Source organism: Oxyura jamaicensis, chromosome 1, assembly GCF_011077185.1.
Source record: "Oxyura jamaicensis isolate SHBP4307 breed ruddy duck chromosome 1, BPBGC_Ojam_1.0, whole genome shotgun sequence".
Classification (NCBI taxonomy): domain Eukaryota; kingdom Metazoa; phylum Chordata; class Aves; order Anseriformes; family Anatidae; genus Oxyura; species Oxyura jamaicensis.
Window position 1 is genome coordinate 123,496,608 of NC_048893.1, and position 266,517 is coordinate 123,763,124.

At 40.4% G+C, this 266,517-nt stretch overlaps 3 protein-coding genes and 1 long non-coding RNA gene across 12 annotated transcripts in view; 3 read left to right on the forward strand and 1 right to left on the reverse strand.

The window, feature by feature from the left end:
- The window catches only part of BCLAF3 (BCLAF1 and THRAP3 family member 3), a 29,871-nt gene extending 22,184 nt beyond the window's left edge, over window positions 1-7,687 (forward strand). The window contains exons 10-12 of the mRNA XM_035321027.1: window positions 862-957; window positions 5,171-5,326; window positions 6,796-7,687. Of these exons, the coding sequence (XP_035176918.1) occupies window positions 862-957; window positions 5,171-5,326; window positions 6,796-6,825 (282 nt within the window). The 3' untranslated portion in view covers window positions 6,826-7,687. The remainder of the gene's footprint in view (window positions 1-861; window positions 958-5,170; window positions 5,327-6,795) is intronic.
- Window positions 7,688-14,763: 7,076 nt separating this feature from the next.
- Window positions 14,764-237,740, forward strand: SH3KBP1 (SH3 domain containing kinase binding protein 1). 8 transcript variants are annotated; one of them, XM_035321238.1, is made up of 20 exons: window positions 14,828-14,843; window positions 15,186-15,286; window positions 41,665-41,822; window positions 95,085-95,208; window positions 129,769-129,875; window positions 138,954-139,077; window positions 144,349-144,423; window positions 155,241-155,437; window positions 178,487-178,562; window positions 185,829-185,923; window positions 203,879-203,980; window positions 206,509-206,560; window positions 210,209-210,289; window positions 213,032-213,194; window positions 217,730-217,815; window positions 228,316-228,425; window positions 229,485-229,610; window positions 232,838-233,109; window positions 234,884-234,947; window positions 236,680-237,740. In XM_035321238.1, exons 2-20 carry the CDS (start codon window positions 15,283-15,285, stop codon window positions 236,719-236,721), a joined length of 2,058 nt encoding a protein of 685 aa, XP_035177129.1. In that variant the 5' UTR covers window positions 14,828-14,843; window positions 15,186-15,282; the 3' UTR covers window positions 236,722-237,740. The 8 variants fall into 8 exon arrangements, 7 of the variants coding, with proteins under 7 accessions (XP_035177046.1, XP_035177299.1, XP_035177193.1 ...); XR_004749331.1 differs by having other exon boundaries at window positions 14,764-15,286; window positions 232,838-233,113; XM_035321155.1 differs by having other exon boundaries at window positions 14,765-15,286.
- A 14,369-nt stretch (window positions 237,741-252,109) lies between these two features.
- Window positions 252,110-266,517, forward strand: part of MAP3K15 (mitogen-activated protein kinase kinase kinase 15) — an 87,912-nt gene continuing 73,504 nt past the window's right edge. For both annotated transcript variants that reach the window (XM_035321758.1, XM_035321840.1), the window contains exon 1: window positions 252,110-252,573. In XM_035321758.1, the coding sequence (XP_035177649.1) occupies window positions 252,231-252,573 (343 nt within the window). In that variant the 5' untranslated portion in view covers window positions 252,110-252,230. The remainder of the gene's footprint in view (window positions 252,574-266,517) is intronic.
- Window positions 258,083-258,925, reverse strand: LOC118164565. Its single transcript, XR_004749557.1, has 3 exons — window positions 258,885-258,925; window positions 258,807-258,809; window positions 258,083-258,763 (listed from the first exon to the last, which is right to left on the reverse strand). It is a non-coding gene; the product is annotated as an uncharacterized LOC118164565 (long non-coding RNA).

A 266,517-nucleotide genomic window follows, 5' to 3' on the forward strand; every position in this document is an offset into this window, starting at 1 on the left:
TAGTACTTGTTGGTATGTAATGCTAGTGTAAACACTTATAATTGTATACCATGGTCGGAGAAAGTCATATCTTAGCTGTATGGATCTTCTCAAGGTAGCTGTTGTGGGAAAAGTTGGAAAAGGGCCAAAATACGCAGGTAGAACAGAGCAATGGCTGGGTGGAGTGCTCTGTTTTATGCAACTGTGGCTGTTTGACTTGCAGCAGGTCAGTGTGTTGACACAATTTCAATATCCCTTGTCTGCTCCACTTGTTTTTGAAAACAGGTATGTTTCTGTGGCAGGCAAGTGTTTTCCAAAACGCTATTCTATAATGCAAAGTTAAAAGTAGGATCTTCTCTGGACCGAAGTAATGAAGTAATGTGGTACACATTTGTTGTCTGGTTGCTCTGGTGGTGTGTGTAGTAGTGTTGCATGTGTCTGCTGTAAAACACACTAACCAATGATGACCATACGCTACCCGAGGATGTTCAGAGTACTAATCTTGTTCTTATTCCTGACTCAAGGGATGAGTGCTATTCCACTACACTTGCTGCATGCAAATTGAGGCATCTGTTCTGGGGGGAGAGGGGTGCAGAGCCTTAATTGAAGAGATCTGAGCAGGTAATGACCTAAGAGGATGATATTCCAACATGATGGTTTGTATCATCTTTGGTTTCCATGGGCTCTGCCGTTGCTTCAGCCATCCTGGACTCCAGGCCATTTTCTCCTATTCTGGTGCCTTCAAACAGTGTAATTGTGTCAAACACCGTAAGATTGAAAATATTGCAATGCGTTAGTGTAACTTGGAAACTTGTGTTGCTTTTGACGGTTTTCCTTCATAACTTAACGTTAAGCTAATAACTTTATCTGTTTTCCTACTAGAATTCCTACTATTCTTCAAAAACAAGTGATACTTTCCCTCATAGACGCATTAGAGGACACCTTGAAAATACAGGACCCATCAGAAGACACTTTAAGGTACAGATCAGCTTTTATCAGATGCATTTGTTAAATAAAATTGAGATTTTGATCTTGTTGAGTTCAGTAAAGAGACAGATTTGAAAGTATTAAATGACATGGAAATAGTGGCATCATTTCCTAAGTGTTTCCATTGAAGTAATTTTGGAGGTAAGAAGGTCAGCAGAGCTGAGTTGTCCAGGGTTGTATCCATACAGTTGAAAGAAATCAGTTAACTCCAAAGTCGAGAATGGGAAGTGCAGAAAGTGAACAATGACTAGAAATATCTGTTCAAAACCAAGCTGAGCACCTTTCTTTCCTTCTCCAAATATGTATGGGAGCCTGAACCATTTCCTGAAATCAGGATATTCTGAAAGCAGTACAGTTCATGTAATAATACTATTATTTGCTTTTTCATATCGGGATTTCTGGGGAACTAATGTCTTGTGTAAACCCAGCATATTGCTATCTATTCATTTTGGGGAAAAAAAAAAGTAAAACTTTATTTTCAGGGTCTCAAGATGATAAAGGGGTGAGCAGGTGTATTACTTCCTGTGATAATGCAGTTTCTTTCTAAAACTTTCTAAAACCTTTTAATTGTAAAATGTATCATGGGATCAGAAAACAAACACTCTTCTCTTGCTGATAGTGGCATGCAATGCATGGGTTGAATTAGATGTATTTGTCAGAAAAACACAACTTATACGCACTTTCTACTTTACATGTACCCCTACTAATTATTTAACAGGAGTAAAATAACAAACAGACTAGGTAGTGATCTTATTTTGTAGACAGGGGAATTGAAATAAGGCTTTGGGTAAGTTGGGTAGGTGGTGTTTTGGATAAAACTTTGAAGGGTGAGGAGGTTCTTCCCTCTCCCATCCCTCAGACTACACATAAGCAAATTGTTATGAAAAAGTTTTTGGGGCTCTCCTGTTTAGGTATGCTTTGCCAGTCAGTCTGCCAGATAGCTAAGCTAACAGTATCAAAAAGGGCTAACTCTATTCTGGTAGTGTTGGGGGATGGAACTTTTCCAATCTGGAGTTAATAAGCTTAAAATGTCAGCCTGACATATCTCTATTTCAACATGTAAGGACGTCGCAGTCTCTTAATTGATATCCCCTCTGTATTGTCGGTTTGTAGAGGACGGATGGATCATTAGACTGGCTGCTGTATCATTATATCAACTACCTCCATTGCCTCATAATATAAAGAAAACAAAAGGCTGCCTTCATTTATTTCAGCCAAGAATTCTGCTGGAGATGATGCAGACATGAAAGTGCCTGCTTAAGCTGTCGTTGCCTGTGTATATGAAACCTGAATGTCGCTGTATCCAGTGATCTATCCCACGGTGTTTTAAACTTGTGGGGAAAACAGCATTTTCAATGGTATTGCGGTTTCCATATGTGTACATTACCTTTGTCACTGCCATGGAAACAGCACTGCTGATTTGACGTTAGTTTCATCAAGTTCTCACACGGAGTTTCCTCCTGCATAACGTAAAGGGTTTTCCCCTCCCATACTGTTGCTAAAACCTGCCTGAGGAAGGCGATTTGATTCCTCTATACTCAAGAGCATTCCACTGATTATTAAAAACAAATAAATACGCTTCTTCTGGATACATAAAACAGAGGAGTTCTAGCTGAATAAGCAAAAACGGGTTTATTTCGATTATTTTTTCAAGACCATATGTTTTTCAAAAGTTTAACGTAGTACAAAAATATTTTTAGCAGTTTCATAAAAGATCTGGACAAATCTTGTAAAACTTAAAAGTCTTTTTTGTAGTAACACTTTGAAATGACTCACTAAGCCACATTTAAGTGGTATGTGCGTGGTTATCTTTTTGAACTAAACTTAGTTCTGTTTTACATGGTTCGGTGTGTTAATGGCTGCGGGGACAGTGAGCATGTGGTACCATGTAGCTGCTTGCTCACTCTCCTCTCGCTTCCATCTCCAACAGGACCAGGGAAGAAAATAGAGAGAGCAAAAGCAAGAAAACTCATGGGATGAGATGAGGAGAGTTAAGGAAAGAAGATGAATAAAGAAATGATGCAAAGACAGTTGCTCACCACTTCCCACAAACTAACTGCTCAGCCAGTGCCCAAGCAAGAGCTCCCTCCCCGCAGTTTTTATTGCTGAGCATGGCGATGTATGGCATGGCATATCCCTTCGGTCAGCTTGGGTCAGCTGTGTAAGCTGTGTCCCCTCCTAGCTTCTTGCCCACCCGTGGCTGACTTGCTGGGGGCAGGGAGGGCAAATTGAGGGGACAAAGAGCCTTGATGCTGTGCGGGTACCATAGCCCGCACAGTACCATAGTGGTGTCAGTGCTGTTGTAGTCACAAATCCAAAATACAGCACCGTGTAGACTGCTACGAAAAAAACTGGCTCCGTCCCAGCGGTATGTTGGTATATGTTTGCTCTTACAGAGCTGGAAACCACTGGTTCTTAGGCACTGTGATTAGTGTTATTTGTAAAATAGTCTTAATGTGAAAGTAGATGTTACTCTAGCATATTTTTAGACTCTAAGTGAACTGTTTTCTCACACACCTTAGACTACCTCATATTCCTCTGACCTGCGTACGACTGCCGTACCTACATCCCAAATGTATGATCTGTTAGCTTCCTCTACAGCTGATTCTGCTGTGTTAATAATACCTCTACCTTTATTTCTCTCCTCCCTGCTTATGTAGATACTTGAGTTGAAACTTAAGTGTGTGTATAATCTCACTTTCAGTATCTTGTACATTCTCTCCCTTTCCTATTTGGTCTGCTCCTTTGCTTGTTGCTGCACAAATGCAGTGACAGACCACTAAGGCCTCCTTTCTAGCCACCTACGTCAGAGCAGAGAACCACAGCAGTTGTGGGAGAAACGAGAACTTCTAATGTTAACTGTGTTCAGTGGCTTAAAATAGCATTAAAATTGCCCTTCAGCTTTCCCTATGGTAGGCTTAATATCTGCTTAAGGAATTTACTTGCACCTACTTGTGTTGTGCTGAGACTCAGATACCTCTTCAGCAAAGGAGTTAGTTAGCATTTCATGGCCTTTTGCAAGTATGTCCTCTGCCCACAAGTGCTCTTAAGAGTAACCCTGGGGAACTGATGGGGACAGCTTCTCAGTTAGCTCCTACGTAGTAGGTGTGTGAAATGATTTTTGAAAGAACAGGAACTGCGCGTAAAGGAAGCTCTGTTCTGTACAGTCCCTTCTTAGCTGTTCATCTTCCACACAGTGGAAAACAGTGGAAAAACTGGTACTGAACTTACCACAACCTCAGAGCGTATATATATTTTTTGTTGTTGTTGAAGTGATCCTTACTCTGTCAGAAGGACTCAGATTTTACCAGAGTAATTACGTCCTGCTCAAAAAGGGCTCTTTTATTCTCTCCTGTAGGTCAAAGCTGTTTGTAAAACATGACAAGTATTCTATATGGCCAGAATGGTTCCTCTTTTCTGTATCTAAAAGACCATTGTTCCTTTGTCTTTCTTTTTTTTATATATTTCAAGGATGAGTGTATATGGGAAAGTTTTCTGTCACTACTACATTTGAAAACTTAACTGTGTTACTGGAAAACTAAGTGAAATTATGATGAACAGGGGTTTTCTTGTGCTAAATATTTTTACAGCTTGTTTTGTTGGAGGTCTGAGTGCCTAAGGATAGAAATACTTATAACTTCTCCTGTCAGTGTTGGCCTTACCATATTGTTCTTTCTGTGTATGTGCAATGCCACTCACCTGTAAGCTTTTTGTTACCTCTGGTCTTCATTCCTGTTCGCATGCCAGGTTGTATGGTATTTCAGTCTGGAAGTGATAACAGCATAGAGTAATTTATGTTCAGACCATAAGATAGCGTAGAAGTGTATGAAAAATAGCCACACTGACTTCTGTTTAGCATAACTGGTTTTGGATCAACATGTTTGCCTGCTGCAGTCTAACATCAGTGAATTTAGTAGCAAGCGATGTTAGTAAATGTATTGTACAATGTTTTAACACTTCTCACTTCTCAATGAGGAAGATAGTTTCAGATGTTTAAAACAGTAAATACAACGTGGCAGTTCTGTGATCCACATAGTAGCTAGTAATCTGAAGAACAGCCAATTGAAAATAGAGGCTCAGCACTTGCAAATGCGGATTCTTGTTCAGAACTGTAGGCTTTATTACATGTGTATATAACTGTAAATATGAACTATTGAGTTTTGGTGCCCTCATTTTGTGCATTTTTTTCTCCTTACCCTTACAGAGCAATTTTGCAGATGGTCGTTTGCAATCCCATTATAAATCAGGCTTAGTACAGAAGGGTTTATATATTCAAGCGAAGTACCAGCGGTTACGTTCTGTTGGTGTAAGGGGGTTTACCACTAATAAATTCAGAGATGGATTTTTGAGGAAAGAAAAGGTGAGTTGGCTTAATTTATTTTTCACTAAGTCCTTTTATAAAATGTGAATATTCAAATGATCTGCTCCAGTTTTTAAATCCCCATGGAATAACTTGGAGGGGATTTCTTGGAATGTTGGTTCTTTGCACTTTCACAGGCAAACTTGATTCTGCACTTACTTTCCTCATGATTATGCCATAGGAACTTGCTGAAATTTGTTTTGGATAGTTGCAAATCAGAGGTGGGCTCTGAGATTCTGTAGTTACTTCTGTTCTAGTATTTTCTCCTTGATATGTTATTGATAAGAGAAAGTGGCCCTCTGTGTAAAAAATGTTACATCCTCTCAGGCTACAGTTTTAAATTAACTTGAAGGATATTAATACACTTTTTGATTAAGTCTGTATTTCATCTCTTTTTATGTTGGCCTTAAGAGTTCATCATGTGCTTTGAATTACACACTTGGAGTACTGTTCTGAATAAAGCATCCTGCAGTACATGGTGTCTGTAAAATGGTTTAAGCTCAAGCTGAAGCAATTAGGCACATCTGTCCTACACCTCCTGGTTTGTGGTGTGTATGGGATGGTGATAGTGTTAAGGTGCAGAAGAACTTTTGAACAGTATAAAGTGTTCCAGCTTGTGGGAGGACAAGCAGTTGATCAGTTCTAATAAAGGGTTTATTTAAAGTATGATCAAAGTTGTATGGGATTTCTCAGACATCAGAGAATTGGATTAGATGACCTACACAGCCCCCTACCTGTTAAACAGGTTGCTTCTTGCTAAAGTATACAGGTGAATTGCTTTTAAATATGCATGGACTCCAAGAAGCTTGACCTCTGAAAGGTCAACAGAATTGGAATTAGTGGAAAATAGATAAAGTTATTTTTTCCAAAAATAACAAACCAGTAAAATGGGCATCAAGTGCCATAATTTAATTCTGTTGTAGTGAGCTTTTCCCCCATTAATTTCCAATGCTGTTCCTTAATTGGATATTAAGGTTCTTGTCTGGAACTTATTAAAACAATCTTAACAAAATCTGGCTCCTGGAGATTATGATTTGTATTAGAGAAGCATAATAAGATCTGAATATTGATTTTTGACCAATGAAGAAGTTGAGTATTGTTGAGTCGAGGTAAAATCTTGAAGAATACGGACAACCATTATCTTAATAACATACTGATTGCTGGTTAGGTTAACTCTTTAAAAAACCACCATTCCTTAGATTCTAGCATTTCCCTTATTTTGTGTAGCATAATAACTACACCTGTCCTTAAGATTTGTTAAACTGGTCAGAACATCTTCATGGTTTACTTAACCATTCTGAAATAATTATGTATGCATCCTTTGCGGTCTTTACAGTTTTGCTGTTCCAATCCATAGCTGAAAGAATTTGTTACATACAATAATACAGCACTTGCAGGAAGGTTGGGAGCTTGCTTTTTTTTCCATTGTTACTACTTGATGGTAATGATTGTTTTATTTTTCTCTGTAGGGAAATTTAAATATTGGGACAGAAACCTGAACTGAGCTCTGATCCTGAAGTTGAAACATGTAACACAGCAAAGGGAACACCTGTTCGTTTTTTGCAACTTTGTCAAGACCTAAAATAGGATAAAGGAACTAACCCTGTAACTTTCTTGATTAAAAATATCTTTATTTTTCAGTAGTGGAATGCTGCGGAACTTTTTTTACAGTTTTAATAATTGCTTTTAAATTACAGTATTTGAATGAAACATTGTAATATGTACCTTTAGTTCCTTTTGCATACCGGTCTCAAGTAAAGAAGTCATTGAAGGGAGTCCTTATTTATTGAATACCTTTTCTTCTAAGCATGATGTTACAGATGGAAATTGAGTTGTTATATCCAGACGTTTATATGTTGGAAGCTTATTGCTTATGTAATAAAAGAAAAAGGAGGAAAAAAAGTGCCTGAATTGTTTGGTAATAGCACATTAGCTCAGGTTTTTCCAAGTAATGACCTTTTAGGTTGTGCAATAGATCTTACACCTCTGTTCAGTCATTTCCCTAAAACAGTATTTCGTATTACTTCATTTTAATTTAATAATATTCTTGGGTTTCTGATGTGTGTATGTACACTTGTAAATTGTTAGGATGTTGAGACAGTTTTCAGTATTTGATTAAAATGAATGAACAGGCAGGTATGTAATGTACTGTAGCAGTAGCTTATAACTGCACTGAAAGCATGCTTGGGTTTGTTAGAGGATTAGTTGGTCTGTATTCAGAGTTATTCTGTCTCATTATATTTTTCTTTGTGTGACATTCTTAAGCAAGCCACATGTTCTCTAATTTTTTTTTTTGTCATAAATGATTTGGTGGTTTCCTGGATTCTGAAATTGGGGCCTGAAGTGTTTAGTTGCAACAAGGAAAAAAAGGCAAAAAATGTAAGTTTTTATAAGCATGTATTCTAACAAAGCTGTTTGTAATTGAAACTGCTTTAAATGCAGATAGTTTGTAACTTTGTTCAAAATCCCAGTAATACTCTGGGTCACCATACTTCAGAGAGGAACATATTGTTAGGCTGTATGCAGAACTCAAATAGCTCGACATGTTTTTATAAGCAGCTATAAACAATATTGTGATTATTTCCTGTTTATAGCTTTTGCCTTAATATATAGTGTATATTAGGGTTTTGTCTGTGTATTACAGATTTAAGACTTCTTATTCCAGGTAAATTAAAGATGCATAACAAGTAGTTTTCAAATGAAATGTTCTTATTTGTTTTAAGAAACATTTTTTTCATAATTTCTAACAGTGTTAGCCGTAGAGAATGCAGGCTAATCTCTGTTGTGGGTAACCGATCAGAACTCTAGTAGTGGGTAGAGGTAAGTGCAGAGATAAGGAAACTTGGTTTTGGTGGAAAGTCAGAATGTGATTTGTTTTTTTGCATGCTTTTGTCATGGCTTTCTTTTCTTCCAAAATACCATCAGTAGAGAGGCTGTCTATTGGAACTGTAAGTATGGCTCAGAACAGCTAAAATAGTGTCACTTAATCTTCAATTCATGGGGTGTACTGCTTAGTGTTCATGGGAAATAAGTAGGCAGGAAGTGTGCCAGATTCATTGATTTTTATGGTGATTCAACAATAACACCAGATGGCTTAAGTTTCTAAAACCCAAGTTTTCAACTGAAGCAATTACTGAATGATTCAACTAGTTTTTCAGTAACTTTTTCCCACACATACACAAAATGGGAAGCTAAAGGAAGGAGATTCCCTGGTCAAATGCAGCTAACGTTCTGCAGTTAAGAAGTGATGCTGGTGGTGATGGATCTGGCAAAATTTCTCTGTGTAGATTTACTGGGAGGTGGAAATAAGGAATTGAAACAACAGATTGAGTCAACATAAAGTGAACGTGGAGTAGCCATGGTTAAGCAATTGGCTGTCAGAGGAGCATTGCGTGTGCCCCTGCAGGTTGGGGCAGGTTCTTCCTAAAGCCGACAGGCTCTATTACATTGCTCCTGAATGTGCTAAAGCATTGTGAAACACAGGTGAAACCATACATGATACAGGACAAACTACGGATTGTCTCACTCAACAGGATATTACTGTTTTTGTAAGCTTCCTGCAGTGTTCTTATTAAAGCCTGGAAGAAAACTCACTGTTGAGGAATTGGGAAAAGATACGTGAAGTAACTTCTGACATGTCAGTTTGGCTAACATGGCGTGGAAGTAACTGAAGTAGTTGCACTTCAGCCAATTAATGCTGCTCTTTCATTTTTATCTTTTCTTGAAAGCAGCTTTAAAAATGTGAATGGCTCCTGATTTTGTGTGCAATTAGCTTTACTACAGTTTTATTAGCTTAACAGTTTAGCTTAATTATTATTTCTGTAAATGTGAGCAACGTATTACAAACATGGTATTTTGGGCAAATTTACTGACACCCTCTCCTTCCTCAGCCCATTGTTGGTCCCAGGATGAATGCCATATAATGAAATGTAGTCCCCGTTGCAGTTGCTTTAGCTTTTTTCTGAGGAGATTCCATCTGCTCCAATCACATTCTTTACTGATAACATTGCTTTACTAATTCAGTATTTTGTTGTGACAAAACTTCCTATTTTACATAGAATTAATTTTCTGTATGAAATTTGTGATTGAGTTCTGCTGTAGAGGCAGCCAAACTATCTAGTCTATCTAGTGTGTGACTTACTCTGCTTTGTATCTTTAATTGCAGACTTAGGTCTGTATACTCATACACAAATTAGCCCATTTATTTTTTCAGCACAGGGAAGTTCTAAGAATATTTTAAAGATATAGAGTGAGAATAATATATTGAATTTGATTGATTTGATTTTTTTTGATGAATTTGATTGATTGGCTTGTGAAGGCTCGATGAGAAAACTAGTGTTAAGCAGAAGAAAGGTCAGTTTACTTGAATAACTTTGTGCCTTTCTATATTGTGACCGCATAGTAGAAAACGCCCTCTGTACAAAGAGATAATATTCTAATTGTTGCATTGTTTCTAATGGGAGCATGGACTTGAGTACAGTTGTTTAATATAACTGCGTACTTTAAGTATGTGGGTAATCCTCAGCTCCAAAGGAAAACAGTGTTCCTTGTATTAGTAAAGCCTGTCACTGCATTTGCATTGGAAGGGCAAGTTCAGAATGTGATTATCTAAGAGCTAGTTAGCTTTTCTGTTTATACTTCCATAAATGTGAATTGCCTTTCTGTTATTCAACTTGAAATGACTGCTAAATGCTTGTTGTTCATATGTGAACAACGCAGTTGTTCATATATGAAACTTTTATTGCTATCCAAAATGCCATCGTTTAATAGAGTCTTCCTTAAGTGTCTGAAGTAATAAGTTGTGATCTTAGCACTTACATTGCTGATCAATTTAATCTCTCCATTGATTAATTGATTGGGTTAGAATCCCCATTTTATGATTCTAAGCTTTTAACGTAATGATCAAGTTCACAGAGTTAACAGAATTTTGGGGCTAGTAAGAAGCAACATGTTTGCAAGGTATATACAAGTCTGCCTTAACTCTAATAGTAACTTAAATGTTTCAAGTCACCTTACCTGATGAATTTAGATGGTCTTGAGACTTCAGCATGACTATCTCCACTCAGGTAACTAATAGCAGGGAGTGGGAGTAAATCCAGCTGATAGCCAGTTGTGTGACTATCTGAACCTGCTGCCTTCTCTCCCACGGCCTCGGTATGAAATACTGAATTTTCTTTGTATGAACTTGCTTCAGAAAACAAAACAAGATTACACTTCTGGGCATTACAAAAGGCTGGGTTTTCAAAAGTGCTTTTTGTGCTTTAGAAAGTCATTTTTCTGTCATGTCTTAGAAATTGATAGAATTGCTTGGAGAAGATGATTAAAGATTACAGTAGAGATTAAGCTACAGAGACTTGATTTTTCAGTAGTCACTTCAGAAGACTAAACAGAGGGAGATTGTCAACTTCCTTGCTCTCTGAAGAAATCTCTTCCCGTACACTGTAGAAACATGCCTCTTGCCTTTCTTTAAGCATCTGAACAGCCATCTGCAAAGTTCACTACAGGAGAGCTCTTTGAAAGAAGGACTTCAGGCTTGCATCCTAACGAATCTGCCAGAACTGGATGTTTCTGCACATATCTGGCCCTTGACAGACTTCTTTCCCCTGCTGCAGGATTTGAAGATCGGAGGCTCTCCCTACAAAGGGGAAATACAATAAAAAGCCATTTCGAGATCTTTGAAAGCCTACTTGTAACGCTTGGCTCCCTTGACATCAAGGACAGCAGCGAACACTTAGATGTGTTCTGTTTTAAGCTTGGTGAGCATACATTTTCAGTGTTAAGGTTTGAGAAAACCATTGTCATGACATCTGCCCCTTCCTTTCCCCCTTCCTTGCCCCGGTAGTTTTTGTTGGTGGAGGGTTTTTTGAGTAGGCATTTAGATGTGGTTTAATAGTTTTATGCTGCCTACCACTTTAACGTGGTTTTCTTCTGTTCACTGCTCTGAATTTTGTCTGAATATCACGTTGTCTTTTTAATATTGCATTTTCTGTAAATAATGCAGTAGATGGCTTTTATTTTGTGACTGGCTCCTCTTATGTCTTGTTGAAGGAAGAGACAGGGTGGAAACAGTTGTTTTTAGTACACTCTTCATGGAATAAAAAAAGTCTCATTGTTTTGTTTTAAGAATAGCAGGACTGTTTTTTTAACAATTGAATGAGGATGTGAGCTAATGTCCATTTCTAAGAAATATATTAATATTCACCTTATTTATTCTGTAGTTTCTCCTTCCACAAGGATCCTCTGAGTGTATGTGCACATGTATGTACGTACGCATACACACAACGTGATTAGAAACCTTTAATGTAATTATTTCTAAATGTGGATGAAAAGTAACACTTTTAAACTACTGAAGATGGAGTTAAATGCAAAAGCATTTTAAATCTGTAGTCTCTGGAGTCCACAATGGTGCTTTTGACAATGTTATGCCATACCTAAAAGTTTCATGTTAATAAGTACATATTAAGATGTAGGTATGTTTATATGTATGTTTAACATAGTTTCTATAAAATCATTGTAAATTTTGTTTCTACAGACAATAAATGTTGTAACAAGATTTTTACTTATAAATACATTCAGTGATTTGATTCAGTAGTTGTTTAGTACCTGGCATCATTTTCAGAGTGCTTTACTTGATGTGTGTAGCTGTTGGAAGGTTACTTATATCACTTGCTTCTGTACTTCATCTGTGCTTCTTGAGTTTGAAGCTTTGATCCACTTTCTACGTATACCTTTTTGACTAAAAGAAGCTCCCTATCTGCAGTCATAAAACATGAATCTCCCTTTGGGACTACCACAAAAATACATGATATTGAAGGAAGGGGGGGAAAAAAAAAGCTCTGAAAGCAGTTATATCCATCTCTTTCTCCATGGCACTCAAAACCCTTAGCACCTCTGTCAAAGTTTGATTCTTGTCCAGTAAAGGAGCAGTATGGGTGAAAGCACACACATGCCTGGCTAACTTTACCAGATTTTGCATTTAATAAACCGGTGCTCATTTTCCTGTAATACATAAATATCATGGGTACAAGGTAAGAATAAACATGTTGTCTTTTAATGCTAGGATTCGCTAACAAAGAGAAGCAGGAATGAGGTTTTATTAAGGAAATATTAACTCCTCCCCCCATTGTTCACATAAACTTGTCATAATCCAAATACTATTAGCCTTCGCTATATGTAAGTCACTTCCTTTAATAACGCCTAATCCTACTATCCTTGACAAAAGGAAAAATCCCAGCAAAGCAAAAATCCCGATAATTAGGGGATGTAATAGTGATGCTTCTCAACTATTAGACTCTAGTCTTCAAAAGCGCACGTGCCTGATCATGACCTGTAAAGCATGTCAGTTTAGGTAGTTATTTTAAAAGTGATATTGATGAAAATTTGCAACTTCCATCTTCTCTAAGCAGCTCCTTAACCACTCCTTTTCTAAATGTCTCTGTCTCTGCAGCATATTCACTCAGCTTTCTTCTCCCACAAAGATAAGGTACTGAAAATCATCTCCGATGTTACTTTGATGTCCCAAGTGAGGGGTGCCCATTATTGGTGCAGGCTTTATAGGAACACAAGATCCTATAGAAATTCTCTGGCTTGGGAACAATGAGAAGTTGTCTTGAAGGTACTACGATTTTTTTTTTGAAGGTACTACGATTATTTTTCCTCTAGTTTCCAGGACAGGACTTCACTGTGTTACAGAGTTACTTGGTGGAAAAGCCAACAACTTCCCATACGTTGATTTTTTTTTTTTTTATATAAAAAAAAATTTAGTGTTGCTTCCTCAAAGCTGAGTTGAATGTGGGAGTCTGATTGCAAAATTGGCTTTCTTCCATGCATTGTAACATGTAGTTGGAAAACTCACTACTTTGTGTAACTCCTTATCGCTTCTACTACTAGCCCTGAAAAGTTCTAGAAATTGAGCTATTGCGATGCACCAAGTTTTTCATTTGCAACGTTTAATCCACCTTAAGCAACGTTTAATCCACCTTAAACTACACAGCTGGAGCCTTGGAAAGCCCAACTCCCAATAAAATGGGCATGCTAACAATAGTTCTATCTTATTTCCTCTCAAAGCTGGACACGTCGATTCTATACAGTTTGACGTGTTACGTGGGTCTGAGAGACCTGAGCACCACGTGGCAAAACAGCTGAAATCATCAGGTAAAAGCTGCTGCTTTTTCTGTTGTTGGCTTTGCAGAATTAAAGCTGTAACACTTACAGATAATTAAGTTTACAGGCCCTTCTGCAACGAGCTCTGGATAACGGAAACCAGCATTGTTTTATTCAGGTGTGTGGGAGAGAATGTGGGCTTCCTGGCAGCATGTGGCTGGCTAAAAGATGCTGTCTGTGTGTATGGAGATAAAATATTTTTTCTATTCCCTCCAAGTTTTTGGGGCTTGCAAGTCAGTGTCCTAGTGTTCCTGAAACCCGTACTGAGTTGGTTTGTTGCTCACTTTTCCGTGGAAGTCCGAACTGGAGGCTGTCTAAACCTGTATCAAACCTCTATTCCATTGTATTCCTTTTCATAGCTGAACTTGCCTTTTTTTGTTGGTGTTTTTCTCTAAAGTTTTTAAATTGAGTATACTTCATCGAGGCTTTATGGTATCACAATAACTAGATTTTTGTAAAGGATAAGAATGGAAGCCAAGCTGCTGGAGCATATGAATCAGTTCCGATGTCCCATCTTGCTACAGCAGATGAAACAGTAAGTTAAAATGCAGTTTTCCTAGCTGTGGGGGAAAAAAAAAATAAATAAAAAAAATTATCAATCACGAAGAAATCTGTAAATATTTAAGGTTCTTATCAGTGAAACTCGGTTATTTTTTTTTCCTCCCAAACAGTTCTCCATTACCATAGTTCAAAAAACGTGGATGCCCATGCCCAAGGAGTCCCTGACTTCTTCTCCCTTGGGCCTTTCTCAGCCCCAAAAGCCTTCTCTCCAGCCGCGCTCCCTGGGGTGGGGCAGGGGAAGGCGCTTACCTTCCCGACGCCCTTCTCTCCGTACCCCCATCACCTGCCTGGGCTTGGTACAGCTCCCTTGGCTTAACCTTTCGCTACTACTGAACGCGGGGAGCTGTCACCTGCGCCTTGCAGCACTTCAGCCTTTGCCCTGCTCCCGCCGCCTCTCGCGTTCCCCCCGCGGCTCCTGCAAAGCCCCGGCAGCCGCTCCGGGGCGAGCACAGCCCCGAGAAGCAGCCGCTCTTTATCTGTTTATCTTCCTCCCTCCCTTCCTTCCTTCCTCCCCGGCCCCCAGCCCGCCCAGGGGCCCTCCACGGCTGTGAGGGGCACCTGTGGCGGCGGGGAGCGGCCTGCAGCAGCGGGGCTGCCCGGGGACCCTTCCCTTCCCTCCCTTCTCCGCCCTGCCCTGCCCTGCCCCGCCGGGCCCGGCCCCGCGGCCTGCCCCGTCCCTCCCTCGCTCCCTCCCGGCGGCTCTGGCGCAGTCTCGCGACACTTCCCGCAGCGCCCAGCCGAGCTGTGCCGAGCCGAGCCGCTCCGGTAGCGGCAGCAGCGGCAGCACCGCCACCGGCGGCAGCGGGCAGAGCCCCCCCCGTGCGAGCCGCCCACCCCCGCGGCTCCCCGGCAGGCGCCCGGGCTCGGCCGCGCTCTGTCCCCGCCTCGCTCCGCCCGGCAGCGGGGAGCCCAGGTGGCTGACGGCTGAGCCCCTTCCCTCGCCTGGTTTTATTTTTTCTTTTATATATATATATATTTTATTTAAAAAATTTTTTTAGCCTCCTCTCCCTCCCCGCGAACACGCATGCCGAGGGCGGCGGGACGCGACACGCAGCCCGGCTGCGGCGGGCGCTGAGCTGCGGGCGGAGGGAGCGGCGGGCGAGCAGGGAGGGGGCCGCGCTGTCAGCAGCAGCAGCACCGCCGCCACCAGCACCGCCAGCAGCAGCCGCCTCTTCCCCCTTCCGCCGCCCCAAACTTTCGGCCTGCCTCCGGCGCTGCCCGGCTCCACATCAATGGGTGAGTCTGGGCCGGGGGCAGGAGCCGGCGGGGTGAGGCTGCCCCCGGCCGCCTCGTGGCTCCGAACTTCTCCCCCCCTCCCCCGGCTCGCTGCTCGCGTGTGGCAGCCGCGGGGCTCGGGGGGCTGGGACCGCGACCTGTGCGAGCCGGGCCGGGCTGCCCCGGTGCTGCCGGCGGGGAGCGTCGTTGGGGCCGTTGAGGGGTCGGTTGTGGGGCCGTTAGGGCCGTTGTGGGGTCGGCGGTTGGGCGGGGGGCGGTGGGTCGCGGCAGGCGCTGCCCGTGAGGTGGCTCCCGCGGGCTGCGTGAGGCGGCTCCGCCCGGGGCGGGCAGCGGCCGCTACCTGGGCGGCGAGGGAGGGAGAGGAGGCAGCGGGGGGGCCGGGCCCGAAGGGGCCGCGTCGTGCCCGGCTGAGGAGCCGGGGTGAGGCGAAGTGGCGGTGCCAGGCGCGGGCTGGCACCCCCGGGCCGGTGCAGCCTGAGGGCAGCGTCGCTGAAGGGGCTGGATATAACGCGTTGTGTGGGCAGACATCTTACGGCGTGTTACCTGCTGTCACGCCGGGAGGAGAGGGGGGAAATTATTCCTCTCTTTGTTCCTGGGGAGGTCAGCCCGACAGGTGCCCCCCCCCCCCCAGCGATGCGTAGCTGTCGCACCTGCACGCCGCAAGACGAAGTGCTGCCTTTTTGCCATTGACTTCCACCGGGTGCTCGGGTCCAGGCTGAAAGGCGTCCAGGCATACACAAATCGCTCAGCTCCATCCATCCGAGCCACCTCCGAGGCTGCCACGTTTAATCGGGTGCACGTAGAAGGCTCTGTTAGGCTTGGAGCGCTTGCGAGGTAACGCTGCTCCGAGCTCTGACAGGGCTTGAGACACAGCGAGGTGGCTGGTTGGAGCTGAGGGATGGAGCGAAATCTCTCGTCAGTATAGCGTGCCACAGGCAGTCAAGTTTTGCCATATCGTTTTCGTTTTCCTGCCCTCTCAGGGCATGCTTTTTGGTTCTTAACTTCGTATTGTGACGCAAGAAGACTCTTCAGATCCGTAGTGCAAATATTACCTTTTTTTTTTTAATCTTTGTGGTGTGCAAGATCAGGGAAAGCGATAAAGTAGCAGCGTAGTAACTTGCTTTGCTAGAGCCCTTGAAAGCTTTTTGAACGCTCCAACTTGGCAGTGCAGGCCGTCTTTTTTTCTTTATTCCTCTCTTCCTCTCGCCCCCACAGACAGGCCACGATCGTACACATCTGGCTTCTTTAACGCTCATTTTGATAATGACTTTCCCAACTCAGTGTAATTCAGCCAGACCTCTCCTCACAAAAATAGAGGGGAGAGAAGGTAGGCTTGCATTGTTCGTATTGGCAGAGTGTGATTCTCGTAGCTTAAAAAACGAATGGAAAAATTGCATCAGGAAGTGAAGATCTGAGCAGTATGAAAGTGAAGGCTTTCTAGGAGCTACCAAATGAAAGCAGAGTTTTATTTGAACATTTTTAGCATTGTTTGCATTTTTCAAAGATACTTAGATGCAGAAAAGAATAGGTGAATTCTTTATACGTACGACACTATTGAGATTCCCTAATCTTTTGTTTTTGAGCTACTTGCATGCCTCACATTTAAATCATTTATATTTTCTGTATGGCACTGCATGTAGCTGATATTCTAAGCCTGTGTATGTGTATAGATGTGTGTATTACACATGTGCATATTAGAGTTCAGTGTGTGGCCCCAAGCTTTTTTGCAGCTCGTACCCCAAGCCTTAGAAGAAATATAGATTTATTGATGTTTCTTGAGCTCTTTAATGACATTATAGTTGGAATATCTTAATGTAATTCAATTCCCATTTGGAATGGGCTTGTCAGCAGAGCTGAGTGAATTAATGGAGGTAGTTCCTGAAACTTAAAAGAGTGTCAAGACAAAGATGTTAAAAGTAATTGTGGATACGGTGAAGCATGCTCAGTCCCCTTCCTTAAATATCTGAGAATTGAAGAGGTGGTGTGGATGTGCTTGTGAGGTTTTTGTTTGTTTGTTTATAAGAATTACATGTGGTTAGGAAACTCCTCAGTCCCATTTGCAAGAGCTTTGTATGCTCGTGTATCAGACTGCCCTCCTGAAGCTGGAGATCCAAAGAACAAAGTAAGAGCAAGGTATAGTAGCTACACAGGGAAAAAAGGGTTTGGAGCATCCTACTTATTAAATTTAGAAAACGTAAGGGTACAATATGATTGCAGAAAGCAGCGTTCAGCTGGCGACCTCCCCAAGCAGCTGATGTGCAGCTCCTTGTGTCAGTCGAGACACACCTTCCAGCCTCTGCAGTAAACGAAGATCCTTTTTTCTGCTACGCTGTCTTTGCTCATTTTTGAGCCAGCTTTGTGCATTCAGTGGGCTGGGGGTCCTGTGCAATGATACAGCCGTGGGGCTAAGCTGAAGTCTTCATCACAGTGCTTGTGCAAATACCAGTTTACAGATCACTTCCGTCATCAAACTTCTGAAGGATTCGCTTTGTAGCTTTTGTGATTATTTTTTTTGTTAGCATTGCTTCTTTTAATATTTTTCAAGGTATTTTTAAAGCTTTTCCACCGGGAGGGGGGGAAGCGAGGATAGGTTGCTTTTGTTTATGTGGAGTCACCATGGTTAGAGGTTTAGATCCAGTCTTGCGCCCTTTGAACCAGTTACGTTACTAATACTGGCAGACGACTCTTGTGCGTGGGAATGACGTAGTGGTTGAGAAAGATGCTTTGCTGTGAAATACCACAGCTAGTCTGTACACAGCGAAGGAATGTTACACCAAGAAGTAATAGGAAAAAATGGATCTGTGTGAGAGCCTGACTAATCTGTACTAGTCACAACACCTGTTCTAGTTGTAATCTCTTCCTAACTCTGTTTTTCTCCTGTCCAAATTCTCCTCTATCCCCTGCCCTCAAGCTCTGCCCTGCTTCCCTCATAACCCGCTACCATGGTGTGTCTTTCCCCTCTGCTTCTTTCCACATTGCAGACAGCCCACTTCCTCTTTCTCCCTCTCCTACCAAAGCATCAATAGAGGGAGCACTCTGAGCACATTTCCTGTGTGGGGGGCCACGCTGACCTCCAGCAAGCAAGAGCTGCTCTTGAAATAAAACTTGTTCCTGGCCCTGTGGTGCATCCTGGAGAAAGCTCGCTGCAGGGGGGAGCATGGGGAGTTCAGCTGGTAAGCTCCAACAACTCCACTGTCCTGGGTAAAAAGAAGCGTTTTTGAGGCTTGAGCTCAGCAGAATTTGTGTTAGTGGCACGCGGAAGGTGGTAGGTGTGTCTGTGGTTCTTCACTGCTCCTCGGCAAGTTTTCAGCTTCCTCTTCAAGACGTTGGAGCTTTTGGAGCCTTTCAGCGAAATGGCTACAAGACATTTCTAACTGGGAGTGGCACGTGTCATTCAGTAACGTCATCCTTCAGAACAATCGAACAATTTCAGCTGAACAAGGAAAAATCATATGGAAGATGATTAGCATGAGTTTTTTCACTTTGAGACTTATTAATGAGGTTGTAAGCAGCTCTTAAAAGGCTTTCTATGGGAAATGTTGTATGAAAACCTTACTCAACCTGTAGAAAGTCTTTATTCTCCTCCTCATATGGGATGTCACTCATTTTAATTCTTTTTTTTTGGTGGTGGTAGGTTCCTTTCTGATGGTGCTGTTGCCTTGGAGCTTCTCAAAATTGGATTTTCAGTTGTTTGGTAACAACGTTTATACAGCCTGTGAATGTCTTCGGGGTCAGAGTTCAAGTGGGGTTTTCATGATCTGATAAAATATTTTTAGTAACCTACATGAAATTTTCTACAAAAATCGCTGGCATAAAGCTTTTTTTTCACCCTGGAAATCAAGAGACTATGGCTTTTAAGTCATAAAAGCTTATCGGGACTGCCTTCTGAATGGATCGAGATAGGGGTGTGAAATCAAGGAATATAAAATCCATATACATATATGTGTATGTAGAAGATTATGGAAATAATTTCTGATTTTACAGTCTTTTATGTATGCTGGCATCGCTTCTGCATGCCCTTTTCAAGGAGCTCACCTTTTTGCAGAGTTTCCATCATAGTTATTCATATTCAGTGTTGCTTTTAGATGAGAAAGAGCGAAAAAGAGGAGCGTACTTCAGATATTTCCCGTTTCTTAAAAGAGCAGAATTCTTCTTCCTCTTGTTGTTAATGAAAGATGCCTAAGTAGAGAATTATGGCAAAGCTATTAGAAAACTCATGTTTTTCTGCCCAGGTATAAGGAAATGTATGCTAAAATTAGCACACTTTCTTGATAAGCAGACTTATTTTGATATTAATGCTGAGTGCATGCATGTTTCTGTTTAAATGGGATACAATACATCCAATTTCATGTTATTCAGACTTCTTCTTTTGTAATTGCTACTCGCTGGATGTTATAGGCGTTTTTTTTTGAGAATGCTGCTGGCTGGTAATCACTCTACCAGCAGCGTATCAGAATTCATATAGCAGATCAGCACTGACCTTGCGGATAATGCGTTGACTCCTTCCCCACTTGAAGGGAAGGGATGCGTGCGCTGGGAGGAGAGAGAGGAGGGTCTGGGGATGTGAAAGGAGCAGCTGAAATTCCAGGTCTGAAATGTGAGAGGTCACCCAAGTGCTGAAAGCAGGTTAGCCCTGATGGGATCAAGGGAGGGCAAACAGCTGCAGAGATGGTGTCTGTTTTGCCTCTGACACCGCTGTTACAGAGCAAACTCTTCAGAAATTATGGTGGGTTTTTGTATGGTTCTTACCTTTTTTTCTTTAATTATTAAAATCACAGCGTACAAAATCCTGGACTAAAGAGCGGATGTTTTCCCTGGATGCAAAAGCAGGAGGTAGCTGTAGGGCATATCTACATTCTGCACGCTGAGGAATGATGAAAGAATATATTAGGGGGAGGGGAGTGAGAGAGGAGGTGAGTATCAAGATTCACTAATTCAGCTAATATAGAAGTAATTGCTGACACTCTGCTTCATGTAGAGAGGAAACACGACAAAAGCTCTAAGTCTCTACGTGTGAGAGAATATTCTGTACTGCAGTTCAGCAGCCATGGATTGTATCAGCAAATGGAGTTGGCTTTTCCCCCTTTTTTATTACTGCTAAGTGAGAAGCATCAGTGGAAACCAAATCTGGAGAGTGCAATGGTAATGCCTACTTAAAAGCTCCACAGCAAGATGACTGTTGTGATGTCTCAGCTGTGCTTTGTTCCTAACTTTGCCTTAGAGAAAGGAGTGTCCTGCATGGTGAGGGGTGGAGGGGGAAAGGGTGGCTTTGTTCTCACTCTTGGAGCAGTTTGTGTTCCAGTGTGGGTGCCACTGAGAATCTGTGCTTTTGTTTTGGGATGAAGACTGGTCTAGAGTTGTGGGTCAGAAATCATGTCTGTGCTGAAACAATGCTCTCTAGCTTCCAGGATAATGCGATATACAAAGCTGAGCAGTTATACACGGAAAATATCCCTAGCCTCTAATTAATCTACAGTGGCAGCGTAAAGAGGTGCATTTTGAGCTCTGTCATTGAGTTTCATTAAAAGTATTGCAGAGAAGGAAAAAGTTTCAGTCTGTCTTTATTTCTTCCTTGCTCTTTCATCCTGTGCAGCTTAATCGCTCCTGATGATTGAAACTAGCTCACACCAGAACCAGCGTAAGTCTGTTCATTTATGAGGAGACCAAAGGCAGCACCGGTGTGCAGCTGCCCTGGGGACCAACGCTTTTTCAGAAATGCCCATAGAGACTGGTTGCATGTGTTACAAGTCAAGGCACAACTTGATCTGCCAATATTTAATTGGCTTTCAGTGGTCACCCCACTCTTCTCTAAAAATTGTTTGGTGTCCCTTAAGAAATTTCTAATAAGTGAATTTGTGACCTGCCTTTTTAAAAACCAGGAAAATAAAAATCCCTACAACACAGTGTGTCCTCTTCTCACAGCTTCCAGGAAATTCCTTGTTAATTTACAGAGCAACACGTTGGTGCTTGGTATTGATAATGAGATCTCAAACCAAACACGTACAGAAATAATATCAGGGTGTCCTGCTGGTTTGGTTTGGTTTGGTTTTGTGGGAAGGAGGTCTTGGGGGGCAGCACAACTGCTGGGGCTTTTCTGTGCTGTGTCAATGTACCAGTATCAGCCTGACTCTCTGTCTTTGTAGCTCTGCCTTTCCACATAGTTACATTTATAAAAGCAGTAGTTAATGGGAGCAGAAGTATTAGAATATTACCACTTGCGTACAGAACTTTGCATTTTGGAGCCAAATGTGAAACCATTCATTGAAAGCCCTCATCTTGGGTTTAAATCAAATATGTCATCTATCTGTGGTTGCTGATTCATCCTCACCGCTGGAAAGAAACATTTTTTAATCCTCTGCTATCTTGGCAGGAGATTTTTTTTTTTCTGTGATGGGCTTCTGCAGCACTGCAAATTTGCCGTCCTTGTGACAGATATAAAACTGACTAGCAGTGAAACAGCTTAATTTTTCAGTGTTTTTCTCATTACTGCTGCTCTTTCTGTGAGGTCTCCTGGAGCTGCTAATGCTCATCTGTCTGCTTCCCAGTGTACAAGGACACACCAGCAATAACGAAGTGCACTCAGAAAAATATGCCTTTAGTTTGGGATTTCATCATGAAAAGACTTTTAAAAAAAACTTTCTGGTATCATTGTTTCCAAATGTAAGGATTGCTGACTTGTTTCAGAAGAGTGGTGATGCTGATTTATATGCAAGGATTTGAAGGTTTTATGGGTGATTGATGACCTGGATGCTTTTCTTTTTCATCAGTTATTTCTTGTGAACGTGTGCTGATTATCATCAACGGTTTTATGGAGAAATATCCCATCAGGACCTTTCACTCTAGGCAAGACCGTGTTAGTTTCCTACTAATCTGGACGCTCTGTTCCAGCTAGATGGCAGAACCAGAGCTTGGCGAGTGGAAATGGCCAACTTCCCTGCTTAGATAGCAGATTAAAACAAATGACCCCCCTCCAAAACAAAACAGGAGCCCTGAGATGCTACCTGCCACAACAAAACAAACAGCAAAACAAAAACCCAAACCCCACAAAACCAAAGAAGAACCTAGCTTTGCTCCCATTAGCATTTAAATGACTGGGCAAAGGGAGGGGAAGGATAAACGCGTACAGAAAGTGATGCCCTCTAGTCAAAGCTAGGCTTGGGAAGCCTCGCCGTGAGTGCGTGATAAAACAGTTTGTGGCAACAGATCTTTCTGACCACCTGGGAGTGAGCACCAGTACTCCATGCAGGAAATGGTCCTACTAACTGGGGAAAAAATCACGCCAGTTTTCCCATCTGAAGTGCAAAGGCTGCCTGCTAGCAAGAAACGTGTGCAACTTCACTGCTGGTATAATGGTGTTTTAAATTCCGCTTCCAGAAGAGTACAGAGGATCACAGCTTAAGTTGTCTGTACGTTTGTGAGCACTCCTGACATTAAAAATGTATATCTTTTTATTTATAGGCTGGAACACACTGTATTTTTTCCCCAAGAAAACAAAGCTGCCAACATTTGTTGAGAGCACCGAGTTGGCAGCTTACAAACTTTGCTTCTTTCCACTTGTATTTTTGGATTGCTTCTGGGAAAGAAACGGTTAATCAGTATGTAACCTTGAAATCTGCAGTTGGTTCAGGCTTCACTCAATTCAATTTCAATGTCAAAATACTTCACCGGCTCTGACTAGTAGAGTCCAATGGCTTTGATATTTCTGTGCCTTTGCTGTGGTTTTACTTAATGAAATAGGTAACCCATAACTTTGATCATGTTTTCAGATTCTAAGTGATTTGCTGTCCCGAGTCGATCAATGAATTAGTTCAGCTGGTTTCACAGCTAGTTGCTGTGGTCTTAATGCTGGAACCGTGCTCTTTGTCATTACTTTTATTGATAACTGGAATAACAGGTAATTTTTCAAGTGACACCGAACTCAAACTTTCAGTGGACTTGGTTGGACATTAACTGCTTAGCTTACACATCTTACCAGCTCCTCAGCAGCTTTCTTGTTTGTGCACCCGTCGGGGAGTCTTGCTGGTTGCACTGAGCAGTGCTTTCTGTACAGAACCGCTCCGACTTCGTAGGGGCAGCATGTATTTAATAGAGGCACTTTGGGGTAAAGTTCACCCAGTTTGGTTAGCTGCTATTTTACTAATGGGAGGTCTTAATGCAGCAGGAAAAAAGTACTTTCTGTGCCTGCTTCCGTGCTTGACTTGGTGCTGCTGAAAGATTGAACTTGATCCTTGTGTGACAGAGAAAAAGAAGTACTGTTGAAGAGGGGGCTAATTTGGAGAAGTAAGATCAGCTCTTCCAGATGCAAGAAACAACCTTCAGACTAGGCAGGACTCTTACTGCTACTGTTGCTGTCTTCACCTGTTACATTTTTTTCTAATATTCATCTGCTTGAACAGCTGCTGTTCATGGCCACTCTGGCAAATGGTCTCTTGTAAAATGGGAAATCTCTGTTTTCTTTGAAACTTTATTAACTCCCTTGTAACTGCTGATCATTACATTCCTCAAATCTTCCTTTATCTACCTGCACTTAAAACCAGCTGAATTACTTCTGTCACTTTTACTCTAACCACCGGGGTCAACTCGAATGCTCTTTCCTTTTGTCACTCCCGCAGCATTTCGGAACTGCTTGCTTTGATTTACATTAAGCATGCTGCTTATTTAGAAGACTCCAATTTTTGTGTGTGAAGCACCTATAAATTAGCTTTTGATTAGCTGACACCTCAATTGACTGTAGTTCATGGCAGATTAAGATAAATGGTTAACAAAGATGCCATCTAGTTCATGATGAACTACCACCTGCCAATTCAAAGCTGTCTGCACTGATTTTGGCATTGTGAGAGAGATTTTAATGCCTGTTCCTCTGCAATGTAATTGAGTTTTCTGCATAAGAAACTTCCTCCCGTGAGTTTGTGGCTCCCTCACCTCATTCTGTCAGAAAGCAGTTTCTCCTCTTCCTGTCACTTCCAGAAGTGCATTTATGCTCCTTTGTAAATTTTTAATATATATTTTTAATAAATCCACTTCCCTGTTCCCAACCTATTTCTCAGGAAAGATGCTCTTCATCCATTATTTTATTTCTTTCCAGGTATCTGATGCTCCCTCATCTTTTCATACAGTCTTCCTTCAAATTCATCTGTTCTTTCATCTGCCTTTCAAGTGCACTACTTCCCTTTTTCAGAAACTTTCCTAAATAGCTTCATAGTCCTAAAACTCCCCATATTAAGAAGCAAAGATCCTACAGAACTTTGATGACGATCAGTTGTGGAATGCAGGTAATTGTGGGTGTTCCTGTACTAATTTTATTTCAGAATTAGGAAGACAAGCAACCTTCAGCTGATGTCCTGTGAATACCGTATCGGGAAGGAGAGGGACTGGCTATGTGTTAGAGACCGTTGCTGTAGTCTGCTGAGTTTCTTCAGAGTCAGAAATGGTCCCCTGGAAGCTAAACACCAATTCCTGTTGCACACCGTGTTTGCCAGCCACCTTTTTGATACTGTCTGATGCAGAGGGATTAAGTAAACTGATGAAAGAGTTTGTGGTGTGTGGAGAAGAACATGTCATAGAAATCGGCGAAGGCAAGTGCTGAAGTTCTGATGCCTCTGAATTTGAAGAACTTAAAAGCAGGATGTTGCTATTTTAAATAGAATTTCAGTTCCTGTCTGTTTGAGTCTGGCAGTGTCTTGCTCAAACACCAAAAGCAAGGAGTTGAAGTCAGTGCAGGATTACTGGGCAAAGAGATGTGAAATGCAAGAAGTGCCCTTTGCTGCTTTAGATCCTCTGAAGTGTAGCATTGGTTTTAGTGTCCAGTTTCCTTAGCTCCAAGAGCTTGGGTCATTACAAACCAGGGAAGGTCACCAGCGATTTCTCAAATGGGAAGAACTCAGGAACCTTTTTCATGGGTGAGGGAGAAGTAGACTTTTCTGCTAGCCTTAAAAGAAGTGGTTAAGGTAGATAATACTCAGTGTCAGTGCTATCTCTGTCTGCTCAAGTTCTCTTGGCGGCACAGCTGTAAGCTGCCTGCTGCCTCCTGGGTGCTGCAGAAAGATTTGGTGCCAGCGTTCAAAGAGGTTTTACTCGTCTTGAGTAGACCTCTTATTGTAGCTTCCTTGACAGCGTGCTTTGTTTTATTCCAGACAGTGCCAGTGCTGGTAACTGGTGGCGGATGGGAGGAGGAGGTTGTCAGCAGAACAGTTGCTTGTCAAACAATAGGTTTGTTGCCTCTGTTTATGTTTACTCCGGTTCCATAGAGCTCCGTCCTGCGGCTTTCTCCGCTTTGTCCCTGCGTCCTGGACACGGCGATAGGCTCCTCTGCCTAAATGCTGGCTATTGTCTGTGCTTTCAGCCCATACTCTGCTCTGCTGAGCGTTCTTGTTCAACCAGCACACTGTGGCTTAAATTCCCTGTAGGAGCAATGCTGTCGTCAGGTCACAAGCTGTTTGTGCTTGCGATGAAAGTCGATGACAAGCTTTCAGATGTACTTGTTTGGCTTGCATCAATTTTTGCTTTCAGGATTGTTTTTCTAAGGAGAAGCTCTATGTAATATGTGCTCCTTGGGGATTTATGCTAGTCATAAGCTTGTCTTTCTTCACAATACTTATCAAGCTCAAGGAGATCTCTTAGAATTAATAGTGAATGTTTCTCCAGGTGAAGGAGACTTCTTGAGTTCTTTAACCTGCTTTTATAAGAGACCTGGGGACCTGTCTTTTACATGAAGCATAAGGTCTGCTTTCTGGAAGAATTTGCCTTGTTCAAAGTTCAGAGATTTTTCTCTATAAGAAAACTAATTTTTAATGGAAGTGCTTACTCACTCAGGCACAATTGATGCATGGGATTTTGAAAAGCTCCACTGAAGCAAAACAGAGGAGTTAATGGCTGTGATGTGGGAACATTTTAATTCAGGAGAGAAGAAAAAATAAGTTAGTTTGTGAATTACACTTACTGTGACATTCAGCAGAAATTACCTGTAGGTACTGATTTGAGCTGAGAAAACAGAGGCATTAAAGGTACCATCTAAAACTTACTTCTTCAGATTTGCATCCTGAATTCTAAAATTGAAATTGGAAAGCACAGAGTCAACACCTGTTATCTGATATGATAGGTTTATTTGCCCAAGAATCATCTGAAACTTGTGAATCCTTATATGCAATGCATTCTGCTTCTAAAACAGCATTGCTTTATTCTCAGTACTTCTGCTCTTGCTGGAGTTTGAAGGATAATAAAATAATTTGATGTAAAAAGACAAGTGGATAAGGGTTACAAACAGCAGCCTTCATTATTAATCAAGAAAAGGTATCATACTGATGTGTGGTGAAGACGCTGTTTTAATAAAATCACAGAATGTCTTGGGGTTGGAAGGGACCTTAAAGACCATCCAGTTACAATTGTCCTGCCCTGGACAGGGACACCTCCCACTAGACTGGGTTGTCCAAAGCCCCATCCAGCCTGGCCTTGAACGTTTCCAGGGATGGGCCATCCACAGCTTCTCTGGGCAGCCTGTGCCTCACCACCCTTACAGTAAAGAATTTCTTCTGAATATCTAATCTAAACTTACCCTTTCTTAGTTTAAAACCATTCCCCCTTGTCCTTTCGTTATCTGCATGAGCAAAAAGTTGTACTCCGTCTTTTTATAAGCCCACTTTAAATATTGAAAAGCTGCAGTGAGGTCTCCGTTGAGGCTTCCTTCTCTTCTTCAGGCTGAACATCCCCAGCTCTCTCAGCCCTTCTTCATAGGAGAGGTGCTCCAGCCCTCTGATCAACTTCATGGCCCTACTCTGGACCTGCTCTAACAGCCCCACATCCATTTTCTGCTGGGGGCCCCAGACTTTGATGCAGGACTCCAGGTGGGGTCCCATAAGGGCAGAGCAGAAGGACATGGTCACCTCCCTCAGCCTGCTGGTCACTCCTCTGTTGATGCAGCCCAGAAAGCCAACTGCATCCTGTGCTGCAAGTGCTCACTGCTGCCTCATGCACACTTATTGTCCACCAGCACCCCCAAGTCCTTCTCTGCAGGGCTGCTCTCACTGAGTTCTTCCCCCAGTCTGTCCTCATGTCTGGGATTGCCCCAACCCAGGTGCAGCCCCTTGCACTTGGCCTTGTTGAACCTCATTAGGCTCACATGGGCCCACATCTCCAGCCTGTCCAGGTCCCTTTGGATGGCATCCCTTCCTTCTGGTGTATCAGCTGCTCCACTCAGCTTGGGGCCATCTGCAAACTTGCTGAGGGTGCCCTCAATCCCATCATCTGTGCCATTGATGAAGATATTGAAAAGCACCAATCCCAAGACAAACCGCTGAGGGACACCACTCATCACTGGCCTCTACCTGAGCCGTTGACCACCGCTGTCTGGGTACAGCCATCAAGCCAGTTCCTTATCCACTGGATTGTCCACCGATCAAATCCATCTCTCTCCAATTTGGAGACCAGAATGTCATGTGGGACCATGTCAAAGGCCTTGCAGAAGTCCAAGTAGATGTCCAAGTAGAAGTCCAAGTCACTCCATCACAGAAGGCCACCAGATTGGTCAGACATGATTTGCCCTCGGTGAAGCCCTGCTGGCTGTCTCAGATCACCTTCATGTGCCTTGAGATTGCTTCCAGGAGGATCTGTCCCATGATCTTCCCAGACACAGAGGTGAGGCTCACAGGTCTGTAGTTCTTCAGGTCTTCCTTTCTATCCTTTTTAAGAATGTGAGTGACGTTTCCCTTTTTCCAGTCACCAGGGACTTCACCTGACTGCCAGGACTTTTCAAATATGATGGAGAGAGGCTTGACACCTACATCGGCCAGTTCCCTCAGGACCCTGGGATGCATAGCATTGGGCCCCATGGACTTGTCCCTGTTCAGTTTCATCAGGTGGTCTTGAACCTGCTCCTTGCTTGCAGTGGGAGGGACTTTGCTGCCCCAGCCCTCATGTAGAGGTGCAGGGAAACAAGATACATGGGCAGCCTGACTGGCAGGGAGGACTGAGACAAAGAAGTTTTTGAGTACCTCAGCTTTCTCCATGTCTGTTGTTATCAGTTTTCCTTCTCATTTTTTGGAGGGGAAACACTTTAACTGGCCTTTCTTGTCTGGCCAATGTACATGTAGAATCCCTTCTTGTTATTTTTTGCATTCCTTGCCAAGCTCAACTCTATTTGTGCCTTGGCTCTCCTGATCCCATCCCTGCACGTCCAGACAGCTACGATGCCTTTCATTGTCAATCAGGTAAGTAAGTGTACTGGGTCTGGCTGGGATGTTAACTGTCCCTGCAGCAGCCCACACAGTGCCATGGTCTGCACTTGGAGCTAGAACAGCACTGGTATCACACCGGTGTTGTGTCTGCTGCTGAGCAGTGCTGGCACAGCATCAGGACTCTCTCTGACCTTCCTAGGGGGTGGGCAAAAAGTGAGAAAGAAACATCACCAGGGCAGCTGACCTAACCCAGCCAAAGGGATATTCCATACCATGTGGTGTCACACTCAGCAATAAAAGGTGGAAAAAGGAAGAAGAGGGGAGGGGTGGGCTCTTTGTGCAAAAATGTCTGTCCTCCTCCCGAACACCAGCTACGTGCGTTGAGGCCCTGCATCAAGGACGTGGTCAAGCATCGCTCATTTGTGGGAAGTAGAGAGTAATTTCTTTCCTCTGCACTTCCACATAGCCTTTACTTGTTTTGTTTTGTTATTCCCTTTCCCCCTCCCTCTTCCCCTTTCCCTTTTTCCCTTTAGTTGAATTGTTTAATTAATAATATTTCCTTAATAATATATATATATATATAATATATATATATATTCTCTTTAATTAAATAATCCTTATCTCAACCCGTGAGTTGTTCTTTCCTTTCCTTCTTCCCCTCCTCATCTGAGGAGGGGGAGTGAGAGAGCGGTTGTGGTGTTCAGCTGCCTAGCACGGTAAAACCACCACAGTGAGCAAGTTAGGTGTTTTGTTTGTTTGATTATTTTTTTAGCACCTTAGATTTTTTGGTCCGCTGTTTCAGTATAATATAAAGGTTAGTGGGGATGGTTTAGTACTAGTATGTAAATCTTGTATTGGACCATAGTGGTGAGATGCAAATCACTTGTGGTCTGAGCTCATGTACTTACAGCTATGAGCCCCAGCACACACACACATATCTTTTATAGCTCTTGTAATATCTGACAATCTTGTATATGGAAGGACTATAGTAAGTGTCCTTTCATATGGCTTATAAATTATGAAACTGTTGAGGAGTTACATACACGGCCTGACCTTTCTCTGAATGCTAAGTTCTGTAGATTGAAGTATTTGGATTTACGTAAAAGAGGGTTAAAAGGAGAAAAGCTTACGTTTATTTCTCTTCTACATCAAATCCAGGTCCTCAGTGTTGTACAGTACATCTCTTTGTGACAGTTTATGTGTCAGTTTAAACATGTCACTGGTCTGTAATCTTAGTATTTTACAGGTCTAATCACAAGAGCTGCTGCTGGGATAAATATTCTGCATCTGCTGCCTTAAAAATAGTAGAATTCCATGAAACTGAGGGAGAACAACATACCTTTGAAAATATTTTGAGACAGTGTGTACAGCTGGCATTACATAGTGAAGGCTGTAACACGGTCCAAGGATTTGGGTTGTATCAAACTGTTGCTGCAAGCAATCTCTTCCTGCAGAAATTTTCACCTCCAACAGCAGAAATACCACAACAGGATGTATTTGTGCACCACTTTACACACCGGTCACTTAATCTAAACCCAACTTTATCACTACTTCAGGCAAACGTGGATAAGATGCAGAGGACTGCATCATATTCTTCCCATCCTCCTCCTGTGCAAAAAGCTTGCTGCTGTTGGCAGAGATGGGTAACAACAGTAACAGTTTAGGCTTCTATAGTGAAATACTCCAAGCTCATCTGAGATCATATTCATGATTACACATGTGCTTGTAGTCTGGTTTTAATGAGACTGGGTGAATATTGCTGTCCTAGAAGTTCTGAAATTTTGACAATTGAAATTTATGCAGTACACAATATGAAGACTGAACAAATTGTTGACCACAACCTCTTCTCATGTTACTGAGAGTTAGATGATGCTACATCAAATGACTGAAAAGGTATTTTTTCCCTGGCTTTCCAGTAAGTTTTTGTAATTTGACCTTCCACCTCAGTGCTTATCCACCAGCATTTACACACATCTAGGCAACTATGGGCCCAGAATCACCTGACAGTTATACTGGACTAGTATTTCTGCGTAATCTTAAACAGCAGATGTTTTAATGTCATCAACTTTTCTATCCTACTTATGTTGGCACATTCATTCAGTAGCAATTGTCATGAATGGTAATTTTATATATAGTTCTAGCTATACTTATGTAAGTGGAGTAGTCTATCCTCTTTTTGTTCTGAAGAAGTAAATAATGTCTTTCCTAGTTTCTCAATGATCTGAGAAATGTGATTTAGACACCATGAGTAGCATCGCTCACAAGTTTTTATTCATATGTATAATTTCAATCAAATGGGACTTATTTGTCTCTGTTTGCATGGCTTAACTCACGATTCTCCTCTCATCTCCTATTGATCCCAACAAGGGGTGTAAACTGTTGCAGACTTTGAATTATTTTTATTGATATTGGAGGAGCCGGGAACTCATGTTAAGATGATGATGTTAAATGTTTCCCTCTGAATCTAATCAGTCTTCATTTCTTCTGGATGGCTCGTTGTATTCATTAGTATCTGAGGTGAAAAAACAAGTTAGAACAAGTGAACTGACTCTCAACAAAGCTTTACCTCTAAGAAAAACCATTTACTTCAGTTACACAATCTTGTTGACAATGTGAATCAAAAGTAAGCTTGCGTGTGGATGCTGTATGTATACTGGGAGCACCTGCTGCATCTGAGAAGTACTCTGGTAGAACCGGTGAGGTAAAGGTAAAGTTAACCTCATTCAATGGCAACAGTTGGATGCTAGGAGTTTGTTGTCCAAGGCAGAAGGACCTCTTTGCTTTGTAGGACAGGATACGTTAATTTGTGCAGTATGGGTGCTTCCCAGACTGCCAGCCACATGAATGTCAGCAATGATCCATGCAATCTGTCTAAAAAGGGTTAAGGAGTCTTGGCCCCATTAATCTAACACATATTGGTAGATCTGCTGTGGAAGATAAAGAAACCTTTGGAAATGCAGGTGTGAGAGCTGCCGCTTAGAACAACTGCATTGATCGTTTCTTTCCTTGCTTACACCTTACTTGTTGTAGCTCTGATGGTCAGATGTGGTTTGACATGTTTTCCTTCATAGATACGAGTGTGACAGTAATAAGTTCAGTGAGATGCAATTATTGTGGTAGGCCTAGATAAGAAAAGCTGAATAAATCCACACCATTTATGACCTGTCTGAAATTGTTTACCAAAGAATTACGATGAGATTCATGCTTAATGTGAAAACTCCCCACATATATAGAGAAATACCAACACACTGACTTATTGTTGTTCTGTATTTACCTAACTAAACGCGAGACTTTTGTGATGAATTATGGTCATACCAAATGCCTTAACACCACAATATAAGGTATTTCCTGCCCTGCTGAGTACATTCCTTTAGAATAACTTGGCATTTTTTTTTTTGTAAAGCCTGGAACCTAGCATATGAATCCCTCTTTGAAAACAGAGAGCCAGCTCTGCTCTTTTCCTGGAGGATAGCTAGGGCTGTGTGTATGTTGGAGAGGCTTCAGCTCTGCTGCCGCCCAGAGAAGAGTCACACTAGGACAGTCCGAACCACGAGTGCACACACTATCCTCCAAGCAAGATTTGGCTGGGGTTTGCTTTTGCCTTACACCAGCTCTCCATGTAAGGCAGAGGGGGTTTCGGTGCCATGGGGTTGCCAGCGGGCGGCTCTCTGCAGCCCTCTCCCAGTGTCCTGCATGCAGGTGGCTCTTGGGAGTGTTGCTGTGCACCCAGCCATGCGAACTGCACAGCTTGTCTTCCCTCAGATGCTTCCCTTCTGTCCTTGCTGCTTCATGGCTGGCTGCAACATTGGTACTGCCAAAATGCCCGTGCAGACTTGGCAAGGGGTGTTTGTGGCCTGGAGGAGGGATGGAGCCTGGCAGGACAGGTATCTACAGGTGGCTGAGCTGAGCACCAGCAGCATTAGCCTGCTGTAGGGAGCAAGGATAGCTTGCTGAGGCTGCTTTCGACTGGAAGCCAGTTATTTCCCCGTCCTGCAAGCTAGTGAAAAGTGCCACTGATGCCTGTAGCGTAGAAAGATCCATGTGCAGTGTGACTGAGGTGGCTCCCTTCTGTGATTGCTCTGCTCTTTGTGGCTGAGTGATTCAGAGAAGATACCATTCTAGGACTATGACCTTTAGCTTCCCCCCATTGTTCTCAAAGGGTAGATATGAAAATATAATGTAAACTGAAAGCTGTGCCTTAGCAGAGGAGTTACTGTTTATCAAATAACATGGTTTTAGCCTCTTGAAGATGCAATAGTGCAGGTTTTCCTTCTAATCTTGTTTTTTCCTCCCCCTCAAGCTTTTTTTTTGTTTGTTTCCATGAAGTTGAGCCCTCACAAATAGTTTCAGCATAGATTATTATTGCTGTTGCAAAAGGAAAAAAAAATGGTCAAAATTTGGAATTCATTTTTCAATAAAATTATGGTTCTTCAGTGGTTGCTTGACATTAAACACATACAAAGTTTTTAATCGTTTTCTGACATAAATGTGCTACAAAACTTAAGAGCCTAAGCTTAAGCTTCTTAAAAATCCCAGTTGCCATCTACATTTAGACTGTAAAGTTAATGGTATATTATTACTATTCAGAGTTTGTAAATGGGAATAGGTGTTTCCATCCTGGTAGAGTGATGCCTCAGAGGGGCTGTTCAGTGGCTCCTTCATCCAGAATTACAGCATGTTTGAGCCTTTACAAACGAGAGATTATTTTGTTCTGCGGTAGGAGAGCCCCATGCAAACTCTGCTTCCATCCCAGATGTTAACAAACATTTAGCAATAATCATCCTCGTCACAGAGAAGTTTGAGCGTGGTGCCTGCAGCAGCTGTGATGGTTTCACATAGGAAGGACTTTAGGAGCCCAAGATGGGCATTCAGTGGTTATGCCAGCACACTCCCATTTAATCAGTGCTGTGCCCTCTGTAATAAATCCTGCCAGGCCTGTACATAAATCTATCCTCCTCCTCCTCCCTTAGGCACATTTGTACCATAGCATCCTGCATTTGATTGTCCTGCCAACTGCTCAATGTTCCTGGAGTCCAGAAAACAACGGCTTTATAGGTCGCATTTGGTCTTCAGGCCATCTGGCTCTCCAGGCGTGGGTTAGGAGAACAACACTACTGAGTGTAATGTACTTTTATTCTTTTTTCCCCATGTGAGTTCTAGATGTAAATTGTACTTTGTCATTTGGTCTAATAAAAGGCACTGACTTTTCCCCTACTACTGGCTCCTAATATCTTACTAGAGTTGTGTTGCCACATGTTCTATAGCAGACTCTTTTTAAAAGTAAGCCTGTAAGCAGTAAAAGCATAATATTTTCACCAGCTCATAGTGAGGTTTATCAAACAGAACAGCACATTTGAAGTAAGACCTTGTCTAGCAAGTTTTGAGGCAGATGGAATCTGGTGGCCAGATTGTTAATGGGTTATAAAATGTATTTATAATGAAAATGTTGATAAACTATTATTTGCTACCAAACGAATCTTTGGAACTGTTTTATAAGAGAAATGGCATGTAACGGAAAGCAACCTGTTCAAACTTCACAATTAATAGTTTTTGGTAGCTGGTTGATAGTAGGTGGTAGGGAACTCGAAGCCTTCTGTAGTCACTGAGACCTTCCTGTAGAGGCTTCTGCGTAGGGTGGCATAAGAGTGAGATTGTGGCGTGATGCCTGCTCCTGTCTTTGTTACTTCTGAACAGTTACGTTTACGCAAAAGAGGAAAGCTCTGCTGCACTGTCTTCTGAGGAAACGGGCCTTGAATGTTAATTTAAAACTTTAGTGTAGAATGCTTGAAGGTAGTTTGTCTACTTTCAGTTCTGGTTTTTTTTGGGGGTAAGCCGGTGCAACATGTGTGCTTATCATTCACTTGAAGATGAGTGACTAACAAATGGAAAAACGTGTAGAGTAGGGGAGCTCTTAACCCTTTAACTGCTGTGCCTAGCTGCGTACACTAGGTTTAAGGTTGGCAACTGTGTGTGAAACCATGCTGCTGCAGAAGGTGATTGCCATATGGATGCTGTTACTCGGGTGGAATAGTGCCAAAGACATTAATAACATTTCCATTGTGCCTACACACTTCAGATGTCACCAGAAGCTGGTTTAATAATGTCGGTTTTGTAGCACGGTAGCAAATCTCTGTTTCTTTTCTTGATTTATTTCTTGCTTGGAAAGACACTGTACAGTAATTGAAAGTAGCATAAACTCAGACATCCCTCTCTTCAAATTTTGGTGATATTACTTAAAAAATGCTTATTCTGACTAGGTCAGTTTTGAGAGATTACATTTTCCTTGTCATTTAAAATGTGGCAAGGAAACAAGCCAAGTAAAACTTTTGTCTGTATCAACAAAATCAACAAATCTTTTATTTTAAGCCCAAACCACTAAGCATTAAATTAAATACATACATACATACATATTTGTCCCTGACATTGCAGTAATGAGTTGATCTCTGCAAGTCTCCAGCAGAGCTGATAATAACTAGTTTTGATTCCATTCCATGATTTTTTCCATTCCAATCAGGATCGATGGTAATATAATGTTAGGAAATAGCTGATTGTGTAGGCATAGGAATGAACATTTATTCCCTTTTTGGATCAAAATAACTTATAGCTTTTGATATTAGATTTCATATTTGGATTTGGTGAATGGATCCTAAACTGAAAAATGTCTTTTTACAACAGAAAGGGGTCTTATAGCTGGAGTTTGCAAGCTGGGACAGGTTGGACTTTGAGGCATAATGGGGCATGATATGTTCACGAAAAATAAACCAAAAAGAGAAGCTGGATCTCTCTGCCCCATTTTTCTTTTTCTTTTTTTTTTTTTTTTTTTTTTTTTTAATTCTGCTTTTGGCTTAAAAGGGATTGGTTTTGGCTGTTAATGTAACAAGCTGTTTACCTTGGCAGAGCTGGGCCTAAGACCAGCCTTTGTTGGTTCACAAATAAAATTAGTTTGAGCTCTCTGTCCACCGAGTCTTTGCCTCATAAATCATCGTGCAAAACGGGACGCTTTGTTAGTCCAGTTCCCGAGGAGCAACCTAGCGCAGCACTTCGGGAATGAGGTGTGATGTACTTGCAGATGTGTAGCAAACGCAGATCAGCTTTTCTCTTAGCATGCCTGGATCAGCATTGCCTCCAGTATCAATCCAGCTTCTACAAAAACAAAGTTTCACCTCAAAAGAAACAAAAAACATTAAATTTGACTGGCAGAATGAATTTTTCAAAAACACAGTTGGAGAAGCTGGCATGAAACATGCTTTAGAAAATGAGTTTGATTTAAAAACTGCAACTTTATGGACCTATAAATTATGAAGCACTTTAAGGCTGTTATATGCTCTGCAAGCTTCAGCAGTGTGATAAATGAGAACTTTGAGTGATCTCCTGAGTACTTTCCCATCAGTTTGTCACAATCTGCACGTTTGTTAGGTGTGCTCTTCTTATCTTTCCAAACTATGCTCTTATGCTCTTGGTTTCCTTCATAGAGTCTATAAACATCATCATTGTGTGGTCCATTTTGGTGACTCGTGTCTCTGTCAGCTTACACACACACTTGCGTTACAGTAATCAAATCCTCTGAGAGGAGACAGCTTTTAAAAATATTTATATAGATTTCTTAAGTGGAAAAACTCATAGACATATAGGAGCCTGCATCGTAAAGGGTGGTTTTTTTTGTTTGTTTGTTTAATTAAACTTCCAGTAAAACAAAAGTGGCTGAACAGCTGTCTGTATATGAATTAGTGCAAGGCAGGCAAGAAGATAACTCCAGTGCTTCCAGCCTACCCAAACAGCAGGAGGGTCAAGTCAAGAGCCCTGCTCTACTTTTTGTTCTCTTTTCAATAAGGGAGAGAACATAATTCATAAGAAAATGAAACTGTCAAGAACTGCATTAGTTTTACAGTCTTTAGGGAAAACTGCAAGGACAGTAACAGGCACAGGTACTGGAAATCTTTTATGGCATGGGCCTTAGAGACTGGGAGAGTTGCTGGTCTTCCTTCGGTATGGCTTGTTGCAGCCCAAATGCTGAGAAGTGTTTGAAGAATCGGTGGCTAGAGCGAGGACAGTCCTTACTTCTTTCCTGCCTTCCTGTTACAGCTCTCTAACCACCCCTTGGTTGCGTAAGGAGAACTCTGAGCAAAACAGTTTGTAACTGCATCCACAGCAAAATGGGCAGAAGATTTAAAAGCTTCTGCAGCAGGGGAGAGAAATGACTTGTCACATGCAAAAAGTAGTGTGTAAGCTTGTGAGTCCTGAGAGCAAGTGCATCCTAGTAGACTTCTTTAAAGTAAAGAATATGTGGCCTGTCATTGACACAGTCTTGTCTGGGCTTGACCAATTGGAAATATCATGATAAATAGTCTGAATTTTGCCTTTTTTGAGCCTGAGTTCCGTTATGTTTTGTGGAGATACAAGTTTTCATTGATGGGAGACTTAAAGTATCATGTGTAGCTTAGTGCTGCTGCCTGAACCTAGTAGTCTGTAAAGGGCTGTTGTGTGGGCCAACAGCCAACTGAGTCAACTTTACTGAGCACTCTGGGGTAAAGTATGCATTTGTGGATAATATAGATGCTATTTTTAGTGTTTTTTTTTTTTTTTTTTTTTTTTTTTTCACAGTATGTTCCCTTGGTTTTTCATATTTTCTCTAACTTAACTGGTTGGTTCGAGTTCAACAGATTCTCTGCCTGTTGGGGTGGGAAGCAGAGACTCCCAAGAAGCAAGTCTGGAAAGTTATAACTTCTTACACCAGGAGTAGGACTACTGCTCTACCTCAAGGTTTGCAATTAGAGAATAGGTTCAGTGTCCTTTTAGCAGATGAGGGACTGGGTGCTCAGTCCAGTGAAGCACCTAACCTGGCTAGGCCTGAGCCACCAGGAGAAAGCTGCAAGTGATAACTGTAGGGAGATTCCCTACTGTGGGAGTGGAGGCTTCCATCTGCTGACCTGACCTGTCATCCATGGAGGTTTGCTGCTTGCCAGTGGCTTGGGTCCAGAATGCTGTGGAAAGACTGCCAAGGCTTGTCTGGCCTTCAAGCTACTACACTCTGCTGCTCTTCCACATAGACTCCAGTGGAAGTCTGACTGGCTATCATACTGCCGGTCATGATCTGGAGTGTTGGTTGTATCTACGTTGCTCTGGCTGATGGTGAAGAGCATGGGTGCCTGGGTGGTTTTGTCCTAGATCCTGTTGGTGAGGGGGAAGGGTGTGAGGAGGAGTGGATGGATCCTGCAGGTAACAATTGGTTGTGTAGTTGGGGTCAGCAACAGTTTTGGTTTTATGACCATGGGACCTTATTTGAGGATTGAGGGTAGCTTGTCATAGATGGGATCCACCGCCATCACATTGAGGGATAACTCACAACTGGAGTGCTGCAATGTATGGATACAGGTTCTTTGGGAAGGGCAAGCTTGGGAGGTGGGGAAGGAGTGTTGCCCTTTATGCAACAGAGCAGCTGAGATGCATGGAGATCTACTGTGAGACGGATGATGGACTGCGAGCTTGTTGGTTAGGGTTAGAGGACAGACCAACGTGAGTGATGTTGTCGTGGGTGTCTGTACAGACCACCTGACCACAAAGGAGTAGTAGGTGAGACCTTCTTCAGGCACCTGGAAGAAGCCTCATGTTAGCAGGCCCTGCCCCTCATGGGGGGTTTCAACCATGCTGGTATCTATTGGAGGGACAGAGTAGTTTGCTTATGCCCTGGGCATGAGCAATGCAAATTTCTGGAGTGTGTTGATGACATCTGGACAAAAGTGATCAGGGAACTGACCTGGACTTGGAGAGAGAAGACTTTGGCCTGTTTGGGGATCTGCTTGGAAGAACCCTATTGGAGACAGTTGTGGAGAGAAGAGGGGTCCAGGAGCGCTAGTTGATTTTCAAAGGTCACCTCCCTTAAGCTTGTTAGTGCTCCATCTTGATGAGCAGGAAGACAAGCAAAAGTATGAGGATGCCACAGTGCATGAACAAGTTGCTCTTGTCAAAAATGAAGCATGCACAGGAAGTTTCCAAGAGATGTAAGTAAGGTGAAGTGACCTGGGAGAAAGGTGGAGATGCTAAATGTGCAGAGATGGGGTTAGTAAAGACAAAGCCCACATGAGGTTGAATCTGGTGAGGGATGTGATGGACAAGACAGGCTTCTATAGGTACATAAGCAACACGAGGAAGACTAAGAAAAGTGTGGGCCTGCTGAGTGGGAGTGAGGGCTTTGTCACAGAGTTCTGGTTTTGTCACAGTTACTTAATGCTTTATTCATTTAAATCTGTAATAGCAATACTGGCCTTCAGCAATTCCAGGCTCCTGAAACCAGTGGGAAAATCCAGTTTTCAGCAGGGGAGAATTGGGTCGTGATTAGCAGCATGAGGTCCAGCTGAAGGCTGGTCCCTGGCAGTGGTGGTTACTGGTGCCAGTACTGATCACCATCTCACTAATGACCTGGGTGGTAGGACAGAGTGCTCTCAGCAAGTCTGCAGGTGATACAAGCCTGGGAGGAGTGTTTGACAGACAGCTGGCTGTGCTGCCTTTCAGAGAGCCCTCAGCAGGCTGGGCAAAAGGTCTGAGGGGATCCTCCTGAGCAAAGGGCAATGTGAAGTCCCACACCTAAGAGAAATATCCCCATGCAGCCGGGGCTGCCTGGCCAGAAAGTATCCTTGAATAGGATGTGGTGGGCACCAAGGAGAACCCAAATCAGCAACGTGTCCTTGTGGCAAAGAAGGCTGAGAGCTTCCTGAGCTGCACTAGGCAGAGCGTTGCCAGTAGGTGACCCAACTCCAGTACTTCTTTCTGGTGAGAAAACCTGGTGTGCTATGTCTGGTTCTGGGTTCTCCCATATGACAGAGATATGGACATCCTGAAGTGAGTCTAGCAGGGGGCCATGAAGATGAGTGAGGGAGTGGAGTGTCTGGCATAGGAGGGTCTGAGGGAGATGGGACTGTTAAGCCTAGAGAGGAGAAAGCTGAGGGAGATCTTCTGAATGTGTCCGAATACCTGGTGTGGTGGAGTGAAGAAGAGGAGCCCAACTCCTCTTACTGGTACACAGTGAAAGGATGAGAGGTAACGGGCATAAACTGAAATACAGCAACATCCATTTAACCATACAAAAACATTTTTTTAACTTTAAGGGTGATCGAACACTTCAATATCCATTCTTGGAATTACTCAGAACCTGACTACTGCACGAGGCCCTGAGCAATCTGTGCTCTAGTTGTCTCTGCTTTGAGTAAGGAGATTTGAGCTAGATGATCTACAGAGGTGCCTTCCAACCTCAATCTGAGTGCTTTGCACTATCAAGGCATTGTACTCTGCCTGTATTCTGGTAATAAATGGAGTAGCACCAGGAGCTGCTCTGGGACCAGCTCTGTTTAATACCTTTATCAGTGACCAGAGAAGGCAGTAGAGTGTACTCTCCACAAGACTGCAGGTGATACCAAATTGGTCCAACAGTTGGTGCACAAAATAGTGGAGGGATCTAAGGCTTAAGAAACTCCAATTGTATAGCCTGAAGAAGAGTTAGGAGGTCCTAATAACAACCTTACAACGCCTTCAAGGAGGTTATTAAGGAGATGGAGCCAGGACCTTTGCAGCCGTGCATGGCGGGTGGGCTTGTGTCTTTGGAGATTTTCAGGATCTGTGTGGACAAATTCCTGGGCAGTCAGGTCTGGCCTCAGAGTTAGCACTGCTTTGAACAAGAAGTTGAACTAGAGACCCTCAGAGGCACCTCCCAGCCTGATTTTCTTAAGTTTCAGTGGTAAATTTTTCAAGCTCTATTTGCATGTCATCTTGTATTGTGCCACTCTTTCTCTCTTGCTGTTCATTGTGTAGTTAGCAGACCTTTTGTGAACATCACAAGATGTTTGTCTGTGGTTTTAGTATGTTTCTGGGCTTCATAGAAGAAGCAATAGGTAAATCTCATCAGCTGTAGCCTCGTGTCTGGGGTGTAGCTGCAAGTCAGAACACTCTTTTAGCTATGACTTGCAGGCTCTGGGGGAGGAAGGAAGATGTTCAGCATTGTCTGTGTGACATTCTGGGGGTGGAAAGGACTAACTCTGCCTTCTTGTCAGCTTAATTCAATGTAGTCCTTGGGGCTTCTGTTATTTAGGCAGAACCTTTTTACTGTCTGTGGTGTAATAGTTAGCTTTGCTTTGTGAGCTGCATTGCCTCTTTGATGGCCAGGTCTTGCAGAGTTTGCACAGCACAGTCATTCATGTAGAAAGCAGATGCACATTGCTCTCATTTTTCTGTTTCAATGGTTGGAGTGTAAAATGTTTGGTGGAACATCCTGGCACATGGTTTTCCACTGAAGAAAACAGGAGGAAGGCATTACAAATATGGTTATCCTTGACCTCACTAGTCAGGCTCTTCCTACTAGATATTTGATGAACCATTAAATGTAACCATTGCTACCATATTTGAATACTCCTGGCTTGTTGTTTTTGTTTCTTCAAAGGATTTTTTCTGTCTTTATGATTTCCCTAATTTTCTACAATGACTCTGCAGTATGTAATGTGTTGTGTGTATGGTTTCAAGGCTCCTTCGAGGCAAAGGCAAGGACACACCATGTAATGGTAGCGAGCTTGCAACACACCTCTCTTTATTAGCAAACACTCAGAGCAGCGGGAGTATTTCATCTTCACATCCTCTAATGCATAATCACAAGTGAAAGTAGATTTTTATCCTATTGGTGAAACCCTGTGAGAGCATGTTCATGCAGTACAGCTTTGTATTTCTGTATAAATAACAGTGAAACTCAGGAAAAAAAATCTTGATAAATGTTCTTCAGGTTAATAGTGACGTATCTAGCAAAGTAGGTGCAGTGGCTTGGAATGCTTGTGGAATCTATTCAGAAGGAAAACGTTTTAGAAGTCCCACGAACAAAGGCTAAAACGGTTTCCGAGAAATAAAAATAAACTTGGTAATGCTGCTAGAGCAGATACTGCTGAAGCTGCACAAATTGATTTCTTTTAAACAGTAAAGAAAAAGATGCCTGGCACTTGTGTCCTTTGCTGTGATGGGCATTCCTGTGCTTTCTTTTTTTGGCCTCCCCACGTAGCAGTTATCCACAAAAATATTAGTGCTACGTATTGCCTATTTGATGTGCTCTCTTGCTTAAAGTAGATGTGTTATTTACATTGAGAATCTGTACTTGGATTTGTTTTCTTATTCCTTTCAAAGGCTTGGAAACTTAAATGTACAGTCAGTAATCATGCAATATGTGTGTTTCTCTTTTAGTGGAGGCGATCGTGGAATTTGACTACAAAGCTCAACATGATGATGAGCTGACGATCACTGTAGGTGACATAATCACCAATATCAAGAAGGATGATGGAGGCTGGTGGGAAGGACAGCTCAAAGGCAGAAGAGGTTTGTTCCCTGACAACTTTGTAAGAGTGAGTACAAAGTGGAACTGTTCTCGTGTTGTGTGTATATGTTTTGTGTACTATGCTGTTCAGACTAACTATTGGACTTTATATCATAACACTTCTTAAATCCCAAACCATATTGTATTGCAACACAATGTTCGATTGAGGCTGTGTTAGAAAGAAAAGATGGATTTCTTGTAAAGACAGCATAGTATCGATATCCTGAAAATAAAAGTAGCTACCCCTGCATGTGTGCACTGTTCAGTGGTTATTTTTGGCTGTGTCGTCTGGGAGCAAAGTGATTGTTCTAGAACAACCCACATATCAAAAAGAGTAGAACAGTTAGTCTAAGTCTACAGTCTCTTCCGTGGAATTTGCAATATTTTCTCTTTATAGCTGTTGCTGCTTCTTCTCTAGAGTGCTTTCTTAGGTTTTATAGAAGCTTTATGTGAATAATTATTCATGGCTAAACTAGTTGGGAATAATTAAAGTGGATTTTTTTCTAAATGATTGCCTAAAAAAATTAAAAAATATATAATTACTTTGTATTTCATGTAATGTGCCAAATAACTTGCAATAATACTGATTTTAGAAAAGCCATTCAAAGTTTTAGAAAAAATAATATTTTACTGGGCATCTCTGTGTGTTTGTGTATGTCTGCACATATGAGACTACCTATTAGCTCACAGGAGACTAGCTGTTAGTATCTCTGGGCCTCCTTGATCTTTCATTGCAGACCTAGGCTGTTAGTTTCTGCAGACCTCTATAAACTTAGCTCTCCAGGTACAGAGCAGAGAGGAAGAACTGCAGTGAACTACATAAATGGGTTTTATGTTAATCTGTTACTGTAGTTTCAGAGGATCTTTGGGCCTTTCCCCTTTCCAAGGGTATAAATATCATTTTTCTTCTTTTGTGTGAGCCTATTGTGTGTTTATACACATACACGTAATGAAGTTATTTAATTTTTCTTCAGCAACATTCCCTACATCAAGGTACTTTGTGGAGGCGTATTGTTGGAAAACTTGTAGACCCTGTAGCAGGGAAGTATGAGAGTTGCAACGGGGACAAATATTCTCATCCTAACCCCTGTTCTTGTCCTGCCAAGAATAAGGAATTGCTCTGTTTGTCAGCCAGCAATGAAAATGAGGAAGTCAGAGGCTCACAGAGATGAAAGGGAATGGAAGGGCAAAATAGATACTCCAGTTCTTGCTAATCTCTGAAAATTCACACTTTGGGACTCGCTGTATATTGATATTTTTCTGCTTGAACTTTGGTAGACTGTGAAGTTCTCTGGGATAAAACCAAGTTTTCTCCTGGCTGATACTTGAAATTTGCTGCTGATTTTAGGAGACATTGGATGTAGTGTCCTAAGTAAATGTGACCTAAGAATTTCTGTTACGAAAATATCATACTCTGCGTATGACAGTTTGCAAGTTCTCTGCCTTAATACCTAATTTTTAAGACCAGTTCTTTCCAAAATTACTTCAAGCTGTGGTGTCCCGTCAAATGATTAAAAAAATAAATTGATTTTTCTCAGTAGGAAATTCTAAAGCAACAATAAATGTCTTGTGTTCTGTGTTCACATGCAATATCACTATTTGTTTTCCCAAAGCTTTTTTTTTTTCTTAAATTAGCATCTACGTCTCTTTTCCAAGGAACTAAAAACCACGTTAAATTCTTCCTCATTCTGAGATCTTGCTTGAACGCAAAGTCAAATATATTTTTTGTAGTTGATCATTCCCTCTCTAAATTAGGGAACGTGCAGTAGAAGATACAGACTTCCTAAAAGCGTAGTTAGTTTATGACTATCTTGAGTGAAAAACTTAATTGTTCTTCAGTTTTTCTCATGGAAATATCCTTATTATGTGGGGAACTATATTTAACCATAACTGCACTCCCATTAGAAAGTTTGTTGAGTGTAATCATTCCTTTCGTTAAGATTGTGAGTAATTGCAAACTTTCTCTTTTGGTTATGAACACTTTTAACGTGTGCCTGCAGAGATGGGCTCCCCAGCAGTCAGTTCATGCCCCATTGCAGGGAACCTAGCTGTTCTGTTGGGTAAGGAGGGTAACAGAGAGGCGGACAGAAAGGGACACCACAGATGAGTGGCGGAGTTGAATGCAACTACAGCAACTCCAAATTCCCGTTGCTTATCAGAATTGCTTGTAAGAGTAGTTACTTGAGAAAGTTATTTAGAGGTAAATATCACTACGGAAATTCTTGAGGTACTTTGCGTTCTTCTTTCAAGTGGAGGGAGTAATTTCTTAGGTAATACAGCTTTTCCTTCCTGTGATTTGATTTTTGTTTTAGAATAAATTCATTGTGACATTCCACAGAAACTGTTGAGTTTTACAAAAATTGAATGTTTGGGCTGGATTGAAACCACCAAGTTAAGATAGTCAAGAGGCCCGAGTGGTCCTGGTTAGCATGTGTTCTTTGATTCAGGCAGTGCAGTTTGGAAGAAAAGATGTACAAATCAGAAATGACGTTAAAATAAATTACCATGAACTGTTATTTAAGAAAATTAAAAACTATTTTTCAAGTGCTACACAACAAGGTGGAAAAGACTTTTGGTGATGCCTGTAGCAAAAATGGTTTTAAATTCCACAGGAAAAAATGTGAATTAGGAGACCATTGAAGAGGAGATATCTAAAGACAGATGTGAGAAAGAGGAAAAGGGGAGGTAGCAATGATGTGTATGCAGTACATATGCAGTAATTTTTCTCAGGGGACTTTCGCTGTGAAGTTCTGTCAGAGGTACTTCCTGTTCTTGAATCTGCAAAACAACTGCTCTGAATTTTAAATATTTTTATACACACGCACACTCACACATCTACAGATTTATACTCTTCCTATGCTCTGCAAATCAATATGCAAGGTGTAACAGAAAAGGTATTTGGGATTTCTTTTATCTTTCAGTTTTCTCTGCCGATTAGTCTGCAGCTATAGTCAGCCAGAAGATTTTGTGGGAGAAGTTTGTATAAATATGAGAAAATTCTTTGTCTTTAAGATTGAATTTACCACTGTCAGCCTTTGTAGATACCTGTTTTTGTTAGAGATACTGATGCTGAATTTTATCATAAGAAGTGTACGAAATGTGTATCTGGTCATCATCTTTTTCTGTTTTCGTTCCATTTTTGAGTAGAGAAATATAAGTATGAATGAGTGGAGAGTTCTGTACTGGTGCCGGTTACCTGCTTTACTTTTTAGTTACACAGTTGAAGAGGAGGAGGAAGCAGGTGTGATTGTAGTGTTTTGTTTATATGGTGTTAAGTTAGCTTTCTGTATCTTTCTAGCTTAAAAACTTCAAGATGAAACCCAAAATCTATACTTCTATAACAAGAAAATTAAGTAGATATGAATTATGTTTATTAGATCATTTTTTTTTCTTGTATTTCTTCAAGAAATGCCATTAGGAGACAGAAGGAAGTCTGCTGTTGTCGTTGGTTTTCCTGGTCTTGTTTTAACAAATTCCGTGTGTAAGCTTGCACTGCAGTGTAAAACTGTGTTTGTAAGTACAACAGCAGCTGAGACAGATTTTGCTGATAGCGGCAGATGAAAATGTAGAAAGCAGGAAGCTGTGGTGCAGAGCCATCCTTGCCTGTTTTAATTTACAAAGCCAATTGTGTCGGATTAGATAGTGTTACAATGGTAGACTGAGCAGCTGCATATGACGACCTTCAATCTTGCCTGTACTCCAGGGGACTTGCAAATATTGCTGGCACAATTGGGGCAGTGGTGAAATTTGTTTTCAAATTAGCAAGAAGTGTAGTTGTTATTTTTGAAATTGCAGTGCCTAGTTGGTTTTTTAGAATCAGTGTACTGTACTGTTTGGGCAGGGGCTTTATGCAACTCCGCGGCTGCTCCAGGTCAGAACAGCAACCTGGCTTTGTTGGTTATACAAGCACAATATCATTAGTGAAAATCAGCTGTAGAATGTCAGGGATGTTGTTCGTGCTGAATCATAGATACACAGTGGAGATCCTTATCTGTTGGTTGTTAGTAATTTAATTTTCTTCTCTTCATCTTTTGTTTTTCTTTTTTTTTTCTTTTAACCTTTACAACCAGCCAGAGGTTCCAGGGGATCATGAGTGAAGCACAGGGGGATTCCTTGCAGAAACCCCCCTTTTAGTTTACCTCCTCTGCCTCCATGCATCCCATTTGTGGAGAAGGTACTGCCAATCCCTATTAGGGCTTTCCTAAAACCTTTCTAAGAGCTTCCTTAAGACTTGTCCTGCATGCATGCAGGAGCCCGCACATCTGTAGTTTGTCTCTGGCTGCTGCTTGGTGCCCATTGGGTCAGAGAACCATCCTGTTCTCACTGTTCTTTCCTCCTGCTTTGCCACTGCACTCTCTGGTACAGCTGTTCATGCCTTTCCTCCGGGGCTTGTACATTCTTATCATCTTCACTGCCCTCCTGAGTACTTTGAATGCTATCAATTAAGTAACGTCTTGCTCAGCTTTGCCGAAGTAGCTGCTCCTGAAAGTTGTGGCAGCTGCTGAGGCATTGCAATTATATGCAGACCAGGGAAGACACTGTTATTTCTGTCAGTACCTGAAAAGATACTTGCTTTATGGACCAGTGAATTCCTACAGGTGTTTGTTTTGTTTGTTTTTCTGTTTTTGTTTATATACTTGGCAGGAATTGGCAATTCAGTTACTGGGGTGTGGGGTTTTGTTTTTTGAAATCTTACCTAGAACACTGTCTAAGTATTTGTCCTTAGGAAACATTTCAGATTGTGTTGTCCCAGCTGTTCTGCTCTCTTGCGAGTGAGAGCCAGGAGTCCTAGCTTCTTATTTCAAATTCTGGTTATGACCATTAAACCATTGAGACCATTGTTATCCTCATGGTGAAATACAAGAGAACAGAACTGGTGAAAGAAACTTTCCGATAGGCTCCATCATGTGAAAACGTTGTACCTTTGAGCCTTTGTTTCTGTCAACAGCAATGACGATGTTGTGGAGAGAAGCATAGCATCACGGATGCGTTATTTATTATTGCTGCTGTTACTAATTTTGCAGTGGTGAAAGCAAAACTATTAAAATGAAATCTTTCTCCCTCTTGCAGCCTCCCCCTTACCCCCACGCCTTGAAAGACACAGATCCACCAAGGTGGTCTTGTACCAAGGTGAAACAGTTGAGGACTGACTTGGCAGCACTCAGTTCTTCAAAGGGAATTCAATAGCAGCGAAAATGCCTCTGGGCCATGCTAGGTGCTGAGGGCATGATACAAATAACGCCACACCTCAACCTGTTCGTCTGGCTTCAGAGGAGCTGGGGATGCTCCCAGTGAGGCAGCTGCCCTAGGTGCTTGTTCTGGACGTGATGTGAGGCTCCCTGGTAGCCACAGAGGCTCTTTCCCATTCCCCGTCGCAGGGAACCGGTGCTACTCCCAGCTGGGTGGGAAGGCAGCCGTGCTAATTGCAGAGCTTTTTTACAGTCAGCAGCAGAATGGGTGCCGTATGTTTCTCGTGGGCACAGGTGTGGTGTTGGCTGCCCCATGGTGATCAGTTGGTTGGATGTGCTTTGATGCCAGGCTTTGAGGCGAGGAGAAATAGGAGGGGGAACAGAGAGGAAGGTAGGGTCGCTGTTTGAGGCTGTCAGCAGTTGCAGGCTTTGCGGGAAGCAGCTTGAAGATTTTATGAACTATGCAAAAGGAAGAGCACATTAAATGTGTGCAGCAGTCATGCAGTGGACACATGGTAACGTGAAGTTTCAGTGCTAATGCCTTTACTTGCTTTTAGTGACCAGTACATTATTTTGCAGTAAGTTATTAGCAAAAATTGACCCCCTGTAAAGGCAATGGTTTAATTTTATTGAATATTGATAGGACTGGTGAAAAATTAAGAATTTGAAAACAAAATGTATTGCTTTTCATTCTTTTCAGCAGCATTTCTTTAGTCTGTGTTGTAATTGCTGATGTTTAAAAAAATATAAAAAGAAATAGCCTTATTTAAATACACATCGTAGTGATTCAATGGTAGGATAATTCAGTGTAGGTAGTATAAATTGATAGATTAAGGAAACTCAATTATTCCCTGGTTTTGCTCAGGTTTGTGTTTTGTATCCTTAAGAAAACCTCCATAGAGTATTTCTGTTTAAAATGCTATTGCTTAAATTGTAATAATAAAAAACATTATTTCATACTAAAAAGGAAACTAAACACTTCTTTTTTTTCCCCTTGTTCCCCTTCCTGCTGCTCCAAGCCATGAGCAGGAGGAGAACCTAAATCAGAGCTTGAAACAAGGACAAAACCCTGCTTTTTCGTAGAGACATAGAGAATTGGCAGGATTACAGTGTTGATGGCAACTAGTCCTAAAAGGTTGGGAGGCAAAGACGAGCTGTCCTGACCTTCCGCTTTCTCTTCAAGCCAGCGTTGTTTTTCTGGCAACTTCCCAAGCTCCAGGTGTTTTTATTTTCTCTGTAGCATGTTTACGTGTGGGTGGATATGTTAGTAATCTATATATTTTGGGCTGATTCATTTTTACATTTGTTTTGGCAATTGTTCTTGCTGATAGAACAGGCTGTTAAAAGAAACTCTTTGTAGGTAAAACCGGTGGAGATGCTTAGCAGTATTTGCATACAAGTGTCATTAGACATCCTTCCACAGCTTTGGACTTACAGAGAGTACATCTGTCTCTCTGATTTTTCCCAACAGGACCAAAGAACTCTGTTAGAGTTCTCCAAGTAAGAGAAAACACAACCTCCTAGAACCTGAATTGAAGTTCAGTCCCACTGCTGTTTGAAGCTAGCATGAGAATACTTGCTGATAAATCACATTTTCTTGCAATTTAAATACATAGCCCTGAGATGGATTAACTCAACTTCAGGAAACATTATCTGATTTTGACGTTTTTAATGTTTGTTTGCATAAGAGCATAAGAGAAACAATATTCTGGATGCCTATGGTGTGACTGCAGCATCTTCTAATCTTAATTAGGAGGAGCTGTGCATGCATTGAAGCTCACTCTGACAAATGTTCCACTTACTCCATCAGAACTATGCCAGCCTGCATCCTGACTGCACCTACCAATTGTCTTTCATTTTGTATTACTTAAACATTAATTAATATTCACAGCAAGAATGAAGATGAGAGCAAGAGGGACGTGTAGGAAAAATAAAGTTATTTAGGATTGTAAAACTAACTGCTTTTGTAAGGATTTGGTGATACTGTTTGCTTCTGAACGTGCCTGTTCTGATCAAGAACTGTAATATCTGAACAATAAGTATGTGTAATTGGAGGGAGGATTTTTTAATGGTGTTACTGGTGCTGTTTTTTAAATTATTTTAATTATATATACAGAAGTGCTGGACCTTCCTAGCATCTTTAGGAAGGCAGCTGGGAAGCTGGTGCTGGAGACCAGGTCCTTAAAGGGTCCCCCATCTCCTGCCATCATGCAGTTATTTAATCTTTACTAGAATTTCACTGGTACTAGTACTGAAATTATTATGCGAGAGAGTATATTAGAGCTGTTTAGGTTTATGGTCAGCAAAGCTTGTTCTCTTCAGAGCTGGAAAATGTGAGTATCTTTATCTTCATTTTTTTTGGCTCTGTTACAGCTGTATGAAATGTATTATTGTTTTATATATAGACAGTGTAGTCATTCAGTTACCCTTGGAAAAGACAAAGGTGCAAGTAAACTACCATCATGTAACACGATGAGTTATTTACTTTGGCTTCAGACTGCCTGTTCAGTGATGGATACTTAATGTCTGAAAGGTGGGGAGGGAAGGAAGGGAGGGAAACAAGTGGAGCATACATTTTTAAACATGCATACCTTGCACTGAGGGAGAAGGAACAAGGCAAGGCTGCCATTTTTACAGAAGATGGTAATGATGTATGCCTTTGTTGTTTGTTGTTGGTGGTGGTGGTGGTGTTTGTTGTGTTGGTGGTATTTGTTTGTTTTGCATGAGAATATTCAGAGACATAAATGCATCACAAGTCATTCAAGACTGTGCAAGTATCAAGTAGTATGCATGTGCTGCTTAAAAGAACTGTGATTTCTCTGTTGCTTGCTGCACTAGGACCCACTGCACCCTTTGAAAGATGAACTCAGTACTCCAGTTCTTCAAGACAGCTTGCATTTTCCTGTCCAGAGGCTATAGGCAATTATTATCAAAAACCCTGAATAGAAACACCCTGCCAGCAGAAAACTTCTCCAGAACAGAGACGTCTTTGATCATAATGATTCCTTATAGTTACAGGTTATTGCCATTATTTTGGCTGGTCCATTTGGGACCTGTGTTCATCAGCTTTTTGGCTGATAGAAGGTTGTTGTTGTTGTTGTTTTGGAAACTTGCCCTGAGCTTCTTTACCGTGCTGGCTCCAGGACCCTGCCAGCATGCGAGCAGGCTGCCATTTTCCCTCATGTTTCTCACATGGCCATGGCACTTCAGAGACAGTGCCACCACCTGCTGCCAAGTCACTGGCCCACTTGAATGCCTAATATCTATGTTGAGTTAGATAAAGATAGTATGCAACTCTTAGTCTCTTCTTTATCCCTCTTTTATGTCCTATGTCTCAATTTTATGCTACTATTAAGCACAAAGACAAAATTTAACCTATTCCTTATCTAAAAGTCCTTCTAAAAAGAGCTGAGTTATTTGCTTTCCTGAGTTGCATTAAAGAAATATAGATGAAAAATCATTATCACACAGAACCTCCATGTTAACTATCTTGAATTAAATAAATCCAAAACCCATCAAAAAACTACATATACATCTCAATGAAGCTTTCAACAATTTTTTTAGTGCTTCACTTTGGTTTTAGAGAGGTTTACTTCTTTAGCTGAAAATTTTCTGTGCAGTTAGTTTCATGGAAAAAAGTACTGACAAGTGTAACCACCTGAAATGTACTGTTGCACGCATACAAAAGGGCATGGGCTTTGTTGTTCTCTATTGCCACGCTACTTCATGTTGTGACCTTGGGTTGATTCTTGCTGCTCTGTGGTGCACTTTTATATATTTGCCTTTCTTTGATTCTGTGCAACCTGCACTTTCAAACTGAAAGCGACTGAAAGCCTATGGTCGTGGATGTGTGTTGATCAGTTCTCATGAACAGATGGTCACAAATAATGACGATAAGTCAAAAACAAAAACTGGTTTGCTGCTGACATTTTCCGAATGTATAAAATAATTCAAGTCCTGGAAAGAGCATAGATTTATGTTAGCCTGCTGTGAGGCATCACCTGAATTTTTCCCTGAAGAAAGACTGTACTTTGAGACCTCCTGAACTGAACGACTAAGGGCAGATCCTTTAAAAGCTATTGTACCGAAACAACTTCCTATACCAGTAGTTTGCTGAATTTAATGGAATGGCTAGGAGGATACAACTGCTCATGCGCACCAGTTCTTACAGGACTGAGCATTGCATTTCATAGTCCTTAAATGCTCTGCTGTTGTGTGTAGAAAACTTCCCAGTTTCTGTACTGTCAGGCCATAGGTTTTTAGTGGGTCACTTGAACTTCCACAGCCTTTCAAACAGTGTGATAATTTATAGTGTCTAGGTGTCCTGCCCAACCAATGTCAGAGGAGAATTTTGAGTAAGGGAGGGGAATGTCTCATGAAACCATTGAACGTAACCCTTCTCAAAATGTTTTCAGCAATACATGTGTGTGCCTATAGTAGACATACACAGTGTATGTATGCTTGTGGTATGCAGAAACAGCTGATGTAAAACTAAAATGTGCAAGTTAAGGTACTGAAATGATTTTTTAACAGGGTTTTGTTTTACAAACCTAAAGAAAGGAAACATTCTCTGATTTCCTTCATTAATTCAACCTTTTTTTCCTCCACTGAACAGTTGAATAATGTTGATCTTTTATATCAGAAACGAAGCTTTTACAGGGAAGTAGATTGTATGTTGGTGGCCCACCTGAACCTTGGGGACAGTTGCAGTGACACCCTATAATATTGATCCCAGTTTCTTTCTGCTGGGATTTTTATGTTTGCATTGTTTCATTAGTGAGCATTCAGATATTTATAAAAGCATAATTTTTTGTTTAGTCTCTTTAAATTGAGTGTACTCTACCCCCCTTTAGTTTCTAACAGTTTGCATGTTTCCATTAGATGCTACCCTTCTCTTCCCACTCCCCCACACAGCAGCTTCTGTGTAGGTTTTATTTGCTCATGAAACTGAGCATCCAAGTTATAGGGTTGAAGAACTCTTTCAGAGCTTCCTTACTCATGCCTTGAGTTGCTTGTAATATGTTGGTAACGTGCTTCTTCGGTTTCCATACCACTGCTGTCAAATTGCAGCTCTGTGATGCTGAGCACTGTAAAGAATGAGAGAAAATATTTATTATAGCTTTGTAAGAGAGTGGTTTTTTTTATTTAAAGACTGGTTATCTCAGTGAAGGATTTCTAGGTCATGCCTTTGAGCTTGTCTTTACTAAAATGAGCTGCTCAGCTACCACCAAAAAATGTATGTGGAGACACAGACGGGGAGATGGGATTTGAGTTTTAACAGCTATCACCTTCAGCTTTTACTAATGAATGCTAACAAATGTATTTGTTTCCTAGTGATGTTTTCAGACATTCGTAAAGTGAAAACAAGATTTTCAGGGAGAGGCTAAATTACTATCTCCTACTAGATGGTGTTGCTGGCAGAATTGACGAGGTTCTCAGGCTCCCTATCCCTTCATCAGATTTGGCAAAGCAGCAAAATTAAAGATAAATACTGTTACAAGCAATTATTTTTAGTTAAGGCTAATTAATATTAGCTGGCTAGACTGCTTGAGAGAAGAGGGAAGTTCACATCACTGGAGCATGATACGTATTAGCAGGAGGAGATCTGAACCTGAAACAGCATTATCACTGCTGTGCTGCCATTAGACTGATATCATCGTGTTACTGAACTTCACTTCAAAGTGGTAAGCTTTGTGTCCCTGATACTCCCAGGGAAATGCTTATAAATATGTCTTGTAAAAGGCAGCGCAAACGATGATTTTCTGAAAATGAAGAGTGATTCATGACAAGTGCTTTTTGAGGTGTGCAGAAATACACCAGCATAATAGTAATTGTCCAGTAAAGACAGGCAAACAGACTTGATTGTCGTGATGTTATCAGTGGCTGCGTACAATATTTCTTCTTCTGCACTGCCTGTGTGCGCCTTTCGTGAGAACATGAGTGGTGTAAACACTGTCTGCTGCAAAAATACATGGCAGAAGAAAACACAAAAGCATTCTTTGTGAATGTTATGGATGAGGAGATGCATTTGCAATAGATTCTTGTGTCTCATTTGGTCTGCCTATACTATTGTTTTCTCATGGTAATAAGTCTTACTAAAATGTATTGCTGGGGTGCTGCTGCTCTGAAGCAGCTTTGCTTCACTGTCATTTAGTAAAGCCACGTACAGCAAGCAAACAGGCCATACCAGTAAAAGCTCAATCAGTTAAACCAGTTCAGCTAGGTTAATTATGTCAGTGGTAGGGGCTTCTGCAGCTTCAGTTACAAACCATGTGTGCCAGTCTCCCAGAGCCAGCAATGCTGGCGGAAGTCTGAAAGCAGGTACAGTTATAGGAAATCCCCCGTTGTTGTTTGTTTCTAACGTATATGGCTTGTTTGTGCAATACGGTGTCTTCTTTCCTTCCTTTCCCCTTTTGAATCTTCTTTTCCTTCTCTCCAAGGAATTTACAGCCGTATCTCTTAGCTAGCTATAGGTGGGCTTGGATGTAGGCGTTAGCCACCCACCTCCTTACCTGGTATATTTTCTGGTCTCTTGGAAGACCGCAGAGAAGCTTAAGGTTTGAATTTTGTGAATGGGGAGAAAACAGAATAGTTGGTATCCAGATTTTATTTTCAAGTGAAAAGACTAGAAGTACTCTGATAATGGCAGGTGTGTAAGATAGTAGGCCAGTATCTTTCAGCATCTATTTAACATCCAGTTAACTGTTGCTTTGTTATAAAGCACTAGCATAAACTTTCCTTTTGTATTCAACTGTTCACAGATGAGACAACTGGAAAGCAGTGATTGAACGGTTTCTTAGGGTTTTTGAGTGACAGGAATACCTACAGTATATCTGAAAAAGCTTCTTGAAAATTAACCCGTAGTAAGCTAGCTCCACTGTACAGACCATTACAGGAAATGTAGCTAGGGCACCCAACGACATTGCTTGAAATGTTAATGAAGCATTTCCGTGCACTGCAGAACTGTAGCAATGCTAGCACAAAACTGAAATTGTGTTCAGTGGTGTGTTGCTGTGCAGCTCCGCTCTGCTGTGTGTATTGATGTGCAGAGACAAAAGCTGTGCAGCTTGTATTGCGTTAGGTTGATCTCATGTGAGGTGGGAAGGATGAAGGTGTGACTAAGCAAAGCTGAAGCAGCACAGATCATATCAGGAAAGAAACAGAGTAAATAGAAGAAGACATAGTACAAATTTGGCACAGAACAGACTGTGTATATTCAGGTATCTCTGCCAACATTGGGAAAAAACAGTGGTCCAATATTGGCTGAATAAATGGTGGATTATATCGGAGTCTTCTTCAAATCCTGACTGAATCATTGGAGAATCTGGGGAACACCAGCCTCAAGAGTGACCTCCTGGAAGCCATTTCCAAACATACAAAGAAGATGAAGGCAATTGTCATCTTGTAGTTATGAAGTGGAAGTCATGTCTGATAACCTGGATACCTTGTACGATGGGCTCACTGAGTTGGTGGGGGGGCAGATAGAAGTGGACATTGTTTATGTTGGCTTTAGCGAGGTGTTTGCCTGTCTCGTATTGTGTTCATTGACAAACTGATGAAATGCTGACTATGTAAATGGTCAGTGAAGTGGATTAAAAACTGTCTCAACCTGGGGGTTCAAAGGGCTGTGGTCAGCAGCACGAGGTCCAGCTGAAGGCTGGTCCCTTGCAGTGGTGGTTACTGGTGCCAGTACTGATCACCATCTCACTAATGACCTGGGTGATAGAACAGAGTGCTCTCAGCAAGTCTGCAGGTGATACAAGCCTGGGAGGAGTGTTTGACAGACAGCTGGCTGTGCTGCCTTTCAGAGAGCCCTCAGCAGGCTGGGCAAAAGGTCTGAGGGGATCCTCCTGAGCAAAGGGCAACTCTGAGTCCCACACCTGAGAGAAATATCCCCATGGACCAGTATGGGCTGGGGCTGTCTGGCCAGAAGGCAGCCTTGGTGAGTAGGACGTGGTGGGCACCAAGGATAAGGCAATTCGGCAATGTGTCCTTGTGGCAAAGAAGGCTGAGAGCTTCCTGAGCTGCACCAGGCAGAGCGTTGCCAGCAGGATGAGGGAGGTGTCCCTTCTTTGGTACTTCTTTCTGGTAAGAAAAGCTAGCGTTTTGTGTCTGGTTCTGGGTTCTCCCATACAAAGGAGACATGGACATCCTGGAGCAGAGTGCCATGAAGATGAGTGAGGGGCTGAAGTGTCTGGCATAGGAGAGTCTGAGGGAGATGGGACTTTTTAGCCTGGAGAGGAGGAGAAGGCTGAGGGAGATCTTCTGAATGTGTCCGAATACCTGGTGTGGTGGAGTGAAGAAGAAGAGCCCAACTCCTCTTAGTGGTACACAGTGAAAGGTTGAGAGGCAACGGGCATAAACTGAAATACAGCAACATCCATTTAAATGTAAAAAAGATGTTTTCATGTGAAGCTGATCAAACACTGTAGCAGGTGGCAGGGAGACATTTAGGAGCCTCCTTGCTTGGAGATGATTAAAAGCCAACCAGACGGAGCCGTGAGCATCCTGCTGTAATTGACCAAGCTCCGAACCCAGAAGGTTGGACTAGATCATCTCCAGAGGTTTTCTCCTGCCTCAACCATTCTGTGAATCTGCAAAAAGAGTTCTATCACAGTAGTTTGGCTCTGTAGAGATAATTTAAGTATGGAGTAGTAGACAGAGTGCTAGCTGAAGTGTGGAGGATAAGACTCTGGGCCCACCTAGAGTCTGTATCTTGTGAACAAGGGATGCCTTTTCTGTATATTCAAGTGAAGTGCTGGTTTTAGTTTCCACTTCTAATTATAACTACATATTTTTTTTTCTTTCAATGAGCAGCATTTTTCACACTCCAATTAAAAATATGATGCCTTTCCCACTGCTTACACACACATGCACTTATGCCAAGAATAAAGAAGGAAGGTTTAGCAACATTATGAAATTGTGATTCTAGAAGCATATGAATAGGCTGAACGGACTCCAATGTCTTTCGTTGCTTTTTCTTTTATTATTATTACTTTTTCATCTTCGCTTTCTGGGGACTATGCTTTTGTGCATATCCCTTGCTCTCTGTCCTTCTTTCTTCCCATATGCTACAACCTTTGAAGTGACCTTTAACTGTGAAAATGTGGCATGTTAACTTATTGCAAGTCAAAAGCAACACATTGTGAAAGCAGGCAGCTACACAGAGAGGAGTTATCTGCATTGTATGAAAGACAGCAAGATGAGTTCTTGAATATGAAGCCTGGTCTGATGTAAGAGAGTCAACAGAGGAGAGTGCTTGGAAGGACCTGCTGGAAAAGCTTGTATACAGTAATGTATATGTATCAGACCATTAATCAACTATGAGAGAAGTGCTATTCTAAGTAGCTTCAAATTGCTCACAAGAAAAAAATGGTCTGCTAAACATGTTTCTGTGTTTGTATGTATGTGTAGGTATTGAATTACTTATCTTACTTTCTTGCTTTCTCATTCATGAGTTTGGAAAACATCTCTTTGATCATAGTTCCATTCCTTTTAATCTTGCAGGCGCCATATCATAAATTTATCAAGCTTCATATTTAAAATAGTCATTTTGCTGTTGCTGTGCCCAGCAAATGCTGCTTGAGAATTTCTTTGATCTGTTGGTTAGAAATATTCCTTTATACTTTAGCCTAAATTTATTATTGACCGCTTATTATCTCTTGCTCTGTGCAAGTGCTCTCCTTGGAGTTAGGATGTCTTTTCTTTCTTTCCCATTGGTGTTTCATCAGTCCTGTTTGTTCTTAAACAGCCATTTAAGATACTCTCTTTGCCTGAGATACTGGTGTAAGGTAGGCTCTCATTCTCTTGAGAGTACTGGCACCACTTCTCTGCATTTTCTTCACAGCATGTGTTCATATGCTGGGCAGACATGGCATGGTAAAGAACGATATACAGTATTCCAGGTTAAGCCTTGCTGTTGTATTTTTTGTATGTTGAGTTTGACTCATCTGGTATCCAACTAAGCATTTCCTCTTATTTTCTGTAACCTTTAATTCAATTTATGGTCAAGTATTTATAAAATGCACTCAAAATTATATGAGAAGCAAAACCTGCAAGTTGTTTTGAAACACAGACAGAAATTTTTAATAGCTTTTTCTCCTAACTATTGTGAACGGATATAATGTTCTCTGAAACTTGTCCCATTATAATATTAATTTCTAAAGCTTTACATTCATGATTACTTTGGAAATGTCCATGCCATCAAGATTGCTTGTCTCATTAGCTACTATATGTATATTTTGTTCTTCTCTCCAGCGTTGCTTTTTACTGGCACTGTGTGCATGTTTGTGGACTGGATCTGTTAGCCAGTGAACCATCTGCATGCTGTATGGTAAGCGGGATGCAAGCTGGAATGAGTTTTCTTGAAGGAATTGTACATGGAAGTAAGCACTAGGTGTTTCATTTACCTGAAATAGCCTCCATTTCGCGGTTCCTGCAGAGCCATCTTTTCTGTACAAACCTCTTTCTTTTTCTGCTAATTATAACCTTTTCTTATGAGTCCCTTCATTTCTGCAGTCAGAGAATTTCCCAACTGTAACAAGAAGAAAGAAGGATTTAATAATTTAGAGGAACATGATTGAGTGAAAGGGGAAAGAAGAATGATAGTGGAAGACAAAAATTGCAATGTCTATGGGGCTTCATGTGCTTTTGTGGCATGATTAGAATAATTTGGCTGCCAAATGAATCACACTCCTCTTTTTGTCATTCATGGAGAGCTCTGCTAAGATAAAAATCTCTGTATGAAGAAGATCTTTTCAGATTGGAACATCTGAGCAGCCTGTTCTGTCTTGAAGTAATGTTTATTTTCAGCAGCCACATTCTGAATATGTTTTACCAGTGTGAGGGAAGCATAGAAAACAAAAAAATCTTGCAGTAGAATTTTGTCCCTGAGGATGCCTGGCAGAGGCATGGCCAAGACTGACTCTGATCTAGGTTACACTTGGAAATGGAGTATTTGCCTCTCCAATTTGTAAACATAGGACAAACTTTCAAGAAACTGGTATTAGACTGTTGTTAGACTTAAGTCAGGGTAGAGGAATAGTGAAATAATGGCAGTACTGTCCAGAAAAAAAATACTTTAATGACTACAACGTGCTTGCTGTTCTGAAGAGTCAAAACTGATGACCACTGTTAAAATAGGAAGAAAGAAAAAAAAAAATAAAGGGATAGAAAAGAACAGCATACAGTGTGACTGTTTCTGTTGAATTACTAACAAAGGCTGAATTTGAGAAGAGTGTTTGAAAGAGATTGGGGAGCGAAGACATGGATTAGGGTTAAAAGACTCAGATAGGGCATCACAGCCCAAGGTAATAAGATGAAAAATGTTAGTGACGTTAAAAACAACAACAACAACAAAACAGCACCAGACCAAACAAATGAACAAACAAATAAAAGACAAACAGCAAGATAAAAGTAGACTGGAGGAAGTGTAGAGTAATGTTCAAACCTGCTATGCTCTTTTTTTTTTTTTCCTATGTTGTTTTTTTTTTTCTTGCATCTTCTTCCTCAAATTATGACCCCTTTTTAATAAGCATGTCCTCGTGGCTTTCTCAGCAGATCATAAACATTGTCTGTAAGCCGTCTCTACTCCAGATATTTCACCAAGGGTTAGTAGGAAGGCAGAATGGCAAGGTGAGAGAGAGTTCGGGGGTGAAGAAGCAAGGAAGTTAAGAACTGGAGCACTGAGGTTAAGCAGAAGGGCTCTGAGAGGATCCTGTGTCTGTACAGAGAATACCAACATTTGACACAAGCAGTGGAGAGATCTTGAATTAAAAAATTGTATTCTGTGACAGCGTCTACTGGCAAAGAAAGACAGATGTGTTTGTAAGGTTTTTCTTGTAGCCTTTTAAAATGTGCCATGGTGGCTTGATACTGATTTCCCCTAGTTAGCCTCCTCTAAAGCTGCAGTTGACGGCCTAATCAAAATCAGTTTGTCTGACTTCGTTTCTCAGATTGGCTTTCAGGGTTTCACTTGACAATACTCCAACTTCTCACAGCAGTTAATTTCTATAGCAGTGTTTTATGGAATCTTTTATTATTAGTGTTTTGTAGCATTAGCTTCATGGCCTTGATCCAAAGCTCATGTAGTCGATTGAATGGCTCCCTTTGGGTTGCACTGCGTATTGCCATTAATAAGATGTATTTTATTCAAGTTATGCTTCTGTTTTTGAAATTTTACTGTATAGGTCTGTTCATGTGTGTCTTTTATCCATCTCCAGGCCATACTCTGAAATTTTGCTGTTTAATACCTACCATAGTAGTTTCAGCATTTAACCCGTCTGTCATGCTGTTTGGTTACGCTCAGTGTAGAAGATGCTAAATACAGTTTCATGTTCTGCAGTGCAACACTACCAGTGCAGATGGCAAACAGCAGCTTCATTCTTTATGAACAATGTTTGCAAAAATTCAAGCATGATCTAAACAAGGAGAAATAAAACCTCTATTTGTCTTTTTTTTTTTTTTTTTTTTTGAGAATAGCATGCCAAAAGCAAACCCAATTAAAGACAATATGTTTCTGATTGGAGTTTCAGGTTTGTTTGTTTTGTTTTGTTTTGTTTTAAACATGAAAGATTCAAATAACTTGTTTGTGTGAAAATTGTGAATATTGTGTCCCTAAAATGAGCACATAAGTAGTGTGATCAGAGGACCTACCCTATTAGCTTTGTGAAGTTTGTGGGTGAGCTAGAGCTCTTTTGGTAAACAATAGTTTGCTACTTACTGTAGAAATTAATTTGTCCTTTGAAGTGGAGTTGCAACAATTAGGATGGTCAGCAGCTAGGAAAAGACTGTTTTAAAATTCTAAAGCAATTGAAGAAAAAAAAAGGTATTGTCATCATTCTACTGTTTTCTTCTTAACCTTGTAACAAGAAGTATTGAAGGAAATCTGATGGCCTTTTTTTTTTTTTTTAGAAGATGCTGACAAAAGCAACAAGGGTAAGGTAAAGGCTGCAGCATTTTATTGCAGAAGCTGTTTGTACATGAGTTTTATAGGAATTCTGCTGAATGGAAGAGCTTACTGTCACCATAGTTTACTGTCACAAATTACCTAACCCAGAGGACTTCTACAGCTCAAAGAATGCAACATAGTGCAATAAAAGCTGGCAAATCTTGAGGTAATAAAGATTCATTACATGGGTGATGATGATCATCTTGGACGAGTGTCTCATTTTCTGTAGGAAAGCTTAGAAAATATCTTCTGTCAAGAGCAAAGTTTTTTTTTTTTTTTTTTTTTTTTTTGTACTTCTTCATTTTTCATAAGGAAAAAAGGAGCTTCAGCCTACTCAGATGGGATGACCAGCAGAGTCACAAAGGTGTGTAATTTTAATATGTTTGTTCAAAGATGGTAGCCCGTCATCTCAAATACATTTGCTCCACAGTGTGTTTCTACTTTAAAAGATCTTTAGTTAAGTAATCAATTTTATTTTATTTCATTTTTAATAGGAAAGAGTTCACAAAGAAAATGATCTGCTTGCTTTTTTAAAACAGAGTAAAAGTGGAATAGATGAATTGACATCACCAAAGCCTAAGGCACAAATTAAATTAGTTAGCTGTAGTGAAAGCCTTGGTAGTATTATGCAGTACCTACCTCAGGAAATATTTGTCTCAGTGGATTTATAATGTTTTATGCATCATGAATTTATCTTACCAATGTTAAAGAAATGAGAGGAAGTGTTAGGGGAACTTTTTTCATTAATTCCTAAAATGATGATAAAATTTTTAAACTTGTAATTGTGGCTTATCATCTCTGTAGTCTTTACTTTTTGCACTTTTTAGAAAGGGCTTTTGAATCTTTGCAGAGACATTTGGGATTCATTACATCTGTTAAGATCGTTTTCAGATACCAGAGTAGTTGTTGGTATTCATAGAAAAGATCTGTGTACATGTACATAGTATGGGTACAGAGCTTAAATATTGTTTGTTTGTTACTTTTAACAATGAACCTGAGTTTTTCACTTCTGAAAAACATTAGCTTTTATGAAATTTGTCTCCACTGCAGAATGGCAGCAGTTACCCTGTCATTAACTTGCACTTGCTGATTCTGAATGTCTTTCAGTCTTCTGAGGATGACTGGGAATTTGCTCCAAAAGCAGGTGTAGTGACCTCAACCACAGAAGAGTCCTGAGCACCTGGTAGGTGCAGGCTGTAGTGAGTCTGTCCAGCTGTCTGGGAACTTGTCTGAGACCTTCACAGGGCTCCTTCTTGCACAGAGTTGCAGGTCACACCTGCATCCTAAGGAAAATAACTACGAGTTGGGTTGGCGTAAAGGATACTTCTTAATGAGGACTAGGAATCAGAGAAACTCAGAGAAGCCTGTGGATCTCATTGCACTAGTTAGAAGACGTCAACCAAGTAGAGTATTTTCTCTCTTTTGATTTGGTAGAATGAGGAAAAAAATGCAAATAGTATTGTGGATATTATTTTTTCCTTGTTTTTAAACTCTTGAAAGCTGTGAAGAAAAGATCTTGAAATACATAGTTTTGGAAGCCTTATGCTACTTGAGTGGTTTGCAAGTTTGCCCTTGACTAGTAGTTTAAGAAATGCCTTGAACCCTGGAAGCCACCTGTTGCCTCTTTCTTTTTTTGAAGGAGGGTTGTCCAAAAGAAGTGGCAAATGTCTGCATGTCCTCTGCTACCCTTAAATCTACATTTAAAAGAATGTGCCAGAGAATATGACAAAATCTAAGCATAAGGTATGTTATTAACTATATTTACATAGATATAACCATTTCAGGATCTTGAACACCTCAAATGATTTTGTCACAATCTTTTCCCCCAGTCTGGCTGCTTTAATCTGCGATCAAGGAGCTCAAACAGTTGTTTGTTTCTCTGCCACTCTTTTTTGGACTCCTGAGTAGCAGCTGAAAAGTTGTCTGTTTCTTGTTTTTAAAATGACTGTTCTCTTGCTCATGTTCAAGCTGAAGCTGATCTTTAGAGATCTGGGAAGAGGCACAGATGAGTCATTCTTCTCTCTCTTTCTCTCTCTCTGCAGTGCTGCATAAAGTTACTTGGGGCTGATAGCTGAGCTCCTGAGACTAACAGGGAGCAATGGGAGGCAGCTGGAGAGGCTGTATTTCAGAACTGATGGGAGTAATTGTGTTTATCGTCAATAAACATGATTTAGGAAAAAATGTATTTTTAATATATTTCATGTTAATAACATGTTTTTAGTATGCTGAGAGGCTAGGAAGTAACTGTTGGAGTTTAGGGCTTGAGGAAGATAGGATCTCTCTTTGGCCTATGAAATCATTAGTGAAGCATATTCGACCCTGGAAAACTATTTCATACGATGGCTGCAATCCTGATGCTTTGGGTAGGAGCAAGCCTGTATTTCATGAAGCTTCGCAAATGTACATGATTACACCACTGTATGAATGGCTGATTGTTTTTAAAATAATTGTCAACAGCCTTGTGACCTCATCCTTTGGTGTGAAAGAAGCAAACGTTTTTTTTATTCAGCGTTTTTCTCCAAATGAAGATCAAACATCAAAAACATTTCAGTTTAGAGGTGAATAAAGATATGCTAAAGGTTCAGGCAAATGAAGAACACATGGAAGATAAAAGTAGAAATAAACTTGGTCTGGCCTGTTGGGTGGCTGTGAATGCCAATTCTGTCTAATGGCTGCTGTGATGGATGCAAGGGAGAAGAGGAAGGAGAAAAGTAATCTGTAGAAGTCTCAAGAAATCCTCAAAGACTTTGACACCTATAACTATTGTTTAGCCATATTTGTGACAGCTGGTCTGTGTTACAATTTACTGTCAGAAATGCCTTTGCATGTTTTTATTACTTCACATACTAAGAGTAAGCATAACGATTTAAGCTGTATAAGCATCTTCATAAAGTGGTCACATGGGCTATCTATGATTGGTATGAATGACTCTGCTTGGCTAGCCTCTTATAACCCCTGTAATTTGCAACTAATGAATGCAGTTCCTGCAAGAGGAAGGTATATTCTCCCTTGTATGTAGGGAAATCATACACATTTTAGATTTGTAGGACAGGGATCTATGTTATGGGCTGACTGGAGGGTCTGAGTCTGAAGTGTTCAGCATACAGTCCAAGGTAGGCTTGTGATCAGACTTGAGTAAAATTGGTGGTGTGTGTTCAGTGAGATAGGAAGGAGAGCATAAACATGGATTTGTAGGTGAACCTGTGTAAGATTTTGGCTGACTTAATAAAGAACTGGAAGTTAAGGCTAGTGAATGTATTTGTTTATGCAAGCCTGCTTTCCATTAAGCTGTGCCTAAAGTGGTTTAGCATGTTTTGTGCACCTTCTGTAATGGTAGGCCTTAGTAAATCCGGAATCGTGTTGGGTGACCCGTGATGTAGACACAGTGAAAGCAGCCATGCTCTGTCAAGGCTCATGTTGCGTCTCCAAGACGGGGTGCCTGTACAAAAAAAAAAAAAAAAATAAGTCTTTTTGCTTTCTTTTCTTCCTAATGAACTTCTGAGGTTTTAGTTCCCTCCTTCCTGGAAGGAAAACCTTCCAGGAAGTTCTGACAGCGGGTCTGGGTATTGTCACAAGAAATCCTTCTGTGACACTAGTGTTTAGGTGGGCCCTGCATGCCTTGGCCCTGTCAGCCTTTGCACTGCACTGCCACTTGGCAGCAGTAGCCGTGCTGCCATTGTGGCGATGGACAGACAGGAGGGGTGCCCAAAGCGCTTATCCCTGGTGGCCTCACTTGGAGCTGTACCCCAGGCCTGGGGGCTTCTGGGGCCTACTTCAGGGTGGCCATCGTGGGGCGGTGGTGAGCAGTGACGGCTGCCTGTACTTGACCTTTCAGCGTGCTACTTTTGGATATGTCAGTTTCTAAAGCTTCCTCCAAAAGTTTGTAGAAACTCCCTGAGAGCGTTATCACTGCACTCACAACCCATGAGAGTTGCTTGTCTTTGCTTCTTCCTCTTCTCACTTCCTCCTCCTCTCTTTCTGCTTAAGAGAAACCGCTCCGTTGGGCAACTGTGTGCAACCCACTCGGAGTGGTTACCTGCGGTGAGCTTGTGCTCGGTGCGGGCTGCCTACCAGAGGTAAACGCAGAGCAGCTGGAAACAAACCCGTTGCGACAACACGAGAGCACGGCCCTGTATTTAGCACAGAAGAAATGGAACATTTGAATGCTACTTTGTCTTGTATCAAGTATCCAGGCAAAGACACAACACCTTATTTCCCATAGTAATGCTATATATACACATATATATTTTTTAACAAGTAATTTACCCACTTGATATGCGTTCACTTTTTCCTTAAAAAGCACTGCAGCAGTTAAGAGGGAATGGTGATGCAGACAGGGATAAATCTACAATCAGATTTGGAGCATTCAGCACGTTGTCTTTTAAACTGAACCATGTTTTTAGAAAAGTGTGAATGCTTATTATTTCAGCTGAGAAGTGCTGATTCAACTGAAAAAAGAAAAAAAAGGGGGGCACAGGGGAGTTGGGGAAAAAAAGCCAACAACCCAGCCACTGAGGATGGGTTTAGTCAGCCAATTACTTTAGTGTAGGAATGTTTTACAGAAAGTGAGGAAGGAGAGACAGATAGTAGATGCCAACACACTCCTGTTGGGCTATAGGATCATGTGCTACATTTTAAAGGGTTTTATCTCATTTGGAATGTACATAGGGCTCAATTTACATAATCTGTTCACTATTCTTATACAGTCACATACACTGTTATTACAGAGTTCACCTGGCTTCAGTGTGCTCATGAAATAAGTGGAAGCATCACAGTCATGGTGGATGTCTTCTGGGTGCACTTCACCTTGTGTATTCTTCTACCCTCAGCCTTTGTGGAAGAAATATATTGGAAGGGCTTCTATGTCAGTTAATTTTAACATTAACCTATGACTAAGATGCTTAGGTTCAGAGTAGGCTTTGTCAGCGTGTCTGTAGAAAAAAAAGAACAGCACGAAGTTCTTTGCAGACGAAAGAACTGGTTAGGATGGTGTGTGTTTTCAAAATTATCTTTGCAGGAGTAAGAAAGAAATTACCAGGTATAAACAAAACCAGATCTGGGTGTGATCAGAGCCGAAGTCCTTCATCTGGGGGCTGTTGTGCATCTGTAAACAATCTGGCTTTAACTTCAAATATTTTTTCTTTAAGACATAAATAGCAATAAAATATTATTGGAGCCAGGGAGTCAAGAATCATGGCAAAAAGGTGATAGGTATGTGAGCATGCTGGAGTCCGCCTGTGTTGGAAGATGGATTAGCTGGAGTTTTCACTCCTGTTTAAATATTTATTAGTAGTTTTTGAAAATAATTATGCAAACTAAAAGTATTCATTGTGATACTATGCACAAAATGACTTACGTACTTAATAGTGGAGTGGCTTCATGCCTTTTTTTTCACCAGAAATGAGACCAGTAACTACTGAATGCAATCAACCAACTGTTTTGGGTAGGTTCTCTGTTGTGGAGACCTGTGTGCCTTTTCCTCCTAGCAAGCAAATGCTGAATTACTTGTGGTTAATTTCTAAATTATTTTGCATAAGAGAGACGTCTGTTTGTTTTGGAACTACACTGGTGAAATAAAAATGAAGTGTTTTCAGTTGTGGTATATTATGCCAGCTTTTCTCTTGAATAGAAAAATTAACCAATTTTAAGTACTGCATTCTGTAGTTTTAAGGTACGTCTTCTGTCTAGAGTAAAATTTTGTCTCCACTCAAAAGATCACAGTAGTTCTTACTGACTTCAGTGGAAATAAGACTTCACTCTTGAAAATGAGTAGATCTTCTCTAAATGTGAGTAGGATGATGATTGAGCAGCAGTTAAAAACAGAATAGAACTTCTTTACAGAGTAGATAATGTACATGCGTGTTATTTTTGACTTACGATGGATCCCAGAATAAATCCAGAACTCTTGTTATTTCAGTTTATAGGTCTTTCGGTAAAGTGTATTTTTGTATTACAAGAATCATTCAGTTAATGCAGCTTTCCTTAGACTGCAGAGCTGTTGTACACAGAGCTGTCAGAAGAGCAGTATAAATGTTTCCAAGTCAGAGCGCAGTGCTTAAGAAAAAGGACAAAGATCACCAAAACACTGTCTTAGTGTGCCTGTTAGTATAGCATGGTTTGTTGGTTCCCTGCCTTTGGTTGTAGCTGTTGGATATGAAGAGGCGAAAAGCAAAGCTGGCAGAGAGAAGAACCACATGTGGCTTTTGTCTGGATTATGTTCCTGGCTCCCTATTATCAGGAATGAGAAATGATGGCAGAGGGCCCCCAGGTTAGGGTTCCTGTGGCTATTCCACACACACCTGAGAGTTTGTCTCATCAGCTCAGCAAGTCCTTTAAAAGATCTGGAGATTTTTTTTTTTGTGTGTGTGTGTGTTTTTGTTTTGTTCTTAAGGGATGTTGGCTAGTTAGCTTGGTAGGGCTTTGGATATTTTTGTGCATTCAGAAAAAAGTTCTCATTGCTTCTTTTTAGATATTATTTAAAATACTCCTGACGTGATTAAAAAAATAAAAAATAAACATCTTGCACTCCTGTTTAGCCTCAAATTACTCCTGGCAAATCTTGGCTTGTTTTGTCTCATTATTTATTTTTCTGATTAAATAGTCCATTCCGTTCCTGTTATTTTACCATTCCTTCCCCCCGGTGTATTTATAGAGACCAATCATATATATTTTCAACCTAGCAATCAGGCCAAGTTCTTTTGATTTCTTCTTTCAAATGTCCTTTCCTTTCAACTGATCCTCCTTCTAGTCTTTTGTTTTACCTCCAGTAGTGTGATCGGTCCTTCCTTTACAACAGAACTGTATGCAGTACTACAGGAAAAGTCAGCTTACCCATGACCTAGTATTTCCTTAGTCTTTAATTACATGGCAACAGTGGCTATTTCCACAAGGTTCCTGCCTTACTCCGGGCTTTTTTTTTTCCTCCTTTTTTTTTTTTTTCCCTTTCTAATTCAGACTCCTTATCTTGTCTCAGTTCCTTTCCATCCCTTCCTACTAGCTCTATTCTCCAGGTAACCTTCAGCACATTTCTGATGTTCTCTTCCTTGCCAGGTATGACTGCCTGTTCCCCATTCCTCACTCTCATTTTGAGGGCTTTGTAAGCTCTTCGTCATTTTCAGCCTCCTCCTCTTTTCCCCAGGCTCTGTGTTTCCTCCCGCTCTTCCCCTTCTTGCATCCCAGTCATCATCCTGAATTCGCTCTTCTTCACCCTCTGCTCTGCCCCTAGTTTCCTTTCCTTCCTCAACAAGGTTGTCAAACAAATCCTTATTTCAATACATGTGCTTTTCCTCCCTCAGTATTTTTGTTTCTCCATAGTCATCTGTAATGTTTTCCTCCTGCTGCAGTGCTGGCACTGCAAGGATGAGGCTTAGTCTTGGTGCAAGTTTCTGTGCTGAGCTTCAACCTCGCATGGTGGAACAGAGAGCTGTTGTGAAAGGGAAACTCTGCCCTCATTCTTGCAGCCTTGCTGTAAGTGCACTCGAATATCCCAGTGTGTGCAACATGGTTTGATTTAGGGTTGGTTGGAGGCGCCAACTTGCTCAACCTGTAGAAGATTTTCGAAAACCTGTAGATTTTAGAAAACCTGAAACCTGTAGAGATTTTAGCAGTTATTCTTAAATCTGCCAGTTGTGAGCATTTTTCTTTTCAAGTGATTATTTTTTTTTAAACTATATTGGTCAGATTTTTATCTCAATACCAAAAAGCATGTTCCTTGTGTAAGTATTACCTATGGGAATAGTTAAAGGCTTGTCATATTAAAACACGCCTTTAAGTGTGTGAACCTTTTCAAGGGTTCGGGATTTTAAGGTAGTTAAAACTACTTTGTCTTGAGCATGTTTTCTAGAAATAGATTCTTATTAGACATAAAAAAAAAGAACATTTTTCTCTTTTTAAATCTCAGACATTTTGTTATGTAGAGTTTTCTATAACTTTTTCAAGTTAATAACTGTAGGAAATAATGTGCAGTGTTGGAGGGTACTGCTCAGACCCTGTGCAGTTTGTACAAGAATAAGTTACATTATCAAAGGAGCAAAAGCATTTCATTTTTGTTGCTGAACTTGTCTTTTGCTTAAAAACAAAGCTTTAGATAAATAAGAACCAAAGAAAATAAGTATTTGTACAAAATAAATGTTTCCCTCTTTTTAATTCTGGCAAGCTTTAGGAAAACATGAAATGTTCACTGCTACATCAGCCAAATTACTTAGCTTTGTTTTAATTCACAATGCATAAAATGAAATACATGCTGTTGACTGCTGTGAATTAAGTAAAATTTTATCGCTGAAAAAATACTATACTACTCATCCCTGTTCTGGGTGTTTTCCCCAGTTTTGATAGCATCATATGTGTGGCAAACTGGTAGTTCTTGAATACTAGGGGTCCACCTTGAAATGCAGATGATTTTAGTACTGGATTACATTTTTTTTTTTTTTTTTTCTGGAAGGAAAAAGAATTATGAAACAGGAAAATGTATTTCCTTATATGCCAAAAAAAAATGTCAAGGTAAGAAATGGCACTGCAGCAGTTAAGAGGTAATGGTGATATGGACAGGGATAAATCTACAGTTAGCTATAGTACTGACTGAAATAGCAAGCATCTCCTCACTGCAAGGCGCACACAATGCTGAGCCACCCCTACAAAATTTGTACCGTGCTCCCGAGCCCACTGAATAGATTTAGAAGCACATAGCTATTATGACGGTAGTGATTGCGTTACAACGCTCCTGCTTCAGTGTACTCCTCAGCGCAAGCAGTTTAAAGATATTACAAACAGCAGAAGTGGTGAAAGGTGAAACTAGGATCATTTATGTGCTTCGGAAATTCTCTTGTATGATGAAGCCAGACCTTTTTAATTGCATATAAGTAAACGTGTTAGTGTTAAAGGTAAACAGGAAAAAAGAGTAAACATACTAAAGACTAAATTCTTCTTTTCACTTGTGGGAAGCATTCTGAATCCTTTTTTTGTGTGTCTCATGAGCATAGGGATTCACCTACTTGTGATTTGGGCATCAGAAGGAGTGATGGAGCTATGCAAAGGGGACTCGGGGATCACTCGATTCTTTATGAAGTGCCTACCCCTTGGGAAAATGAAGGCATTTTCATTTCTGCTTTTCTTTCCTATTCCAGCTGATGTGCTGGACATTGCAATAGCAAGGTCCTGAACAGTGTCTTCACTCAACCTGTGTCATTACTGCTGGGTCCTTCATTGGACTGAGAGCTAGCTCCCAATGGGAGCCTGTACAAATTTATTAGAGCAAAATGGTGCAGACTCCTGGGGGCGGGATGGCGAAGAGACGTAGTGGCTTTTTGGTGGTGATAATAGGAGGCTTGTTTATCCCTTGAGATGGTGAATGGGTTTGAATCACCATAATAAAGTGCTCCAGGGTTGTTTCACAATCTGTGGTTGCTCTCTCACTGCATATGAAAATAGACATTATTGTTGTTTCCATGTGCTTACAGTTTCTCAGGAGTCTGGGGCTGCATTTGTCATCTCCTGTGCTGTTTTCTTCCCATCTTTTTTTCTTCTGAAGCTTTTAAAATACCGTGAAAATGTAAGAAGAGCTAAAACAGATTAATTTTTTTTCAGGCCTTCTGCAGTGGCCTTTGTCAACTTCTTTACCATTTAATACATGACACAAAATCCTTCACAGGGTGCTCAAGATGTGGAGTGGAGACTCTGGGTCTGGAGGAGAGAGGAGTTCTCAGAGTAGCCTGGTTGCAGAGCTGAGGCGTTATCTAATGAAATGCCTCCCTAATGAGGGAGACTGAAATCAGAAGTACTTTGAATCCATACGGAATTTTAACTTACCAGTTTAATTAGCAAGAAAACCAAGATAGCTGTGTCATCCCTTTCTGTTGTCGTTGTTGAAGTAGCGTAGGCTGTTGTTACCACCTAGGCAGTTAATTCTTTTATATGCTACTAGTTACAGGGACGTGTACAGCGTATTTAAAAATAAAGCCACCTATAACTTACTTAAGTTGCAAAATACTAATATAAACTGTTATGTTCCATACACTTAACCACAAGAATTAACTGTGTAATGTGTGCCCAAAAGGCACAAATGTTTCTATGCACTCACTAATGGCTCTGGAAGGACAGATAAGGCTGTTGTTCTTTTCCAAATATTTTTAGATGCATGTGCCAAAGTCTAATATGAAGAAAGAAATGACTAATATTTTAGCTACTCACACATTAGTCACTTGCTTTCGAGTTTCCTTTCCCCTCTTGCTGTTATTTGGGAAGGGGTTGATGTGTAAAAGGCAGAAGTAGTTTGGCTGGAAACCAGCGGGCTAGCAGGATCACAGGAAGGCCAGTGTCTACGTGGAGTTGGTGTTACACAAAATGATTTCAGCCTCACACTTGCATTCCTGTTCTTGCTGCCATGGCTCACCCAGCTCTCAACATAGGGGCTAAGAGGGCAGGAGAGGCTTTCCCAGAGACCTGGCTGTGTATATGGGCTGAGGGTGCATGCCAAAACTGCACTGCCACTCATCTAGGCTTATGTGCTAGCCATGCCAAGATAGCTCGGGCAAACTAGCGTTGTGGCTTTTGTTCTGCTGACCTCTGAGCAAAGGTCCTGTTTGTGACCGGGGTGCTGTGGGAGCTCTGACACGGCAGGATATGGAGCCGAGGATGAAGAGGAGGAGAGGTGCTATTTAAGCTGCATAATTGTTCCTTAAATTTCTGTAGTCTAGCACCAGATATGCTACATTCATATTACATTTTTTTTTATTATTAAAAAGGTAATTTGTTTGAAATTTGGAGAAAATATAACTATTCTTGAGTAAAGAAAATGTTACAGTAATCAACTATTGATATGGATATCTTACCAGTCTTAAGAAAACTATTTTCACAATTTTCTCAAACACTTTATCTTTCTAAACATGTGGTCTGTTTACTTAACTAAGATTCATTACTATGAAGAAAACTAATTCGCCTGTCTTTGAGACGATATAGAAAGAATCCATGATTCACCTACTAGGCATACTGCTGGCATTTCTGAAAATAATGCAAAAGGAGGAGGAGGCCTACCTGAACAAGCCTACCATTAGCTGCAAAGGTCTCAGAAGTGCTGTAGCTGAGTAGATGTGTCAAAGCTGTGATGAGTTAATAGTGAAGAACATCAGTACTAAAGCACATTTTCTTTTGGTTGACCTTTTAAATTAGTTGATATTTCTTTGGCTGTTATTTTTAAATGAGCCTTCCTTGAAAATATGATGCTAGTATCTTATTTCACTCTGTCTCATTCCACCTTCACCCAGACTTAGTTTTAGCTTCCCCTGCCTTTATTTTTTCCTTTTTTTTTTTTTTTTTTTCTTGTTTCTTTTTTTTATTTTCCCGTCAGGATGGTGAACCAGAAGTAGTGAAATGCCTCCTGTCACGCCTCAGAGATTATTCCAAGTACAGCAATGGAGAGGGAAGAAACTGGAGATAATGACCTGAAATACGTCTTAAGATTAGCCTTAAAAGGACACCTTGGGCCATAACCTTAGTATCTTCCGTGCTTATATCAGAAGGGTTCTGGGAAGTCCATATAGCTGAGTTGCAGGTGATTGTGCATATGAGGTTCCTCTTCTGCCAACACTACAACTTCTTCCTCCCTCTGTAAATAATGAACTGTATGGCTGGTTCTATACACCGTGGTGTTTGCAGTCTGCAGAGCTAAAACTCCGTTAGTAACCATGGCAGCTAACAATGATCCCTGGTGTCTGGCAGCCTTTCATGAATTCAGCACATTTTTTAAGCTGTGGGATTGGGTTCCTGGGTCTGTGTTAGCAGTTTGATTGTCCTCGCAGCTCCGTTCCTGGTGCAGCAGGACCGTTTAGAGCACATTTCCTAGAGGATTGTGGAAATTTCTTTCTGTGGGGAGTCTGAACATTCATCCCTAGTAATGAAAGATTAAAACAAAACAAAGCAACAACAACAAAAAAAAACACCGCCTCAAAACTGCTGAGTGGACAAGGCCTAGGCCAAAACCTGTTGTATGACTTGTGGGTTTTGGATACCTTGAACAGCAGCAGAAGAGCATTTGGATACGTTGCTTCTTCCATATTACTGGTGTGCTATGGAGTATCCTATTCCACAGACATGGTTAAGTTTGAGCCTACCGGGACACACTTAATACCTCATGGAAGAGAGAAGGGCAGGGCTTTGCTTTTGACTGCTACGTGTGCATTTGAGGAGCTTTTCCATGACGGACTTAGAAATTACTCTTCAGCTTTTGAAAATAAGTTTAAAAATGTATGTGCTGGTTAATGGCTCACATTTAATCTGTTGTGTTGCTTAAGCAGCTGGAGAAAGCAACAGCTATTAAACCTAAATGCAGAATCTGTGGTTAAAAATATTTATTTTTTTCTTTCTCATGCCAATCAAAAATCCTTTCTAAATCCCTCGTATGTTTAATAGAAAAGATCAGATCCCTTCCGTGTAGCATGGAGATCTTAGTTCCAACCTGAGCCATTCTATGATTCTGATTTTCCATTTCCTGTATCCCATTTCTAGTGCTCAGCTTTAAAGAATAGTTGAGAAGAATGTGCAGTAGACCTTTCTGGATTAACCTGCCGCTGGGGTGTCTTGGACCTGGTGCTTAGGGACATAGTTTAGTGGGTGACACTGGTAGTAGGGTGACGGTTGGACCAGATGATCTTGAAGGTCTTTTCCAACACTTATGATTCTATGAAGTTGTATAAAATTCCCTTTAAATATTTGTTGTTGTTTTATATGACACTGTGTAACCTGCTCCTTCTGGGTTTGATGATTCGACTACTGAAGAAATATTTTGAATATCTACTCTCAGTGCCTATCTTGCTCTTTGTTAGAAGTTGCATTTGTGCTGGATGAGTAGATACATGTTGTCTCTTCTATTTTTTGTGTGTAAAAATTGTGTTGTGATCTAGTTTCAATGACTCCTTGCTTGATCTCTTGCATTCAAAAAAAATCTCTGAATTTTTATTTCCTTTTCAGATTACTAATTTCTTTGTTAAATTTAATTATTAAAAATTAATTAATTAAAATCAATTTCATATCACTTATAATTTAAATTGACCAAGAGGAGGAGGATTTGTTGACCACTGAATTGCATCAGTTTCATTATCTTGGGGGATTGTAGGACAGAACAGCAACCATTCCTATACTGTTGATACAATCCGCATGGTGTGGAAGGACAGCATAACATCACATCTACTGCTTGATTACATCGAGGGAATCACTGAGTTGATGGTGTCCGCAACAATGTTATGTTAGCATTGTAAGTGTGTAAGATGCTTCCACCTGTATAATGATTTGTTTTCCTGAGCTACAAGGAAAAAGATGGATATTACAGCTTACAAGTACTATTTTACAAGTCTGTGGAGGAGAGCTACATTTCTGTTATTGAAGGAGAAAACTGCTATAAAAAGAACAAATTACATTACTGATACTGTTTTGAAGGGTGAAAATATGTTACCATTAGTTTTCCTAAGGCAATTGAACTGTTCATAAATAGTTAAAGTCATTCACTTAGTCACAAATAGGCTAAGTGTGCAATGAATTATATGCTATTAGGGAAAAGTACAGATAAAAGGGAAAAAAGATTGCTTGTTGAAAAACAGTTTTCAAAGAGTGAATTTACAGAGTTGGTAATACTGAGGAGATCTTTGATACTACTTGGCCACCTTAAAAGTAAATTATGCTTGCTATACTGCTTAACTCCCTGTACCTTTGTTTTCACAGGTAATCACAGAAATTACCTATACATCAGACTGAGGACAATCTTTATGTTATCCTAGGAAAGAAATGCTGTGAATATGCCTCTCCTGCAGATTAAAATACTGGGCTGTAAGGAAGTTGAGTTTTCCTGTGTTTACAACTCAGACTCCTCATGTAGAAAGTTACAGAGGCTAATTACTTTTCACAATAAAATGTTGGTGCTAATTTTGATTTGCTGCTGTCCTTAGTGAGTAGGGTCTCGGGGTCTCAGCAAAGTGACTGACCAGAGGTAGAGATGGAGCACTTCAAGATTTTGCCCCTAGTAAGATTTTTATCTTTTTTTTTTTTTTTAATTTTATAAAAATCTGCAAATTCACTCCCATCTCTCCCCAAGCTCGTAAGTTTATCAAAGTATTGTAGGTGATACAATTACTCTGCCCCCTGCCTGCTGACTTCTGTGCTCCTGCTGTTGTAGACCCAGCACTTGGTTTGTCTGACTTCTGGCAGTGTTAGGACATGTTTTGTGTTTAGCAGCCTGGTCTCAGGACTGACTTGATTTTCAAGGAAGAGAAGGAAGGAGCCTCCCTTTCCTCAGACAGGTCTTTGACTGGAACTGATGCTCAGCTTCCTGGATTAGTAATCAATCCTCTGCTCAAAGTGTCCAGGTCGCTTTTCATTATTTCTTTTCCCCGCTTTCCCTCCTCTGAAGTGTTGGCTATTACAGAAATAGTAACTTTCGGTGACAAACTCTTCTGCTTTTTCTTCTGAAGTACCACATGTAATTAAGTGAAACTTGTTAGCAGGACCATTTTCAACACGCCTATTATTGTGAGACTTGTTTTTCTTTCCCTTTCATCAGCACAGCCACTTATTCTTGAAATGCATGCTTAGTGGCTGGAAAGGGGCTGTTTTAAGGGTGTTTATAGGACTCTCCAGCAATCTAAGGAAATTCCACAAGGCTGCTTTGCAGCCTGTTCCAGTCAGCCGCCTTTCTAGAAGCTTCTCTCCGTAGCTACACCAGCTGTAACTTGACAAAATTGTTCCTCAACTTACTAGGGAAAAAAGTGAGCAGGATGCATTTGGTACAAGGTGGATACTGCCTTGTTCAATTCTTACTCTGCTGGGGGGCTTTTTCCCAGTCTGCTAGGCTTGAATCTCAGACATTTCCATTAGGTGTTGGATCTAATTCAGTATATGCATTTATTTCCTTCTATAAACGAACAGGATTATTGCTGATTTTTCTACCAGGTAGGCTCTATAGTTTCAAATGGTGGAAGACAGAGGGCTATTATTGATGACAGAATACATTTATATCTAAGGCTTCTTCACCTGCACTGTACATTGCTAAGTTGTTTTTTTTTTTTTTTTTTTTTTTTTTCTACTTATGTATTTCCATTCCTACCCTCTGTCCCACCTCCGTTTTGAAGATTCCTCTACTTTTTTGTGTCTTAGCCAAAACCTTGCAAACTTTGGTGGCTGACCATTTAGCATAGGAGAGCTGATCTGACTCCTTTTAGCACTAAAAGGAGAGTTGCTTTTGAAGAGCACAGCGGGCCTTTCTTCTGCCACAAAAACAAACAAACAAAAAACCACCACCAACAAAAAAACATGGGATGGGTAGAAAATGAAGTTTGATTACTTACAGGCTTTGGAGTTGGATTGAATCTATCTGACCCCTTAATTTCAAGCTGTTCATAACAAAAATTCTCTTTAGAAGTGATCATCAGCTTGTTGTGGGTATATTGCGAATAAAATCTTTATTTTCAAAACTGCATCTCAATGTTTGAGGCTTTTTGTTGACAGCCTGTACAAAATAATATAAATAAGTTTTAGTGCTTGCCTTCCTGATATTCAACATTTCAACAGGGTATATACATCCAGCATAAAAGGTTATGAAGATAAGGCCTTATGGTCTTATGCAGATAAAGATGACATCACTGCAACAGGCAAAATTCACATCTGGCTGTGGCCAAACAGATGTGCTCTTGTTTTTTGTTTTGTAGTTTTCTCTAACATTTCTCTGACGTAGTGCAAGTCTGGGTTTACTTCCTTCAAATAATAATAATATTAAAAAAAAAAACAAAACACAAAAACACACAGGTCTAATGTACTCTTCTGCTGAAAATCTTTACAAACACGTTATTTTTTTGTATTTAAAATTACAGAATGAGAATAACTGGGTAGTTTTTCTCACTACTGTTAAACCCTGCTCTACCATTGTGGCCTGCCCAGCGCATAGAAGACTTCTTGTTGTGGTTTAACCCTGGTCGGCAGCTCAGCCCTACACAGCTCACCCCCTTCAGAGGGATGGGGGAGAGAATCAGAAAGGTAAAAGTGCAAGAACTTATGTCATGGGTTGAGGTGAGGATGGTTTACTTAATGAAGAAAAAGCTGCGTGTGCAAGCAAAGCAATGCAAACCATTCATTCATTCACTGCTCCCCATCAGGAGGCCACTCCCAGGGCTCATCAAGTGTCATGGTTTCTTGGAAAGACAAATGCCTTCACTCTGAAAGCCCCCCTCCCTCCCTTTCCTCTCTTTTCGCCCCAGTTTTATTGCTGAGTGTGGTGCCATGTGGTATGGGATATCCCTTTGGCCAGCCTGGGCCAGCTGTCCAGGCCATGTCCTGGCTGGAGTTCAGGTGATGCTCTTGATGTCAGTGTTGCTACTTCTTCTGGCTGTATCACACAACCATGAAGTTGAGTTCAACGTGTTAAAACTTAAATAACCACTTCCATATTTCATAACACTGAAACAGGATAGCTGTTTCAAGAGGAAAATCTGGTCAACTTCCATGAGTTTCCAAAGTTTCATGACTCAGCTGCATGTCCCAGCTTTGTCTTAAAATCCATTTGGAGAGAATTTCTACAGGTCGCTTTTAGTTTATGATCATTTTCAATGTATCCAGCAGACACCCATTCAGGCAGTGAACGATGAGTAGGACTGAAAGAATCAAACGGTTCTTTGTTTGAAAAATTCAATTAAAGCATTTACTTAATTGGGAAACATTAGGTTTATGAAATAAGGCTTCCAAAATGAAATGGAGTGTAAATTAGTGTTAATCAACTACTGTCTTACATTCTCAAAAAGATTTTGCATATAGTATGGCAATTTATATATTTTCACTATTAATAATGGTTATATGTTACAGCAGTTTTGTTATTCACTTATGCAAAATCATTTTCTAAGAGACTGTTCATTGTGGAACAGTAGAGTCTGGAAAATATTTTGGATCAAAACAGTCTCCTGGGCATCTTTTCTGTTGGATATTATCTCATGTTGTTGAAACAGGGAAAGAAGTTTTTATTTTAAAATTGAAACATTTAAAAGCCTTATTTTTTATTTTAAAAGTTAAATAGTTAAATAAACTATTTAGAACTTGAATGAGGGATAAAAGATGTTAGGAAAGATTGGATGTAGAATTTAGCTGTACTCTCCAGAGGGTACTTTAAAAATTGCAGATGTTTAGAAATGTGCTGTGAAGATTGCTTCTAACCAGTTAAATAGGTAACAAAGAAGCTCTGTTCTCAGTTAATTTGCTTAACATTAATGCTTATGAGATGTGTATATATATAAATACATACACACACAGGTATATACATATATTGAAAAATGTGTGTCAGTAAAGAAGGTAAGGCAAATATAAATTGCGATCATTCTTGTGATTTAATGTTGTTTTTTCTCTTATTTTAATAGTTAGATATTTTGAAGAGCCAGAAAAGTGTTTGATGAAAGATTCTTACTGAAACCAGGTTTAGCAATCTTCTCAAATAAAGTATCCTAAAAACTGTAGTTTGTGGCCAACTGCCACAAATTTTGAGTGAATGAAAATAAATGTCCAAAGACAAGGATAGACCTAGGATTTTGTGAAAACGGTGTAGTATGCGTTTCTGTTTTTTCTGTACACTTCAAAAGCCTGGGTAAATATTTTGAGGTGCCACTGACCTACCAGGAAACCTGAGGAACTATATGAAGACAGACCTGGCCTTAGGGACATCTTTGTATAGAAAATAACTTTTAAAATTTAAATTCTGAATAGGAAGAACTTCAGGGATAAACTAAGACAAATAAGTAGATACATAAGAGTTCCCTGAGAGCTGCATGTGTCTGTCTTGTAAATTGATTTAAATAAAAAGTGGAAGTGCGAGAGGGAAATTTGTATTAATGGAAACTGAACTGCTTTATTTTTTATCACTGATTGTACTGAAGACGGTGTTACAAGGTACATGAGATCCTAGGAGAACAAAATACCATTCCGTGTGACAGAGAAAATAGAAAAGCTGAAATACTGTTTTTGCTTGCCTATGTCTTCACCCTTCGTTATCCAAACAGCAAATTCTTGAGACTTCCAATTAAATCGTCAATGGTGCTCATGTTAAGGTGTGCTAGGTTCTGTTTAGGGCTTTGTGTAACTGTGTAAGTAAAAGGAGAGGAGTCAATTCCTTTCCATATGTACGTGTATTTAATAAATATTTAAAAATTCAGGAAATGTGGGATTTACCAGTACTTGGTCATTACAGCTCTTATTATGAGCAAGAGTATTTATTATGCTCAAGCTTCTTCTTTGCCTTTTTATGGCTTTTTCCAGTTACTACACATATACTTGAATGGGTTTGGCCACAGTGAATGTGAGATAAAGCTTATCTAGCTGGGGAAGTGAGTAATTAAAAAATATTATTAAAGTATTAACAATAAACATGATTTTTAAGGATTTACTATGCTCTAAAATTATAATTTTAGAAGCATGCTGTAGCTGGCAAGATTGCAGGCCTTAGAAGGCTGGTCTGTACTCACTCACCAGACATGTTTGTTCCTACCCGTTACTTCTCTTTCCCCGCTGTGGGTGGAGGCCCCTTCCCACACTTCAGCTCTTCACAGAGCTCACGTGCAGGGACTCTTGTCACTGCTCACGCCCTGTGCAATACTCCAGGGGAAAAAAGAATAGCAGAGCACATAAACTCTTTCCTTGTATTTTGTAATCTGTGCCAAATTCAATTTTGTGATAACGTAGGTGGTAGATACTAAAATCTGTGTTGAAACTGCCTGGGTCTGAAAATACTGTAAGTGTTTACCAACAAAATGAGGTGGTCACTGGCTGTGCAGAACTTGTATGGCAGGGGGACAGAAGACGTGAAAAGTGACCAGCAGCAAAACGTAGGATCAGCCAACTCTCTATAAAGGAGTGAAGGCTGAAGTACTGCCATAGCTGTGTATGAACTTCATCTCATTAATGTGTACTGGCTACAACAGTTTAACATTAATGGGTACTGGCTACAATAGTCTAGTTTTCATTGATAGCAGGTGTACACAAGCTACTGTCCCTAAGAATCTACTGAATACTGCCTGCCTTTCACTTCTGTGTGTTTACCACCACGTACAGTTTAGTGGATGTCACCTTTGCATCCGAGCACTTGGATGTTGTAAATACAGTGCAGACACATCCAGAGTCTTCTGTGTAGCCTGTCCGTGTCCCCAGCTCTGTGCGGGGCTTCCTCTCAGCTGCAGACCCTCATACGTGATGGTTGGTCACTGCTTGCCTGCTCTGCATTCATGCTCTCTGGTAGAATATCCTCAACAGGGATGTTCTGGGCTTCTTCACAATCTTATGTTGGGATTAAAAGGGGTCACTTCTGCTTTCATGCGTTTCAGTATTGCGTAACGTATTCATACATGTTTCATTTTCTGATCTCTGTCTCTCTGTACCACAACTCCCATCAGTTCTGGAAGTGTCCATCACAGGACTTGTCTGGAGTGGTTAAGGGCCTTTCAGAAGCAGTCTGTGTTAGCTGGTTTGAGATTACAAGCATACTGCTAATAAAGCAGAGCACACTTTTTTTTTTTTTTTTTTTTACTTCCTTCCTTTCATCTTTTTATTTCTTTACCTTTATCCTGCTGATGTTTTTTTTCAGGGCCCTCTTCAACTAATGAGATACTTTGCTCTTTAGTTTCTTATATAAAAGCAATTGCAATCATACAACTCAAAGTTATGAGTGATGTACTTCATATGAATTGTAATTTGAAGTGGCCACTAAAGCATGTGTATCATAAGTATTTCTCCTTCCTGCATTATCACCTTTGATACCCATTTTGAATTTTAGTTCTGGTCAACTTGGTTATTTTTTTTTCTAATTAGACAAGTTTTTAATAGACCATCAAAATTGAGTTGAGTTGAGTTGAGTATGTTTCAAATGCTTGGATGTTCATTAAATTTTAATACAGCATAGGGAGGGTATTTATATACAAATACGTAATATGTGCCAGTTACCTCCAGATACTGCTGGCAAAGGGGAGAAGTGACGGAGTTGGTTTCATGTGATGTAATTGCTACATCATTAAGAGCCAGGGATTCTGTATTTTCATTAGTCTACTTGGTGCAGTTGGGTGATTTTTTTGCTATTTCTTGTCAATAGCCAGACACTTCTTCCTCATAAATTATTGCTCAACATGACTAGGTTCTTTCCTAGGTTGTTTCCTCACTTAAAATGCTTAAAAAATTTACTGCATTTTTTACTGCATTACAGGGCCTGCTGAAATCAGTAGGACTAAGTAGGCTCAACTTCTCTTCTGAACTGTAGTAAACATTTAAAGATGGGCACCCGATGAAACCAAATAAAAAAAAAAAAAAAGGAATTTCTGCTCTGAAACATGAAGTTAATATTGTAAAGAAACAAAACAAACAAACAAAAACCAGACAGCTGAACTTGAAGCTGTTTGCAATGAAGGAGTTTAAATCCAAGTACATATGGGATATCCTTTATTTTCTAGAGGCTGTCAAAGTAGATGGAGTCCCATGTGTTCTGCCTTTCAATAAGAGCTACAGTTTGGGGATAAGATTGCTAGAGAATCCTCTTGTGGATTGCCTAGCAGAAAACTGCTCAGCTTTGCCTGAAAATTCTTTGTCACAAATGGAAGGACACTCTTCTGCTAAATGAGTTTCCTTCCTATTTTTTCAAGAGATGTTTGGTTTTGTATTTATTATTCAATACTTTTTCTGAAGGCTTAATTTTCTCTGGTTTGTGCTTTCCATACACAAACATTTATCTTTTACAGCAGGAAACTACTTTCAACATAGGTTGCTGTAGGGGAATAAAAGCTAAGTCATGCCTCATCATTTTTCCTGTTTTGAGAGTCTTACAAGTTGATATTTAGCAGAATTTCAATTCTGCATATATGTAATTGAGTACATAGCAGTTTTGTGGTTCAGGTTACCCTAAAGTCTTTACTTGAAATGTAAGTGAACCCTCTTTAGCGCTCAGTGTTTTCCCTCAGCCTTACAGCACTCGCAGACCAGGAGTGTATCAGCTCTTGTACAATGAAATCTTTTTTTTTTTTTTTTTATCAGTAAGTCGGTCAGCAAAAAGCACATTTAAAAATGAGTATCTCCACTTTTCTCTCCTGATTTTTTGTTTAAAAGTAAAGAAGAAAATTTATGTGTGAAGTTCATACATGAAAAAGTACTTAAAGCCAATGTCCATATCAGGTGGTGGTTGCTGAAATCTTCACGTTTCTGCTTGCTGATTTGGTCTGTGCCTTGTTCGGCTGTGCTCAGCTAGGTGAGCACATTGAGAAGCATCATTTCTAGGCAAACCTTATTGAAAGATTGCTATTACGTTTGGCCAAGCTGCACTGTTTCTTCAGCCTAGAGGACTTCCATGCAGCTGCAGTCTGCTTGCTGTCTTTAACTCTCATCTTCACGCTTTCCTTTCAGCAGAACTACATAGTTAGTACTTTTCTTTCACCTGTCTTATTTGTAGAGATAGAGTTTTAAGAGCAGTGAGCCTCATGCTGGCATCACGTGTCACGTTGCAAAGCACTGTAAAGTGGCTGTTACTGCTTGGAAGGAGTCTTATCTGAACAAAGATCATACTTCCTCATGTTTCTTGTCTGTAAACAGGAATCCTGCTGCGTGTGCTAGGCAGATACACATCAGTTTTTCTCATGTGGACTTGACCATTATATGTTCTCTACTTTTCTTTTTTTTTTTTGTCTTTTTTTTTTTTTTTTTTAATTACAAGCTGCTGAGTTTGTGTGGCTCTGGTACCCATGACAATTTGTTAAAGTTTCCTGCTGGCTGAATAAACATAGGTTGAGAAACTGCAAAGGTAAGTTTCAGTACGGTGCCTTACTTCAAAGGTAACATTGGAATCTTGTTTGCAAACATTGAGTAATTAAGGGATCGTGTAATATGAAGTGAGGATCATGATCACCAGGTCTTCTCCTCCCATATGAGATTCTAGGCTGCAGTTCCCCTACAAGTATTTGTATATCAAATGGCATATCAAACTTTTTTTCAGGCAGTTCTAGCATTGACCACACCTTTCCTAGTCTTGAGCAACGCTCTTTGCTGTTCTGGATCAGTGTTGAGCATGGTTATTTCTACTGTTTGCATTCTTTTATACTTCTTTTCTCTTGCCTAAGACCAAAATGTAGAAGGTTGTTCTGCTTGAATGGATTGACCCAACCATGTCCTTTTGCATGCTTGTTCCTTTTTCACAGCTGCAAAAGACCACAGAATGTGCAGAGGCCCTAGAGGGTCTACCATGAATAGCTTCGTCTGGAGACCTCAAATCTACTAAGAGATAGCAGTCTGAAGTATGGAGGACTTGACAGCCACTGTGTTTTTCCACAACAGCCAGGAAACTTTTGAGACCTAATGTTTAAGATTTGGGTCAGTTTTCTCAGCTCTGTGAATAGGATCGTTTACTAAATACTGAGTCCTCAAGGTTAAGTCTACCACCTCTAAAGAGAAGCACGTGACCTACTTCTTGTAGAGGGATTTCTTTGGTTCTGAGATATCTTTTAATGGGGATAATGAAAAATTTTACTCTTCTCAGTTTATCATTATTATTTTTTAAAAGAACAGACCTCTGCAGTCTTTGCAGTAAATTCCTGCATACCAGACATACTGGAAAGAGAAGAGCCACTGGAGATCTGCAACATGCTGGAACCCAGAAGGCTGTACTAGACAAAAAGGAATTCACAAGATGTATGGCCCCATTCCAAACCCGCATGAATTAACCTGTACCTGCTGTAATGTTTGCAGGAAGCAAGGCCAGATTAAGAAGGAAAATAATTAAATAACAACTTTGGCATGACAGCTACAAGGGTGGTAAGATTTGAGGAACGTGGCTGTCAGAAGTGCTGAGGAACTGCCTTGGCCCTCAATTCCCTCTTGAAATTGTTGGTGCTTAGCACTTGGAAAAACTGGAACCATAATACATTTTCTTGTGAAGCTCTGGCAGGTGTATGCCAGCAATATTTATGAAGAGACCTCTAGCCCTAAGCTGTCAGACTGCAGAAAGAAGAGTGTTAAATTCTAATCTCTGATTTACAAGTCTGGCAGCGCCTACTACTCACATGGTATGTGATTTGAATAATGATGTGTCTACTCCTGATCTCATTAACCCTGATTTAATCCAGGATCTTATTTCATTAATGCTTGCTAGCTTTCATACAACTGGTTACGCAAACAAACAAAACCCTAAAAATCCTGTAGCGCTGTAACTATCTTTTCAGCTAAATATTACCGCGAGCCCCTTGTTTTTCCCTTGAAAAAAGTTTCAACTTGTCTGAGGAGACTCTTTTAAAATACTGATGCCTCTTCAGGAATCTAAATTTTATTTTTTTATGTAGTGGAATTATACGATGCTTGCCCTGGCTGTGTGGGTTCAGTGGACTTCTCTGCAGAGCCTTTATAACTGTGCTGTAGAGGGCTGAGGAATCGTGTTGACCAAACAGAATAGACTGTATTTGAAGACAGGGCTGTCAAAGAACAATAGCAATCAGTGGGATTTGCCCAAACTGTTTTATGGCACAGTTCTTTAGTCTGTGGCATAGAATTGTGTGATTAGAGACTGCTGTAGGAATTTGTGATTTGTCCTGGCTTGTTAGTTGGAGAGAAAAATGCCTATTTGGACCATCACCAGGCTTTTTTTTTTTTTTTTTTTTTTTTTTTTTTTTTTTTTTTTTTTTTTTCCGAAATGAAAAATTTGAAATTTTGTGCAGCTGTATTCTGGTTTTGTGTAGCACAATGACTCTTGTTCATTTTTTTTTTTCCTCAGAAACATATCATTTAGAGAAGATAAATTATTTTATATTCAAAAAAATAATCTTCCACATGGTTTTAAACAGAGAATGCAAGGCACTGAATGAGTCAGTTAATGTTCTCATTAGAAAATCCTGCTGTTAAGGATCATCTGGTGTGTGATAGGGTTCTGCACAGAGGATTTGTGCTACTTTGTCTCTCCCTCTGAATCTGTCTGTGTCACAGAGATAGTTTATCTGGTTATCACATTACACGTTACAGTTCGTGATAATGTCTACTATTGTGTGTTTCTAAGCATGTGTGTTGTCTCTTTTTCTGCATTGGTTTATCTACTTCAGATTGTATGGTTGTGAGAAGGGGGAGAAGGAACAGAGATACAACCCTGGAAATTCATGGATTTGAGTAGTTTCTTGTATATCTTTATCAGCTCTGCTTTACAAGGTGGTACGCACAGGGCTTTTTATGCTAGCAGCAGAAACATTTATATTACAAGAAATATCCATTTGCTGCCCTTTGCACTGTAGTCTCTTACAACAGACCTTTTGGATATGACCAGGTGTCTATGGGGGAAACTATTAATGAGCTGATTTCTGGCCTACCCTACGCTTTGAGGAAATGAGGAACAACGTTGCTCTTTCTAGCAAAGTAATAATACTTCTAATATTTGGATGAAAGTGGAGTCCTTGAGAGAAGAAACTTAAAGCTATGAGGAGGTGAAATTACTTGAATAATTTCTGTCTGCTGGAGACGCGCTGAGGGGAAACTGGCAGGGAAGCACCTATCGTGCCTCCGCGGAGCGCTCAGAGCATGCGTGTGCTTCCAAGCATGTGTACGGATTTGTTTGTGTTGCGGCCACTGGGCAGCTGAAACACATGCAGAATGGGCTATGTTATTGCCAAACACAGCTGAAAGGCAGAAGATCCAAGCTGATGAAGGTCTGGCAGGCCTTCCACTGCCGTGAAGGTTATGGAAGCGAGAGAGGAAGAGGAGGCTGCCAGTTGGAGAGGCTGGTTGCCAAGCATCTTCCCCGTGGCAATTACTGATGCGGCAGTGCTTTGTGCTCTGAACCCCACTGCTCTCAGTGATTGCTAAATATGTAAAGCAGAACAAATTCTCTGCTCTGGATTAAAAGCTGGGGAGGAGCGTGTGCTGCAGAGTTCACTGGTAGGTGCTAGCAGACAGCTTAATGGCTGTACAGAACAAGGAGGACACTTCCAGTTCACCTGCAGCTTACAAAACCTGCTGCAGCCATACAATTTCTTCTGTGTCTAGTGATTCTCTGCAAGGTTTCAGAAATGCAAACCCCATATAAGCTCTGCAACTTGTCTACTTTAACTTTTAGAGCCTTTTGGTCACCATCTCCCCAGTGCCTCACACATGCGTGGCTGGATTCGGTGCCCCTTGTGTGGTGGCAGTTTCTGTTTTCCTCACCTCATTAATAAATTTACAACAACCTTCTGCTTTTGTACTTCCCACCTGCCTGGGGAACCTGCACATAAAGAACCACAAACTTACTTGCTCTCTTTCAAAGTCTTCATTAAGGGTATCTTTTCACAGTGCTTACAAAAGGCTGCTAAGTGTTTATGCACCTGGCCTGTGCAGATCAGTTCTGCTTCTCTACCCTTCCTGCCATCTGCTGATGCTGTTAACCAGCTCTACTTTTTCTTTCACCTGGATTGTAGCATCTCAGAGATGGGCACTGGTGTTTTTTCTGCCACCATGGTGTGGGATCCATAGGTACCATTAGAGCGTGTGATAGAGAGAGTGGCTTGGAGTGGCATCCAACACCCAGCATAGCATCCTTTTCTTATTTACCGTTTTTTATTGTTCTAATTACCATTTTCAGCCTTGGTCTGTTAAGTGCATTAAGATGTAATGAATTGCTTGTCCTGGTGGTAGTGCAGCTAATTACTGCCGGAGCCAGGTACTTCTACGCAATGCAAACAGCAGTGAGCAGTGTGGATTCTTTTTTACTTCTGACTCTCTGTGAGACAATTGGTGTTGTGTGTTTGGTACACATTTTTTTTTAAAACGTGCATTCCCACTTTATTCCTTGCTGTTTTTCATCATATTTTTTTCCTTTTATTTATTTATTTATTTTGGTAACTTCTGGAAAAAAGTGGTATATGAGCATATGAGCTGTCTCCTTTTGAAATGAAGAATGAAGACTGAGGCTAATAGCAAGGAACAAGGAGATTTTCTTGACATGAGTGAACACAGGAAAAGACCTTGTGTTCATACAAAAACAAGCCAAAGGATTGCATAAGGCTTAACAAGTCTGAGAGTGTTGTTTATTTTATTATAAAATAATAAAACTCAGCTTTCTAAAGCACATGGCTTCCTGCGTATGTAAGAGAGCATATCCTATCCAGAAGACCTTTTGTTATCAGAAGGATATACAGAAGATGTAAGAAAGCTGTTTCGGAAAAGGAGGAATATGGGGATTCTTTAAGAGAGGGCCTTCAGCGTGCTGCAGCCTGCTGCATGGTGCTGCGTGCTTGCGTGTAGGGAAGCAACAGAGGAGTTGGAGTGTGGCGGAGCGTGGCCTTCTGAGCCCCGAGGCACGGAGGGCATCTCGAGCTGGGGATTAAACAGTGATATTGTGTGCTGGTGTCTATCACAGAGAAGTCCCCAGCAGCTGAAGCTGGTCGTACTGTGCTTTCTGTGGTGCAGTAGGCTTGCAGTTGGTGCAGGGTGCACTGGGTATAAGGGTTAAATATTTTCTTTCATAGCAGCTGTTGTGTTTATGTTCCATAGTTGATTTGTTTGCACTAACTCCAAATGACTAATTTTTTATGCGGATGTCTTTTTATAACCCAAAATAGTGTCCCAAATGTTTGAGGTACTGCCTCTATATTGTTGATAAATAAAGTTAGTATTAAAAGTAATAATTTATTGCTGCAAAGACAATGCATGTGACGGACTGTTGAAGCCTTTGCTTATGGCTCTGTAATGAATCACAATGAATTTATGATTACGCAGACTAGATTTGAGATGTGTATGATAAATAATTGAGCAGCGTAGCAGTGGGAAGCTTTGCAGTGCCAACAGGGCCATCCCTCCAGCTGAGAAACCCAGCCGGCACTGTGGGCCCACCTGAGCCGCCAGGCAAGCAGCTCGGTGGATTGTCTTCAGGAGTTTGTTTGCACCAGGAGGGAGCAACACAAAAGACTGCATATTTTTGCTGTCACACAACAAGATAAAACGGAGGGTAAGGCACATCAGGGCCTTCATCCTTCACGTGCTTCGTTCTACATACTGCTACTGCTGGAGTAGAGAGGCCGCTCGGCATGTAAAACTCAGCGAACAAATACCACTTTTCTCTGTCAAGCCTTAAATCAGATAGAAGTCATGTGAGTCTCAGAAATAGAGTTGATTTTGAAGGCTAGATACAGAAACCAAAGAACTCATTGAGAGAGGCTTAAGAGGCTGTGGTTTAGAAATAACCCCAGAACTAGGCGGTACTAGCGCAAACCGGGAGGCTCAAGAACTGTAACTCTATTTTTTTCAAAGGTTGTCACATGCCTGGCAGGCAGTTGGGAAAGTGTTTCCTATAAACTTGGGAAAAGCTGACAGCGAAAGAGGAGAGAGGATGTGGAATCCTGCTGTAGTAAAAAGTTGTTTATTATACAAGAGCATCGCTTTGGTCATGAGCTCAGACGATATGTGCAATAGCAATGCCACATCTGTGCAGCTATTAGAAGCTCGGGGCCACTGCTGAGGAAGCGTGCTCTCCAGGCTGTCTTTTCCTCTTTGCTTGCTGACATAGCTGGTGATTAGTGTCTCCTATCATGGGCAGCTGATGGAGGTATCCCAGTCTGGATCTGGGTGTTTCATGGTCCCATGCTCTGTCTGGATGTCTTGGAGCTGATAATTGCCCTAGAAAGGAGAAGGAAGGACCAGTGAATCTCAAGTGATACAGAAGGCAGGAAAATTAAAGCTATTGTCTCTAACAATAAAGAAATTGACTTTTTCATTTTTCTATATGAAATATATATGAGAGAGTTTAAGGCTAGTGCTATAAAGGCATACTGGATTTTGGTGCTGCCACCATGTTTCCGATTGAAAATAATTTTCACACTGATGTTAGTTCAGTTGCTGAGAAGGTTCGTACCAGCTACACTGCTTATTTCATTGTAGAACTACTGGAGTCTTGTACAATGACGGAGTTGCATTTATATCTAGGCACATTCATAATTATTCAGTACCTTTTAACTAGTTTTAGTGAAAATATTAAAGGAAATGACTCAGGAGGACTGAACATTGCAACAGAATTATGTTCTGAGGTTCCAGTATAAATGGGTAATTGAATTCATACACTGTTTGAAGCTGCAGACATTGTTTGCAGGAAATCACGGTGGCAGTTGTCTCTTGAAGTGTAAAGTATGGTTTCTGAGAGAAGAGATTAAAGGAAAAGCATTCTAAAAATCTGGCTCTGCACACTGTATCTCCGAGGGGTCAAAGCGCTCCTGACATTTCCATTGTCATCTTTTGATAATTTGAATGTGTTGCGTGGTTTTCCCCTGGGCTGCACATGATTCTGGGTTCTTAATCCTGCTCCCATATTTGGCTTCAAGCAATGTACGGGCTGTAAATTTTTGAATTGTGAAAGCCTCATTATTTCTCAGCTTTTAACTCTTTCAGTGTGAGTGTGTTTTGTTTTCAACAAATTTTGAGTGATTTTGATTAAACCTTTCGCTGCTAGGATGCAAGAACTTTTTCATTTTTTCTCCTTTGCACATGGAATCCATAGGTAAATCACCTTGTATTCTCGTGGTGATTTTCCCATAATTTTTCACGGCTCCCAAAAGCTATGAGGAATGAATGGTCGGATGAAACAGTTCATATCAGCTTCAGCACAGAACAGCATTTTTCTTCACTTGTAGTCATGGAACTGGCTGCAGTAATTTCCTCAAATGTTTTCAGTTGAGTTTCCTGTAAAGGTCACAAGTGTTAGAGTAAAAAAATCTTGAAACTTTCATGTAGTGAAAATGGCAGAAGTACTTGGTAACAAATATTAACTGTATCTTTTGTGGCTGACCCAATTCAAGCATTTTCTATAAATTAGGGGAAGCTTTTTGATAGATGAGCAGGAACGTCACCATGCAGGCACAACGATAAATTAGCCTTTTTCCTTGAGAGGTAACGAACGATGAAATCCTGAAACCAAAGCTAAATCTTACAAGTCTAAAAATGGCAGACGGGTCAAGGACTTTTCTCTTTGTAAATCCTTAGCCCTTTTTTTTTTTTTTTTTTTTTTTTTCCTAGCTTGACAAGGCATGAAGACTGTAATGTCAATGAATAACTGTTTTTGAAAAGACTTAGAAAAACCTGAAAGTTCTTAATGACTGGCTTTTCTAGGTTGATATAGCCATTAAACAGAATGCAGCTACATTTCACTATGTTGTAATTTGCTATATGGTGGAGTTCTATCACACTGTTTAATTTGTTGTTTAATAGTTAATGTTACGTAGCATTCTAAAGCTCACAAGCTTACTGAGAAAAAAAATTCTTAAAGAATTTCCATGCCTTACAATGGTGTGGGATAGGACTAAGGAAGATCCAACAGCAGTTTGCTTAAAAAAAAATGTTTGCATCTTTTCATTTTTTGGCATTGGCATCTATGCAGTATGGTTGAAGCCTAGTTAAACAAAATAAAAATGAAAATTTCTAGATATTAAAAGGGTGTACAAAGTGTGAGGACCTTCAGAGTGCTCTAGAATATGTTTCTATTCTTAGAATATCTTTGAAATTTCATCAATGAACTATCAAAGAATCAGCTGTCATCAATGAATATCCTTCAAATTTCACCAATGAACTTTGAAAGTTCATCAAGTCAGGTTTAACGTTTATTTTTGAAGTTCACAGTGGCTTTCTTTTCAGAACTTCTCAGGTCAAGGATGCTCTCCTCCCCAAAAGAACTGCTTATCATGTTGGAATCATTCTGAAACCCACATACACAGGAGGAGGAGACTGAGTTAAAGTTTGTGGCATCAGAGGACCTGGTTTAGATTTAGTGGTTGAAATGTGAGGTCACTTCAGGGGTTCCCAAGGCAGAGTCCCTTGAAAACGATCTGCTAATAACCTACAATTATCGTTGCATGGGCTAGGGAAAACATAGCATTTTGTCCTATGAAGGTTATACCAGGCACTGCCCCAAAATCAAGCATAAAAAGGTACCAGACATAGGTTTAGGGATACTTTTGAAGCAGTTAGCCCTGTGAGAGCGTACCTGTTTAGAGGCAGGCTGTGTGAGACTACTGCTCACTTTGCAGAAACATCTCAGTAGCTGAGAAGTGGGTGAGATGTTTGCGGTGGGGTGAAGAGCACTCAGGATCCCTCTGAGTCCCCTCCTTCTGAGGCTCTGTCCTCTGTGTGCGGCTCTCTGTGGACATTTGCCTTGTGAACTTAGTTCTGGAGAGGGCTGTCTAGGCCTCTGAGTCTGGTCCGACTGGTGTCACCACAGGGATTCCTAGCGAGGTGCTCATGCTCTGTGGCTTGGAGGAGATGCAGTGGATGCCTTGCAAGGTCTGTCCAGTCTCCCTTGCCCTACTCAAGAACAGATTGGCCCATAGTGAGTGGCGTTTGTAGCTAATCAGGGTGTGACTGTATTTGCTGTAGTCAAAACACCACCAGAAACCAGCACAAGAATCCTAGTCAGAACAGAATAGAACAGAACTAGGACTAGAGCTGAGAAGAGGAGAGGAAGAGAAGAGGAAGAGAAGAAAAGGGGAAGAGAAGCTGTTTCCCAGCCACTCAGGTCCCAGTCTGTGCCTGTGAGGCATTGAGGTACACTGAAGTCCTTGTTGGGCAGACAGCTAATTCTAGGTTGATTTTTCCAGTATGTTAGAGAAGTATATAACGTAGTAAAGTTTCTTTCCTATCCTGCTTCTCTCTTTGCATACACAAGCTCCTTCTTCAAGAAACAGCAATCCCTGAACTCAAAACTGGTTTATTAGTTTCTGTACATCTTGTGTTAGCATTGTAAATTTGGCTGTTCATGCACCACCCATGGCAAAGAGGGAGGTTCCTAACTCCCACCTGCCCTAGGTGGAAGATTGGTTTCTACTTCTTCTTGCACATGGGATTTCTTCTTTAAAATAATTAATATGTGCAATCTCTAACGTGAAACCAGAATCAGAAATGTCATACATTGGGGAAAGTTCCTATAAGCCACCTTTGCAACTTGTGTTTTTGGAAGCTCATTGGTCCATGCTTTCCTCCATGGTAGGCTCCTGTTCCATGCATTTTAATCTAGAATGAGTGGGTAATGTAAAGAGATCTCAATAATTATTGCTGATGGAACATCAAGCTTTTAGGGCTTTTATACTTGCATCATTTATCAAATATGCAAAGTAATCATGTTTCTTTTTGCTCCATTTGTCAAGCAGAAATACAGGTTTTGTTAAGACTATAATATTTTAGAGTAACAACCTCATTTTTACAGATTTCTTTACAGCAAGTAAGAGTGGGGATAGGTATCAATGGCTGTGATAACTCTGCTGAATTTAACAGCACTAGGGCCCCTTTCTTTGTCCTGAGGATAAGAGGCGTAGCTCAACTTGTGTGGCAAAATCCTCTGTCCTGCCCTTCCCTGAAGTTTTGCCTCATGCATGGGGCTGCCATATTTGCTTATTTGCAGCTTATTTGCTGTCTTATTTGCTGAGCCGTGCCCAGGCACTGCATGGGAGAGGGCTGAGCGATGTGGACAAGGAAGCACATTAACAATGAAATGGTACGGACCGTCATGGGCAGGTCCAGTGTCCTGGCTCTGTTTGGGCCACAGCTGAAAAAAAAGTCCCAAAATCCTACGTCCTTCAAGGACGAGCAGTGTAGATGAGAAGATAGTGCTGGGGCAAAAAGAACATACCAGAGACAGGGTTAAGGAGAGGATGGTGGTAATTACTGGCAGTAATGTTTGCTGTGGGTTACAGCAATGAGGCTGCTTAAGGTGTGTGGGCTTCATTTGGTTTTGTTTGAGTGTTTTTAGGTCTTGTGCCATAGACTAAACCCAGGAACTAAAAAAGTGGACAAGTGGCTTAAAGCTGGCATAAATTTTCTGTTGTAGCATGTGGGCTGAGCTTCTTTGATAAGGGTTTAGATAAGAGCTTCTTAGATAAAGGCTTCCCGTATTTCTAAATATGAGTATGTTTCTGGTAAGGTTTTAGCTTAGTAAAGCTTCCTTGTTTTTGCTTGATTTCTGTTTCATTATTTAGACAATTTTCCACTTGTCCTTTAAATTCCCTCCTGGATCTGTAATTTCATGCTGCTGGGGTTGATCACGTGTCACATTATCGTGGGCACTAGCTATGAAAAATAAAAACCCTTCTCATGAGCGCCAAAGGAAGCACTGATGAAAGCTAACCTAAAGTAGTACCAGAAAGGCAGAAAAACATGTGATCCTTAGAGGATTTGGGTGGCTGCAAGACTGCAGTATCTTCTCTATGGGTTTTGACTTAGTGTACACTCTGCATCTACATCCATCTTTTTTTCCATGAATACCAGATGAGAAAGGAAGTGTAGGCCTTCCCACCCTTCAACCAAATACCAGTGTTTGGGAGTTGTCTTATTGTATTCCTGTTTATTGTTTTTTTTTCAGGAGCAAAATATTGCTTCCTCAAAATCTGTCAGCAGCAGTGAAGGCACTGGGGTCATTCATCGGCAGATTTCAGCATGCAGCACTGCTGCCTCTTACAGCAGACAGTTTTCTCAGCCACTTTTGAAGTGGCAAATAGGATTTCCAAAATAAAAAAAGATCATACTGTTGTTTCAAAATTTGTGAGTTGAAGTTTTAACATCATACAGACAGAGAATGGAAAATATCACACTGATGACACACAGGAAACAAATTCTGGCAACATGGGGTCTCCTGTAGGCTCTGTGTTTGTGGTCCTGTTCACAAGAAAGAGTCCCTTTTGACTCTCAAATTCTATTTAAACTACAGATTATGTTAATACACTGTGACTTTGTCACCTAGCTGCAAAATAGATTTAAAGCTTCAAAATGGCAAGATTGGGGTGGGCTTACTTATTTTATATTTTAATTTTTAAGGTTGTGGAAAAAAACTCTTGGAATAATGTATGTGTTAGTCTAGACCACTTTTCAGAAAGTGATTTAGTTTTCTACTAAATGCACGTAGAGTTCTTAAGTTACTGTGTGGCTCACTTTTAAACAAGAACTGTGTGCAATGTTTTGTCTTCAAACAACAGCAGGATCTATCTTAGAGGCACATTCACCTGTCACGCACACACATTCCCGTTTGTATTTCAGTTACGGTAGTTGCTGTGATGAGTTGGGTTTTAGATACTGTTCTACCTGTGGGGTGGCACTAGGTGAAATATTCACTGTTAGTTGGGTGGGCAGCAGTTTATAAAATTCTTGTCTCTTCTAATGGAACAGTGATACGTAGTGAATGCTTTGTGCAGATACAGAAAGGTGTTAATGTTGTGCAGATAGTAGAAATACCAATTGTACTGTTGATTTGAAAGGCTAAAAAAAGTTATGAAATTAAGGTTTGGAAGGAGCCCTATAGGTAGTGACTTGGAAGTTCTTGTTTTGCTTGATGCTGTTCTCAAATAACTTCAGGTAGAAATTTGCTTGATAGGGTTTACAGTCGTTGTGGCTCATATGCTGGAAACCTCAATGAGATCTACAGTATTTCCTGTGTATGCTACAGTGCCATGTGCTGGTGCGATGGGAGAGGCTGCTATTGCTGCTGCACTGTGATGTAGAAGAGGGCTGCAAATGTGTGAGAGTTGAGAGAGCTCTCGATGTAGAAGCTTTCTTTTTTGCTAGGGGAAGAGTCTTCCAAAGCCATCACCTGTCCCCAGTGCCCGCTCAGCGTAGAGGATCTCACCAGAATCGCAGGTGACACCACCGGGGGAGGGCCCAGCTGACATGCTCAGAGGCAGGGCTGCTGTTCAGAGGGACCAAGGCAGTAACTTTATGAAACCCAGCAAGGACAAATGCCAGCTCCTGCCCCTGGGAGTAGAGGAATCTCTGACCGAGATACAGTTGGGGGCCTGATGGGTTTGGAAGAAGCTCTGCTGAAAATGGTCTGTGGGTGGTGGGCAGCAAGCAGACACGAGGCAGTCATGTGCCCTGGCATCAAACACATCAAAAACTGTCCTGGGCTGTGTAACAGGCCTGCAGTTTGAGGGAAGTGATAATCCCCCTTTCCTGGGCACTTCTTGGTCTACACCCAGGGTACAGCAGCCACTTTTGAGTCTGTCAGTACGAGAAAGGTATTGACAAACTGGAGCAAGTTCTGTGGCTGTGGGAGCTGGAGTGCATGGCCTGTGTGTGAGGAGATGCTGAGGGAGATGGGCTTGTTCATCCTGGGGAAGAAATGGCTTTGGGGGCACCTTCCACTACATACTGCAGGTCATCCAGAAGACAGAGCCAGGTGTGTCAGGAGGGCAGGAGAGAGCAGACGGGGAATTGGAAAGAAAGGTTCAGGCTGGGTATAAGGACCATTTTTTTTGACAATCAGGGCAGTCGAGCAGTGAAGCAGTTGCTCATGCGGTTGGTTGTGCAGTCTCTGTCCTTGGAGGTTTTCAACACCCAACTGAATAAAGCCCTGAGCAGCCTGGTCTGACCCCAGAGGAGGCCTTCCATGCTTGGAGCTGGAGGTTGGAGCAGGGACCTCTGGAGGTCTCTCCCTCCCCAGGTGGTTTAGACCTAGGGCAAAGCTTGGAGCCAAATCTTACCTTTTTTCCCCTTAATTCTTGGTAGATGGTTATAGGCAAATGGCTTTGCCTCTTTAATGTGTCAGTTCCCTGCCTGTTGGTTTATTTTCATGAAACTTCACTCCACCATGTATTTTCTCTGTGTGCTGCCAAAGGAGGCGATCACCTTAAAAGGTATTCAGTTGCAAAATGTGTTAGTGTTAGCAACGGCTCTGACAGCAGCTCTATATGTTTCTGCCAATTATGGTAACATTTGTCATATTTTCCTATTTAATATTTTTCTTCCTGCTATGGTTGTTGTTTCTGTGAGCTTCTTGACAGAGGGGAGGCAGACTTTGTAGCAGGAACACTGAACCAGGTGCTGTCCTCTGTGTCAAATGTACAGCTAGCGGATTGATAACCTGATTTTTTTTCACTAGTTAGCTTTGGTAATCTTTACCAAAGAGGTCTGCAAAGCAATCCTACAATTTTCATGCAGAAATAAGAGATAAGCCCCTTTTAAAAAGAAAAAAAAAAAGTATTGGTTGGAAGAGTCACTGAAAATGGCTTTCATTTTGTGGCATTTCACCCTTTATACATGTTTGGGGTAGCATAAGAATAATCAGGGGTTTATTTATAGAAGTTTTAAGAAATCATGGGAGCTTGAGATTTAGAATATTTTGTAACACTTTTTTTTTTTTTTTTTTTTACTATTTCTTCTTTTTCTTCTCCTTCTCCACTTGTCTTTTCTTATGCAGGAAATAAAGAAGGATATGAAGAAAGAAAGTATTGCCAACAAACCACCAGAGAAGCCTATAAATGAAGTTTCCAATGGAAGCCCTTTACTGTTGTCTGAGACAATTATTAGAACCAACAAAAAAGGTAAAGTATATGGAAGCTTAAATGCAGATTACATTCAGACCTTTAAAAGAACAAAATGTAACCCTTCCTTGTTTCTAGAACTAAAGATATAGTTTATTTAACTCTAAAGGCATGGCAAGAATATTAAAGCTTTCTCATTCTCCTCTTAGACTGGCATACAGGTGCGTATATCATGTCTGGTATTTCCACATTAATTTGCACAGACATGCCTTTCTTCTTACAGAAATCCTTCCTAGGTATGTTTAATTAAGGAAAGCTGTATGAACAGATTACTAAAACTAATGAACTGACAGCTTGCATATATGGAGCTTTTTGCATGGTGATGTCAGTCCTCATTCATGTATTCACGTTGTATCTGGGATAGAGACTGGTTACTGACAGAGAAAATAAAAAAAAAAGTGGATAATGTAAAGCTTAATGCATTATTTTCCTGGGAAGTGTCTATCACTGTCTTCCGTTTCAGATTGCAATGTGTGCTCTCTATGTCTGGCTTGACTCCCAAGGTGATCCCTATGTAAGGAATCTCTCTGAGCATATGCCTATGTAAGGTTTTGAGTTGCTTAAAGGAAAGGCTCCAGATCTTCTGTCTCTTTCCCTAGCTTCCAATCCCACTCTCAGGAATGTCAGAACAAAAAAAAGGTTGGCAGTAGCTGGATTTTTCTTTAGGTTATGTTTATGCTCCAGTTTGTTTGTGGGAGAAGGACTGTCTGTGTGCAATAGGTGGCCTTTATTTTTCCCAGAGAATGCACCAGACAGTTTCTTACTTGCTGTTTTATACAGAATAATCTGCTGTCATTAATCATTGCTGTAATGTAATTTCCATTTCAGCGTGTCTTCTGGACTGTTAGGGTCATGCATATGGAAATTTTTCCTTACGTATTATGATTGAGTATTGTATTTGGGATGGCAGTTTGGCTTGAGGTCTTAGACCTATGGTTTGCAACTGCAATTGAGGAAGATTTAATAATTTCTGTAAAATGTATGACTTCCTTTAAAATGCAAGAGGGAGTAAACTCCACCTCTTTTGCTAGGAGTAATGTCCTCTTAAAAAATAGAATTTGTAAAATAATTGGAAATAAATCTCAGTAAGCCTTGTCTTTTGTGTTTGTAGTGTCATCCTTGAATCTGGAGACACGTCCAAAATTTCTGCTTTGGGTCATAGGTTTTTCAAGCAACAGCAGAATTAAATTACCAAGATTTTTTTTTTTCATGGCTGCTATACAGAACCATATGAGTAGTTGTGAAATTATCTGGGGACTAAGTCTGTTCCATATTGCTTCAGCTGCTATTTGGAGAAGGCTAATAGCTGTGGCAGATGCAGAGATTCGGTTCAGTCACAGGGGGATAACACTCCAAATACAATACGAAGAGCTGAGGCTTTCTCCTCCTCTTCCTTCCCTCTAACTCGGAAGCTGTGAAAGATTCAGAAGATAAAGAAAGTTCTCTTTTTGTTCTTGTAGCTTGAGAAGACAAACTTCATATTTATTGAAAGGAGAATCAGCAAAGACTGGTATCAAGATCTGCACCTTGAGGAAAGGGTTAGGTGTGGAAATTAGACCTCATTAGGATGTTACTGTTTTGAATTTCATTAATGGGGATTGCGCTTTTCATGGCTACCTCTACATAGTATCAGGGTTGGTAAATTTATTTTGTCTGCTTCTCCGTGGCTACTTCCATTGCTGCAGAGCAAGCAGTTGCAGTGTTCCATACTCTACTCTAGCAGAACAGCTACAGACGTACAGAGCTAAGGATGCACAGAGCATAAGGCTGAGAGAGCTTTCTCCCAGTTTTCTGTGGTCAGTTTAAGCATGGTGCCAAAGTCTCCTTGTTCAAGTGAGGGCAGCTAAGTAAGTAGCTACTGTTGCATTCAGTAATTAAGAGTCTTCTAAGAGCTATGTGGCAAATAGCTCCCTCTGTGTAGAGGGAGTTGCAATATTTACCTGAAGAGGGAATCTTAAATGCCACAGGGATTCTTTTCTTCCAGTGTCCTTATGCTGTGATTTTTAAACAACCCTATCTCAATCTGTTTACTGATCACAGAGTGTGACCTGACCTGAAAGAGAGTACTTTTTTTCCCTTCTTCTTGTTAGGAAGGGAAGAGAAGAGGGATGTATCTAAAGATCTGTAGCCACTGTTCAGCAGTAAAAATAGTCAATCTGATTTATTTACTTGGGCAATGTAATTTTGCTGTCTGAACCTCAGAGCAGATCCAGTGATGTAGGTGTGAAGTTTTGATGTTTCTTCTACCAAGATGATGGTAAGTGCTTTTCTATGGCTGTGGTGTTACTTTGCGTAGTTTTGCTACTTAACTTGGTTGGCCTCAAATAAGTGGCAGCACTTAAGCAGGCAGTGACATTTTGAGCAGAAGAATGTTGGCCTCTTGGGCTGTTGGCTTGTAGAGAGTTTTTCCTAGAGGAATATTGACAAGTGTCCAGCAGTGGTATTCAAGGAAAATAGATAAATTATTTGTAAGAAACATCAAAGTAGGTAAGAAGAAAAGAATGAATTTCTGAATAAAAAAGTTGTTATGAATCCAACTTTGTATCTTGTTTCTTCAAGGTAATTATTTCTAAGCACTACGTTGGAATTAGGGATTCCTTTAATAAACTCAGTGAAAAATTGAAATGCTTCTTGTAAAGGCTTGTGTCATCAAACAAGTAATGGTGATTGCTTTTGTGGGTCACAGATGTAATCTAGGAATAATTTAAAGTTGGCTTAATCCCACCAGTAGTAGCCTACCCATGTTAGTACTTCCACTACATGCTGAGGGCATTGATCGGTTGTGGCATTTTTAGATGTAGATTACTGTCCATCAGTTTCCACCCAGGTTTTTGTTATAAAGACCAGGAGAAGATTGACCAGGATTTGATTTTGCCTTTTCAGTGAGAACAGTAAAACCAGAACATTTCTAATCCTTTAATGTTTCTTGCTGAGCGCATATACTAGTGACCTAACAGAAATACACAGTAAAAATGACTGCTGTGGTAAACATAATTTAGGAAATGGTGCTATGCTTGCTTGGCCTTGATGTATTTGTGAGAGTTAATATTCTTTAGGGATTTCCTCTCTTTACAGGTTTGTAAGTATGATCTAGAAGTTAGGGCTGCACCTAAGAAATAATGGTTTTATTCTCTAGATCCGCCGCAGAGTTTCTCTGTAACTTCCATTAAATGTTCTGTTGGCCAAATTGCCACACATGAATTTTTCAGTTATTAATGTGTATTGATTTTTTTTTTATTTTTTATTTTTTTTAAGATAGGCAGAGTTTTTCTGATTAATTGCAGTGGCATATCTAAAATTATTCAAAACTTCCAGGTATTTCAGCTGTCTCTTCTACCTTCTCTGTCTCTTCTAGCTGTCTCAAACTACCTATTGACAAAACCTAGGTTATACCTGCCTGGGTTATGCTGAGATCTGTTCTGATCATGCATGGGGGTGTTGATAATTAGAATCTGGAAAATAGAGCATTTTAATATAGCGTTCCAGTGTTTTCATGCTCTTCTGCTGAAAGGCTCAGAAAATAACTATTTGCTTAAGTGTAGAGATGGGGTTAGTGAAACAGTAAGTCATCCTTGTGCATTCTCTGACAATTCCCAGGGCTGCATCAGCTCTAGGCAGTTTTGATGGGTGCTTCAGGTGCTGCTCCATCAATCCCTGCAAAGGAAAAAGGCTGAGGCACTGAATGACTTGTCTGAAATTGCCTGAATGTGAGCTGTGATTGTCTTGCTTATGCAATGCCAGAACCTGGGAGAGACCATTCTTATTCTTCTTCCTATAGTTTATATGCCAAGAAAATCCTTTCTTGGCTAGGTGTGGGTCTTTTGGTATATCTTTTCACAACCCTAGAATTTTTGCTTGGCATAGAACTATTGTTCTTAATCTTCTGTAAAACTGAATTATATATATATATATATATATATCCTTGGCTTTTTTGTACAAAATTGGCATTTTTGTACACTTTTAATAACAGGTTAGGAAGGCCTTTTATTTTCCCTTAGAGCATTTTCAGATTTTTTTATTTTTTTTTTTTTAAAAGAGGCAAAATTATTGCTATTGTTACTGTTACTAAATATCATAAGAAAATTAGTCAGGTCTTGGAACAGAAAAACACTGGAAGACATCTCTCCTTTTTTTTTTTTTTTTTAATGCTTTTTCCAACATGGTGGAATTCCATCTTTTCCAACTTCCAAAATCTAAAAACAGATCCCAAGTTGTGCAACTATTTCAGATCTGCATAAATCCAGTAAGATCTTCAATCAGCTATAAAGGTACATCACGGAATCTTGCATGTAATGAGCTTAAGTGTTAAACAGCTATGGCTTACTTTGTGGGAGTTTTGTTCTGATTTTGGAGTATTCCTTATTCATTCACTGAATTATTTTCTGTATCTAGGTATAACGTATGTGGCCTATGCATAGTTCAAATTGCAGTACTGGAGTTGATAGGCTGTATTTTGCAAGTAAACTAACAACAATTGTTATACAAGTAAAAATATTTAAGGAAAAGATACTTTGCCTTGCCAGATGTATTTGTTTTATATAAACTGTAAATGCAGTCAGCACTGAGGTTATTCAAGCCAGAAAATCTGGAACAGCTCATCATGTGTTACATATTCTTAATCGGAGCCAAGCACTGAAAGCAAGGAAATGTTTTTTCTAGTTCTCTTGAGAATTATTTATTTTACCTTCCACCCTACATTTAAATAATAAAGAGAACTTCCATCCTATCCTTAAAGGGGGAATTTGGTGAAAGTATCTTTGTCAATATAGTAGGTTCATGTTACGAATAAATAACTGCCTGTTGTCTGCAGAATTGCATTTAAGCCTGTTTTTGTAAATTTGAGAAACGGGAAAAGCATTTTACAAGAGAAATGCTTCATCATTTGGTTCAATAGGGATACAAAGGGATAATTCATTTATGAAAAAGACAAGCTGACAGAGACTCAGCATCAGTGTGTTGCTTCTTGAGTTTTCTATTTTTTAACTGATGTATGCAAGCTATGAATCTGGTTACCTTTTTCAACAGAAAAGCAAACCTCAAAATTTCTTTCAGAAAACTGTTTATCACTTAACCTAGTGCAAACAGCTGCCTTTTTCATCTGCCAGTCATGTGCTTGATGAAGTGTCTGACCCTTAGTACGCTCAGCTTTGGTTTTCCCTTCAAACACAGGAAACTAGAAGGCATTAATCTGTCTTTTGGTTGGATTATCTTTCTGCTGTTTATATGTGTAGGCCTTCTGCACAGACAGGCTTTGGTGTTCCCTTGAAAACACGGCCAACTTCAGAGAAATAACAAGCATGAAAAGAAATCCTTTTAGTTTTTAAGATCAGCTAATTGGTTTATAATCAGTAAATAGTTTACACAACTATGCACAAGAACATACTTCTCAGCCTATTAAGGTTAAAACATGCGTACAACATATGACGCAAACCCAAAATTATGTATAAAAATTAATTGTACAGGAAATTTGAATTCAGCAAATTATTTATTCTTTGCTTTTAAATACCATATCTATACATCTGTAAGTAGTCTCCCAGATAGTCTCCCAGATAATACACGTTACCTTTAAAAGTACTGCTTCTTGAAAATAAATGCTTACATGTTCTTTAGTCTTGGGCAAGCAGCACTTCATAGAAAGGCCAGGCTTTCAGTTCAGAGAGGCAGAAAAAGACACAAGTCTGTGTTGGGTTGTTGGTGGCAACCAGAAAGAGACTTTGTTCACATGTGAGGTGAGGTGTGTGTAAGATCTGTAGCAGATTAATGCATTTGTTGTGGAGGTCTGTGAAAAGAGCTCCATCCCATGCTGGAGGAAGGATCTTTACTTGATCTCTTTCAGCTCTCCAAAATGGACAGCAACCTGTAGATGTTACATGGAAAGATGATGAAGCTCTCTAACATTTTAGCTAGACCATTCTTTTATTCTAATGTAAATAATCCCCAATAATGAAGGTGAGTAGAATATAGCTAATTTTGGAGCTGATGAATAAGATGTATTCTGTTGAGGGTAGTTGTCTAACGTGTGAGCATTGTTCCTTGCATTATGGGGCCATGCCTTTGGATTCAATATTCTTTTATATAAATATGTTTATATAGCATGGGAAATTGTAAAACAGTGCAATTTAAAATGAGTGCATTGTCTGTCCTAAGCCGCAAAATGAGTTTAGTTCTTTTGGGATTTCTTTTGTAATTGTAACTATACTGAAAATCTGCCTAAAATAGGCTTATTCTGCAATACAGGGATAGGCGTTACCACTGTTATAAATTTAAGATTAGTCTGTTGACCGTTGACATGGGTTTTCTTCTTTGTTTTGTTTTGTTTTGTCTGGAAGAAAGATCTCAATTTTGTCTTCTTGGCAACAGCAGAATGGGTGCTTGCTTGTGCTTTTCAAGCAGATCTTGTTTCCAACTCCTGTTTAAGTACTGACTTAATATATTTAAAATGTAAACTTCTTTTCTTTCTTTGTTATGGTCATTTGCCACCCTGGTTTCACTTAAAGTCTCATTATCTACCCAGATTCCAATCGCTTATTCCAGTGAGATCATATCCTTTCTTGTCATTTAATGTGGAGTGCCCCCCATCTTATTTTTTCCTAAGTGCTTACCCTTTCTTTTCAATTGCTCCTTCCTGGTATTCTGCACAGTGCACAAATGCTGAACCCTGACGTAGGCTCTGCAATTTTGCACAGTCGTATCCAAGCACTGGCGTGGGACCTTGCTGAGTATCATGAGCCTCTGTGCAGGAGTAGCCTGTGAAAGTCAGTTGTAGAAATCCCTCTTGGACTGAATTGTAATTCCAAGATAACACTTCCCTCTGGGTGGTTGACTTCAAAATTCAACAGGCAGTGATGGATGCTGACATCAAGGACAACGAAGAAGCAGAAGAAAACCTTTTCATACAGAGTCTGAAGAGATTTGGGGGTGGAGTCCTAGGAAAGAAATCGTGGATCTGCATTCTTAGCAGCTTACAGATGACAGCTTGCTGAAACAGGGAGGTGGTTCTGAAGGCAAATGAGGACATGAGTTAGGTTTGCTGTATTTTTGTAAAGGTAGATTGCAGGTGTATTTGTATCAGTGGGAAAGCAGAGCTATAAGTGAATTCTTGAGGAAGACACTGAAAGGCAACAGGTGAAGTCACCACGAGGACAGCTGAAAGAATTAAGGAGAAGAAAGCAACTACTAAAGGGTAGGGATTCCTCTGAGAAGTATATACAGGAACAATGTAGACGCCTGTCTGAGCTCCTCCCATTAGGCTCACTGTGTATAGCCAACAGAAAAATAGGCTCTGATCTCATCCAAAATTGACTCAAAGGAGTCATATCCTGAAAGTAATTGTCCTTTGACTCCGAGGAGAACATGGTATAGCTCGCCTGTATGGAAGCGCCGTAAGCTGAATAACCCACCCTTAAGTTTGTGCCTTTGACAAGAGCTACAAGAAGGAACTGTGAACTGTGAGCATGAGAGAAGTCTTCAAGTAGTTCTTCAGCTTTCCTCTGAAAGGGGTTGAATGGAGAGAGGGAAGTAGGGAAAGTGAACTCTGGGGAATGAACAGGGATTGCAGGAGACAGATTCAGGTAGTTGGGGATGAAGAAATTTATTTTAAAGTGTGGTAGATCTGAAGGAGGATAAGCAAATCTGCAGCGTAGGAGTTCAGACTAATAGGATTTTTCTGAGGAATCCTTCAAAATACACATGAGTAGAAGCTGAGAAGACAGTGAGCTGGCTGAGTGGATCTTAGGACAGTAAAAACAGACTTTTCTGTGTACATGAGCATAGTCAGGAAGACTTCATTTCAGTGTCTGTGGAAGATTGCTGGAAAAGTGATTTCTGGAGTATGGGTAAAATACGTTTTAGTATACACACTGCTATATTTGATGTATGATACACCAAAATGTTAAACAATCACCAGGGAGTTACCTGTCCTGGAAAAATATCTCCTCTTGCATTGTCTCTGGACTTACCAGGTTTCTGTAGGTATTTTTCATAATACATGTAAGTGAGGATCTGAATGGCCAGTCTGGAGACTTTTGTTTTTCTTGTTTGATGGCAGAGGAAGTGACTAGACCATTGATTTAAGAAGCCTGAAGTTTAATGAGATGAGTCTGGGACAGAGAAACTAAATGACTTCTAGAGAATTAAACCTCCTTTCAAGGCTGTTTCTATCTATACTGACTTCCTCTCACACCCCTTCTCTCAGATCACAGGTCCAGTGGCTGTAGGTTTTTAGGAAATACGAATGGCAGATATCTTTTTGGCCAGGCAAACTATTTGGGACCTTTGTCCTAAAAGGTAAAAATTAACTTCTGATTCACAGACTGAAAAACAGAGGATTCCAAAACCTTTTTGATACTCTTTTTACAAGTAGTTTATGCAAGTATGTCAAAAGTACTGCACTAGAAGGAAGACCTAACAATTTCATGCATTTCCTATTAGTTTCATCTTCTCTTTAGTAAACAAAAATTTTTATTTAATCAGTCAGAGAATTTTTTTTCGTATCTAAAAACTTTGTAGTATGATTTACATCTCTGAAATATGGAAATCCCATACATTTTCTAACAGTTGTACTACAATTTGGTAGTTCACTTTCATCACAGAATGTGATAGTTGTCCAAAAGGTACTAGTCAAGAGCAAATGTGTTATCAAATTCAGGTGCAGAATGTTTTGCTGTTAGCAGTTATCACGAAATCTCCTTTAACAGAAGCCAAAATCAATAAAATAGTACTAAATACCAGAGCCTTTCTTGTTACAGTAACACCAGAAGCAACAAGAAGTCTGAAGCTTCCTGTTGTCTTAAAACTAGGTTTTCCCATCACACAAGAGGCTGTTTATTTTTTCACAAGTTTCTGGAGAGAAGTGTCTCTCTGCTGCCAGCAGTTCCCTCGGTATCAATGCTGTGGGATAAGTTCCTTGGCCTAGCAGGGCACAGCTGCCTTTGAGCTCTGTCCATGACCTGCTGCCCCCGGACTCCAGCAGTCCATGTCCATCTCCTTTAATCTTTCATCTAGGTGTGGTGGGATTCGCAAGACCAGCACAGCTAACTTGATTTGGAAAGGTACAGGCTGACCTTTCTCCCCCATCTCCTTGCATGACTGTCTGTGATTGAGAAATGGCAGAAGACAAGCAGGGTGGCTCACATGAAACTGAGCCCTGGCGTGAGTCACCGGGGGTCACTGTATGTTCCCCAGTGACCAGCCAGGAGTATCTGCGCCTCGTGGCTGGCTGCTGTGATAGAAGAGAGTCAGACTTCCTATTCTGTGCTAGAGAAGATGAAAAAAAGGAGCAATGCAGGGATGCTGTCAAAGAATATAAAACACAGCCCTATCTGGAATGACAATTTGGGGTCAAGAGAGTATACTTTTACTGTACAAGCTAATAACTTTTCCGTGAGCCTTGAACTTTGCTTAGGTGCTTTAAACTGAGTCAAGAACTCCTGTCTTTCCTGGAGTTAGTCTTGATGAATTTGTAACTGCTGAGTTAAATATGCTGGGGTGGTGCTGTGTTGCTTTTACGGGGATAGAGAATGCTGTGCTGGAACCAGGGATGTGTGGCTGGTGGCATCTTCCTTCCCCCGCCTGTAGGTAGCGGTAAGAGCCAGTTGTGTCAAGGTAAGATGCAGCACTAATGAACTTTAGTGAGGAAGCTGGAGGTCTCTGGCTCATGTGACAAACATGAAAACCTTTGAATGATTGCTGGGGTTCTAGGAGAAAGGCAGTCAGTGCCTGTCAACAGCTCCCTTGGCTCTCCTTCAACTTGTACTGCCGAGTAACTTGTAGATACAAACCGAAAACATAAATTATCTGTATAAATGAATGGTCTGAGAATTTGTTCTTAACCCAGGAAGCATCCCTCTGTGCAGATGATTTGTGGATGTATGTGAAAGCTTAATATAAATGTATTTCTTTGTACTTTTTTCCGTGAATGTATTTTTAAAAAATACCTCCATACCTGTTCTCTCTGCACCAGGACAGTGTGACTTGCGTTGCTGCGGTTGAATCACTTCAGTGCAGGAAACTTTTTGACTTCTGTGCACTTAGACCAGAAGAAAACTACAATCATGATTCAAGAGCTTCCCCTGCAGATGGAATGACATTTAATAGCCTAAATAGGGATAAACTTCTGAAGACAATGATGAGAATGTGTCCAGCAATATGCCCCATAGCTGCTGTTAGGAAGGGTTGGCCCTGTTTCGATGCTTTAAATGAGCTGAACGCTGTTCTGCTTCGATTTGCCCTGCGGGACCTCTGTGAACTAGCTGTGGGCCTGGGTTTTGGTTGGGAGTGTGTGTGTGTATCTGTGCAGGGATTTAACTCTGAATGCGTCTGGTGATTTAACAACCCATGGGCAGCTCGGCTCTACCATGCCGCTCTTTCACTCCCCCTCTCCCCCTTCTCAGGAGGACTGCTGGAGAAAATAGAGAAAAAAAAAAAAAAGGGCAAAAAAATAAAAAGCTCATGGCTTGAGAGATAGGGAGCAGTTTAATTAAAGGAAAAGAAAACAAGCAAATAAAACCAACCAAAGACAAAGGCTCCACAGAAGAAAAAGGAGAAAACAAACTTCTCTATTTCCCATCAGCAAACGAAGTTCAGCCACATCTTGGGAAGTGGTGCCTTGATACACATAGTGATTGCTTGGAAAGACCAATGCTTCCCTAAAGAGAGCCCCCCCTTTCCCTACCCCTTCCCCAGCTTTCACTGCTGGTTATCACACAATGCGGGATACCCCAGTGGTCAGCTGGGGCCAGCTGTACCGGCGATGTCCCCTCCCCACCTCTTGCCCACCTGCAGCCTGCTGCCCTTTGGCAGGGGCCTGGAGGGGGCCTGGATGATCCTTGAGGCACATTGTTTGTGCTGATTTATGATCTGTCATAGATTCTGTGAAACATTTTATTTCCAGGAATTGATACAGGTTTTAAAAACATCCTTCTGATAAAGTGATGTGCCTAGAATGAACTTTTCACTCCATTAATGTTAATTATTTTTCATACACGGTGTAAAGGACTTTGATTCATCTGCTTAAAAGCCCCCGAAGTTAGGGAAATTTGCTCTGCCATAACTAGATAGGAAAAACGGATATCAAGCAGTGTTGATAATGCATGGCTTGGATTATTCTGAGTAGGATGGCATTATTAGCTATGTAGGCTTTCAGTTTTCAGACTCCTATATAACGTAGGTGCAGTGACTTGAGTAACAAGATACTATGCATACAAAGGTATATTTCCTGTTTCTACTGGCATGATGTTTCCTAAATTTTATTCATTGAATATTTCATGAATCTTTCGTCTTATTTCAGAATTTCTTCCCAGTCTACTCCAGCATTATCAAGATGCTCACAGCATAGGAAGATGTGCTGCTGTTTGTGGTGCATTGTGATGTATCCTACTATTTACCATATTTTTTTACAGTTGTCTCACTGTTTTCTAATGCTATGTCACAGTTAAGATGCACCAGTAATTTGCAGTAGTTCCTATTCTACGTTTTTCTGCATTTGCTTTCAATTGTAAGTATGTGCTTGAGCCTGTTTCTTGCTTGGTGTTAATTGCAGTATCATCCTCTTTAAAAAATCAGTGCATGTTGCTGACGATGGTTATTTTCTAAGCTCCTTTGTAGGGTGGCTGTGCTCAACAAAGGAGCAAAACGTGGAAGTGCTGGCAAGTGGCTGATTGTTGCTTCTTGGCCCCAAGCACAAGATTGCGATATGGGAGATTATTATTAGCTGTCACACAGTAAGAGCCATTATTTCCTAACTTCAGCACCTACTTTATTTAGAAACTGAAACAGAGGCTAGGCAGAGGTCCTCCTGGTGAGAAGCAGCTCACTGCAGAACGTGCATTAGCTTGGAACAATTCTGAAGTCAGTGTCAGCATGGTGCCATTACTATGGTCCTCTGTGTGGGCTGTGTAGCCCAGTGAAGCACTTCATGCTTACTGCTGTTTACTGCAGCATCTGCTGTGGGATGCTTCTTCATCAATTTGCCATTGAGGTCCACAGGCCATTCTAGAGGGTATGGGCACTGCAAGACCCCTAGGCCACCCATGGCAGCTTGGGATCCATCTGCTTTCCCCAGCAATCCTTGCCTGCTCCAGAATCTGTTTCTGACACTTTTTTCTCTAGGGTCTAGATTTCCTCAGCTTTGCCCAGCTCCAGCACTCAGCCTGGCACCGTGTTCATTGCTTGGATTTCTCGAGCAGCGTGCCATGAGAGAAGACAGGGGTAATGCTGCGTTGGGTGATCTGTCAGGGTGCGGTAGGGTCCCAGCTGTCCAGCAGTTTGAATCTAAGCCATCATATACATTCAAGCAGGTTTTTTTATTATTATTATTCTGGGTTGTGCATTTTCCTGTTGGCTGTCATCTTCTCTCCCTGGGGATCTTTCAGTGGTAAAATAACGAATAAAAAGACAAGCTTCAGTCATTAGTACCATTTGTTTTAAATAAATGTAAATGCTGTTTCTTATTTTTATTTTTATTTCCCTACTTCATTTTATTTATTTATTTATTTATTTATTTATTATTTCCCTACTTCGTTTAGTACTATAGACACCTTGTGCAGACTTGTGACAGATTACAGATGTCCCTGATCTGTAGGCTGGTATCTGGCTCTGGATGAGCTGTAAAATGCAGCGTCAGCCATTATTACTTTGTTTGTGCAACTACTTGGTATTTTGTCAGGCCTAGGAATATTTTGCTAGACTACTGACTCAGCATAGCCTAAATTACGTGGGTCATTTTTACTTCTGGGAATTCGGGAGAGGTCAGGAAGTGTCCAGGAAATGGTTTAAATGAAAAAGCTCCAGTGACCTAAGGAAAACCAGTTCTGCTCACATGCCCGGCAGCTATAGGGGAAAACAAACGTATTAAACATTGAAAAGCGAGCCTGGGGCTGTGCTTTCAGAACCATGTTAAGCCAGCACTGCCACCAAAAAAAAAAAGGAAAAAAAAAGAGAAGCCATCTTTCCTCTATTTTTCTTCTTTCCATGCTCTGGTGCAGACATTTGGCTGCTGCATGATGGGCTGGATTAGGAGAATGATTGGTGTGAACATTAAACTAGAAGGAAAAGTGCAGAGGGTGTTTTTAATAGGGAGGTCAGTTTTCTGCCCAGCTTTCCGAACTGCTGCCCAAACCCTTCAGGAGGGAGAGGAGAGGAGCATTGCAGGAGCTGGAAGAAGCAGATCAAGCAGCAGCACTGCCTTTTCTTTGCTTGCAAATGAAGTCGTCCTAAAAATGCTGTGAGATGGTGATGGTGTGTCAGGCTATTTCAAATATGGTTCATGGTCTGTTGGTAAAACAGCTCCTAAAGAAAACAGATGCCATCTTTCCAGTTCTAATGGTTGTTGCTTCCCCCTTTGTCTTTCACTGGGGAGGTACAGGGCTTGGTCAGTGCCCCAGAATCCCAGGATGGCAGTTGTGTATAGACCCCTTCTCCCCTGCCCCGCTTCTTCATGTGGCTGCAGAACATTTTTGGAAATGGATTTCATTACAGATGCAGCTGACATGAGACAGAGGCCTATTTATTCACAACCTTTAACTCTGAGGAAGTAACTTATAATTCGTGTAGTGAGTGTAATGGAAAAGACAAGAGGAACTTGACAGCTATTTTTAGGAAAAGATAGTGTTTATCCCAGCAAAACTAGAAAAGATGTAGAGACATTGCAGACTTTAAACCTAGACAGACTTTTTTTTTCTCAGTTTAAAGGTGAAGGAGTTTCTATTCATAACCCTATTCATATTCTATTCTATATATATAATTCATATTCTAACCCTAACCCTGATCCTAAACCCTGACCCTGACCCTGACCTCATTGACTAGTTCTCCAATTACGTTTTTGTTTCTATTCAAACTGATATTGTCTGATGTCATTTTATGAAAATCCCACTAAAAAAATGAAACTGCTAGTGTCAGAGAAATAGGAAAGCTAATAGAGTGCTTTCAAATGCACAACATAAACTGAATAGCAGGGAAAAAAAAAGAAGATTTTTTTCCTCATTTCCTCATTTCTGTAGTTTGCAATAATTGTAACAAGTAGATAAACAGTTTAATTGCAAGGTTTAACTATTTAAATAATTCTGTTACCATTTGTATAACAAAACCCACACTATTGGGTCCGTTAAATCTAGAAGATATTTATGTGCATGTTAATGCATCATCCTAACAGCTGACACAAGAGTTGTCCTGGAAAACTGCGTACAACTCAAAAGGAGAGGGTGAGCAGCCACGTAGTGCCAGGTGTACAGATGCCATCAAAAGGGCTGCCAAGAATGCAAGGTATGAAACCAACCTGTCTGCCTTGCCTGGGATCAAAAGTCTGGTCAAGCAGAGAGTTTAGAAAAACATTTGTTTCTGAAACAGAAAATATTTTGTACCTATGAAGGAAGAGTGTCAGTCAGGTGAAATTCCCTGGTGTATTCGGGTTTCAGGGGTTGATATATAACATTGCCAAGAGGAAGAAGCAGTTTAAGGAAAACAGAACACAAACAAAGAGAAGGCCAGTAAACTAAAAGAAATTGTTTGTTTCCACATGGACAGCTCCAGCATGTTGATGGACGTGATGGTAAGGAGCCTTAGGCAGTGTCCAGGTGAACGTTTGTGGAGGTAGCCCCGTGCTGAGATGCTGGAACAGGAGTAGTTTGTGTGGCTGCTGCAGTGGGGGAAAAAAGGTGAGGGTTTGATGGCAGGTTCAATAGGGCATCTTGGATGCCAATGCATTCTTGGATGGACTTAGGAGTGCTATGCAACTGGATTTCAGGAATTAGTTAAATTGACAAGGAGTTTTCTCCTTGTACAGATCAGAACTGACATGACGTTGTTGCTACTCACAGCGCATCGTCAGGAGCAGAACAGGTTATGGCCCTAGAGGCAGAGCCGAAGGGTGGTTGGGTGAAGAGTCACACAACTCTTAATGGCATGCCCAGATGTATGGAGGGGGGAAATCTGTGTCAGCTACTGGATGAGGGAGACTTGCAGCAAGCAAGGTGACAGGCTTTTGATGGGGAGTTCTGTGCAGAGAGCTTGCCACAGCTGGTGGCTGTGTGGCTTAGAAGCTGGTATTTGGTATGGTGAAGTAAGACTGTTATTTCTGAATAGAAATGCTTCAGTGTATGATTAAAAACCCTCTGAAGCTAGTAAAAAACCTGAAAATACAAGGTAAGTTAAAATCCTTAGAAAGATGTTTGCCAGTAGATGCTTTGAGTAAGAGACAGACTGCTTATTTTCTTAATGAGTTACTATTCTGAATTTTATATGGGAAGTTACTGTGCCACACATAGGAAATAGATCTATGGAAATCAAAAGGCAGACAGCCTTTTAATACAAAGACACGAAGTACAGCAATTGCATTGTAATCAGCCTGTAGGACGTTCTGTGCCATAAAACTGGGGATACAAGTGTGAACTGACCATGTCTGCAAGGAGGCAAAGTGTTTAAAAAGTAGCTCTTAAGTTTATTTGAAGAATCTGCCTTTGCTCTGCTCTGGGTGAGCCTCGCTATTTGTGTTTTAAAATTCATTGCTTGATTTGCAAGAGCGGTACTGTGCTCAAGTGGTCATTTGAAGTGTATTTGGAAAATTTACAGCATCTTTGGGACCGAATGATATTTAATGTGGGAGTGGATGCTTTTTGTGTCCTTCGCAGTCCCCCCTGTAGAGGAGGCAGCTCATTAGTGGCTGTCTCATTATGTAAGGTATTAGAGATTACATTAGCTTTCTACCTAAGCTTTTCAGTTTAAGTATTGGACCCAATTTAGAGAAACTACTTCTGCTCTGAAGAAATTTTTTAAAATAAATTCAGGGAAAACAGGAAAATGATTCGCACACAGTGAAGAATATTATGAGGATTTTGTTTTCTTCAATTCTCTTCTTGTCTAGTTCTTACAGCACAAAATGTAGTGTGGTCCTTGGAACTGGTTTTGCAACAAAAATGTAACGGTGTCTTTGGAGAGAAAAAGACATTTGTCATAAACAGATTCCTTGTATATGCCATATATCTTCATGAATACTTAACTTTCCAGGTCCTATAGGAAACTTGCCATAAAGCTGGGACTTTTCTAGAAGCTTTTGCTACCATGAGTTTTAGTCCGATTTCCTAATGGAACAAATCTGGCTTGAAAGCATTGCCCTCCTTCCCTTGGCTGTTTGGCGCCTGCTGGAGTTTTACTGGCTAGATTTGACAGAAGAGTAGAGGTCTCAAGGGCATTTTTAGCAACACAATAGTTCGTTTAAGGTGAAAGCTGAATAGAGGAGTATAACAACTAATTATCTTAATTGAGTGAAAACCTCCATATGTAGAGGCAGGGCCAAGTGGCACGGGTGTGCTGGGCAGGCAGGCAGTAGCTGTGTAGCTCTGCAGCAGTCCCAGCGCGTACTCACAGGTGTGGGGTGTGAGTGGAAGCTGGGACAAGGGTGGTGCTGGAGCCTGAGGTGACTATAAGGCACTAGGTGCAAATTCATGGGTCTCTAAGCTTAGTTAATTCTGCTGCGTATGAAACAACTTCTCAAGGTTTTTGGCTGCCGTGTTCCTCATACTAAGCTTAAATGATTTAGTAATATGCAGATATACACAAACGTTTCACGTATTTCTACGCAATTGAAGCCATTTCTCTTTGACTCATCTTATGCCAACTTTGTCAAAATACAAAGAGGAGCAAAAATGCTGAAGTTTATCTTCCTGGTTTCTCTTTGAGGTTAGGAATGTAAATAAACAGCAGCTCTGGAGGATTTGGGTATAACAATGACAAATCCATTTCCCCATGTGTTTCAGTTACCTAAACAGAAGTCTTGCCAGTTAGCAAGCAACATAGGGATGAAGAGTGCTGAAGAGGGGCTGTCTCCAGCTCCCTGGTGAAATGCCAGTCCTCACAGTCTGCAGCTCTCATATTTGCTGTCTGATCCCAAGTGGCATTTCCTGCAAATAAGATCCTAAGGGAGTTCATTTCATCCTGGTGAGCTGGAGGATGGGTTATACTAACATGAGGTTTGTAAACAAGGGAAGGCATCAAATACATGAAATCCAGTTTCTGTGGGTTTGCTGACAGCTCCCACCTAGTCGCAATAATATACTTTGCTCTCAGCATCTTTTCCTGTCAGAGGCTGACTCACAGGAAGGAGAGTGCCTCCGAGCAGCTTGGTTGGATTTTAGCAATCTAGCTGCAGACAAGGGAGATTAATAACTGAGAAGTAGCATGGAATCATGTGGGATGAGGGGATTATACAGTGACTTTCAAATATAGTCATAGCATAGCTGGAGTTGGAAGGCAGCCCAAGACATGGTCTAGTCCCACGACTCAAGGAGGGTCAACTAGACCAAGCTGCCCAGGACCATGTCCAGTTGAGTTTTGACTGTCTCTAAGGATGGAGGCTCTGGGCAACCTGCTCCAGTGTTTGACCACCCTCCCAGTGGAAGGGAAAGGGAAAATAAAGGAAAAAAATGGTAAGAAAAACAGTATATATTCCGTTAACAAATAGAGGTTCTGATCCAGTGAGATCCCTGCTTTTCTGCTTTCCTAGTTTCTGGACAAATAACAACATGCTGCACAGAGAGGAACTTGTAGCTTTGAATGCTCAAGGCACAAGTTCTGAGTTATTGCAGAAGTGAAGCCCCACCATGCTTCAGGCTAGTTTCTTAAAATGCAGACTTACTATTCTGTATTTGCAAAGACTTTTTGGAGGGGAGCACTCTAGAAAGTGTCACCGTACATGGAAGAAAAAGATAAATATTAGAAGGATGGAAAGGTATCAGGAAAGGCTGAGGGAATTCATTGTGGATGGAATGAGAGCACAGCTAAAAAAGTAAACATTAGTAAATGTTGGCTATAGCAGATGCTGAAAGGCTGGAAAGGTCAGGGGCGTTGTTATAATGCAGGGCAAAGACTTGCTGAGGTGTGCCTGTCTTTCCTACTAGTGCTCCCCTATTAGAACAGTAACTCTAGCATAGATGGCTCAGGTAACCATCGTGTGGTCAGCAGGGCCCAGTAATGCATTGCATTGTAAACTGTCAGCTTTAAACAGAGAAGCTTTTGGAACCTTGCTCATTTTTCTTTTAACACACATAGCTCCCACACTGGACAGCAATGGAGCAATTTCATTTTCAATTGCCTGTCTTGACAAATTTCTTCAGAAGATCAATGCATCAGTGAGCTCTGTCTGCACACACTGTGTTACTTCTAACTTTCCTCATACAGTACTCTTTTAAAATGAAGGATATACTTACGTAGAGCAAAACCTAGAACAATGAGAAATCTGCATATGCACGAGGTAACTAAGAAGAGATAAATACAGTCCTGGAATTTGGGGCAGGTGGTATGAGCAGAAGAAAACAATCAGTTCAAAATTAGAAGATATTAATGGTACCTTTTATAAATAAACTGTTCCCATATCTTTTGAAATCAGCAGAGAAGCAGTCAGGAGGAGAGAGGGCAGATGATAAATGATTCATTTGCTTGCTTTCTTCTCGAGATTATTTTCTTTGCCAGCATGAGTTAACAGATGTCTTGGAGATTATGAATTCACAAGAAAATAAAACAGGACAATGGACAGGCAAAGCGATATTCTGATAGTCTCAATATTTTGTTTCTTTTATTCTTTTTTTTATAAATTATTGAATCTCAAAATCTAGAAAAGCTCTTACAATCAGTGAACAACTTTGTAAACAGACTTTCTGATTTCCTTGCTTATAATAAGGAGAAGCAATTCAGTATTTGCATTATTATCTGCTTTTGTTCAATGGCTTTTGGCTACAGGCAGGTCAGTTGGATATGGGGAAATGCAAAGACATCGTCTGTTGTGGTATACATCCAATAGAGTGCTTTCTCATATCTTTTTCATCATCGGTGAGAACAAAAATTCAAAGGCCACTTGTCTGTTTAACTATATGAATTTATTCCAAGTTATTTCGGAACAGCTGGTATCTTCAGTTTGGTACGAGCATATTGTCCTAATATGCTCATCTCTACAAGGATCTCTTGCTCAAACCACCCAGGTCTGTACTGAAGGTGCCAAAGGACCCTGGAATCTGAGACTTGTTACAGTAAAACTTTGCAACCCAATCCAAACACTGCAGTATATTCTTTCTAGGTTTCTACATGCTGTATTTAAAATATTGGGAACAAAATCAGATATGAAGTAATTATTCTGACTCAGGAAGGGAGTATTTTTGAACTCCCACTTTAAGAAAAAGGCTAGATACTTCGGTGAATATTTTATCATTCATGTGGATCTCTGTGCTGAGTGAAAGCACTGGAGTGAAAAATGAAGGACTGACAGTTGTGCAGCAGCTGCCAGTACTTTGTACAGTAAAAGAAGGGACCATATTTACAAAGTCCCTCTGGATTTGTCTGGACGCAAGCATATTGCCACTGAGTGATGTGGTCTGTACCGCAAAAGGTGGTCTTCCTTTAGAGGGGTTCTTTGATTCTGTCTTCCTCTATTTGCACATACAAATTTGACTTTGATCACTGAGCTATTTGGAGTGCAGAGGTCTTTTACATGCATATGTATCCCTTGCAAATTGTTTTGCGTGACACTGCATTAGTTTCATAAAGAAGGCCAAATGATCATCAGATGTCTTCATACCAGCTTTGGGGTAAACTTGACCTGTTGGAAAAGGAGATGAAGTGTCTTGTGTTTGCTTCTGCCTTTTGCTATCAGCACTCCGCACTCTTCCCATGTATAAATACTCTCTTATTCTTTGTCTTAACAAAGTGCAGGGTTCAGCTCTCTTAGCAGGTTGTGAGGTATCGAACACCTGTGAATAGTGCAAAATAGGAACATAAATAAATGATCTAAGAGGAAATGAATTTAATAATAATAATAATAAAAAGACTGATTTAAGTCATAAGTTACTTACAAGGATACTTCTGTAAATAAATAGCATAACTTATTTGCCTTTGAAGTAATTTATCAGCTGCATACTTCAGCATCTACCTTCAAAGGCAAAGATAGATAATTATTCAAAGTTTTACATATATTTATATTAATCTTTCCTTGCAGCAGATAGATATGAAGTACCTATTGTGTGGTGCTTGATTTAAAATTCAGTCTGAGATATGGAGCCCTAGATTTGCCTTTTTAAAATTATTTTTTCAGCTTAGATATTGATATTGTATGCTTAAATAAAGCTTCCTGTATTACTGAATGTTCTTACTGTCTGGCTTTCAATAACATAAGCTGCACATGCTTTATAATACAGACAGGGCTCTTATTAGTTCCCAGGTGCTGCATTTTGTGAAGGCATTTGGACTGCCATTACTAGGTGATTTAATATTTGCAGAGAACTGTATCGGGATATGCTGTAGCTCTGTAAGCAAACATGCTACTGCTGTTCATGACATACAAAATAATTTGAGCCCTGAGGACAAATCCGGGCATTAGCCTGGAAGAGGAAGTTCACTGAAGCTGCAGCTGTGCTGCAGGGACAGGTGTCTATGCACGGCAGGATGGAGGGGCTGCGCTCAGGGGCAGCCTGCTGGGCAGGCAAATTGTGATTCCTCAGTCTTCCGCGGGCTGCTTGTGGCAGCTGCGTGCGCCTTCTGTTCCTCATCTCCAGCAGTGTCAAAGAGTAACCCAAAGTGGAGATTTTTAATTTTTTTTTCAAGTGAGATTTTAGTGGTTGTTTATACATAAAGCAGTCAGGTTCTACCCATAATACAAGAGAGTTAAAAAATGTTGTATTTTGAATACTGAGGGAGCTGTTAACAGCTTTCTTCCTGTGAGCATCCGTTATTCCAATTGCTGTTGTGGTTGTGTGTTTTTGTGTGACCCTTTCTACTCCATTTAAAGAAGCCCTCTTGGACAAGACCAATTACCAAAATTATACCTTCAGCATTTAAAGAGGTGTGCGATGGCATTGGCGTATGTATTTGTGACTCTCTAGCAAATGCAAATACCATATTGACACACAGCAGTGGTTCCAGTGACAGATGCAGCAGTTAAAATGTTTGACTATCCCATTTTGTATAATGCATATGAAAGTAAAGGTGAAGCCACTAATGATCAGTGGGCTGAGATGGCAGCAAGATTTTCAGCAGCTCATGTGTGGATAGAACTGAAATGAGCTGTTGGAACAAGAAGCAGTTCTGTACACATTCTTCCAAGCTGATGGAAGAGGCGTGTGGACTGATTATGCAAACCTGTCACTGTACGCAGGTAGAATATAAGGTTATAAAGTGATGACTATGTCACCCTTTTGTCTTTATGTGTATGCTGAGTAGTATTAATGAATACAGAGCAGGGAACATATGGTGGAGAAGTAATTAGTATTTGTAAATATTGCAGGTAATGAATTGCCGGGAATATACTATGAAAAGTTGTGTGCATTTATGTTTTCATGCTTCAATAGTGGTTGCCATTAATTATGGTGAAGAAGTTGTAGCAAAGTGTTTTATTGTATTGGCATTTTGATCAGCATGATTAGTATATTAATTACACAGACTCACTCCCATCATTTTTCTGCCCATATAAATGTAGAGGATGTCTACAGAAAACATCCAAGTGTCCTTGATTTTGTTGCTTTTTTATTTCATTCTTGTAAAGATGAAAACACATCCCTCCGGGATTTTGTTTTTTATTGGTCATGCAAGGAAACAGAATAATGGGGGAATAGCGAGAAAAAGCTGGGGAAATGGGGTATTGTATAGCTGTGGGCAGCATTGTTTAGGTCGAGTATGTTGGTGCCACCTTTGTGTCACTTTAATATTGGTACCTTTTCTTGAGGTTATAAGACACTCCAAGTTTTCCATTTCCCGTTAATGCTGGAGCAGCTCCTGTTCCCTTCTCTTGTGACTGAATCTGCTTTAATTTCCAGAGTGATTTTCCCTTTTTGCATCTTAGAAGGCAAATATGTGGAGGCCTTTCTTATCTCTTCCTTGATGTGGAGTTATTCCACTTCTTTCTGTCTTCTATTTATGCAGCTCAGGGTTATAACATACTCTATCATGTAGTTTGTGTCTGTGCAGCAAATACCAGGGCTGTGTTAAAAGCTTAACTGTGGAAGAAATTTTACAAAGTGTTTGAAAGATGTAGAAGTAGGGACTCTTTAAAGTGAACTTAACCTTATATGTGCCTAGATATCTAAGTATACTTGCAGATCTCTCTCGTGTTATTAACATTTAATTATGTTGGCCATTATGGCCAAATTAGGCCTCTAGGGATAGACAAATGGGAATTTCTGTAATGGAACCAGAGGATAATCATTTATGAGAAACACAGCAAGGGAGATGAAGTAGTGGCTAACAAGCTGATGGAAGATGATTATAACTGTTACTTGAGAATACTGAATGATAGACATCATAGAATGGTTTAGGTTGGAAGGGACCTTAAAGATCATCCAGTTCCAACTCCCCTGCCGTGGGCAGCGACACCTCCCACCAGACCAGGCTGCCCAAAGCCCCATCCAGCCTGGCCTTGAACACCTCCAGGGATGGGGCACCCACAGCTTCTTCAGTGCCTCACCACCCTCAGAGTAAAGAATTTCTTCTGAATATCTAATGTAAATCTACCCTTTTTTTAATTTAAAACCATTATTGCTTGTCCTATCCCTACACTCCATGACAAAAGTCCCCTCCCCAGCTTTCCTGTAGGCCCCCTTCAGGAGCTGAACACAGTGCTCTAGGTAGGGTCTCTAGAGAGCAGAGCAGAGGAGGAGAATCTCATCCCTTAGCATGGCCAGCAGGACGTTTTTGATGTAGTCCAGAGCATGGTTGGCTTTCTGGACTGCAAGCACACATTGCCAACTCATATCAAGCTTCTCATCAACCAACACCCCCAGGTCCTTCTCCTCAGTGCTGCTCTCAATCCATTCTCTGCCCAGCCTGTATTTGTGCTTGGGATTGCCCCAGCCCAGATGCAGGACCTTGCCCTTGGCCTTGTTGAACCTCATGAGGTTCACACAAGGCCCACCTCTCCAGCCTGTCCAGGTCCCTCTGGATGGCATTCCTTCTCTCCAGTGTGTCAACCGCACCGCTGATCTTGGTGTCATCAGCAAACGTGCTGAGGGTGCACTTGATCCCACTGTCCATGCTACTGACAAAGGTGTTAAACAGTGATGATCCCAGTAATGACCCCTGAGGACCACCACTCGTTACTGATCTCCACCTGGACATTGAGCCGTTGACCACAAGTCAATGTCCAAGTGGAGTGCTCTGGGTGTATTGTATATCAAAAATACATTCATTTTTTGGCAACAAACCTTTTGATCATCTTAACTCTTCTCCAAACAATCCTGACAAACTTGGAAGGGAAGTAATATGCAAATGCTTGTGAAAGGTGTATGAAATAAAATGAAGGTGTAGGCATTAGGGGGAAAAATGCAGGCTACATACTAGCATCAAGAACATAAGTCAGTGGACAAGGTATAATTTAAAAGTTTTGCCTGTAGTGCATAGTGAGTCTTTTTTGTAATAAAACTCATGCATGGCTGGCTTCTGTTTTTTTAGACTGTGAAGTGAAGTACAGATGTCTGAGATTGCCAGGGAGGTGAATGGTGCAACCAGATAGGCTAACAAACAACTTTTTTGAGTTTTTACATCACTTGCTTCCAGCCTTATTGGCAATTAATTAATCAATCAATTAAAATTAAAATTAATTAATAAAAAATTAATTTTGATGCCAATCTTACCTGGAGACTTTCACAGACTGTTCGGAATGCTTTTGTGTTGGGATAAATGCTCCTAAGCAAAGCAAAACAGTGCTTAACAGATGAACTTGTATTATAATACATTGAGAGCTTGAGATGCAGTAGGCCTTCTCCAGTTTGCTTTCCAGTTTCTCCTTGGGAGCTGCCTACAGGCCTGTGTAGGAACTTTCATCAGAGTCACCGAAAGGTGGCAAATCTATGGAGGTGTGATTCAGGAGCCAGACTGTCTGGAGAGGCTTCTTCATGTATGAGGAAATGTACCAAAAATAAGCTCAGAAAGCCAGGGTTGGAGAATTGAGCATGCCTGGAAGCAAGAAAGAACTTCTTAAGGGAGTTTGACATGAAATAGCTGGGATGCAGCATAACAACAATGCTCAGCATTTAAATTAACTTTTGGAAGTAGTGTTACATCCTGTGGTTTCCCCAGCAAAATGTCATGCTTCTCTTTCTCCAGCATTGAAGGAAATGTGCCACTCACCACTGGCAATTGGATTTGTTACTACTGATACGTGTTTTTGCTTCGGCATTAGTGACAGCAGTTGAGCAAATCCCTTACGCTCAGGGCTATAAAGCCCTGGATGCTTGCTCAGCAGCAGATTTTGAGGTGTAAGGCCTGCTTTCTGGGAGAACTTATGGTAAAAGGCAGAAATGAAGGAACCGAACATTGTATACCTTTTGTCTCTTTTGATTAAACACCTTCTTGATAAATTACAGCTTTTTGAATGTGTTAGAATCTTGTTGAAAAGGTAAAAGGAAGGAGATCAAAAGAACATGGTCTGTTTGGCATTGTTTGAAAATGACACTATTAAAGAACCGAATTGCTAGCTGCCTTCTTGTCATGAACCATTGCTTGTAATAGCTCATTTGTCAGTTTAATTTGGTAAAAATGAATGCTTATCAATACCACAGAGCTTTGTTTGAATGATGGGAACAACCAAGAAAATACGGGGAAATGCCTGTGGCATTCAGAGCTTCTGCCCACCAAAAGCAAAAGGTGCTGCAGGACTGGCTAGATGCAGCTCTCACAAAGCACTTGCCTCCCCTTCTCCAACACTGCTTGGAGCAACTTGTGCTGCCCCTGCACTGTGTACGTAGGCTGGTGACTCGCCAAAACAGACAGCCTTTTGATTCGTTTCTGTTTTCACATTTCTGTTGCTCAGTTTTGGAGGATGGCGATACACGTCTGATGTGGCAGATATTTGTCCTGTGCTTGTGAAGAGAAGTATCTCATGTGGATGCTGTAGCACTGTTCATTTTCAAGGATGTTGTGGAACAGTGAATGTTACTTTTCAATTTCATGCCTTTTGAGAAACCGACTTTCTGCTCAGCTCTCATAGGGCAGATTCTGGGCTTCAGTTGGCTAGCAACAGCAAGAGTGATTGATTTATTTTGATTTATCATATTTATTTATTGGTCTCATGAATTTCTACTTCCAGACACCTGGGCAATCCTCAAATAGCAAAGCACAGCATAACGTGCCTTTTAAAACAGCAGGTTATTTTGGATTATAGCATTTTCACACTTTTAGATGAGAAATAATAACAAATCATAACATGAGGAATGCAATTTAGGGCTCCTCCTGGTGTGTTCTTCTTTTAGCCAAGCTGAAGGACAGATAGTTGTATAACCTCACCTGCTGAGCTGCTCTGTGTCCCCAGCTCAGGGAGCAGCGCTGTTCTCCACTGGGTGTTGAGAATGTCATGGCCTAATTGCCCTGGAAGACACACATGGGAGTGTTTCTGCCCAAGTGAGCACTTGACCCCATGTAAGAGTTGCAGAATCAGACCCATTTCATTGGACCAGGTAAGATGTTTTCCCAGTTTACGAAGACATGTCCTAATTTCACATGTAAGCTTCCTAGAATTTAAGATTTGTGTGGGCTTGTGTACCAAGGCAAATTAAATATAATTTCCTAGACTTCAGGAATACCACTGGACAGGAAGGTGAAGTATCCTCTCTGTGGATTTATGACTTTTTTTTTTTTTTTTTTTTAAATTAACTTTGTTGCTCTAATGGCTTGAAAACAAATACTTAAATCATATAAATATTCTAGAGGAAAATTAGATTCAAGATTAAAAATCTGACTGATATCCTAAGCACCCAATATGAAAGAGATGTTTGGGTTTTGTTAAGTGGTGTTTTATTGCAGATACTCATTTTGTAATAGCTCTCATGAGTGCAGCAACCAGAAAATCAGTTGTTGTATTTGTTGAATCTTTCCATCATTTTTGAGGCATTTGTTTAGTGTGTACTGTTACCTGTTGGAGCGCACATTAAATCCTGATGACGGGTTTGTAGCCCTTGGTAAAAGAGGCTTACTTGAAACCAGTGTAGCAGAGGTTAGAGTAAGACTTGGACCTGTCAAAAAGCACTGATAGTCTGGTAGCTAAAAATGAACGTGCACGGTTATTGGTGTTCTTTAAGAAAAATCAACTGGATCTCAAAATTAGGATGAGGGGATAATACTGTGGGATTATCCAATGACACAATAAGATCTATGCAATGAGAATAGAAAAAGAAAATGGCTGTTATGGGCCAATTGCAAATCTTGTGGTGTTTCTGTTCTGGCATTTTAAAACTTTATTTGCCATCCAAGAAAGAATATTTCAAGTTTGTGTGTCTCTTCTTGCTCTTTAGAAAACCTAAATTATTGATAAAGGTATCTGTTGTCTGCAGTATTTTTGAAGCTTCTTACACAGTTGTTTCATATGAATTATATGCTAGCCAGTATGACAACCTGTTTCTGTAATTTATCCTTGCAAATTTTCTGAGTATAAGAAAAGAAACCAAATATAAAGACAAGGGTAAGATCTCGTGTTAGGCCTTCTCATGTCTGACGACTGCTAATTGCGTAAGAGATTATGGGAAATCTTAGTGCCATGACTGGCACCTACTGCTTGTGGCTGTGGACTAAGAGAGAGATGGATGACTGGGGCAAGTCACCCTGTTGAAATATGCCTTGGATTGAGGACAGGAATACTTGGTGCTCCTTGGACTGCACTGCTCATGGAAGACACTAACCGAGAGGGACGCATTTTTGCTGTTGAGAACGGGCAAGAGAATAGCTTGTTCAACAAAAGTGTTGTAAAGGCAGCACTTAATGCTGAGGGTTGTTTCTGCATCTCTTCCAGCTGTAGGAATAGTTGGTTTTGGAAGTGGTGAGAAGCTGAGCGAGCTTGTCTGGTCTTTATCAGGACTGCATAACTGCTTTTAAACTGCAGTATTAAAATCCCTTTCAAAACCCTGTCACCAACTTCCAATTTTCATCTTGTGGTGGAGTGTTTCACCTGTAATGCTGATCCAAAATGATTATTTAGAACACGAACCTTAAAAGAGGCAAGTCCTAGAACTACTAGCTTGAATGAACATGCACATTTTCATTTCTGCATGTGGTTAAGTTAATGTGTAGTTTAATACAGTATTTACACATTACCCCTAAAAGACAGAATATAAAAAATTCAGGCTGTGTTGCAAACCCAAATGTTCCTGTTGGAATTTGGACTTGCTTTGTTTCATTTTCTGGTTAGGATGGCATGATGGTTTGACTTCATTCTTGATATCACATTTGCAGAAATTTCTATGCCTTTTGTATACGTTTAGCTCGAGGGTAGGAAGGCTCTGCAGGAGGATCTGGATAGGCTGCACCGATGGGCTGGGGTCAACTGCATGAAGTTTAACAAGGCCAAGTGCCGGGTCCTGCACCTGGGGCATAATAACCCCAAGCAGAGCTACAGGCTGGGAGATGAGTGGTTGGAGAGCTGCCAGGCAGAGAAGGACCTGGGAGTGATAGTGGACAGTCGGCTGAATATGAGCCAGCAGTGTGCTCAGGTGGCCAAGAAGGCCAACGGCATCCTGGCTTGTATCAGAAATAGTGTGACCAGCAGGGCTAGGGAGGTGATCGTCCCCCTGTACTCGGCTCTGGTGAGGCCGCACCTCGAGTACTGTGTTCAGTTTTGGGCCCCTCGCTACAAGAAGGACATCGAGGTGCTTGAGCGGGTCCAAAGAAGGGCGACGAAGCTGGTGAGGGGCCTGGAGAACAAGTCCTACGAGGAGCGGCTGAAGGAGCTGGGCTTATTCAGCCTGGAGAAGAGGAGGCTCAGGGGCGACCTTATCGCTCTCTACAGATACCTTAAAGGAGGCTGTAGAGAGGTGGGGGTTGGCCTGTTCTCCCACGTGCCTGGTGACAGGACGAGGGGGAATGGGCTAAAGTTGCGCCAGGGGAGTTTTAGGTCAGATGTTAGGAAGAGCTTCTTTACTGAAAGGGTTGTGAGGCATTGGAACAGGCTGCCCAGGGAGGTGGTGGAGTCACCATCCCTGGAAGTCTTCAAAAGACGTTTAGATGTAGAGCTTAGGGATATGGTTTAGTGGGGACTGTTAGTGTTAGGTTAGAGGTTGGACTCGATGATCTTGAGGTCTCTTCCAACCTAGAAATTCTGTGATTCTGTGTGATTCTGTAGTGTGTTTCAGACTCAAAAAATCTATACCACCAAAAATTCTTTTTCTATGGTTAAACTGTGCAGCAGTCTTTTGAGTTTGTTTACAGTTCATTTGATAGCATTTGCTTTTGCTTCAGGTTAGACTTAAATAATGATCTTGGCTTTGCTGATATTTCAGTTCTGCTTGTCAGATGCACAAGCCTGGCTCCTACTGTGGCATACCGAAGTGCTCCACTTCTCAGCTAATTAATGGTTTTCTCCTAATAGCATATGACCACTGGTGCTATGTTGCGGCTCTAAGATACTTCCAGTAATTACTGCTGTTATGAGAAAGTCTCATACCTGATGTAAAACCTGAACATTGCTCCATGTTTTTAACAAAAGAATTAATTTATTGAATGGTATCATGTTCACTGTTCTTCTGACTGGGGATTAGAACATAGTGGCGTAACGAAAATGTGTCTTCCAGACTTTCAGGTTCCTTACAAAAACTGGTCATAAAATTCAAAGCAGCAATCAGATAGTTGGAACCTGGAAGTATTGCCATGGAGTCCAGCAAGAGGAAACCTACTCCTCAACAGCAGTAGAATATTAACACACTCATAGTAATATATTACTAACAGTGACGGCACATTGTGTTGTAGCTTAAATGTGTTTAATGGAGTCCTGCAATCTCCATGATTCAGCTGCACACATCAAAGCAGGGCACTTTCCAGTTCATCTGCTTGTACAAAAACACAGCAGTTTTACATAACATGTTTGGTAGGCTACCAGGAGCATCTAAGGTACTCCGTTTCCCCTCGCCCCTCCTTGCAGTTTTCTCTGGTATGATGGTTTCACAAATGTAAACAAAACAAACAAACAAACAAAAATCCCTCTTAAAATATTCACACAGCTTACTTCAGTTTTCTGCTAGACAGGGAACAGTCCTCAATCAGGATTTTTTGTCATCCAGCCAAAAGCACTCACCCTTCTAACAGCATGTGGGTGATGAGAGAATTGGAATTGACGTGTCACATCCCAGGTAAGAAAAATACTGCCAAAATCCTCCAGGAAATAATTGAAGTTGGAACTTGGCAATTCTGGTAGTGCCTTTTAAAATCAGAATTGTATTTCTACTGGTGGGTATAAGTGAAGTCCTTGTGTTGTGGAAGATAGTGACAAAATCCACATTAGCATTGAGTGTGAGCAGGGCTTTGGAGTCTCTTAACCCTGTCTTCTGTATACTTAAAAAAGATATATATATTACATACATTTTTATACTAGCTGTTTGCTCTTAATTGCATTTAGATGCTTCTGTTTCTCAAAAACTGTGGAGGGTAGTGCTTTGAAGAAGAATTTTCTTGTAGCTCAGCCTGTTTCTTAACATTTGCATTTTAATATACACAATTCAGTGATTTTACAACAGCAACAACAAAAAAAAGATCATGCAGCAACCATCTAGTCTGGCAGTCCAAAATAGCTCTACCAAACCGCCATCAGTGCTGTCAAAATTGGTAACATGCAGCCTAAAAGTGTATACGTCTCCTCTTAGTTGCACTATAGTAGCCTTTTGTCTTCTTGCACATTAAATTTAGAACCGGTTTCTGGCTGAGTCAGATCACAGCCCAGTGTGTCTAACCAGAAGTCGCGGTGCTCTGAACCAGTTCCCCCCAGCTGCAGATTTAGCTTGAAAGCTGGAAGGGGATGGGAAGTGCAACTGATGGGCAGATTCTGCTGAATGCAGGGAAATCTGAAGGCAGGAAACTTGTCCTCCAATTTGTCATTTTCCTCACAATAGACCTGCCAGAAAGGAACTTCTTTCTCATGCAGTTTTACAGAGTTCAGTCACGTTGCTCCTGCTTTACAGATGGCCCAGTGGGTGTCAGTCTCCTCAGGTGGGTCCCCCAGGCCTGCCCAGCAACCCCGGGGCAGAGAGGAGCGCGTTGGTCTGCAGGGGCTGTGATGTGCTCTAGCCGTGATGTTTGAAGTAGCTCTCTCTTTAGGTGTGGGGGAAATGTCCTTAGGCTCCTCATGCTGCAACACTTGACTCAGGCCTCTCCGTCCCCGACCTAACCCATGCAATTTCCACAGCAACACTCCTTTAAAATAAAAGGAAATACAGAAACAACTGGGTTGGATTGTTTGTCTGAGCCACAACTATTTCAATTTGTGTCTGTTTAAAACAGACCCAATTACCAAACTGTGTGGCCTGGTTTTGAAGACACTGCAAACCATTTAGGTGCATGTTTTGTCAGCAGGGAGAGGTTCACTCCAGGGTCTGTTCTGGGAAGCTGTCTTGTTGAATATTGTTTTTTGTTTTTTTTTTTTATAGAATAGTTGTGCTGTTACAAAACAGGTTGCTGAACTTGTTCTCTCGTGATGGAAAAAAAAGGGATTTGTTGATGGACCTTCTGTTAGTGACATTCACCACATGGTGACACTGGCACTAAGAGCACAGGGTACAAAGACGTTGGCATTGGTGAACAGCAGGCTCTCTAGAAACCACTGTATAAGCTATTCACACATGCACGCATGTATGCAAATATGTTTCATAACAAAGGTTTTAGAATTAAAAAGGTAGTTTGGATTGGAAATTTCCAGTTTACTTGTAAGTAGTTTGCTTCCAGTCTACCCTGCTGCTGTTGCACGTCATCAAATCCCGCACTGTCAGTCGGTGACAATTCCTGTGTCTGATGGCAGGGTGTAAGTCCCAGCGTGACTACTTGTGTAGCATCGGCTCAGCTTTTGGTGAGCCTTAGGAAGGCAGGTTTTGAATGACAGTGCTTTGTCACTGTCCGTTTTGTCTTCATTGCTGATGCAAGGGTGTTGCTTCAGTGTCTATAAATCCTTGTCTCTCACATTTGCACGACTGGAGGAAACCCCTTTGGATCAAGGCCTAGTACCCTGCTATCACAGGCATCCACACCATTTCTGTAATCTGATCAAACACCACTTTGAAGCAAATTAGATTTGTTCCTTCAAAGGTGCTTTTTTTTTTTTTTTTCTTAGTCTTTAAACATACGTTCATTCCTTTTGACCTAGATTTAGACATTTTAAAGTTCAAGTTGAAGTCTCGTCTAGTCACAGCAATAGGAAAATGTACCTGCAGAGAGTCATTCATCTGATGTATTTTAGTTGTCTATTTTACAATGACACCGAATACCCTTTGGAGGTATTAGGCTCTCTTTGCTCCTCGGGGATGGGCTCAGATTCATCCATCTTCAGGACAGTTCTGCTGAGGTGGGTGAACCTCAGAGTAAAGACCAAAAGGCGCTGGTTTAACTAAGTCTGTTGTTTACAGTGCTAAACCTCCAAGTTTTGCTCTGTGTGCAGCTCTGGGGAGCAATTACAGAAGCCGATCACCGCTCAGGGCAGAGGGAACCTCAGCCACAGGTGGGGTGAGCGGGAGCTGGCAATTGACAGCTGTGAACAAGGCAGGCAGCCAGCACTGCTCTTGAAATGCATCATAGCATTGCACCTTTCGCAGTGCATGCAAGGTCCATCTTTGCTCCCTTGGTAGACCTGCCCACACTTCGTAAGGGTTCAATGGCTCTGACACTGCCCTTACATGGAGCAGGGCAAAGTTCAGCACACACTGCAGGAGTTGTCAGGCTCTGGGTGCCATTGCTTCAGATGCAGTGTGCTTTGCTGTTGCTGGACATGCACAGCAAATTGTTCTGTAGCTGCATTATTTTAAGAAAAGACCGCACAAACTAGGCATGTGAATGTTTTTCCTTCAAGGTTTACTATAACTGTGTAAATGGGAGCTGATGTTCTTCGTAAGGGTGAGTGATGTTATTTCTGCATGGCAACTTGTTCCAAATACAGTTTAGCTTGGTTAGTTCCCATCCTGCAGTTCATAGGCATTTTACCTTCAAAACACTTTGGGCCACAGCTACAGGAAATTAAAAAGTCTAGAACTGCAACCAGCAGGAAGAGCACGGTATGGTGTTGCCTGCAGCAGGTTACTTGCCACAAATTGCTATATGTGGGCCAGTAAAAATTCAGTGCCTTTTTTTTTTTTTTTTTCTTCTTCTTCTTTCAAGACTCTTGGAACCTAGTGATGACTTTGTAGCACACCTTTTCTGATTTTTCAAGTCCTGGGTTTATTTAACTGACTTCTCACTACTCAACTTTTCACTGCCAAGGAAGTCAGCTTATGCTCAAGTGTGGAGAAAAATGAAAACTCTTCATCAGTTTACAAGTCAGAAAAAAATGGATAAGATTAGAGAGTATCTGCAATCTTCACTGCTGAATTACTTCTCTAAATGGTTTCACATTAAATTTCTGTTGATCAGCCAAATTCCTTACATTTTAAGGTCATGGTGCATTATTTAGATCTCAGACGATCAACAGTTTAGGCTTCAACTTCATTTACTCTCCAGTAAATGGCAATATTAGCAGAAGAGAAAATGCCAAAAGAAGACCAAGACTTCATTTTTTCTGTCTAAACTTTCTGTGAGTTGTCTCTGGTTTTTGTTGTTGTTGTTTTACTTTGTGATTCCTCAGCATGCTGCCTTTGGAGACTTTGTGCTAGTTAAGGAACAAACAAAAATTCTGTGATGCTGGGGTGGGAATACAGTAAACCTTGAAGGAAAAACATTCGCATTTGAAAAAAAAGGAATTTTTCTTTACTAACAGTTTTGTATCTGCGCTGCTTTTTCATTCTGACCTCTTCTCCTATCAGCTCTGTTTTCTTAGAAACTCGTACTGCTGTATTACCCATGTTGCTTTAATATAAGAAAAAACAGATACCTCTTTGCTGGAGAGCTCCTCACCCATTTCCTGCACTGCTCAAATGCTCTGAACGTCAGCAGACACATGGGGCCCAGCAGCTTCTTCTGCTTAAACCCAAAAGGATTTGCTGCCGAGTCTCTCGTGTCTTGCATTAGACCAAAGGAACTGGTTGGTACTTAAGCTTCTTGCTACTCTCCACTTACGTATTTCTTTAAAGAAAGATTCAGGAAGAGAGGGTGAGAAATGAGACAACCAGGAGGCTAACAGATAAATGTTGACTTTCTTGAGATTCACTGTAGCAGAAATAAAATAAATAAATAAATAAAAATGGGATGGGAAGGTGAAGGATTTGTGCAATTCTGTTATTAACCTCCAGAACTGTGTTTATTTTTTACTCTTAGTGAACTCAGAAATATTCTCCAAGAGCCACACAGTATTGCTTGCTAAATAGGGTGGCAACTGACATCTGTCACATCAGGCAGCAATCCCTACTTGATGTTAGAAATCATAGGGGGAATGTTGTCTTTTGGAGAAATAGCCACCCTCTGACTTTTGCACAATCAAAGAAGCACTTGGTATGGAAGGTATTTATTATATTTAAGTTATTTTGAATGTGGCTCTGTAAAGTTGTCAGTTTAGGACCGTTTTAGTTTAGATGGTGAAGAATGATCAGTCATCTGTAGGTGGAGAAAAAAAGCCAATTTGAGTGAGTTTGGTTACATTGCATTAAGCTCTTAATTTTATCATTCAAAAAGCTGCCACTCAGGCAAAATTGCAGTGGCTGTGAAAAATACTGTCATAATGCACTAGAAAGCCAAATTCAGTGGCTTCCCTTCTCCCTTCTTTCTCTGTTTTTTATTAATAGACTAAAAAAAAAAGTTCTGTAACTTGTTATTACCCATTTTCCCTGGAGTAGTACTATCAAGAAATGTTGTTCCAAGGGAAATAACAGACTAACCATGAGATCCATTTGTAATTTAATGTCAGGCTTAAGGCCATTCTAGGACAGTGTGTGTACCATTACATTGGGGTGTTTTGAGCATGTTCAACAGCTAAGAAGTAGCATAAGAGAAAACATTTACTTGGGTAAAATGTGTATATATTTGTGTGTATACATGTGCGTAAATCACAGAACCACTGCCAGGCTGTGAATTCAAGCCTCTGCAGTCATGCATCCAAAGATGCACCCTCATACCAGCTTCTCAGGGGAGTCTGGATGTCGGAGCTGGAGAGAAAGCTGGCTGATAGCAGTGTTGTTTCCAGTGGCTGGTTGATTATCAGCATTAGCCCACCTTCACCACACTAACCCAGTCACACACCTAGCCTCTTTGGGGAAGAGGGGAGTTTGGGATGAGTTTTCCTTGTCTTTTCTTAATCTAATATTAATGCATAAATACGCAATTTAAAATTTAAAAATGTGTGTGTATAAATACAAATGCATACATACATATGTCTGTATAAATGTATATTGTTTAAGTTTTGACTGTTAAATAATATCACAGATAGGAAAAAAATCACTACAACTTGTTTTCACCCAAATGATGCATGATATTAAGTGCATCAGATTATAAAAATAGTGGAAAGAAATAATATGCCCCAGAAACCATTCCTCTACCCTCTTTTAATAAATTAATTCTAGCCAGACATACTAAGTATTGCAAATACTCAAATTCTTTTGATAGTGCGTGAAGAATAATATTTAATCTTTAATCATTTTGCATGGCTTATGTTTGGTATGGAATTTTGTTTTCATTTTACAATTTCCTCGTTTCCTTCATTTTCACCAGGAGAGAGAAACAGACGAAGAAGATGTCAGGTGGCTTTCAGTTATTTGCCTCAAAATGAAGACGAACTGGAATTAAAAGTTGGTGACATCATTGAAGTTGTGGGAGAGGTAAGCAGATTTTTAATGGAATATCCATGCACATAGTTCTGGCATATCTTATGCGTGCTAAGCTCTTAGATATGATGTGTTTTAAAGACACAATGTAAACCAGATGTTTTTCTTCCCTGGCACACTTACATATATCTGCTTTGGGTTACTGTTTGAGGGTGAGGGGATGTGGTTGTTTGCCTTTTTTTTTTTTTCTTCTCTCTCTGTAGCAATTCTGCTGCTTTTACTCAATCAGCTGTTGCTTCTGGTTTCTGTGAAGTGAAAATGCTCAGAGTTTGTGCCATTGAGTTTGTACCTTTACCATCAAAGATGATAGCGGAAAAAGCTCTTCTTAATTTTAGTGAGCCAGCCACAGAGAAGAATTACCTTTATGAGTTTAATGTATTTAAGAGATCTACTTGAAGTCCTCTGGAGTTTAGACGTGGCATTCACCTTTTGTCATTTTTGCCTGCAAATTTTAACAATTTCAGTTTAGTGTAATCAGTTAAAAAACAATAACAACAAAACAAATTATTTGAGACTCCAGATGTACTTATTCTGAGTGAAAGTGGATGTGGAAAATGAGTGTACATCCCTAAGAGGGACTGGGAACAAATTATGAAAGTTTGGACAGAGATCCAGATAGATTCTTTGCATGAACAAATCTTGTTGCAGGATCAAGGAATGTTGTTCATTCCTCATTTTTGTTCCATTAGAGATTTTAGAACTTTGCTGTTGACCTGAATAGCATGAGAACCAAAACTGCAAATGCTAACATGAAGCCTTTAAGTCGATTGTATTTAAAAGAATGTAATCTTTATTTACTTAGCTTTGAAAAGATATAAGAGCTTAGTCTGCTCAAGCATCCAGTGAAAGGTGTGTTTCAACTTGTATCATATATTTGTAGGATTTTTTTTCCTGTGACTCAGCAGCTGATAAAACAATATTTGTTTTCTTGTCAAGGATATGTGATTAGTTTTATTTTTCCTCCATTTGTCACTTAGAAAATAAGTTCTAAAAGAACATAAGTTCTACTGCAGACTTGATGACATCCAGTATTTTGAGAAACTAAGTTATCAAATCTGACTGTAAGAAGTTGGGTGATTGTTTTTTTTCCCCTTTAACCTGGCTACACACACCAGCTCTATACCTTGTTCTCCTGGCACAAGACACGATGTGTCACTATAACCTTATTCTGTCTGTGAGGAGGATTGCAATGCAGGATCTCAAGACTGTAAGATACCTAAGAGCATATTTGAAGACAATGTAAACTCCATGTTATAATGCACTTCTTGGCAGCATGTGAGACATTTTTTGTTATGTAATTTGAAGTGTATTTAACCTTACATGGCCACACAAGTATCTTCCGTCAGTTGCCCTACTTAAAAGACGCTCTTGTGTCTTTCAAGAGTAAAGTAACAGAATAAAAACCACTTCCTCATCTCCAACCTAAAAATTATTTCTACCTAATGAATCAAATGGTTAAATAATTTAGATGAGACACTAGATTTCTTGTATGAAATGCATCTCTTGTATTCTTATAAATTTGACCAACTTAACTATAAATAATGGATTTATTTAAATCCAAATGAAACTGAAAATGTTTGCGTTAAAACCAAAAGGTGTGGAACTGTGAAAGTGGAACCTTTCCCTACTTGCATGTGTGCACTCATAACTAAGGGCATGCTATATGAAACCCCTTTGGATTGCTTTTTACAGATTTGGCAGTCTTAAACTTCTAGCCATGCATTGAATCCCTACTGTTGAAGAAAGCATTGATAACTTGCTGATTCTGAGGTTTCAGAAAATATATTGTCTAGGACTGCTTCTTTGTTTGACAGTTCTACAGAATATCATACTGGAAATAATTTTTCTGTAGTGCGGAAGAGTGTTTGTGGCTAGTTTGAAGTGCTGGCCATAAGTAAATTCTGAAGAATAGCTGACATAGGTGAGGCGGTGCCCACTTTGACCTTAGGAAATACCCTGCTCTGTCAGCTTCTGAAACACAGTCTTTGCCTTAGGCATCATCTACTGTGTTTGTACAATCCAGGACACTGTCTGTCTCTTTTGGTAAAACTAGATCAGCCAGTGGACGAGGGAAAAGAAAGGAATTTGGAGAAAAAGTTCTCACCACCTGAAGAAGTATTATGTGATTTTTCCGTCATGGTTGATACGGAGCAGCTGATGTTGAATGCTTGCTGTTATTACTTCTTCTTTTGCCCTTGCTATAGTAGTGTTGATTTCTTGAGAAAGTACAGCAGAATTTTTCTCTTGAAACAGGAACTGTATTTGATGTAAAAAGTGTAGATGTTGTGCTTAGGGACATGGTTTAGTGGCAGACTTGGCAGTGCTAGGTTAATGGTTGGACTTGATGATCTTAGAGGTTTTTCCAGCCTAAATGATTCTGTGGTTCTAAGTTGCACAAACCAGTGTACTTGTTTTATTGTTTAGCCCTCTGCTTGTAGATAATGTTGCATAAAAAATCGTTGTGTTGAAATACACAGTGAGTGTTTGTCACAATTCAAAGCTACTTATTTCATCTGACAATTTTATGATGTGAAGGCCTTTTTTTAAAAAAAAAAAGTTTCTTGAGTTGTGAAAATGTCTGAAGGTGTTTTCCAAGGGCACAAATCATGCTGTGTTCTTACAAGAAAGTTGTATCAGCTGAATAAATTGCTTTTAAATTGACTTAGATTAGTCTTTTCAAATCTCTGTGGATTTCTCTTTATTTGGAAATAAACTTATGGCAAACAAAAACAAATATTGTTTAAATCAAAGTAGTGTCTGTGTATCTTTATGCAGTCATTTAGCAAAAGATCTGTTTAAAGTGTCACTTATGGTTGGCAACACATTAGAGTTTCCCCGAAAAGCTGGTTCCTGTAGTGAGTGCTGTGCAAATTTGGCTTCATCTTTAAAGAGAAGGATTGTGCTCAGGCATTTGTTACAAAAGGGATGAAAGAAATTTTAGCAGTTAGTGTGTGCAGTTTTTGGAACTGAGAGTGAAGTAAGGTCTTCAGACCTAGGAATGGGAGTTTATCCCTACTTCCTTTGTCCCCTTTCTCTCTTTTTCCCCTTGAAAGTTAATGCTTCCAGAAGAGGGCTGGCAGAAAGGAACGCAAGTCTGCTTCTCAGCTGCCTCCCTTAGTGCCAAGCGTGTTTCCCCGCTTGGGGTTACAATCATACCCCCTGGTGATATGCTGAGCATGAGGATGCCTTCCTTTCTTCCAACTTGGCCTCAGGGTGCTGTGAAACACCTGAGGTGAGTGGCATCTAAAGCTGCTGCCAGTCATTCTTCCTGGTGCCAACAGATAAGATACTTTTAGAAAGGGCTTACATGTCTGTGGTAGTCGTAGATACTATTGGAAATTCCTGTTGTGTTAGAAGTTGTTTGGGTTTGCACGGTGGATTAGAACAACAAGTGTGGTGGTATTCTGATTTTCTAAGCAAAGAATTTAATAATTCTTTGAGAGTATTTGGATTGCTGAAAAAAGTGTGAAATTTGCTTTCAGAGTTTATAATGTCACCAGATAGATAGATATTCTTGGAGGGTGTATGTTCACAGTTCCTTCCTATTTTCTAAATAGAAATTAATTATAATAAGTTCAAATAGTCATAACAATAGATAAAAATGTTTGTTGTTAAACTAGAGGTTTCCATTAGTGCAGACTGCTACCCGTGAGACATTAATTAGAGATTTAAATTAAAAATGCGTTTGAAACTAACAAGAGAAGCATTTTCATTATTGTTTATGTTCACGTTTAATGTGTGATTGATAGCTTTTTGCTTGTTATTCATTTTCCTAGTTCATTAGTTATAACTCTAATTATAGTTGTCCCAAGTACAACTGGAACTAATTGTCTTATTAAATGCAGATATCTGAATTCCAGTCATCTTTCACCCTTACACTTCCACGGCATACCAGACAATTAACCTGTAGCATCAGAGTAAGGACATTTGGCGTGTCATTCAACAGTGCTGAGCCTGCTAGCACTTGGGATTATTCTGTCATTGTACTGCTATATACCTTGTGGCCTCATCCATGGAGTTAAACTCACAAATAAGTCTTTGGCTGAGACGGGCTGTAATACCACTGAGCTTATCCTTTGACTTTTAATTAACAGCGCCATATATTACATGATAAAATCCTATAAAAAACTCATTTGAAATTATAAAAATGCAGACTCAACTTTTTACAAATCTAGCGCTCCTTTTGGGCAAGGTTGTGGATGGGCTTTTTTGGTCGAAACAATATAAAGTGCTTCATCCCGTTTCCAAGAACAAGGCGAACACTGGGGATTGAGCTGGACTCTCCCTACAGTTAATGTATTTTGACAACTGGAGAGTTGAAGGGGGAAATTTTTTAACAGTGACAAGAGACAGTCTGTGCCACAATTTCCGAACTGTATAATACTGCAAGAAAGTAGCTGGGAGTGAATGCTGGGGTTCTAAGTCTCTTGGTTACTGTTCTGTGAAATCTTGTTGTAAGGTGTTTTTCCTCAACCTCTGCCAACAGGTTGTTTGCAAGGGCTTCCATGACTACTGCTTCGCTGGGCAGTTCCTGTGGGATGCAGGTCTTCTATGGGTTTAAGGGTGCAAGTACCTATATTATTAGGGTCATCCAGTATTAGGGTCACTCCAGTTCTACGTGACAGCTTTCTCTGTCCCTCAGTTTTTTACTTAGAAAATGATGTTAATCAATCAATCAATCAAACAAAAACCAACAAAACACACAAAGCATTTTGACATTGGAAAATATCTCAGAGGCAGAGTGGAATCCATTATACAAAGTACTTGCGTAGTTTTTAATTCTTCCAATCTGCACCAGAATTGTCAAACAGCTTCTAGCTGTGCTGTAGCAGAACCCCAGGGGCTGGTCAGCATCTCAAGGCTATGACTGGTGCTGAATGCAGTCTCAGAACAAGCCATCAAGTGGCACTGTAGGCACCACGTTCAACTGAGGTCTTGTTTCCAAAGTATCTTTTCCCATTGGCTTCAAATATGATGTGTTTTTTCACCTCTTGATTTTTTAAATTTTATTTTTAATTTCCTTTCAGCACACGTATGCTTGTGTCCTTCAAGCTCAAGATCTTCCCTTCAGGACTTACAAAATAAGGAAGGATTTTTTCTTTGATTTTTGTGCTCTACTTTTCTCTAAGCATAGGAAATTTTGTTGACCTTGGGCCTCTCTCCTTCCTGTTGCCTGTGTCTGGCAGTGCTTTTATTCCTGGGACTGTATTTTAGTTTTAACAGCACAGAAAGACTGTTCTTATCCAGGGAGACTTTCTCCCCCATGAAGAGAAAACCTAAAAGTAGCACCATTTCCTCACTTGTGGAATAACTTAATCTTGGAGTCCTGGTGACCTACTGAAGTGCTTATGTTTTCTTTGGTTGCATTACAGTTGTAGAATAAAACTGCTTTCACAGTCTGAAATAGATCTATTATGTTTGCCTGAAGGCTTGAACTGCTGTCATATTATATTATTCTTTTTGTACTTTAAATGTGGAAATAGGCTGATTTCAAGATATTTTTGTTGATTTCTAAGAAGCCAAATGTCCTAACATATGTGTATCCTTTGAGTACTTCTTGTTGCATGTCTGAATGTCCCGCGAGTATAATTCCATTTCCACAGTATTTCTCTTGAACATCTCATTATTTGTTCTTTATATGATTGATATAAGTAGCGGTAGCTATAACAAACACAATTTGACTAAACACTCATTTTCTAATAAAGTAAAACAGTATATTTTGAATGATTTTTATGTGTATTTTTCTTTTACAGTTTCTAAAAAAAGTGCTTGCATCAAACAAGCTCTACTGAATGAGCAACTCAATTAAAAAGATAGTACAAATATTCTTTCTTCATTGAAAATGTAAAAAAGAAAAAATCCAAATGATATTGGAAGAACATTTGAGTGTTGCTTAAATATTTTGTAGATTAAATTTCCCTTTCAGTCCCAAAAGGGAGGCTTCTTAATGGAAAGTGTTTCTCAAGAAGTGATGTGCCACTCTCTGGTTATACTGTCGTTTGTATCTTACTCAATCTCATTCAGTCATTGGACTGCCTATAGCTGTCTGCTACTGAATCTGTCCCTGACCCATGTTTAACACTGAGTGTGCTGCAGTCAGGTACGTGTTACCTCCTAAATATATGAATTGGACTAACGAAGTGTCTTCAGTGGTTCCTGTCTGTTTTTGCTCTTCAAATGTGGTGTGACAGCCCTACTGGCAGCCTAGGGGCTTGGCAAGACAAGGACGTGCCATGCCTTCCCAAAAGACGTTAAGCAGATATAACACATTGAAAACATTTCTTGAAAATACCTCTGGCTATGGCCACTTACCATGAGCATGTTGGAAAACGTTGTTCTAACTTTAAAACAAAACTTTACATTCAGACTGAGCTTATCTTGGTGCGCGTGATGTTATGAATAGCAAAACTTCTCTTCAGGTTTAGGGCCACTGAGTGGATGAATCCTCCTGTTTAGTTTGGTTCAGTACATGAATGGTGAGCATAAATTAGGAGCTAAATGCATAAATCCTGAAAGCACTTTGTTATAATAGTATAGTAGCAAATTTTATTGAGTGCTTGTACCTCCAGATGGATTACCCCCATGAATAATGGATTTTCATTTGTAGGTTTTATTGGCTAGGAATTATTGCAACATTTCAAACCGTATGGCAATGGATTGCCCCAATTTGGGATAACTAAATCCTGGGGGTATTTTAGTGTCTTTTTTATTATATGGATTAAACTCTAGCTGGTGTGTTTTGAGGCTGATAAAAGCATCTAGCAAGTAGCTATAGTGTTTAACAATACTTGCAGCTTTTGATTCTTTTGATGAAAAATTTAAATCTTTTGGAGGCATAGTTTGACCTGCGCCTGTGATGTCTTGCTAACCTTCTGTGTTTTCTTTCGGAAAGAATCTGGTTATGGCTTCAGATTTCTCTGAATTTGTAAAATTATCAAACACAGCATGGTATTTTCACATAACTCATTCTTGTATCAGCTGGAAAACTTAGCAGCTAATGAATGCTGTGAGTATATCTGCATCCAATGCAGATATCTATAGATTTTTGTGCATGTGTATTTCTGTACGTGTACATATGGATCCCCACATAAAGAGTGCAAATGTTAACTTACAAGATAACTGTGAAGTGTTACCCAGGAAGAAGGAAGCAGGAGAAATACTTGAGGGAGAGATGGAGCTGAGTGGTATAGGTCACCTTATTTCTGTTAAGTAATCACAACAGCTTGCAAAGCAGAGGTCTTGGGAACTGTGTAATTCCACTGTGCTTAATCTTCTGGTCAATCAGCTAATGCAGTTACAGTTTAATGTTTAGCTCTAATCAATAGAGCCATCTGGGTATAGTGCATCAGAAAAACAGAAATACGTTATAGTCAAAGAGTCTTGGCCATTTTGTGTATTTTCTATATCAAGATAAATATATAGATAATTAAAGATATTATTTGTAGAGACTGCAAAGTGTTGTGGATCATACAGTTTCAGTTTCAGTTTTCTGTGTGTTTTTTGGTTTGGAGAGAACAAAAACAAACATTAGCATTCAGAGACTTTGAGACTATCATGAAAAACACTTCACTGAAGTCGCTGAGTGATTTGTATGCATTGTCCTCTCTGAAGTATCAGCAAGATAATAGCCATTATTGCCAAAGTTCTGCCTGACCTCACTGATATTACTGATGCATTAGGGGGGAAAAAAGAGAGAAAATTTGTCATGGACAGGTACTGAGATTAAGTGAAAATAGCTGTGGTAGCCTGAACTGCTTTCAAATTTAAACAAAAAATCAACCGAGGAGGACAGGAAATGTGCTAAAAGGATGGAGATGGAGAAAAAACACAGGAAATACTCTGACCCTGAAGTAATAACAATTTTCTTTATAATAGAATTGTACTTGTAGCTAAAATTAAAAAAAATGTAACCATTCTTCTGCAGTTTGTCAAAATTTTTGCTTGTGTTTTATAAAGGTAAAAAAATATCTATTTTCTAAGAGCTCAACATTTGCACAGACAAGTGATATGAAACTTTTTTTTTTTTTCAATATTAGTTAGCTGTACCATTTAAGTTAAAGGGTTGGTTTGTTTTTTGACAGGAGATGTCAAGACCCTCAACTTGTAACATAACTAGGTTTTCATAACTCTTTGGAGGGGGGACAGGGAAGAGATGGGTCAAACAGTATTGGACGCTGATGTATCACAGACTGGTGTTGTCCTCCCCTGTCATTTTTCTGGTGAATGAACAGTGTCTGACAGATGGAAAATACTTATCTGTCAAGGGTGTGTTTAAGCTGATTCATTAGGAAGTCATTTCTTGCTGCCCCACTATAACCTAAAGGCATCTGGTTCCTAAGGGCTGTCATTTCATTGTATGACACTGCCACTCTGTCCTGAATGGGTTATACAGGAGGGAGTTAGTCATTTTTAAATGGTGTTTTCTCTTGGGATTCAGCTAGGAAGTGTCTATTCTTTCTGACCATATTACCATTATTTATTTCAGCAGCTCTTTCTAACTCTTCTAGAGTCAAATATGCATCAATACTGTTTACTCTGTAGAAATACCATAGATTTTCTACATTTACATATCAGTGATGTGACAATATTCCTAATTCTCCTAATGGAGAATTCCTAATTTTGCTGGAGAAGGCAGCAATATTCATATGATTTATATTAAGATTGAAATTGAAAGTCTTATAATGTGTAAATCATGTATATTACGACAGTTATGAGTAGGAGTATAACGTGCACTGAAAATTTAGTAATTGAACTGATATCCATAAAAATTGCCATGTGGAGACACTTTGTGCTCTCCAGTTGTCCTTTTATCCTTTTATTTAATGCTTGTCCATGCTTCTGACTGAACCAACACTGCTAACATTTACAGATGGGTGCATGCATCTTTTACTTTAGAAAGAAGAAAAGAGAGATGCTCCAGTTTGGAGCCTCAGCCATATGCATATACCTGAAATTGATTAAAACTGCTCAAAATCATTACTGTTGTTATTGAAAATCATGTGTGGAATGTAACTCCATAATGTGTTGCTTATGTTAAACCTTATTTATTTATTTATTTATTTTTTGGTGCAGGTAGAAGAGGGCTGGTGGGAAGGTATACTTAATGGAAAGACGGGCATGTTTCCATCCAACTTCATAAAGGAACTGTCTGATTCTGATGATGTTGGAACAGCACAGGAAGAGCAAGTAAAGCCAAGTAAGGAGAACAATTACTGTTGATGTTCTGGATGTATGTCTGCGTGCTTAGCCAACACATTGAGAGGGTAGTGCATTCTTATATCTTTCTTCAAAGTGTTTTTGAATGCCTTGTTCTTAGTTTATGCTGTGAAAGGGTCAGATGATGGTGCTGAGTCCTGGCAATACTAGTTGGTGATGCTACCTGAGTTAAGACTTGCCCAGCTGCAACAGACCAAGAACACAGAAGGCAATGATGATTAGGGGCTTTGTATTTCCAAATGAATTAAGATTTTTTTTTGTCTTTAGATGTGGAAACTGAGCAAAGTAACCAAGCATTTCCGAAGTGGCTGTGCTTATTTAAATGAGGGATTAAAGTGCCATACCTTCTTTAATGACTCCAGTAGATTTAAGGATTCATAATTATTGGTGTGGGACATGCGGCACTTTTTCCCTCCAGGTGCTGAGCATGTTACTATCACCTCCGTCACCCACTGCCCCAGCAGCCAAAGGGAAAAAGGCCTGAACTGGGACATGGACTTTGTTCTCTCACTTACAGTGGGCCAGTACTGCTGCAGGTGAAAAGCATGTTTGGTATCTAAGTATGCAATAGTATAAGCATGGTAGTGGGTTATCCTATTTATAGCTTCCCTTGAAGAATAACCTGAACCAAAAGTATGCTGTTATATCAAATGGATACTTGTCGATCTTCATGTTTTTTTTTTTTCTTTTTTTTTTTTTTTTCTGTTTTTCAAATAGATATTCTTGTTACCTCCTAATTCAGCGGTCAATTTGGAATCCTCAGTGAAAAGAAAAAAAATCAATTGTATTGACATATTTCAGGATAATTCCACATTTACCTACCAAATTCTTCCTTTACAGTCTGTTTACTCTCTTCAGCAGTGCAGATACTCATTGCTATATAGTATGCTTCTGAGATCTCTGCAACAGATAAAAGTGAAAGGGCTCCCAAGGTCTTTGCAAGCTTATTTCAGCTGAAGTTTACCAAAGGCTCTATAGCTCACTCTGCCAGTGAAAGGCAGAAAAATATGCTTCTTTCTTTTAGCTATTTCTTTTTTTTTTTTTCCTCTCATTTTTTCCACTTAAGGTAACTTTATCTTTATTCCATCCCACAGAAATAAGATTCTGAGAAACCTTGCTTATGCAATGATGAAATATTTTCCAATTGTTTTTGTAATGGAGTTCTTACTCATGCGTAGTATGTGTAGTGGCACTGGAGACCTAGGCATGTGGTCAGTGCTGCTAATGGTGTTCCCTCAAACCTGAATGAAAATATTTGTAAAGAAGTTAACAATTTTATTGTGATGGAAAGGGAAGAAGGGCCTTAAGTGAAGTTGGGCATTTCAGTGAGACTGCAAACTGCTGTCTGTAACTTGAACCATGAATTTCTGTTATAAGCACAGTGAGTCTTGGAAGAAGTAATTGTATAGATGTAGTTTCAGCTCTGGGTTCTATAATGCTTGGTAGTCTATAAATGAAAAAGGTAAGTGATACTGTTAGGGATGCAATGCCCCAATTCTATCCGTATGAATGAATATTTCTTCCCCCAGTAATATGGTAATAGTTTGTTTGTAATGAGCATCCTAAAAATGTCTTTTAATATAAACAAGCATTGCAAAGCATAACTGTAGCCACAAATCATTAGACTGCTCCATCAACACCCCTAATGGCATATACTCGTGGTATCAGTTTTGTGTGCTGGTTTTGTCTGCCAGTGGAATCTATCATTTGTGAGACTTGTATTGAGAAGATACCAGCAACGTAGATACTGGTTTTGTCTCTTTAACTAAACTGAAGATAGCTGTAGCTGAGAGATGAGTATTATTTCTCTTTTATTTGGAAGTTAACCATTTGGAGGTGCTTTGTGGGTAGCTAAGATGATGTGTTATTAGGAGCTATTTTCTAAACTTGTAAAACAGAATTCTGTAAGCCTCTTAAGAGAGAAAAAGAGACTCAAGGAATGTTGAAATTCTTATGGAGGCTTTCCTGCTTTTTTTTAACTTTTTTTTTTTTTTTTTTTTTTTTCTGAAAGTAACACCACGAGTTTCAGAAGTTCATTTTCCTAGCAGAAGAATGGGAAATATGCAATGGCACAGTTCTTTCTATATGCATAATGTAATTTTTATGGGTGTTACACTCTAACACATGGTGCTTTAGGAGGCTATATTCAGGTACCCTGACTATCTGTATTTGAAAATCTCTATAATGAGATAGCAATTTTTTCTGCAAGTTTATACAAATAACTAGGAGAGAGAATCTCATTTCAAGCATCTGTGCTTATTCTTTAAACACAGCAATATAAAAAACAAGAAACCAGTGGATGGTTTGGGCATTAGGCCTACATAATGTTCTAGGTAACACCTCGTAAGGGTGTACATGCATGCATGCCTGTAGATCGGCTCCTTCCTCTGTGAATGACAAGACATGAGAGAACATCAAATCTGCAATAACTTCTTTTTATTTCACTGGAAACATTATTTGAACATGTCTGTGTCACAGGACTTTGTAAAGCAGAAATATGGAACATGAATTGTAGATTTTTAAGTTATTTTCTGGGTGAACACTCAGATCCAAGAGGCTGTACCTATGCATTGAAACAGACACTTGGATGGTCAGTGAGGTTCTACACAGTTTCTAGAGGGTCCTAAAATAGATTTGGGGTATGGCTCTGCAATCTTGCGCAGCAGCCTTAAACTCAGCAACGTAGCCTATAACATGGCTAAGGTAATGCTTGGCAAGTTCACTGCAAGACTTGGAATAGTAGCATGGGATCCTTGGAGAAAGAGCACTGTGCAAACAGGAGTGTTTTATTTTGTTAATACTTAAACATAATCTGTTAGTTAAACTTAATGTTTTAATTACATTTTAATAACCCTCTCCAGAGAGAACCATTTGGAAGTGCAAACATATTTTTTGTTGAGCTCAGCAGAAGCAATACAGAAGAGAGAAATAATACAGCTTGGCTTTTTAGGAATAAAGATAACGAAAACGCATATTCTTCTGTCACTCTGTTGCAACCTACAGAGACCTAATGAGGAAAAAGATGCTGTCTGTTTTTATTGTTTTTTAATGTGTCCATGTACATTTTACAGCAGATCAAAGTAAATGGCCAGAAGGAATTGGCTTGGTTTCTTTTCACACTCCGCCATAGAGTAACCTCAGAAATTTCCCCTTAACTGAAAGGGCTGGGAACCTGTGATTTCCCTTAGGTGGTAGATGCTCAGCAGATTAGAAAGTGAGACTGTTACAAGATCAAAAGATCTATCTATCTATCTACGCATACTTATTTTAAATATTTGTCCCAGCTGTAAGGTGATTTCCACCTTTTTTTTTTTTTTTGTCTTCAAAGACACATTTCAAAATATGAGTAGGGAGGGGCTCAAGTACCCTTAGAGTGAATAACAGTTCTTTGTTCTTTAAAGCATCCCCTTAAATTAGAACATTGTTTTTCTCTGAGGGAAGGTTACACAGCAGGAACGGGAAGTATACATTATAATTTTATTGCTATATTAAATGTATACATGAATTATACGGCTAATTAATTTTGAGATTTCTTAGCCATCTAGTATTAATTTTAAGAATATTTTGTATACTGCATCTTGTTATTACAGTCTGTGGAGAAGCAAGAAAGCTGTCCCATAATCTAATGAATTACATCTGATAATCACAACTTATTATTGAGATGATTTCAGAGGCATTTTAGTATGTTCATGGCAATGTCATGGCAACATTTAAAGGTAGCCTGTTACATGTTTGTCTGTTCAGAAGTTGCTAGGCCTCATGTTAGGTATCTATTACTTTTAGAAACCTGTTAATGATGGCTACTGAGGAGTCATGATTGCAGGAGATAGGACCGGTGATAGACTCAGCAGCTGATGCTTCAGTCAGGCAACTTGGTGTATTTTGTATTCTTAAAGCTTTCTGATATTCATTCCTGTGGCTCTGGTTCTTTTCACTGTCATGAAGCTTAACATGCCTTTCTCTTAGCAATTTCTTAACTGTACCTTGAATGTTTTAATGGCATTCTTTGAATGGTATCTTGTAAAAGCAGGGTGGAAAAGTAGATTTGCAGCATTTTTGCTTCCTCATTATGTAAAAATAAGACAATGAAAACCTTGTGCTGTTAATTAAACTACAGGTACAAAAGAAAGAAAGAGATTTTTACAATATATAAATAGGTATAGTGTTTTGTTTCCTGAAAGTCCAACAGAATGACATGCAGGAAAAAATATAATCTACATTTTTGGTACCAGAATGCGTGGATGCTATATTGAAACAATTCACATGTACTGGCTATTTTGCTATAAAGTTATACTGAATAAGTTCATTTTTATGATTGTATACCTAGGTGATCTTGACAGCAAGCTGACATTGGTATATTTTTGGGCTTGCCTGGATACCTTGGGTTAACAAAACTAAAAGTGACACCTCAAATGCTCATGTCCTTTGCCTTCACTTGAATTCCATACCATGACTGCCAGAGCAAGAGTTGTCTTGCTATCAAGGAAAAAAAAAACAACAAACGCCAAGAAATTCATGGTTTTGATAGTGGAAATGTTATCTTAAATATCCAGGATGGGAAGTGTTTTTCTTTTTTCATTTTTCTTTTTTATTGTTTTCCTTTTTCTTAAAAAAAAAAAAAGTTTTTGTGTTTTGTTTTTTGTATCCTATTCCTTCAGCAAAGCATTGTTTAAGACAAGGTCCCATGTCCAAAATATTTCTAATAAATCCTCTTGGAAAGATGCAGTATTTTTGATGCTCACAGGATCCTGGTATATTAAAGAAACCTGAGTGTTTCAGTGCCCTCTTTGGATGTCAGCTGTGCTTGTTCACTACATCTGCAACAGGAGTGTTGAGCCACTGTGAGTACATCATTGCAGTACTGATTTTTTTCAGGCTTCCCGTGCGCTCCATGACGGGGCTGAATAAGACAGACAAATCATTTAATTTGCAAGTTATGCATCTTGATGGACAACAGACAAAACCTAAGAAAAAATGCATTCTGTTGGACATTGTAAAGAACAGCTTTAGCAAAATCATGAGATTGTCTTATCTGACATACATGCAGTAAGAACATTTTAACTTCATGTAAAAACAGATACTTCTGTTAATATTCTCGTTGTTTTGCTAATGAGTCTTTAAAAATGTTAGTGACTGAAAATACAGATTAAAACCTCTTCCTCTCCCTTCTTTTTACCATCATTCGATCTCTTCACCCCCACCCCACCCCTTCTCTTTTTTTTCCCTCTTTCCTTCTCTCCCCTGCTGTCAGGAAAATCTGCCTTTGAAGGGACAATTCTGTACAGAGTGGCACCGGCAAAGATTGACAGCTACAGACGCTATAACAGTGAGTGTGTTTCAAAATCAACAAGCAATAGCTTCAGTCCTCAGTACCTGTTTGATTTATCTACACTTGTAAAGTGTGCCACTGCTACTCACTTACAGCTACCCTACATGCATATATATCTGTCTGTAAGCTAAAGTCGGTTTGCTGCTGATGAACTGCCTAGCCTTAATGCAATGAGAATGCACTCGGTCCTTCTGTGCATGTATATGTTATGTCTGTATAATGTATGTGTGTAAGGCCACAATAAACTGTAAATTACATCGGACGTTTGGGTTTGCTATGGATTGAAATGAAAACCATTTAGTCCCATCAATTTTGCCACCTCTAACATGAAGACTATTGATAATAACCACAAATCTTTGAATTAAATCTCCATCTGCTCTAAAACTGAAGTTCCCATTATAATTGCTGAATTCATTGAATATGCTGTGCTTTTCTTAAGAACAACGTGGCTTTTGTTTTGTTTTGTATCAATTTTACCGCATGCTCTTCTTTTGGCATTCTGTCTTTGACAGCTATTACTCACAGCATTTTGGTTGGTAGGTTTTTCTGCCAAGGAAGTAGGTAAAAGATATAAAGCTACTTTCATTTCATGTTCAGGTTTTTGCCTTCTGCGTTTTGGAAGCATGGAACATATGCTGCTTTTCATATGCTTTTACTACCCTGTTAATACAGGAGAGGATAGTGGCATCAGATGCAAGACTGAGGAAGCAAGGAAGATGGAAATCTGTCCTTCCACCTGCTTCTCATCCAGAAATCTAGCAGAAAGAGATCCTACTGAGTCACATTCAGTGTGACTAAGTACAAAGTGTTCAGTCCTGTCCTCCGGTGAAGAGGATGTTGTGCTAACTTTGGCATCTGATTTTATCTCAGCCAGCTTTCTCTCCAGAATACCCAAGCTGTGCTGCCCTTCCTTCTACTCTCTGGGTGGGGGCGTTTGCTTTTCCTACCCCTGTGGAATTATGTCTTCAGCATATTCACAGCAAAGGATGAAGCAGTCGAAGTGATAGTCGTCTATGCTGATAACTTGCACTTGCGCTTTTGTTGTTGTTTGAGCAAAAACTGAAGTTTCATCTATGTGTGCAGCTCTATTTCCCCTTGGAAAATGATCTCCCTGTCTACCAGAATTCACCTTTTCTCTGAGCTCTTCTCGAGCTTCAAACCAAGCTCTTGCTCTGGCTGGAGCAGACCATTGTGGCTTCATGTTTTTCTGCTGCATCTCACCTCAGAGCCTTCTTAACTGCCTTACTCAGAACGTGTGCTTCTTGCAGAATTCTTAGACCATCATGTTTTCAAATCTCCTCTGTTTTTCATGATGCATCCACCTATCTGATGAGGCTAACACAGATTTACAAAGTGTCTCTGTGGTGTATGTGACTTCTGGTTTCAAAATCTAGCTTCAAATCAGGTACAAGATCTGCCTTTGGAGCCTTAATTTCACAACAGTAAACTTTCTGGGCAGTGTTGCCCTAATGTTACCTTTCAGAGTTTTCTGGAAACTTGCTCTCCGTGCCCTGCCCATTCTTTATTAACAGTCAAATGGCCTTCCCTCTTTTCTGCAGCTACATAGGCAGAGCCTAAGTAAAATCAGGAAGAATTCAATCACCTGTCCAGTTGTGCTAGAGCTCTGCGTTTAGTTCTCCTTGATCTCAATCATCGGCCATGATCATGCCATGTTGCACAAAATAAATTTCAACAAACATTTCAAAGCACGCGTGGTTGGATAGGTATCTACAGGCATTCTTAATAACTAGCTGCAAGAAGACAGCCCACAGGAGATGTCTCCCATTGCCCAGGACAAACACCCATATGAAATTTGTTTTCCAAGCTGCCCAAAGATGTTGTGTTTGATACTACCTCCCTTGGCATTTGGTTGAGACTTGCACGTTGTTTTCATCCTAACGAGGTGTCTTGCTTTCCCTGTATAGCTGCATCTAAGAAGGCCAGATGTCCAACTACCTTTGCAGCCTGTTTGTCACTTACTGGGTTAAATCTGGGACTGAAACGGACGGTAGACAAAATCAGATCATCTGGGAAAGTGTTAAGCAAAGCGAGAGTTGGCATCGCTACTGTCAGAGATGTTATCTCCTGACTAACATGCAGAGAGGAGGTTTCATTATTCTTCCTGTTGCATCTGTTGGCAGCTCTCTTCCTGCATACTAATTTTCTTCCACAGCAGGCCTACTGAAGCAGGCCAGCCTGTTCCATTTTGTACCTTATCTGTGGCCCTTATTTTTAGGCTAATACCTGTGTGCTCATGTTTCCAGTGAAAACTGTTTGGAGACATCCCACAGGACTGTTTTCATTTAGGACCGTGGGTTTCAAACAACCCACAGCTTCTCCGATGTCAGGTTTCTGATTGCTCCATAAGCTAAGCACAAGTCAATTCATAGCTTCAGATTCCTTATGCCCAAAGGGTGCTTCGATTCGCCTGTACTGCATTGCATGAAGCGTTGCTCAACTTCTGAAGCAAGCTTCAGAAGAAAAATGCTTTTACTTTACAAACATGTGCGTAGTGCTAAAATAATTTCATTTTGAAAGCCATTTTGCAGCTGCTATGTTTAAAAGAAATTTTCTTTCTTAACCAAGGCCTGGAATAGCTAAATGCTGTCAAATTAGTTTGTAGCTGCTTCTAGAGATACTTTTCCCTGAAATATGCAAGACTGTCTCCTGCATAAGCAGCCAGCGTTGCCTTCACATGCTGACATGGCTTTTTCAGTCATTAGGATGCCAAACTCCACTCAGCAATAGCTCTAACTCCTTTGGTATTCTGCTCATTAACCTGCTGTCAGAAAATTTTTGCTGCTGCGTATGCTGGGTGAACACACAACAACAACAAATTACTTACTTGTCATTTTGTTGATCACAGCCCTCTTTTCTCTCATCCTAGAACTTTCCTGCATCTTGGATTTCTAAGTTTTTATTTATTTATCTATTTATTATTTTTACTGGTCTAATTTCTCTTTCTTCCTTCGCTTTCTTTTCCTTTGAAAATGCTACAACCGAGGAACAGGGCAGATAGAGTGCCTGACTTGACAAATATTTGCCTCTCTTTCCTTACACATGGACCCACAATGCTGTCAGTAATAGATTCTAGATATAATGGAAGAAGATGAGACAGGATCGTTGAAACAGAAGTATTCGTGAGTAACCTTAATTGTGTTTTCTATTGCTCCACCACAGTAATTTTTTTCCTAATCCTTGAGGAACAGTGTCTGGTCAGAGTTCAAAGAAATCAATATGGTTGACGTATTTGTGGTATTATTAACTCCATTTAAGAATGTCTGAATGTGAGCAAAGTGAAATGAGAAACCAGAATGTGGGTTTGAACAGTTCTGAAGAGGACGGTTACAAATTTTATTTCAGCTTCTAACTTGCTTACAAAGAATACCATATAATAAATACACAGCTGCTACAATGAAAAATAACATCTGACAAAGAACAATGCTAAAAAATGGGCGAGAGAAATATTTTTGATTAAGAATAAGCATCCTATTTTCTGGAGAACAAATGTACAGATGGCAAGCGATTGGGGGTGGTGGGTAGAAGAATTACGTTGCATTAAATCCTTCCAAAGATTTGGGATCCCATCAGCAAGTGGCTTTCCACGAGTCTCACTAAAGACCAGCTTTTGGTGAGTGGCAGGGAAAGAATCCTTTTGGCTGTGGTTGCTTATCTGTTCTTTCACATACAGTAACATGTTCCTGTACTTGGTGAGAACGCGGGTGATGACAAAACAGTTCCAAAATAAAGAAGGCGACAGTACAGCTGTAAAACTCCTGAATGAGTGGTTGTTTCTGTTTGCTCTTGTGGTACTCAGGGAAATGGCTGGGGATGAGGTGAAGCCACCAATTTCCTCATTGATGGCTCCGTGTTCATGCTGCAGAAGATGCTTGTAATGCATTGCCTGTAATGCATGCTGCTACGTGGTGCAGGACACTGCTCCCCTTTTCACTGCATGATATTTTGTGAAAGCATAAAAAACTTGGGGCTGTTTGTTATGTGGCAAGAAATGTGTTACGGAAAATGAATGTTGTGAAAGGAAATGATAAAATGTTTAGAATACAAGGCTACATTTCTTCAAGGAGCATAACCAAGAAGAACAAATAATGACTCATATTGAGGTAGTCTGCATCAACCATTTGTACGTGTATAATCACTTGGTTAAGAAGCATAAATGTGGTGGCTTTTTTTAAGTGTGAATTTATTAACCTTTTAATTTATGAAGGAGCAACCCAACTTTGTTTTACAGTCATTTTAAAAATCGAACTTCCTTTTCTGTTTTTGCTTTCCTTAATTGACACTACAGAACATTGTTAAAGATGTCTTCAGCAAAATACAGGACTTTCATAGAAAACAAGCTCAAGATAAGTACCTGATAGGCTCTATCTATGCATTCTGCCTTTGCCTCTGTAAGAGGAAAAGGAAGAAAGACGCTTCCTGTTTCATCTACTGCAGTTGCCATCTATGGCTTCACCTTCATTATCATTCACATCGGTCGCTCAGGAGCTCCACACCACCCTTCTCTAAATAGAAGGAAAGAACACGTTTCCCCTTGCCTTTCCTCCCTCCCATAAAAGGCAGAAATCCCAATAAGCTTCATTTACACAGTGCTTTATTCTATTAAACACAGCTGACAGCGTTTCTCTCTGGCTGCCAGACCAAATCAGGAGATCGTTTGTGTTGTCTCAGGTGTGTGCCTCTGAACAGCTGACCTTTACATGGCTTAACAGAGCTAGTCCAAGAAGAGCTTAGAGAGCCTGAGCATCCCAGGCTCACACATCAGCAGTGTTCTTGTCTTTTCCTCAATGCCAGAAAAAGTCTGTAGAGAGAACAATCCAGAATAAAAATTAAATTAGTAAATAATACCTTAAAATAGAAAGCTCTGTAAGGCTTACGATGTATTGCATTTTTCCTGCCATTTTAAGCTATTTAGAAACAATTCTTTTCCTGCTTTGAATGCAGTTAATTTTATCACAGCTGTTTATTTTTATTTTAACAGCTTTAGTTTACACAGCCCTTTATCATCCCTAAAAATCTTTCTGGTTTAGAATCTTGGTTTAATGCCAGCACAGCTCTGGGGATGTTGGCGAATTAAGTCTGATGTTGCGGTCTCTTCTTAATCCCTGTTTGAGCTAATCTGTTTTGGTACATTTCAGAATGTTGCTCTCAAAAGACCTGTAACTGGCACAACAGAAGTGTGGTATGTTTGAAATGTCGTGAGAAAACTAATATCTCATATATAGCCATAGAGGAAAAATATGTGTGAAGTGTGAAATTCCTCCAGACAGTGTTGTGAGAATTTAATCTTCATGAATACTAAATTATCTTGCACTTGTAAGGAGCATGAAGCAACCGAGAATCTTAGATCTCTGGATCTTTTTAAATAATGTTATGCCAGGAGTCCCATATCTAGTTCCAGCCAAAAGTTGGGACTCCTGGGAATTTTAACTCCTTGCTGCTGATGCTGCCCTTGGTCACGTTTTAGGAAGCTTGTTATTTACACTCAGACTAGAGCTCTGCCTTGTGGTGCTACAGATGATTTGGCGACAACAAATCAAAGCATCTTTGCTTATAGAGCCAGAAATGGGAAGTGATACTCAAAAAAGTCTTTATCTCCTTCATGAAGAAGGTATAAGGATCTGAAAAAGTTTCATACTAGTAGAACTGGTGGGACAGTAGGCTTGTTAGTAAGCACTAAGCGCTGTTATGTTCTTAGCTTGTCAGCTATCCGAATGCTGACAGAGAGCTGACATTTCTAGAAAATTTGCTGTTTAAAAAAAAAAAAATAGTAAGAGGCTTGACTAATGTAGCTTTTATCCTGTGCTGGATATATCTGAAGTATTTAATGACTAGACTTAATACCAAAATCATATTCAGTGTTTCTGAAGATAGTTTGATGAGCTGCTGGCCTTACTTTGTGCTGCATTCACAGCTCTGCTGCAGCTGCTCCGGTGTTGTCGTACTGCTTGTCAGTGGCAGATGACTGTGCCTGCTGAGACACACTCCAGGTTTTAATGCCCACTTAGCAACGTGACCTCCATGCTAACTGTAGCTCTTCTTGCAGAAAAAATCCATATCTTTAATTCATAATCTGCCAGTCTGTGTCAGTTGGGTTCCTGCATAGTTCCCAGCCCTATCAGTGGGCTGTATTTGTCTTTCAGGGAAACTGTCCACCCAGCGCTGTTCTCCTACTAAGCATTTTTTTTATTATTTTTTTATTTTTTGCAGTAATGGTGAAAAAGTCCATGCAAAGCTGAGGGAAAAAAGGAGGGTATTTGAGTCAGTAGGAAGAGGGGCAATTTTCTGGTTTTGGGAGGAGGGACAAGCTCAGAGCCCTGGGTCCCGGATTTTTATTTTTATTTAAGAGACTGGAAGGGGTCTGTATTGTGGAATAAAATCAAATAACATCCCCTTTGGAAGGCAAGAAAGGCTCTTGGATCACTCTCTGACTTCAGTTTTGCTCATCTCTTCATCTTGGATGAGGAAATTGCTAGAGGAAAATGCTTAATAAAATAGAATCACAGAGGCTTACATGTCTCAAGTTGAACTTGGGATATGATTGCAAAAATAGTATTCCTTGGTTTCAGTCAAAATGTGGAATAGCACCTTATTTTAGTCTCCACCACTGCAACTTTGTAGGAGAAACTTCTTTGTCAGGAAGGGATAGAAATTCAAACACGTGTTAAATAGATATAGACACATAAATTTATTTCAGTAAACAACCCAATGAAAAAGTAAGTGAGAGGAGAGTATTTGTCGTGCAAGAGTGGGCAGAGTATTGCAAATTCTTGCTTGCAAGTTCTGTATCTGCACAAATCAAAGATGTATATCTCAGGTACCTCGGGAAGAATTAAAATAAAGAGAAGGTCCCCTCAGCTTGTCTTTAATAGTAAGAGCATGTTAGATTAATTTCTGCATTATTGTTTCTTAATGTTGGTGTGCACGCGTTCATTTTATCTAAGATATTCTGAATTTCTACTGCGTATAGCCTTTCGTTGCTGTCACTTCTGCCTCTTTTCCACAGCCACCAAGTGATAAGAGCAAGAGCAGATACTTCTTGGAAAAGCTAGGGCTTTTATTCTCATTTATTTAAGTCCAAGGGAATCCTCAGTTTGTGTCAGTCAAAAATTAATAAATTCTGTCATTTTCCTAGTTCATCAGGAAGAATTATTTTAACTTTGAAGAATCTTTGTCAGGTTGGCTGCTGTATCTGACCATTCAAATGCAGTTTACTTTGGACAGGCATCACTTCAGTCCATTCTGTTCTCATTAAATAGATAGATAGATAGATAGATAGATCTGTTATTTCCTATTTAACTTTGTCACAGTATACAGTCTTGATAATAAAAGCTCTGTGGCAGCATTGAGAATGAAATGACTCTTGGATAACATCAAGCACAGATGGGCGATGCTAGGGAAGTCTGTTGTAAGCCTGAGGTGAGGCTTCTGATGTAAGGTGTGTTGTCTCATCATAGAAGAATGGTAATAGAAGATGAAGATGCCATAATGAAAAACAAGTGATTACCCAGAAATAAAAGCCTAATTCTCTTTGAGCCCTTGAGGTTTCTGATCTCTCTTTCATGCAGGCTTCAAAGAACTGAAAGTCCATATGACACCTGTTGAGTAATTCCCTTAATTACTTCCATATTTTATTTCCATCTACTGGCCAAGGTCCAGGTCTAGGTGCATGTCTTCTTCTCCCACAATTAGTGATGTGCAAAACCTATTTTAATAATTTATTTTAAAGACATGTTTTCCATTCAGGGCGTGGCTAAGAGAGGTCATGCATCCTATCAGTTAAACTCAGTTCCTTGTGGAGGGAGGTCTCTGTGCTGCTGCTTTTGTCTGTCACAGAGTAGTTTTAGGAGATCCTGACAAGGATGAAAGAGAGAACTTTTGCCAGAGGCTACTTTTCCTATCCCACATTAGGATAAGGAAGAAGATCCCTTGTTCAGGAAAGACAAAATGATCCCTATGCTTTGTACAGAATTTTGAGTTGTGGAGGTTTTACTCTTAGAAATATTATTCATTTTTCTTCTAGTGTTACTGCCCAAGTCACAACAAGGTTTATGAATAAGAAAAAGGCAGTGACTTTGCCATGCTGCTGATTTATACCTATCAGGCTTAATTAGTCTAGCCCTGCATCTCTGGGTGCCCCTGCATTGTGGAATGGCTCCGCTACAGACATCATCACCACCACCACAGCACAGACAGAACGCAATTGCAGTGAAGGCCTGAATTCACTCGTTATTGCTTTCATTGAGCCCTGGAAGAACTTCCTTAATGATGGCATGAATGCTACCGTTTAACTACTATGATAAACCGTGAAACCAGCTTTTGAGGTGTTAACCGAGGCCTGTTATGGGAAGACGAAAAGGTCAAAGTAAAAAGATCAAGGCCCCAGCGTATGTGAGAAAAGAGTCATACTGAGATTGCTATTGTTTAGAGTTCTTCTTAATTCAAATCCTGGGCAATTTATGGAAGAAATAACTTGTACAGTGGTATCTAAATCATACTGTTGCAGAATCAGTAATGTTATATGTATATTCGACAGGCAGATGTAGCAGCCATGCAGGAGGCCACAGATCCAAAGCAAGCATTTTGCTTAGTCTTTAGCATTTTTGTTTGTTTCTGAGCAGGAACTTTCTCTAATTCTGCATGCATGCTCCTTTCATTTCAGATACAGAAAATCCTCGAACAGAGCAGTATATCATAATTTTTCATAATTTGTCTCCTAAAACCATTCTCATGAAAAATCCCATCCCAATACACAATTCCTGAATTCCTCTCCTCACATCGCCCTGCTGTTAAAACCAATTTTAGCAGATGAGCCCCTCGCTTCCTTGCTTGTGAATTTGTTCGTGTAGGCCTCAGGACTTGTAGTGGTTTCTGTGCTTCATCAGAGAAGTTTAAAGTAGCTCTCGAAGAAGATCTTGTGTGTTACCAGTCTTGTTCCTTAACAGTGAATTGGCAGGAAGATAAGAAGACTCCCTGAAAGCAAGTTACCACTCATCAGAAGGACAGAAAGTTGTTGTGTGGAGACCTTAAAAATAAAACATCAAAACCAAAAACCATGCCCCAAGCTCCAGAAAAATCACTGTTTTCTGCCTTTGTTCTTAAAGATGGAATGAACCTGAAAGAAATTGCATGTGGAACTGTACCTTGAATTTCAGCTTTCATTTTCTGCTTGCCTTAAAATGTTTCCCATTCTGTGGATTTTTGGTCTTTTAAACCTAGAGCTGTCACTTGAATCAGGAAGGCAAAAGGAAAAGATTCAGTTGTTAGTATTAACAATTTTAGTCATAAAGATTTTCCCTGACCATCAATATATTCTCTCTAGGTAATTGCTCTATTTGACTTTAAAAATGGTTCTCGATTAGCTTGGAAATACTATTCAGATGCTTTCAGCTTAGATTGCTGTTTCATCCTATTCTTGCTACTTAAACATGTCAGAGAATTGTAGAATCTGAGGCATTGTTAGGGTATTGTAAAGCTTCCCACATGCTCTGCAACTTGCAAGCCATTTACAGGAATCCAGTAGACTCTGCTCTTATCTTAGTGTCATTTCTCTCCTCTTCATGGAAATATAGATGATTTTTGGATAAGACTATGCTTACCTAGGGGAAGAGGGAAAGAGATTTGTATGTAATCTCTACTTGATTTGTGGTGTCTAGAATTTAAGGATGATTCCTTCTTCTCTCCTGGCAGCCTTACGATGAAAATCCATTGCAATCAATTTGTTGACCTTGGTATAAGAAAAAATAAGCTGAGAACCTTATTTGATGTTTTTCGTTCTTTGACTCACGTGATCTATGTCTGTGGCACCATAAACGCTTCTAAGGGGAATAGAGAATTTGGGTTTGTTATTTCTAGGTCTAATTAGCAGTGTAGTATCTAGCATAAAGTGCTGTGTTTTTCCTGGAAACATAGTTAAGTCAATCTGCAACATAGGAAGGAAGGTGTAAATGATTCTGGGGACTGTTTCAATTGGAGGAAACTTCAGCGGGTCACTTCTGCTGCCAGCGGCTGCTTGGCTTGATTCTGCACCATCCTGTAGAGGACTGAGACGTCACCATATTGGATCTGTGGCCTCTGCTATTCAAACAGCGGAAATTTTCAGATAAGCACAGATAAATTTTCCTATTCACTGAGAGAAGAAATGCAAATCAGAGTGTCAGTTTTGATTTATTATATTCCTAGAGGATTGTGTGCATGGGTGCTTTTCTTATGAGGCTGTCTATACTGCAGAGAGATTTAATGTTCAGCAGGGAACACATTATGCAGCTTATTTGATTGCAGATTTGTTTAAACAGCTTTCAGCTTTATATTTCCCAGTTAGGTAATGTAACTTTAGATACTAATTGCATAATTGGCTTGATATGAGTCATACAGATTTAAGGTACAGTATGCCTGGTCTGACTGACTGTTAGCTTTAAGTGACTTTATACAATAGCTGCCCTAGAACTGATTTTAACTCTTTCATTTAATGAACTCTTTGGCAAATAATACGTGTCTAAGAAGGATTATCTTGGTACTCAAGGAATGGCTGTCTTCATGAATGAAGTTTTGATCCTGGAGCATGCATGTTTTGCGGATTGGTGTAAGCTCTAACGAGTTCACCAATGTGATGAAGTGATATGATTTTTAAAACTCCAAAATGAGCGCATGGCACAGAGAACCTCTTCTCTACCAGTATCTCAAGCCTTTGTTTTCCTTTAGAGTTTGGTGGGAGGGATCATGTTCTGGTCACAATCTCTTTTGGAAACAGGGATCTTCACACCTAAGATTCCTTCTTTTATTCCTCCATTTCCTAGGCTTAAAAGATACTACAGGCTCTGAGAGTGATGGTGGTGACTCTTGCAGCACAAAATCAGAAGGAGCCAATGGAGGCACGACAATCCAACCCAAAAAGGTCAAGGGTGTTGGCTTTGGAGATATCTTCAAAGACAAACCTATAAAACTACGGCCAAGGTCAATAGAAGTTGACAATGATTTTGTCTCAGTAGATAAGGTACGTATCATTTCTTAATTCTTCCTTTGTTGTTGATTTAAAGAAATTTTCATCCTGAAGTTCTAAATGCTATCACTGACAAGAACTTAAAGTTTTGTGGTCATTATTTCCTAATCTTTCTGTGGACGACACTCTGCTTTTTTCTTTTGCCACGCACTGGAAAGTGAGTTCTAGCGATGTCAACTGCCTACCAGAACTGTTACTTTGCTTAAAGATTTACTCCTCTGACAATTAATTGTCATTTTTTTCTAAGAAAATATTAGTTTAGAGAAGAAGACTGGAGAGGCTTTTTCATATTTGTAGTTGCTGCATTATAATAAAAAATAATTGCTAGTTCTTACATAAACTAAGAGGGAGATAACAGTCATTGTGTCATCAGCTGTCTGAAAAGGAAGATTTGGAAAATAGCTAAATACCTCCACTTAGTACTGGGTTCGTTAATTTAAAACGTGCTTGCAAAAGTCTTCTTTGTTTGATGGTGCTAGTAAAAGGGAAAGCTTATTTTTTATGGGTTTGTTCTATATAACATAAAAATGAAAGTCCTGAGATTAGCACTTGGGGAAAATTTTAACTTTCACAGATTGAAATAGACCATCTTTTTAGAGAGCATTCTTTGGTCTCTAGCCTCCAAAACTATCATTAAGTAAACTAGAAATGGAGACTATAAATCAAAATGAGATGTTTCTAATAACTGGAAATAACTTTTTTTTTTTTAACCACTTTTTGGAGGATGTTTGTTTTCATGGCTGCCTGAAATTTTATTCATACAAGTCCCGCATAAGGAAAATTCCTTTGTATATAGGATGTACCTGATAGCAGATGGACTTAAGCTTATACATGACTGTACGTAAGCATTTTTTCTGTATTCAGGACAAAAACTCCTTCAGCGTCAAGAAGTGCATATTTCAATAATGCAGTTTTACAATAAGTGAGTCATTATAAATCATTAATTTTCCACATGTAGGTATATAAAGGAAATATGCAGAAAAATTCCTAAGATAAACACACACAGAATTTACATGCTAACAGTAATAAAATAGCTAATAAAATTTGTGTTACAGCAACATTCACTTGTAAAATAAACGTAGGCACAGACCAGAATTCAGGTGTTACACTAAATGTAGTTCCCCTGAATTGGATACAGGCAGATAAGAATTTTCAATTGATAAGGCTCCATTAAGGCCACAGAAACGATTTCTTTTGTTTGCAGACTTACTATAATTGTAGCCATCTATAAAGTAGTCATTGTAAATGGGAACTGATTAAAATAAATTACATACTTCTTGAGCTCTGGAGTCCATCGCTTTAATATGAAGTACTCACAAAGTGCTTATGAAGTAGCCTTTGTTCACAGAAAGGAAGTCTTCACTTTATAGTAATGAGAAATCATACCTTTGTTTCTCAGTTACAGAGACAGATACTGGTGCAGTGTAAGTATATTTCTTGCCAGCCAAAAATTGAAATTAGAATCTTCAGAAATTTTCTAACATTTCTCATCCTACCTATAGACAGACCTTCCTTCCTATGTCCTCAAATTTCTCCTAAAGTTGGTATGGCTAGTGGAAAATAACATCTTCATCTTTGTAAGCACAGTCCCTTATTTGTGCTTCAAGCGTGTAGATAAGCAAAAGCAACAATCTGCTGTCATTGCTTTTTTTCCCAGGTAGGGTCAGGTTGGTTAACCTTTGAACAGTGCCGTTCAGAAGCTTCAGGACTGTTGTCTTTGCCTACGCAGAGCACCAACATCTGATTCACTGACAAAACATCAGGTTACAACTGGAAGAGATTAACCTTCCCAAATACTTCTGTCCTGGCTGCAGGAGATTCCTCCCTTGCCATTGCAGTGTTCCTTGCCATTTAATGTTGGCTGGGAGAGAGAGAATCCTGCAGTGTTTGTTGTTCCAAGATAGGCTGTATTTGTCTCAAGAGCTCTGCATAAAGGGTCAAAAGTGTTGCAATTTATGATGCAGAGTGTCGAATCAGTACAAGTTCTCTCAATTAATGTAATTTTAAAGGGCTCTTTATCAGTGTATCTTACTCATTTACAAGAAGTAGGTTCAGTTTTTCAATAACTTGTAATCTTTTGAAGAGGCAGAAACAATGCTATCCTCAATTTCGTCATGTTTTAAAATTCTTTCTGAAGTCTGGAGACCCTCAAACTCTTTCTATTGGTTCTTCTTGATATTATTACTGATGAAACATTCCATATGTGTCTGTAATGATACTCCTACCTTTTTCATTTAAAATATTACCTAACAACTATTGATTTTTTTTAAAGTATCAGTAAATTATTGAGAGGATTGTATAATGTAGGATTATTTATAACAGGATAATGCCTATGGGAGATGCTGTTCCCTTTTACAGAAGAATCAACTTGGTCTCATTTTGTTGGCATTACTACTTTCTGTTCTACTGTGTTCTTCTGTTATGATTCATAAGTTTAGATCATATTTCACACAAAGGTGTTATGAGTTATTGTTGTGTTAAGTTAGGAAAGCTTTTACACAAATATTGGCAGGAGTATGAGGGCAGAAAGGATTGCTGCCAGTGGAGCAGGAACAGATTCCAGTACACCCTGCTGTAAATCACCGGTCAGGTTGCTGTGCTCCAAGTGTTTGCCCAGTGCTAACAATGTAGAATATAGTGCCCCTTGTCTTTTAGGGTGATCAATAAGCTCTCTAACTAGAGGCAAAGCTGAGGAGTTGCATGAAAACCCATTGATTTAATTGGTGTGCAGAATTCATTGCTTTGCTGTTCTTTGTTCTAAAAATCACAAAAGCAGATTATCCTAGGGAAATCAGTGATGCAGTTGTGATAGTTTAATATGAGCAGTGCCACCAGAGCTGTTCTTTTTTGTTGTAAAATAAAGGGATCAAATACTGTTCCTTTGTAGTTCTCTTCTTTGCCTGTTTGCATCGATGAATCGACTGCTGGCCGTATTTGTTTTCCAGTCAGAATAGAATCAGATTCCTGAGGTTTGGCTCTGTCAAATTCCCATTAATGATAGCTGTAAGTGAGCTAATTGGCTGTGCTACATCTGACTGAAACTGTAGCTTGCTCACATGAATTTTTAGAAGAAATGTGTGCAGGAATGTTGTGCCTCCTTAGAAAATTTAGTGTAGCACTATTAAAGTTGTATGGTCAAATAGAAATGTTCATTTCACATTTCTTCCTTCTGCTTGTGCATTTTCAAGACATTTATACAGGTGTTTGTTTTTTACCTTCTTCATTTTGTAGTGACTTGTCTAAAACTCGTGTTTCTAGATTGCGCTTCCTTCCAATATGATCTATATGTGCTGTGCTTCCATTGTTCCAATAAGCTATCGCATTTTCCTCTCCCGTATCTAAAAATAAACCTCTAAAAGTAGAAGAAAATTAATGTAACCAACATGCTCCCTAGTCTGAGTTAACTGTATCGGGTTGTTTTTATTGAGCTGTAATTTCAGCTGAAAATGCTGGACGCCATGATAGGTGAATGCAAAATAAAAGTCCTAAAAAGTCATATTAGTCTGAAAACTGTCCTTACTTATGAAGAAACTATTGAGAATATCTTCTGCATTTTCCGTTTGAGATGTGTTCATAGTTTTCTTCAGGCAAGATTTTCATAGTTAGCTAGCTCTGGTGAATTTGAGCAGAGCTAGATTTCATTAGCAGCCTTTGGTGAGGTCACATTCGTGTTTGCCAGAACTTAATGGAAATTATATCCAGCCATCAAACTGGGCAATATCGCAGCCACCACAACAACTTAATATAAAGGAAAGGCTGTAATGGCTCTAGACCCAGCAACTAGTTAACTGCTGTTTAGGGATCCTTCTCACTGCAAGACGCTACATAGCAATCTTTATTTCTGCATGTATTAAGTATATTGTGGAGAGGGGAAATGGGGAAGAAATAATGAAAGTAGACAGAACAGCTAGAAGGGCTGGAAGCTGATGCCAATTATTAAATCTACCTGTCCAAAGCAGTAAGATGGGAAGTCATAAATTCAGGGTGCCTGTAAGATCTGCGTTTCTATTTTGAGGCCGTGACCTAGGGATCCAGAAACTGTGATGACGAGGTTTTGTTGCCAGTCAGGTCTTTGCCACAGCTGTTATGTCAATTCCTGCCTTGTTGCTTGCACAAATCATTTTTCTCCTTAATTTTGAATTGTCATTTAAAAAGAAATCTTTGAGAGATGCAAGGTCTTTGGCATTTCCAAGCTGGCTTATGTTGGGTCTGAGCTCAGGTGTGCGTGGCCAGCACTCACTGTGTACACTGCAAGCCCTTGGAGGTGCTTACTCCGCTGACACAAAGATGTGGGAGACAGTGGTTAAAATCCTGAGATAATTAAAAAATGGATGTGAGCAAAACTACCTGGTACTGAATACAAACAGTAGTAAAAATGTCTGCTGAGACAGAGAGCATGCAGTGTGAATATCAAGTGGTTGTAGCAGTTTGCTCTTGAAAGCACAGGTTTCTGGCATTCGTTTATTCAGGAACAGCCATCAGAGATGGCAGCGGTCGTGGCAAGCAGCAGCAGTGCGTCAAACCGTACGTGGGAACGGGGGAAGCATTCAGCTGTTCAAGCAGCATTTGTGTTTCGCTTTGCAGTCGCTGTCTGCGTAGTTTGGCATCCCTGCCCTCACCGCTTACTTTAATGTTGATTTGTGTGTAAAGCTACGAGGGGAGAAGGTCCCTGGCCCCTCCTGAAGCAGTGCTGAGAGCAAGGCTGCCTCTGCAGACGGGGTTTGTTCCTTCACCGGTGTAACCCTGCAATCCAAGGGTTCGGTGTGGAAGCGGGTTTTTGTTTCTTCCATTATGCAAAATAGCACGTGTTTGCAAACAGCAACTGGTGTTTGTGGAGCACTGTGGAAGTTCTAAATAATGTCTTTTCAATATAATTAGCCTTTCTGGAGTAAATAATGCACAGCAATAAGAAGGAAAGGTAGGTGAAATATGTCCAGCTCTTGAAATGAAAGGCAGCCCAAAAGCAGCATGCCTCTTTGAGTCAGGGGAGGCTGACTCAAAACAGGACTTGGTACCTTGGGAATAGAACAGGAAATGGAAAATTGGGTTTAAAGAGAGGAACAAATTTGATAACTCTGGCTGGCAGTGAGTCTCTACTGAGTCACTGAACTGTGATACTTAAATGAATGGTAGGTCAGTCTCCTGACCTACCGTATACGTCCTGCATTTCCATGCTATCCCATTTGTGCGCTTTGCTTTCATGCTTTCTCACACTGGTTTGTAAAATGTTCAGGCTGCCCAGAGTTGTCCAGGTATTGGTGACGTAGTTCAGATTACCATCAGTTTGCAACAGCAGTTTTTGGCAGAGGAAGTTAGCCACACAATGTTTTGTGCTGCTTGTGACTTCTTTAGGCTTTTGTTTTCAATAAAGCAGCTATTAGACTCCAAATAAATGCAGGATAGCTGTTGCCCATGCCACAAAGCCTCATTGGCCTTTATTCAGAAAAGATTTGTTTGTGTGAAATAAGTACATCCAGCATATGCATGAAAACGTTTTTCAACTTATGTTCTGGACTTGAGCTCCTTGAATAGCATCTAAAATTAGAAGCAGAGTAATGTAAAAGTATTGCTAGTACTAGAAGTCACTCCTAAAAGTGATGTGGAGAGTCTGGTCTGTTCTCCTCGAGGAGAGCACTGGGCTTCTGCCAAAGTGAGCTCTCTTGGAGGAGAGCAGGCAGGGAGCGCTCCTGATTTTTCAGGAATGGTTTTGATTAGGAAGCCTTAGGATGCTGCAGTCTGAGAAACAGGATGTATAGATTTAAGCTAATGCGATTTTATTTCATAATAGGGACAGAGCAAAAGTATATATGTTCTACATTGCTGTGACACATGATGCTGCTGCGTTGTACGTTGAAGACCAGTAGTTTGCTAAATCACAAGAAAGCTCTCATTTTCAGTTAAGTCTATACCATTCGCAAGACTTATACCCCACAAGCATTTTAAAAAGGAGTAATTTAAAGATGAAACAAAACAAAACAAACCCCCTGTGCTTTAATAGTTCAAAATAAAGTTCATTTCCTGAGTTACAGAGATATTTGGTGGAGACATAAACTGAATTTCTATGAAAGATTGGTTTCTTGTTTCAACTTCGGTACAGAGAAAATGCTTTAGAAAGTAGCAGTACTGACATGGAGGCTGGCTATATTTGCTGGCTGTTGGGCTGCAGGAGAACAAGTTCACAAATGAAACTGTCTAATACTAGTAGTAAAATTTACCAAAGTAAAATCTGATACAAATTGATACAAAATATTTAAATTAGTGTAATCAAGGCAGTAGAAATAAACACTTTATAAACAGTGTCTTAGTGTTTCTAGGTCAAATAAGATTTTTTGTTGCTTCACTTGCATTTGGTCAGATAATATAACTTTGATTTTTAATTGCTATGTCTGAGTTGTTAGGCTTTTTAAACTGGAAAGATTATAAAAATTTAATGAGATGACATTTAATCTTCTTGGCACGAATGAACTTTGAAAGTTGAAGAACAAATACTGTTGTGCAAAAAAATAAAGTAACCTATCTGACTTTGGAAGTTATCTAAGTAACTTTCATGGCTGCTGAGGTATTAAAAAGATTGATGAATGTGAGCTGGACTGTCTATAATGTGGCAATTGCCAAGAGTAAAATATATACAGTCATCTTTTGCTATCTGTTCAGCTTCATTAGTCTGTGGAATTTTTCTTAAGTCGTTTCCTTTTTAAAATTTTCCATAATGAAGGATTATTTTTAAAAAGACATATATGATTGTATTATTATATATATATGTATGTATTATAAGTGTGTTATGGATTATTCTTCTCTCTAAAAATAATTTTATGTTTTCTGGGACTGATAAAGATGTGTTGTAATATAACTTTAAAATATTTTGTGATTGGAAAACAGAAATGTTCAGGAGGTGGGTTGCCTGGCTCAGGAGGCGTTCAGACTTCCCTCTGAGTCATTACTGAACCTGTTCCGCAGCATGGAGCTGGCACAGGGAGTGTGCTGCAAGAGAGGTTACCTTTCCTGTGACCCATCATCTTGGTCTCTTCCAATCTTTAAAATATCCTGGCATTTTTTCCAGAGAGGTATACTTGCAGTAGTAGTAGTCCTACTCAGACCAACTCAGATCATTTTAACTTTAACTTTGGTAAAAGAGCAAAGGGGATCTCAGAGATCATTTAATCCAAGGCTCTCAACCAGATTAGGACCAAATATACATAAATAATTCCCAGGTAATGTCTTTTTTTTTTTTTTTTTTTTTTCCTTCTCTTAAAAAGGCATCCTGTAAAGAAAACTTAGGGAGGATACACAATTTATTTCACGATAGTAACAGAAAATATATTTTAATAAATTGGCTCTGCAAATTAATTTTTTTCTTGTACTTTTTGTAGGAAGTAGAGTGAGCAATTTAATGGCCTCCCCTTTAAAATCTGCATACTGTCCAAGTTTATCATGTCCTTCCTTACGCTGTTTCTTAAAACCAGGGCACCTTTTTGTTTGTTTCAATGTATGAGTTCAGTTTTTCTTGTCTCAGAGTTGTTTTGGCACTCCCATGAGAATATCTTTTTAGAATGGGTGTGTGTGTCTAGGGAACGCGTTGAGTATACGTACGTATGTACATTGTAGACGTGTTTGTGTGTGAACGTGTCAACATTTTTCTGAGGTATGTAAGGTCAAATGGAAGCGAGAGTGTGTACTATGTTGTGGTTTGTTTAAATATAAATATTTAATTTCTTCCAAATTATTTGAGAAGCGCATGATGTGTTATCCTCCCCTGCCCTCTTACATTCATTTTACATTTGAAGGTCTGTGAGGAGGAAGTATTAAGAATTTACAAGATTTTCATGGAAGAGAGCATCCTCTTAATGGTGTTGCTGTTTATTGATCGTCTTCCTTTAAAACACAAAAACCCCAAACAAAAACTTCTATATGACATGAAATATCTTCTCCCCCCACCCCAAAACAGAGAGACCAGTACATTCAGAATTTGTCAAAATCTCATTTTCCTGTAGGATTATTTGCATTACTTCTTATCTATACAGCCTAGACAAGAAGCCTACATACATCCTCCCTTACATTGCCTTTCCCAGCTCTCAGTCTCATGAAGCCAGGAGGGCCGACTGGCTTGGGAAAGGAGAGGAAACTTCTAACTTAAGAGTGAGCAGAGGTAGGAAAAGCTCCAGATTTCCTGTGAAATAAACAAGTGGAACCTTTGTTTCCCTGGGATGGCCCGAAGTGTGAGTCAGTGCTAGGGCTGGGCTCCCACCCTTGCTGGGCTGAGCTCATGCAAGGAAGGGGCAGGACTCCAGTGCTCGTCTTGGACACTTTGAGCTGCTGAAGGGCAGCTGGGCTTCACAATGGGAGAGGAGGTATTTCTTTTACAATTAGTTGCTGTTTTTTTTCTGTCAATATTCAAAACTCTTTTGCAATATATATCTTCTGCAAAGCACAGAATTTGACTGCAGGGTTCCTTGGTAGTTCTGCACAGTTTGTAGATGCTGGGTAGGTAAAAAGAAAAGAAAGAAAAAGAGCACTGGGGATCCTGAAGTCCATTTCTGCTATAAAGGAAGGTATTAAAAGAGGGGGTTACTTTTGTGTGAAAACACATTCTGTCCTGGCTCCATTTAGCTTAAGTTTTTTTCCTTTCGGACTGTTTGGCCATTAAGCTTGCACAGATGTTTTTTATTTCTATATGATTTGGTTTCAATTTTCTTACTCTAAAGAATAATGTAACTTCGTAGTTAGGCAAGAATAGTTGCACAGTCTTTAGGATGTGTTGCTCTTTCAAATGTTTGCTTATTAAACAAAAATTATCCCCCCTCCCCCCCTCATTTTTTTCCTTCCCAAGTGATCTAATAGAACGGCACTTCTTTTTGGCAGAAAAAAGAGGAGGAGCTTTACTAATCCCTCTTCTGTGTGAGGTGACATTTGGAATCTCTTGTATGAATGTGGAAAACTGATACGAATGATTTGGAGAAAATTGTATTGGGATAATAAAATCTAACTGGAAATTATCCTTTCCTTCAAGGAAAACTGGAGTCAACTGATGCTTGTAAAATTTTATAGAAAGCTGAATGGAGATGCACCAAGTAAACTGTTTAATTATTTGCAGATACTTTGGGGACTCTTAGTAGAAACATGAAAAATTTCTTTCAACTTCTGCATTTAACAACTGAAGTCAGTAAACAGGGTGGAGGAATGAAGCTGCAGGTTTCCTGAGTTGTTGTTTCTCTTACAATGTGCCATGTGTCTTTCTCTTTTCTGCCTTAAAAAAAGAGAAGAGGAAGGAGGAGAAGAGGAATACAGAAGGATCCTAGAGCAGCCAGACACTCTGTGGGCTTAACAGTCTGAAAGCCAATTTCTAAGTTGCCTTTTAAACTCCTTTTTTTTTTTTTTTTTCATGTGTTTCTGTAGTAAGGCAGTGACATTTGATCTTAATAAAATAGTTCTTAAATACCATGAATATAAGCTTACATTATTAAACTGAGTTGACTAAGCACTTCATAAAAACGTCCCAGTTAAAATCAAGGAGGGGGAGAGAGGACTCAGCTCCTGGGGAGGAAGTCCTGATGCAATAGGGCCTTGTAGCCAAGTACAGCCTGCTGCTGCCTGGGTTTTGCTGGGTGCTGGGCTATTTGCCATGCACTGGCCACCCAAATAGCAGTAGACCTCCGTGTGTCCAGCTGACAGCTTCTTCTGAAGCAGTCTCTGTACCTAAAGCACTTGCTGAACAGAAAAGCTAAACCACATAATATTAGTCATTTTTTTTCATTTGTGTTTCAAGTTTCTGAGCTCCATTCAAAGGAAAATAGATGAAATTCCAGTCAGTTGAAAGAGACCTGGATGGAGATGCTTATGCATTTTGCTTTGTCACTTGGTGCTCTGTATTTTTCCCTGCAAGAATTAAATAATAGTATATCCCTGCTTAGCCTCAGTAACTTCTGTTGAGAAAAAAAGAACTCTAAGGTCAAAATGGGAGAAATATTTGCAGTCAGCACAAAGTCTGGGACTATCTTCATGACAGTATGGGTTTAGTCTTTTTTTCCCCCTTTTTTTTATCATTGGATTTGAAAAGTATAATTGAATAGCTGCTTGGCAGTTTGTTGTCAGCATTGTAACTTTCACAGAAGAGCAAAGTGGTATTGTTACTACTTTAAAAGGAAGACACTAACGAAGAGCCATTCCCTGGCTTTTGTTTTCTTAGATTTTCTTTTTAGAGATTAAAGTAGCTGAACTGCTTTCCTTACTGCTGCAAGAGGGAGTGTAGATCTGTGTAACTCTGTTGTAAGGTTCATTAATTTCTGTAAAAGAGAAGGTTTCATAACAGCAGTTTCTGTACTGGATGGTACAATCTGGATCATGCTGGTTATCACTGCAATCTAGACGGATTGTTCTCCTGGGAGAGCAGAAAGGGATTTCATTCACAATGTGCAGCCTGATTAAAGGATCCTTCCCAGAGGAGACAGAAATTAATTGTGATTTGCAACCTGCAAATGGTAAAATTTCTGACAAGGAGTGGAAGGGGACAGGATCTTTTAAATTTGTGTGAACCACAGTCAGTAAAAGGGGAAAATGAAAAATAAATAAAGCACAGAAGAAGGAAGACCAATCTGCTGGGGAAAAAAAAAATACTTTCTTTGCAAAAGCACCTTCTACCATTGCAAATCTGCAGCTTGAGGAAGAAGCTAAATGAGCCTGTTCATACTCCTCATTTCCATGTGCATGCCTTCAGTACTTTGAGATGAGGCAGTTGGGAGCATACTTCGTCGCTTTCATTCCATTTTTGCCTTTTTTTTTTTTTTAATTTCATTTGCTAAAGTGTTTTTATTCCTCAGTGATTCTAATATGTCTTGCTCCATTAGGTTCAGCAGCATCTACCTAATGTAAGCTCTTGCATTTGCTTTCTCACCATTAGCCTTTTGGGAAGGCAGATTTGGAGTTCATTAACCATTTAAAACTGACAGCCTAACAGCATCAAGTGTCAGGAGTCCAAATTTCACAGAAATAGGAATCTTACAAAGTTGAGATACATCGGTTTCTCTCCTGGCCAGCATGTCAAGCACTTGAGGAGAAAAAAGCCTCTCCACTCCCCTCCCTGCCCATAATTTGAATTTTTAATTTGTCAAGATACCAAGTTATAGCAGCTTTGGAGTCTGAACTCATCTGCCTGTAAAACAGGTACATGGTGGAGAATGATGACGGAAAAAGCAAAATGAGCACTGTTCTGCTCTCCAAGCTATCCAGAGTTCTAATGAAAATAACATTTCATCCTTCATATTCATTGAAGTCTTTGTTCCTACACGTTTTTCTGTCCAAAAAGTTAAAACAAAAATTCTGCATCTCATTTTTTTACCTACTTATTTCTTTGAAAGTCACTTGAAATAGCACATATTTCTGTGGTGACTTGCATAGAGCTAATGAAGATATTCTTCATCTGTGTTTTGTAGACTGCTGGTGGTCTGCTAAACACCTGCTAGTTTCAGTGCATGGATGGCTGGATTGGATATTTGGTGCTGGCTCAGGTCATTTCTTAATGGAGCTCAACAGCTGGAAACAAGAACTACAGTAATTTTCCATTTAAGCAGTTCTGAAATCACTGAAGAGATGTTTTGTAGTTGTAAATGGGAAGTTTGGAATCTGTGAAACAGTCTCTCTAATTAGATGTCTTTCACGTTATGAAGGTTTGAGACTCTCCTTTTAATGCAGAAATATAAATTACATGAATGCAGAGGATGCAAACAGTTCCAGCTTGGCATGATCATCAGTATCATCACTGAGGGAGCAGCATGTATTCATACAGTGAAATACTGAAATACTGTGCATCTGAAGACACCTTAAATCTATAACACTTTTTCAGAGAAAATCAGAGGCAGTAAAAACCTTTTCAGACTACTTGACAGAGCCTGATTTGTTCAGGAGGTAGGTAACTTGTTACGCACGCTTGACTGACAGTATTGTGGTGTACATAATTGACCTTACAGGTCACAAAAAGTTTGAGATGTCTGAAGAGGAAATACAGTTGTATATAACTGTCCTGTAGGTTTGTCTTTTTCATTACAATAGCTGTTGCAAGTGTTTGCTTTTTATAATCTTTTAGATTTATAGTAGTTTTCTGGACTGTTGGAACTACAGAAGAGGGACCAAGGAAGAAGATTTATGTATGCCATAAATCACTTTTTAACTCTTAAATCTCTCAATTGATTTTTTTTTTTTTTTGTAGTGGCGTACAAATGAGAGGATTTAAATTAGCCTGAAAAAGTTTTTGCTTTAAAATTTTGAATAGTTATCTAATTAGTCTCTCTATATATTTTTCTTCTCCTTATGATTTTACTTTGTTTTTAACTGAAAAAAGTCTGTCAGTTTGATAATGTTTGGGGGTAAGAGGAGTTCAAGTAAACCTTTTAAGTTTCTCTTATGGAATTGTGGAACCCCGGAATATCCCGAGTTGGAAGGGACCCTCAAGTATCATCAAGTCCAACTCCTGGCTCTGCACAGGGCTACCCTAAAGTCAAACCCGATGTCTGAGAGCGTTGTCCAAACGATTCTTCAAGTCCAGCAGGCTCAATGCCATGACCACCCTCTGGGTGCAGACCCTTTCCCTAACCCCCAGCCTGACCCTCCCCTGTCCCAGCTCCATGCCGTTCCCTCGGGTCCTGCCGCTGTCCCCAGAGAGCAGAGCTCAGCGCCTGCCCCTCCGCTCCCCTCGTGAGGGAGCTGCAGGCCGCCATGAGGCCTCCCCTCAGCCTGCTCTGCTCGGGGCTGGGCTGAACAAACCAAGTGTCTCATGTGCTATCATTTTGTTTTTATGCCACCTTGCTTTATTTAGATTTACTTTCTGAAGTGTACCACATTCAATATTCCATTTCCATACGTTCAAAGAATGAGGTTTCCAGGAAATTAGAAGATCTTGTGACATCTGCAGTACAGATGAGAGTTGTGCCTAGGCTGGTATCGTACCTTCAGAGTTCAATACCAGAAAGCCTGAGGAAGTGTATGAGAACAGGGTAAACTTACAGAGAAACTCCTGCGGTGAGTGTTCATAGCCTGCAGTGGTGTTTAATTTTGTTTTTAATAGCCTTAATGGATTTTTTTTCCTCATCAGATGAAGTAGTCACATATTCATCACACATAAAATTTTAGTCTCTGTAACTTCCTGTGGAAGAGTGCCAACCAGCTTGCTTACATGTTGTGGAAAGGAATACCTCCCTTTGTTTTGAATGGGGTACCTGCTAATTTCATTTGGTAATCCCTAATTTGTATTACTGGAAGAGATAATAAATGAGTCCTCCCCAGCCACCTTCTCAATGCCCTTCCTGGTTTTTATAGACCTCTGTTAAAGCACCTATGTTTATCCTTTTTCCTGGATGAGGGATCTGTTCCATAGGTTGGATCGTTCTTGCTGGCTTTCTGTGTTTGCCAGTTCCTTGAGGGACTGAGATGGGTTATGCATGTGAGAGAAAGGAGATGAGAACTGCACACTATGGTGTTGGATGGGTTTATACAGTGTGTTGCTAGCACTTTACAATGCATTTTTTTTTTTCCTTTCCAAAATATTAGCAACTCTGTGTTCAAAGCCCATCATTTCTAGCTCAAGATAGCAGTTTTTCTCCTAATGTATAATTTTATTTTTGTCTGAATTGAACTTCTGTTTTTCCCCTTTTCTGGCTAATCTGTGAACATGTGGAAAACAAGGGCCTTTATCCAGATCCCTGAGGGATTCCACTGCTCTCTGGGATGAAATCCTGCCTTTTGTTTCCTGGCTTTTAATTGGTTACTTATCCAAGTTAATCCTTTAAGAAACAAAGAAGAGAAAGACAAATAGTAAACTCTTTTTAATCTACATTAGTTTTTAGCATGGACTTAGGTCATGATTTCAGTCTTCTTCAGGAGACAAAAACCTTTTAATTTGTATGTTTTAATGAAAATTGCTGTGAATTGGTCATGCAAAATAGAAAAGAGCGTATTGGACTTGCATGAAGACAGCATTGTATTGCTGAAACACCAGTGTTGATTGATTAGATACAGAGCTGGACACTGTCCTGAAAGTTAATATGCATGGGCTACACAACTAACATATGTAAAAATAGCATCTCTTATGGGATTCTGTTGACTGAATTTGTGTTTGTGATGGAGCTAGTACTCAAGGTTTCTTCCCAGTCTGCAGACTAACAGGCATTACTGGGACGTGACCTTTCTTGTCCCAAAGGAGAAGCCCAGATGAGTTACACCCTAAAAGTGCTGTTTACATGCAGTGACTGGCCCGTGTGTACACATCTGTTTCACAGGTGATGTTTAAGTGAAGTGAACTCCATTTTGAATAATTGAGAGCTACAGCATATTGTCATTTTACATCTCAGTGACAGAGCCAGATGAATACCATTGTTCTGAGAAGTATAACTAGATTGATAAAGTTGCATGTAGTTCTAACAGCAGAACTGGGTTCTATATGAAACCATAAATTTGGAGATTTCCAAGCTTTTGACTGGCTAAGGTAAATTATCATTACAATTATAAATAATGTCATATTTAGTAGATGAAATTTAATTAAAACAAGATAAAAACAATACCAATAAATAAATTTAATTGTAGCACCTAAAAAAAAAATGCAACCCCATAAAATCTGCCAAGGAACTTATTGCCCTGATATTTGTTTCTTCTTTTTCTTTGAAAGAAGGTTTTCTGGAAAAAAAAATAGACAATTATTGTTAGGAAATAAAATGTGAAGAAGTAACAAACTCGGGACCTTCAGGGAATGTGAACATATATAAACTGAATCATTCTGGCTTTCCTTTCTCCCTCCCCTTTCTGCTGTATATAATCCTGCATAGGGGAATGCTACAGGTAGTACAAGTTTGTCATTTTGTTTTTAGTTTGCCATGGAAATTCAGAACCACATAAATCATTTCCTGTCTGCCCCAATAGTGATTTTATAGGCCTTCTTTGTACATCATTTCCAAATAGTTTTCCACCTAATTAACTAAAGCACCAGTAAATTCTTTCATTAAATATTTTAGGAGTTACGGTTATTTTGAAAAATATGATGGTTTTTAATCAAAGTAAATGTGACCAATCCTGAAAAATTTAAATCTTTTCATTCTTGTTTTGTTCTTAAGCCTTGGTATAAGTTTAAGTAGTTTAACTGATGAGAAGAAGTGGTTTTGCTTCCTTTTTTTTTTTTTATATATATATATATAGCTGTAAAAAGTATGCCAGAAGAATAGGCATCTGAGAGAGATCAGAAAACAAAGACCCAGCAGAATCATATTTTCTTCTGAAATTTCCCTTATTTGGGGACCTGTGTGCTGTTTCCCTTGGTTTGTTTACTTTTCTGCTTGCTTGTCTGCTTGGATTCCAGTGTTATGAGCCTCAGTGCATCACAGATACAGCAATTGTAAAATTCTCTGACACTTGGTACTCTATTTCTAGGGCACCAAATGTAGTGTAATGTTATCATAGCCTGTTTAACTCTCTCTGGAAAGAGAATTATAGCATAGTAGCAGGATTTAGACTAAAATGATATTTTTGTCCCCATTTTTGTTCTTTTTTACTCAAGAAATAACATTTGTTATTTGGGAAAAATGTATCAGTTTCTAGGTGAACACTAGAAAACTTTTTTTTCTCCAAACACAGACTTTTTTGCATATACAACCTAATTCCAAAAGCTTTTAACCTTCGAGCATGGTGTAGTTGCTGACTACTTCGTGTTGCTTTGTCTAAAACTGTGCTGCTGTAGTAGCCAGTTCCCAGAGGGGACTGACATTCATGAACAGTTAGGGGCCTCCTCTTTACTGTTGATTGTTGACTTCAGAGAACTTGCTTGCTTTGTCCAGACTTGTTAACTGTGGAAAGAGTCAGGCTGCCAGCTGAAATTACACTGGTTTTCAAGAAGATCCAAAGGAATGAAGGCTTTGCTTTTGTTGCTTTGGTAAGACCAGAGTTTTATTTGGAGAGACATCTTTTGTGTAGAGGATTGCAGATTTTCTCCAGGTAGAGAAGAATTAAGGTGCCAGCAGTTCATATGCCTCACACAGCACCTAAATACAGGGTTTTATAACCTTGCTATAGAAAGGTAAAATCTTTCACACGTACAATCTCCTTAAAAAGGAAAAAAAAAAAAAAAAAAAAAAAAAAAGGAATCATATCTTTACATAGACATGCTTGAGCTGTAATTTAGATGTGTTCATCCAAGTCCAAAAGTGATTTAGTATAGACACTGGTTGGAAAAAATGCACTTATGTCTGCTGGAATATGGGCTAAATGTGAAAATTAGTTATTTTCAGATTGTCCAATCTGTGGTAATGTGCCTGTTTGCGAAGAAACTAAAATCATAGAATCATTAAGGTTGGAAAAGATCTTCCAGGTCATCTGGTCCAACCATCACCTTACCACCAATGTCACCCACTAAACCATGTCCCTGTGTGCCAGGTCCAACCTTTCCTTAAACAACCTCAGGAATGGTGACTCCACCGCCTCCCTGGGCAACCCATTCAATAATGGGGCAATAATGTGAAAAATACTTTAATTGCTTTGTCATCTATGTTCTGTTTAATCTTTGTCAAACATCCTGCTGATAAACTGCTGTGGATATATGCCACACCTGATCCTGTGGTCACGGTGCCCATTCTTGATGGAAGTATCATCTGGTATGTAGAGCAGTGTACTTGAACATCATTCAGATTGCACCTTTTGAGTGACGCAAAAGCCAGCATTATTGTAACACCTCCTAGGACTGTCCAAAAAGTGATTTGCTGGCCCCATGGACTTACTGAAACACACTCCAAGATGCTTACAATGCCCTCTTGATGAGCTTGGGCTGGTGTAAGTGAGCCCTGCATCTGAGTTGCACCTTAGGCCTATGACAGTAAATTTCCATACCTCAGTTCTATCCCAAAAGTTTGTGCAGCTGTTCAGTGAAGCAGATAATATTCAACCTCTCTTTTCTTCTTTCTTCTCCTCTGCAATACTTTTTAACACGTTTCAATCCCCTCCTCTCCCTCTGCAGACAGGCTAATGCCGTGGCATTAGTCAGCAGCCAAGGGTGGCTCCAGTGGACTTGGCCACCTTGTGTGGGTGGCCTCGGGCAGCGCCAGGGTTGTTCCCTCTCCCTTGCTCCTAGCATTTGAGTTATGAGACGTGCTGCATCCTGCCTGTCTGCTCGTACTCAGAGTAAACGTGGAGCAGGAGAATAAAAACATTTTTACTTGCCTGTGCTTGTGACAGTCTGGTCATAATTGAGGGCTTGATGAACACTAATTTCCTGATCCATTCATTCACCTAACCTAGTTTCAAGGAAATTACCCTGTGTTGTGGCTGGAATTTCCTCATAGATTATGTCAATAGACATGCGTGCAGCTTGGGCAACTGCTGCTCTCTATATTAGCTGTGCATCATTGGGCAGACTGTACCTATCCAGCTGATACTAAAAATACTACTCACTATAGTTCAGGAGCATGTGGATGGTCTTTCTACCAAAGCGTAGATGGGTAGAAAGTAGGTACAGAGGAAGAAGAGACAGTCAAATGAGCAGGCTGGTGCATAATCACACGTTACCTGAAGAATTTTTATTTTCTCTATAAAGGCTGCTTAAAATTCCCATTCCCCTCTCCGAAGCACCATGGGGTGACCTTTTAGGAAAACAGTTAACTCTGCCCTTTTGGGAAACCCGAGGATGGTAGCACTTGATCATACTGTCACTGAAATGTGAAGCTGAGTGCTGGTATCGTGGGAAAAACTGAAATTCTGGACATTTCTCTTATTTTACGAGTCTCTGACAAAGTAAGGGCATTTTGACATCTGAAAGCCTCAGTACTTTTTATGTTTGGGCTCATTCAATTCTCTGAATTTCGGGTAGTCCAGGTAGGAAATTGATTATGTCAATCAAACACTTGAAACACGTTAGAAAAAGAATGATTTGGCTTCTCCCTCAGAATGCCAACTTTGTATGTATTCAGCAGGAGGCTTGTTTATGCTTCTGCTCATCCACAGCTGGAAGAATCCAGTGACCATTTTTGCTTCTTTGCAAAAAAAGACTCTTACAGAGTGGAGTATCAGAAATACCCTAAAGAATAAAGCTTTTATAGTGTTACTAATAGTGGCCTTGGATTTGCACATGAACCTATATAGAGATGTGTGTGTGTTTGTATTTATATATTTAGATACGTAACTCTGATGTATATAAACAACATTCAGAAATAGTAGCTGAATGTTAAAAGGAAGTATTGTGGTCAAAGAAACAAGGCACAGTTCTTCCCCTGACCTAATCACCGAGGTTTTCTGAAAGGTCTCAAGATCAGTAACTCTGTTCCTCCTATGTATAAAAGCTTCAGTGTGTTTATTTATATTTTCCCTATTCAAACTGACAAATTATATTAAGCTTAAAAACATCAGTGTTTCCAGCTCATACAGCCTTTTTTTTATTTTTATTTTTAATTAATTCATTAATGTCTGATGTCGTCCTTAAGAATATCTTCATGGAGCAATATTTTCAAATAGCAGTCCCAAAGGATGAAGACTTCAGTACACTTTCCATAACAAATCCCAGTGTTGAGTGAATCTTTTTATCCTTATTCCTGAGTAAATAAGCTGTTGCTCAGAGAGTTTGTTAAGGGAGAATGAGGATAAGTATATTCCTGCAGAATTAAGAAGTCTTGACCTAGCTGGTGCACAGGTGACAGTTCAATAAGATGAAATGTTCTAGAGGCACAAGACCTGAATAACAAAGGTAAATAGACAAGCCAGTTTCCAACAATAACAGTAGAAACCCTGGAATACAATTTTGAAATATCCTGAAGGAGGAAGCTTGAACACAGATCTACTTTTTTTCCTCTGGCCCGGGTTGAATAGTTGTAGGGAAGGGCCGTAGTGCCCTCAAGTGAGAAACACTGACTTGCATACAGCCCATTACGTGCTTTGCTTTTCTTGTTTTGCTCCCTTCTGTCACAAGGTTTGCCAGCGAGCCAAAATACATAAATGAAGGGAAATGAGACTGTTTAGGTTACACTGTGACCTCATCCAAGAGACTTTGTATGCCACCTCAACCATTTCTGTAATCACTGTCAATTCAGTGTTGGAGGAAACTGCTTCGCAGTGATAGGGGTTTGCAGTGTACCGCGCTGTCCTCAAGGCCACTTCTGTTTGCAGGACCCATGATTTAATGCTAGGCTATCCTTCCATTGGCTTCAGCAGGTTTTTGACTGGCAGGTTGCTGCCTAAATCTATCTCCACCCTCTGAATATCTGTATACCCAATCATGGTCGTTATTCATGCTTTTATCAGCTGCTTCTGCAGCGAGAGGACACCTTGTCCCCTTTCATCTTCAGGTTTCACTTTCCAGGCGATTAGAGGGATTTGTGCCTGACAGCTACATGATCTAATTACGCTCGCCTTGCAGAAAGAGTGGGATTAAGATTCTGTCCGTTTTGTTGATGCATTGTGGTGCGCGTTGGAGAGTCAGCCTGGCCTTGGAGTCAGGCACATCTGAACTCAGTTACCACCACGTGCTTCTTGTGTGACAGAACAGAAGAGTAGTTAATGAAGGCTGAACAAGGCTGACTGCCACCACTTAGAAAGGAGATTTATGGGAGTCAGCATACTGGAGGAAGATAGAGGGAAGCTGCAACCAGAGTGTCCCTGAAGCACTAGGTTAGAGATACTAAGGTAGAGGAGAATATGCTACTCGCTTTGCTGGTGCTGAAACCACTCTGAGGCCAAAAACTCAAGATACACAAGCATAGAGAGAAAATGCTGAACTTGGCTTGGTTTTGCAGCCTGGTGATTAGGACACGGATGGGAAGGGGTCGTTATGGGTGGTCTGGTTCATGCTGCTCATGACTTTTTATTGCAAACATTATTGACCAGATGATAGCTTTCAAATCAGTTAGATAAATGGGGAGGGAGAGTTCATGCCAGGAGATGCCAGGGGATGTCAGCAGATCTGAAGATCCTGCTATTAGATTTTGGGTGTCTAAATTCCACAAGAGTCCTTCGCCTTCTAAATCTCATTTTGTGTCTGTGGCCCGAAGGGATAAGAACTGCTTGCTTCTTGGAAGTGTTGAGATTTTATTAATGCTGGCTTTATACTTTGAAATTCCTCCTCTGTCAGCCTGATAGGTTGGAATGAATATAGGGAAAAGACTAAATAATGTGAAAGCTAACATTTTATATCACTATTTTGCAACATAAATTAATGTATCTAGAAAGGTTTAGAGGACATCTTCTTCTGAAATAGAATTGACCTCCCTGTTATGGAAAGGAAAAAAAGAGGAAAAGGAGGAGGAAAAAAACTATTAAAATCTTCAGCTCAACTTGCTTAGCATGTTCTTTGCTTTCACATTGCCCTGCATACCTTCTTTAGAAGTGAAGGAGATTTTGATAAATTATGCTGGCCTTCAACTGGAACAGAAACCAAAACACTCTGTAGTGAACTAGTCCCTGAAAAGAGGTCTCTGTTGTAGAGATGTGTGTTGGTTCAGAAAGAATTTAAACTGAGCTTGCTTGGTTCTCCTAGCCACTGGTAGATTTGTTAGATATTTGACCTGCATGGGAGTATGAGTGATGCAGAGCAATTGGACGGGCAGAAGGAAACTTTCTGGTTCGTGTGGGAGGAGATGTGTCTGTCTTCATTTCCTTTTTTTTTTTTTTTATTAGAAAAATTTGTGACTGTGAAAGTGGTACTTGACCTGGGTCTCCCAGCACACAGATCCTTGTTATATTTGAGCTTTTATCCTGTTAGGGCAGGAACCACCAGACTGAAAAGATCATAGAGGATTTGGTGGTTTTAGGGTGAGGAAAGTTTGCATGTTTCCTAGTAGACAAATGAGGACAAATGAGTAGTACTATATTAAATTTCACGGAGATGCTTTCAGAAAATGTTAATGTTTTTTCCATGCAAATATATGGGTTAGTATAGCCCAACTGAAAATAAAAATAGAAATCTTTTGTATCATTTCTATGGAAGGGTAAAGCAGTAAAGTAAATGGAGGAGTCCAGTTGGTAGGTCACAGTGATCGTTCAGCATGCTCCATGTGCTCCGCCAAGTTTTGTGCTGTTTTGTTCAGGCTCTTTCTGCAGATGCAGGAGTCGTGTCTTCATCTGCTTTGCTCCCTATGCTTTTTGCCTCCTCTCCTGAACATGCAATGGCTGTTTTCTGACCTGTCTACTAGTTCCGAACAAGCAGCAATGTTGTCTGAGTGGTGTTCTCCTTTCTGTTCCCAAGGACCAGAACCAAATCAGGTTCCCCATGCTGATGTGTCACCTATGCGGGCACTTGTTCAGAATGAGCAGATGAATGAATGTGTTTGAGCGTTAGACTTGCATCTGCCTCTGCAAATTAAGAAGTCCCGAACCTCCTTTTACATTGCAGCATGTCATTTCTGCTGGGATACACTAGTTTATTCCTCCTTTGTCAATGCTTCTTTTGCTGTAATTTTTAGCTGGCTGCGTTTTAGGTTTCATCCCAAACGTGTTCTGTGCTTTATCTGCGCAGATGTCTGGTTGTATCAGATTCTCATACAACTCTTCCAGTGGAGTTTTCATTGCTTTCCAGCTAGATCTGAGAGTCAGCTCTTCATCCTTATCCTTCTTGACTTGAAGTTTCTTCAGCACATCCAGCCCATGCTCTTTTCTTGAGTTTTGTTGTCTGCTGATTTGCAGGAGCCTGGCAGCGCTGGTTGTTCTATTACCTCCCTAGTGGCTGTGGCAGATAATGCTTCTCACTTGCCATTCCCTCCTCAGCAAAGAAGCTGGGAGGCTCTGTAGAGTTTTGTTCTTGATCTCTTTCATAAGATTTCCCAAACTCGGGATTGTAAGCAGGGTTACAAGCTCATCAGAAGTTCAGTTGTTTCTGCAGCCACCTGCAAGTTAAGCAGCAGCAGGACACTTATTGCAATTCATAGTTAATTTCTTACTTGTCAACACAAGTTTGATGACTCCGCCTTGTGCACAGCTCTCAAAACTACCCCTCTTCCAGATGTGCTTCCTTTTGCCAGCCTAAAATTCCTGTGTTTGTATTTGGAGTCTTTTTGTAGATACATTTTGGCACTGTTAGTGTACAAAATGACTAATATGGAGCTCTTCAGAGTCTTCACAAATGTTGAAACTTTTCAGCTACTTAAACTGCTGTGCTCTATTGCTTCTCATACCGGCCAGTGTTTTCTTTATAGTCCTCCAAGAGGTCCTAAGTGCTTCTGGGGCTAAATCTTAGCTGTCTTGCCTCTTAGCTTTTACTCAGAAGGTCACTGGAGTATGGAACACTTCTTGTGTTGTTTATAAGTATCTTACCAGAAAAGGATGTTGAACTATCACTAGGGCTTTTAAGTACTCTTATCCATATAAACAAGTAATAATTTTACTGATTTTGTCAAGTATACGTGGTTGGGATTTTCAGGCTAGACAGCCTTCTTGACAGGGAGAAAAACAGAGTGAGAGGGGCGAAAGCATGGATATAGTTATTGGTGAAGATACATAAAGAAGAACATCAGCAATTTTATTTTGTTGTGGACAGATAGTATTTTTTACCGTTCCTTCAGCTTAGCTGTCTGAGCTTATTGTAATACTCTGTAAAATAGTTATTTTTGTTCAAAACAAACAAAAAAGGGAACATTTAAAGAGAAGTTGTCAACTTAAAAATCACAGTCAATCTAGAATGACTGAAACGAAAACTCCTGGTATGGAAAGAAATCAAGAGTTTTCTTCCACTCTTAGTTTAACTTTTGGCACTGAATGGCACCTTCTTGTATGTAGTTTCATCATATATTCAGTCCACCAATGAAACTGACTTTCCCTTAAAATTGTGGTAAGGTGTTAATGTTTAAAATGGTAGTCAAAAATTTTAAAGAAAAATTAGTGTATCACATTATTATGAATGCTTTATCATTTAAACAACAACAACAAAAAGCTAACATAAGCCCTACAGAAAAACCTGAGTATAGTTTAATTTGCCATTGTTTCTTTGCTGTCTTTTTCTACTTCTATATATTACATTTCCGTTGCATTTTTTGTTGTCCAACTTCAAACTGAACTTGCAAATTTTAAAGGGGAATAATATATATATATATTTTTTTTCAGAGTGCTGGGAAGAAATTACCTCCAGCCACAGCAACTCAGGAGCCAACAAAAATAGAAGTGGACAGCAGAACAAAAAGTAGGTTTTGTAGCTTTTTTGTTCTTTGCGCTTTATGCTATTAAGCCTCTTTGAAGAAAGCTGAGCATTTTTCTTTGGTTTTGGCTAAAAGAGTGTCCTGGTTATATGAAAAGCAACGATGCAGATGGATATATTTAGGAGAAACTTTGAGTAGGTGGTACACAGACAGAATGCTTCGTTTCACAGAATTCTCTAAATTGTTTTTGCTCTGATAATTCTACCTCGAGTTTTTCTGCCACTAAAAATCAAATTAAATTACATGATCAGCTTTCATCCTTGAGGGCACTTTGGAATTAATCACAGTTGAGCAAGATCCAACTTCATCTGCTGTAACTTGTAGGTGGGTCAGAGAAAAATATCTCTGGTTTCGAGTGCCCTTGCTTTCTTCCTCTTTTTTTTTGTTTATATAGCAGAAATAATTTCTGTGGGTGGTATAGTTTGTCTGAAAAAAGGACAGTGTCCAAGAACTTCAGTTTTGTTTTGGTTATTTAGATGCTTAGCAGAACAAAAATTAATAATTAAATCTTCTAGGAAGAAGTCCTAGCAACTCTCAGTGGTGTTCTAGGGAGGTGTTTGTAACTAGCTTACCAAATCCTTTGATTTTACTTACATACATTTATAACTGAATGTTACTGATTCTGGTAGGAAGCAATAAGAAGGAAGAGAACATAGCCATGTATTACAAAATAAATTGTTTATAATACAAAGTGTGGATTTTTTAGTCCTTCTCCTTCCCCAATGTGTTTATCCTTTTAGATAGTTAACAGACAGTGTTTTGTCTCAAAGCTGAAATACCTACAGACAGAGGAAGGCAAGGATCTGGAGCAGCAGAAGAAGAGAAGCTGACAAAAGCATATGGTTAAAGACCACGTTTACCACGTTTTCAGCTCAGAGTTGCAGAAGTAGCTTAAAACAGCCCAGCGAGTTGCTATCCATTAGCTGCACCACAGTAACTGACTTGCTGTGTCCCCTTAATGTGCCCTTGTGACGCAAGGCTATTTATGTGAAGTACTGCAAGAGCTCAGTTGCTGAAAGGAAGCAAGAACTTGAAATACTGAAAATCATAAAAACTTGTACCTATAGCAAAGCTCCAGAGTGAATATGCTTTGGAATCATCTTTCCCAACCTGCAGCTCGAGCAGGTTAAGTTGGCCTACATGCAGGTGTCATCAGAAGGGGTGATCCCCTGGGCTTTCCCACCTGCAGCACTACCGCTTGTGTGGTGAGCCAGGCTGGGGATCAGCTGCTTCTTCCCACATCAGCTCATTCTTCTGCCAGCTGAAACTGCTCACTAAGTCACATCCCAGGATACTGGGGCTTCATACTTTTACCATGTATAAACAAATGTGGAAAATCTTCTGAAGAAGGGTTGGAGAACTGCACCTTCCACAGTGACATATTTTGTCCCTCCCTCTTGGGCTTCAGCTGGTTCCATTTTTGCCTGAGATGGTGGGGCTCCAGGCTTGCTTGGAACTTTTAATTGCTGTGCTAAACAGGTAATGTCCTGTTCTCCAAGGGAGGGGAATGAAATACAAGATCCACAGATTCAGCTGACTGTGGAGAAGGGGCTCATGGATATGTGATTTGTATTCCCTTGGGATTACTGCCAGAGGTGTATGCTGGAAGCAAGAGAGGTTGCATTGATAGACGAGTAATGCAGCTTTTCATTTCCCACCTGTTTCTTTCCATGACTGATACTGTTATTCCTTATTCTTTACTGGATTTAAACTAAAACAATCAAACAAAACAACGATTAAAAAAAAACACATACACTGTGGAATAGCTTGTGTAGCCAGGAAATGGGGAGCAGCACCACCTTCCTTCCCTGCACAAGGGGGGCTTCAGCATGAGGTGATGGTTGCTGACTCTTCCCACATCTCAATAGATGAGTATGCTTTTTTTTCTTTTCTGTACCTGGTATGGTGGGAGAGTGTCTGGCAGCAGGGCACACGTGCGTGCTGTTTGCTCCTGTGGTACGTGCACGATGGCCTAAGTTCTGCAATGGGATGAGCTGGTCAGAGCAAAGGTGGAACAGCGTGTTCTATAGGTACAGCTCCCCACAGTATGCTATGTACATTTCCCTAAGAAAAGGCCTCAAGATTTCAGGGAACAAACAGATGACTCTTCAAGGCCAAAGAAAAGACAGAACTTTTACTCAAAGAGAAAGTGCAGTGAAAGCCCAAAGGCTTAGAGCTTGAGTGGTCCCTTGGAAAACAAAAAAGGAAAGGCAATATCACTAACCTTTTAGGAATTAAATAATGCTTTTTCGAATAGAAGAGGGAATAGTTGTTTGCTTTAGGCTTGTGGTTACACAGACTTCTAGGGGACTTATCCTGCTGTTGAATTTTCAACTGTCTTACGTATCTGGGATGACACAGGCATGCTCGCGTGTATTTATAAGTCTATATACGTATACGTAAGTATAAATACAAAAATCTGTGGGGTGAGATTTTTTTTTCTTTTTCCTATGAAGTAGCTTGCTTTCAGTTTAAGTGTCTTTCAGTGGAAAGGCTGTATTACACAAAATATTTATTAATTTTCAAGTAGCTCTGCTGGATTCTGAAATTCAGGAAAGCAAGAACATTCACGGTGATTGACAGAGCTATTGTGGATTACTGAGGTTGCAAAAATTGAGTTTTAGTAAGCATATGGCAAAAAAAGCAAAGGCAGTAAGTCATGAAGTACAGTGACCGTGGCACTTAATTTGATTACTCATTCACTGATTATTTACAGTTCCTGTTAACCTATTACATAACAGGAATACCCAAATCCCAGCAAGCTACTAATCTTTTTTTTTGCATGATGGTAGAAAGAGTATAAAGAGTATCCAAATCTGGATTAATGAGGCCCTAATTAATTCTTTGTTGTTGTTGTGTTTTATGAGGTGATGTTTTGATAGTTAGAGTCTGATGAAGTTCTGTGAAAGTATTTTTTTTGGTGCAATACATTTATGAGTCTTGAGGTCAACGATTAATAATAAAACCAAATTCTGCTGAGTACATCTTTTTTTGTTTTTGTTTTTTAACTTGGTTCTTTTTCTTTCCGTTTTGTGGTTTTGGTAGCTATGCTGTAATTTTTCACTGGACTTTGTAGGTTTTATTCAATTTCAGAAAGCTTTTATATGAGCAGCAGTTAAAAAGAGGAAGCTTAAGCTCAAGAAGCAGTAATTTAATGCTGCTTGTTTTCTTACAGCATTATTCTGTGTGTCCATATTGATTGTTGTTTCATGTAGACTTCAACGATTAAGCCTCAAAAATCGGGTATATGGGGTCATTGTTTTACTAAAAAAAGTATCTATGAATTTCTGAAAAGTTAGACAGGTGAATCCAGAGCCCAGTAGTAAGATTATTTGAGATGGAGGAAATCTTGCCATGGAGCAGAACAGACGTTGCCTGACAACAGGGAAGCAGCAGCAGAAGCAAGCAGAGGAACCTGTGTTATGCTAGCCCAAGAAAAGGAAATTCCAGAGTGAAATTCCCTGTGAAATTTAAGCTTGAAGTTTGGTACATCTGCAGACTGTTGTCTTCGTTGTCACAGCTTAGCCTAGGAGTCTGGTAGGAGAACAAATAGAAGGGGCATCCTTTTAAAATGAGCAATATCTTCTGATACAGTAAATGGAGTTTGCTCACTGGCTTGGACAGTATAGTATTTAACCAGCCTCTCAAAGGAATGTGTATCAAACCACGGGATTCTGTGGGTGAAATACATTGCTTGCAATAGCCTAGGTAATGAAGCAGCTGTATTCTGTGGGAAGGCTCTCTCCTGCTGCATTTTTCCCTCTTTGAGACTTTTTTATTTCTGGGGGCTTAAGGCTGTATCAGATAGGTCACATTTTGAACACAGGATGGACTGTGAGAAATAAGGTGTTGCATGTTAACCATCCCCCTAAATCATCCAATTCTTTTTAGAAGATAGTTTGTGATGGATTGTTGAACGTGTGGAGGGGTCCTAAGCCTTTTCCCTCAATGAAGCATGGGCAGTGACAGGGAACTCATAGTAAGTATCTAGTTCCTTGTTGCTGTCTCTTGCAGCTTCTGATCCATGAGGATGACGCTTGGAAGGGTAGTTGTGTTTCACCTTGAGCCCCAAGGGGACTGTCAGAGAGGCTAGCCATGGCTTTGCTTTTCCTTCCAAAGGATGAGATTACAAGGGATGTGGGCAGAGAAAGTGCTTGCTGTTATGTCATCATTGTACCTAGCCTCGATCAAAAGTCCCAGGAGGCACTCATGGAGGCATATCTTCAAACGGGATTGTACGCAGCCCAAGCCCTCTCAGTTTAGAATGTGTCAGGCCAGAAATGAAACATCTTGCATTAGATACAGCATGTTTGAGATTTAAGACACATGGCAAGGTTCATCTGCTCACTCAGTTCCCTGGGAAATGTCTGTCATATAAGGCATGTTGCTTTCTGTTGCCTGGGAGGAGCTGCAAGTATGCAGGGAGAGACTCTGTGGGCTGAAAGAGTAAATTGTTGTTGGATTAATAACTAGGACTGGAAAGCTCATGATCTCCTCCCTTAGGGTTTCCAAGATGTCTGCTGTTGGGGGCTTATGGGGAGGTATATTTTAAAAACACGTCTTTAGGTCAAGGGAAAGAAAGAGAAGCTTCTGGAAGAACCATCTGTGATTTATAAACCCAGCCTTGGATGTCAAATGTAAAATTGGGATTTATCATCCACAGTTAAGGGATGCATAATATTGGCATTTTAGTCTAAAGCTTTAATTTGTCTGAAGCCTATTGACCAGGCTTGTAAGAGGATATATTATTTTGACCTTTAGGGTTTGGTTTTGTTTTTCACTTAGAAAACCCCCAAATTCAGAAAGTTCCAGTATGGTCTCTGCTGTGTTTGAACTCAGTATTGCCTTTTACCTTTTTTTTTCCTTCCTATCTAAACATAACTGCTGAAATTATGTACCTTTATATCCTCTTGCTATATTGAGCTCTGCTGAGTAAGGACAATTTCAGTACATTATTGACATAGCGTATTAGATTTTTCTCTGCTTTTATTAATCTGATTTGAAACACTCATATTATTTTGAGTCCTGTTGGGTTTTGGTTTTACTTACTTAAATCATGTTGGCCTACCATTCCCAGAAGAGAAGTCTGAGAGCTGACTTTGTCCAGTCACTTACAGCGTTTCAAATCTGTCAGTGCTCTTGAGACCTAGCTCTGTCACAGTGTGATCCAGACGGTCCTCACTGGGCAGGGGAACGTACTGATTTAGTGTATGTCAGTGAGACCTTTCCTTGGTACCAAAGGTCATAGCCATTGCCTATGGAGAATCATAGAATCGTTAAGGTTGGAAAAGACCTCCAAGATGATCTGGTCCAACCAGCCCCCTGCCACAACTACTTACCTGATTATTGACTGACTTTCAGATGCTGAAACCAAAGTCTTCTTTCCACTGTCTGTCAGGGTCTTCATCCTAACTCAAATTTACAGTCTTCAAATAGCAAAGAGGAGCTGAGGGAGGTTTGCCCATTGTAAGATTCAGGAGACATGGGCGCACTGGACACCTGCTGTCGAAAGTACTCTTTAACCTCAGATGCATGGCATTCATGCACACCTCGGGCGAGAGCTGCACCACTGACATCCTTTCAGAACTGTACAGTTACTGTGTGGCCATGGCTGCTGCTCTCTGGTTAGGAGCTGTGCACGGTGCTGGGCTCCCCACCTAACGTGGAGATGGTATGGTTAGTCAGCAGAGAAACCATGTGTGAACTTAAGAATGGATGTTCAGGAGGGATGCTCCTTGGGCCCAGGTGGTGTTTGTCTCTGAGAACCCAGCCTGGTGTCTGTTCTGGTCTGTATCTCAAAAAGGAGATGCTAAGCCTGTACCCAGTAACCAGAGGCTTCGTGGAGGGTGCAGCACTCAACTTCTGTAGTACAGTATCATGTCTTTGCACTAATTCACTGAATTTATTATTTAGCAAAGCTGTTGTTTAGGATGGGAATACTCTCCAAGTAGGGGAGCAGAAAAGGGCAAAACAAAACACAAAACCAAACCATGATTATTTAAGGGAGCGTGCTCAGTGAAGTGTAAAAACGTTCTGAATCTCATCAGTTTCTCTCATGTTGCTCTACGTCTACCTGACCTAAGTTGGTATGTGTCAACCTCCCTGCAGCTTGCACATAAAATGCTATTACACTGGGCTGAAGGCAGGATAGTGAGCAGGGGAAACATCCCAACCAGGTCTGTGAAGAGTGATCCAAACCCTTCCTTCCAGGCTGCAGCAAACTAGCAGTTAGACATCCCTTTTACTTTCTGAAACGAGTTGTGATGTGGTGGTCAGAGGTAATCAAAACCGAGACATTTAAGTGAGGTGAAGACTTGTACAAAGTCACATGTGCTTCTACAAAGGGTCCGGTAATTTCTGTGAGCATTTCTTTGGTCTTCTAAACCTGCTGTCTTAGAATATCACATGCTTTTATACATTATTTAACAGCTGGAATGCACATTCCCTTTTATCTGTAAGACACATTGACATACTTGTCTGTTGCACAGCAACATGTTGTAACTTCTTTTCATGACAACTGCTTTTTAAGATTTCTGAGTAGGAGTGCTGGCTGCTGTATTTTCCAGATGAAAGTTGAGATGATGCCTGTATTTATAGACAGTAAATGGAAAAGGGAAGAGGAAACTTTAGACTAATATTCAAAAATCTTGTGTGCTGAGTGCATGGAAGGCTTAGTTATGAGTGCCTTTGCAGTTATCAATGTATTATTTATTATTTTGTCATCTGTATAGATTCAGAAACGCTTGCTTTCTTGCACACCAGGGGATAGATAAGCTCTGTCAACCTACTAGTTCCTTTATACTTCCAATTTGTGTGATCTGTTTGAAGGCTATACCAGTGGAAGTATTGAAGCAAATGTCAAACACAGGCTTACTCTAAGGAAAATGGCTTGTGGCAGGTTGTGGTCTGGAGCCATTCTATTTGAGATAATCACAGACTCACAGCATGGCTGAGGCTGGCAGGGACCTCTGGAGGTCACCTGCTCCAACCCCTACTCAGGCAGGGACACCCAGAGCAGGCTGCCCAGGTCCATGCCAGGTAGCTCCAGGAGGGACATTGGGAGACAATGGTTCTGGGGGTTACAGAACTGACTCCCTGAGGGACATGCTTGGGAATTCTCATCAGTGTGGAGTTTTTTAAATATGAGAGCATGCAAAAACAGCTGTGGAACATTTTAGGAAGATTTTCACCCTTGGATAAGCAGTTCTTATAAATTGCTAATTTGTCACATTAAATGTTCTTCCTTTCAGCCAAGGAGTATTGCAAAGTGATATTTCCATACGAAGCACAGAATGATGATGAACTCACAATCCGAGAAGGTGACGTCGTCACACTTATCAGTAAGGTAAAAACAATTTTTTTTCCTATAAGCAGGGATGCAGTTTTTAAAATTCAATTACCATAAAATTCCTCTGTGTGCCTTTGACAGCATCCTTCTTAAAATAATGCTATTTAAACAATGAAACATTAAACAGATTTCATAAAGACCTACAGATCTCTCTTCCTCTTGTGCTTTAGAGCCTTACCTCGATAAGATTGTGTGAAGAACAGTAGACATACTCTTGAGTTTATGAATTTATGCAATTAATTTTTGTTTGAATGTATTGACAGAGCTAAAATTGATTGACAGAGCTAAATTGATTCCTATAACAAACATAAAATTCTAGAGAATATAATGGAAGATTCAAGAAAGTAGCAGCTTTGAACATCTCTGTTAGGTGTGCAAATTGTCTTTACTGTAGAAATTGTAATTAGAACTATTGGTTTGATGTGGATGATATGCCTAAATTGGTTGAAAGAACACCTATTTAAAATGTTGCTACCATAAAGCAGAAAATTTGCACAGATTTTACACAGAAATTAAATTAAATCATTTAAGACCTCAGTGTTCTTATCTTAAAAATCAGTTGAAATTATTCAAGATTAGAAATTGAAAACCAGTGTCAAGATTTATATTAAATCTCTAAAAATTGTGTGTGGTGTCTAGTTAAATAAATAACTTCCAGCAGTAAGATGTCGAGCAAAGTTGGTTTTTTGTTTGTTTGTTTGTCTTTGTTATTGTTGGATTTTTCTGTTATTTTGTTTTGTTTTGGTGGAAGACTTGTGCAACAAAAACCTTATTATAGTTTAGCAGAATTTGATTTCCTGCATTTCCTTAAAGACCACAGTTTGTTTAAATGCTTTTGACTTCTGGACATACAAGTATTTGAGAAAAAAAGTAGAAAATGGAAGAGGCTGTGGATTTCATGCGCTTTAATGAAAGTGAAAGCACAAATTCTATGACTGACAAGTTTCATAAGAAATTGTTACTTAGTAATTAAAATAACCTGGGGGTTGGGGGGGAAGGGAAATGCATCTATGGCAGTGTTCATTTTGGTTTAAGCTGTTTACAAATTCAGAGGATATCTTCTTTGTCCTGAAGAATATACATGGAAAAATAATCAGATATTGGTAGGAAAATAAATTGTGAATTTAATAAACAGTTTGTCGCGCTAATTATCCTCTAACGGGTACTGAAGCCATTGTAAGAAAGATCAACAACATCTTTCCTAAAAGCTTCATTGCAGAGACCTTAATTTGGATGGAAGGTGTAGGCCTTCACACTGAAAAACTCATACATGTCTACAGCATGGGTGTATATGAATGTATTTCTCATCTGTTTTTTTTTCCTATCTCCATTTTTCACCTCCAGTGAAAATTTATTAGAATTACAAAACAAGACAAAACACCACAACCCCACAGTTGCTAAATGAGTCCAGCCTCGCTGTCCTTCTTAAATTCCACTACTCTACAAAACTTTTCTTCTTTAGTGATGCAGCTACTAGAATTGCTGTGCTCGATCTGAGTCCTGCCTACCAGGACTCATTCCTTGTGCATGTTGATTTGCTATTTTTAGTTATTGAAAACGTCACGTCTCTTGTGTCACGTAAATTAAAGGTAATCAAAATGAGTTAATGCTGTCATAAAGCTGTTTTTTGTTTGTTTGTTTGTTTGTTTTCTGGTGTTTAGTAAAATATTTTTCATTTTACTTTTACTTTTTGTGGCTTTTACAGTCAATCTAGCGCTTGCCCCCAGTGAATTTTTGTTTAGCCTGTCTTGAAAGCTGTTTGGCTTTGCTTGATTTAAAATGTTCTCGTGTAATTATTTAACAGCATCTCTGAGCACGGAAATGGCTTTTAAAAAGTTGTTCCTGTCCACTTCACGCTTTATTGACCACGTGGATTTAACTCCCTGAGATGGCTGGTCTCCAAGTGGGGATGTGTTCTTCACTATAGCACAGAGATAAAAGAGACAGCTGCTTTGCTGAGTTTTCAATGTGAGACTGCATTTGCTTATTTATTTTATTTTATTTTATTTTATTTTATTTTATTTTATTTTATTTTATTTTCCATTCTCTTCTTACTGCTTCTGTGCCAACAACGAAAGAGGGTTTTTTTGTCTTTTCTAGTACCTAAGCTGATGATTTGACTGAATTGATCAGTTCTCCCAAATACACAGTCAGAAGTTGGTCAGTATGTTTTTTGGTATGTCCCATTGCCTTTCTGCTCTATACTCTGATGGTATCAAGCCACCACAGACTTTTTTTTTTTTTCCCTTCCATTTTCTGTGGTGTATCACATGTCCATGAACAATTACATAAAACCATTCCTCCAGAGCATGGTGCATCTTAGTGCAAAAAGGCTCGGCGTTTCCCTTGGATGCTTTTTTTGCTCTATCTGAACTAATCTGAGGTGCTGAGGAAGCAGTGCTTAACAAGTACTCGCTTTGCAGATCCTTTTGTGGTTTGCAGAACTCATTGCTGACAGGCTTGTGGGTATTTTTCATCTATTCTTAATACATAGTTTAAAATACAGAATTTGGAGTCAAGGTCTTTCCCACAGAGTTCTGAAAACCATGGGGTCTCCTCTATGCTCTTACCATGGTAAAGAACAATTTTAATTTAATCCAGGTCTTCTTAAGCAGGTGTCTTAACACTTTTCTTTAGCCAGCAACAACAAAGTCAGCTTCACCTTTCTGCCCAGTAATGGCCTCTGCCAGAGAGCTGCCTCTCACCCAGAATTCACATCCCCGTGCTTACAGCCTCTTCTCCATAACCGGAGTTAGTGATCCATACTGACTAAGGGGAATTAAATAGAAATGTACTTCTGCACTTCAGCTCGAGCACTTCAGAAACTATTACCATGGTTTCGCATTGCCACCAGATGACAGAGGTTCTTTTAATCTATTTGCGAGAAAGTGATTTGCAGGGTTTGTTTTCTATGCGAGACAGCATTAGACAGAATTTACTCTTCCCAATTACCTAGATGCAAAGAGAGAAGATTGCTACTTTTAAAGAAATAGATGGGAGTAGCACTTCCTAAAACCCCAGATGCATTGTCATTTTCCTGAGCTCACTAAAACCAGAACGTAGTAAGACTTCTCAGCATGAGAAGTACCTCCTGAGCTTAGTCTGTTTTCACACAGATTGATAGGAATATTGAAGACTCACAATTTTAAATTGTATTGAACTTGTATTTATTCAAAAAAGAAAACGTTTGGTGAGAACGTGTGGAAGTGGCTGAAGTAGGAAGAAGTGAGTCACAACAGAATGGGAGAGAAAGCGTATGGGAAGTACACAAAATGCATTGCAAGAACCTTAAATGCAGAAAGATGAGATAGCACGCGGTATGTAGGAAGAGGAAGGTGGATGAGTTAATTGAGCTAAATGGTAGGCTATGAGGAGAGCCTGGGTGTTCATGAGCATGTGAGAATGTGTGTCTGAGGAAGCTGTTACTCTAGTGTTCACCTTAAAAAATACATGTTTTGTAGAAAGAATTATAGAGGAGTAGTATGAGTAAACGCAGAATTCAAAATCACCATTTTAAGAGTACCCCTGCAGCTGAAAGGGATAAAATTGCATCAGACTTCACTCTTTTTTTTTTTTTTCCCCAGCTAAATCGGTTACAAAAGTCCCTTTTCAAGACCTCCAAGCATCCACTTAAAATAAAGAACAAACTGATACAGGTTTTTGGTTGGTTGGTTGGTTGGTTTGCTCATTTTTGTCCAGGCCTTTGCAGAATCTATTTCAAGTTCTCACTCTGTTTTGATGGATGGTTAGGTATTGAACCAGAAGCTGATCAGATCTTCCATGCAGTCCTCTGAGACAGGAGAATTTGAATGTCTGAATTATTAGGTGAAATAGCCAAAGAATACTTTGAACAGATTTGCTGAATTACAAGTGACTTCCCTAGTCACTTGAAGAGCGTGCTGGTCAGTTTTATTATAAAGCTTAAGAAGAGGCTGATCATTTTCCTGTCAACAGGTTGCATGTTTTGGGAGATGTAAGGACAAGAATGCCATTGTGGCTGACCAATAGCCAGAAGCATTTGCCAAATAAACAACATATTGAGTCATTTTTCAATGAATTGAATAGGCCTAAATCGGCCAAAAAATACCCAATGAGATAGAGTACAAACATATGGTAGTAACAGGTATTTCTTCATAGGCAAAATTTACCTGGAATTAAGAAGAAAAATAGGAGAAACTGATGACTTCACTTAAATGTATTCTAAAAAATTCTGGAAAGGTTTTTCTCTCTGCCTTCTCCTCAGTGAAGAAGCCTTTGTACATGACTAGAAAAAGTATTATTTACTAACTACTGTAGTGAGGGTGGAGAAATTATAGTCCTTTAATTTCTTCACGCACAATATTTAAAGATAAGAGATGAGAAAATATTGTTCAGAATGCTAGAGGAAGGTAAAAACGTCATCCTGAAGGCAATAGAACAGCAGACTTGGGAGCTTTTCTTTACAGCTAAGGGGTCGAAGAAAAATGCACTTTTTGAAGAAAGAGAGCAAAAAAAGCAAAATACAGTAATTTTACAGTTAAGGTGATTGTTGCACAATTTGTGGATGTGATACATTCATAAGCTGAAAAGAGGTGAATGGCAAGAGGCCATGAGATTGATACAGTCGGTTATTCTTTATAATATCAAACGTTTGTGTTCTTTAGGTTATTTTTTTAGCAGCTTCAAAATGTTCCTGACAGTGTTTGGATAAATATGAGAACACAGGTAGTGACTGCACTGTGCAACCAAAAGAGAGTGGCATATGGGTGTTTCATCGTACTCAAATATTGATTTAGGAGATTGTATTTGTAATAAATAGAGTCGCTTTTAAACAACAGAAGATTCACGTGACATTTTCAACTGTCATCTTGGAAGTCTTTTGAGATTTTTCATTCCAGCAATTTTAGGCACAGCGAGTGTAGGCTACTTTCCAGTCTTAATAGAGACTCCTAATGTAAACACTACAGATTTCTTAGCAGCTCTAATAAATTCTGAAAAAATGTGCAAGATTTGAGTGGCATATAGAAAATGACCTATATGAGAAATCGATAGCAATAGCTAAATAATTTCAAAGCAAATACATCAAGAGCTCACTGGCAGCTCTGCACTCATTTGAAAGCAGTTTTACTTGCAAGACTCTGAAAGATTTCATTTCACTGCATCAATCTACCTGAGCTCTAGGCAGTAAAGACCACTTTGTTCCCAGGAATGAAAATAGTCTGGATAAATAAAATAAAATACTTCAAAAATCATCACAAGGTTGAAAGCTGACAATAATAGAAGAGTATCCTCACCTGAACTCTTCCCATTGGAGTAGGAGTAGTGGAGGGCAGTATCAGCGGCAGATCAGTTAATTCTGTGTTTCCATGATGTTGACACTGATTGGTGTCAACGCATCGGCTGGATCATCAAAACCATCTGAAGAACTGATGATGTGAAAGAGAGCAAGAGTGACTTACAGCTTCCCCAAATCTTCATGACATTTTTCAGATAGTACTCGGAAAGTTGGGGTGTTGGTATCATGAAAGACACTATAGAGTAATGCCCATCACTAATGAGAGACTTACATGACAACTTTTTCTGCCCTAGGTATTTATTGGCTATCCAACTTGTAGTGCTTAATGTTGTGTTAGGGAGAAAAGAGCCATAAATCAGTTTTTGCAAAGATAGTATTTGCATGTGGTGATGGTGGTGATAATTTGTCTTAATGTGAGATTTGCAAGTTGGTGGTTCAAGATGCTGTACATTTAGTGAGTCAGATACGATCAAGTGTCAAGTCAAACAAGCACAGGCAAGTAGAAGGGTATAAGGAAACAATAAAATGTAATTCAGCCCTACCAGCCTCTCTTGTAATGTCCTATTTTCACTGTTATGGTGGCTACTCTGCGTTTGTTCCTGTCAGAGCATGGAATCTATTCTTGTGCAGAGAGCCTAGCGTTTTCCAGTTCTTCATGTAGGCTTCAGGCATTTAATTTCACCCTTGCGGTATTTATAGTCAGTTTCCCAAGCACGGACCTTTTGCCAAAACAATTCTCCTGGTTTTGTCCCTTACAACATCTTTAAATGCTCATCCTGGTCCAGAAGGTAATTGTCCAGAGCACTTTCTTTAGCTGAGAGATTGCCAAGGATAACTTGACTGGGTAGGGCTGTGAAGGAAAACAGCTGCTCTGACGGATGCAGGAGGCTCCTGAAGGGATGAAATTAGTAAGTGCTATTTACGAGAGTCTTGCCAGTTCGTTGAGGCCATGAGCAGGGGAAGGAGCAGGAACCGGCCAGTGTGCTAGGGGAGGGTGATAGGTGATACTTAATTGAGCATTTTGCTCAATTGTCAAAACGGGGAAACCTGTCAGTTTCCTGAGTTTGTGTATTTTTTTTTTTCATTGCTTTTAATCGCAAACAGCACACACATACTTGACAACCCTTGGTTATAGAAATATATGTACAAATGAGAGGGCTTTTAGTTTTTCTTTCACTATGTGTAAATAGGTAGACAGCAACACTGATTTTTTCACAGTAAGATGAAATTTTCATTATTCTCTGCTGGATGGATTAAAAAAAAAGTGATAAGATCTGAAGTAATTAACAATAAAGGTACATGTCTAAGAAGACAGAAATTTTCAAAGCTGAAAACATATGGTACCTTCAGGATGGGTGTTTCAACAGAGGAGAAGAAGGCAGTCCTATTTCAGGGTAGAGGCTTGGGTAATTTTATTTTTTCCTTGACTGACAGATGAAAACTTCCATCTCGTTTTTAGAAATGAGTTTGCTAATACAGCAATACCAATAAATAAATAAATCAGGTTACGCTGGAGAAAATGCATGATCTGATTTTATAGAAGTAATAAAAATGGCTTTCTGTCAAAGCAGCGCAGTGGACTTCTGTTGCCACTAAATATTTTGGTCACACAGATGCCCTCAGTTGGAGCTTTAGTACAAGATATTTTGGGGATTTGTAACTTTTGCAACAATCCTGCATACAGAATCCGAAAGGAGTAAGGTGGATGAACATCAAATAACGTCCAGCTTTAAGAAAGCTTTTATGATCTTGTGTCTTTAAAGAATAGCATGTAAGCAATATAGCCGCTTACTCCTTACCTTTAAAACAGATGTTTGCCTCAGAGAGAACACCTGAAGAGATCTTAGTGCATGCCCCTCCTGTCTCTCCTGAGATAACCATGAATTATTCAACGCATTTTCGGTCAGACCTAACAGCCATACCACATCTGCTTTCTCTTCCTTGCCCCCTACACTGTGCTCAGCACCAGTTTCCCCCCCAAGACATCCCTTCCCCTCAGCTGATTAAGGAATCTGCTTGTACCAAAGCTGCTGATTTCCTACAGGAAATTATTTTGTGAAGTGTTTTGCATGGTGAGGGTGCAATCCGACATGATTAATGGTCGGCTGCTGCTGAAAGGGTTGGATCAGCTCCTTCTCTTTACCCTTGCATCTGGCTGCCTTGGTCACTGCACACGCAGGCACAGATGAGTTGGCATGGGTCATAAGATTTGAATCCAATGGGAATAAGAAGGTTGGGAACTTTTGCTGGATTTCAGGTTATGGTGCCATGTGGGAAGGTAGCTGGGTTAGGTCCTGCACAATGAGACCCTTTTGACATACTGCTAACGTGTGTGGCAAGTGTTTGGGGTCATTGTGTGGAAGTATGAACGTTTCTTCATGTGAGTTATATAAAATTTGTAGGGATGCTAATGGTTGACTAAAGACGTTCATTATCTAAAATGATTTGATATACTCAGTGAGTTATAAGGAAAACAGACTGTGAGTAATTGTTCTCTCATTTTTCTTCTTGCCTGAACCTTGTCCTTGACCAAGATTTTTAAATAAAAAAATAAATTCTTAACACTTATTCATATCTTGCAGCATTTCTTCGATGCTGTGTTTAAAAATGGAGCATTAAGTAAGGTCAGTGTAGAGACCTTATTTAAGGGCTGCCTATATGTTTAATAAGGTACCAGGTGCAGCTTACAGTTCACTCCTACCTTTAGAAATATTACTGAAACACTAATTTTTGAGCTGAACATGTAAATAAACTACAAAGCTAGAGATTAATGCTGGGGAGGGGAGCAACCAGCACTTAAATGTTCTTGTTGGTATATATATATATTTTTCTATAAGTATGCACTGACGTTCTTTCTTCCTATTCTCATTGATTGCGGTACTACAGCAGTGTTTTCAAAGGAAGGGCTTGTATTGTTCCTCAAAAGCACCACATTTGAATTTTGACAAACAGAAGTTCGTGCCAAGCTGTGTAGGTGAAGTGACAGGATCCCCCATGCACGTAATGCTTCGAGATTTGCATCATCTACAAAGAGTTAGGTTTATTTGTTAGCATTTTTTAATACAGCCAAGCTAATCTGAAAAGGTGACATATTTTAAGATAAAAAGGGAGAGAAATTTTTTTCTGCCCTGTGCTTATGAAAGATATCACTGACATCCCAAGGCGTCTGGAAAACTGTGATTATTGCTCACAATGCAGGCGTTAGACTCACTGCTTAGATTCATCCTTTCTTTCATCCCGTGTGTTAGGTTCACCTGCTGGCTTGATGCTTTTATCTCAAGTCCAACCTTGTCAGAAGAAGGAGAATCATTTAAAGGAAAAGTAAATATGCACATACAGTGCCAAGTAATTAATGATGATAATTAGGACCCTGGTTCTAAGATGTCTTTGGTGTAAGTAGTAATGGCATTAAATTAATCCTTCAAATGATTTGTTCAGTGGTTTTCTAATCTTTCTAAATGCAAAAATATAATTATATAACTATTTTATTTTGGCTTATCGGAGCATCAGAGGTATGTATTTTGTCTGTTACTAGCACCACCTTTCATGTTTGTGGTAGCTAATTTAGTTTTATTTTGAGTATTGGAGGGCCAGAGTTTTATGACCTGGCTCATATTTATTTCTCCATGGTATTCTGCTGACTGAACATTGCAAGTGAATTGAATCCCCAGAAGAGATTGTTTTGTTCAATGAGCGGTGTAATTTTTTTCTGTTTGCACAAATATTTCATCAAAGCAATTCAGCTTTGTTACTGATTAAACTATTTACTCACAGAGTTTAAAGTCGAAAGGTTAGATCGAGCCTAAAATGGATTTAACAGCCAAAATATATCTGGTCTGTTGGATCCTCTGCTCTCAGGTCCTGTATATTGCAGGTCATTCTTCATTCTCAGCCAGTTTCTCTTTTGCAGAGTCCAACAACTCAGGCCAATTCTTGGACAGAATATGTCTCCTAGAGAGGTATCTTCTTGTTGGGCTTTCCAGTAAAACCACTGTCTGGAAAGACAGTGTAGCCACTGCTGAAATAATGTCTAATTTTTGACAGTCTCTCCCGTTTCCTTCCGTACGATGTTGACATGGTAAATTCTTAGTAGAGCCTTAGAGCTTATGGATGCATAAAAATTCTCCTGTTCTAAGCTTTAAAAGATGCAACTGCTCTTACCACATGTACAGTTCCCTACTGCTTGGGCAGGAGGGCTGGCAGGAGCTGGGATTTGGATCTTCTGGGGCGCAGGCTGAGGACCTGAGCAAAATAAATTGCTTTGGGTTATGGGCAAACAGAGTCAGTCAGAGTCAGGGAGATTTCTTCTCATACTTTTCTCCCAGTATTTCATAATCTATGAGTATATGGGAGAAAGTGCATATAAGGGGGAAATGGGTGCTCTCCAGGACTGCCTCAGAAGATTAATTTATTGTCTGTTGGACTGTCTCTTTCATCTAAATGATCTTGGATTATGTAGATGTTGAGCGATTTAAGAGTACTTAGTTACTAACCAGATGCTTTAAATCATAGCCAGGTTCAAAAATATTTAAAAAACTGTTGCAGGATACCGTAAGATCTCATTCCTGGTAACTGAGTTTAGTAAATAACAAAGCTTGATCATATTCCCCATACAGTCTTAGGTAGCAGCACAAGGTGGGTGTAATGTAAGACTCAGGAGAGATGCTTTCCTTCACTCACAGGTGTTTTACCAAGTTTTATGAGAATTTATAAAGACTAAAATAAATTGTTTTCTGACTTCTCAGAATAAAAGTGGATTTTGAGAGTGATACGCCTTCATTTCAGCATTAGAATTGTACAATAAAATGTTGTAAGAAATTTTAAAGAACCATTCCTAAATGTTACTAAACTGCTTTTTTTCACTCAGTTTCAACATGATTTTATTGTTTTTCCCTAATGAAAATTGCATTAATAAATATCTGATGCAATGTGAGGTCAGGTTTTGATAAGCTCATTTCAAAGTTACCAAAACAATGATCTTTGACACTTGTTTTCAATGAAAATTTTCCGTCTACTTAAATCTAGGCAGTTGCTCATTAATGGGTTAAAAATAAAAACTAGAAATTTCCCTGCACATAACTGTTTTTGCCCAGTGATGTCAGACACCAGCTTTCAAAATTACAGAGCTCTTTCTGTAGCCTTCTCCCATGCCTGTGAGAGCTGGGACCTTTTGGTCCCCGGAGGCAGGCAGCAGAGCGGTGCCACTGCTGCTCTGCGTGGGCGCGGGGAATGGCAGCCAGCTTGGCTCTTAGATTTGGTTTGCTACGAGGCCTTTAATCCTCAAATTCAGAAGCCTTTGCACATTAGATATATATATATATATGAGTATACAGAGTGTCTTGAAAGGTGCTATAGACACATCTGTTCACCTTAAAATCAAAGGTGTTTTTTTTCTTTAAATTACGAGGTTGGCTATCAATTGTGGGAAATGCTGCTGAAACGGCACTTACAATGAGGGTGGTAATAATGTAATGTGCGGCTGCCAGCACAGCAGAGCTGACACATGAAAGCTCTCAGTACAAGCGTAAGAGATATTCATGGCTTTCTGAATAATGGGATTTTATAAGCTCAACGTTCTTCTTGACGAGACCCAACTATACAAGGGCAGAAGGAAAACAGACATTTGACAAATAACAATTGCCAACTGCTGGGATTTTTTTCTTGTTTTCATGCAAGGAACTGTGTATTCTGGTGAGATTTCCATGAAACTGATATCCTACCATGAGATTTTGCTTTTTGAAACCCTGCACTGTTGTGTTGCCTCTCACTCAATACTCTGAATAGTCTATAATTTTTAGTTTATAATCTTAGCTTGCCAATTGTCTATTTTAAGCATAACAACATCTAAATCTTAAATTAAAAAGGTAATTCTTGTAGGCTGTTTTTTAGAAGATGTCTGTAGATGGTGATGACTATACATGCAAGTACATCTATTTGCTTGGGCAGAAGACTTTCTGTTTAAGCACTGCCAGAGTACCCATACCACAGGACATGCTTTGCAGCTACCTTTTCAGAGGAACTGCTGTTCTTGTTCTTGGCATTACTTTCTGTCCTAGCTAGAATGATGAAATCAAAGGTTTATGTATCAAAAGCTTTCAATAAGAAAAACTGAAATATTGAGCAGTTATGGATTGATGTTTACAGGGTGGCTTCACGTTTTAGTTTTGCACTACAAAGCAGCGTGTTCAGCAGGCCAGCCTGTGTAATGGTCTGCTCCCTCAGAAAAAGAGTCCTGTTTACAGATGAAGAGATCAGCCTTTTTCAGATTTATTTCCTTGTGGGTTTACACAGCTGCAGCTATAAGCATGCATAGGGAAGAAAAAAAAATACATAGCTTTTTACTTTGCTTTGGGACCTTGGGGAACAGGGAAGACCTCATTTGCTTCTACAAACAAAAGCCTTTTCCTCAGCTAGGGACAGCCCAGAAGATAAGCTGGGGAGGGAAGAGATGAAGTCGGGGATGTGGCGCTCCCTGAAAAGTTTGGTAATCAAAGGTGGTGAGAGACAAGGGAGTTGGTACCTCCCTGAAGACCTGCTTGCTTTGGAGGAAAAGGCAGGAAACATCTTCGCACCCTCAAATAAATGAAAAAATGTGGCTGGAGCAGTGGATGCCTGCCCGGCAGTAAAGTTGTTTCTTCATCTCCCACAAACCTTTTGTGCGCCCCAGTGCACTGCTAAATGTGCTGGTGCTGTACTCTGGGGAGGGGCTGAATTGGTTGTGTAGGCAGCCCCTGCCGGCCTTGCTCAGGCCCTCATTTCAGTACAGCTGCAGAGGCTGCTCAGCTGTCGGTAGGCTCCCCGCTAGTATTAGGCAGCCGATGACGTTGGAAAGAGCAATCTCCAGGCATTTATAGCCAGCTTCAGCAGAGACCGAGAAGCAAGTCCAGTGGGCTTCTGCGCCCAGGCAAGAGAAAAACTATAATTACAACTGAGCACACAGCCAAGTAGCTACTGCTTTTTATTTAAGTGAGTAAGAATGGTCTTGTAGCACACAGTAACTCTCCTTTAAGTGGCTATAAGTGGGGAAAAAATACGTAAAATAAAGCACAATACTTGGAAGAAAAGATAGTTCCGTGTGCCTGACATCCAAAGTACAGTGCATTATTGACTCCTAGCAAAACAATTTTAAAAATCCATATTGTGAATTTATATTACAAGCGTGTTCACAAGCAGGAGCGCTGCTTTTGCTTTGCAGGGAAAGGGCTGCTTGCCCTCATCGTCTTTTCACTGGCTGGGGCCTAGAGCACAGTGCTGGGGACTGGAAACCAACCCATCTGTGGCAACTAATTTTGAGAGGGGTGGCTTTATATGAAGTGAAATAACCTCCGTCTTTGAAAGTCTTGCCCACTCGAAGCAGAGGGAAGGGGGCTGTGAGGCCATGAGAGTCTCAGAGAGGGCGATTTCAGTCATGTCTGGGTGGCACTGCGGTCTGTCCATGTCAGGCCGGAGAACAGCTCCGCCTGAGAGGGGCTTGTGGCCTGCTGGGTGTGAACCTCCCTCTTCTGATTTTGTAGCCTTGAATGTGGTCTCAGCTACTAAACTGAAGATTGAGCGGGCAGGGGACTGGCAGCTCTGTCTCTCCAACCCCTTCTGTCAACTCTTTGAACACCAAGGGGAAATGGCGAGGGTGACTGACTGAGGGAAGGTTTGCGTTCTTGTCCTGCAATCGCCTGTACTCTTCGATCAGGCAGACGGACGGGGCCAGCCTCTTGTCAGTCGTGTGGATCTAGATACAGCCGCATCTGTGCAGTGAGTGGAGTATTTGTAAGGATATGCAGTATTACGGAGCCTTCCGCTGTGGCTTTTTGTTCAGTCTCCACCAGCTTCTGCTTTTTTACAGTTCAGCTGAGACCACCAGGGGAAGAAATAGCATGGGGTTTGTCCTGGTACAATAGCAGCTGTTGTGCTGCCAAACAAACCTGTTGGTGTGGGATACACACACATACTGTATATGTAGGAGACCAAGCAGTGTCAGGATCCATCCACACAGAAGAGGAAAAAGTGTGACTTTTCTAGGTTATATTAACCAGTATGAGAGTCTCTACAGGACTGTTGCAGTTCCTGAAGGGATACTAAACCATGGTCTTGTGCTATTAACCCTACTTACATATTTCACTGTATTTCACTTATATTCATCAACAGTGTGAAATAAATGGTACTCCAAATAGCAGACCAAAAGGTCTTTGCTTTCATATCAAAATATATGTTCACTGGTTTGTCTGATCTCTCTGTTCCTGCCTCTCCTCTCTCCCATTGCACTTTTAGTCTCCACAGACTTAAATTTCAGAGTGGTGCTGTGTTCTTGTCTTATTGTTGGTTTGAGGATTGTATTTTTTTATTTTCTGTTAGTTTAATATTCCCTTCTGGGGCAAAAAAAAAAAAAAAAATTATAATAAAAAAATCCCTCTTGCAGCTTTCTTCCTAGCTTGCATGCCTTGCTTCTAATTATATGAAGGCTATTTTCTCCTCTTATTCCTAATGTCAAGGAAAGGACTGGTGTTTTTTAGTTCATCTGTGTATGCCTTCAAAATTGTCGGCAACATGTTGATAAAAGCCAGTTGTATTCTGCTTTTCTGGTAGTTGCCATTTCTCCTATGTTTACGCTTTTCTCTTACGTTATTTCTGGCTTCCTTAAGAATTCTAGCTCAGTTTGACATTTTATTACCTTACATTTTGTGTTAAATTTGTTTCTTACAAAGTTTAAAGATTCCTTCAAAAGTTCCTCAGCACTTCTTTTTCATGCCTACATTTGTCTAATTCTTTACCCTTTATCACAAGATGAATTTTACTAATAAATTCAAAATCCAGTGTATTTAATTTATTAGCACTAATTAGTGATCTAATGTTACCTATGTTGTTAAGAGTCTGGTAGAATAAGATGAAGATAATGGAGAGATCCACTTCATTAATAAATTTTGGAATGTGTTACTGGGTTGTAATAACTTGGTGGCTTTTGTGTAAAATCTTAATTTTGAGATGACAGCCATTTTGCCAACATTAAACACACGAAGCTGTATTTAAAAAAAGACAGCGTGATTAGGACTGCGTGGCTGACAGGAATCTAGAACTGTTGGAGTCGCTTTTGCTCGATGTTGACAGCCAGCCATGTGGTTCTGATCACAGCGTCTTTGCTGCGCTTCAGGGCTCTGATGTCATTTGTTAGTGCATGAGGCAGCTTGTTGCAGCTCCAGCTCAGGTGTCCTCATACGGTAGGCTCTCGTGATGAAGACGTACCTGCTGTCAGCATTGTATGTGGGCTTCCAGAACTCGCTTAATTAAAGAGAAACTGCCTAACGATTTACTGATGTAGGAAAATCATGTGTGGTGATTGGCTGCATAAGCCCAAGTGACAAGATGGAAAGAAGAAAAAAGCGAACGTGCAGCTGTTCTGGATTAATGAGCATGAAACACAAGCAGTTTTTCATGAAAACAAATAAACTCTAAGAAAAGCATGGTGTACAAAATGCATGTGTGCTACTACAGTGAAGAAACGGGAGTAAGATTTGTGTTTCCTAAGAGGAAAAAAATCCAATCTAAAAAAAAATTACATGATGTCGTGCATTGTTTAGCCAGGGTTATTAGCTGGCTCTAAGCTATACTGGGAGTAGAAGCACAAGCTTTTCATGTCCAGAAGCTTGGGTTATTATTAATATTTAAAAAAATCTAAACTGAGTATCGTTTTGGTGATTTCAGGATGGCATGGTAGGGGGCAGAGGGCATTACAAAACATGCCACGTGACAGAGCAGTTGAGTGCCCTACTTGCTGGGCTGCACAAGTGGGAGAGCCAAGTGGGAGGGCTCCTGCACATCAGGAATGAGGGGTGCTGGCTGAGGCAAGGGTAGAAGCCTGCACACAGCCTGCTTGTGCCATGCATGACTGGCTGATTATCTCAGTCCTTCGTGGAGCGCCGTGTTCACTCACCAGATATTTGAAAACATCAGCAAGTCGAGGATCAGTTCACTGACAAAGGCTTGACAGTCTAACCAAACTGATAAATACCTCCTAAATAACTCCTGTGATGATCTGGAAAGGGTAAGTGTCCTTGGGGAAGGCCACCCTGCTAAAGAACAGGGAGAATGCAGGAGACAAACAGGGATTAAACACGAGACAAAAACAGCCAGAAAAAGAATGAAAGTTCAGTGCCTGCATTTGTAGATCAGGAACGCATTACATCAGAGTAAAATACGGAGATATGAAGGAGAAAAAGTACATACCTTAAACAGATGTGATACAAGAAAACATGATACTTTGCTTTCTTGTTTAGTCAGCACATATTGCCAGGTGGTGAAGCGATCTAATTAAGCTAAATAAAAAGCCTTGAAGAGAAGAAAAATTAAAAAATAAAAAACATAAAAGCTGTGCTCTTCTTTAATGCTAGTCTGTTTTCTTTCAAATATCATCAAATGTGTTATGCATTTTATGTGTGATCCTTTTGGGTCCTTTCCAGCGCTAGATATTCCATGATTATAACTTACAGAAAAATACCAACACACACAGTCATTGCGAGCACTATTTTAAGGAATTCTCCTGGCATTAAGTATACCTCATTAAGTTAACTTGTGTTGTTCTGATATCCCTGTAGCAGCTGAACCAAACGATACCATGGAAATATAACGATGATAAGATCATGTTGCATGCATGTATTATCATGCAATCTTTTATTGACCGTTCATATTTTGATTTTTGTAGCGGATCCTCTCCCCTATTTAAAATACTGCCTGCTTTCTCTACACAAAGTATTACTGTTTCCTCTTAGCTTTTCCTCTGTACTTCTGTAGTGTGTACAAGCTTTGTAAGTATTTTTCTTCAAAGCTTTTTTAAGTTGTGAAAGAGTGCTATGATTTTTTTCCTCGGAAGATGTTGAAATGAAGATCAGAGTGGCCGTTTTCTAAAGTATTTGCTCATGTTGCATATCCACCTTGAAATATAAGTTCAGATCTGTCTTTTAATGAATATTTAACATGCAGTTACCTTTATATACAGCTACAACAATGGCTGATCTGAGCAAGTGACATTTAAACTCTAGAGTGTTCACAGGTACTGCACAACAGATAAGGCTTCACAAACAAATTGTGTAGCTAAAGTGTCAAGACATGACTTCACTTGTGTTTCTACAGCTGTTTTCCTATACCACAAGAATGTAAATATTCTGGACCCCTTGATCCAGTGCTGTTTCTGGAGGGATATTACCTCATAGCATACATGAGGCTTGTCGAATTTGGCCTATTTCTTTTGCTTCTGTCCAATTTTTCTAGCTTTGTTCTCTGTAAAAACCTGTATAATTACTGCATGCTGTTGTCTCTCTTTTACCTAAACTACCTGCCCACTCTTGCCTCCTTTTCTTATATCTGCACCACTCTGTTTCTGCTTGCCCCTCTGTTCCAGATGCACGGCTTTTTCTTTCTTTCTCACTTTATGGAAAAGCAAGAAGGCAGTTGTCTTGTAATGAGCCAGCTTTTGTGCATCACCATGCTTTTTTTCCACAGCCCACATAAGGTCTTTGCAGGGAAAGACCTGCTCCGTTTCTGTAGCAGGGAGTGATGGAAAACCCTCAGCACAGTTAATGTGTAGAACAGTGACCGTGCCCCAAGCTAGGACTGCTAGACCTACGTCAGTACAACTGAGTATTTAGAGAACAGAGCTGCTAAATTGCAACTGATCTCTCCTAAACAGCGCTGAAATGTGATTTCTGAACATCAAAACCACTTTGTTAAATCTCAGAGAATTTCCATAGGGCTGCATTAGAAATGTTAGCATAGTAACATCCAACATGCTGAACTCTGAGCCACTCGGTGTGGCTCTGCCTCCAGGACAGCTGGATGTACCTGGCTGGTGCATATGGTTTGGTCAGACCAGATCTGTAGCTGTGGAAGGGACTGCAGTGATTGCTTAAGGCTGATGTAGCCAGATGGTGTGGGATCCCAGCTGCAAAACCAACCCTGGTTAGTGCTGCCTGTCATAGAATGGGGGGATCCCTACTGAGTTTTTATCATGACCGGCCCGTGTAGTGTCTATGGGATTTCCCTTCCCCTCACGTTTCAGATGTGTTTACTGCATGGCTCTGAGCCATGTGAAGATTTAGGTTCACTTTTTTATTGCGAGTACTTAGCTGTGCATTGTTTTGCCATGCATGCGACATTGTGTTGCTGAAAAATGCCACAGAAAAAAATGGTGCTTTACAGTGACCAGGCGTGTAATGCCTTCTTAATCGGACTGTGATCAAATTTAATAACTTCAGGAGTAATTCTAATGTGTCAAGGTTTTCTTGAAAGTGTGGCAAATGAATGAGTTTTATTACCTCTTGGGATGTATGATGTTTAATTAAGTTATTGTCTTTCTCTGAAACAAAGTCACAGAGAAGTAGCGCCATACATGCTCAAAATGCTTACTGGTTTAACAGATCAAATGCTGAAATAATGTTTTGCTTTAGACATAGACAAGCTCTTGAGCTCTTACAGCATGTTTATTGTTCTTCCCTAGCTGCTCCATATGATAATGTAATGCAGGGTGATTACCGAAGTTTTTATCTGGTAGATTACCCCGTTAACCTGGCACTCCAGCAAATTGTCATGTTCTAGTAAAAAGGCAGGACATTGTGCAAAAGAGCACTTCAGCACACAGATCTGTTCAGCATCCAAGCACATTGTGTTTTTCATTTTATTTTACTGTTTTGTAGGATTGCATTGATGTAGGTTGGTGGGAAGGAGAACTGAATGGCAGACGAGGAGTGTTTCCAGATAACTTTGTCAAGCTTCTTCCTTCTGATTTTGAAAAAGAGGTAAGCAATGTATTCTTTCAGTTTCACTGCAGAATGCAGAATAAATTGAAATTGTTTCAGATATGTGATTTAGACAAGTTTTATTTGTAAGCTAATAACAAAAAAAAAAGTTAAAGGAAACGAATTTCTGAGTTACTAAGCATCTGTGGAGAGCACATATGTGATTGGCCTATCCAGTCAGCCTCCACTACATTGTCCTGAAAGCCCTCTGTCCTGTGTCTTAAGTTTGAGAGAGAGAAACTGGTGATGCCAGTGTAATTTGCCAAGTCAGGTGGTGTAATGATGATCAGAATAATCAACTTATCTCCTTTGTTACTGTGGTAGAATATCCTGTTTTGCCAGCAGTCAAGCACTCTTGCAGAAAGAAGAGAGTGAAACTTTATCTGTGAGATTTGAAAGACAACAGTGAGCTTTTGGTATCTCAGAGACATGTTCCTTTACCTCTCTCAGAATTATTGAAAAGGAAGATATAAAATCTCCAGAAAAGCCTTTTCAGCCTCTGGTTATTTGAAAGAGACAGAGTTGCTATTTGCCAAACAATATTTAGAAATCTTGCAGCTTCCTGAAGGAAAGGAATAGATTTCTTCCCCAAAAAGTCCATTCCATTTTTAGGAACTTTTTCAGTCATCAGTGTGATATTATGAGTTTGCAATCAGGCTTTTGATGAGTATTTCACAGTGACAATGTAAGCCTTCTGTGATAAAACGAAGACTTACTGACTTCAATCTTTGGCAATAAAATTGGATGCCAGAGGCAAAAATTAAACAACTTGGAAAGCTTAATAAAGGAACTATTAACCAACTCACAGAAGCTAACATGATAATTATTAAAAATGACGGTAGAAAAGCAGCAAAAACTGTTGGAGATTAGCATGCAATTTCATATCAGAATGTATATTCTAGCTTTAGGCCTAGTAATAAAAGAAAGCGGTATCCAAAAGAGCCAGGAATCATAAACCTTAAATTGCCCTCAAATTGTAATATGGAAGAAAAAACTTCCCTCTTACCCATTTTCTTTGGTGGTGAAATTTATTCAGTCTTTCTAAACTAAAAAAAAAAAAAAAAAAAAAAAAAAAGTATGTCTTTAAGTATTTTTACTCTTTAGATTATGATGAATTTAATTTGTAGAATAAATTAAATATTCAGGCACTTAGAAATTGCAGCGAGGTTTGCTGTAAAAATTGATAATAAAATTTTATTGATTTTAGGAATGGCCATGTAAGTAAGTAACTGGTAGAACTAAAGACTGTCTTTCTTTGCTTGAAACAGTACTAAAAGGGAAGGAAATGGATACTTTTTCCAGAGGTTTTGCCAGGTATTTTCTGATATGATCCAGAAACCTTGGATTCCATCCCATAGTCTGAAAGAATATGCGTTGCAGTAGTTTTGCTTGTTGAACAAAAGCTCGGGATCTTTTCCTGTCTCCTTATTCAGTCCTCAGTTTTCCCATCCTGTTTCTTTCCCACACGTGGTCGACCCCAGGTCTCTTCTTTTCACTGCTTAGTCCCAGCCTACACCAGCAGGGGGGTTGGCTCATAATGGTGGTGGATTGAAATAGTTGATGCTGAAGATCCAACACTTTCTTGGTATTTTATTCTGGACTAGTTCAAGCCCAGCCCCATTGACTGTCCAACCATCAGCAGCTGGAATACATGAGGTGCACTCCTTCAGCATATCTTTTGGTTTAGCTCTCACCTGAAAGGCTTCTATTCCATGACCCCTGAGACCTGTCTATGAGGCAAACCAAAGCACAGCAAGTGTTTGAGATGGGCAAGTAATACGATGATTCACTAAAAAGCTCGCTCCTTACTAAAAGTAAAACATTAACTTTGATACACAGCAGAGCAGTAAGGATCCTGTGGTTCCTTAGACAAGATGACTTTAACTGGAAGGTGATGAGGAAATTGTATTGTTTTGAAAAGGCAAAAGAGAAGGAGGAGGAAAATCGAAGAAGGAGGTAGCATGAAGGAGCATTAAGCCTGCTCAGAGAAACATGGAGGAGCAAGGAGGAACTGCAAGGCTCTGCAGATGGTTAAGATAACCGAGAAGGTGATGGAGACAGTCTAGAAGTGAAGTCCACAGAAAGGAAACGGACTGGTTGGACAAGAAGGAAACAAAACTGCAGAGCAGGGACACAGAGTGAGAGGGGAAAAACAAAAACAAAAACAAACTAGCTGGATAAAGAAATTAGATGTAGGGAGAGAAAGTGAATGTAGATGACAATTCAGATAGTGAGGTTCAGTAAATCAAAGATGATACTTTTCTCTGATCTTCAGGCACATAAGCTGAACTCTTTTTTCCTCCAGCAGGATGTTTCAATTGCAAAAGTAGAAAGATTATTTTTTTAATGCTATTTTCTCTCTTAAAATGCATTGTATGGAGTTATTCTGGGGAACTTTGTGACAGATCTGTGTTCTCAAGTCTTGTAATTCTTAATGTTAAGCAGTCTATGATTGCATCCAACCTTTGTGTGAGTGATATTCACAGGCATTTTGAAGTGATCTCTTTTTTTCTGTTATTAAATTTTAGAGACCGAAGAAACCACCGCCTCCATCAGCTCCTGTCATCAAACAAGGATCAGGTAAGTTACAGCCGATTCTGAATGGGACATACCAGTGAGCACATCTCAGTCTGAGCAAATGTATTCAAACTTAGATAGAATTCATATATGTCAAAATTCATATATAGCAGGTGTATAGATAACAAGTAATAATCAGAATCAAAATGCAAAAAGATGAGGTAGCCCCAAAAGACTGTTGTGTGCTCTTTAAATGTTCTGCAAGCAACCATCTGCACATTTTAAAATAATGTATTTTATCTCTTGTTCATTGGTAGCAAGCCTGATACTGTAGTTATTAGAAATTCTTCAGTTCAATTTCTTCACTGAAGTTGATGGTGTGAATGTCTCTGCAGTATAAACACAAAATGCTGGAGCCTAATCATACGTGTGGTAGGAAACCACATTCACTTTACACCTGTAGATATGATCTATTCTCAAGAGATTTTTTTCCATACCTAGGACAGTGTTAGAGAACTTGGCTGTAATTCAGTGCCTCCATCTGAGTTTCAATCTAACTCTTGCAAACCTGCAGGAAAGCTGGAGCCAGCTGTCTGTCTCCAGGTTCTATGCTATAGTTAGATTCCTGTTTTTTCAGTACTTTACAAACATAAATATAGAAGGTATTATCTTGAATCTGGTTACGTAGATAATTGTGTTGCAAATGTATTAAGGGGCTGATTATGTTTTCCAAATCTATGAGTGTTTTTGGAGCATGTTAGACTGAGTTGTGTCTCAATATTTAGAGCTGAAACCACTTTCATTTGTAGTTTTAAAATGACCTCTCAGTACAAAAATCTGCACAATTTCTTAAAATTTGCATGATTTATATTTTTCATGGAACTCAGAAACAGCTGACGTATCAACACACTTGACAGGTCTGACCTCAGAAACTGAACTCCTATTCTGATCATGTAAAATCAAAATCATGAGGGAAAAAAAAAAAGAAAAAAAGAAAAAATAATAATAAAAAAACAACCAGCCAATCTAGTCAGATTTTTTTTCTGTCTACATAGTCAGTTCCAGCTCTGACTGGCTTAAAAAGTAAATTTCCCTCTCCTACAGTCTTGACCCAGTCATTAGTAGAATAAACAAGTTACACCACAGTACAATTTGCTGAGAATCAATAGGTTATAATTTAAATGGTTTGATTTTGCCAAGCAGTTCTTTGACTACACAAATAAGACTATAAATATTTAGATTCCTTATTGGCACCCATGGTTTGTTCCTCTCACCGTCTTGAAACGCCAAAAGCGTAGGTTTGATTTCAAGACCATTGATCTCACAGTGTGTCAAAAGAGAGCAGTGTAACCTTGCCATCTAGTGGTGGCTGCGCATTAAAGGTGTGAGAGAGAGACCCTAAAGTTACTGCCCGGTGCATGTTTTGTAAAAGCTCTATAAAAAGTTATATTTCTTTCAATTCATACTCCTCTCATATATATCTGATGTAAAATCAGAGAGTAATAATTTCAACTTGTTTTTTCCTATTTACATCCAAGGCATTAGCTGTGTCACCACAGCAAGATAATGTGCCTGTTTTCAGAAGTAAAAATGAATACAGCAGCCAAGACTACTGCTGTTCTTTGTTTTTGTACTCACTGTTTGACTAGTCCTGACAGTTTATGCACAAGTCTTTCTTCTGATATGTATTCAGAGGTGAAAATCATCCTGTGTTTATCACCATCCTGATACCCTCTGCTATGTCAAACTATCACCTTACCAAGGTGACACTCTATTTTACCACATCCCCATGGCAGGCTTTACTGGTGATGGTATATAATAACTTCCAGTAAGGTTTCTGCATATTTAACTAGTCATAGTATGATGAATAAAGTGAGAACTGTCAATTGCAGTCTAAATATCAATTTATTCTGATGCAGAGCATAAATCACAGCAGAGAATTAGAATCGGGCATTGTAGTACAAGTCCCGCACATGTAAGGGACATGTCTAGTTTGTATTATAGTTTAGTGGAAAGTTTAGCTGTATTTCCAAATTATACACAGCAGTAGACTGCCAGGGCCATCTTTGTTGGGACACTTTACAAAGCAATGTGTGAAAGCTGGGCAACCAAAGTTAAGAGCATGAGTTTCTTACATGGTCATGTAAAAGCAGCAGGCATTTCACTGGGTATCTGGGGTAAGCAGTGCCACTGCATCTAGACTGAAGGGTAGGAAAATTCCTCTGAGTGCTTCTGGGGACTTGTGTGGAGTTTCCTTGCAGGTGACCTTCTCCAGGCAGCTAAGCCAGGTTCATGGTGCCTGCCTGGGGACTGATTAATATGGGGTCACAACCCAGGTTGGGAGAACACCTGCATCTAGAAGCCCATAGGTGTCCGTAGATCCCTTGTTTTAGATACAACCTGAGAATGTCCCTCTGTGTGTTAACGATGACCATTAATCTTTCTGTAATTAGTGTCATTTTTTTCCTTGAACCCACTAGTATGTGTAAGGTTATCAAGAAGTTGACCTGTGCTTTGCATAACTCGTCTTCAGAAAGGCTTAAATTGGTTTATATCAAGAGTTCCTCTCAGGAGTGAAGTAGTTTTATGGCAATTCAATATGGTTTTTTGTTTTTGTTTTTGACATGTTAGGTTGTTGCCTGTCCAACAGTGCAGTTATATAAAGAAACAATGGTCGATAATCACCACTGATGAGCGATTTGTGCTGTTGAGTACTGATTTCTAGGAACCAGCTGCAGAAAAGAGTTATGACTGCACATCCAGAAAATGTAAATGTATTTGAGACCTGCATAGCATAGGCTGAGGCAAAAAAATGCCTTGTGTTCCCTGCCTCCTTTGCTTTTCTTGGATGTCACCTACTGCAATTTTTATTGAAATACTAATAGCGTTACCTAAAGCGGTTTTCAACACTGCTAAGTTGAAATGGCATTAGCACCTAGTGGTTAGCCAACACGGTGAAGCCAATACCCAGAAAAGCATTTCTTATAATTTGGGGACTAGGAGATTACGTCTTGCATGTGCCAGGAAATTTTTGCAAAATCTTCCCACTAGTTCTCATACTCTTCAGAGCAACAGAAGTCAGTATGTCAGGGTCTCTACTACAGAGGCAGAAAAAGGCAGAAGTTTGTACCTCTAGGCCAAAAGCTGTCACATAAAATAGTAACAGAATACTGCTGGTACTAGTGTTCCCATCCCTCTAATGTGTGGAATCGATCAACTAGTGTTAGAGGTATAACGGAGTATTTTTTTTTAACTTAATATAAAGTAAAACGTTGTATACATCTATATTAAGCATTCTCTTGGCAGAAATGCCCAATGTGTTAATCCTAGTGATTTTCCTCACTGTTGAATGGCTCTTCAGTTAAGTATGTCTACAAAGCTAAAAGGCTACAAATTTTAAATATCTGTCCACGTATAAAAATCTGTAGTGATTGACTTTTCTTTCACAGAATGGTCTGAAATTTCCTACTCTCTTGATTTCTAATCTTTGGAAAGAGTGAACTTGAATGTGAAAACATTAATTGGTTTTCTGTCCTTTATGGTATAATCAAATATTTGAAATTAGATTTATGTTCAGTTTTAGCAAGATTTTTTTTAAAGTAGGAGACTAAAAAAATAAAAGCCTATGAAGCTGCAAAATTAAATCTTATGTGGCCTTATATGGTAGCTTGTTGGCATGCTCAGAATTGCAAATTCTCCATTCTTTGACAGGTACCACAGATCGAAAGCATGAAGTCAAAAAGGTGCCTCCAGAAAGACCAGAATGTCTTCCTAATCGAACAGAAGAAAAAGGTATGAAATTTGCTCTCTGCAGATAGACGGGGTACATGTGGCACATCCTCATAGCCTAGTCCCTCAGCAGTTAGTTTTCATTACCTACATTGTTAGGTTGTTTATTTCCCACTCTGGTACCTCTCTGATTATATGCATTTTGGAAAGGATCACACTGTTGTTTCTAGGCTAAATTCAGGGTATTCAGTTGTACCAATCCAGAGGTGGTAAGTGATTGCAGCCTCAACTGACGTCAAGGGGAGATACGCTCAGTACAGAAAAAGCTTTCTAAAGCTCTGTGCTCATTAAAACCCAGGTTCCCAATCAAGCACGAGACCCCAGATGAGTGCATATTTTTTTCTTAACTTCTGGATGCCTTGGTTCTCTAGTCAAAAACTGTCAACCCTGCTTTTCTGCATCACAGTGGGGTTTTGTAAAGATACAGTCATTAAAGTGTATGAATCACCCCATTATCATTGCCAAAAATGTCATAGGCAAGCCTGTGAAGAAATAAAATAATAAAAAAGTCTTCAAAGCCAGGTTAGAACATTGCAAGAAGTGAGGCATAGTACTGCACAGAGCAAAGCTTTATTGTTTCGTTGTACCACATTGAGCAGTGACAAGCTTTAGTTGTTTCATTGTGTTCATGGTGCACTCTGAGTAGTTTGGGGAAAATAGTTATACTGATGTCTAATTGAAGATGGTGTCAAGTTTCATACATTTAAGTGGATTATGAGATTTTACAGACAATTTTAATTATGGGATTTCTTAACTATGAAGTATTTGAACTTGCAGTCTTTTAAAAGGTACGTGTATGCACATGACTACATATATATTATGCACTTACAATTTAGTGCCAGAACATTCAGACTGCACCAAGAGCTCTTTCTGGATAAATATCTTAGTGATCTGACAGGTGTTTTAGCACTTCTATCTACACACCTTTACTTTTGGTAATGTGCGTTAGTTCTTGTGGTTATCTATCAATAAAACCTTTGCTTTCCATTTTGGATTTACAAAGCCAACTGTAAAAATGGTGGACATTTAAATATATCGCTGTCCCCCAGTATAAATAGCTGTAATTTTTCTAAATGTTGAAAAGAGGCAATAGGAGTCATGCCTACATTTCTGAAATGCTGGGGAGTGATGGGAACTGTTCAGGGTGTTGTGGCAGTATGGTTGAGCATGGGATCTTCCTTTAAGCTGTGTGCTGGTGCACTGCCTAGCCCATCCCTAATACATAGTGTAGATTCTTAGGCACTGAAACACTTTGTATGCTCATAGGAATAAGTGTGTAAAAATTACACAATGCACTTGTAAAGCTTCAGTGTTGCAGAGGACCCAATGATTGTGTGCTGGCACGTCTAAGTGTACTAAAAAAGGGTGTGTGCCTGTGAGCAACAATCACTTCCTGGACTATTCCAAATCTAATGTGGGTTGTGTTTTGGGCTCAACTCTGATTCTTAAATACATACTGTAGATACCACATACTTTTACGTCTTTACAAGATTACCTAGCATTTGACTTACACGTTCCTGCACTGTTATGTCACCACATATGTGTGCATATGGTGTATAGTGTTTGGATGACTTAAGAAGCAGAGCGGTAAGTTAATCCTTAGGTGTCTGAATGCTGTTTCTTTCTTAAAGGCAGACAACAAATTGCATTATGCTACAATTTTATTTCAGTATTTCTGCTAGTATTCTCAGGAAAGACAGGTTTCTGTTGATTTATTCCATAATCCTTTCAGAAGGAAACCTAAGCCCATTTAGTAATACCCTTTTACATTCCCAGTACCTTTTAGGTGTATACAAAGGTGTAATATCCACAACACATCATAGACATCATTGTCAAGGGAAGTGGGGTGTTGACACATCGGGTTACAGGGAGTGAAACTTTGGTCTCTTCGATGTTTTTGTCCTTTCCTTAAGAAGAATCACGTTTCCCATGGTGTGTCAAATGTGTTTAGCTTCTCCTATGTTTGCTTTGTAATGCAAATTTAGATCATATTATTCACAGTTATTAATGCATAATGTACTTGACATACAGATGTTGCACATTTGGCACTGGATCTCAGTATTGTGGCACCTGCATAATCTGTTCTGCACATGATCCAGTTTTGAACGGGGAAACTGAAAAAATCAGCACTTAAGTTTGCTTAAAAGACTAAATAAAAAGTCTGATTTTGCAGAGGGGTTTACATTCTTCCAAATATTTCTAGATTTTAATTATTGTATTTTCATTTAACTGTAGTTCACATGAAACACACTTCCTTCCCCCCCCCCCCCCCAATCATATTTCTCTTTGTTATTCAATAGATATTAAGAAAATCCAGCATTTTTATCTTTGTTCATGACCTTTTAACTTAATATTGGTTTCATAACAGAATTTGATATAAGTTCTACTCAGCGGAAATCGTTCCACATAGTATGTAATTTCTTGACATTCTTACTTTTCACACACACTGCGAAACCAGTGGGTTACTAAAATCAAAACTGCCACTCACATTCAGATACTGCACACACATTTCAGACATGAGGAATTACACGCGGAACATGCAGTCAGTGCAAAACGATTTGTGGTACACACTTTATGTTAAATAAAGAATGATTTAGAGCAGAAGAGGAAAGGAGATAAGCTTATTCTTTGTTTATGGTATATCTACAGTTGAAGGGTTCTTGTTTAATTATAGACTTCTGAGTGCAAATTAATTCCACTTAATAATGCCTGTGTTCTTTTTCTCTGGAAATAATTGATTTAAAGAAAGACCAGAGAGAGAGCAAAAACAGTTAGACGTGCAGAAGCCTTCAGTTCCTGCTATACCTCCGAAGAAACCGCGGCCACCCAAAGCAAACTCTGTGAATAGACCTGGTACCTTGCCCCCAAGACGGCCAGAAAGACCAGTTGTGCCTGTGACTCACGCGAGGTATTGTTTTTCCTCTGTACAGTGCTTTTGGGATTAATGGAAAAAAAAATAAATAGAATTTTAATTTTGCAGTTAATGTCACTGTTTGTTTCACAGTAAACTGTTTAATAATAATAATTAAAAAGAAAAAAGCCTTCTAGTCATCTGGCTGCAACATAACCATCTCAAGAATTACAGTTTTAGCCTTGTCACTGCTAGTTCATTTCTACTGCTGAACACACCGTTGCTGAGATGTCATAGTTTCCACTGAAGAATATGTGAGAAACATCTACATAAGTCTGTTGTGCTCCTTTTGATTTATTTAATCTACCTAATCGTTCCATCTTAGCCAGAGCACTGGTTTGTATTGACGAACAGGGTTAGACAATGCACATTTCAAGTACTGTCAGCTTGGTTTTCAGTCTGTTTGCCTAGATCACTGGGGATCAATTTTTAGCACAATACATGTGTCTTCATAGAATGTCCTATAAGCTGATGCTGCTGCAGAAAGCTGTTATCAAGTGATTTATTTTCTAATGTTGGTTGTTATTCTGTAGTTACACAATGCTCTTAATCAGAGGTAGTTGCAGCCTTTGAGAAGCACTGAGAAACTGGGCTTGCAAACACAGCTGTTGGATACATTTAATCTCTGCAAGAGCCTGGAAAAGCAGAGGCAGTAGAAGTTAAAAGCCTCACCTACAATCCTAATTAATCTAGATGGCTACATTATGGTCATCAGCTTCTGGGCTGTGCACTGTAGACTACCTCTATGCATAGTGGGTAGAAATGGGTGAAAACCAGAAAAAAAAAGCAGTTGTGTAAAATAGGCAATCTGCATATCTTGCAGAAATAGTACAGTGTAGACATAGAAATAATTTTACTACTGAACTGTTAGAACAATTAGCTGCCATGGAACTAGTGGTGTTCAAATAAACTGATGGCGGATTAAGTACCAGATTGGAGTATAGGATAAAGTGGAATAAAACAGAAAATCTAGGCATTAGTTCCCCTCATTCCTCTACATATGGCTCATTAAACAAATGCTCTCGGCATGAAATCTGAGACACAGAAAATAAAGAACCGGTGCCTGCCTTGTGCTGCCAGTTTCATTATACTGAAGCGCTTTGGCTGTGCATCTCTGAGAGCTTACGCTTCTATCCATGTGCTCCTGCCACAGCTTCTTTTGGACTCCTTGGCTTTGAGCATGCTTGCCCAGATTTTCCACAACGTAGTCCACACCTGCTGATTGCCTGGGCATGCTCGAAAAAACAAGTGTTTGCTCTGACCTTTAGATTAAGCTAAGTGATGTCTTCTTGGCAGCACCAATACATATTCTAACGTTCAGTTCACTGGCTGGGCATGGAACAGGGCAGGTCCTCTTTTGTTCTTCCTTTTGCCTGGAATATTTTAAACATTGTTTCACCTAGAGTTGTGGGTGAGTGTTTTACTGCTCTGTTTTCTAACTCCAGATTTTATAAGTAAATAAACCATGCATTTTTTCATGCATATTTCAGTTTTCATGTTAACTAAGTGAAAAGGCAGATCTAGACAGTAACAGTTTCGTTGTTATTTGTCCAAACACTGTTATGTCTAGCACAGAAAAAATACTTCCTTCTTTTTACTTAATATCATTATATTTGAAATAGTTTTACTTGTAACAGTAATTAAATTAAAACCTTAGAAGGCAAGGTGGTTTTTAAAGTGATGATGGTGCTGTGTTGATGGTCAGAGTGCTAACATTTTATCTCTGAGTTGCTATATCAGCTAATTCAAATTAACAGATTTATCTCATATAGCTGTTCATATAGCTTTCTTGCAGAAAGTTCACATAATGAAATAATCCATGGAATAGACTTTGAGTTACTTGCATAATGAAGAAATGTGAAGCTTCAGATGAAAGGCACTTTAATGAAGCTTTTTTTTTTTTTTTTTTTTTTTGAATCGGTTCAATTTAATAAGATAGCAAATATTTTTAAGACCTCCTGGTATCCATTTCCAGAAGCCGATAGACCTTAGGCAATTAGAATAAAAATAGAACCAGCAGAATTTTTGCTGACCCTAGGGGGAAAAACTGCTGTAGATTTATAAAGTGAGTCCCGTGAGATTTCCATTGCTGCTGGTTAGCAGAAGAGGGTTCTTTTTTTTCTGTTCTGAGTAAGTGCCTTACATCTCCTGCATCTCACTGACTTTTTGTGGTAATGATTCTTTTTCCATTTAAATACAATCCTCCTTCCTTCGAGGCAGGTTAGGGCTTCAAGGGCAATAGGAGAAGTGAAGTACATGTGAGACAGAGAATAGCTGTCAATTTTCTCCAAAGGCTTCACAGCTTATTTAGATGTACACGTGATTACACAGTTTACTGAGGAGTCAATTCCTTTGAGTAGACAAGCCCTAAAAGACCTACAGCAAGTGTGTTTTCACCATCCATCTAAACCAATCTGAATCTGTCCTGCTGCTGCTGCAGCTGGAAGGGGCAGGTTCCCTTTCCTGGCAGCCCATTCCTGCAGCCTCCCTTACGTTAGCACCAGCATTTGTGCAGACAGTCAGCCATATGGGTCAGGGAGTTGCTCCAGATGGCAATTAATCACTTTGCAAGGGGGCTTCTATTTTCTTCCAGGCTGATCATCTGTCCAGTCGAGCTGACGGCCTATATGCATGGGCACGAGCAGAGGGAGGGAGATGCTGTGACCAAGAAGGGATGGCTAATGCCCTAGCAGGAGGAGAGTTGATTGGCATAATGAGCCTGTTGATTCTTTTGACAATAGAGTTCGGTTTGGTGGTTTTTGGATTTTTTTTTGGTGATGTCATATATCTTGTTATTTTCTGTAGTCAAATGGTAAATATTGTGATTTTCAGTCCTAAATCACACCATCCTAATAATCTCCTCCAAAACAGCACTCACATATTTGCTTAGAGCCCTTCCAATTCACATGTTGCTCTCAGTTAGCTGGGAAATACATGTGTGCAAAACGGAGTAGCAGTCAGATGCTCATTGCTGTGTCAGCCAAGAAACGATGTTGCTTCTTATATGTTTGCAAATAAATATTCATATATATATATATATATGTATACACATTTTTTTGTGAGAGACCAAAAATAGAAAAATTAATTGATCAGGCAGATCACTTGGAATAACCTTATTTATCATCTCAGTAATTAAGCCATGGTTCCAGGAGTATGTTGCTTCTGCCATCCCCGTGCAGACTGCCTGCCAAATTGATGAGTTCATTGAACTAGTTTGTTTTTCAGGCCATAACCTGGCTGTCCATTTTTTTTTGTTCTTAGAAGGCTTGTCACCCTACCACCGTGTTTAATTAGATTCATTTAATCTGTGACATCCTCCAGTTTTTACACACATTTTTGGACTCTGTACCTATCACAGCCTTCCTGGAGTCTGAAATAGGGTTTCCAGCAACTTTGTGTTTTGCTCATGAGCTATTGTCACAAGTGGAGGTTCAGGCTGTCTGTCCTCAGATTATGGCACCAAAGCAGAGATAAATTAAAAAATCAATGAGATTTCAGAGTTCACACCATATCTTACTGTCCATGGCTAATTGCTGCTCATAGAAATGCACACCTGCCTGGGTTGTTCCAGCAATGATCTGTATCTTTACCGACAATTCTGGTACCTTACGTACATTGTAGTTGTTGCAGTGCTGTGCTGGGAATAGTTGTTGTGGAAAAATACTATGATATTTATTAGGTGGCCTGATAATGATGGTAAATAGAATGTATTGCATTTATTGAACTATTGTTATCCTGGTAAATGTCACAGGGATTTGTCTGTGTGACCTGTGCAATGCCGAGCTGCGTACCTACTACTGGCCCTTTTTTCGTAATGGTTTCAATAGTCAGGTTATTTTAGTAGACATAAGTATTTGTGGGATAGAAAGTTCTACAAAGAAAGAGTAGTCTTGTTGCATGTGTTTGATCTCCTGTCTGATTTTAAAATAGTTCCTCTCTCTACAGTATCACAGCTCCTGACACTTGCCTGTTCATTTTCAGACAGAGTGGTTGATCTTGTTTCTTTGGACCTGTGGAAACCATTTTCATGGTCTAGTCTCATAAGAAATGTGCAAAAATAAATAGAAATCTCCTTTAGGTGGAGGAGTTGCATTAGTGAGTAAGCCTTAGGGACTGCTGGAACACATGAGTCTCCCGTGAAGGTCCTCCCTGTCTGCAGTGCTCTGGATCACCCATCGCTGTTTATGCAAGCCAAGTAAATGAGAAGCAGTTACAAATCAGATCCTGAAGGCTGTCCCTTTGCCTGTAGATTTCCTTCGTATTGAGATGCTGTGGACATTTGAAGAATTATTCAGGACACTACGGTGTCTAAAATAGGCTTTTTTGACAGGTGTTAAGGAGAAATGAGATAAGGTTAATCCATACAGCATGTCTGCTTACTGGAGATCGCTCTCTGACATATTGCTACTGCTTTGGTGCTACAAAGGAAGAGTATTTCCCTCTCTCAGTAGGAATTGCAGGTTAGCTATCAATTTACTGTAACCCACAAACAAACTCCAATAAAATATCTCCTCTTCTTGATCCAAATGTAGGAGCGATAGTCCAAAAGTGGAATTAGCGGGCAGTACAGTATCCGGCACTCTAGAGAAAGACTCCTCTGAAAGAAGCAATGACATTGGTAAGTTACAATGCTTTTTATAGTTTGCCTAAGAAATGTATGGTGTGAATCTCTGCTTTTTAGTGACTTTGTTATGATCCAAAATGTAGATTGAGGATTTGGCAATGGATGCGAGTAAACTGATACCAATTTTTAATTGCAGAATTATAGGATCATTTCTGGTGTATTAAAAAGGTTTTGTTTATTTTTTTTTCTGTTAAAAAAATGACAGCACAGAAATCTGAAATGGTGAGCTATTTTGGCTAGGAGGGCTTTTGTTAGTTTTGTTTAAAATCAAAACAAATGAGAAGGCCAACAATAATAAGTCATACTTATTTAACAGATGTAATATTAGTGCTGCCATATTTTTAATGCTGCAAAAGATTGTATTTTTGATGTAGTTAGTAATCTTTGCATTTTCTAATACAAAGGAATAGAGACCAAATTCAGGCTGATTTGAATCAATTTTACTGAAAACACTGTTTTAAACAGTCTAAATTTCTGTTTAAAATAGTCAGTCTTCCTACACCACAAACATTTTCATCGAGAAATCACCTGGAAAGGAGTAAAGATAGGCTATTTTTCTGTCTTCTCTCGTGCTCCTCCCTTCTCAAGTTTGCAGTGCCGGAGAGCTGTTTGCAGGGTCAGGTGCTGCAGTAAGTGGCACTCTGAAAGCAAGGTGCTCTGACTCCTGTCCCAGGGCTGGAAGCAAAGCCCCCGACAGCCATCTTCCACCTCCACTTAGAAATCGGCTGGTGACAGCTGCTGCCGTCGCTCTCCGCAGTCGCAGCTGTGCAGCAACAGACCCGTTCATGTAAAAAAGGCAGAACCGGGGTACCCTGAATGCGTAAGCAGTACTACCTTTCACTGGTGGCATTAAATGCTGTTTTCATGTCGTGGTTTCTACCCAGACTGCTTTCTTAGTAAGCCATTTCTGTGAAACAGTAAGTTTTCAGCAGCCAAATCTGTTCTTCAGACTTGGAAGCAGAGCTTTCACTTATAGATGGATTTTAATTGAAAAGTATAAATAAAATGCTAAATTAATTTCACATAGGTTAATGAGCTTTCCAGCATCCATATGCCTGCTTTTTCTTAACCTTCTGCTGTTGCTGTTTTATGATAGTAACTTTTTTTCTGGAGAACCAAGTGATTTTTATTTGGGATAAACATGGAAAGCTAGAAGCTTGAGATAAAATGCATGAACATTTTTTGTTGTGTATATTAATATGAAGGAATTTTATGGAAGTGCAGACAAATTCTACCATTTAATGTTTATTACCCATGTTTATAAATTTGCTTCAAAGCCAGTAAGCCTTTCAATACTAGAAAGAAAAAGTTGACTGCAAATAGCATATAACTGTGAGAAGGAAGTAAACTCTTAATCCTCGTGCTAGTTTCTTCATAATTGCTGTAAAGGTAAAAGCACAGAGTGTTCTGTATTTTTTCTGGGTTTGGACAACCTATTAAAGGGTAGGTAGGAAATTAGTTTTATTATATTTTTTGTTCATTTCCAGAACTTAGTTGTTGTTTGTTTGCCTTTTAATGAAGAACAGGAGCCAAGAAGAGTCCATAAACCAAACACAACATATTGCAAAGGGCTTAGCTGGTGACCTCCTGTTACCACTAACAAGGGAAACCTATTGAGCCCAAGGATAGAATAGTGTGAATACTTAGATAGGTATAACTTGATAGGGGTCAAACCAGAGTGGCATTTACAAGGGCAAAGCATGTCATTCTAGCCTGTTAGACAACTTGTTAAAAGAGAAAAAGAAAAAATGTGATGATTTTGGAATGCAAGTTGACCCAAAGGTCGTAACTAATACGAATTTTCAGGAGGCTTTTGATGGCTCCTGTAAAATATTGTTAAAGAAAGAACCTTTTGAGAGAGGGTAGAGAAATAAATTAAAACTTCATAAACCAAAATAATTCACAGTGGGTTCATGTCTTTTACTGTGAGGAGAGGCTTGGAGTTTAGGACAGTCTATAAGACACTATAAATGCAAAGATTTATGATAAATGTGCTAGCTTTTTATTTATTTACAAAGAAAACAGTGTGTTGGTGAAATTTCTTGGATTAATAAGTAATTAATAAAAAAAAAGGGTGACTGTGTGGAGTGTCCAGTGTATTCCCAAGCAGCAATGGATTGGGCAGCATGAGTCCAGGTAACATGTAACTGTGATAAGCCATACTGGTGTTGTCCTGCCACCATGTACTCTGTGGGAAGGGCAGCCTTAGCTTCTCCTAGGTTAGTCCTTCCAGTCAAAATGGATTTGCTTAAATCTAGTCATCTTATGCCTTTTCATTAACCCAAAATCATACGGTTAAGTAGAGGGTACCTATGTGACAGACACGGTGGGGATTAGCCACAGCCTTTGAAGAAAATGGAAGTTCAGCATCCTTCACGGTAGCTCAGGTGTATGCCCATTCTGGTGACAGGCTTGCTGTTTACTCCTTCATGAACCCCAGTGCAGTTTCAGGACAACTACAGCTCTCACAGAAGAAACTGGCCAAAGCAGTGCTCTGCTGCAAGTTGCCTCACCTTGTTTCATGCTTATGCTAAGTACTAAGGGTGAAGCATGGTCCGCAAATGAACATGGCAGCACTCTCGTAGCTTTTGTGCCATAAGGAGGTTATCTGGGCAATGGCTGTCACTTTCTCAATGTTGACACCCTGTAGCTGGTTAAAAGGCCTCCTAAAGGAGGAGGGAAGAGAATATATGGAGTCCTTCCATATGCCATCTCCTATAAGTAAACAAGTGAACATCAAAACTAGCAATTCATTCAGCAGTGGAGAAATAATATGCAGAGGAATTGAGGAGTCCAGGTGCAGAACTTTATTCTGTCAAGGTCCCCCATTATGCATCAGTGTGTTAAACACTGCTTGTTTTGGAAAAGCTATCTTTCTATTTGTTTTCTAAGTAATATTGCATCCCAAAAAGATTTGGTGTCAGTGAACCAGTGCTGCCCAAACAGAAAACCCCACGGTTTTAAAAATTCCTTTAGAAACATTCTCACTCGACTTAAGAAAGTTGCAATTGCTTGAGCAAGGCTGAGGTGATGTAAATACTGTGCCTAACATTCCGTCAGATGCATACATGAGAAGTGATTTTTATGGAGATGTTAGCGCATGGCTTGATTTTACTAGCATGTTATGCTGAGTTGTAACTTGACATTTAAATTTCTTGATGATAATACAGCGCTGATTGCAATTTTGCAATCTGTACTGACAAGGGCAAGTCCTGTTCAGCAACATCGCTGCTGATTGTGGATATAATGGCAGCTATTGCTACTTTTGTTCATGCCTGTGCTTCTTTCCACAATCCTTACAAAAAACTTTCAAAAACTAGCCCTCAGAATATATTATTTAAGAAAAAACATTCCCCATTCCTCCTCACTTTTTCTTTTGTTTTCTTTTTCCCTGTTTTCAGTGATGCCTTTCCTTTCCTTTCCACACATATTTCATCCAGCTTTTCCTATTCACATCTCTTTGCCATGGGTAACTCTTCTTCATTTCATGAGGGTAAGGCCTTTTATTTTCCATTTCCTTTCTGTCCTGTCTTTGCTTTAGTTAACAATGTGTAACAAACTTAAATACTTTGTAGAATACCTAATGTGTACTTGGCTGTTACAGATTTTTTTAATTAAATGTTGAAATGGAGCGTAGTGTGACAGAAAATCTCACACCATAACATTGCAATGAGAAATCATTACAGTTTCTGTCATTTTCCCGTAAGAAATTTGAGTGATATAAGTGAAGTGCAGAGTACGTGTACACTGTTTGTCAATGCTGTGGTTTCATTAATGTGTTCTTACAGACAGATGGTGTCATCACAAAGTTTAATGCGTTTATTCCACTGTGATGTCATTCCATGTTACAAAACATACAAAACAAAAGTCATTTAGCAAGAAGAAGAAAAAAAAAGGAAGGAAAAAAGGAAAAGCACCCATTGGCTTTCAGTGGCTTGCATGGTCATGTCACCCTAGACTTGCCTCCAAGTATTGCTGTGGTTAAATGACAACAGCTAGATCTGTTGTGAAGTCTTACGTACAGGCTGCAGTTCTGGAATGACAGTGGCTTTTGGAGCTTAATTTAAAATTATTCCAAAGCAACATAGCCTACGCTGAAAGTAAGCCCTCTTCAACCACCACAATAGCAGTCTGGTCCCTTTGTAGAATGATACTGATTTGAACAGCTTAAATTCGTGCCCTTTTGCATAACTCAAATTTTAGGTTATGTATGTCTTTTAATTTTCACAAAGAATTGTTATTTCTGAGGGCTGGTGCAATGACAAACAAATAAACAAACAAACAACTAGCACATGTAATAGTTTACTGGATCAAACACTAATGATTCCAGAAAATTACTGAATTATTCCAATTAACTGTTGGTATTGAGTTCTTTCTACATGTCAAGATGAATCCCAACTCTTTTAACTATATGCACACACACTGTGGTACGCTGCAATCCTGAAACAAGTCTTGTGTATCCAAAATAGGATTGCTTTGAAATCATCTAATATTTAATATCATATGGATTTAAGCTAAGTGGTTTAAAGAATAAGCCACAAATAAATAAAAGTGATGCATCTACTGTGGAAATGCTCAGCTCGTGCACACAAACAGCAGTTTCTGCACTTTGCAAAAAGACTGAGCTGCACAGGCGTCTCCCACACAGAGCCAAGTGGACACATCTTTCCAATATTTTTCCTGGCTCCTTACACATTTGCATAGTATTTATGAAAGCAGTTAATAATCTTCAGCAGTGCTAACAGAAGGCACATACGTATTCGTTGATTCCTGCTGAAATGTATAGTTTTGGAATGATTTTTCGAAGAGATTGCCTGAAAGCTGATAAACACGAGCACATTTTTCAGTGTTTGCTCAGACTTTAATCTGCAGAGCATTGGCGGTGGATCACGGAGCACCGGCTGAGCCCATGTCATCAGCTGTACTCTTTTTCTGTCCCTCCCCCAAGCCTGGTGCTGAGCTGCCTGGAACGGTACTTAAAAATACCCTCCTTCAAAACACCTAACAAACACCAATTCTTCAGCATGCTGTGTTTCCTCGAGCTGTATTTGCAGATGCTCCAGAGTTGCTGTGCTGCTCCTCTGTGCTCGTATTTATTAGGAGAGGTGATCGCTGTGCCTCTGCTGGAAGAAAGTGATTTAGTAAGATTTGGCCCACACTAGGGAAAAAGGTGGAGAATCTTTCCAGTAAAATGTTGTAGAGCGGAGCATTTTTTGTGTTTAAATCACAGGCCATTATACTGCAAGACATTATAATTATGTTGCCTGAAGACACAGAGTAGTAGTTGGAAGAAGGAAAATATTGCTGAATATAAGGGTTGGAGGACAAAATGTGGCTTTTACACTGAAGACAAAAATCTGCCTAAACCAGTTGTTTCTTCCTATGCTGCTGTTCACGTTCATTTATTTGAATATAGCGAAGCAAAGGAACAGAACTACACAAGTGGGTTAAGTTGTAATATTTATGTCACTGAATCCAAATTACCCACAAACATAGATGTGAATTGTAAATATTGTAATCGGGAATATGGTAATGGTCCATTAAGAAAATTAATTGGGTCTCTTGCCCCAGAGGGTGCAGAAAAAGGCAATCAAACAGAAATTTAAATCATTCTCCATGTGTGTCAAATGGAGGTGCCTGAAAACAGCATATCCATTTCTTCTAGCTCAGTTTTCTTGACCTTTCAGCTCTTTCTTGGCATCTTCTGAATTGTTAAAAATAAAATCCTTATGAGGGCACTGGCAAGCCGTTTGCTAAGCTCATTATGGCAGCTTTTACATTCTGCTATTAAACCAATAAAACTCCAGGCTGAAATGTGAAAAGCTAATTGTATACTTGAGGATGGTGGCTGCTCAGTGGCTGTCCTGGAAGCCAGGCTAGCAAAGCTGTTTCCAGCCAGAGCAAAGAGATGTGACTGCAGGCCTTCCAGGCACATCACCATTACAGTCTTACAGCAACCCTTTGGCCAGGGAACCCTCCTGCTAACAGTAAATTACCTGAATGTCAGAAAAGAGCCTGCAGAATGAGATCCTGCATGATGCTCTCCATTCAGCACAAAGAGAAGAGCAGAATCTAGGCACTTGAAGTAGTTAAAATAATGCTGGGCTTGTGAAAAACCCCAGCAATGTTTATATTCTCTATTAAGTTGCTTTTTAATTAGTGCTGTTTGTTGAATGGGCAGTAATGCAGGAGATCTGACCTGCAGGTCTCTGTCCCCTTTGATGCAGGATAGCTTTCAGGATTAATGTATTTAAAGACAGCGTACCATTTCACTAGCCCATTGTCAGTCTTCTCAATGTATTGAATATGATAATGAAATGAAATCTACCTCTGTGACTTTTGTGACATTATCTTCTTCAAATGAATTGAATGCCACCTTGGCCTCATTTATTCCAGCTCTGCTGTGTTTCTCTTCTCTGAAATCTCGTCATTAGCATTCTGAATATGTTGATTCTGATACTATCCATCACTTCCCATTTCAGTTTTCTCAAGGTGAAATCTCCGCTAATTCAAAAAGCTTTCCATCTTCATTATGTAGAAATGACTTTGCCCAAAGACAAAAAACACAAAAACTCAAGATAAAATTGAGGCCTAGCCATATCTTCTGCTAGAATAGTAAATGCACAGGAGGAGGTAGGTGAGAAAGGAAGCATAACAATTTAACTTCTTTCTGGGATTTTTTTTTTTTAATATTGAAAGTTGTTTTCCAGGAAGGTACAAATCTATTTAGCTCAAAACGTATTCCTCAACTAATTGTTTTTTTGAATCTGGCTATTGTTTGAAAACAGCATCATCATGCTTCAAATGACTGTCTCCAAACAAACAAGAATGGGGTAAAATCCTATTCTTAAGTGTCATGGAAGGATACCAGGGAATACTTCTTGCACTGCTGATATTTCCCCTATTCCTTAAATATGTTTGCTCAGTAAGCTGGGCATTTTGTTGTGTGTTACACCAGTATGCTAGAATTACATGGACGTCTTTCTCCCCATCTTGTGAATTACTTCATGAATTACCAGCTTGATAAGCAAGGCAGGAATAATGATGAATGCACCGATGTATTTATAGAACAAGTATCACCATATATATATATATTAATTAGAGATTCCCAGTGTTAATTGAAGGGTGTCTTATGCCTTCTGTGTGTTCAAGAGAGCCCTTTTTACTGATTATTACTAGCAGACACAGAGAAAGCTGGAGCAGTGCAGAGTTCACTTCTACTAGATGCTGATGCTGCTGTACTAGTGTTCAACAAGCTTGTGAATATGGCAGATTGGACTTTATTTTTAATGGCCTCCCATTTGGATTAGCTCAGAAAGGCTTTACATTTAGCTTAGCACAGGAGTTTAAGCTTGCAATTTCTGATGGCTCCACAAATACGCACCACAATCGAATGACTGTATTGAATGACTTCAGTGAGTATAGTATAGTCACACCCATATAGTTTTGCTTTCCATTAGCAAAAAAATAATCAAATGACCTCTATAATTGAATTAATTACTTAATCCGCAGTATAGATTGTAGTAAGGTCATGTTCCTGATTTTCTCTACCAGTGGATGGGAATTTCCCTGAATGGTGATGATCATGGAAGGTGGTGATAATCTTAGATGGAGAGAGGATTTGGGAGTGAGAACCACATCTAAATAAGGAGAAAAAAGGTGGGGGAAGGGGGAGATAAAGGGCATGCAGAAGTACTAGAAATGGACTTACTATTTTAGCATTGTACCAAGTGTTGTCCCTTACACTTAAATAGAGTCTCATTTATAGTATCAGCTGAATGGCTGTAATTTCACTGTTGGCAGCAGATTGTACCTGTGGAACCTTTCCAACCTCTGTTCTGCTCTGTTCTTTTTAAAAACCCAGTGCAGATATAGGCTGCTTTAGTTTATTTTTCTAGCCATCAGAAATGCATTCAGAAGCAGAAGAAATGAAGGATTGTCATATTTCTTCACATTATTTCCTAATAATAGAGGCTTTGCACAGAAATGTTCGTGTTTCATAGTATTCATAAAATGCAGGGAGCACATTTTACCTGCAAGTGCTTGTGGGTCTCCCGAACAAAAATTTGTATCCTCTTTTGCAGTTTATCCATACGTTTTACAATTGAAACATGAATATTAGATTGTTCAAATCAAACAGAAGTCTAGATAATGGTTAGGTTATGGAAGGAAAAGAAACACTCTTTATTAATACCTTCACTATTTTTTTCATTGATTGTTTTCCATTGTAGTGTAGATATTTATCCTATGTAAGAACAGAGGAAGGTACAGTGGTGCTTACCATGGAAGTGTCAACAGAGAGAGAACTGATGCATTGGAGCATTCCCATGCTGTAAGATAAGTCTATTGCCCCACCCAGAGCTGTAGCCTGCTCTTCTTCTCAGCTTTAACAGTTTGTATCAGTCTTCTGCTACTGATCCTTTCTTCCAAACAGGATTTGTGTGTCTGGGCACATGTTTTTGGAAGATGATCTGGATTAAAACTAGCTCAGGGAAAAAAAGAAAAAAAAAAAGATGGGGAAGAATGGCTGGGGTAAGCAGAGGGTTGCTTCAGTCAGCATTTTGTATATTTAAGCATCACATGTATGTAGAAAAAGTGTGTATTTTTGACTTAAGAAAGTAACAGTGGTGAAAACAAAGACAATGTATAAAAGTACATCACTGATTTCCTGTGTGATCTTAAGCCAGTCGTGTAGCTGTCTCGTACATCAGCTTCAAACTGGCTGTTGCTGGAAACTAGCTCCTATATTTAGGCTTTTTTCTTCAGAAAATAATTCTTTTACTTGTATTTCTTTTACTTCTTTTTTAATTTTTAATTCTTTTAATTCTTTTACTTGTATTTCTCCTTTCCTGTAGCCCTGAAGTTCTGTATGCCTCCAGATAGGTTTTGTGTAAGCTGTTTGTGTTAGCTCATTTTTACTTTAAAAGCACTGCAGCCTCACCTGATACATAGATACACTTGAAGCTTTGGATTGCCAAATTGCCATTGACTGACTTTGTGAGACACTTCAGGGTGTGGGGTTGCAGCAGTCAATAAAAAAACAGTGAGAGAGAAATACCTGGTAGAGGACAGTGGGGTCACAGGCTATATATAGGAAGAGTTGCTCCAAAAATAGAATAATGTTTAGAGGTGAATAACCTTAGACTATTTCAGGAGTATTGAAAGAAGTCTCCTTTTTTTTTTTTATTTTTTTTTTTTCCCACCTCCTTTTTTTAAAATCTCCTGGGAATGGAAAAATATTGCTGAGTAAAGAATGTCTGAACATATTTGCTTTCTAGCTGCCAAATCATGTACTTGGAATCAATGTAAGCATCCTTCAGTGTGCTCAGTTTATTGCACAGACCCATCAATAGGTTTGGTTTTCCATCATGGACTTCTGTACAATGACTGTAATACAGCAGCAAAGCTTCAGCTCCAGAGATGCATTGTTCTGTAACAGTTCTGAAAATTAGGTGTCTGGTATGTATACCTACTAACTTAGAAGCTGGATTTTTCCTGCATGTGTGCAATGAAAAATGGTCTCTGAACAACAAGTATCATTCCAGCATTTGATTTATGTCTGAAAGTACTTTTACTGAATTTTGATTTATTATGTCTAGAGTATCTCTTGTATATTTTCTGAATCATTTCTGTTTAACATATGCAATAGGGCATTTTGAAATTGATGTGACTGAAACTGATACAGCCCATAAAAATAGATGAATGGTGTTAAGCCATTTGATTCAGGCATGTAATCACGAGCCACGGTACTTCTTCAGCCATCGTTCTTCCATGTAAACATGCTACCACGTGGCTGGATTCAGCAAACACTTCCCTGCTATTTCACTAACCATACAGACAGTCAAGACTCCTGAGCTTTGTACAGCTTTGGGAATCTGTTGGAGTTTCCTCTTACCATAACTCCTGGACTGCTGAAGGTATCTGAACATATCCCCCTCAACTGCAGCTTCTGGAAACTACACCACCTCCAGCTGCTGGCGTCTGGGAACCTGCAGATGGCTTCCAGCTCCAGCACTCCCCTACTCTGATTTCCTGAGCAATTGTGTGGGATGCTGCAGGTGCAGCACAGTGCAGTTCTTGAGACAATGCGTGCGCTGTCTTCTGTCTCCAGTTATTCAGAGGAAAACTACTAACCTCTTTAATAGCAAGATGGGAATTTTGAAACTGTTTATTCTATCCACAGGACCCGTGTTGTCATTTAGCTTTCACTACGCTGAGGGTAAACAAAACCATAGACTCCTCTGAGCATTTCCTCTCTGCTTTATTCTGTTTGACATGCAAGGGCCATTGTGCTTGGCAAGGGCGACTGGATTGCAGCTGCCTTTGATTTCCAGGATTTTTTTAGTGACATCATGGTGTCTAGATGTGCACAGAATACTGTGACACAATGGGGAAAGTGGGATTTGATTTCTTTGAAATTAAAAGAAAAAAAAAAAAAGTGATTCTTGGAAAACAAGTACCAGAAAACCAAATCAATTCTGTTTTATTTTTAAGACTTGGAAGGTTTTGACTCTGTAGTACCAATTGCTGAGAAGCTTAATCATCCAACTACAACCAGACCAAAAGCTACTGGCAGGCGACCGCCCTCTCAGTCTCTCACATCTGTAAGTTAATTTTCCTTTTCTTTTTTTTTAAGAAGATTTTTCCTGACTTTTTTCTTCCTTCTATTTCTGTTCCCTGGTGCCTTTATTACATGTACACAGCCATTCCTTCACACGTACAGTGAGGCAGAGATGCAGCTCAGGAAAATTTGTGTCAGAAGGCTGCCAGTGTTTAGAATGCTAATGTTTAAAACATTCCCTCCCTTGTAAGATTTGTACCCCGTTATTTGGGTGCTGCCAGGTTTTCCTTGCCAACAATGGATGAGGCCAGAAAAATCCTTCCTAAAAATCTTTGGAATAAACTAGCTTGTGCTATGTATCGAGGATTTTATAAGCATTTCCAAAAAGAGCTTTTGGGAAATCATTTCCCTTGATTTCTCTAGGCCACTTACTTACCAGATTTTGAGGACAGCAGACTGTTGTAGGCCTTCAGTAGCTCTCCTTGAGCCATCATACATTTCCTCTCACAAGCTCGTATTTGTAAATATATGGGGGACTTAAATTTCTAGTAAGTATCTTGAGACACTTGGTTTCATAAACCACGCTTTGGAAACCATTGCTCTATCTATGGGAAAAGGAACAAGGGGTGAAAAGAACCTTCCATCCCTGTTTGCACCTTTGCAAAGAGACCATTCCTGTGGCAGCCCTGCAATGCCAGCAGTGTGCACAGGCAGCAGCATGACTCCTCTGAAGAGCAGCAAAGAAAGACCTGCACTGAGCAAAGAGGTGGCACAGCTTATGACCACCACACGGTGCTCAGCATCCTAGCCACATAAGATACAGCTATGATTGTGGACAGGAAGGTGCTTTAATCTTATAATATAATGCAATATGAAGACATAAATTATTGTTGTACCCAACTTTCTTAAGTATTTATCATTTCATCTAGCCTGGAAAACAAGAGTTAAAAAACTGGGGAGAGAGAGTACTGATTTTAAGGGTTGTTACTTTGAAAATAGTTTTAAAAATCATATACATTTTCTTCTTTTCTGTTGAGTTCTTGTACAATGAAAATATCTGCATTTTTTTCCTCTCATGGTATGTGTGTGTTTAACTACGTAGTCGTCCCTTTCAAGCCCGGATTTCTTTGACTCACCAAGTCCTGAAGAAGAGAAGGAGGAACATGTTTCCATTACACACAAAACTATTGAAGTGTCAAGGAAATCAAGAACTGTTACAATATCACAAGTAAGCTGTTTGGAATGTCTCTGTTTAACCTTGTTACATGCATTTTAATTTTTGAAAACATTATTGAATAGTTACTTTTAACATTTAATTCAATGATCACTTTGGTAACCAGTCCTTTAAAGAAGCTTAAAAATGGTAGGCATTACTAAAGACTTTTCTGGGTTTGAAATGCAAGTCTAAAGTGAATTGCACGGTTAAAGGGCCTCCAGTGTGAAAAAACTCCTCCTGGAGTAAATGCATTTCACAGAATCAGAGGAGTTGGGAATTAAATTTTAGAAACAAAGGCCCTTTACTGTTATAAATTGAGTTTACACGAGATGAGTCTGTGAGCAGAGAAAATACAACTCCTTGAGCCACTCTAATAGTATGTAAATTTGCAAGTATAATCACCTTTTATACTGGATTTATCATATAGGTTTGTGCCATTCTTACTGTACGTTGGTAGAATGCTGTAAGATAATGAAATACTACAGGAGTATATAGATCAGGCTTTAGAGGTTGGACCTATATTTTAGTACATAAGAATACCTTGAACAATATAAATATTACATTATAATAGTATAACTAAAGTATTTAGAAGATGCAGCTCTGCACTTCTGTGATCAAATTATGAAGATAATGTTTTGCTATATAGCTCCCTCTTCTGGGTGCACTTGGATTAATGAATACTCTTGGGCCAACATCCGTAAATGATATGCTGGCATGACAACCACGTAGATGTTGTTCCTGTACAACACGAAGGCTGCTGTCAGAAAGTAGCTGCTTGAGGCTCTAATACAGATGGCCAGTTAAGCTCTGGAATAATGTGTTCAATGTGGATGACTCCAGTTGTGCCTTGCTCACTTGTTTCAGGTTTGGATTTAGCCTCTTTTCAGTCCAAAGAAAGGGAATTTACATCTAGTCATATAAGGGTTATTTTCCATGAAGGGTCTGATTACAGGTACACACTGCTCAGACATGTACCCACATACATAAAACGTTAAAAGAAACCCAATACGTACACAATACATGGAACGTTATTAAGGTCACGGAGTCAAGATATTCAGCTCTCTTGTGATTTATAATGTCATTTTTCTTTATGTAGTCACACTGTTTGTTCCACAGAACACATTTCTTTAAGCAGTGCCTGCCTGGGATAGGTTTGATACTCAGTCTCACTCATGCAGTGGGGAAGACTGCTATCTGCAGAACGTGGTGGATCCTGCTCTTCCCTCCACATCCCATTTTCTCCTAATTCCATCCAACCGCTAACTTTTCTCTCAGTTACTTTGCCCAGTTAATGCCTATGGCCTCAGTCCTCAAGTCTTCCCTCACCATGTATCTCCATCTGTTTCCATAACATTTTTTTCTCAGTATCTTACTCTATTCGCCATTCAATTTCAGTATCTCTTTTCTAATGATAGATGACTGTGGTGATTTCACCCAGCTGGGCAGCTGAGCTCCACCACACCTGCTTTCTCACTCCCCCTCCTCAAAGAAAAAGGGGGAGAAAATGTGACAAAAAGGGCTCAGGGCTTGAGATGAGGACAGGGAGATCACTCAACAATTATCATCACAGGCAAAACAGACTCAGCATAGGGAGATTAATGTAATTTATTGCCTATTTCTAGCAGACTAGACAATGAGAATCTGAAGGCAAACTACAAACACATTCCCCTCCATCCATGGGGCTTTCCATGGGCCGCAGCCTCCTCCAGGCCACATCCACCTGCTCCACCGGGGGCTCCTCCACGGGCTGCAGCGTGGAGATCTGCTCCGTGTGGGACCCATGGGCTGCAGGGGGACAGCCTGCTCCACCAGGGGCCTCTCCACAGCCCGCAGGGGAACTGCTGCTGCCTGCCTGGAGCACCTCCTGCCCTCCTGCTGCACTGACCTGGGGGGCTGCAGGGCTGCTTCTCTCACATGTTCTCACCCTTCATTCCCAGCTACTGTCACACAGCAGTTGTTTTTTTTTTTTTTTTCCCTTTCTTAACTCTGCTCTCCCAGAGGCCCACCCAGGCTCGCTCCCTGGCTCAGCTCTGGCCAGCGGCAGGTCCCTTTTGGAGCCGGCTGGAGCTGGCTCTACTCTGAGATGGGGCAGCTGCTGGGCTCTGCTCACAGAGGTCACCCCTGCAGCCCCCTGCTACCAAAACCTTGCCACATATACTCAATACAGGCAGTCTTGTGTTTTGTTTTGTTTTTTTTTTCTTATTCTGGGCTAAATCAGATAGATCTTCTAATAGTTCTGGTAGGTGTTATATAATGCACACATTAGCATTACCAAATAACAACATGATAAATAAGTGGCACTTCACTTGCCATTGTGATAACTGTACTTGTACACTGTGCTGTGTACGCAATGAAGTAACTGGTCCTATATGGTAGGTGTCTTCTATGCCTTGTCTATTAAGTAGAGCACTGTGCTGCAATTCAAGAAATACAGGATCCTTCTGAGCTAAGCCATAATTTTTCAGGATAGCTAGGTTAATGCTGTATTATTCCCTTAAGTTCCTGTAAGTATAAAGATACATTGGTTGTTACAAGGATTCACAGATGCTTCAGGTACCAGAGGACAGTGCAGTGAAGTTATGCAACTATTTTCTTTCATATTAATACACTGTAATTCTGCAGTCATGGGATTTTGTGTTAGTTTTTATATCATTTCACCAAGCAACTTTATGGAATAGTTAGCTATTTTTGTAATACTGAGGGCAACATTTAACACAGTCTTCTAATTTTAAAACAATGTCATATACTGAAGAATCCTTCAATGGTTAGTTGAAAATCGTCAGTGTAATCGACAAAAAATGCAATTTGGATTCTTGGCCACACAATTTTGTGCTCTGCAGAAGACTTCCATGGATGTAGGCATGCTCTTACAAACAGAGAAATTCTTACGTTTCTGAGAGAAACAGTGAATATCTTCCTTGGTTCATTGCAGTGCTCACACTGAGGTCTTGGAAATGCTTATTGCTGATCAATTGTAGCAACTGGAAACTTCTGCTGAAACTGTCTGGAATTACAGGTCCCAGCTAAACCCCCTCTGATGTATAAGTACAAAGATAATTTGACCGATTGTTTTATCTGTGATATTTGACAGGTAATGTCTGTCTATGGACTTTGTCTGACTATGTCTGACTATGGACTTTCAACATTACTACATAGCAGCAAAATATTTAATGTTTATTAGAGGTTTTGATTTTCATAAAGCATTCTCCAGGCCTTAAATGTTGTTCTTTTTGTTACAGGTGTCTGATAATAAAACTTCCTTGCCTCCGAAACCAGGAGGTTTGGCTAGTGGCAGTAATGTACAACCATCTCTATCCCCTTCACCGTCACCTGGATTTCATTCAATTGCTATGGGAACAACAGGCCACAGGTCAAATTCCCCATCCCTGTTTGGTACTGAAGGAAAGCCAAAGACTGAACACTTGAGCCAAGGTCAGACTGCCCTGGAGGAGCTGAGAACACAAATTAAGGAGCTAAAAATCATCATTGAAACGATGAAAGACCAGCAAAAGTAAGTACTGCAAATCACAGCTGTAATTGGGATACATCCATTATGTGTGGCATCAGTTTCTTCTGGAGTTTGTCTTCATATACATTACTGATTGCTTTTGTGTTTGTGAGTGGTTTCTGCCTGCTTTCCTGACAGAACACATTCAGAGGTGAGAAGGTCAGGAAAAAAGACTGGCATTATCAATCCATGTGCTTTGTGACATAAGCAGAAGTTTATGGGCTGTTGAAAAAGTTAAGATATACAAGCTATAAGTGGTGAATAATTTTATACCATTTAATTTGCCAATAGCTACTTGGGAACTCACCCTAATCTTAATAAGGGGGCATTTGTTCTAGTTGTAATATGAATTTATTACACATGCCTAAAACTATTAAATTGATTTAGAATCATAGGATGTTAGAATGGTTTAGGCTGGAAGGGACCTTAAAGATCACCTGGCTCCACCCCCCCTGCCATGGAGGCAGGAACATCTCCCACCAGATCAGGTTGCCCAAAGCCCCATCCAGCCTGGCCTTGAGCACCTCCAGGGATGGGGTATCCACAGCTTCTTCAGTGCCTCACCACCCTCAGAGTAAAGAATTTCTTCTGAAAATCTAATGTAAACCTACCCTTTTTAATTTAAATCCATTATTCCTTGTCCTATCACTCCACTCCCTGACCAAGAGTCTCTCCCCAGCTTTCCTGTAGGCCCCCTTTAAGTACTGGAAGTGGCCTTCCAGTACTTCCAGTACTTCCAGGTCTTCCAGGAGCCTTCGCTTCTCCAGGCTGGACAACCCCAACTTTCTCAGCCTGTCTCCATAGGAGAGGTGCTCCAGCCCTCTGATCATCCTCATGGCCCTCCTCTGGACTCAATCCAACAGGTCCATGACCTTCTTGTGCTGGGGGCCCCAGAGCTGAACGCAGTGCTCCAGGCGGGGTCTCACGAGAGCAGAGCAGAGGGGGACAATCACCTCCCTCTCCCCACTGGCCATGCTGCTTTTCATGCAGCCCAGGATACACAGTGGGCTTTCTGGGCTGCAAGTGCACATTGCCGGTTCATGTCAAGCTTCTCATCAACCAACACCCCCAAGTCCTTCTCCTCAGTGGTGCTCTCTGTCTTTTCTCCACTGAGCCTGTATTTGTGCTTGGGATTGCCCTGACCCAGGTGCAGGACCTTGCCCTTGGCCTTGTTGAGCCTCATGAGGAGGTGTCTGCTCCTGGTAGCGGTGTTCCCCTTCCCTGCCAGGACGGGAGACAGCAAATCCATACCTGGGAGTCATTAAGGCTCATAAATGAAGCTGAAAGTTACTTTGTGTTGTTGGCACAAACAGCTTCTAACTGGCTTAAGCACACAAAAAGGTGGGCAGAATTTGTGTTACAGCTCTTATAACCCACCAACAGCCAAGCCAGCTACATTTTGTGTGGAAAAAAGGCAACTGGGTGCAGTGATCTTACAGCTAACCAAGAGCAAAGCCTGTGAATGCAGCACTATTAGGAGGAAATGTTTTATTCGTATTAATTTGGGGCAGGGGAAGGGCAGGGTATGACCTATTATAGTCTTACTTCTCTATAGTACGTAGTACACAAGAGTATAACTACTTTATAACTATAAATTATAACTATATAACTACTTTATATACTTAATATAACTTTAACTAGTTATTTGAGGGGGAAAAACAAACAAACAAAATATAACTAGTGAAATATGAAAAATATGCCTCCAAGAGGTGACCTTTTATATTTTATTGGTTTCAATATTTGCATTCTAAGTTTTTTTACTGCGTTCTTTTAACAGAAAAGAGATTAAGCAGTTGCTGTCTGAGTTGGATGAAGAAAAAAAGATCCGTCTTCGATTGCAGGTACTTGGATTACTTACAGTGTTATGGAAATAGCAGCAGGTTTGATTTAGCCTCAGGTATAGAACATAAAACTCTTGATAAGATACTGAGATATCAGTGAATCAAGAACTCTTAACATTTCTAGTAGGGGGTACCTACTCCCTTCCTAGTGTTACCAGTTTGTGTCAGATGTATTGCAGTGCTGGATTCTTCCTGAAACGCCTGATCATTATCTAAAAATTTATCAGCACAAGTGCACAAGTACCAAATGAAAGAACACCATATAGGGTTCCAAGTAGGATATTTCTTTAGTCTCAGTTTTAACAGTCTGATTTTGTCACAAGTGAAACCGTGTGGTTTTGCTTTTGCTTTTAATGACTTGCTCTCTTCCAGAGCTTTATATTTTGTATTAGGCTGGTCTTAGTGTAGCTACGCCTGGAATATTATTTCACACAGCAAGATTTTTATTTCCTTTTTACAGACTATACTCAGGTTGCTTTCACTAAAGCATCCTAAACGATATAAAAGATGGTGTTAGGATTAAGAGCCAGTTACTGCCATCATAGCTCGTGTAGTACTTTAGCTCTAGAAGTTGTCATGTTGATTTAGTCTTTGCCAGGTAGCGTGCTGCCCGGCCTGCGTGTGAGGAGCAGAGCTGCACCTTTGACTTTGATCATTGACTCTGCAGCCTCAGTAACTGCTTTTCTGGATTTGGGAGAGTGATGTACTTGATAACTGCTTTTGTATTGATTATGTTCTATATTTTTATGGTGTAGGTCAGCCGCACTTTCTCTCTGTACTAGGGATAGAAAATCGAACTGTAATTTCACTGGGCTGCTCCTGCTCAGTAAAGGGCTTGGGAACACGACAGAGGATGGCAGAAGCGTGTAAAGGACTTTACGCGTGCAACCACGTAGGCATGTGGCTTCTTGTAGTTTACAGTTCAGCTAAAATTTGAATATATGCAGATAAAACTGATGAACATTTTAATAGCAGTCATTGATTGAGTCTAACATGGCAAACTATTCAGAGGTCTGTATTCCACCTCCAAGGATGGCTTTAAATCTTTCCACAGAGACCTACATTGATGGTTCTAAAAATACGCTGTTACAGCTGAATGCTTTTACTCCTGCTCAGATGTTGCTTATACTGGTTCAGATGCTGGTCGAGATGGCGTAATTAGCTCTAAATGAAGATCAGCAACCACAACAGCAGCAAAGAAGTTCAACAAACCAAAGCTGCATTAGTTGATCAGTGCTCTGACAGGCAGAAAGCTGCGCAGCTCTCGGTGCATGTATTAAATAAAGACAAATGCAGTGATGATATGGCCCACTTGAGCACCGAGGGTGTTTGGGAATGTATCTCACATCCCTGCCTCGGGGTTTGTGGCAGCTGCCGGAAGGGCCAAGCGTGCAGCTGGGGGTGTTGGTAGCTTCAGCCACCTGCTTCTGCCACAACGCTGTACATCCATCAGAGACGTTGGGGTGCCTGAAAGTTGTAACTGAGAGTTTGAAAGGTCTTACAGCGCATTCATATATATATATGAATATATTCCTCTGAGGAGAGGAAGCCATCACCGGTCATCTTGTGCAACATAGAAGGTCACCTCAACTTGTGAAAGCTCTGGAAGTAAGAGTGGTATAAAACCTGTACTCAGCGCCTGTGGAACAGATGGCATATGTGCTTTTCTAGCAGCATCAACTGTGTGTCTTAAAGCATCTAATTTCATCAGAAATATTTTTTTTCCTTTCAGATGGAGGTTAATGACATAAAGAAAGCTCTTCAATCAAAGTGAATACTTGATAGATGGAATGTTGCATTATTCTACATGACTGAGACTCAAATGTATGCCCCAGCCAAAATAACTTTGTGCCAAATGATTTAAGAATTGCCTCAACATCCCTTTATTGAAGGATTAGCACAACAGTTTTTGATAGCACAACAAAAATACCAACAGTGAGGAAAAAATCTCCACACGAAGTGGTGCTGTGTGGCACTAGTTGTGACTGAAATTGATCTTTTTGTGCTAAAGGCTCTCTACTTCAAGATCATAGGTGAAATGAAAACTCAGGCAGTTTAGTCCATAGTGGTACTATTTTGATGATATTTTTCCATAAATAAAGTGTATTTCAGATTATCTGTTTACAAGCTTTATGATTTTGATTTTTGGTTTTTAATTGTCTTTTGTCACAGATTTTAAAATGTTTGTACTGCATATAGCCAGGAATGAATGTTAACGTTGGGGCTGGAGGGATTATTTTTGCTTCGAGATAGAACAGCCTACTTCTTGTTACGGTTTTAAGTTCTGTTAAATATGCAATTTCATGTCCCCCGGCCCCCCTACAATGAACCTTACGTTGTGTACAGTAATGTATTTAGGAGAAGAACACCAACGAAACAAAAATCTGGTCTTTGCAATGATTTGTGCCTTTCTTTGCCACACTCTGACTGGAGCTGGTTGCAAGCCGGGTCTCCGTCACGTAGCTCCCCCGACTCCTGTCACCGGTGTCCGGTAGAGGTCACGCTCGTCGTGTGCAGCTGCTCCGTACGGCCAGGCTCGTGCGAGGCGGCGGGACAGAGCGGCGCGGTTGAGAGCAGCTTTGTCATTATCAGCTGTGGCTTTTTAGCTTTCCCGTTTTTGATAGGCATCTCCTTCGGTTTTGAATGTTCATCTCGCTTGATTTTCCGTAGGCGATTTCAGCGCCCGCCTCCGTCCCCGATTTTGCACAGAGTGAACAGAATATGCATTATTAAAGCAAAAATAAATAAAAGTAAACTATAAAACATGAATAAAAAGTTGTATTATTTACTGCACAAGGTTCTCTATTGTGTGACATTGTTTCATTTGCTATTTATGTGCTATTGTCTGCTACATTATGTTGTATATGCCTTCTGCCATTGAGTTATGTGCAGTGAGACACTTTATAGTCCTGTTTTGCAGCAGGGCTTTCTCTTCCTGTTTTTATTGAACCTGGTGCTTGCTTTGTTTCTTCCAGTTTCTATTTTCATCCTTTCAGAATGACTTCTTCATTTTCCTGTTAGTGCTTTCATGTGTTCCTTACTAGCAGCGGAGTATCTCATGCCTTGTCAACAGTCTCTGTTGAGTTTTTGCAAAGCATTTAAATAATGGATATTTTTGCACAGCGTAGCGAGAGTGGGTGAGTGATACTGTTGATACTTCAGAGTGTCAAAAACTACAACAAAACACACAAAGGATTTGTTCGTCATCTCACCGAATACTGGAATTGGCTCCAGGCAGGATGTCCTGTATCACCGCTAACCATCCTGCCTGCCAGGAACTGGATGAGACAGCTTTCGGTTGGCCGGTCGCGTTCACACGTGGCCGGCAGAGTTCCCGTAACCTTCTTGATGTGCACAGATGTGTAAAATGCACACTCCACCGTACCCAGGTCTTGCTTTATGGATCTCAAGTGGCAATACTGACCCTCACGATTGGGATAATTTCCTCTACAATCGCATGTGATTCTCTTGTAACTGCGGTGTCTGAGACTGAAAGATCTGATGATGAAACTTGAGGATGTTTCAAACAGTCCCAATACATTGCTCAGTGTTCTTAAACAGAAACACTAATAAAATATTTTATCACTGAAATGCTCTTATTTAACAATCCTAAATAACTACATCAAGATATTTTTTATACAAAGAATGATAGTCCCATCACAGCTTTCCAGCAATAAAGGTTTCTAGACTACTTCCATATCTTTTGTGAGGTTGGTGGCAGAGAGTAGAAGAGGAGGAAATAAGGATAACAAATAAGAATTCTGTTTGGTTTGTAATGTTGTATTTGCAATGTGTATCCATGCATAAATACTTCTGGCTTCCTAGCTGCATCCCTGGAAGAAAGCAAACTATTGTGTCTGTGGTAAATCAAGTATTAATTCCTGTGCTCTACTTCAGAAATAAAAGGGACATCTCAGAAATGCTCCATTTTTTGCAAATGAAAGTCTGAATTGGGCATGGAGTTTCCTGATGGCAGATTACATCTTTTTTTTTCCCCTCCTGTTGATGATAACTTGAGATGATAACTTGTCGTTTTATAAATGCAAGTTAAAAGTCCAACCTATCAAGCTCTGTAAATGAAGATTAAATAAGATTTTGTGAAAACACTTTGTTTTGAAAGTTTGTTATTCTGGGAGAAGAGAGGTCATAGAAACACGAGTTTTTCTTCTTGCTGCATTGCATTATAATAATGGCAGGTATTTTACATAGCATGTGGATTTTTCCCTTTTTAAAGAGGATCAGTTATGCATTGAACCTGTGGTTAAGAACTGCTGCTTTTTAAAATGTTTGGTTTTATATTTAAAGAAAAACAGAAAATGCTGGTGAGCTGCAAAGTGCTTTTGATGTGAAAATGATTAAATATTGCTGTTTGAAGAGTTGTGTAAAATGGCTTTTTGTTAATAGCACACAGTGGTCTTGCAGTAGACTTCTGTTTACATGTAGAAATCCACGTAGGTATGAAACCTCAGGGCCATGCATTTGCATGATAATATTTAAATTCTTGATTTGGCAATTTGTAAGATTATTAAGAAAAGAGTTTTATGTTCTTTTTGTAATGTTATTTTGTCAACTCTGAAAGGAATCAGCATTGCTTAAGGTGGGATCATAGCACCTAGTGCTTGGTTTTCCATGGGAATGTGATGGTAAACATTCAAGATGTTCTTTAACTATTATTAATTATATTTCATCTTCTGTTTGAGTTTTGCTTACTAAGGATCCATTCATAAATGAGCAAAAGGGCTAGTCGAACAGGTCAAAGGATTAAATATAATTACAGGCAACATACTCTTGGTTTTAGGCATATGATAGCCAGCTACCCGGTGCATTTCGTGAGCCTCTTTATGTCTGGCGCAGCCTGGGACAACCAGGGCCGACATTTTCATGTGTGCCCGCACCGTCCTGTGGCGCTGGCCCCAGGCAGGTGTGGGCCCCTCTCTCCCCTGCTCACCCGTGGCCCCAGCCCGGCCCTTCTGCGCAGCGCCCCAGGCCTGGCACAAAAATACCATTGCCTGCTGCGGGACTCGCGTGGTGTGGAAATGTCTCGTGTTCCCAGGAAATCCTCGGCTGTGTTGTGTTGCAGTCGTTGCTGTGCTGACAGCTCTCGCCACATTAGTCTCGCTTAGGGGTGCAAGAGGCAGAGGGGAGGATGTTTTCAATTGCTCTGCCACTTCTGGGCCACGCAGGGGTGGCTGCGGTGCTCGGCTCTCCTTTGGAAGCAGAGGGAGCGTCCTCCCAGCACTGGCTTCAGCTCAGAGGGGTCCTGACATGAAAAAGAGCAAGCGGGGGTGGATCTGAACCCCCTATTCCACACGCCGGGTGCTTGTCTCCATGGTTATTAATACCCTTGAGCCAGAAATTAGATTTAGCTTGGCACCTTTGGCCTCAGCTGATTTTTGAGCTGGCCTAGGAATTAGCAGCTAATTGCATATGCCCCGGCCCATTCATCCCGCTTCCTGCAGCTGCTTCCCTCTCTCTGCCCTCCGTTTTGGAGAGCAGCCAGCTTCCTTAGGTAGCGAGCCCTGACGGTACCGGGATGCCAGCGCTTCCCAGCCTGGAACAGAGCAGCTGAGGAAATAAAAGACACTTTTCTAAATTTCCCGAGGCACTGTGTGTGTGCAGCTGGGGGCTGAGCAGGGCTTGGTGCCACCAGCTGGGTGCCGGACGAGCCCTCGGGGGGCAGGCCACAGCTCCTGGCCTCCCTCCCCTCCACGGCCTGCAAGACAAAAGGTCCGACTCAGGTAATGAAGGTTCTCGGACCCACACAACACGCTGCTGGTTGGTTTCACCTCTCTGTGTTAAAAGGACTTCCAGCCCTGCGCAGGCACAAACTTTAGCGTGTAGCTAGCATAAGCTGCTGGGAGCTGGAGGAACAGATGCTTGAGGGACTTGCTTGGTGCCATGGAAATAGCTAAACTAACAAAATCCCTTCGTGCTCTTGAGCATGGAAAAGAAAGCATTAGAAATTTAATCCTATTTCTAAATGTGTTACTACTGTAGGATGCGATTTTTAAGATGTAAATTCATTTGTTGAAACTGTTACCTTATGAACTGAGGTGCTATCTCAGTGTGTTTTAGGAAGTTAATCAACTCTAGTTGTAGACAAATCCCCAGAACCAAATCCTCTACCATGAGAACTGTTCTGACACATTGCAAAAACCTGGGGAGGCAGGACTTTGCCACTCTGTCGGCCCCTCAGAAAAGGTAAGTGTGTTCAGAGCTCCCTTATCTTCCTTTGTTTGTAGGAAAGCAGCTGGGGAAGGTAGCCGGTAGTCACAGGAAAACAGAATTGGCTTTTACCAATATGATCTTAGACATTGTAATAGGCTATTTCAGAGGAGAAAACTTGAAAATTACCGCAGCGACAAAGCAAGTAAGTTAACAACGACCAAATTTCACAAGCATTTTTGAATATCAGAACACTAAAGAAGTGTCTGCTTTCAAAGCTTTCCCTGGTAATGCCCTCTCACTTCACTGCGCTCAGTCCCTGCATTTCCGTTTGCTGTGGGAGATCATTTTCCTCAGTACAAGCCGGTCTCTGCCTGCTTCATCCCGGAGAGGGAAAGGCGAACGTGCTCACGTGGAAGGACCCATTAGACTGCTCTTCGTCTCCTCGGACCACAGCATGGGAACAAAGTTTGGGATTTTGGCAGAGCACTTCTTGGGCTCTTCTTAGAGGAAGTACAAACGAGGCCGGGCAGCCGTCCCTGCTGCAGGATGCTCCATCGCTCGGGTTACCCCTTCTGGGGACGCTTTTCTGTGTGAAGGGCACAAGGACAGCAGCGAAGTGCAGGAGACAGTGCTGTTCACACAGTCTCCACTATGCTCTTCCTCCCACCACAAAGCACCAAAAAGCAGAGTAACAGGTGAGAAAGGATAAGTAGAAAGGTACATGCACCTGCATGGAAATTGCAGCTGCTGGGTAATATGGCTACTCAGGATTGAAAGAGCCAAATTTACCAAGCCCTGCTGGAAGCACAGATGCAGCCATTTAGCAAATAAAAGCACAAGGCACAGGAAACATGACATACATTTTGAGACGCCAGCAAAAACAGCGTTGGCTGGAGACAGCCAGTTCATTAATGGATGGCAAAGCTCTCTCCAGGGGTTCAGGATGTTTGTGCTGTGATTATGCAGCCAGGCTTGGCGCGTGTCGCTGAGCTCAGGGGAATGGAAAATTTCTCATGCTCTGACACGAAGCACCTGTTTACCTCAGAAAAGCAGCTCAGTAACCTGTGATCGGGGAGCTCCAGCAAGAGAAGGATGTCACGCTACTGCAATGGCTAAGAGTTTCAATATTGGACTTCAATAGTGGACTTCAGTATTAAGCTTCAATATTAATCTGGATATGTTAAAGTCAACATCGGTGATTCAGACTAAGTGCTGACCCAGGGCTCCCAAACGTCACCAGTGCAGCAGGTACCTGTCACCAATGCCCCAGCTGGAGCAGAGCCTCTTTCCAGCTGGGTGCAAGTCTGGGGCAAGCCCATATTCTCCCACTGACATTATCACTCTGCTCCCAGGGCCCCTCACTCAGGCACCATGCTTCCTCAGACTAATTCCGCCTAAATATAAAGGGCGGCAATCTCAGCCTGCAAACCTCCTGTTGTCTTGAATCCGATGCCTTCCTTGTTCAGAAACACGTCCTAGCACTCCTGAGATGCACAGGAGGGGAGCTGCCCACTGAAGGCTGTGTCCCACCACCTCAGCCCGTGTGAAGGTTCCGTGCTGATGCTGCAGCTCTGGTAAGATGGTTGCCTTCTGCAGGCTCCGGCTGGTGTCTCCTTGCATGCTGTTTGGAAACCTGTGGCTTGTTGATCGTCTCGTGTGGAGGGGCTAAGAAAAGGTATCTGAAGTTTGTCCAACACACATGTAGATGCCAGGGTGATAACTTATATTTTACTTCATTGCTCTATGAATAACTAGGAACACTACGGAGCAATACTGAAATCATTCACTTTTCCAACTGGACTTAAACTTTGACAGAAAACAATGCTTTCAGGCAACAAAAAAGGATTACCTTGTACCCCTGCTTCTTGAAGTCTTCCTGCTATCACAAGCTAAACGCTCATTTCTTAAAAATATCAGCTGTTATTTTGCATTTCCCAAATGAGGAAAGAGGTAGACTTTCTATTACAAAAGTATTAGCAAAACATGGCTCTGTCCCTGTGAAAAGGTCAGGAATGTTTTGTGCTTCTTGGGTGTCTTGAATCTGAACAGGAAGCGAGTTATTATTTAACTTGGTATTGTGACCCTTTCCATGGCAGAGTGCAGGAAGAAACTCTCTGCTACTTTGATAGAAATGTGCTTCGACACAGTGATGGGCTGAAGGTCTCGCTCTTACAGCAGGACAAAACTTTCCTGGGATGATTCCTATCATGCTGGCAGTAGAGGGCTGAAAAAGAAGTGCATTTGAGTGACAGTGTGTCTGGCCATAAAATTTTCTAGCTGTACAAGATTGACGTGCTGCTTAGCAGTGGATTTAATAGCCTCGAGCATGTGACACTCTTCTGGCAAAGAATAAATGTAATGCAAGTTGACAAAGCAGAGAGGACAAAGTGTTTGGCATCACAAATTGTTTTGCTGTGTAACCAGGAGCAGTTGTAGGCTGGTGCCCAGTAAGTCAGGTGTAAATTTGGGTCTTATCATTAAAAGCACAGAGAACTGCACATAGTTAAGCCCCAATACCAAAACCAGACCCAATGCTAATAAGCTCACACTTACCAAGCAAAGTCAATGTGTAAGCAGAGAAAATAGTTGCCAGAGCTTTTGAGAAAGGCTAAGGTTGCTTTCCCTCTTGTCTTAGCTGTGCTCCCAGCTGCTATTGCCTGCTGCTCCCAAGACTTTTCACACTGCAAGTTCATGAATATGAATTATTTATTGGCTAAAAAATACCCTGTTTTGGACATTGGTACACTCCTTCTTCATATATCATATATTATCTAATAAATGTTAGAGATGCGGATGCAATTTAAAGATTCTCATTGCATTTGTACTAAATTTACTCATCCGCCTTAACGTAAGAAGTTTTCATTAGTACCTATTGCAAAAGTGAGTATAACATAACAAATGATTTTTTTTGTCACTTCAAAGCAATTCTTGCCTCTTTGGGATTCCTTTACATTTCACAGCCCCACCTAGTAATACCAGAACTATTGTGATTAAGGATCTTTAAAATGTTTTAAAGTAGCATTGACAGTTTTGCTTTTGCTAAGCTTGTAAGTCTTATTTATCCTCATGTATATGGCATCCAGAGTAAATTAAAAATAGCTTAAGCACCTATAAAAATGAGACTCATATTCTAGATATCTTCATTTTGTGCATGAAAGCATTCCCTGCCGCAGTCACAATTTTGCCGGGCTTTTGTTAATTACTAGGCAGAACAGGGCTGTTTAGCTGGAATAAAAGTGAGTGCTCTGGTGGCTTTAGTGGAGAATATTCCTTCATTGAGAAATAACTTGAGAGAAGCTAAAAGTGAGACTCTCATCTTAAAAGAGTCCATAAGAATAACTGTCGTCACGTCAAAAGGCTGTATAAGTGAAGAATTCTAGGGCTGGTGTTGTGGTAATATTTATTACCAGAACAGTGGACATGGGGCTGGTTTGTTTTCTCCCATCTGAAGTACAAACAAGAAGTTATGTGAAACGTGTTGAGAACAGCTGATGAGTGGTTTTCTCTTTGACGAACTGATCACAGACTGTGGTTTGGAGAACCTCGGTTAACCTCTGGTTCTCAGCTGGCCATTTGCTCCCTGCTTTCTGAACCGACTGGGGAAGGTTGGGAACCTGGTACTTCAATCAAAACAAAGCTTTTACCAGACTTTGTAAGTGCTCATGTCTGGCTCTTGTGGAATTGATCTGCTCTAGCTATCTGCTGAGAGAAATAAAGTAAACAATGTTAACTATCAGCCATGTAGAAAGCGTGAGCTTTCTGTTCTGATGGAGATTCGGGAAAGGCATCTTTTTATTTTGTTTTGGTTTTTATCCTCATATTTGCTATTGTATTTACTGGATTTTTATTTTATTTCAAATGCACACAGTCAGCTATAAGCAAAACTCTGGCTTCATAGCTGCTGTTGAGAAGACCTGCACCACTTCAAAGGTGGAAAGTGTTCGCTGCTAGTCTGTACTCCTTAATCGTTCAAGCTCTCAAAGACTTGCACTAAAACTAGTTAAGTTAGAAGTTAAGCAGTTAGTTAAGTTAAACAAGAACTTTTCATTAGAGTGCCTGATGTGCTGAAAACAATAGGAGATGACTATGGAATCAAAGTGAATTTTGAAATTGATTACATTTTGCTCTGTATTGTGTGCACAAAACGTACGTATACATTTAATATTTTTAGGATGTGTGGAAAGGAAAGAACAGAAGGCCACCCTTTGGCTAACTTTGTGTTTCATACAAGATGTCACAGTCCTTTTTTTGCAAGGGGCAGTGATAAGCAGATGCTGGGTGCCATATGCTACCCTGTGTGAAAGAGCAGATCTGAGCAGAAAGCTGCACTTCTGAACCAGCGCCTGTTTTCTTTGCCCTCTTTCTCTGTCAGCAGGCCAAATGAGCACGTGCAGTCTCATGCCCTCCAGTGAAAGAAAGCCAAAAGGAATCCCCGAGATCTCCGGATCTGGTTCCAACACTGATTCAGTGGCTGTGAGGGAGTTTGACTTCATGCCATCCTTGGAAAGCAGATGTGCCTGCAAGTTCATATTTAAAGATTGTAGCATTTGTAGGCCTTTTCATTAAGTTTCCCCTCAAGGCTCATCCATGTTGTTTAGCTGTCATTGTACAGATACAGTATTTTGAATCTGATTTTGGAACACAACCACACTTTGCTAGACTTCTTAGAGAGAATTTGCAGCATTTTATTTAAACTCTGGCAAAGCTTCTATGTAAAGACCTTGAAAAAGAAAACCCCTCTTATCTGAATCCATACTTAAAAATAAAGTCTTATGTTCTTGTTCAGTAAAGACATACTGACTATTTTCCTCTTCATCCACATAAAAGCAGCATCTGTATGGTTACTTGCATACCTACTCGCTGTAAATGAAAGTAAGCGGGACGGCACGCTAGCAACAGTAATGCCAAGAAGTTCATTAACCAGGTGTTAATGAGGGACGTGCGGTGTGGCTGAGGAGGCACCTGCATGCAGTGGGCAGTGTCAAGGGCACGTGGAGGGACTCCGGGGCACCTCCGCACCCAGTGTGACTGCGCCTGGGCTGCTGTGCTGGGGGGCAGTGCTCAGGAAACACTGCCAAGAAAAGGGCAGCCGGGTTTGTACATTGGAAGAACTCAAATCTGCAGAAGGTGGCTTCAAGGACGGTGTTTGTTTATTTATTTGTTTTGTTTTGTATTGTTCTGTGGGTGTTTGCTGTCTCTGTGAAATGCAGAGAACATATTGCTTCTGGTGGCTGAGAGAAAATTTATATTCTGCACTAGGAGGATTTGACAGATACAAAGCTCTGCTTGAGAAAATTACGGCATTGTCTTTACATTACTGAATAATGCAGGCGTTGACTTGAGTTTTGCTAGATTTTGTTAGGATGGGTTCTGTGCGAAGACAAAATGTCATGGAAATGTGTGTGAAAGCTGAACGTTTGCATCTGGCCCTCAGCTTTGAATAGGCAACCCTGGAGGCAGTGGCTCGTTTTATAACCTCTTTGCTGGACCACATTTCCAAAAGAGGAAAAAGTGTTGTATGAATTACCCTTTTTCCTCTAGATTTAACTTCTTACTTGCACAGAAACATTACAACCCCCCTCAAAATCTGAGTCTCCCATTTGTTCTCTCTCAGAGACTTGCAAGACACGAAGATACTGTTATTTGGTGGAAATGTCAGGCCTACCTGACAGACTCGGTCACAGTATATAAAATGAATCTTCTTCCTTTAAAAATACTCCTTGCTTCTAGCTTCAAATGATGCCTATGAACTCAACAAATGGCACCAGGTTAAACCTTGTGCTTGTTAGGAAAAAATGCCAGAGGGATAGTGAGGATCCTATTTGGAAGAAGAGTGAATATAATCAAGAAAGGAGAAAAATGCTTGTTTTAAAATCACACAAAGTATCCATGCAGAGACACTGTCTCTGTTCCAAGATGAAGAGACAGACCTCTCAGCAACCAATTTAAAATGGTACCAAGTGTTAAAGACTGTGAAATGAAACCCAAAGACACATCTACAACATATAGGATTTTGGTTAACTCTAGAAGGCAGGAAAGGCTTATTTTTATGTCTCAGGGGCATCCTGCTAAGCAATTCCATCCCACATATTTGTTCTAAATTAACACTTCAACAATATCCAAGTTGAGAGAAAGCACTGCGCCATGCCTCTGTTATTCCGAACCCATTAAGCTGCAATTTGTTTTTGCATGTTAGCTGTTGAAAGCCTAAGAGCATTCTCGAGTAAGAGAAATGCTTTCCTTTGTAAATAATCCCTTAACTTTCACAATATTGCATTTTTCATTTCAGTACCAGCTCTTCAGACAGACTTTCTTATAATGCAAGTAGGATTTGTACTGGGGAGGATCCTTGGTGTGTGTGCTCCTGCTATTTGTCAGTTGAAGGCTGCCATGTGCACATCGAGTTTCTTCTAAATGTAGATTTAGATTTTTCTCCTAATTGTTTCCTTGCTGGAGCAAGGCTAATAGAATTAGAGTTGCCATATAAAAAGGCTTATTCAGGCCTAAAGAGGAAAACTACCAGCAAAGAGAGGGATCTCTAGGGGTCAAAGTATGTAATTCCCCCAAAATTTCATGTATTAGAGTTTTTGTTAAAAAACAACACAGGCAGCCCCAACATGCGGACTAAATTCAACAGCTTACTTGTTCCAAACTCTCCAAAATCAGAATCGAGTTTGCCTCTTAAATGGTTTCGCCACATTCTCCCTAAAACCCTTATGAGCCCCTATGTGTGGCACTACGTTATCCTCATGTCGCAGAGTCTACAGCTACCTGAAAGGATGCTATGGGAAGCTGGGGGTCAGCCCCTTCTCACAGGTAACTAGTGACAGGACTAGAGGGAATGGCCTCAAGCTGTGCCAGGGGAGGTTTAGGTTGGAAATGAGGAGACATTTCTTCTCAGAAAGAGCAGTCAGGCATTGGGTAGGCTGCACCACAGTGTTCAATCATAAACAATGCCATAGATTTCCTATGTGAACTAAGAAGTCATTTAGTCACCCTGGGAGAATTCAGTCTAAGGCCTACCTAAAGTTAAGTCATCGGAAGTATAGCTTAATTCTGGCCAGTGATGCAGACAAACTACTTTTCAACACTACCTTAGAATGTGGGTGTCTAAAGCAAATAGATATGTTTGTCCTTGATGTGTATTTCTGCTTAGAGAGAAGGGAAGGAATTAAAGCCAAGCTGATGGAATAGAGGACAGGAGAAATGAGAAAGTCTGCTCTGTGGGCTTGTGTGGCTGCATTTACATTAATGTTTCAAGTTGGATTAAGAGAAGTCTTTTAAAAAGTGATTCTCCCTGCTGTCCTCACAGACTCCACTTTGGTTCACATCACAGAGCAGTTGCAGCTGTGGTTCACAAGCTCAGTTCCTTACAGATGAATCTAAACTGAAAGATGTGTTTTAAGATTACATCAGTTTTTCTCCAGCCACTAGTGGTCATGGGATCTGTGGGACTTGACCTCGTCTGAAGGAAAGGCCTCCAAAATGCAAGCAGTGTGAACAATGGATCATCTGCATGAACATTTTCACTCTGTAGATACATTCCTATTATGTCACAGGTATTCTGGATGTACATAACCTGTGTGACCTTGAGTCACAAAGCTGGCCCTAGCCTTATCTAGCAAGGAATTAGTTATCCTTATTACCATTTTTGGAGGCAAGAATATTTTGTACTTCTGGAGATCAAATTCTCAAAGACTTCTTAAATTAATTCTTCAAAATAAGTCTTTAAGACTGGTGGTACCTGCCTTCATGTTCATGTATCTTATAAAATAACAGTAAGATGTTAGAAGCCCATTTAAGACATCTTCCTGTACTTAAGAGAGAGCTTCAAAGCATGTTAAGCAATTCATGTGTTTTGCAGTGACTCTTCAGCAATAATAAATTTTGATCATGATGGGAATTCATCAGTATGGCAGGCTGGAGAAATGAGCTGACAGGAACATCGTGCAGTTCCACAGAAGCAAGTGCTGAGACCTGCACCTGGAGAGGAGAAATCTCGTGTACTAGTAGATGCTGGAAACCAGATGGCTGGAAGTGATGCTTCCAGAAAAGGTATTGGGGATCATGGTAGACACTGTCCCTGGGGCTGTTCAAGGAAAGGTTGGACGTGGTGCTTAGGGGTATGGTTTAGTGGGTGACATTGGTGGTATGGGGATGGTTGGACCAGGTGATCTTGGAGGTCTTTTCCAACCTGAATGATTCTGTGTTACACCGATGAGAGGCTAGAGCCTGAGCTGGAACACATCACATGGAGCATGGGGAACGAGGTAGATAAGGCTGCAATTTGCAAGGTCCTGCAGTTTTGGCACCTAACCTAACCCATAACAGTGGCCTAAAAGCAAGCTGGAGAGGGACTCTATCAGGGAGTGTAGTGATGGAACAAGGAATAATGGCTTTGAACAAATGGTGAGAAGATTTAGATTAGATGTGATGTGAGGAAGAAATTCTTCACTCAGAGCACAAAGTGCACATGGGAATCAGGGCTGAAGATGCACCTTGCTTCTGTTCTTTTCCATAAATTAACTTTATATAACTAAAAACCAGTGTTATCAAGAAACCCAAGGCACAGGATGGGAGGTGGAAGGCAGTCCCTGTGGCTGAGGGGCAGCCTTTCTCTCTGGCAAGCCAAATGGCCCGGGGGAGCCAGCCCCAGAAAAGGGGCTCTCAGCCCCCCAACCCTCCTCCTTCTTCCACGTGAGGGCATCTTCCAGGCCGCCCCCAACACAGCCGCCTTTGGCACGCGTGGGCTACTCCATCACAGAGGCTTGCTGAGGTCACAGTGGCCACCACTGCCTCGTGGGCCCTATAAAACAGGCCCCCTGCAGCTGGCCCACCACTCGCTCAGCGACAAGCTCCTCTGACTGCCAGTGTAAATGGCAGGAAGATGACTAGAAGCAGCAAGGCGAGCAGCTGGCCTCCCCCTGTGAGGACAGCAATGCTGTCCAAAGAAGCACCAAGAAGGAGTGCACCCAACAAGGAGATGTGTCAAGGGCAGAGGGATAGCGCCTGTGGCACAAAAGACACCGGTGCCCAAGGTACCTCTGGTGCACAGCCTGGTCACAGCCCACAGATGGTACCACTGGCACCGCAATGACTTACAGGAAACGCAACGACTTAAAATGACCGCAGACGGTACTTACAGGTGGTACCAGTGGCACCGCAACGATGCAGAGAACAGGCCGCCCCCTCAGTCATACAGCGACAGGGGGCCTGGGCCTTCCCACTGGCACAACGGTGGCTTGGGGCAAAGGCAGGAGCATCAGCTGGACAGCCGCGGGGAGGAGAGGTGTGCCTATCGTCCAGAATGCAGTGTGGGACCCAGCCCTGGCTGTAATCCACACAGCAGCATTGAACCCATGCATGAAAATGAACCAGAGAGTGGCATGGGACCTTGGCGTGGGATTGGATGACCCCCTGGGTCTGCACCCTGGCCTGAACACATTCCAGACGGAAGGCATCCTGTGTGGGCAGTCCTGGGCAAGGACTGGCTTGTCCTTCTGCCAAACACCGTGGGGCCCATGGAGGTGGATGCACCAAAAGATGTGGAGGAACCAATGGAAGTGGATCCACCTCGGCCAGATCAGACCCGCAACTACCCTGGCATGCCTCTGCTCCCTGCCATCAGAGCGCACCAACAGCATTGCAGGAGTGCCTGGTGAGCCCCCTACTTGTCACGCAGGCTCCATCCCCAGCATTAGCTTGGGGCCACCAAACACCATGGACATCCCACAGGCTCACCTGCAGGATGTCCTGGCAATAAAGAACTGTGTTGCCAATTCTCAGGGTTGTGTGAGTGCTTCTTTCCCATCCCCCAGCCCTTGTGTGAGAGGTGGCAACCCTTCTGCACAGAGCCTTGAGGAAGAGCACAAGAGAGGACCCAGCTTCCTTTGGGCTGCTGTGCTGGGGTGACAGGAGGAGTCCCCGAGGGCCACCATGCGCCTTTAACATTTGTGAAAATAGACTGAGGGGTGAAAATAGTAGTGTGTAAGCAATTATGGGTGGCTAATTTCTTATATTAGGAGTGAGTTTCTGTATCTGAGTAATTGGTAACGACAGACATGCAGAAAGCTGAGGTACTCAGCAACTTCTTTGCCTCCATCTGCACTGGTAGACAGGCTTCCCAAGTCTTTCATTTCCCTGAACCCATAGATGGAGGCTGGGAGATCAAAATCCTACCCACTATAAGTGAAGAGTGGGTTTGAGACCACCTGATGAATCTAAACAGATACAAGTCTATGGGACCTGATGACATGAATCCCAGGGTCCTGAGGGAACTGGCTGATGGAGTTGCCAAGCCTCTCTCCATTCTAGTTGAAAAGTCCTGGCATCTGGGCAATGTTCCTGGTGAGTGGAAAAATGGAAATGTCATGCCCCTACTCTTGAACAATTAAAACAAAGAATTGAACAAAAAACACTACCCTTCAACAATTAAAACAATTATGGGACATTTCTTCTCAGAAAGAGCAGTCAGGCATTGGAATGGGTTGCCCAGGGTAGTGGTCGAGTCACTGTCCCTGGGGATGTTCAAGGAGAGGTTGGATGTGGTGCTTAGGGACATGGTTCAGTGGGTGATGTTGGTGATAGGGGGATGGCTGGGAGATGGTTGGACCAGATGATCAGGCGAAGGGGATGGGGACGGGGTGTGCTTTTATTTACTTATTTATTTATCTGGGAGGGCGGTCGGGGCGAGCCGGCCCCTAACAGCTGACAGAGGCTCATAACGGCTGTAGGGGGGCTCCTAATGGCGGCGAAGGGCGGCGGGACGGGTGCAGCCCTCCCGCCGTGCAGCAGCCGCCGCCGGCCCGTCCCGAGAAGCCGAGCGGGGCCGCGGCTCAAAGCCCCGCCGGTCAGGGCGGCGGCGGCGGGCGGTGCGGGGAGGTCGTGTGCCCCGCCGGGGGCGGGGAAGGGAAGCCATAAACGAGGCGAGGCCGCCCCGACGGTGTCGCCTCCCCCTCGGCACCGCGTTGGGCGCCGAGCGGAGCGGGCTCGTCCCGGGGCCGCCCGCTTGTCCCTCAGCCGAGGGCAGGCGGCGGGGAACCGCTCGCCATGAGGCGCGGCCCCGCCTGAGCACCTGTAGGCAGCCGCCGGCCCCCCTCAGCCCTCGGAGGCGCTATGGAGAGCCCCGCGGGCGGCAGCGCGGCGGCGGAGCCCGGGCACCCCGGCACGGAGCCGGAGCTGCCGGCGCCCTGCCCGCCCGAGGCGGCGGCGGCGGCGGCACCGGGCGGTGTGGAGGCGGCGGAGGGCGGCGCGGGTGCCCCGCGGGCGCGCTGCCTGCGGGCCGTGTATGTCCTCAACGAGCCGCCCAAGGGGGGCGCCGGGGCGCGGAGCCCCGAGGCAGGGGCTCGGCAGTGCCTGCTGAGGGCCTGCGAGGCCGAGGGGGCTCAGCTGGGCACGGTCAACTTCGGGGAGCTGGACTTCGGGGAGACGGCGGTGCTGGACGCCTTCTACGATGCCGGTGAGAGGGACGGACCCGGGGGGAGGCGTGCGGGGACGGGGAGAGGGCTCCGAGGGGAACCTCGTGTTATTTCTGTCTTGTCTGAGAACGTGGGCTGCCTTCATAGGTTCTTTGGTGGTCATCCTGCAGGACCAAGGTCGCTTTATAAGAGGTTAATACAGCTTTCTGGTGCTAAACTGTTTTTCTGTACTCTTATGTCTAGCAAGAGTCTGGTTTACAGGAGCACCCTGTCTAAGGAGGAGCAGGAGGTGTGAGAAAATGTCTGTTCCTTACACTAGCTCCTTCAGTCACCACAGAGTGTTGCCCCAGTGGGACTGGGGATCCTCCAGTGTCAGCCAAGCCCTTAAGAGGTAGCAAAATTCTTGCTCCTGTGATTTGGTGAGAACCCTCTTCCAGCTCTAAGTCTGGCTGAGATCTCAGAGCTGAGACGTCAGCGCTGGACATAGCATGAAGACAGGCCAGCCAGAAGACCCTGAGCTGGCTTGTCCAGGTGGTTCTTGTTCACTGCTCTGACTCCAGACCTGGACAGTGAAACTGGGTTCTGTAGTTAGTTGCCCAGGGAAGTGGTGGTGTCACCGTCCCCTGGGGGTGTTCAAGGAAAGGTTGGACATGGTGCTTAGGGACATGGTTCAGTGGGTGACATTGGTGGTAGGGTGATGGTTGGACCAGATGATTTTGAAGATCTTTTCCAACCTTAATGATTCTGTGATTCTAAGGGCATGTAGAAGCGTGCCCTGAAGAAATCTTGTCAGTGTTGCTTACCCTGTCCAGGCTCCAGCTGGTGATTGGGCTCTGTTGGTTCAAAAGAAACCTCATCTCCCTTCTCCACTCAAAAAACCACCTGTTAGGTTGGGCAGTACAGAAAAGAATCAAGAGCAAGCAGAGGAAGCCCCTAGGTCAATAGGTATTTTTAAAAGTAATCAAGGTAAGTATGTGTGGAGAAGTTCCAGACTGATTTTTCTCCTATCTTTATGAGTGGACCACAGGAAACTGGGGGATTCACAGACTCCGAAGAGGAAAGTACCGTTAAGTCCACGTTTATGCCCATCTTGCACAAGAAGAAACTTTGTTTTGCTCATGAGTTATGTTAAAATAGACTTCTTAAGACTTTGGTCTTACTTGAAGTGCTCATATGACATTGAGACCGTTTCATCCCCTGATAAGTCACCCAAATATTGAGGAAACTCACATCTTTTTTGTTGTTCTTGTTGTTTTCTTTTTCTTTTTTCTTTTTTTTTCATTTTAACTTCCCAGTCAGGAGATTCTATTATATCTCTGTTAGCAGAGTTGAAAAGTGTTCTCTGTGCATAACAGATATACTGTTTGTGTGTTTAAGTACACAACCATGAAGGAGCAATTTCTTTGTATTGCTCCAGGATTACTGTATGCTTACTGTCCTGAAGGTAAGCATAATATTGTGCTTACTGGTGGCCTCATCAATGCAAAAATATTTCTCTTTCTACTAATAGTCCTATTAATGTATTCGCACACATTTGTTCTGCATTGCACTGAGATCTTATTATGAGACAGTTGTTAGTTTTCTTAAGTTGCATTATGAAATAGCTGTCTCTTGTCTGGGAGCATGGCCTAACTTTGCAAACCTCTTTGGCGTTGAAGTCATCTTGTAGGACCAAGATTACTTTATAAGTGATTAATGCAGCTTTGCAATACTAAATTGCCTTACTACTGGATACTACTGCAATGCTCTTAGTCCAGGCTTAGTAAGCAAATATTTTATATATTTTTATGTCCATTAGAAAATAGTTGAATTGTCCTCAGCCATTAATTATTCCAAAGGAGACTGTTCAAAATGGTCTTTGTATCCATATCTTTCCGGTAGCAACTTTTTGAGATCAGCCAGGGGGATAACTTTGTAATCTGTGTAACGTATTCCCTTATTTGGCAAAAATTTTGGTCAAAACATCCATTAATATTGTTACCTGTATTAAGAGAAACTCAAGTGTATTAGCACAAGTCACTTTTGTCAACCAGACCTGCAAGCTGTCAAAAAACAGAGGTTTTTGTCAGTAGATACTTTTTTGAAAATCATGTAGAATGTTACTAGTATTCTAGCATTTGCTCATTGAAAGAATCCCAAATTATCTGCCATCAACTACAATGTAGCCTTAAAATGTGAACATCCTTAAAAAAAAAACAACCTAAGTATAAACTACCATTTTAATACAATATTTGTTTTGCTCTTCTGTTGTTTTAGTAAGTACCACTGCTAGCATCAACATTTTTGAATAACCTTTTTGCTCTTGCATCGCTGCAGTTACTATCTGTTTTTTAACTGAAGATCTTAGCTCCCTGGTTCATGCCTTTACCTTTATTTATTTATTTATTTATTTTTGAACAGTTGGGCTGTACTGTCCTCTGCCCCTTCCCTTGGAGGTTTCCCTATTCCTATGATATGTCTAAAATAGATGTTCAGAGAAATCCTCAGTCAGAACTTCTAAAGTTATAGAACTACAGAATATCCTGAGTTGGAAGGGACCTCAAGGATCTTCCAGTCCAACTTCTGGCTCCACACAGGACCACCCAAAAATCAGACCATGTGTCTGAGAGCGTTGTCCAAACACTCCTTGAACTCTGTCAGGCTCGGTGCCCCTGCCTTGGGGAGCCTGTCCCTGTGCCCAACCACCCTCTGGGTGCAGACCCTTTCCCTAACCCCCAGCCTGACCCTCCCCTGTCCCAGCTCCATGCCGTTCCCTCGGGTCCTGTCGCTGTCCCCAGAGAGCAGAGCTCAGTGCCTGCCCCTCTGCTCCCCTCGTGAGGGAGCTGCAGGCCGCCATGAGGCCTCCCCTCAGCCTGCTCTGCTCGGGGCTGAACACACCAAGGGACCTCAGCTACTCCTCATACATCTTGCCCTCCAGACCCTTCACCATCTTTGTGTCCCTCCTTTGGACACTGATAGTTTTATCTCCTTCTAATATTGTGGTGCCCCAAAGTGCACACAGCACTTGAGGTGAGGCTGCACCAGCGCAGAGCGGAGTGGGACAATCCCTTCCCTCAACCAACGAGCCATGCTGTGCCTGATGCTCCTCACGGTACGGATAGCCCTTTTGGCTGTCGGGGCACGCTGCTGACTAATATTCAACTTGCCATCAACCAGAATCCGCAAACCCCTTCCATGGTGCTGCTCTTCAGCCTCTCCTTTGTACAGCCAGGGTTGCCCTGACCCATGTGCAGAATCCAGCACTTGTTCATGTTGAACTTCATATTGCTGGTGATTGCCCAGCTCTCTAATTTGTCAAGATGTCTCTGAAAAGCCTCTCCACCCTTGAGGGAGTCAACAGCTCCTCCCAGTTCAGTGTCACCTGAAGACTTACTCAAAACATATTCTAGTCATTTAGGAACCATTGAAGAGAGCAGGCCCTAAAATGGGCCAGTTTCTAAATTGGTTATGAAATCATGCATGGGAATGGGAAATTTTCAGTTCTTTTAACAATATGGAATGATTTTTTAACATATGGAAGAAGATGCAATCATTCTTTCATTCTGCAAAGGGACAAAAAGTATCCATTACACTTTTCACTTTTTTTTTATTTTTATTTTTTTTTTCCTTTTCCCCCCCTTTTATTTTTTATTTACATTGCTGGTGTCAACTAGCAGTGGACCCCCATTTCATGCTGGATTTTCATTCCCATGGATTTTAAAGTACTGCCTCTGTATTATTGGTTCTGTAGATGTACAGTGATCTGTCATTGCTTTCTGAAAGCTTTGTTATGCTCTTCTTGTTTTCTTGCTCTGCATTGTTTATTGGTGTTTTCTCCCTACCACACATTTTTGATTATGGATCAAGCTATTATCCAAAAATGCTTAAGCTGACAATTGTTCATCTACTTGTAACACTCTTAATCAGCTACCCCCCACAATTTCTTTAGTCCTTGAAAAATCAGTCACTTTTAATATCTATATTTCCATATATGTAATTTAATGTTGCCGTATTCTTTTTGCAGAATATGTATCAGGTGGGGACTGTTAGCATCCGTTCAGTTCTTAACAAAGATGATCATTAAAGTCTCATGCTGAACTTTGTGTTAGGAAATTATTGTGTGTTTACATATATATATAAAATCTAAAGAAATGTTATGCTTGTGTAAGATATCTAGTAGATGTTTCCCATACTGAAGGGATCCAGTATAATGCATATTTATTTTCTGTACACTCTGTGTACAACTTTGGGAAGCAGTTCCTCGTGCTCTATTAGGAGAGTAGTAAAAGATGCTTGCCTGTAGCTGTCTTTTGGTTTACTAGTTGTGGTGCAGGGAAAGTTAACATCCCAGCCAGACCCGGTACACTAGTTGAAACCTTGAGCACTATGTATCCACTAACATTTAAAGACTGAGCTGGTTCTGAATCTCTGCTGAGAGTGCTGTCCATGATCCCATTTTCCCCATTCTGCCTGAGGTCATAGCCATTTACTTGAAGCCGTAAGACACTCTCCCCCCGCCCCCAGGCACGCACGTGTATTTTATTTAGCATGAATCTCTGATATAATGACTCTTGGAATTGGTACCTTTCTGAAGACAAAAGCAGCAAACTTTAAGGACAGAGTGCAAAGAGAAAGATCAGCAGGAACCTCTATTTCCTGTCTGCAGGCAGACTTCCTCGTAGATGATTTTTCAGAAAACTACTGAGAAAAGTGCTACAAAAACAGCTATTTTCTGTAATAAGAGGATGATGTCTCTTTCTTTTCTCCTTGAGTGCACCCATTACTGACTTTCCACCATTTGAAATCTTACCATGCGTAGAAATGTCACTTGTGACTCGTGCCTTACGTAAGTTATTTCAGAGCAGCAGGTAATGCAGAATGACTGATGTTCAGAAATCACAAAACTTCCTAAGATGCTTTGATAAAAGGGAACTTGTAAATTCTGCAGCCCTTGTGAGGAAACTTCCAACAAATGGTGAAATTAGGGCTTGTTAACAAAAAGATGAGCTCTGTTTGCTCAGGCTGTGTTACAGAAACAAGCTGTCAACAAAGTAATGTGTTGTGCAGAAATGAACTATGTTATCTACCTAGGAGAAGCAACCAGGATGCTGGCATACATTGAATGTATCTCTAGGAAGAAAGTAGCATTATTTTTAAGCAGAAAGCCACCGATACCAGGCATTGGTGTGTAGCTTTCTTTTTTTCCTCACAAAATAAAAGCAGTCTTACACAAGAACACAAGCCTAGGAACTGATTGAGGGTTTTTGAAGTTCTTTGGAATTATCCCTTGCAGAAAATCAAACTACAAGCACTGTATTCATAAACAGCTGAAGAGGCATGGTGAAAGGGTGAGTGTGGCTTTGCCAGTGATGTTACAGATTGAGTGATTTAGTCTCTTCATGGTCTGACTATATATACAAAGGGTCTTTCAGTTCTGGATGTGCTAAGAAAGAAAATATGATGTCAGAGTTAAATGTCTGCCCTGTACCTACGGAAGGGTGATGTCACATGGAAAGTGTAGTAGCTTTTACTTGTCTACCTGAAACTTTATCAAGGCTTATTGCTCACAGTCTTTGGCCACAGCGCTAAGTGAAGGAGTGGCACCCTCTACAGTTGTACAAGTTTTGCATGTTCCCGTTGTGGTTCTGTGAGATCCTGTTTCTGTAGTTCCTTTTACCTCAGGAAGGATGCACAGCAGTCTGTTCTGAGGCTTGGAATATTCCTTGGCTCATTTGGCCACGCTGTCTTGAGATGACAGCAGCCACTGAAGTCAGCAGTCAGCAATGTGACAGTCAACTGGAAGGAAGAGAAACCAGGGAGAGACTGGAGTACTGAGGAATAAAGCTGAAAGTTTGCCTGAGGGAAAAAAAAAAAAAAAAAAAAAGGACAACACATTTATCACTAGTTTAAGCTAATATACAGCATGGCAACTAGCGTAGCTGATCTGGAGGCACACATTTTTCTTGCTGATTGCTGCAGGAATTGTAATCTCTGACAGGAAGGTGAGGATGACAGCTGAGGGCAATAACATCTTAAATAAGCTTTGACACACCTTGCTGTTGCAATTTATCTTTGCCCTTGGGTGTGACAGAGAACAGCAGAGAAAAGGTTAAAGGTTAGCTATCTGGTGCTGCCTTAGCAGGCAGGGGTTGCTGTTTTACTGAGGAATACTTGGTGGTTTTTCTTCCACTTCTTTTGCCCTGCAACTGGCCCGATGGCTGGAGGTGTATTTCCTTTAAATCTGAGGAGATACTTATACCATATGATACAGACATGTGAAGAGAAGCAGTCAAACCATCTTCAGAGCAGGCAGGTGGTGGCTGAAAGGCTAAGGCTGACCAGGCTGGGTGTTGTGCTGCTTTAATACAGCAACAGACTGTCAGGACTGGATATTTTATCTCCGTGTGGTACTGCGCATCTAGAGCAGACCTGGGTGTCTCCACAGCATTGTGCCATCAAAACAAGTATTCTGGTAACAAAACTCTGTCATATACAAGTATTGCAGTCCTTCTATATTCAAGTGCATGAGGTGAGTTTTAAAAGACCGTAGTGAGCTTGAGACAATCCATCAAGTGCAGGTGTTACTGTGTTATGCTACAACCTGGGTGCTGTGGTGCGTGGTTACATTGACGGAGAATGGCTTTATATCAGCCTTGTTGCTGTTTCAGTGTGTAACCTGAAAGGCCTCACTTTGGTCCAACTATTCTATGAAATAACTCCTTGAAGTTGGTTAACGGGTTTAGAAACACACAAACAAGTAACCATAAATAGGTTATATAGAATCCTTTAATGTTCCCGTGGTTTATTGCCCTGGGCCAAATGCGGGTTGGAGCTGCATTCAGAGAGTATAGATGTTAAAAACAAAAAAGAAGAAATATAGCTTGACTCCCTAATTTAGAGAGAGTCTGTTGTATTACTTCTCCTTCTGGAGAACATCTCTTTTTAGTTGTGGTTGGTCGTGTGGAAAGGAATAGTGGCAATAAAAACCCAATATGGGTTGCTACCTTTTAATGAAGCTTTGAATTTATTTGTGTACATCTCTAAAAGCCAGGTGTTAATCATACAAATCTGGGCTCCTTTCCTTGTTCCAAGGTGCGAGGATGTATGTATGTGTGCACTCTCACCTACAGCTTTCCATTTTCTCTGCTTGCCTTTCTCTTCTCTTGATCTTAAACTTTAAAACTGAGAAAGCTGTCTGCAACCAGAGTCTGGCTATGAACCCTGTGTCATGGAGCTTTGTAGCTAGGAGCACATCAGATTATTTCTAGGTATTGAGTCAGCTGAGCAGGAATCTTCTCCCTGAGTGTAATACAAATTGTGTGTATATACTTGTTTTAATTCACTCTGCATGTAATATTTTCACTTTGATTCTTTCTAAAAAGATTTAGTTAGACAGAAGCTTTTGCACCCATTACAATGGGTAATGAATGGCTGGATACATCTTGAGCTGCCTTTGATCTGAAGACAAATTGTTGTCACATTTACTGCCACTGAAAACACCAGAGGTGATATTTTTGTTTTATTTTTAAATATTGCTTAGATATTTTGGGGAAAATGAAACATTGTAAGCAAGCAGACCTCTGATTCTACCTTGCTGCATTTCCAGTTGTCTGAGTGGTATCAGAGAGCTCCTGAAAAGCAGCTGTGAGAAGTGAGGCTGACTGGTTTGAGTCAACTGGGCTGTACACAGGAGGCTACTGATGCCTGGTCCCTTGTCTCCTTTGCACTCGTTGCATGCTTTTTCAGGCATGCTGTGCTGTGTGTACCGTATTCTTTATAGGTTTAAGATTTACGAGTTGTTTCTATAAGATCTGAGCTCACAAAATCATTATTATTTTTTTTTTAAAGGAATGTCTCTTTATGTGGGTTAATTACGTTGCTTTAATTTTCATTCTTCCAAGAAGTAGACCAATGGTGATAGAAATGCAGTTAGCTCGTGAGGTGTTCTGCTGTCACGTCTCGCTTTTATTAGTGTAATTATACCTCACTTTTGTTTTATCATCAAATTACACGTGGATATTAAATATTGATGTGTTCCGTAGTTAAAAAGTAACTAATGTTCCTGCTTTGCAGATGTAGAAGGTTGAGGTGAAGCTTTTCTGGTGTGTGAGGAGCTGGTGCAGAACTGGGGTCGAACTCCAGGCTTTTTGGCTTCCTCTGTGCGTTATTTCAATGACGGCCTCAAGTTCAGGCTGGGTAGCTGTTCCTGCTGGCTGCAGACCTGTGTCCAGTTGACACCAGGGGCATGCTGCTGCTTTGGCACACGCAGAGGAGCAGCCCCAGCAGCGCCTGGATGGCATAACTGCTGCCTCCTTTCATGCTGCAATGATGTTATGTGCCTGGAATGAGGCAGTGGAGACAGGCAGGGAGTCTTCCTTTAGGAGGACCTTGGGGTGGTTTACTGCTTGCAGGTGGCATCTGTGAACATGGCAGGTAGGCTCTGTTTTTTTCAGCGAGGATGGGAGTTGCTTTAACCTCAGGCTACCTTTGAATGGCAGCGCGGGTGCCTGAGACTGAGCCAAGAGGGAGGGCAGCTGTTGTTTTATCCTGCTCCCAGGCACGGGCTTGCTGTAAACAGCATAGCTGCAGTCCCTGCTGAGGTCAGCGTGGTTCAGCTGGCAGCTGCTGGTGGGCCACACGTGTCCCATGGTATGATTCCACCTAACCTCTTGCCTTTCTCTTGGGTGCTGCAGCAACCTTCACCTTTTCTTGGGATGTCAGGGCTGCCATAGAGACAGGCCAGGAGCAAAAGCTGCACCTCTGTGGTCTGTGAGGAGGGGTGCCCAAAGCTGCAACATCCATGCTGACACTTAAAGGCATTGGATCACTCTGCTGTGATAAACTATGCTTGCTTTTTTATCCTTCATAATATTCAGCCTTACTCATTCTGCTATAGTGTTCAGGACAGTAGAGCTGAAACTTTTCAGGTATTCCCTGGTAAAGCTTCTGGGCATTTTAACTTTGGCCCAAGTCAGTACAACTGTTATGCTTTGGAGTTCAGAGCCAAATAGGATTCAAAACCTAAAGAAAATGTACTCCAGCTTTTCTTATGGCCAAAGTGCATGGCCCCAGCCTTGGTAAGCGTGACCTTTCATTGACTGAAGAGGGCTCTGCTGCCAGGCACAAATCCAAAATGGTAGTGGTGCTGCTAAAAGAGTACATCCCCAGCGTTCTGCTCAGCTGGGGTGCTGTAGCTGAATCCAGCATTGAGGGAAAACCTTTGGTTTACCATAGCTGAACATCTGGGCCCATGGCTGTGTCTAGTATATACTGCTGTTAGGCTTACGTTCTCTTGACACATTCTTACGTATCTGTTTAAAGAAAGAAACAAAGGGTAATTGTAAACAGAATAATCTCGTGGTGCTTTTTAAACCTGTTTCCCTGGGTATCATCTTTCTTGTTTCATTTTTGCATTAAGTAGTAAGAGGAAATGTCTAAACTCTCTGCTGCATGTGTCCTTCTCTTCCATTTAGGAGAACTCACCTGCATGCACAGAGCTGTAGCTCGATGACAGGTGGTCGTTGGCCTCTCGACAACTTGAGAGATGCTGTTCACGTAGTGTCTGAAGCTTTTGAGGTGTAAAATCAAATGCATTAGTTCTGTTTAAAATAAATAAATACAAAAAAAATACATGACCTGTGAATCAACAAGATAATGAGTTTTCCCTAAATTCTTCAACTTCCTACTGGTGTCAGCGGTGCTATGTATGAGTTGTGGAGACTCTTCTGCTTCCAAGAGCATTGAAAACACAGTTGTAGATTCATGAAATTGATTGTAGGGAGAATACCAGGGGGAGTTACCTTGTTTATACTTGGTATAGTTGCTATCCCCTGCCCTACTATATGCTTTAAAGTTGGTACAAATATTTAGTAGCTAGCTCATTCAGAAGATACTGTGTATCAGAATCAGTGTAAGATTTGGCTAATGCAGAAAAATACCTGCCTGTCATAATTTTTTGGAGGTGAGACTGACTGTATGAACTTGGAGAAAGTTTGTTTTTTTTTTTTTTTTTTTTTTTTTTTTTCCCTTTAAATTCTAATTCACGTGTGTAGTGGGGGGACAGATTTCTTGTTTGTCTTGCCTTTGTTCTGAGAGTGACAAGCTGGAACAGGAGTAGGAATTTGTGAATGAAAACAGTTACAATGCAATGTGTGTGCTGCTTTCAAACACTGACAGACCAGTCATCTCTGCTGCTTTAATCTTAGCTGGAAATAAACGCTTGCAGGAGAAAAGCTCCTGCAAAAAAAAAGTGTTTGCAGTGGTGTTGCTGCTTTGTGCCTGGCTTCTTACTTAGCAGGGCTTCTGTGTTTGCACTCCTGTGAAATACAACTGTCCGCTTTTGTCACCATCATCCCTGCCTTTTGTAGAAATCTGGGTTGTTTCAGGTATTTTCTGTGTCCTGGACGTACTCCAGTCTTTATATTGTCAGCGTGAGAAAAGGATGTGATAACCCAACTCAAAGCCACGTGGTGCCTCTGCCTGCTAACGTTGTGCATGGTCCTTAAGCTAACTGGCGAATTATGGAGTCTGGTCATGGAAAAAGTATCCAACCCAGAGTGAAAGAAAGTTTGAAAATGGTCAAGTTGGATTTTTTGTTGCCATTGTAATTAGATTTTGGAGTTGCTTAAACTTAGCTTTTTGCTTATTTTAGTAACTACGGTTCAAAACTAGGTAAGTCTTAATACCATTTTGAAAAAAAACAAACTGATTTGACTATGTGGCTTGCAGTCAAGACTGCACACAGGAATGCTTGATTTGTCTCTAGTTTTATTTTCCCTTTAATGCCTATTTGTAAGCACAAAACAAGGAATCCAATCACCTCTGCGAAGATACAGTACAACTTCAGAGAAGAATAACAAGTTACTTCCATTAACTTTTGGTATTTTAGATAATTTTAAAGATGGCTATTCAGCACTTAGTTTGTTCAATCAAAACGTTGTGGCGTACTTTCCACCATGACAGATTCACAAGGTACCAATTGCTGTGCACACTTGATCCTTTTCCTTCAATATGACGGAATTTGGATTTTCCACCTTATGGTCCCTGAAAGGTCTGTGGGGCCTCAGATCTGACTATGGTAGTTGCTCAACCCTAACTTGGACAAGTGCCTCCTCAAAGCTGATAAAGCTTTGAAGAGGCACAAAAAGCAAGTGAGGTGTAGATCCCTTCCTCGTCCTGGAGTATATGTTCCTATGCATGAAAATGGTCGCTGTTGTCCTGAACACTTCGAAAGCATTTTTTGAAAAATATGCTGTTTTAATCTTGTCCTGCACAGCTAATACTTAATCCCAACTAGTAAACCACAGCTTAACTCTGATTTCAAAGGAAAAAACAGCAAATACCCACTCTCAGCAGCATTTTAGGGACAAGGCCTAGTGGGTGATACTGGTGGTAGGGGTATGGATGGACCAGATGACCTCAGAGGCCTTTTCCAACCTAAATGATTCTGTGATGTGACGTCGTTTGATAGCCTGGGTATCTCATCGTCCAACTTCAGACCAGAAGGCAACACAAAGATGGTCCTGATGGTCTGAAGGATCAAATTGGAGCTGTGCTGTGAAAGCACAGACCCACTGTGCTGACTTGGTGCGTAACTACACAGCAGTCTGCCAGAGCGCTGACCCTGGGTGTTCTCCAGCAGAATTGGAAGGCAAGTGAAATCAGGCAATGTCAGAATTGATGGGAAGATGCCTCTGGTGTATGCTGAAGGTACAGTGCCCATGTGCATCAAAACCTCAGGACTCTGTGCAGTGTTTGGATGACCTGGTAACACAAATTTCCAAAAGATTTTCTTAGAAACTGCTTGCCAGCTGAAAACTTCGCAGCACTTAACTCATGAATCTTTTTATTTTTTCTCATCACGTCTGAAACTATGCTTGTAAAACCAGCACGCAGACTCCACTGGTCCACAAAATCCAATCCGCTCCCTGCTCCATGGCTTGAGCCACAAGGCCTCCAATTTCTTCCAGCCATTTGCAGTTGGCTTTTTCTGCCAGTTTAAAGTTGTAAACTGATTTTCAGAGTGACTAATACAACAAGCATTAGTGTTTTTTTTTTGTACTGCTTACTTCTGATCAGTCATCTATCTACACTGTGGTCATTGGGACAAAGCAGAGAAGCAGTTCTAGGATGAAGTTGTGTGAAGCTGGGGTGCAGCTCTTTATTATTATTATTAATATTTATTCTGTTTTTATTCTTCTTTGCTTACCAACCCCAAATCTTTAGAAACTACAGTCTTTCCCCAGAATATGGAGAAAAGTATGCTTTAGCAAGAAGTACCAGAGATTTCCTGAAGTTTGTTTGGAACCATATCCTGCTGATTGGAACAGCAGTGTAAAAACTTCAGCAGCGGATTCAGCTGTGTGATAGACAGAATATTGCAGCTAATCACCCTCAAGAGGCAGTTAGCAATACTTGTAGAATTGAGTTTTCAATGAAAAAGACAACGTATCTTGGGATTTATTAAATACTTGATGGTGTATTTTTTCCCCTCTTTTAAGCTGAGATCTTGTCAGCATCCATGGTGGACTTCATCTCCTGACAACTTTATGCATATGTATATTTTGAGATGAGCCATCCTACACTCTAATCAGTGATGGAGACCACGTTTAGAGGCTTGCTGTTAAATCAGTTTCATGTGATTCAGCTCGTCAGCTGAATCACAACTTGGAAGTACTAATATTCCTCTGATTCTATAGAGATCCCATGATGATTAGTTTTGGGTTATAATTTTTACTTATATTCGAAGTTGAAATGGATGTGCTATGATAGTGAACAAGCTGGGTTCGTGTTTAATGTTCCCCATCTGCAGGCTGGAAGTAATAATATGTACTGTATTCATAGGGTAGGTAAAATAGATAATGTTTGCAACTTGCTTTGGAAATTAGAGCTTCTACTGAAATTCTGGATTGTATTGATAACTACCCAGTGCCTGGAAATAGTTGTCTCATTTCTTACTGGATGATGCATGTTTTTGAAGTGACAAGATTCGGTGGTACGTCAGGATTTTTGCAGTAGTTCCCACAGCTTTTGGGCTGGCACGTAACACTTGTAGTGTTTACAGGCAAGTTGAAAATAGCAGATTGAGTCCACGTCTGCCCAACATCCAAAGTATTGAGTCAAGAGCTCTGCATCTGTACGTGAGTGGAAGTCTCTTGGCCAACCAAGAATCTGTGGTTTCCTCTAAACGTTATTTGCCTTGCCACTTTAATAATGCTGACTGTTTGCAATTAACAATTTGTTCATGCATAATTTATTGTACTTTACATGGGCCCTAAATGAGAGGCTGAGAGTCTATCCCAGTAAAGAGGAAATCTGTGATCTAGCTATGAGGCTGGATACCTCACGCATTGGTAGTGATGAAGCTGTTTCTTGATGTTTGTTTTTTTTTAAAAGATTATTTGAAAAGAAAACAGGATCAAGAGTAGGAAAGTCTCATTTATCTATATATACTAAAGTTTTAATTTAAAAAAAAAAAGAAAAAAAAAGATTCCTTAGCTTACCCAGACCCGTGAACTGTAGTGTCCCAAAATCTTTTTGCCTTCATTCCATTGTCGTGCTTTGTATTTTGATTACTTTGGGAAGAAGACGATAAAGTTCAGCATAATTGTATTTTTTCAAATGTTTTTGATGTATATTGTTGACCAGTGTGTGACCTGCTGGAGATGTGCTGATCTGGCAGCTTTTTTCTGCTCCCCAGCCAAGGTATTCAACGTTCAATGGTGGGTGACTCTTAAGTGGTTTAGTTTGGATAAATGTTGAAAAGTTTGGAGCTTATCTAAACCTCCTTGGCCTAGAAATCGATTTGCCTGAGTTGGGGAGGAAGGGACAGCCTTTCTTGTCAAACTTCATATTCGTCATTTCACTTAGGCCAGACTCTCCCAAAAATACTCTTTTTTTTTTTCTTTTTTTAAAATGATTCTTCAATCCCTTTCACTGCCTATTGCGACCCAGTGTAGGAAGTGCAGAGGTGCAGGAGAAGTTAAATAAAGTTCACCTTTCTTATC

Bases quoted from the DNA above. Each gene is read 5' to 3' on its own strand.
- SH3KBP1 (XM_035321155.1), top strand. The intron at 203,981-206,508 runs GTAAGCAATGTA...ATTAAATTTTAG, and splicing joins CTTCTGATTTTGAAAAAGAG to AGACCGAAGAAACCACCGCC. The intron at 229,611-232,837 runs GTAAGCTGTTTG...TTTTTGTTACAG, and splicing joins GAACTGTTACAATATCACAA to GTGTCTGATAATAAAACTTC.